This window comes from Mobula hypostoma, chromosome 28 (assembly GCF_963921235.1).
Source record: "Mobula hypostoma chromosome 28, sMobHyp1.1, whole genome shotgun sequence".
NCBI classification, from domain to species: Eukaryota; Metazoa; Chordata; class Chondrichthyes; order Myliobatiformes; family Myliobatidae; genus Mobula; species Mobula hypostoma.
The window spans coordinates 24606737-24824007 of NC_086124.1; the positions used below are offsets into that span (position 1 = coordinate 24606737).

Here is a 217271-nt window from a genome sequence, read left to right on the forward strand (position 1 = left end):
CTTTCAAGAATCACTAAATTCTGTTTGATTCCAGCGGACAAGAAGTTTGTAAATGCAATTCCATTCTTCAAGGAGGCAAAAGACAAGAAATTATGGGCCAGTTAGCCTGAGCTCAGCAGTTGGGAAGAAATTAAGACATTATTAAGGATGAGGTTTTGGGGTACTTGGGAGATACACGATAAAATAGGCTGGAGTCAGTATGGTTTTAAGGGAAAATCTTGCCTGACTAATCTGTTGGAATTATTTGAGGAAGTAGCAGGCAGGCGAGAAAAGTCATTGGATGATGCTTGGATTTTTGGAAGGCGTTTGACAGCATACCGAACGTGACACTGTTTAACAAGGGCCCACAGTATTACACTAATTATTCTGGTGTGGATAGAGAATTGGTCAAGTAGCACAAGGCGGAGAGTGACATTAAAGGGGGCCTTTTGTGGTTAGTAGCAGCCAGTGACTAGTGGTGTTCACAGGACTCGGTGTTGGGACCACTTCTTTCCACGTTTTATACTCAATTGCCACTCTGGTATCTCTTGGCAGAGTGCACACTCGTAGTCTTCTGCTGCTGCAGCCCAAACACTTCCAGGTTTGACTTACGCATTCAGAGATGCTCTTCAGCACAACGGTGCTGTAACGCGTGGTTTTCTGTGTTAGTCACCTTCCCGTCCGCTTGAAGCATCCATTGTTTGGCCTGCACTGAACCTCTTGACCATGTCAGCTAGCTTTTGTGCAGATGATTGGCCGAATTAATGAACAAGTGTACTCAATAAAGTGTATTTCAGACAGCAAGTTTGCAGATGAAACGAAGGTAGGTGGAGGGGCAGATAGTGTTGAGGAAGCAGGGTGTCTGCAGGAATGGGCAAATTGGCGGATGAAATACAGTACAAGGAAATGTGTTGATAGAAGGAATAAAGGCACAGACTATTTTCCAAATGGTCTAATTCTGCTCCTATCTCTCATGGACGTCTGGGGCACAGAAGGATATGGGAAGAAGGCAGGAGATTGGGGCTGAGAGGGAAAATGGATCAACCATAATGAAATGGTGGGACAGACTCAATAGGCCAAAATAATTCTGCTCCTACATCTTATGGACTCTTCTGCCCAATTCATGCATGCTGACGAGGAGATGGGGAGGATGATGCCATTCAGCCAATTGAGTTGACTGCATCACTTTTATCATGGTGGATCCATTTCCCTCAACTCTATCCTCCTGCATTATCTCTGTAACACGCTGACTAACCATTAACCTATCAATCCCCACCTTAAATATACTCAGTAACCCGGCCTCTACCACCATCTGTGGCAATGAATTCCAGATTCACCTTCTGGATAAAGAAATTGCTCTTCATCTGTTCTAAATGGATGCCCCTCTTTTCTGAGGCTGTGCCCACTGGTCCGAAACTCCCCCCACAAGAGAGAATATCCTCTCCACATCCACTCTATTGCAGCCTAAAGCCACCATTCACTGCTTGTACAATGACCCGGAATCATTCTCGTGAACCTCCTCTGAACCCTCTCCACTATCAGGCAGCACATCCTTTCTTTATCCAAGGGGCCCAAAACTGCTCACAATACTAATTCTCTGTAACTTCCACCACCTCCAACAGGATCCCACCACGAAGCACATCTTTCCCTCCCCCCTTCTGCTTTCTGCAGGGATCACTCCCTACACGACTCCCTTGTCCATTCGTCCCCCCCCCATCCCTTCCCACTGATCTCCCTCCCAGCACTTATCCTTGTAAGTGGAACAAGTGCTACACATGCCCTTACACTTCCTCCCTTACCACCATTCAGGGCCCCAAACAGTCCCTCCAGGTGAGGCAACACTTCACCTGTGAGTCGGCTGGGGTGATATACTGCGTCCAGTGCTCCCGATGTGGCCTTCTATATATTGGCAAGACCCGACGCAGGCTGGGAGACCGCCAGAGAAAGCAGGATCTCCCAGTGGCCACACATTTTAATTCCATGTCCCATTCCCATTCTGACATGTCTATCCACGGCCTCCTCTACTGTCAAGATGAAGCCACACTCAGGTTGGAGGAACAACACCTTATATTCCGTCTGGGTAGCCTCCAACCTGATGGCATGAACATTGACTTCTCAAACTTCCTCAATTGCCCCACCTCCCCCTCATACCCCATCATTTATTTTTTTTCCCTCTCACTCACTATACTCCTTGCCCATCCTCTAGGTTTCCCCCTCCCCCTCTTCCTTCTCCCTGGACCTCCTGTCCCATGATCCTCTCATATCCCTTTTGCCAATCACCTGTCCAGCTCTTGGCTCCATCTCCTCCCTGCCATCTTCTCCTATCATTTTGGTTCTCCCCCTCCCCCTTTCAAATCCCTTACTATTTCTTCTTTCAGATAGTCCTGACGAAGGGTCTCGGCCCGAAACATCGACTGTACCTCTTCCTAGAGATGCTGCCTGGCCTGCTGCGTTCACCAGCAATTTTTATGTTCCTTGAAATTCCAGCATCTGCAGATTTCCTCGTGTTTACACAAGTGAGGCCTCACCAGCACTTTTATAAAGTCTCAACATAACATCCTAGTCTAGTCTAGAAATCAATGCTAACATCTTATTTGTCTTCCTCACCAACAGAAAACTGCAAGTTAACCTTTGGGGAATCCTGCACGAGGACCCCCAAGTCCCTTTGCACCTCCCCTTTTTAAAAAACATTCGATTTAGAAAAGTCTGTTTTCATTCCTGCTCCCAAAGAGCTGACCATACACTTCCAAACACTCAAATCCATCTGCCACTTCTTTGCCCATTCTTATCATCTGCAAGTCCTTCTGTCACCTCTCCATTTTCTCAACACAATCTCTTCTCTCGCCCCTCCCCCACACCTATCTTCGTACCGCCTACAAACTTCACAGAGCCATCAATTCCGTCATCCAAATCATGGATATACAATGCCAAAAAAGTGGCTGCAATAACTGACTGCCGTGGACCACCACTGGTCACTGGCAGCCAGTCAAAAAAAGCTTCTTTTATTTCCTGTAACACCACAGACTCCAAGCTGCCTCATGTACTGCACCTCTTCAAACACCTTCAATGTTTGCCCCCACTAGACCTTCCTTGCTCTAATTTAAAAGAATTTGGGGGGGGAGGGTAAATCAACTTGAAAACTATTGAAAAATTGAGGGACTCCCAACTCAAGAGTGCACTGACTGCTTGCTTAATGGTATTGGTCCGCCCGGTCAGGATAGAGCGGACATATAAAGTACATTTCCCACAGTGGGGAGACCTAGGACCAGACAGCAGCGCCTCTGAATTGAGGCCACCCTTTTCAGAACAGATCTGAAGAATTTCTTTCGCCAGAGGATGGGTGAATCCATGGAATTCATTGCCACAGATGGTTGGAGGTCAAGTCATGGTGTATATTTGAAGTGGAGGTTGATAGGATTTAGTCAGGAAGGGAAAAGGTTACAGGGAGAAGGCAGAAGAGTGTGGTTGGGGGTAAAATAAACCGGCCATGATGGAATAGCAGAGCAGACCCAATAGGCCAAATAGCCTAACACTGATTTTACCCTCAAGGCCAACCACCCCCACAAGCCACATACCTGCCCAAACATTTTCAAAACTGCGATTGTACTTTGTACTACCTTCTCCCGCAGCTCGTTCCACATCCCCACCACCACCTCAGTGAGAAAGTCACCCCTCAGGTCACTTAAATCTGCGGTCCTCAACCACTGGGCCATGGACTGGTACCGGGCCGCAAGGAAACGATATGATTTGGCGATACGAGTCAGTTGCACCTTTCCTCATTCCCTGTCATGCCCACTGTTGAGCTGGAACGCACGTGAAGTCATTAACCGCGTCAGCCATGTCAGCGTGGGAAGATCAACTCCTCGAGCTTGCAAATGATGGTGGGCTGAAAAGTATGTTTGACATAATATCTCTGCCAGCAGTCCTGATCAAAGTCAAGGCTAAATATCCTGAGATAGCCACGAAAGCACTGAAAACATTGCTTCCATTTCCAACATTTTTCTGCGAAGCGGAGTTTTCTGCAATGAATGCAACGAAAACTAAATTGCGGAATAGACTGGACATAAGTAACCCCCTTCGAGTATCGCTGTCTCCCATCACCCCTCAACAGGACCGTCTTGTTGCAGGGAAACAAGCCCAGGACTCCCACTGATTCACCGATATTAGTGTGTTGCAATGATTTTATATGTTCGTAGAAGAAAAATATGTGTTGTGTGTTTAATATCCAATCGTTACTTAAAATGTTATGATGCTATTGACTTAAGTGACTTGTATAACCATAAAACTACAGCACAGAAACAGGCCATCTTGGTCCTTCTAGTCCGTGCCGAACGCTACTCTCACCTAGTCCCGCCGACCTGCACTCAGCCCATAACCCTTTCCTTTCCTGTCCATATACCTATCCAAATTTTCTTTAAATGATCATATCGAACCTGCTTCTGCCACTTCTACTGTTAGTTCGTTCAACACTTGCTTCAAGCTCCCCTGTCCTCCCCGATAATTGACTTATCACTATATTCATGCGAGGAAAATATGCAGTGTGTTTAATATTAAATTCATTAGATAAACCGTTTGAGAAACAAAATTGAGTGTCTTTGCCATTTATCACCTATATGCTGGTCGTCATTAACCTCCCCCCCCAAACAGAATCGCCGAAAACAATTTGCAGAAAAAAAATCCACAGGTATATGCATGCGCACTGCTGCCTGCGCAAAGCTTCATGGTCATTGTAGTCTTTCTCAAAATGTATTTGACTGCTACTCTTGTTTGTTGGCAACCCTACCCCCCAGTCCGCAAGAATATTGTCAATATTAAACTGGTCCACAGTGCAAAAAAGGTTGGGGACCGGACTTAAATCTTTCATCTTTACCTTGAAACTCTGCCCTCTGGGGTAAAAATACTGCGACCATCCACCTCACCTACGCCCCTCAGCCTCCTCCATGCCATGTAAAACCAGACTCAGCCTCTCCCTCAGTCCCAGTAAGATTCTGTTTATTCAGCAGAAAGGGCTACACGGGGAGGCTCTGCTCTCACACATGCAGGGCCTTCCAGGCAGTCAGTGGACCCCGGCTGGGGATATATTTGACTCCACAGCCGTCAGGAATGAGCCGCTTCTGTGCCACCATCTCGTCGAAGTCCTCTGCGTTGAACTTCGTGAAGCCCCACTTCTTGGAGATGTGGATCTAACGGGGGGAAGGAGAGGTTAGAGAACATGGCACAGAACATCACACCCTACCCTGCCCCCCCCTCACCCAACCCACCAGCCCCTAAACACCCCTCACCTTTTGCCGGCCTGGGAACTTGAACTTGGCCCTGCGCAGAGCCTCGATGACGTGCTCCTTATTCTGGGTCTTGGTGCGCACTGACATGATGACCTGGCCGATGTTCACCCGGGCCACGGTGCCCTGGGGCTTCCCAAACGCACCCCGCATGCCCGTCTGAAGCCTGGGGGGGGGGGGAGAAGAGGATTGGAGTGGAGAAGATTAATCAATCAGTCTTCACACCGAGAAGAAATCTGACCGCAACCAGCCTCCCCATGCACCACCCTTCACACCCACGCATCACCGTGTCCCAGAGGTCCCTTTAGACACCCAGCACAGAGGAACAGCCGGGCTCATACACAACCAAAGACTTGCTGTCCGCAGCCATTGCACACCGGTACCCAACTGCGATGAGAGCCGGTCGGCTTAATTGACTGCGATCGGTCGGGGGAGGTGGAGGAGACGGAAGGAAGTCTCACCTATCGGCTCCTGCACAAGACAACATCTTGTTGATGCGGATGACGTGGAAGGGATGCAGCCGCATGCGGATGTGGAAGCCGTCCTTCCCGCAGGTCTTCACCATGTACTTGTTGGCGCAGATACGGGCCGCCTCCAATGCTGGGGGGGGGGGGGAGGAAAGACAGTGGGTAAATGGAGCCGATGGTGAATGGAATCGACAGGGGTAATGGGGCAAGAGAGCGGGAGCAGACCAACAGGAGTAGAGGAGGGGCAGGAAGAAAAGACAACCAAGGAGAGGGAAGATGCCGATCCAAACTCTAAAGCTCTGCTTAGACCACACTGGCAATATTGCGTTCGGGTCTGGTCACCTCATTATAGGAAAGACATAGAAGATTTAGAGTAATTTACCAGGTTTCCAGGATTAGAGATCAACTGGACAGCCAAGGGTGGAAATGACTAATTCAAAAGGCCCCATTTTTTTTTTAAAAAGGTGTTTGGAATGAAGTATAGGGGGAAAGTTTTTTTTTAAAACTAGAGCGTGGCGATGGTGTGGAACGCCTTGCCATAGGTGGTGGTAGAGGCAGATACACCAAGGGTATTTAAGAAACTTAAACAGGAACATATATGATGAATGGACGTCTATACAGGAATGATGGATTAGTTGATTTACCAGTGGATTAAAAAGTCGTACATTGCAAGCCAAAGGTACTGTACTATTTATGTTTAACATAACTGTTTATGTTCAAACCACCAATTGGAAAGGGACCAAAACCAGTTGTATTTGCCCAGGAGAAGCCCCCACACCACCTCCTCATAGCCCAGGGCAGCAGCCCTTCGAGTGGAGGAAAACAGTCCCCACTTTTCCCTGAACGGTCCCACCAAGTGTCAGACCCACAGACTCAGCAGCCGCACACCCATGTACCCACCTTCTGATGAGAGTTGCTCATACTCGTCCGACACCATGTGGCCACAGAGCGGGAACTCGTCCACCTTGGCCTTCTTGCGGCCCAAGTCAAAGATCCGGATCTTCGGGTCTGAGGAAACAGCAGAGGATGTTGGGGTAAGGAGAGCAAGGTCTCACCCAGCCACCCCACGTGACCCAGCACTCTGTTATCCCCTCTCCGCGTAACCCTGATCACCCAAACCCAAGGAAATCTGCAGATGCTGGAATTTCAAGCAACACACACAGAAGTTGCTGGAGAACGCAGCAGGCCAGGCAGCATCTCTAGGAAGAGGTACAGTCGACGTTTCGGGCTGAAACCCTCTGTCAGGATCGCCAGATCACCGTTCCTCACCACGCCCCCCCCCCTTCGGTGCAAGGTGACCCCAGGTGGGCCGGTTCGGCACTCCCCCTTCACACCCACGGAAGTGGTACACTGTCCTCCACCCCTCGCACAGCCCCGCCACACTCCTCTCTGCTCCCAGCATACATACCTGGGACACCACGGCAGAACCGGGACTTGGGGTATGGCTTGTTCTTGCAGTATCTGTAACTGAGGAACAGGGAGTTAGTTAAGGGTGCCTGACCACCTGGTCCATCACACTACTATCCCCTTTCCCCACCCCTCCAGCCAGGATCCCTGCTGAGCAGTCAGACATGGAGTCCCATGCAAGACTACACAGCCCCTTCCTCCGGGAACTGTCCCAATCATGACCCTCAACTCCCTCCCTCCAAACGACCCTGCACCCCAAAGCCCGTCCCCCACTCAACCCCAGTGTGATCCTTTGACCCCTCCCGCTCCATGAATCGTCAAACCACGCCCCACTTCCGGGTGGTCACGGGTCCAAAGCCCGAGAGTTGGGGAACGTGACCCCTGAACCCCCCCCACCCTCTGATCGGTCCTGAGGTCAACCAATAGCCCCGCCCCCACTCACCATCGCGCGGGTCGACGGCCCATCGTGCCTCGCGCTGTGAAAGAGATTAACATCAATTAGTGACGTCAGCGAGCTTCTTACCCCACAACCCCATTCTGCCTCCGTGTTAACTTCTTCCATAACCCCCCCCCACCCCCACCCCATTACGATACGACCCCCCCGGGCCATCCCAGTCCCACTCGGTCGCCATGGGGACAGCTTTATCCACTCCCCCCTCCCAAGACAACATGATGACGTCCGCTCTCACCTCGCGCTCCGCAGCGAAAGAGAGCACACGCTGCCCGCGCCGCCTATAAGAGACGGAGCCCACTTCCGGCCACGCCTCACTTCCGTCTTCACCGACACCCTGCCTCTCTCTTATTTTTTTTAAACCCCCTCACCGCTATCTCAACGACAATCACGCCCGCACTCGAGTCCGTCCGCGGAGTTTTGTTATTTAAAATAAAATCGGAGTTTAGCGACGTCATCCAAACGGCGGTTTATCTCCATCCGGCGGATGTGGGGCAGTTGGTGGAGTAGCGGAAGTGGGGCTGCATTTGCGGAGAGGGGCAGAGTTACCACAGGTGGTACTAGCGGGGCGGAAGCAGTTCTGATGATGCGCCCCTGACATGGCGTCTGAGGGACTTGGTATAGGATATGGTGGTCGTCCCGGGGCAGATAATTTCGTTTTAATCATCTTCGAGGCTTGTTCAACAATGTAACTTTCAGTAATAGAACCAAATGTGTTCCTTGGGGGAGTGGGGGAGATTCAAACAAGAGGACATGAGTTGAGAGTTAAAGGGCAAAAGTTTGGGGGTAACATGAGGGGGAACTTCTTTACTCAGAGAGTGGTAGCTGTGTGGAACGAGCTTCCAGCAGAAGTGGTTGAAGCAGGTTTGATGTTGTCATTTAAAGTTAAATCAGATAGATATATGGACAGGAAAGGAATGGAGGGTTATGGGCTGAGTGCAGGTAGGTGAGAGTCAGAGTTCGGCACGGACTAGAAGGGCCGAGATGGCCTGTTTCTGTGCTGTAATTGTTATATGGTTATAACCCCACAGGGGTTCGGGTTGGACGTGGCCTCAGGGGAGGCTGCATAATATGACATGTACCGGGGTCCAGTGAAAACCTCTGCCCATCATTTCATTAAACAGTGCACTTATGGAATAATTACAAAGCAGAGTAAGTTACAGACAAAGTACAGTGCAGGGAGACAAAAAGTGCAAGATCATAACGAGGTAGATTTGGAGGTGAAAGTCCTCACAATCGTCCAAAGATACAATAAAATACATCAGAAACAGGTTTAATATCACCTGTGTATGTTGTGAAATTTGATGAACTTTTCAGTGGCAGTATAATACGCTACATGATAACTACAGAAATGAAAGCTCTGAATAAATATGTATAATATATATAAGTAGTGCAAAATAGAAATAAAAAAGAGGTGAGATAGTGTTCATAGATTCAATGTCTGTTTAGAAATCGGATGGCAGAGGGGAAGAAGCTGTTCCTAAATCACTGAATGTGTGCCTTCCGACTCCTGTACCTCTTTCCTGACGGTAGCAATGAGAAAAGGGCATGTCTTGGGTGATGGTGGTCCTTATTGATGGACGCATTGTTCTTTGAAGACGTCCTGGATACTACGGAGGCTGGTGCCCACGATGGAGATGGCTGAGTTTACAACTCTCTGCGGCTTATTTCGATCCTGTGCAGTAGCCCTCCCGTACCAGACAGCGCTGCCTGTCAGAATGCTCTCCGCGGTACATCTGTAGGAATCTCCGACTGCATACCAAATCTCAAATATAGTCATCTTTGTAACTGCACCGGTATGCTAGGACCAGATTAGGTCCTCAGAGATATTAACACCCAGGAACTTCAAATTTCTCACTTTCTCCACTTCTGATCCCACTGCAAGGATTGGCGTGTGTTCCCTCGTCTTAACCGTTCTGAAGTCTGCAATCAGTTCTTTGGTCTTACTGACATTGAGTGTGGGGTTGTTGTTCCAATGCCACCCAGCTAGCTGGTCTCTCTCGTTCCTGTATGTCGTCTTTTCACCTTAATCTTAAAACTGCGGGGTAGTTTTCCTATACCACCCAGAAATTCATTTTCTTGCGGGCATTCACAGGAAAAGAAGGAACACGGGAGAAACAATGAAAAACTACACACGGGCAACGACTGACAAACAACCAATGTGCAAAAGAAGACAAACTGTGCAAATCAAAAATAACACTGAGAACGAGAATTGTCCAGGCTTTGAAAGTGAGTCTGTAGGTTGTGGAGTCAGTTCAGTGTTGGGGGAAGTGAAGAAGATAGTGCTGGTCTTCAGGAAGAGTAAGCCTGCACTGCTCCCCGTTACTATTGATGGTGGGGATGTGGTGTGGACCTGCAGGTAGCTGGAGGTGCACCTGGAGAGGAGCACCAACACAGAGGCTGTGAGAAGGGCCAGAGTCGCCTTGACTTCCTGAGGAGACCGAGGTCCTTTGGAGTCTGCAGGCCTCTCCTTCACATGTCCTACCAGTCTGTTGTCGCCAGTACAATCTTCTATGCGATGGTGTGCTGGGGTAATGGCATCAACACGGGTGATACCAACAGGTTCAATAAACTGATCAGAAAGGCTGGCTCTGTTATAGGAGTTTAACTGAACACACTGGAGGCTGTGGTAGAACAAAGGACCCTACGGAAAACCCTGACAATGTTTCTCACCCTCTGCATGCCACCTTGACTGAACACAGGAGCACTTTTAGTAATAGACTAAGACAACTGCACTGCTCCAGAGAGCACTATATGAGATCATTCTTACCCTCAGCCATTAGGTTCTATAATGAGACGTGAGGCTCCTGTACTTCCTTCCTGATGGCAGCAGTGAGAAGAGAGCATGTCGTGGACGGAGGGGGTCGCTGTTGATGGATGTTGTTTTCTTGTGGCAGGGCTCCTAGTATATGTGCTCAGGGGTGGGGAGGGCTTTGCCTGTGATGGACTGGGCTGTATCCAACACTTTCTGTAGGCCTTTCCATTCCTGGGCGTTGGTTTTCCCATACCAGACCGTGGTGCAGCCAGTCAGGATACTCTCCACTGTGCATTGAGAAAAGCTGGTCAGAGTTTTGGGTGACGCGCCGATTCTAAACAGACTTCCAGCGGAGTAGAGGAGATGTCTTTGCATGCTCCAAGCTGTCCTTGGTGCCTGGTGGGAGGCTTTTGTATCTTCTGCCCTATAGGGGTGGATAGGAGGGTCTTCGATTATGCCAGCTGCTTTACTGAGACAGCGGGAAGCGTAGGTAGAGTCCACGGAGGGGAGGCTGATTTCCGTGATGTGCTGAGCTGTGTCCACAGCTCTCTGCGGGTTTCTTGCGGTCTCCACTATTGCGGGCTAATAACCGTTCCTGAACCTGGTGGGGTGGGACCTAAAGTTCTTTCTCTTCCAAGCCACTGGTAGCGGCAAGAAGAGGGCGTGGCCTGGACGGTGGGGGCCCTTCTTAATGGATGCTGATTTCTGGTGGCAGTGCTCCTTGTAAATGTGGTGGGCTTTGCCAGTGATGGACTGGGCTGTATCCACTTTCTGTAGACTCTTCCATTCCTGGGCATTGGTGTTTCCATATCAGGGTGTGATGCAACCAGTCAGGATATTCTCCACTGAGCCTCTAGAGAAGTTTATCAAAGTTTTAGACGACAAACTGAATTTACGCAAACTTCTATGAAAGTATGTGCTGTCGCATCGTCTTTGTCGTGGCACTTACGTGCTGGTGTCAGGAAATGATAATACTGAGGAATCTGAAGCTACTGACCCTCTCCACCTCGGATCCCCTCATGAGGACGGGCTCATGGATGCCCTCAACCCACCTGACCTCAGCACTGTTGATGTAGACAGCTTTGTAGAGCGGGTGGTGGAGTAGAGGGAGTCAGAGTAGGAGGGCTTTGGCTCAATGGGGCTTCGGCGATAACGGGTCGAGGAGAGGTCAGTTTCTCCTGAAGGATAGAAACAGGAAGTGTGTCTGCGAGGCCGGTGTTCTGCACTGGGTGTCCGACTCCCAGCCTCCCAGACGGCCGCATCTGCGCCAGGTGCGTGGAGCTGCTGCTCCTTAGGGACCGGGTTAAGGAACTGGAGATGCAGCTCAATGATCTTCATCTGGTCAGGGAAAATGAGGAGATGATAGAGAGGAGCTATAGGCAGGTAGTCACATCGGGGCCTCGGGAGACAGATAAGTGGATATAAGGAGAGGGAAGGGTAAGAGTCAGATACTAGAGAGTACCACTGTGGCTGTCCCCCTTAACAATAAGTTCTCCTGCTTGAGTACTGTTGGGGGGGACAGCCTATCTGGGGGAAGCAACAGTGGTCACGCCTCTGGCACAGAATCTGGCCCTGTGGCTCAGAAGAGTAGGGAAAGGAAGAGGAAGGCAGCAGTGATAGGGGACTCTGTAGTTAGGGGGTCAGACAGGCGATTCTGTGGACACAGGGAAGAAACACGGATGGTAGTTTGCCTCCCCGGTGCCAGGGTCTGGGATGTTTCTGATCGCGTCCATGATATCCTGAAGTGGGAAGGTGAACAGCCAGAGGTCGTGGTACATATTGATACCAATGACATAGGAAGGAAAAGGGAAGAGGTCCTGAAAACAGACTGCATGGAGTTAGGAAGGAAGCTGAGAAGCAGGATCTCAAAGATAGTAATCTCGGGATTACTGCCTGTGCCACACGACAGTGCATATAGGAATAGAGTGAGGTGGAGGATAAATGTGTGGCTGAGGGATTGGAGCACGGGGCAGGGATTCAGATTTCTGGGTCATTGGGACCTCTTTTGGGGCAGGTGTGACCTGTACAAAAAGGACGGGTGGCACTTGAATCCGAGGGGGACCTAAGGCTATTCGGGGAGAGTTTAAACGAGAATTGCCTGGGGGGTGGGAACCGAACTTAAGAGACAGAGGAAGGTGCGGTTGGCTCACAAATCGAGAAAGCTTGTAGGCAGTGTGAGAGGGAGGATAGGCAGGTGATAGAGAAGTGTTTTGCACTCAGACCGATGGTTTGAGATGTGTCTTTTTTAATGCAAGGAGTATTATGAGCAAAGCGGATGAGCTTAGAGTGTGGATCAGTACTTGGAGCCATGATGTGGTGGCCATTACGGAGACTTGGATGGCTCAGGGACAGGAATGGTTACTTCAAGTGCCGGGTTTTAGATGTTTCAGAAAGGACAGGGAGGGAGGCAAAAGAGGTGGGGGTGTGGCACTGCTGATCAGAGGTAGTGTCACGGCTACAGAAAAGGAGGAAGTCATGGAGGGATTGTCTACTGAGTCTCTGTGGGTGGAAGTGAGGAACAGGAAGGGGTCAATAACTCTACTGGGTGTTTTTATAGACCACCCAATAGTAATAGGGACATCGACAAGCAGATAGGGAGACAAATTCTGGAAAGGTGTAATAATGACAGGGTTGTCATGGTGGGAGATTTTAACTTCCCCAATATTGATTGGCATCTTCCGAGAGTGAGGAGTTTAGATGGGGTGGAGTTTGTTAAGTGTGTTCAGGAAAGTTTATCTTGTAGATAAGCCTACAAGAGGAGAGACTGTACTTGATCTGGTATTGGGAAATGAACCTGGTCAGGTGTCAGGTCTCTCAGTGGGAGAGCATTTTGGAGATAGTGATCACAATTCTATCTCCTTTACCATAGCATTGGAGAGGGATAGGAATAGACAAGTTAGGGAAATGTTTAATTGCAGTAAGGGGAAATATGAAGCTATCAGGCAGGAACTTGGAAGCATAAATTGAGAACAAATGTTCTCAGGGAAATGTACAGCAGAAATGTGGCAAATGTTCAAGGGAAATTTGTGTGGTGTTCTGCAGTAGGTGTGATCCAATGAGACGGAAAGGATGGTTGGGTACAGGAACCATGGAGTACAAAGGCTGTTGAAAATCTAGTCAAGAAGAAAAGAAAAGCTTACGAAAGGTTCAGAAAACTAGGTAATGATAGAGGTCCAGCAGATTATAAGGCTAGCCAGAAGGAGCTTAAGAATGAAATTAGGAGAGCCAGAAGGGGCCATGAGAAGGCCTTGGCGGACAGGATTAAGGAAAACCCCAAGGCATTCTATAAGTATGTGAAGAGCAAGAGGATAAGACGTGAGAGAATAGGACCAATCAAGTGTGACAGTGGAAAAGTGTGTATGGAACCGGAGGAAATAGCAGAGGTACTTAATGAATACTTTGCTTCAGTATTCACTGTGGAAAAGGATCTTGGTGATTGTATTGATGACTTGCAGCAGACTGAAAAGCTTGAGCATGTAGATATTAAGAAAGAGGATGTACTGGAGCCTTTGGAAAGTATCAAGTTGGATAAGTCACCTGTACTGGACAAGACATACCCCAGGCTAATGTGGGAGGTGAGGGAGGAGATTGCTGAGCCTCTGGTGATGATCTTTGCATCATCAATGAGGACTGGAGAAGTTCCAGAGGATTGGAGGGTTGCAGAAGTTGTTCCCTTATTCAAGAAAGGGCGTGGAGATAGCCCAGGAAATTATAGGCCAGTGAGTCTTACTTCAGTGATTGGTAAGTTGATGGAGAAGATCCTGAGTTGCAGGATTTATGAACATTTGGAGAGGCATAATATGATTAGGAATAGTCAGCATGGCTTTGTGAAAGGCAGGTTGTGCCTTACGAGCCTGATTGAATTTTTTGAGGATGTGTCTAAACACATTGATGAAGGTAGAGCAGTAGATGTAGTGTATATGGATTTCAGCAAGGCATTTGATAAGGTACCCCATGCAAGGCTTATCGAGAAAGTAAGGAGGCATGGGATCCAAGGGGTCATTGCTTTGTGGATCCAGAACTGGCTTGCCCACAGGAGGAAAAGAGTGGTTGTAGATGGGTCATATTCTGCATGGAGGTTAGTGACCAGTGGTGTGCCTCAGGGATCTGTTCTGGGACCCCTTCTCTTCGTGATTTTTATGTGGAGGGATGGGTTAGTAAATTTGCTGATGACACTAAGATTGGGGGTTGTTGTGGATAGTGTGGAGGGCTGTCAGAGGTTACAGCGGGACATCAATAGGATGTAAAACTGGGCTGAGAAGTGGCAGATGGAGTTCAACCCAGATAAGTGTGAGGTGGTTCATTTTGGCAGGTCAAGTATAATGGCAGAATATAGTATTAATGGTAAGACTCTTGGCAATGTGGAGGATCAGAGGGATCTTGGGGTCTGAGTCCATAGGACACTCAAAACAGCTGTGCAGGTTGACTGTGTGGTTAAGAAGGCATACGGTGCATTGGCCTTCATCAATCGTGGGATTGAGTTTAAGAGCCGAGAGGTAATGTTACAGCTATATAGGACCCTGGTCAGACCCCACTTGGAGTACTGTGCTCAGTTCTGGTCACCTCACTACAGGAAGGATGTGGAAACTATAGAAAGTGTGCAGAGGAGATTTACAAGAATGTTGCCTGCATTGGGGAGCATGCCTTATGAGAATAGGTTGAGTGAACTCGGCCTTTTCTCCTTGGAGTGACGGAGAATAAGAGGTGACCTGATAGAAGTGTATAAGATGATGAGAGGCATTGATCATGTGGATAGTCAAGGCTTTTTCCCAGGGCTGAGATGGCTAACACGAGGGGGCACAGTTTTAAGGTGCTTGAGGAGATGTCAGGGGTAAGTTTTTTTACGCAGAGAGTGGTGAGTGCGTGGAATGGGCTGCCGGCGACGGTGGTGGAGGCGGATACATTAGGGTGTTTTAAGAGACTCCTGGATAGGTACATAGAGCTTAGAAAAACAGAGGGCTATGGGTCACCCTAGGGAATTTCTAAAGTACATGTTTGGCTTTGATAAAGCTGTCTGCTTTACTGAGGCAGAGGGGAGTGTAGACGGGGTCCATGGAGGGGAGGCTGGTTTCCGTGACGTGCTGAGCTGTGTCCATGACTCTCTGCGGTTACGGGCAGAGTGTTTTCCGTGCCAAGCTGTGATGCATCTGGACGGGATGCTTTCTACGGTGCGTTGATAAGAATTGACAAGGGTTCGTGCGGACGTGCCAGATTTCCTTTGCGGCGTGAGGAAGCAGAGGCATGGGTGAGACTTCTTGGCCGTGACATCCACGTGGTTGGAGCGGGACAGACTATCGATGATGTTTGGAGCTCATCTCAACCATCTGGACCTCCGCACCGTTGATGCGGACAGGAGAGTGTGAACCGCCCTCCCTCCCTGAACTTAATGACTGGCTCTTTTGCTGAGGATGCAACTTGTGTCAAGGATAATCATGGTGGAGGTGGTGTTGTTGGTCAGGAAGTCAAGGATCGAGTTGGAGAGAGAGATGTTAACTCCCAGGTTTAGGAGGATGGAGGTGGGTCTGCTTGGAATTATGATACTGGAGGCAGAGGTATCGTCAATAATGAATAGTGTGACGTAGGTGGCTTCACTTATGTAGGGTCCAGACAAGGTTCACGAGAATGATCCCGGGAATGAAAGGGTTAGCGCTTGATGGCTGAAGACCTGTATTCCTTTGATTTTAGAAGAATGAGGGAGGGATCTCCTTGAAAAGCTGAGATAGACTGGATGTGGAGAGGATTTTTCCTAAAGTGGGATAGTCTAAGACCAGGGGGCACAGCCTCACAGTACAAGGACGTCCCTTTAGGACAGAGATGAGGAGTAATTTCTTCAGCCAGAGGGTGGTGAATCTGTGGAATTCATTGCCACAGACGGCCGTGGAGTCATTGGGTGTATTTAAAGCCCCAGTGTAGGAAGGGTGTTGAGACTTTGGAGAGGGTGCTGCCTGGTTTACAGGGCATGTGCTATCATGAGAAGCTGGACAAACTTGGATTGTTCTCTCTGAGGGGAGATTTGATAGAGGTTTACAAGATTATGAGAGGCACAGATAGAGTGGACAGGGGGTAGCTGTGTCCCGGGGTTGAAATGTCTAACTCAAGAGGGCATGCATTGAAGGTGGGGGGGGGGGTAGGTTCAAAGGGGTAAGTTTTTTACTAAAGGGTGGTGGATGCCCAGAATGCGCTGCCTGATGTGGTGGTAGAGGCAAATACATTAGAGGCTTTTAAGAGACGTCAGGATAGGCACATGAATGTGAAGAAGATGGAATGATATGGATATCGTGTAGTTAGGAAGGATTAGTGAAACCCTGTGCCAAACAACCGGCAGGAGTATTCAAGGACATTTTCAACCTCTCACTGCTATGGGCGGAAGTTCCCATTTGTTTCAGAAAGGCAACAATTATACCAATACTTAAGAAGAAGAATAATGTGAGTAGCCTTAATGACTATCGACCAGTAGCACTCACAACTACAGTGATGAAATGCTTTGAGAGGTTGCTCACTACTAGACTGAACTCCTGCCTCAGCAATGACCTAGACCCATTGCAATTTGCCTATTCCCACAATAGATCAATGGCAGATGCAATCTCAATGGCTCTTCACATGGATTTGGACTACCTGGACAACACGAACATCTATGTCAGGATGCTGTTCATCGACTATAGCTCAGCATTTAATCCCATCATGATAACCAGAATGGTCATGACAGAATTGTTGCTGCTCTCCTTACCGACTGCCGTCTGTTGGTCAGCAGGTCAACGATCCCATCGCAGAGGGAAACGTTGACCAGCGGTCCCCGTTCAGCTGCGCAAACAAACCATCGATCTGAAGCAGGAAGTTTCTATGTGGCCCAAAAACTTTACATGGATATTGCATAAAAGTAAATTCAGGCTGTGTGGCAACGAGGGCTATGTGCATGGGGGCATTTCAGTTACTGTGTGGCCATACACCCACACAACTTAGTACACCCAAGCCTTGGAGTTTGATGGGAATCACGATATTAAAGGCAGAATTGTAGTAGATAAAAACCATACAATATAGGATCCAAATTAGGCCATTCGGCCCATCGAACATCTCTAATCTAGACTGCTCTCTCAACCATGCAGCATCCTGGGAACCCTCCCTATATCTCCCGCATCCTTCCTCCTCTCAGTGGCCACATTATCAGGAAAATCTGTCTACACGCTCGTTAAGGCAAATATCGAACCTGCCAATCCGGCTCCTCACACGTCCCAGTGCCACACGGGGTCGGTAGGGTACCCAGCCGCGGTAAACTGTCCCGCTAGTGTGTGGGTGGGTGGGAGAGGGTTCTTAATGAGAATGTTGGAGGGAGGAGAGTAAATGGGGTCAGTGTGGGACTGGGGTGAATGGGTGTTGTTTATTTAATACTGAACTGACATTTCTGTAATCCTGTTTTTTATATATATATGTATATAGATTAAGTATTCTTCTTCATTTAAATATTTAATTAAGGGTTATATGAAAAATATGTGAACTGCGTATGGGGCTCCCATGTGATACGTGTGCACGCCTCCCTTAAAATAAACACAAAGTTAAAGTTACCCACATTCTCAGACTCCCATAACTTCCTTTGAACTAGTTTAATGTTTCACAAAACATGATATGGCCACCAACTTTGTTCTCCCTCTAAATGTATCTGTCTATCCCTCTCTCCCCTCCCTCTGGACACTTCCCACCATCTCCACACCTCTCTTTCTCTGCATTCCTCACTCCCTCCTCCTTCTGCATTTCTCTCTCTCCCTGTCTCACACCCTCTCTCTCCTGTCACCCCCTCTATCTACCCACTCACTCTCTAATCCCTCTCTCTACCTCTGTCTCTCAGTCTCCCCCTCTCTCAAGCACTCCCATCTCTCTCTTCCCCTTTCTCACCCCCTCTCCCCTCTCCCCCTCTCTTCTCTTCTCACCCACTATCTCTCTCCCCTTTCCCCCTCTCACTCTCTCACCCCTCTCTCTTCCTCTCTCTCCCCCTCTCCTTCCCTCTCACCCTCTCCCCCTCTCTCTCCCTCTAAATCACTCTCCCACCACTCCCCCACTCCATCCTCTCTCTCTCTCCCACCTCTCTCTCTCCTTCCTCTCTCTGTGGCCCCTCTCTCCTCCTCCACTCTCCACTCTCTTTCCACCTCTTTTTCCTCCACCCTCTCTCTCTCCCTCTCTTTCACTTTCCCCGATACTGAACCCCATCTCACCCCCATTTCCACCCTCTCCTTCTCTCTTTCTCCCCCCACACTCCCCCTCTCTCCCCTCTTTCTGTCCCCTCTTTCCACCCCCATTCTCCCCCCACCCCGTCTCCACAAACGCGCCCAGCCCTGCTGCACCGACAGGGAACAGCAGGTGGCGCCGCTGAGCCACAGACGATCGATCCTGACCAACTCCCCATCTACCGAGTCCAAAGCCCCACCCGTCCCACGGTGGAGTGAGGCACGAACACACCGACGGGGTGGGAGTGTGGGGCGTGGTGGGGGGGGTGATGATCTGGTCAGCGGGGATCCACAGCTAGTATGGTCCTGCAAGTCGAGCTTGGACGGGATGCCAAGTTAGTGTGTCTGTTCATCCCATTCGAATCCTGTCCCGGAGAAACACACAGTACTACTCGATCTAAACGATCACCCCGGGTTTGTCTGTGATGTGGACGGTGTGTAGGGAGCTTCACTCTCTGTATGACCCTCCACCCCCCCCCCCAGGAATGTGTGATGGGACGGTGTGGAGGGAGATTCACTCTGTGTCTGACCCCGGGAGTCTGTGATGGGACGGTGTGGAGGGAGTTTCTGTCTTTGTCTGACTCTGTGTGTGTGTAATGGGACGGTGTAGAGGGAGCTTCACTCTGTGTCTGATCTCAGGACTGTGCGATGGGACGGTGTGGAGGGAGTTTATCTTTGTCTGACTCTGGGTGTGTGTGATGGGACGGTACGGAGGGAGCTTCACTTTGTACTGGTACGGATTGTGCCTGGGTTGGGGAGCACATGCCTTACGAGGACGGGTTGAGTGAACTCGGCCTTTTCTCCTTGTAGCGACGGAGGGTGAGAGCAGACCTGACAGGTGTATAAGATAATGAGATCCATTGATCGTGTGGATAGTCAGAGCGTTTTTCCCAGGGCTAACACTAGGGGGCGGTTTTAAGGGGCTTGGAAGTAGGTACAGAGGAGATGTCAGGGGTACGTTTTTTATGCAGAGCGTGGTGGATGCGTAGAATGGGCTGCCGGTGACAGTGGTGGAGGTGGATACAATAGGGTATTTCAGAGACACCTGGATAGGTACATGGAGGTTAGAAAAATAGAGGGCGATGGGTCACCCTAGGTAATTTGTAAAGTAAGTACATGTTCAGCACAGCATTGTGGGCCGAAGGGCCTGTATTGTGCTGTAGGTTTTCCATGTTTCTAGACAGGGGCACGTGCACCATTCCCCTTTCCTGAGGTCAATAACCAGCTCCTTTGTTTTGCTGACACAGACAGAAAGGTTGTTATCACCTCAACGCGAAGGTCGAATCTGAAGACACAATACAGGGTTAACGGCAGGATTCTTAGCAGTGTGGAGAAACTGAGGGACCCTGGGGATCCACGTCCACAGATCCCTCAAGGCTGCCACACAAATTGACCGGGTGGTGAAGGTAGAATATGACGTGCTGGCCTTTGTTAGTCAGGGACTGAGTTCAAGAGCCACGAGGTAATGTTGCAGCTCTATAAAACCCTGGTTAGGCCATACTTGGAGCATGGTGTTCAGTTCTGATCGCCTCAGAATAGGCAGGATGTAGAAACGCAGTCGGTGGATTGAGTCTAAGAGCCGTGAAGTAATGTTGCAGCTCTGTGAAACCCTGGTCAGACCACATTCGGAGTATTGTGTTCAGTTCTGGTCGCCTCATTATAGGAAGGATGTGGTGCATGGGAAATTTACCAGGATTCTGTCCAGTAACCATTTAATATTCTGATATCAGCGGGCTAGAAGCTGAGCTTGAGCCTGATGGGAAATGCTTTCAGACTTTTGTATCTTCTGCCCATTGGGAGGGGGGAGAAGGGAAAATGACCGCGGGGGGGCGGCTTTGATAAAGCTGTCTGCTTTACTGAAGCAGAGGGCAGTGTAGACAGGGTCCGTGGAGGGGAGGCTGGTTTCCGTGACGTGCCGAGCTGTGTCCACGACTCTCTGCGGTTACGGGCAGTCTTTTCCGTGCCGAGCCGTGATGCATCTGGACGGGATGCTTTCTACGGTGCGTTGATAAGAATTGACAAGGGTTCGTGCGGGCGTGCCAGATTTCCTTTGCGGCGTGAGGAAGCAGAGGCGTGGGTGAGACTTCTTGGCCGTGACATCCACGTGGTTGGAGCGGGACAGACTATCGATGATGTTTGGAGCTCATCTCAACCATCTGGACCTCCGCACCGTTGATGCGGACTGGAGAGTGTGAACCGCCCTCCCTCCCTGAACTTAATGACTGGCTCTTTTGCTGAGGATGCAACTTGTGTCGAGTTGAATCAGGGTGGAGGTGGTGTTGTTGGCCTGTTGCTCAGGAAGTTATGGATCCAGTTGGAAGGGGAGATGTTGACACGTTGACACCCAGGTTTAGGAGTTTGGAGATGGATCTGCTTGGAATTCTGATACTGGAGGCAGAGGTGTCGTCAATAATAACTAGTGAGACGTAGGTGACTTCACTTACGTCGGGTCCAGACAGGGTTCACAAGAATGATCCCGGGAATGAAAGGGTTAGTGCTTGATGGCTCCAGGCCTGAGTGACCCTCAGGTTCGGCCGGTGGTGTTAGTCTAGCGGATTTTTCCTAAAGTGGGGGAGTCTCGGACCAGAATTAAAATCAGGTTTATTATCACAGGCATGTGACGTGAAATTTGTTAACTTAGCAGCAGCAGTTCAATGCAATACATAACCTAGCAGAGAGACAGAAAAAAAATGATAAAAATAAATACAATAAAAAATAATAATAAATAAAAAAGTAAACCAATTGAATAGATGTTAAAAAACAGAAAAACTGTTTATCAAAAAAAGTGAGGTAGTGTCCAAAGCTTCAATGTCCATTTAGGAATCGGATGGCAGAGGGGAAGAAGCTGTTCCTGAATCGCTGAGTGTGTGCCTTCAGGCTCCTGTACCTCCTTCCTGATGGTAACGGTGAGAAAAGGACATGCCCTGGGTGCTGGAGGTCCAAAAGACACCGCTCCCTGAAGATGTCCTGGGTACTTTGTATTAGAGGGCACAAGCTCAGAATACAAGGATGTCCCTTTAGAACTGAGATGAGGAGGAATTTCTTCATCCAGAGAGTGGTGAATCTGTGGAATACATTGCTACCGACTTCATTAAAACCTGTGTGGATGAGTGTGTGCCTACAAAGACTTGCTCTACATTCCCAAACCAAAAGCCGTGGATGAACCAAGAGGTACGTCGTCTGCTGAAGGCCAGATCTGTGGCATTCAAGACTGATGACCCAGGCCTGTAGCAGAAAATCAAGTATGATTTGCATAGGGCTAGTTCAAGGGTGAAGATACAATTTTGAACAAGGTTAGAGGCAACATTGGATGTATGACAACTCTGGCGCGGTTTGCAAGACGTAACTTCCTACAAATCGAAACCCAATAGCATGAATGGCAACGATGCTTTCAGTACCAGATGAACTCAACGCCTTCTATGCACGCTTTGAAAGAGAGAACACAACTACAGCTGTGAAGATCCCTGCTGCACCTGGTGACCCTGTGATCTGTCTCAGAGGCCGATGTTAGACTGTCTTTAAAGAGAGTGAAGCCTCACAAGAGGGAAGGTCCCAATGGAGTACCTGGTAAGGCTCTGAAAACTTGTGACAACCAACTGGCGGGAGTATTCAAGGACATTTTCAACCTCTCACTGCTACGGGCGGAAGTTCTCACTTGCTTCAGAAAGGCAACAATTATACCAATGCATAAGAAGAAGAATAATGTGAGCTGTCTTAATGACTATCACCCGGTAGCAGTCACATCAACAGTGATGAAATGCTTTGAGGGGTTGGTCATGACTAGACTGAACTCCCTCCTCAGCAATGACCTAGACCCATTGCAATTTGCCTATCGCCACAAAAGGTCAATGGCTCTCCACACGGCTTTAGACCATCTGGACAACACGAACATCTATGTCAGGATGCTGTTCATCGACTATAGCTCAGCATTTAATCCCACCATGGTAACCAGAATGGTCATGACAGAATTGTTGCTGCTCTCCTTACCAACTGCCGTCTGTCGGTCAGCAGGTCAACGATCCCATCGCAGAGGAAAACGTTGACCAGCAGTCCCCGTTCAGCTGCGCAAGCAAACCATCGATCTGAAGCAGGGAATTTCTATGCGGCCCAAAAACTTTTCATGAATATTGCATAACAGTAAATTCAGGCTGTGTGGCAACAAAGGCTATGTGCACGGGGGCATTTCAGTTACTGCATGGCCACACACCCACACAACTTAGAACACCCAGGCCTCAGAGTTTGATGGAATTACGATATCGAAGGCAGAATTAAAGTCGATAAAAACCACACAATATAGGAGCCAAATGATGCCATTGAAACAGCTCTAATCCAGACACACTCTCTCAACCAGGCAGCATCCTGGGAACCCTCCCTAAAGCTCCTGCATCCTTCCTCCTCTCAGTGGCCACATTATCAGGAAAATCTGTCTACCCACTTGTTGATGCAACTATCTAACCTGCCAATCTGATTTCTCACACATCCCAGTGCCACACGGGGTCGATAGGATACCCAGCCGCGGTAAACTGTCCCACTGGTGTGTGGGTGGGTGGGAGAGGGTTCTTAACGGGAATGTTGGAGGGAGGAGAGTAAATGGGGTCAGTGTGGGACTGGGGTGAATGGGTGTTGGTAATTTAATACTGAACTGACATTTCCATAATCCTGTTTATGTATATATATGCTGATTAAGGATTCTTGTTCATTTAAATAATTAATTAAGCATTTTATGTAAAAAAATGTGAATTGCATACATCATGGGGCTCCCATGTGATACGTGTGCACGCCTCGCTTAAAGTAAACACAAAGCTAGATCCACATTCTCAGACTCCCATAACTTCCTTTGAACTAGTTTAATGTTTTACAAAACATGATATGGGCACCAACTCCATCCTTTGTTCTCTCTCCGTGTATCTGTCTATCCCTCTCTCTCCTCCCTCTGGACACTTCCCACTGTCTCCACACCTCTCTTTCTCTGCATTCCTCACTCTCTCCCCCTTCTGCATTTCTCTCTCCCCCGTCTCACACCCTCTCTCTCCTGTCACCCCCTCTATCTACCTACTCGCTCTCTAACCCCTCTCTCTGCCTCTGTCTCTCACCTTCTCCCTCCTCTTTCTTCCCCCTCTCACCCCCTCTCTCCCTTATCCGTCTCTCTCTCCCTCTCTCCTCTCTCACCTCTCCACCTCTCCCTTCCTCTTTCTTTCACCTTCTCCCTTCTCACTCTCCCCATCTCTCAAGCACTCTCCTCTCTCTCTCTTCCCCTCTCTCACCCCCTCTCTCCCCTCTCTCTCTTCCCTCTACCCCTCATCCTCTCTCTCTCCATCCTCTATCCCTCTCCCCTTCCTCTCTCCCTCCTCTCCCCCTCTCTCCCCCTCTTTCTCCCTCTAAATCGCTCTCCCACTCTCTCGCCTCTCTTCCTCACTCCAGTCTCTCTATCCTACCTCTCCTCCCTCCTCTCTCTCTCACTCACCCTCCTATCTCTGTGTCCCCCTCTCTCCTCCTCCCCTCTTTCCACCTCTTTTTCCTCCTCTCTCCTTGTCTTTCACTCTCGAGCACACAATCCCCATTTCCACCCTCTCCTTCACTCTTTCTCCCCCTACACTCCCCCTCTCGCCTCTTTCTGTCCCCTCTTTCCACCCCCATTCTCCGCCCCCCCCGTCTCCACAAACGCGCCCAGCCCTGCTGCACCGACAGGGAACAGCAGGTGGCGCCGCTGAGCCACAGACGATCGATCCTGTCCAAAGCCCCACCCGTCCCACGGTGGAGTGAGGCACGAACACACCGACGGGCTGGGAGTGTGGGGTGTGGTGGGGGGGGGGGAGTGATGATCTGGTCAGCGGGGATCCACAGCTGGTATGGTCCTGCAAGACGAGCCTGGACGGGATGCCAAGTTAGTGTGTCTGTTCATCCCGTTCTTGTCCTGTCCCGGAGAAACACACAGTACGACTCGATCTAAACGATCACCCCGGGTTTGTCTGTGATGGGACGGTGTGGAGGAAGCTTCACTCTGTGTCTGACCCCAGGAGTGTGTGATGGGACAATGTAGATGGAACTTCACCCTGTGTCTGACCCCGGGAGTGTGTGATGGGTCGGTGTGGAGGGAGTTTCACTCTGTGTCTGACCCCGGGAGTGTGTGATGGGTCGGTGTGGAGGGAGTTTCACTCTGTGTCTGACCCCGAGAGTGTGTGATGGGTCGGTGTGGAGGGAGTTTCACTCTGTGTCTGACCCCGGGAGTGTATGATGGGACGGTGTGGAGGAATTTCATTTTGTTTAACACCACCCCCCCCCGCCCCCCGGGAGTCTGTGATAGCACAGTGGCCAACATAAATCCCAGTCTCCCACTCTAAATCAGACTGTAAGTGATGCCCTCGACCTAGTTTCAGTTGGGCTGAGGGTGTGTTAGCTTCCTGCGTGGGTGGGGTGGTTTCACCATCTCTCTTGTGCCCTGTTGGCAGAATCAGTGAGGAAACTGAGGGCTCCACAATGCTCCTTGCAGGCTGGCGTCTACACCACACATCTCACCACAACACGCGATGGTTTCTCTGCCCAATGAGTTGGCACTGCATTTCTTGCCCTCGTACAAGCTGCCCAGAAATCTCTGGAGCCCTTGCCCCACTGGGGAATTTCAGGAGGTTTGAAGGTGGCCGATGCAGCCGGCTGTGCTGTTCTGGCCGGTGTCGAGTTTCTCGAGCCACACTTCTCCCCAGGCAAGTGGGGAGTGTCTTGTCACACTCCTGACTTGTTGATGAGGGGAGAGGTAATGTGGCAGATGTGGAGTGCATGGACTAACTCCACCCAGGCAAGTGGGGAGTGTCCCGTCACACTCCTGACTGGTCGATGAGGGGAGAGGTAATGTGGAGGATGTGGAGTGCATGGACTAACTCCACCCAGGCAAGTGGGGAGTGTCCCGTCACACTCCTGACTGGTCGATGAGGGGAGAGGTAATGTGGCGGATGTGGAGTGCATGGACTAACTCCACCCAGGCAAGTGGGGAGTGTCCCGTCACACTCCTGACTGGTCGATGAGGGGAGAGGTAATGTGGCGGATGTGGAGTGCATGGACTAACTCCACCCAGGCAAGTGGGGAGTGTCCCGTCACACTCCTGACTGGTCGATGAGGGGAGAGGTAATGTGGCGGATGTGGAGTGCATGGACTAACTCCACCAGGAAAGTAGGGAGAGTCCTGTCACTAAAGTCTCTGTTCTAAAGCGACGTCACTTGCATTCTGAGGGTGTCCGCTCTGGTCTTAGACTCCCCCACGAGGCCTTTCAATATTCGATAGGACCAAATGGGATCCTCCCTCATTCTTCTAAACTCCAGTGAGTTCAAGCCCAGAGCCTTCGAACACTCCTGACACGTTAACCCTTTCATTCCTGGGATCTTTCCCACGAACCTCCTTTGAGCCCTCTCCAATGCTAGCACATCCTTTTCAGATAAGGGGCCCAGCCTTGCTGACAATACTCCGAGTGCGGTCGGACCTGCGCCTTATAACGACTCAGCATTACATCCTTGCTTTTATATTCCAGCCCTCTCGAAATGAATGCTAACATTGCACTTGCCTTCCTCACCACTGACGCCGCCTGCAAGTTAACCTTTAGGGAACGCTGAGCAAATTGCAAGAAGAAATGAAAGGGCTGACTATTTCCGAAATGCAGAGAAAATACAGAAACAAATAGAGATGCAAATGACCTAATTTTGTTGCTATATCGTATAGTGTAATGGACTTGCAAGTCCCTTTGCAGCTCCGACTTTTGAATTTTATCCCCATTTCAAAACCAGTCCACACCTTTACTCTTCTTCCCAGCACTTGACCATACACGTTCCTCCATTATATTCCTTCTGTCCATTCTCCCAATCTGTCCGTCCATCTGCAGACTCCCTGTCCTCCTCTTATCTTCATATAGTCTGCAAAGTTGACCACAAAGCCATCTATTCCATCGTCCGTAGCCTTTCTTCCCTGCACAAGATACCCACTGTTCCAAGAGCAGCCCCCAACTTCTCCAGTCAGGTCACACAACCAACTTACCGGTCTAACTTACTCATCCCCAGTAACTTTCTCCCCCCTTAAAACTTCCACATCTTCCCGAAAGCATACTCCCACTATCACACCAGCCTTCTTCTTTAGTCCGAAGATTTGTTCTGCCTGCCACTTCGTCACGTGCACCTGTACACCTGCTCGTTAATGCAAATAACTAATCAGCCAATCAGGTGGCAGCAAATATCTAATCAGCCAATCAGGTGGCTGCAACTCAGTGCATAAACGCATGCAGATGTGGTCGAGAGGTTCAGCTATTGTTCAGACCAAACATCAGAATGGGGGAAGGAATGTGATCTAAGTGACTTTGAACGTGGAATGATTGTTGGTGCCAGATGGGGTGGTTCGAGTATTTCAGAAACGGCTGATCTCCTGGGATTTTCATATATAATGGTCTCTAGAGTTTGCAGAGAATGGCGCAAAACACAAAAAAAACCATCCACTAAGCGGCAGTTCTGTGGGCAAAAACGCCTTGTTAATGAGGGAGGAGAATGGCCAGACTGCTTCAATGTGACAGGAAGGCGACAGTAGCTCAAATAACCACAGATTACAACAGTGGTGTGCAGAAGAGCTTCTCTGAACGTACAGCATGTTGAACCTATAGCAGCAGAGGACCACGAACATACACTCTGGCCACTTTCTTCGGAGCAGGAGGCAGCTGATAAAGTGGCCGCTCGGTGTAACTGCTCTTTGTGCAGCCTACACCCCGGGATCCTTTGTGATATTTTAACTGTCCTGTCTGCCCACGCCTCCCCAGGCTCTGTTTGCAGGCAGTCATCGATACGTCACAGACACACCCTTGGCCTCCATCGGGAGCACCAGCAGGGGGCACTGCCACAGGATCTCACCATCGGGGGTTCTCCCAACCTGGGCTCCACAGACCGTCGGCTAATGGCAGGGAGTCCATGGCAAGAAAAGGGCGGGGAAACCCTGCTGCCATCCATGCCATGCCATGCCATCTTCTCACAGCTCCCACTGGGCACGAGGTACAGACACCTCCAGATACAGGAACGGCTCCCTCCCTCCAACCGTTCGGTTCTTGAACAGCCCAGCACAACCCTAACCAGTACAGCACCACTGTGACCACTTTGCACCACAGTGGAGCTCTGGTGTTTTTTCCCTGAATAAATTCTGTACGATTTATGTTTTCCTTTTGGTGAATGTTGTGTCTCTGATGCTTTGGGACGCTGCCAGAAGTAAGTTTTTCGTTGTGCCTGTACAGACTGACAATAAACTCCACTCTGACGCAAACTGGAGTGGACTGTTCAGGTGTATTAAAAGGGCCCGAAGGATCGCTGGGGACCCATCACCCCAACTACAAACTTTTCCAGCTGCTACCATCCGGGAAACAGTACCGCAGCATAAAAGCCAGGACCAACAGGCTCCGGGACAGCTTCTTCCACCAGGCCATCAGACTCAGCTGTATTTTTATGTTAGATTGACTGTCCTGTTGTACATAATATTTATTATACATTACTATGATTGCACATTGCACACTTAGATGGAGATGTAACGGAAAGATTTTTACTCCTCGTGTATATGAAGGATGTAAATAATAAAGTCAATTCAATTCAACTGGACCACAGTTTGTAACCTCACCACAAACATCAGTGTTAATATTGCCGGTGCCCCGGTCGCCATGCGGGTCTGCCACACAACAGTACCCCCAGAGGTGAGAGGAGTTGTGCAGGTAACTTTTATATTATGAAGACACGTAGTCCTCTTTTATTGTCATTTAGTAATGCATGCATTAAGAAATGATACAATATTTCCTCCGATGTGATATCACAAAACACCAGCAGACCAAGACTGAAAAAACTGACAAAACCACATAATTATAACATACAGTTACAACAGTGCAACAATACCATAACTGATGAAGAAGTCCATGAGCACAGTAAAAAGTTCAAAGTCTCTCAAATGTCCCACATCTCACACAGACGGCAGAAGGAAGAACTCTCCCTGCCATGCCGACCACAGTCCGATTCTGAGTCATCCGAAAACTTCAAGCTCTGATCAGCTCTCCGACACCGAGTACTGAGCGCCATCTCTGTCTGAACGATTCGACCTCAACCTCGGTCGCCAGCAGCAGGCAAAGCCGGGGATTTTGAGGCCTTCCCTCCAAAAGATTCCCGACCACACAGTAACGACAGCAGCAAACGAGGGTTTCAGAAATTTCTCCAGATGTTCCTCTGTGCTTTCATGTCCCTCTCCATCAAATCAGAATTGTCCACGGCCCCCATTTAACAAATACGATATCATTTTTCACTGGAGGGCTGAGCACACGCTGGTGCACTGCTCTCTCTCCTCCCACTCCAGTAATTTCCAGTAATATTGTAACCACAACCTGGTCGTTGGGTTTGGAGACTTCCTCAAAGTCCCAGGGAGCTACTGTGGCTGGAGTCAGGGCTTTATGCTTTGGCGCTTGGGAGGGTCGCCCATGCCAAACAGGTCAAAGGGCAGAGGTCAGACTAAGAGTGGTCCACCGGACCTCCAGGTTCAGGGGTTCAGCTCAGGGCTGACAACCCTGACTGCTCAAACAAAACCATCACGGAATTCCTTCTGCGTCTGTGTGCACTAGAGTGGACAGACAGAGATGGAAAACCTTCATTACGGCCCCAAACACCAGCGGCTGAACGGGCAGTAACCAATGTTGTGAATATATTGTTTGATTAAGCATTCTTAATCGATCCAGATTGGCAGGTTTACTATACACCGCCAGGGTAGATCTATAGAGTCTCTCACAAGCAGAGGTGGAGGAGTATGCCTCATGATCAACTCTTCTTGGTGCACAAATACATCAGTGCTGTCCCAATTCTGCTCACCAGACCTGCAAAATCTAGCAGTTAAGTGTCGTCCTTTCTACCTACCATGGGAGTTTTCCAGGGTCATTTTGGTAGCAGTTTACATTTCACCTCAGGCCAAGGTCAATCAGGCTTTAGATGATCTGAGCAATGGGATCAACATGCACAAAACAGCGCACCCTAACGCCTTCACCACCGTTTTGGGAGATTTTAACCAGGCCAGTCTGAAAAAATCACCAAGCAACTACCATCAACAGATCACTTGTAATACCAGAGGAAACAACACACTGGACCATTGCTACACCACCATCAAGAATGCCACCCGTGCTATTCAATTTCAGGAAGTCTGATCACCTGGCTGCACTTCTATTCCCTGAGTATAGGCAGAGACTGAAGACTGCAGCACCAGTAGTGAGGACCAAGAAGGTTTGGACAAGGGAAGCACAGGAGCGCCTACAGGACTGCTTCACATCTGTGGACTGGACTGTATTCAGGGATTCCTCTTCGAACCTGGATGAGTGTGCTGCAGTTACCGACTTCATTAAAACCTGTGTGGATGAGTCTGTGCCTACAAAGACCTACTGTACATTCCCAAACCAAAAGTCATGGATGAACCAGGAGGTACGTCGTCTGATGAAGACTAGATCTGTGGCATTCAAGTCTGGCGACCCAGGCCTATACCAGAAAATGGAGGGCTATTTCAAGGGTGAAGATACAATTTCGAATGAGGTTGGAGGTGACATTGAATGCACAGCAACTCTGGCAGGGTCTGCAAGACATTACTTCCTACAAGGTGAAACCCAATAGCATGAATGGCAGTGATGCTTCACTACCAGATGAACTCTATGCCTTCTATGCACACTTTGAAAGGGAGAACACAACTACAGCTGTGAAGATCCTTGCTGCACCTGATGACCCTGTGATCTCTGTCTCAGAGACCGATGTTAGGTTGTCTTTAAAGAGAGTGAAGCCTCACAAGAGGGAAGGTCCCGATGGAGTACCTGGTAAGGCTCTGAAAACCTGTGCCAGCCAACTAGCGGGAGTATTCAAGGACATTTTCAACCTCTCACAGCTACAGGCGGAAGTTCCCACTTGCTTCAAAAACGCAACAATTATACCAGTGCCAAAGAAGAATAATGTGAGCTGTCTTAATGACTATCACCCGATAGCACTCACATCGACAGTGATGAAATGCTTTGGCAGGTTGGTCATGACTAGACTGAACTCCTGCCTCAGCAAGAACCTGGACCCATTGCAATTTGCCTATCGCCACAATGGGTCAATGGCAGATGCAATCTCAATGGCTCTCCACACGGCTTTAGACCACCTGGACAACACAAACACCCACGTCAGGATGCTGTTCATCGACTACAGCTCAGCATTTAATATCATCATTCCTGCAATCCTAATTGAGAAGTTGCAGAACCTGGGCCTCTGTACCTCCCTCTGCGATTCGATCCTCAACTTCCTAACCAGAAGACCACAGTCTGTGTGGATTGCTGATAACATCTCCTCCTCACTGACAATCAACACTGGTGCACCTCAGGGGTGTGTGCTTAGCCCACTGCTCTACTCTCTGTATACACATAACTGTGTGGCTAGGCAGAGCTCAAATACCATCTATAAATTTACTGACGATACAACCATTCTTGGTAGAATCTCAGGTGGTGACAAGAGGGCGTACAGGAGTGAGATATGTCAACTAGTGGAGTGTTCTGCAGCAACAACCTGGCACTCAACATCAGTAAGACGAAAGAGCTGATTGTGGACTTCAGGAAGGGTAAGACGAAGGAACACATACCAATCCTCATAGAGAGATCAGAAGTGGAGAGAGTGAGCAGCTTCAAGTTCCTGGGTGTCAAGGTCTCTGAGGACCTAACCTGGTCCCAACATATCAATGTAGTTATAAAGAAGGCAAGACAGCAGCTACACCTTATTAGGAGTTTGAAGAGATTTGGCATGTCAACAAATACCCTCAAAAGCTTCTAAGTTGTACCTCCTACCATTCTGACAGGCTGCATCACAGTCTGGTATGGAGGGACCAAAAGAAGCTGCAGAAGGTTGTAAATCTAATCAACTCCATCTTGGGCACTAGCCTACAAAGTACCCAGGACATCTTCAGGGAGCGGTGTCTCAGAAAGGCAGCGTCCATTATTAAGGACCTCCAGCACCCAGGACATGCCCTTTTCTCACTGTTACCATCAGGTAGGAGGTACAGAAGCCTGAAGGCACACACTCAGCGATTCAGGAACAGCTTCTTCCCCTCTGCCATCCGATTCCTTAATGGACATTGAATCTTTGGACACTACTGCACTTTTTTAAAAAAATATGCAGTATCTCTGTTTTTGCACATTTTTAAAATCTATTCAATATCATCATCATCATCATCATCATCATCAGGTGCCATGCCCAGTTTGAGCTTTGACTGCCATGGCCCACACACTCCTGTTTTGGGTCAAGTGGATCAATTCACTGGTATTCACTTCCAATTCTCTGGCTGCTGTCTCCATCATCATTTGTCTTTGCCTTCCTCTTGCGTTCTTCCCTTCAATCTTTCCCATAATTACCGTGCATTCTAACTCCTCTTTCCTAATCACATGTCCAATGAAGTTACGTTGCCTTTTCATGATCTCATACATTATTTCTCTTTTAGTGTTTGCTCTGTCCATGACATCCTCGTTAGATATTTGTTTCGTCCATGATATTCTTTGCATCCTCCTCAAAAACCACATCTCTGCCGCTACAATTCGTTTCCTTATGTTACAACATTCTGAGCCATATAACATAACTGGATAAACGTAACATTTCAGTACTCTGAGGCGGGTTGTCATGCCTAGTTTAGTATTGGTCAGTATACTCTTCATTCTCGTAAAGGTGTCTTTTGCCATCCCTATTCTTCTTTTGATGTCCAAGTCGCACCTGCCATCTGATGTCACCCAGCTTCCTAGTAGCAAAAGTTCTGTACTTGTTTTATGTCTTCCCTGTTTATTCTCAGCCTGCAGATAGGATTCTCCTTCTTTTTGGATATCACCATACATTCTGTCTTTTTGCATTTGATAGATAGACCCATTTTTGCACTTTCTTCAACAATTATATCAATTAAGTTTTGTAGTTCTTCCTCCGTACTTGCAATTAACACAGTGTCATCCGCATATCTGAAATTATTGATGTTTTCACCGCCAACTTTGATTCCCAAGATGTCTCTTATTTTTTGTAATATTGTTTCACTGTACACATTAAATAAATCAGGGGAGAAAACTCACCCTTGTCTAACACCTGTCTTGATTTTCATAATAGATTCTCCATCTATTCTTACAGCGGCAGTTTGTTCCCAGTACAGATTTCTGATTAGGCGGAGGTCTTTCGAATCTAGATCTAGAGTTTTCTGTAATATTTCAAACAACTTATCGTGCTTCACTTTATCAAATGCTTTTGTGTAGTTGATAAAACAAACAAATCTTTTTGCACTTGAATAGTTTGTTCTGATAGTATCCTTAACATCAATATTGTGTTTCTTGTACCTTTGTCTTTCACAAAACCAAATTGTTCTTTACCTATTTCAGCAATATTGCTCGTCATCAAAATTCTTAGAAGTATCTTACTGATATGACTCATTGAACTTATGGTCCTATGTAATTCACGTTCGATTGCCCCATCTTTCTTAGGAAGAATGATAAATACTGATTTTTTTCATCTCTTCTGGTATTATTCCAGTCTCATAAATGTCGTTGATTAAATCAGTAAATTTTTTAATTCCATAATCTTCAAGGGTGATAATTTGTTCTATTACTAATTCATCAGGACCTGCTGCCTTTCCTTTCTTCATCTTATTTATTGCATTACGAACTTCAGATTTTAAAATACTTGGACCTTCAATGTTCTTCTTAATTTCTGGTTTTCGGCCTCGATCGTCTTCAAACAATTCCTGAATATACTCTGGCCATCTATTCATAATCTCATCTTTTTCCATGATAATGGTACCATCCTTTGCTTTCAAACATCCACCTGAAGAACAGAGGAGCTTTTTACCAGTGATATTCTTGATTTGTTGATGTAACCTTTTTGGATCTGTAATAGGGATTCTTTCTATTTGCTCACATTCCTGGTTTAACTATTCTTTGGCTTTTTGACATAAGTTTTTAACTTTTTTATCTAAGGATTTATATTCTATAGGATTTGCTTTCTTCCATTAGATTTTTGATTTCATCTGTCATCCATTTATTCTTTGTGCTTTTTTTCTTTTTTAGGAATCACTGATTCAATATACATAATTGATTTACTTGTTTATTTATTATTATTATTATTTTCTCTCTGCTAGATTATGTATTACATTGAACTGCTGCTGCTAAATTAACAAATTTCATATCACATGCCGGTGATAGTAAACCTGATTCTGATTCTTTGGTGTTGACAGAATTAATTACGGGTTATATGTAAAAGTATGTGAATGGCACACGTCATCACGCTACCACATGACACGTGCACACCGCACTTAAAGTAAACCCGAAGTTAGACCCGCATTCCCAGAATTCAGTGTCTTCCTTTGAACTAGTTTGATGTTTTGAGTTTGCAAAATGTAACAGTAGGTTGGAACTCTAGTGTGACAAAATGGCTTCCGTTGTGAATGTTGACATACAAGTTTACAATGGTGACATTGATTTTACTTTCCTGGTTAACGTTGTGTGTGTGTGTGTGTAAAGAAAGAAAAAATAAGGATAATTAAAGTTGCATTCATTCCTGTAAAAACAGAATAACTAATTTTTAAAAACAAGAGAAAATCTGCAGATGCTGGAAATCCAAGCGATACACACAAAATGCTGGAGGAACTCGGCAGGCCGGGCAGCATCTATGGAAAAGAGTAAACAGTCGACGTTTCGGGCGAAACCCTTCGGCCGGACTGGAGAAGGTGGCTGATCTGATGCTGCCTGTAAGTTGTTTATTGCCCCCATGCACAGCAGGGCTAGTGTGAGGACTCAAGATGAGACTGATGTTGTCCACTGGTGGGTTTTCAGTTCGCTGCCCAGGCTCCGCATGTTCTTGACTTGGGGTTTCCCAATCCTGCCCGCTTCGCCACTTGCTGTTCGCAAATCTGGGGTGTTAGGGCAGATTCCCGTAATGCAGATCGCCTGTGCGCCATTTTGTTTAACGTGGGGAGGCTGACGCACAGGCTGCCGCCGTGATAGATCGGGGTCAGTGTCTGGTGCCGTGGAGCGCAAGGTGACTGGGGGAACCTTCACTGCCGCTGTGATTGAGTCAAAGAAAACTACAGCACGGAAACAGGCCCTTCAGCCCATCCAGTTCATGCTAAACCATGTAACCTACCTCGTCCCATCCCCCTCCCATCCATGTACCCATCTAAAACGTTGAAATCCAGCTCACATGCACCACTTGTGCTGGCAGCTCCCTCCACACTCTCGCCACCCTCCGAGTGAAGAAGTGTGCCCTCACCTTTCACCCTTAACCTGTGACCTCTGTGACCTGCTTGCATTTATCTACCGCCTGTGTCTTCCTCCCCTGCCAGCTCCACCGCTGAGGGCTCGTTCGGATCGTGGTTTGTCTGCAACCGCCCCTTGACCTTTACCCTCTTGGCTGACCCAATCAGGAGCTGAGCTCCAGACGCCATCGTTCTCGGGATCGCAGGAACTCTTGTGAGCGATCTCGGAGAAGGATCTGGGCCTACTCGTGAACATTATTTAAAAATCCATTAAAAAATTACCACACTATGTCTATATAACCATATACTAACTTGAGATCCATTTTCTTGCAGGCATTTACAGGAAAATAAAGAAATACAGTAGGATTTGTAAGACCATAAGAGACGGGAGCATAATTAGGCCACTTGGCTGGCTGAGTCTGTTCCGCCATTTCATCATGGCTGTATTGGGTTCAGCCCTGATCGGCTCGTGAAAGGAAGTGAGTAGAAGCTTTAGAGAGAGGATGCAGAGGAGGTATTTCAGAATGCTGCCTGGATTAGACAGCACGTGTTACGAGGAGAGGTTGAGCGAGTGAGAGCTTTTCTCTTTGGAGCGATGGAGGATGTGAGGTGACTTGATGGAGGTGCACAAGATGATAAGAGGCATAGATTAGGTGGACAGCCAGACACTTTCCCCCAGGGTGGGAATGGCTAATACGGGGTGGGGGGGGGGGGACAATTTTAAGGTGATTGGAGGAAAGTTTAGTGGGGGATGTCGGAGGTAAGTTATTTACACCGGGGTTGGTGGGCGTGTGGAACTTACTGCTGGGGTGGTGGTGGAGGCAGATACATTAGGAATATTAAGAGACTCTTCGATAGGCACACGGATGATAGAAAAATGGAGGGCTATGAAGGAGGGAAAAGTTAGATTGATCTTAGAGTAGGTTAAAGGGATGGCACAACATTGTGGGCCGAAGGGCCTGTACTGTGCCGGAATGTTCTATGAAATCCAAGTAATAGAGACAACCATATAGGCAGAAGAAAGTGATTCTTGATCGGAATGTGAAGTCGAGATTCTGGATACAGGGACCGGGGTTGCTGGAATCCCAGCCTCTCCCGATACAGGGACCGCGGCCTCTCCTGTATTTTTGTTTATTCTGGGATTCAGCACGGAACAGGCCCTTCTATCCCACCGAACCGTGTCGTCCAACAAGCCCCCGGTTTAACCCCAGCCTAATCACGGGACAATTCACCATGACCAAATAACCGAGCAACCGCTACGCCTTTGGACTGTGGGAGGTAACGCACGCGGTCACGGGGAGAACGTACAGACTCCTCACAGAGGACGCCGGAATTGAACTCTGAACTCTGACATCGCGAGACGCAACAGTCTACGCTATGCTACAGCGGCGACTGCAATTGCAAACTCCTGGGCTTTTGAATCCCCACATTTCGGGTACCATTTGCAAATCTTATTCGCAAAATATCGGGGACAAGAGGAGACCTGAAAGGGGTGTATAACATTTTTAGGGGGCTGAGGTCATACAGTCTTTTTCTCAGGGATAGGTCTGGGGGGAATACTGCAAACAAGAAGTCATTTTGTTTTAAGGTTGGAAGCGAACAGTTTCAAAGTCAGAGGTAGGTTTATTTGATGGAGACCTACAGAAAGTGTTGGATACGGCCCAACCCATCACAGGAAAATCCCTCCCCACCATTGAGCACATCTACAAGGAGCGCTGCCACAAGAAAGCAGCATCTATCGTCAAGGACCCCACCACCCAGGCCATGCTCTCTTCTCACTGCTGCCATCGAGAGGAGGTACAGGAGCCTCAGGTCCCACACCACCAGGTTCAGGAACAGTTATTACCCCTCAACCATCAGGCTCCTGAACCAGCATGGATCACTTCACTCACCCCAACTCTGAACCGATTTCTCAACCTATAGACTCACCCTCAGAGACTTGACAATTCACTTTCTCGGTATTATTCATTATTTTGTTTACGCAATCTGTCTTTTGTAAGTCTGTTTGTCAGCGCTTTGTGTGTAGTTTTTCATAAGCTGTGGGCTGACATTGGAAAGGGTTCAAAGGAGGTTCACGAAAATGATCCTGGGATTGAAAGGCTCATCATATGAAGAGGTTTTGGTGGCTGTGGGCCAGTATTCACTGGAATTCAGAAGAATGAGGGGTGACCTCATTGAAACCCGCCGAATGATGAAAGGCCTCGATAGTGTGGATGTGGAGAGGGTGTTTCCTGTGGTGGGGGAGGACATAGCCACAGAATAGAGGGGCGTCCTTTTAGAACGGAGATGGGGAAGAAGTTCTTTAGCCAGAGAGTGGTGAATCTGTGGAATTCGTTGCCACAGGCCAAGTCTTTATGTATATTTAAGGCAGAGGTTGACAGATTCTTGACTGGTCGGGGCACAAAGGGATACAGGGGAAAGCAGGAGACTGGGGCTGAGAGGAAAACAAGATCAGCCATGATGAAATGACAGAGCAGACTCGATGGGCCAAATGACCTGATCCTACTCCTATATCTTATGGCCTTATGGTATCTCTGGAATGCCCTGAGGTGGGATGGGGGCCGGATCACTGGAGGTGCTTGAAGTGGAGCTGTATAAAGATATGGAAGATCGAGGGTGGGTGGGAACTGACACGGGGGAGTGGGGTTCGATGAGGAGCTGGCTTCTCCGAGCACAAATCTCACTTGTGTTCAGCAAGTGGGTTGAGATGAGTTGTTCTCCGATCGAGGCAATTTACCTGCAAATGACTTCGTTCTCCTTTTATAACCTGATGGTATTTTTTTAAAGCGATTTTGTGCATCGGCGATCAGTACTGGGACCATACGTTTCCCGTCCTGCCTGGCGATCCGGCGGTCTGGAACTGACGCTTCGTGGGAGCGCATTTCGCCTTAAGGGAGGAAGTATTACTCCCTGATGGACACCGGCCTGTGGGCAAAGTCCTCCCAACATCGGTCAGCCCAGCCATCAGGCTCCCGAGCTATGCATTCTGCGAATTATTTCCAACAACTCCGGGCGTCAAACGCTCCCAAACAGGTTGATGTTATTACAGAGGGAGAGAGGCCTCCATCGGTTAGGGCCGACCACGGATTTTGTGTCCCAGCTGCCTAGATATGCAAGCCAGGGCAGTACAATACATAGAGGAAGCTGTTGCCCATGCCGCAGGCTCCCCCCCTCCATGCATCTGATGAACCCAAAGGAATCCAGGGACTGATACAGTTTGGCACCAGCGGTGACGTAGGAGTTGCCGGTCAGTGTTGAACTTAGGGACTCCAGCTCCAGACTTTACCCTCGGGGTTCACTCCCAAAGCCTTCCCCATGAGTGCGTTTCGCCCCAAGGCGGCTGAGGTTTGAAATCAGAGTTTTCCTTCTCCGAGATGGGCCGCCAACCACGGCTGACGAGCCCCATCTGCCCAAAGCGACTGGTTTTATAGGCGCCAGTAACTCGCAACAGTCCCTTCTGTTGGTAGAGATAGTTCCACTGGGCTCAGCAGCTCGGCCACACACGAAGGTCAGGAGCTGGACTTGGTTGTCAGAGGCTATTGCAGATGCATGCCATTGGGAGCATTTAATAGATAGGGGGAGCTTATCTCCACGACCACCCCCAGTGATAACAACCTTAAGGAACCAGCGTACCTGAGGACATCCTGGGGGGCAAGCGTCATCGTACATTCTGGTGGCTACACGCTGTGCCCACATCTTAAAAACCCCAACTTGAGAAGAACGAGGGAGAGGATCTCATTGACACCCATCGAATATCGAAGGGCCCAGACGGAGTGCACGGGGAGGATATTTCCTGTAGTGGGGAGAGTCTAGGGCCAGAGGGCACAGCCTCGGAATAGAAGAATGTCCCTTTGGAACAGAGATGAGGAGGAATTTCTTTTAGCCAGAGGGTAGGAAATCTGTGGAATTCATTGCCACAGACAGATGTGGAGGCCAAATCATTGGGTATATTTAAAGCGGAGATTGTGAGGCCCTGGATTAGTTAGGGCGTCTAAAGTTATAGGGAGAAGGCAGGAGAATGGGGTTGAGGGAGATAATAAATCAGCCATGATTGAAAGTTCAAAAGACATCAGAATGGGGGAAGAAATGTGATGTAAGCGACTTTGACCGTGGAATGATTGTTGGTGCCAGGCAGGGAGGTTTGAGTATCTCAGACACTGCTGGTATGGCATTTTACACACAACAGTCTCTAGGGCAGACGTTCCCAACCTTTCTTAAGAAATGGACAAGCAAGGGATCTGTGGACTCCAGGCTGGGAACCCCTGCTCTAGAGTTTACAGAGAATGGCGTGAAAAATGAAATAAACATCCAGTGAGAGTCAGCTCTGTGGGCAGAAACGCCTTGTTAATGAGAGAGGTCAGAGGAGAACAGCCAGGCTGGTTCAAAGTGACAGTAACTCAAACACGTGTTACAACAGCGGCGTGCAGAAGAGAGCATCTCTGAACGCACAACACATCGAACCTTGAAGTGGGTGGGCCACAACAGAAGACCACACAAGGTTCCACTCCTTGGCCTTTACTGCAATAGTCTATAAAAGTCAGATGCAAATTCACAGGATGCAGGGGAGAACACACATGGACTACAGCACAGTCTTCGTGAAGGAGCACAAATGCAGTGTTAGCATTCATTTTGAGAGGACTAGACTACAAACGCAAGGATGTAATCCTGAGGCTTTATAAGGCGTTGGTCAGACCGCACTTGGAGGATTGTGAGCAGTTTTGGGCTCCTTATCTGGCACCTGGAGAGGGTCCAGAGGAGGTTCATAGATAGACAGACATACTTTATTGATCCCGAGGGAAAGTGGGTTTCGTTACAGTTGCACCAACCAAGAATAGAGTATAAATATAGCCATATAAAACCATAAATAATAATACGTAAATTATGCCAGATGGAAATGTCCAGGACCAGCCTATTGGCTCAGGGTGTCTGACCCTCCAAGGGAGGAGTTGTAAAGTTTGATGGCCACAGGCAGGAATGACTTCCTATGACGCTCTGTGTTGCATCTCAGTGGAATGAGTCTCTGGCTGAATGAACTCCTGTGCCCAACCAGTACATTATGTAGTGGATGGGAGACATTGTCCAAGATGGCATGCAACTTAGACAGCATCCTCTTTTCAGACACCACCGTGAGGGAGTCCAGTTCCATCCCCACAACATCACTGGCCTTACGAATGAGTTTGTTGGTTCTGTTGGTGTCTGCTACCCTCAGCCTGCTGCCCCAGCACACAACAGCAAACATGATCGCACTGGCCACCACAGACTCGTAGAACATCCTCAGCATCGTCCGGCAGATGTTGAAGGACCTCAGTCTCCTCAGGAAATAGAGACGACTCTGACCCTTCCTGTAGACAACCTCAGTATTCTTAGACCAGTCCAGTTTATTATCAATTCGTATCCCCAGGTATTTGTAATCCTCCACCATGTCCACACTGACCCCCTGGATGGAAACATGAGACTGATCCTGGGAATAAGAGGGATGATGTATGGGGAGTGTTTGATGGCTCTGGGCCTGTACTCGCTGGAGTTTAGAAGAATCAGTGGGGGGCGGAAATCTCATTGAAACTTACCGAATAGCGAAAGGCTGAGATGGTGGACCTGCAGAGGATGCTCCTGATTGTAGGGGAGTCTAGGACCAGAGGGCACAGCCTCAGAATAGAGGCACATTCATTTAGAATATATTAAAGTCTGTCACGAGCCTTGTGGCCCATCAGGCTGGTGCTTATGCCGGTTTCTGTGGCCTGAAGCGGCTGAGAGTACGAGACTTCCCCCCCCCCCCGATAGGACGCCAGTCTATCGCGAGCTTAACCATTCATTTTGGAGTGAACCATTCACTTAACCACACAACACTGCAGTCTACCCAGCATTTTGCCAGTCCCATTCTCAGCTGGGCCTCAACCACACAATGGCGTTTGCCTCAGGGACACACACGCTGCCTCGGCCGAGGCTCGAACCCACGACCTTCAGATCGCTAGTCCAACGCCCTAACCACTTGGCCACGTGCCACACATTTAGAACAGAGTTGAGGAGGAATTTCTTTAGCCAGAGGGTGGTGAATCTGTGGAATTCATTGCCACAGATGGCTGTGGAGGTCAAGTCATTGGGTGTATTTAAAGCAGAGGTTGATGGGTTCTTGATTAGTCGGGGTGTCAAAGGGTATGGGGAGAATGGGGTCGAGAGGGATGACAAACCAGCCATGATCGATGATAGAACAGATTCGATGGGCCAAAAGGGCTGGTTCTGCTTCTGTGTCTTACAGCCCCTGGTCTTGCTGGGACATGGGAGGACAGAGCAGAGCCTGGGGGGTGGGTGGGGTCGGACCGAGGTCACTGGAGGGCAGATGAGGCATTGTTATCCCCCACCCAGCCGCCCGGCCGTAGTACGGGCTCCTCCCTGCGCAGAGGGGCAAACAGCCCTCAAATGGGGAAATGAGAAAAAAATGAAAACTGTGACCATTTGGCATGTGAACAGGAAAGTGGTTGTGTGAGGTGGAGCTGATCAGAAAACCAAAGGGTGTGGGGCCTTCAGAAATGAGAACTGACTTCCCGCTGCGGTGGAGATGCTTCGCCCTGAGCTCTGTGAGAGAGACAAAGAGTGCACAGTCACAGAGAGGGGCGGGGTGAGAGAGAGAGAGAGAGAGATAGATAGAGAGAGAGAGAGAGAAGAGAGAGAGAGAGAGAGGAGAGAGAGAGAGAGAGTGAGAGAGACGGAGATGGAGAGAGGGAGGCGAAGGGAGAGAGACGGACAAAAACAGAAAGAAACACGGAGAGACGAGACAGAGAAAAAGAGGGATAGAGGCAAAGAGAGAGGGTGAGACACAGAGAGAGAGAAAAGACACAGAGACTGATACAGAGGGAGATAGAGTGAGTGGGACAGAACAGGATAGAGATATAGAGATGCAAACACAAGGAATTCTGCAGATGCTGGAAATTCAAGCAACACACATCAAAGTTGCTGGTGAACGCAGCAGGCCAGGCAGCATCTCTAGGAAGAGGTACAGTCGACGTTTCAGGCCGAGACCCTTCGTCAGGACTAACTGAAGGAAGAGATAGTAAGAGATTTGAAAGTGGGAGGGGGAGATCCGGAATGATAGGAGAAGACAGGAGGGGGAGGGATGGAGCCAAGAGCTGGACAAGTGATTGGCAACAGTGATATGAGAGGATCAGGGGACAGGAGGCCCAGGGAGAAGGAAAAGGGGGAGGGGAGGGAAAAACCCAGCGAATGGGCAAGGGGTATAGTGAGAGGGACAGAGGGAGAAAAAGAATGTGTGTATATAAATAAATAATGGATGGGGTACGAGGGGGAGGTGGGGCATTAGCGGAAGTTTGAGAAGTCAATGTTCATGCCATCAGGTTGGTGGCTACCCAGACGGAATATAAGGTGTTGTTCCTCCAACCTGAGTGTGGCTTCATCTTTACAGCAGAGGAGGCCATGGATAGACATATCAGAATGGGAATAGGACGTGGAATTAAAATGTGTGGCCACTGGGAGATCCTGCTTTCTCTGGCGGACAGAGAATAGAGATATAGAGATAAAAAGATTGGGAAAGCATCTCCGGATTTAACAGATAAATCCCTCGTAACTCATCGAAGAGGGGAGAGGACCCCGGCCAGATGAATCCCAAAATAATCTCCCCAGAGTGAGCACTATGCGCCTTGCGCCCTCATTCGAGGGGAGGGGACCCTCAGGCTTTCAAAGCCAGTAGCCACAGTCCGATCAGCCCGATCTAATGGGTGTGGAAAGTACAAATTCTGCCCAATCATTTCTAAATATTGCTTGGGCGTTGGTGTTAACTCAATAAAGGAGAGCGTGGGTGTATTTGAAAGCAAACTATCCCACAGCACATGGTTTAGTAGCAGAGAAATGTAATGGATTCTGTGTACATCCATTTCCTAAATGTTCAAAGATTGATTACACTGGACAACAAATTTTTTCAAAAGTGTTGCTTCCTCAGAATTTTTAAAAATTTATGATAGACGGCTTGAAGCTGAACACAAAATGCAATTTCAGACTACTTGTATCATGTATGAATTTGCAGAAATGAGAAATTAACTTTTATTGAAAAAATGTGCTGAATTGCATAACAGTGCAGATGCTTTGTAATAGTTCAACTGAGCTAAAATATTCTGTTGTTGATTTGCATTTCTCCTCTGTGCCAGAGGCTTCTCGCTTAAGTGTCCAACAATAATCAGCCAGCATTGATGGATTCCAGTTTTACAATGCCCTGGTGAAATCTTTCACCGTGCTCGTCACTGACAGCACCAAGACTGGCAGGGAAGAAGTCTAAATGGGAATGCGGAAAATGACATTTTGCACTTCATAGTTTCGTGTGCTTGAAGCATGTTGTCAGCCAGTTGCAGGTAGTCTGGCGCTCTGTAGATGCACCTGTCTGACCTGTGGACCAACAAAACTGCCTTCCTGTTGGGGCAAGTCCAGAACCAGGGGTCACAGTTTGAGGATAAAGGGGAAGCCTTTTAGAACCGAGATGAGGAAACACTTCTTCACACAGAGAGTGGTGAATCTGTGGAATTCTCTGCCACAGGAAACAGTTGAGGCCAGTTCATTGGCTATATTTAAGAGGGAGTTAGATATGGCCCTTGTGGGTAAAGGGATCAGGGGGTATGGAGGGAAGGCTGGTACAGGGTTCTGAGGTGAATGATTAGCCATGATCATACTGAATGGCAGTGCAGGCTGGAAGGGCCGAATGGCCTACTCCTGCACCTATTTTCTATGTTTCTATGTTTCCTCAATCTTGGCATCAGTCATTCTGACTTGAATAATGAATTGAAAATTCAAATGAAGAAAAATTGAAAATGATGTGTGATAGGGAAATTTCACAGTGATTCTCATGATCTGCAGCCTGGAGTCCATAAGATTCACCCAGGAAGCAAAAACTTTGTTGTCCAGTGTTCGAGGAAAGAAGTGAATTCTGAGCAGTGTGGACAGAGGAACAGATGGCTCTTGGGGTCTACACACATGGACCTTGCTTAGTCAGCGTGTCAAAGGTCACAGGAGAAGCGGGTTGAGAGGAACGACAAAAAGACGGATTAGTGAGTTTGCAAATGCCACGGGAGTGGTTGGTCTTGTGGATAGTGTCGATGGTTGTCACGGGTATTGACAGGGTGCAGAGCTGGGCAGATGGAGTTCAACCTGGAAAAGTGTGAAGTGACTCACTTCGGAAGGTTGGACTTGAAGGAGTGCAGGGTTAACGGCAGGATTCTTAGCAGTGTGGAGGGACAGAGAGACCCTGGAGTTATCCAGGTTCATAGATCCCTCGAAGTTGCCGTGCGAGTTGAGCAGCCGAACCACGTTGGCCTCCATTCGTCAGAGAATTGAGTTCAGGAGCTGCAGCTCGACACAGTTGCCAGACCACAAGTGAGAGAGAAACTCGCAGAGGGAAGTGGCTCTCTCACAACTCTCTTCACATGTACCGTGGAGAGCACTCGAGCTGGCTGCTTGCGGGAGGATCGGAAAAAGAAAAAAGCTGCAGAGGGTTTGTAAGTTCAGTCAGCCTCATCACAGGGAATCCCCATCACCGTCTTCTCACGGCTCCCATTAGAGAAGAGGTACAGGAGTCTGAAGACACACACTCAACGTTTCAGGAACAGCTGCTGCCCCTCCGCCATCAGATTTCTGAATGGACACTGAACCCATGAACACTACCTCACTACGTTTTTCTTACTTGCTCATTTTTGCACGTACACATCTTATTGTAATTTATACTTTTTAAAAATTCTGTTCTGCTGCCACAAAACGACATTATGCCGGTGATATTAAACGTGATTCTGAATCTCTCCGCAGTCCTGTGACCCCTCTCCGTGAGTCTCCCACTGGTGAGAACAGCCCTAACATGTGCCCTTTGGAGATCCCCTCGGGCCCTCTGAACAAGGCTACACCTCATTCTTCTGAACTTCCAGCTGACCCGACAGGAATGTAGATTCAGGATGTCATCTAAAACTTGGACCAACTTCAAAACGTGCACAGTGGAGAGTATCCTAACTTTTTCATATCACAGCCTGGTATGGAAACGCCAATGCCCAGGAATGGAAAAGTCCATTTGGATTTTCAAAAGGCTTTTGACAAGGTCCCACACAGGAGATTAGTGTGCAAACTTAAAGCACACGGTATTGGGGGTAAGGTATTGGTGTGGGTGGAGAATTGGTTAGCAGACAGGAAGCAAAGAGTGGGAATAAACGGGACCTTTTCAGAATGGCAGGCGGTGACTAGTGGGGTACCGCAAGGCTCAGTGCTGGGACCCCAGTTGTTTACAATATATATTAATGACTTGGATGAGGGAATTAAATGCAGCATCTCCAAGTTTGCGGATGACACGAAGCTGGGTGGCAGTGTTAGCAGTGAGGAGGATGCTAAGAGGATGCAGGGTGACTTGGATAGGTTGGGTGAGTGGGCAAACTCATGGCAGATGCAATTTAATGTGGATAAATGTGAAGTTATCCACTTTGGTGGCAAAAATAGGAAAACAGATTATTATCTGAATGGTGGCCGATTAGGAAAAGGGGAGGTGCAACGAGACCTGGGTGTCATTATACACCAGTCATTGAAAGTGGGCATGCAGGTACAGCAGGCGGTGAAAAAGGCGAACGGTATGCTGGCATTTATAGCGAGAGGATTCGAGTACAGGAGCAGGGAGGTACTACTGCAGTTGTACAAGGCCTTGGTGAGACCACACCTGGAGTATTGTGTGCAGTTTTGGTCCCCTAATCTGAGGAAAGACATCTTTGCCATAGAGGGAGTACAAAGAAGGTTCACCAGATTGATTCCTGGGATGGCAGGTCTTTCATATGAAGAAAGACTGGATGAACTGGGCTTGTACTCGTTGGAATTTAGAAGATTGAGGGGGGGATCTGATTGAAACGTATAAGATCCTAAAGGGATTGGACAGGCTAGATGCAGGAAGATTGTTCCCGATGTTGGGGAGGTCTAGAACGAGGGGTCACAGTTTGAGGATAGAGGGGAAGCCTTTTAGGACCGAGGTTAGGAAAAACTTCTTCACACAGAGAGTGGTGAATCTGTGGAATTCTCTGCCACAGCAAACTGTTGAGGCCAGTTCATTAGCTATGTTTAAAAGGAAGTTAGATATGGCCCTTGTGGCTACAGGGGTCAGGGGGTATGGAGGGAAGGCTGGGTTCTGAGTTGGATGATCAGCCATGATCATAATAAATGGCGGTGCAGGCTCAAAGGGCCAAATGGCCTACTCCTGCACCTATTTTCTATGTTTCTATGTTTCTACAGAAAGTAATGGACACAACCCAGTCTGTCACAGGCAAACCCCCCCCCCCCCCCCCGGTCATTCAGCACATCTACAAGGAGCTCACCACAAGAAAGCAGCGTCCATCGTCAATGACCCCCACCACCCAGACCATGCTCTCTTCTCACTGCTGCCATCAGGAAGGAGGTACAGGAGCCTCAGGTCCCACACCACCAGGTTCAGGAACAGTTATTACCCCTCAACCATCAGGCTCCTGAACCAGCGTGGGTCACTTCACTCACCCCAACACTGAACCGATTCCACGAGCTATGGACCCACTTTCAAGGACCTGTATCAACTGTGGTTCACAGTATCATTTGCACACTCTGTCTTCTTTTTCATGCTGGAGTTTATCAGTCTTTGTGTGTAGCTTTTCACTGATTCTATTGTGTTTCTTTGTTCTACTGTGAACACCTGCAAGAAAATGAATCTCAGGGTTGTTTATGGTGATATATACGTACTTTGATAATAAATTAAATTTGAAAGAGTTTGGACAGTTCAAAATTCCTTTTCTCTCTCTCCCTCTCTCATTAGCCTGTGTTAACCCTTTCCCTCCCTCTTGCCTGTGTTACACCTTTCCCCTCTGCCGCCTGTGTTAACCCTCTCCCTCCTCTCCCTCTCTCGACTGTTAACGCTCTCCATCTCTCACCTACGTTAACCCTTTCCCTTTTGCCTACATTAACCCTCTCCCTCTTGCCTATTAACCCTCTCCCTCTCTCACTTACGCACACACACACACACACACACACACACACACACACACAGTGGCGGTGGGGATCGAACACGCATACACAGGGACGGCCAGACGTGATGATTATTATACAATAGAGTTTTAATTGGTCGTTTTTGGTTGCGATGTGCGCTATAAGGAAAAGAGACACAACCCAGCCCGTGACAGGCTACAGAGCAAAAGCACCGGTCAGAAATCCTGACTGTGAGTGACTCCCCTCCGGTGAAGAGAGACCGACGAGTGAGTCCCGCTTAATCGGGGTAGGGGTGTGGTGGGAGAGCTCCCCCTCCACTCTCTCAGCAGAGACAAAACCCAGAACATGGAAAGGGCAGGCGGATGCTGGAGAGCTATTCCCCCCACCCCGCAGTCCCATACACCCCGCCAGCTCTCTCCACCCCGAACTACACCACAAGCGTTTTAATCGTCAGAAGCAGGAGTCAGGAACAGAGTGCAAAGCTGGTAGGAGGGTGGGTTGGATCAGGGGACGGTGACTTGGAAGGGGCTGCCGGGGATGTGATCGTCTCCCCACTTCACCACGAGGGTGTAGTTGCCTTTCTCCTTGAGGATGTAGGACACGCTGTAGAGTTTGCCCCCGAGGTGCTTCACCAGAACCTCTTCACAGGGCACTTTGGGGCCGTGGACGCCAACAAGTAGCATGTTCGAACCTGGAGACAGAGAGAGAAATGTTCATTGTCACAGAGAGGGAGAGAGGGAGAGAGAGGGAGGGGGGGAGAGAGGGAGAGAGAGGGAGGGGGAGGGAGAGGGGAGAGAGGGGGGAGAGAGAGAGAGAGAGGGAGGGAGGTAGAGGGAGAGGGAGGTAGAGGGAGAGAGAGGGAGGTAGAGGGAGAGAGAGAGAGAGGGAGAGAGAGGGAGGTAGAGGGAGAGGGGGGAGGGGGAGAAGGGGAGAGGGGAGAGGGGGAGGGGAGGGAGAGGGGAGGGAGAGGGGGAGGGAGGGGAGAGAGGGGGAGAGAGGGGGAGAGAGAGAGGGAGAGAGAGAGGGAGAGAGAGAGGGAGAGAGAGAGAGAGAGAGAGAGAGAGAGAGGGAGAGAGAGAGGGAGGTAGAGGGAGAGAGAGGGAGGGGGGAGGGGGAGAAGGGGAGAGGGGAGAGGGGAGAGGGGGAGGGGAGAGGGGAGAGGGAAGAGAGGGGGAGGGGGGAGAGGGGGAGGGGGGAGGGGGAGGGGGGAGGGGGAGGGGGGAGGGGGAGGGGGAGGGGGAGGGGGAGGGGGAGAGGGAGAGGGAGGAGAGGGAGGAGAGGGAGGAGAGGGAGGAGAGGGAGGAGAGGGAAGCAGAGAGAGACAAAGAGAGAGGGTCAAATGGAGAGCGAGACAGAGAGAGGCAGAGAAAAAGAGACAGACAGAGAGAGATGGAGAGAGAGAAATAGTCAGATAGAGAGACAAAGTCAGAGAGAGGCACGGAGAGACAGAGATAGAGAGAAACGGAGTCAGATAGAGACAGAGAGTTGGGAGAGAGGAGAGAGGGTGAGTAACAGGCAGAGAGACACGGTGGGGGAGAGAGTCACACAGAGACAGAGAGATGGAGAGGGAGAGAGGAGAGAGACATGGAGGGAGTGACATAGGGAGACAGTTCACTACTTCATTATAATAACATCCAGCAAAACAGACCCAGGCCGTTCAGCCCATCGAGTCCATGCCGACCACAGTGCCCACCCAGTTGGCCCCAATTTCCTGCATTCTACACAGCTCCCTCTAAACTCAGCCCCTCCCTTTACAACACCTCACTATTGCAGCCCGCCACAACGGCCCAGCACCTAGTTACAAGTTCTGACTACTCCCTGTCTGAAAAGGTTAGGCCAGAAGGCACAGCAGCAGAATTAGGCGGAATAAACTTTCCCCTCTCTCCTGTGGTCGTAGGTTTGGACCCCAATGTCGCCCGACAGATGGGTGGGGATCTGTGCCCGCGCCCCCGTCCACACCCACCTGCTTTGCTGCAGTCCACAGTGAAGGAGTTCTTCTGCCCGACGAATGCCTTGTTGAGGCCGAGGCCCTTGGCCGCCACCTTGCTGGCGTCGGAGGGGGGTTTGGGGCTGGCGCTGCGGGGGGCGGCCGCCAGGGTCCTGCTGCCCGCGTCTACCAGGACTGAGGACGTCTCGTGGAGGCTGTGGCTGGTTACGAGGTGCTGGCCTGCAGAAACAAGGGGGGGTGGGAGGAGAGGAGGAGGAGGTGTGAAGAGGTCACAAGGCGGCAGGGGGTGCAAAGACGGGGATCTCTGACACCAGATGCAGACCCACCCATACCCCATCCCATCCACCGTTCCCTCCTCTCCCCAACGTCCAGTCTACTGTCACCCTTCCCCTCGACTCATCCTCCATCTCCTGCTTCCACCCCCAGCACATCTGCGATATCCATCCATTCCTGTCCCTCCCAATATCACCTTCCCCTCCCCTCAAACCAAGGCCAGGAAGATTCCCCCTCCCTCCACAAGGAGGGTCGCCAAACACCCCACCCACACGAGCTGGCCGCCCCTCCCCAAACCCCGGAGCGTTGGGACTCTGTGAGCCGCTGCCCCAGAGGGGGTGGGCTATCTGGAGGCAGGGATTCTGTCGCTGTCTGGGGACCACAGCTGAGGAATGGGTGGGTGGCAACCAGCAGGGAGTCAATGGGCCGAAGGGCCTGTTGTCAGTGCCATGAGACGAGGCGGAGGGCGTTTAGCAGGTCACCCTGCGTCAGGGCGGCAGGCGACCTTTAGGGTGAGGTACGGGTGGGGCGTGGTTGTGGGTCTCTGTGAGTATTGGGATCGCCTCGCCGTCCCGGGACGCGATCCCCTCGGGTCCCAGGCAGGGAGGAGGGTGCGGAGTGTGGGGAGGGTCTCCCTCTCCCAGGATGGGCCCGGAGACCAGACGTACTGAAGCGTAAACAGACAGACTCCGCCGGAGACGGTGGTGAGCCTGGCCGACTGGGCAGGCCGGTGAGCAACCCCATCCCGTAAAGAACCAGAACTACAGAAATGCCAACAGATGCTCCGAAGACTCCCCCCACCCCGGGAGGTCCTACACCGGGGACAATGAAGAACCAGCTCAGGGTGCCTTTGTCCCCTGAGGGGTGATGAGCTCGGCTGAGCAAATCAGCAGCTCTCCATCTCGATGTGAGATCTCCCCCTCAAAGGGGCATCAGCAGTGGTGGGGAGGGGGGGGGAAGAGAGACCATGCCAGAACGATCAGAATTAGGCCATTCGGCCCATTGCGTCTGCTGCACCATTTCATCATGGCTGATTTATCACCCTTCTTAACCTCACTGGGAGGAGATGAAGAGAGAGCGAGAGAGAGAGTGCAGAGTGACAGAGGGTGGGGGGAGAGAAACTGAGTCAGACAGAGAGAGAGAGAGAGAGATAGAAGAGAGAGGAAGGGGGAGGAGAGAGGGGGAAGGAGAGAAGGAAGGAGAAAGAGATGGGGAGGGGGGAGAGGAGAGAGGAGAAGGGGGAGAGGGGGGGAGAGGGAGGGAGAGAAGGAAGGAGAAAGAGAGGGAGAGGGAGGGAGAGAAGGAAGGAGAGAGGGGGGAGGGAGAGAGGGGAGAGAGGGGGGAGAGAGGGGGGGAGAGAGAGGGGGAGAGAGAGGGGGAGAGAGAGGGGGAGAGAGAGGGGGAGAGAGAGGGGGAGAGAGAGGGGGAGAGAGAGGGGGAGAGATGGGGAGAGATGGGGAGAGAGAGGGGAGAGAGAGGGGGGAGAGAGAGAGGGTGGAGAGAGGGTGGAGAGAGGGTGGAGAGGGAGGGGAGAGATGAGATAGAGTGCACGAGGGGAGAGCAGAGAGGGAGCACGTGAGGGGAGAGAGGGTGGGGGAATGGGAGGAAGATGAAGAGGAAGAGCGTGTTTTGTCAAGCGATAGGTGAGTAGGGGCATAAGATAAGGTTATAGGTCAGCAGGGTTTCAATCACATCTTGTTGGAATGGAGAGAAATCGAGGGGCTGATGTAACTCCTCGCTTTCTGCCATTCTCCACCCTTTAACATACCGGCATTGGAGACGGTCCAGAGGAGGCTCATGAGAATGATGCTGGGATGAAAGAGTTAACCAATGAGGAGCGTTTGATGGCTCTGGGCCTGTACTCACTGGAGATTCGAAGGATGGGGGGGATCTCATTGAAACCTTTCACATGTCGAAAGGCCTAGATTTGGAGAGGGTGTTTCCTATCGTGGAGAGTCTAGTACCAGAGGGCACAGCCTCAGAATAGAGGAATATCCCTTTACAACAGAGACGAGGCGGAATTTCTTCAGCCAGAAAGTGATGAGTCTGTGAATTCATTGCCCAGGCTGTGGAGGTCAGGTCACTGGGTGCATTTAAAGCAGAGTTTGATAGATTCTTGATTAGACAGGGCGTTAAGGCAAGAGAATGGGTTGAGAGGGCTAATAAATCAGCCGTAATGAAACAGCAGGGAGAATCGATGGGCTGAATGGCCTATTTCATCTCTGATGTTGTGTGGTGTTGAATGTCCCCGACGCGGTTCTGTGATCTGACCTGCCACTCCCAGTCAGGGTAGCCGTGATCCCCTCCCCACCCCGAGAGGCCGCCTACCCCTTCCCTCTGGGGACCAGGGATTGGAGCGCCCCCCACCCGCCACTCACCGGTGATCTTGGCCTTGAAGGGGCTGCCCACAATGTGGTAGGGGCCACCGTACTTGATGGAGATGAGATAGTGGCCGGGCGCCAGAGGGGTGTAGGTCACTAGGTAGCCTTCGGCACACTCCCGGCAGTCCATCTTCACCTTGGACGGCCCGTCGATGCTGACGGAGAGGGCCCCCGGCCCGGCCTTGGAGGTGTTGACGATGAACTCGGTGGGTACGCCTGCAGAGAGGGTTGTGTTTACTCAGACACAGCACGGAACGGGCCCCACTGGCCCAACCCACCCATTTAACCGGACAGTCCGTGGTGACCAGTTTACCCAATAACCAGTACGCCCCTGGAGCGTGGCAGAAGGCCACGCCGCCACGGGGTGGGGGGTGGAGGGTGAGAATGTACCGCCTTCCTTACAGGCAACTCCGGAATTGAACTCTGAACTCCAAGGCCCCGAGATGTAACAGTATCGAGAGGAGAATCAGGCCATTTGGCCCATCCACTGCTCTGCCATCCCATCATGGCTGATTTGGCAGAACACAGAACATTCCAGCACAGTACAGGCCTTTCGGCCCACAATGTTGTTCTAACCTTTTAACCTTCTCTCAGGCCAATCTCACCCTTCCCTCCAACATAACCCTCCATTTTTCTATCATCCATCTGCCTATCTAAAGAGTCTCCTAAATGTCCCTAATATATCAGCCTCTACCACCTCCCCTGGGAGAAAATTCCATGTACCCACCACCCTCTGCGTAAAAAACTCACCTCTGACGTCCCTTCCTATACTTTCCTCCGATCACCTTAAAGTTATGGCCCCTCGTGTTAGGAATTTCCACCCTGGGGAGAAAGCCTCTGGATGTCCACTCCATCTGTGCCTCTATCACCTTGTACACCTCAATCAAGTCAGCCCTTGTCCTCCTCCGTTCCAAAGAGGGAAGTCCCTTCACCCTGGCTCAACCTTTCCCCACAGGACATGCTCTCTGATCCTGGTGAATCTCCTGTGCAGTGGGGTTGAGAGAGGACGGAGGGTTTGTCGGGCACTCACCAGTGACGCCTCCTTCCAGTCCGGGTCCTGACGCCGACACCATTCCCGGATCACCAGCCTGGCCGGGCTCGCCCACGCGGATCTTGAAGGGACTTCCGGGGATGTGCGAGCCGTTGAACTTCACGTCGATCAGGTAGATGCCGTTCTCCCGGGGGATGAATCGGACCGCGTACTTATCTGCAAAGGAATGGGGTTAAACCAGGTGCCGGGGGCTCCCCCACTCCACCCAGGGCCGGGAGGGAAAGGACCAGCCCGTGAGTACAGGAGAGAGAGAGAAGGAGAGAGGAGTGTCAATTCCCAGCCGTATCCTGGGAGAGCATTTAATGGGAGCTTCACTGTGTCTGACCGGGAGTGTGTGATGGGACGGTGTGGAGGGAGTTTCACTCTGTTTCTGACCCCAGGAGTGTGTGATGGGACGGTGTGGAGGGAGATTCACTCTGTGATTGACCCCGGGAGTGTGTGATGGGACGGTGTGGAGGGAGATTCACTCTGTGTCTGACCCCGGGAGTGTGTGATGGGACGGTGTGGAGGGAGTTTCACTCTGTGTCTGACCCCGGGAGTGTGTGATGGGACGGTGTGGAGGGACCTTCACTCTGTGTCTGACCCCGGGAGTGTGTGATGGGACGGTGTGGAGGGAGTTTCACTCTGTGTCTGACCCCGGGAGTGTGTGATGGGACGGTGGGGAGGGAGTTTCACTCTGTGTCTGACCCCGGGAGTGTGTGATGGGACGGTGGGGAGGGAGTTTCACTCTGTGTCTGACCCCGGGAGTGTGTGATGGGACGGTGTGGAGGGAGCTTCACTTTGTGTCTGACCCCGGGAGTGTGTGATGGGACGGTGCGGAGGGAGCTTCACTCTGAACTTCACTCCCAGTAGTACCTTCATCAATCTCGGACACGCAACACTCCTCCAACGCCCCTGACGGACTGTGAACTTTGGCATCTATCATGCCCTTTGCCCCGTTCAGGCAGACAGCAAAGGATGCTGGGTGGTTAACTTTTAGGCCGGACTCCTGGAATTAGAGAAGGCATTGAGGATGTGAAATGCGGAGCAACGCGCCAGGGAGGGGGGTGCGCAACGGTGGAGCTGGGTGGGGGGAGGGGGCAGCTGCATCTCCCCCTGCCAATCCCTGGGAAAGGGGGTGCCCTCTGAAACAGGGGGACTCCAGAGTCATGGGGGGAAGGCGACTGTCCCTATCCAGAGGAGAGCAGGCAAATTGGGAGCCTAATTCGCGGTGCTCAACGTGCGAGGGTTCGTGGGTGACGACTGACCGGAGAGCTCGCCAGGCAGGGCCCCGATGGGCCGAACGATCTCCTCCGTAAGTGGGAGGGTGTCTCCTCCCCCAGCACACCCAACGGGCCACAGGCGGACGACTGTAGTGCACACACCTTTGGCCCCTCTTGCAACCTCATTCACCCTTCCGCGAATCCGGAGAGGCGCACAGGGCGTTGGAAGATTTGATGAGGGGCGCTGGGCGCTGGAAGGGCTCAGATCCCACCCTGCAAACCTCGTAGTCCCCTGGGTACGGAGGTCAGGAGTTTTCGAGCATCACCCCACCCCAAGCAAACCAACCTTACCTGGGCGACAAGTTAGAGTGTTAAAGAGAGGCATCAAAAGCTGGTTTGTGATTGGAGTCAGGCAGAGTCTCGACTTGGCCACATCCCTCCCACCCCCTCGCACACAACACCCCCCCCCCGGACAATGCACAAGGCACAGGAAGGCTGGGTCTTCCTGCTCCACTTGGTCTCTGCAACTTTGGGACAGACAGAAGGTGACCTTGGGCACGCAGTGGTGGTCTTAACGGCAGCCCTGACCCGCTCCAACACAAGCCACTCCCTTTAACCTTTAACTTCTCGGGCAGATGAGAGAGAGAGGGGGCAGAGAGTGAATGAGAGTGAGTGAGAGTCAGAGTGAGGGGGTGAGGGAGGGAGAGTGAGGGGGTATAGACAGAGGGGAGGAGGGGAGAGGGAGAAGAGGGGCAGGAGAGGCGTAAGGGGAGGGAAGAGGGGAAGGGGAGGGGAGAGGGGGAAGGGGAGGGGAGAGGGGGAAGGGGAGGGGAGGGGGAGAGAGAGTGAGCGTGAGAGCGAGGAAGAGAGAGAGTGAGTGTGTGAGAGAGGGTGAAGAGGGGAGAGGCTGCAGCATCTGGTCCTGTTAGGAGCCTTTAAGAGAGACTCGAGCAAACCCCCCGCATGGGCCTCGCGGGCCGGGCACTGCATGGCGTTGTTACCATCGTCCCATCACTGCCCACCAGTGGCGTCAGGAGGTTTTGCCCCTTCACCGCCCCCCCCCTCTACTGGCCGAGGCCCGCGTCCCTCCCCATCGCCGGCCTGGGCCCCCTCCCCTCTGCCCCACACCTCCTGCTGCCACTGGTGGGCCAGCGACGGGGCCGAGCGCCCCTGCCCCGGGGCCCAGAGGATTTCCCCGGACGTCTCACCTGAAGACTCGTAACAGTGAGCTGGCGGGCGTCGTCCGACGGGGAGGCCACGGGCACGATGAAGGGGCTGTCCGGGATGTGATCGTCGTTGAACTTGATCGACACCTCGTAGTCACCTAGAGAGGGAGGGAGGGAGAGGGACAGGGAGAGGGAGGGAGGTAGAGGGGGAGAGAGGGGGAAGGGGAGAGGGAAAGGGAGGGAGGTAGGGGAGAGGGGAGAGGGGAGAGGGGAGAGGGGAGAGGGGAGAGGGGAGAGGGGAGAGGGGAGAGGGGAGAGGGGAGAGGGAGGTATCCAAAAGTGTAAACACCCAGTGCATTGCCACATTTGCCGACGCAACACTCAGAGTGTGACCCCCCCCCCCCGGCCTCCCTCCCATCACGAGTCCCTGACCCAGCCCCAGCTGCAGAGCCCAATGCTTGACCTCCCCCCCCCACAGCCTCTCTCTCCCCTCCCAGAGCCTCCCCCCACCCTCCCCACTCACCGGGCTCCTGCACGATGTAGGACACTCCACACGATCCGTCTTTCCGATCCTCGAAGGCGATCTCCGCCTTGCTGGGGCCCTCGACGGCGATGGAGAGGCCTCCGGCGCCCGCTTCCCGCGTCCAGATGTTGAACTCGGCTGGGCCGGGGGGTGCAGATAGACGTGAGGCGCAGACCCCCAGGCTACCACCCCCACCCCCCACACCCGACAGCTGCCTCTACTCGCTCCCCCACCCTCTCAGGGTTTGGGGGTGGCCGGAGGGAGAGAACAGGGAGGAGACAACACAGTCCGGGGACAGGGGTGCGGTGAGGCGAAGCAGATGATTTGGACAGACAAGGATCTGGGGTCGGGGACAAGACAGGAGTGGGAGAGGAGATGGCGAGACGAGGAAGAGAGGCAGACAGAAACGGGGTAAGGGAAGAATCCGAGACAGGAGATGACACTACCACGTGGGACGGAGAGGAGATGGGACAGTCAGACGGAGGGAGAGAGGGAGATTGAAGCGATGTCTGGAGAGAGGGAAAGAGGGAAGGTGTTGGGATAGAGGGAGGGGGACAGGATATCTGGAGAGAGGGGGAAGGGGACGGGACATCAGGTAGAGGGAGAAAGGGAAGGTGACAGGATGTCCAGGGAGAAAGTAGGCGATGAACGGCTGGACGTTCGGAGGGAGGGCAGGGGACAGGATATCCGGACAGAGGGAGAGGTGCCTGGCCCCGGGACGTCCAGTCAATCGCCTCACCTGGAATGCCAGCTTCAGCCCTCTCCAGGCCGGGGCCCCCAGCCCGCACCTTGTGCGCGCCACCCTCGCCCAGTGGCCCCACGGTGAACTGGAACGGGCTGCCGGGCACGTGCTGGCCCCGGTACTTCACGCTGACCGTGTGGACGCCCATCTCCGTCGGCACGAAGCGGATGCAGTACGTGCTCTCCTCGCCCTCCATGATCTCCGCCTCATGGATCTTTCCGGAAGGACTCGTCACCTGGGCGGTCATGTCCCCCACGTTTATCTCTGCCAGAATGGGGGAAGAAGCGCACATTGTCAGCTGGTCTCCCCCACTCACATGCGCACATCGCACTGGGAATACCCCAGTGCTAACCCAGGAACACAGCCGGGACTTGGCAGCATTTCCTCTCACCCCTCCTACCCCCACCCCCAACCACCGGGAAGGGTGGTCAGGTACCTTTCACGATGGAGATAGAGATAGAGAGAGAAAAGAGAGAGAGGGACAGAGAGAGAGAGAGACAGAGACACCAGGGGAGAGAACCAGGGGAGACAGAGGGAGAGAGGATGAGGGGAGAGAACCAGGGGGAGAGTGAGAGGGAGGGGGAGGGAGGGAGAGGGAAGTGTGAGAGAAAGAGAGAGGGGTATGAAAGAGTGAGAAGGAGAGAGAGAGGGGGTAGAGATAAGGGTGTGTGTCCGTGTATATGTCAGAGAGAGGGAAAGATAATGATTGAGCAGAAAGGGAGGGGTACATTTCCAGACAGGTGCAGATATATTGCAAGGGGGGGCAGAGAGGAAAAAGAATACAAGGAGAAAGACACCAACATCTTGGGAAACACGACAGAGTAGCTCCCAGTGTGAAACCAGCCTACATACCCCACCGACACAACTCACCCCATCAAAATCAGCAATCACCTCACTCCCACACCGCACCCGCCCCCCCCCGCTTTCCCCCTCCCACTCCCCACCGGGCGGACGTGCCACTCACCGGGAATCTTCAAGTTGAGGTCGCACTGGCTGCCGACGTTGGCAACCGAGGCAGCCTTGCGTCTCCGTGTGATACTCTCCTTCACTCGCCCCTCGCCTGTCACCTTCACCGTGAACGGGCTGCCTGTAGGCGGTGGGGGGTGAGACAAGACACACAGTGGGTCTCGGGACACAGCGACTCTTACGGACGCTCTCTCAGGGTACTTGAAGGTGCATGATAAAATAGGCCACAGTCAGCATGGTTTCCTCAAGGGAAGATCTTCCCTGGCAAACCTGCTGGAATTCTTTGAGGAATTAACAGGTGAGATGGACAAAGAATCTGTTGAAGTTGTTTACTTGGATTTTCAGAAGTTTTTTGACAAAGTGCCGCACATGAGGCTGCTTAGCAAGTTAAGAGCCCGTGGTATTACCGGAAAGATTCCAGCACGGATAGAAGATTAGCTGATTGGCAGGAGGCAATAAAGGGAGCCTTTTCTGCTTGGCTGCTGGCAACTAGTGGTGTTCTGCTGGAGTCTGTGTTGGGACTGATTGTTTTTACGTTATATGTCAATGACTTCGATGATGGAATTGATGGTTTCGTTTCAAAGATTGTGGACGATACAAAGATCGGTGGAGGGACGGTTGTGTTGAGAAAGCAGGAAGTCTGCAGAACGACTTAGACAGATTAGGAAAAATCGGCAAGGAAGTTGGAGACGGAACACAGTGTCGGGAAGTGTGTGGTCTTGCACTTCGGTAGAAAGAATAAAAGCATTGACTATTTCCTTAAACGGGGAGCAAATTCAAAAATCCGAGGTGCAAAAGGACTTGGGAGTCTTAATGCAGGATTCCCGAAAGGTTAACTCAGTGGTGAGGGAGGCAGATACAATGCTCACACTCAATTCGAGAGGACTGGGATATAAAAGCAAGGATGGAACGCTGAAGCCTCACTTGGAGTATTGTGAAGTATTTTAGGGCTCTTATTTAAGAAAAGATGTGCTGACATTGGAGAGGGTTCAGAGGAGAATCATAAGAATGATTCCAGGAATGAAAGGGTTACCATATGAGGAGTGTTTGCAGGCTCTGGGCCTGTACTCACCAGAATTTAGAAGACAGAGAGGGATTGAATGTTGAAAGCCCTAGACAGAGTGGATGTGCAGAGGATGTTTCCTATAGGCACAGCCTCGGGATAGAGGGACATCCATTTGGAACAGAGACGAGGAGGAATTTGTTTAGCCAGAGGGTGGTGAATCAGTGGAATTCGTTGCCACAGGTTGCAGAGGAGGCCAGATCATTGGGTGTATTTAAAGCAGAGGTTAGTAGGTTCTTGGTTAGTCAGGGTGTGAAAGCTTACAGGGGGAGAAGGCAGGAGAGTGGGGTTGAGAGGGAAATGGACCAGCTGTGGTGGAAGCACAGAGATGATGGGCTGAATGGCCTCATTCTGCTCCTGTTCTCTTATGGACGAGCCTCCCAGATGGCTGGGGCAGGAGAGGCTATGAGCAAGGGACCCTTGTGATTCCCTGGGGTGTCCCGTGGTTAGTGACCTTCCCTCTTTCAGCCCGACCCATTCTGACAACCAGCCATTTGGAGGTATTTGGTGTGGCAGAAAGGGGAGAGGAGTGAAGAGGACCTGAGTGGAGGGGAGGGGGTGGTCCTCCATCCAGAGTAAGTGGTGGGTGTGTAAGGGAGGTGGCACAATACACAATAACAACACTTCTTTCTTCGAAGTCTGCATGTCATCTAAAACTTTGACACACCATGGAGACTATCCTAACTGAAGGCCTCATGGCCTGGGATGGAAACACCAGAGCCCAGGAATGGAACGGTCGACAGGAAGTGTTGGATACAGCCCAGTCCGTCACAGGCAAAGCCCTCCCCACCACTGAGCCCATCTACTCGGAACTCTGCCACAGGAAAGCAGCGTCCATCATCTAGGACCCACACCACCCAGGCCCGTAATCTCTTCTTGCTACAACCATCAGAGATGGTCAGGGAATGGAGATCCCTGTGGTGAGTGACTCACTGCCTGATTCCTGAAGAACTTCCCCCACCCACCCCGTGTCCCTGTCCGTAAGGCACGAGTCAGGACTGACGCAACTTTCTTCACTTCCTGGATGGAGTTAGTCCATGCACTCCACATCCGCCACATTATCCTCCCCCCACCCCCCCCATCTACAAGTGAGGAGTGTGATGAGACACTCTTCACTTCCTGGATGGAGTTAGTCCATGCACTCTACATCCGCCATATTATCCTTCACCCCCACCCTATCTACAAGTCAGGAGAGTGATGAGACACTCGCCATTGCCCGGGCGGAGTTAGTCCATGCACTCCACATCCGCCACGTTACCTCTCTCACAGATACAAGTCAGGAATGTGACGGGACGCTCCCCACTTGCCCAGGTGAGGGCAGCTCCAACAGATCTTGACAAAACAACCACCCCCCTCCCTGCCCCAGACGATCGGCAGTGTAAGCAGCCTGCAGAACACAGAGCAGTCACCGGGGAAAGGCAGCCCCCGAGCCTGCCCCTCTACGGTGGAGGCGCTGTCCCACGACAGGACACTCTGGGTACCTGGCACATGCTGGTCGGCAAACTTGATGTTGATGATGTAGTTCCCAGGCTCGGTGGGGCAGTAGGTGACCTTGCAGCTGCCATTATCCAGCTCCTCGGTGCTGATATCCACTTTACTGGGGCCCTCGATGGAGAGGCCCAGGCCGCCATAACCTGCAAACCAAATGTCTGGGTCAGACACGGGGGAACAGGGATGGACCAGACCAGAGGAGCGGGGAATGAGGCCGGACCGGACCAGAGGAGCGGGGAATGAGGCCGGACCGGACCGGAGGAGCGGGGAATGAGGGCGGACCGGACTGGAGGAGCGGGGAATGAGGGCGGACCGGACCGGAGGAGCAGGGAATGAAGCCGGATCAGACCAGAGGAGCGGGGAATGAGGCCGGACCGGACTGGACTGAAGGCGCGAGGAATGAATTGGACCAGATTGGAGGCACAGGGAACCAGCTGGAACAGAACGGAGGGAGCAGAGGACCTCCGAGTCTGGGAGGGGTGGGATTGCTGAGGGGAATGGGGGATGCTTTGGTTACCTCTTCCACGTCCTCCCAGACCCTCTTCAGCTCCATCCTCTGCACCACCCCGACTAGCTGCCCCCCACCCTCTTTCCTGCTCCCACTTCCAGCAGCTCACTCTCCTCTCTCTGCTTCTCTCCCTCCTGCACACTCCCCTCCCCTCCCTCCCACACCCTCCCTCTCCCCCCACAATCCTCCCTCTCTCCCGCACCCTCCCTCTCTCTCCTCCCTCCCTCCCGCACCCTCCCTCTCCCCCACTCCCCTCCCCCCACACCCTCCCTCTCTCTCCTCCCTCCTGCACACTCCCCTCCCCTCCCTCCCACACCCTCCCTCTCCCACCAATATCCTCCCTCCCTCACCCTCCCTCTCCCCCACTATCCTTCCTCCCACACCCTCCCTCTCTCCTCCCTCCCTCCTGTACCCTCCCACACCCTCCCTCTCTCTCCTCCCTCCTGCACACTCCCCTCACCTCCCTCCCACACCCTCCCTCTCCCACCAATATCCTCCCTCCCTCCCACACCCTCCCTCTCCCCCACTATCCTCCCTCCCTCCCACCCCCTCCCTCTCCCCCACTATCCTCCCTCCCTCCCGCACCCTCCCTCCCACACCCTCCCTCTCTCCCTGTCTCTCCTCCCTCCCTCCTGCACCCTCCCTCTCTCCCACACACTCCCTCCCTCCCGCACCCTCCCTTTCTCCCTCTCTCTCCTCCCTCCCACACGCCCCACTATCCTCCCTCCCTCCCGCACCCTCCCTCTCCCCCACTATCCTCCCTCCCTCCCACACCCTCCCTCTCCCCCACTATCCTCCCTCCCTCACCCCCACTATCCTCCCTCCCTCCCGCACCCTCCCTCTCTCCCTCTCTCTCCTCCCTCCCTCCCACACCCTCCCTCTCTCCCTGTCTCTCCTCCCTCCCTCCTGCACCCTCCCTCTCCTCCCTCCCTCCCACTCCCTTTCTCCCTCTCTCTCCTCCCTCCCACACGCCCCACTATCCTCCCTCCCTCCCGCACCCTCCCTCTCTCTCCTCCCTCCCTCCCACACCCTCCCTCTCCCCCACTATCCTCCCTCCCTCCCGCACCCTCCCTCTCTCTCCTCCCTCCCTCCCACACCCTCCCTCTCCCTCACTATCCTCCCTCCCTCCCGCACCCTCCCTCTCTCCCCTCCCTCCTTCCCACACCCTCCCTCTCCCCCCACTATCCTCCCTCCCTCTCTCCCCCCTCCCGCACCCTCCCTCTCTCTCCTCCCTCCCTCACAGTGCAGACCGCCTCACCGGCATCCCTGGTGTCGATGGTGAAGTCGGCAGGCTCGAAGGTGTGCGCCTCCGTCAGCCCCGGGCCGGTCACTCGTACCCGCCCGGCGTCGCCCACCTCTGATTGGTTTATCATGACGGTGATGGGGCTGTTGGCGATGTGGCGATCATTCTTCTTAATGTTCACCACGTGCTCGCCCACCTCCTTGGGAGTGAACGAGATGCCTGGCCGGGGGTGGGGAGAGAGAGAGAGATTTTTACCAGGTTGGAGATTAGTCCGTTCCCACCCAGCCCACAACCCAAGGGAGTTGGGTGCCTCAGAGATACGACAGCTCCAGTTTTGTACCCCCCCCCCAGAAAGGGAGGAGAAGGGAAGGGAAAAAGAGGGAGCGATACAGCACCAGAGAGTGAGAGAGAGAGAGAGAGGGAGGGAGAGGGGAGGGGGGAAAGAGAGGGGGGGAAAGAGAGAGGGGGAGAGAGGGGGGAGAGGGGACGGGGAGAGGGGGGAGAGAGAGAGAGGAGGGGAGGGGGAGAGGGGGGAGGGGGGGAGAGGGGAGAGGGGGGGAGAGAGAGAGGAGGGAGGGGAGAGGGGAGAGGGGGGAGGGGAGAGGGGGGAGCGGGGGGAGAAGGGGGGAGAGACATACACACACACACACACACACACACACACACACACACACACACACACACACACAGAGGGAGGGAGGGGGGGAACAGAGACAGGGGGTGAGAGAGAGAGGGAGGGAGAGGGGGAGAGACAGAGAGAGAGATAGGGAGAAAGAGAGACCGGAAGAGAGAGACAAACAGGTAAAGAGAGAGATAGGGAGAGAGATTAGTTGGGTTAGCTAAGTGTGAGGTGTGGCATTTTGGGAAGGAAGACTCTGATTAAAGCTTTCACAGTAAACACTGGGCCCTCTGGGAAGTTGCCTGGAACAGAGGGACCTGGGAGTGCAGGTCCACAGCTCTCTGCAAGTGGTGTCTGGGTGCTGAAGAAGGCTTTCCCAGTCGGGGCACCGAGTACAGATTTGGGAGGTCATGGAGTAGGTGATAGGGTGCTGGCGAGGCCACACCTGGAGGATTATGTTCATTTTTGGTCCCCTTATAGCAGAAAAGATGTTATTAAATTGCAGAGGTTTACAAGGGTGTCACCAAGATCGGAGGGACTGAGTTATAGGGAGAGGTTTGGATAGACTAGGACTTTATTCCTTGGAGCATGGGAGACCGTGGCATGATCGTATATAGGTGTAGAAAATCAGGAGGGGTACAAGTAGGGTGAATGCGCACAGCCGTGCCCCCCAGGGTTGGGGAATCAAGAACTAGAGGGCACAGGTTTAAGATGCGAGGGGAGGGATTTAATAAGAACGTGAGGGGAAATTTAAAACACACACACACACACGTGTGGGTGGCACGCAGGCACCGCAGTAGCGCGACGCTATTAGAGCTCGGGGCATCGGAGCTCGGAGTTCAATTCCAGCATCCTCCGTGAGGATTTGTACGTTCTCCCCGTGATCGCGTGGGTTTCCTCCGGGTGCTCCGATTTCCTCCCACAGTCCAAAGGCGCACCGGTTGATAGGTTAACCAGTCACTGTAAATTGTCCCGTGATGAGGCTGGGGTTTAAATTGGGGGTGGCCGGGTGGTGCAGCTCGGAGGGCTGGAAGGGCCTGTCTGCGATGTATTTGCTAAGTGAAAACACACACACAAAGTGTGTTTCATATCTAGAAGGAGCTGCGAGGGGAGGTTAGTTAACACTCGGACAGGACCACGGATTGGAAAGGTTTACAACAGGGCTTCCCAACGTTCTTTATGCCATGGACGTTATCATTAACCAAGTGGTCCGCAGACCCCGGGCTTAGAGGACAAATGGGGACAAGTTTGAGTGGCCACCTTGGTTGGCAACGATCAGATGGGCTGAAGGGCCTCTATCCCTGCTGTATCACTCCATGACATTGCCCACCATGAGAAGTCAAAGCCCACCTCCCTCTCCCGAGCCCAGGATTGGGGATGTAGATCCCAGCAGGCTCTTGCTGCTAATCCTCCACCCGCATCTGTCACGCCATCTTGGGCCCATCACCCTTGGGGAGTGCGGTGAGGGGGAGGGGAGAGGAGGGCAAAAATTGATTTCAAAGCCCACTCTGCGGAGTATCTCCAAGTCCCACCATCAGTGTGGGGGTGCAGCCACGTAGTCTGGGGATGTAATGTTCACCCACCGACCATCTGATCCCCCAAGTGTCGGCCATTTTGAAGTTACCCACCCACATTGTCTCACTCCACAACCTTCCTCCGCCCCTCGAACATCATTCCCAGGACAGGACAGGCGCCTACCGACGTTACCCCAGCTCTTACCGATGTTGCCGTCGCGAAGCCGCTTGAGAAGGCAGGACTCCTCCCGGCCGGAGGGGGCGACGACGGTGGCCACCAGCTGGCCCAGGTCGGTCTCACCGATCTCCAGGGGGATGTCCGTCAACGACCCCACCTTCAGCTGGGACATCCGCATGGAGTCGTCCCCTGGCGGGTCACAGAGAGAGGACAAGGAAGGTGGTCAGAACATGGAAGAGTAGGGCACACCACAGGGCCATCAGCCCACAAAGCTGTGCAACCTTTTACCCTGCTCTACGATCAACCTAACACTCCCTCCCACATAGCCCTCCATTTCTCTATCATCCATGTCCCTAGCTAAGTTTCTAATATTTTCATTTCATTCTTATTCTAACTTATGATTTACTTTTGTATTTTACAGTACTGCTGCCAGAAAACAACAAGTTCCAGAACATAATAAAGTGGCCCCTTCATTCGGTATACCTGTACACCTCGATAATGCAGATATCTAATCAGCCAATCATGTGGCAGGAATTCAAATCATAAAAGCATGCAGACATTGTCAAGAGGTTTAGTTGTTGTTCAGATCAGACACCAGAATGGGGGAAGAAATGTGATCTAAGTGACTTTGACCGTGGAATGATTGTTGGTGCCAGATGGGGTGGTTTGAGTATTTCTGAAACTGCTGATCTCCTGGGATCTTCACGCACAGCAATCTCTAGGGTTTACAGAGAATGGTGTGAGACACACAAAAAAAATCAAGTGAGTGGCAGTTCTGTGGTTGAAAACACCTTCTTAATGAGAGAGGTCAGAGGAGAATGGCCAGACTGATTCTAGCCGAAAGGAAGGTGACTGTAACGCAAATAACCACACGTTACAACAGTGGTGTGCAGAAGAGCATCTCTGAACACACAACGCGTTGAACCTTGTAGTGGATAGGCTACAGCAGTAGAACACGACAAGGTTCAGGTAGTGTCACTGAAAGTACGACACGATAACATACCTCATCTGATGAAAGCCAGGTGGTATTTTTGGATTCTCATGCATATTTCTTGGTGATAAACCTTAATTTTGAGCTATAGTAGAGGCATGCATCCCTACCTGTGATCTTGGATACGAAGGGACTTCCAGGAATGTGCTTGTCGTTATATTTAACCAGGATGTTGTAGTCTCCTGGCAACACGGGCAGGTAGGAGACGGTGCACGTCCCATCCTTGTTGTCCAGACAACTGATGTCAGCTTTCGATGGGCCCTCGATGGCCAGGGACAGGCCGCCTGGGGTTGGGGGGGGGGGAAGGCAGACACACAGCGGTTTAGCGACGAGTAGGACACGCACAGGGATGTGGGCAGATGTTTGATGAACGGGGAGGTGGGGGGACTCGGATCACGGCGCTTGGGGAGATCGAACGCGCTGTGAGGATTCACTAATGCGCAACTCCAGAGTCCTGGGTTCGATTCCAGCACATGCCAGTGCCTGTCAGCGCCTGCGCGCCCATCAGTGTCCGTGTGCCTGGCGTTCTGTCTGCGTGTGTGTCGGTCTGTCCATTTACATGCGTGTTCCTGTCTGTTCGTCTGTCTGCGTGCCCGCCCGCATCTCTGTGTCTCTCCGTGTCCATCTGCTCGTCTGGCTGTGCAAAGAGATTGTCTGTTCTCCCCATGAGCCGTTGATTTACCTCCAGGTTCTTTGGACCCCTCCCAAATTGTATGGGGGGGTGACTGTCAGCAAGGGACAAGAGGTTCAAGGGGGAGCGGCTGGGTGCGTGAACAAGAGAACAAGCTGTAAGGGAAACGGAAAAGGGAAGACGAGCGCCGATGGGCCAAATGGCCACCATCAATACAGCTGCAACAAACAAACTTTAATCCTCAAACTCCCCGACGGGGCCGCGAATCGTCCAAAATGCCATTTCTCCGCGACTTGTACCGGGTGGCCGAGACCCGCCGGTACACCGGGACAAGGTGTGGGTCGCCGGGTCACGGGAGGCTGAGGCTCACCCTCTCCGGCGTCCTTGGTATCGACGGTGAAGACGGCGGGCTTGTTGACCACGCCGTGGATCAGACCGGGTCCGTAGGCGTTGACGTGGCCGCTGTTGACAAAGTCCACGTAGAACTGGAGGGGGCTCCCTGATCCGCGGGCGGTGGGGGGAGAGACGGAGAGAGAAGGCAGAGCAAAGGGTTAAACGTCCGTAAGTTCGACTGCCCAGGAGGTGGGTGGTAAAAATCAACAGAGAACCCCTGTCCTTTGAACCCTCTGTCCTGAAGCACCACCTTGCCCTGTGTCAAGCCTCTGCAGGCCTGCTCCAAGCCACCCCCTCCTTTGTCCCTGTCCCCATCCCAAACCCATACCACCCTGGTCCAAACCTTTCCTCTCCAACTCAACTACAAGTCTCTCCTGCACCTCTACAGCCCCGTTCTAAATAGAGCCCACTTCTGTCCCAGACACCCGAAACCTGTCCCAAATCTTCCAACCTATCCCAAAACCCTTATCTCTCTGGCCCAAACCTATCCTCTCCACCCTAAACACCACAAACCTGTTTCAAACCCCTACCAGCCCATTCAAAACTTATCCTCCATGTCCCAAAGACCCCAACCCTGCCCCCTGTCACAAACCCACCCCCTCCTCCATCCCAAACCCTTAATGCCCTGTTCCAAACATAGCCCGACCTCCCATCCTCCATCCCCCAGCCCTCTCCCTGCCCTTGTTCCAAATCCCATCACAGCCCTCCCCTCTGATGGGAATTCAGTCCGGCCTTCCCCTGTGGGGTGAGGGTGGGAGAGGAGGTGGAAATTCTCTGGCCCGGGACCCCAGCTCCTTCTCCCTCGCCCCTCCCTCCTCACCTGGGATGTGATTCCCATCGTACTTGATGCTCATCTCGTGGAGGCCGAGCTCGGTGGGGGCGAACTTGACCGTCACCGTCCCGTCCTTGTTGTCCGCGATGTAGGGTTTGGCCTTCTTCCCGGAGGGCATCAGGACTTCACCTGGTGGTGTGCAGCAGGGTTTAGGAAACCATTAGCCCTCCGGACACTAAACCCAGGCCCCATCCCCTACTCTTCCATCAGCACAGGCCCACTGGTGCTCAAGGGAGCCTCCTCCCGTCCCCGCCTAACCTTTCACGCCCCCTCCACAGAATCCTGGGTGTCAGCATCTCTGAAGATGCATCCTGGGGCAATTGCAAAGAAGGCACGTCGGCGGGCTACACTTCACTCAGACTTTGACGGGATTTGGTGTGTGAGGGGAGGAGGGAAAGATTTGTTTGGCAGATTGCCTCGCTTGCGACCGAGTCGGCGAAGATTGTGCCGGGGCGAGTCGCAAGTGTCGCCACTCTTCTGGCTCCTGCAGAACGTGGCCACGACTCACCAACCCTAACCCGAGCTCTTCGGACTGTGGGAGGAAAGCAGAGCATTGGGAGAAAACCCACACGGTCACAGGGAGAACATAACTCTTCAGAGACAGTGGCAGAAATTGAACCCCGATGTGATAACCACTAGATTTCAATGAGAAGCCCCCTCCCTCGGTCTTCTGAACTCCTGTCAGTACAGGCCCAGAGACAGCAAAGGCTTTGCTGGCCACCCCCACAACCAAGAACTTGTAGAGTAGAGAGAGAGAGAGAGAGAGAGTCCACGGGCCCCCGAGTGGCCTCCTCTTGTGCCCAGAAGCACCCACCCCACCCCACAGAGGGTGTACGGATGATCCCACCCCTCCAGCTTACCTGTAATCTCCCCTTTCTTGATGGTGAAGGGGATGACCAAGTCGAAGGGCCGGAGCGCTGTGGAGTCCATGCCGTTGACCCCCACCGGACGATCAGGAGCCTGGACGAGGGACGAGCGAGGCGAGGTCAGCACGAGGGGCTGGGGTCCGGTCCACCACACACCCCACCCCCGACCATGGTCCAGTCGACGGGACCCCACGCGCCCCGGGAGGGAGACAGCCGTCACAGAGACAGGGAGGGACACAGAGACGGGGGGGTGACAGAGACGGTGGGGGTAACAGAGACGGTGGGGGTGACAGAGACGGTGGGGGTGACAGAGACAGGGGGGGACAGAGATGGGGGGTACAGAGATGCTGGGGGGTACAGAGATGGGGGGTACAGAGATGCTGGAGGGTGACAGAGATGGGGGGGTACAGAGATGCTGGGGGGTGACAGAGATGGGGGGTACAGGGGGGGTGACAGAGACGGGGGGTGACAGAGATGGGGGGGTGACAGAGACGGGGGGGTGACAGAGACGGGGGGTGACAGAGACGGGGGGTGACAGAGATGGGGGGTGACAGAGATGGGGGGTACAGAGATGCTGGGGGGTGACAGAGAGATGAATGGTGGGAAAGAGTTTACACCACTCAGCCTCTGAACACCTCACCCACATCGACAGTAGAAGACGAGGCCAGGACAGTTCAATTGCCGGGGTCGCTGGGACGGGGTGCGATCCATCAAGGAGATGAACGAGAAAGATGGCGGGAGGAGGGTGTGGGAATGGACCGAGTGGGGAAACGGGCTGAGGAGGGGGCTGTAAATGGGTGGGGAGGTAGTTGGAACAGGCTGCAGGGTAGGGGCTGTAAAGGTGTGGGGGAGGTGTGGAACGGACTGCAGTGTTGTGGGGGGGTGATATTCTTACCCAGCCGTAGTTGGGTGCTGCTCGTTGCTGACTGATCTGCTGTGGGCTGATCTCGTCTCCCTCCGTCGCCTTTGGGGAGAAAGTGGTTGTTATCAGGACCCAACAGACACCCTATTCCAACCTCTCTGTCACCGCACCGACCCACCAACTCTGGGACTTCCACCCTCACTCCCAAAGACACGTACAACCACGTCCCCCAATGCTGCACTGACCCCAGCAAACCTTCCATTTTAAATCCCTCCTGCTGTCCTGGGACATCCCATCCCACACCTCCTCACTGCATCCCCAGACCTGAGCCCTCTTCCCCCTGGCTCCATGTCCCAAATCCCCCCCGGAGCCCCGTCTCGAATGTCCCTGTCCCACACTGCCCCACACCCTCCTTGCCCACCTTCCCAATGGGCCGAATGGCCTGATTCTGTTCCTGTGTCTTTCCGTCTGCCCCGGCGTCGGCCCCTCTCCCCCACCCACTGGCCCCTCACTAACTCACCGTGACCTGGAAGGGGCTGTTGGGGACGTGCTCGCCCCCGAAGCGGACGCAGATGACGTATTTGCCCGGCTGGGGGGCAGTGTAGAAGATGTCAAAGGTGCCGTCCTCATTCTCCACCACGTCCACGTCAACCTCGGAGCCGTCGGGCGTGCACACCGTGCAAGTCACCTTGCCCTTCCCTGCTGCCTTGGCGTCCACGGTGATCACCGTCTCCTCGCCGATCTGGATGGTGGGGCCAATCCCAGCACCTGGGGCGGGACGGGGACGGGGTAACGGGAGGTGGGAGGAGGACAGAGAGTCCCAACGAACCACAGGTAGAGGAGAAAGGAAGGGGTGTGGTGATGAGAGAGAGAGAGAGACAGAGGGAGGGAGAGAGAGAGACACACACACACACACACACAGATGGAAAAAGAAAGAGAGATGTACACAGTGGCAGAGAGAGAGGGAGATACACACAGCGGAAGAGGGAGGGGGAGACACATACATCCACACATACACACACACAGAGCAGAGTGGGACGGGGCAGGGAGAGAGAACAATCACTTAAAATGCTGTCGGCTTGCCAGGCCGAGAGGAGGAAGGTGAAGAAACCAGAGCAGCAGAAGGCTTCTCCACCCCCCACCCCTCCCCACCCCAATCCCACAGACAGAAACCCCCTCCCCATCACCCTAACCCCAACCCTAGCCTCCTCTTCCCTCAAACCCTTCCTGTGCTCCCGAGCCAAAGAGCTCCAACCAAAGAGGTGCTCGCCCGTTCCAAAATAAAAACAGTGGGAAAATGGGAGGGGCTGGGATTCGCCTCCCCCCACCCTTCTCCAAGGGGTAAGGTTGCCCCCACCGGAGTAAAACGCCCATCCTGTATCCCCTGACTCCCAATGAACCCACCCACCCAAACCACACAAGGCCCACAGGTTAACTCCCATCCCTCCCTCTCAACCCCCGCCCCACATCCTGCTCCCAAGGCCCCACCCACACAAAATGTGCCCCAACCCCACACACACACACACACACACACACACATAATTAAGACCTCATTTCCACGACACCGCCAATCTCAGAAGGTCAAAGGGGCATCTTGTCCAATTGGGGAGGAGCACATAGCCTGCTCCCGCCTCCCCTCCCTTCCCATTGGTCCACTCGCCCGGCAGATATTGGGTCACATCTCCCCATTACCAAGATGGCATGTCCATGAGAAGGGTCAGGGCATTCACGTTTGATTCCATCACCCCACCAGTCAGCTACATAAGACACTGGAGCAAGAATTAGGCCATTCAGTCCAACAAGTCTGCTTGGCCATTCCATCAAGGCTGATTTACTATCCCTCTCAACCCTTCTGTCTTCTCTCCGTAACTTTTGACACCCTGACTAATCAAGAACCTATTGACCTCCGCTTTAAATATAACCAGTCACTTGGCCTCCACAGCCGACTGTGGCAACAAATTCCACAGATTCATCGCCCTCTGGCTTAAGAAATTCCTCCTCATTTCTGTTCTTCTATTCCGAGGCCGTGCCCTCCAATCCTAGACTCCCCCCACCATAGGAAACATCCTCTCCATGTCCACTCTATCTCGGCCTTTCAGTATTCGATCGGTTTTAATGAGATTCCAACCCCCTCCCCCACGTCCCCGTTCTCGTTAACTCCAAGGAGTTCAGGCCCAGGGCCATCAAACGCTGCTCAAACATCCCCTCAACGCACCCGCTCTCCTCGAGATGGATTGGCCGAAGAGGGAGAACCCACTCTCTCCCCTTATGCTCAAGAGAGCCACTTGCCTCCCGCACCCTCCCCGCCCCGAGATCAGTGGCACTGGTGTCTGTTGGGGCAGCCAACGAATCAGGCAAAGCAGAGGACAGGGAGCCCACCGGTCACAGCATGCTGTGGTGTGACGTGGGCGGCCTGCGTCAAGCGGAGAAGCCGGCAGCCATTAGAGGCAGGAGCAGAGGGAGAGGAAAGGATCAGGGGAGAGACAGAGGGAGAGAGAGGGAGAGACAGGAATAGACCTCACCCCAAAACACCACTGAGAGAAAAAGAGGTCAAGAGGCTTTTGAGTGGGGAGACCGTAAATAATGGCCAAGAAGCCAGGACCCAGCTGGACCCTACCCCCAGTGAGGCCCCTTGGGCTGTGAGAGTTTGCTCTGCACTGGGGGCTCGGGGAAGAGTGAGGATAAACCTGTTCCAGTTCTCCCCACCGCAGTTCTAGGTGGTGGGAGAAGTTTTATTGGGGTCACAGAGGCCATTAGGTTTTGGAAGGCATTTTCTAGCCAGGAAATGAACAGAACAGTGGTGTGCCGGGGAGGGGTCTCTGACCACAAGACGTACGCGCGCGCTGACCGTCCGTGCGCACGGGGCGGCCGCCCGGATGCCATGACTGCAGAACACATGCACACACTCCAGACATGTTAGAGGGACGAGGGTGGGGTTCAGGGTGGTGAGGGAGGGGGAGACGTTGGGCCCGGGAGGGGCGGCTAATATGTTCCAACATGCGAACCCCACTGCCCCCTCCCCGCTCATCCCTCTGCAACAACCCTACCGGATGTGTGAGGGTGGGGGAGTTGGGAGGGAAGAGTGCTGAAGATGGGGCTAGCCTGAGGGAAGAGAGAGGGAGGGAGAGAGGGGGAGAGAAAGAGGTGGGATGAAGGGGTGTGGGGGAGAGGGGGCAAAGGGGGCATAGAGGGGAGAGGGAGCAGAGGAGGGAGGGAGATGGGGAGGGAGGGGGAGGGGGAGAGGGGAGAGGGGAGACAGGGGGAGAGAAAGAGGTGGGATGAAGGGGTGTGGGGGAGAGGGGGCAAAGGGGGCATAGAGGGGAGGGAGCAGAGGAGGGGGAGAGAGGAGAGAGGGGGAAAGTGGGGAGAGAGGGGGGACAGAGGGGGACAGAGGGGAGGGGAAGATAGAGAGAGAGGTGGGATGAAGGGGTGTGGGGGAGAGAGGGGAGAGGGGGCAAATGGGGCATAGAGGGTGAGGGGGAGAGAGAGTGGGGAAGGGAGAGAGGGAGGGAGAGAGAGGGGGGAGAGAGAGGGGGGGAGAGAGAGGGGGGGAGAGAGAGGGGGGGAGAGAGAGGGGGGGAGAGAGAGGGGGGGAGAGAGAGGGGGGGAGAGAGAGGGGGGAGAGGGATGGGGAGAGGGATGGGGAGAGGGATGGGGAGAGGGGAAAGGGAGCGAGAGATATGGGATAGGAGTGTGAGAGAAAGGTGGGATAGAGAGAGGGGAGAGGGGAGAGAGAGTCGGGAGAGGGAGTGAGTGGAGGGAGAGTTAGGGAGGGCAGGGAGGTAAACACGTCCTCTCCTTGCCCCTCCCCACCAAGTCCTGACCAGCTGTCCCTCACCTCCATTTGCCTGCCCATCCACTGAAGCCAAGCTTTCCATGGGCAGCAGGCATCCTCGAGGGCTGTGAGCCCCACCACGGGAGCCCTTTTAAGCCTTAAAGCCACGGATGCAGCCCAACCGCCCACCCCGCAGATGTCAAATTTGCTGGGTGTGGTCGACCGAAAGAGTTAATGGACCATAGAGATCGGGGGAGGGGGAGGGGGCTGTGGTGCGAGAAACCAGCGTAAGCAGGGCAACGGCCGCTGGTTCCCCATCAAAGAAAGAATTAAATTTGAATGCTCCTTAGCATATGCTATAAACAGAATGGTGGGCTGCAAGGCAAAATGGTGTCAGTTTAGATTGCGATAATCAGTTGGAGATGCGCATGAATGCACATCCTTGAGATTTGATACTACTGAAGAACATTTTCCTCGTTAGAGACCCAATGTCTCTGTTTATAAGTTCCCAAGGCCACAAGAGGCAAGATAAAAATTAGCTTTGCTTATCAAATGTCTCTCAGAACTTTGAAACACACAGTGAAATGCCTCGTGTTTGTGTCAATGGCCAACAACAGCCCCGGGATCGTGTGGGGGGCTGGGGAGCAGCCCAGAAGTGTCGTCGTGCTTCTGCCGCTGACATAGCAGCCCCACAGCTCACCGAAACCTAACCCTTACCCCCTTCTCGGGAATGTGGGAGGAGGCTCTTGTGGGCCAAAGGGCCTGTACTGTCCTCGAGCATTCTTTGTTCAGATCTCTCATCACCTTCAACACTTGTATAGTGCCTCCTTCGTTTCCAGAGGAACAGGCACAAAACGCTGGGGGAGCTCAGCGGTCTGGGGACCCCTTGCTAATAGTATTGGTCCAGGGTGCAAAACAGGTTGGGAACCCCTCACCTACGGGGAGGAAGAAAAAGCTGACGTTTTGGGCCGAGACAATTGACCATGTTGGTTCATTATGAGCCATGTTGGCGCATGGCCAAGTGGTTTAGGCGTTGGTCTGGTAATCTGAAGGTCGCTAGTTCGAGCCTCCGCTGAGGCAGCGTGTTGTATCCTTGAGCAAGGCACTTAACCACACATTGCTCTGCGATGACACCGGTGCCAAGCTGTATGGGTCCTAATGCCCTTCCCTTGGACAACATCGGTGGCGTGGGGAGGGGAGACTTGCAGCATGGGCAACTGCTGGTCTTCCATACAACCTTGCCCAGGCCTGCGTCCTGGAAACCTTCCAAGGTGCAAATCCATGGTCTCACGACACTAATGGATGCCTATCATACATACGACATCATCATCAGGTACCATGATGTATGACATCATGATCAGGCGCCATGTCGTATGACATGGCAATCATGGTCTTTCCATGGCCATGATTGTTCTTGGCAAATTTTTTTTCTGCAGGAGTGGTTTGCCATTGCCTTCTTCCTCCGGGCAGTGCCCTTACAAGACGGGTGACCCCAGCTATTATCAACTCTCTTCAGAGATTGTCTGCCTGGCGTCAGTGGTCGCATAACCAGGACTTGTGATATGCCCATCTGCTCAAACGACCATTCACCACTTGCTCCCAAGGCTTCACGTGGCCCTGATCGGGGTTGGGGGGTGCTAAGCAGGTGCTACACTCTACCCAAGGGTGACCTGCAGGCTGGCGGGGAGGCGGGGGGGGGAAGGATCGCCTTACACCTCTTTTAGCCGAGACGCATGTCCACCCCCGCCACATCGTGAGTCCTGATGAAGAGATTCCGCCCCACCATCAAGACATCGCCAACCAGTTCCGACCTAACGTGCTCCGTGGTTGTTAAGGGAGGGGAGGGAGGTGGGGGGGGTGGGAGGAGCAGGGAGCAACAAGCATAAAACTAAAGACAAGGTGACACAGGCAAGCATCTTACCTAGGCCGTGACCTCCGATTGACACTGAGGTGAAAGGGCAGAGAGCAAGGAAAGTCAGGTGAGATTGTGCTCGGGAAAACATAATTTAAAAAAAAAATGAGCGTTGAAACCGATTGAAAATAAAATTGAAAAGTGTGCAGCTCTGGGTATAGAGGGTGTGTGTGCGCGTGGACAGGGGGTGTGCGTGACGTCGTAGCAGCTCGGCAAGTGAACGCTCCGCGCCACCCGTGCGCGCACCATTCCCCCCCACCCTGCCCCCTCACCTGTGACCGTGCACTTGCTGGCGTCGCCGGTGGGCAGGGCTCGGATGCGGTACGGGGAGTACGGGATCTCGTCGCCACCGTACTTGATGAGGATGGTGTAGCGACCGGCCATGGCCGGGATGTAGGAGACGGTGTAGGTGCCGTCGCCGTTGTCGCGGATGTTCGCCTTCCTGGGCTTCCCCTCGGGGTCCTGCCGGGGAAAATCGGAAGGTCGGGCGGGGCATTTTATTTTGAGATGGCGTTATCATTTCAGAGGATCTGTCCTGGGACCGTCACAAAGGCACGGCAGCATCAGTACTCTCTCAGAAGTTTGCAGAGGTCCAGCATGTCAGCTAAACTTTTGACGCACTTCTGCAGATGGGCAATGGAGAGTGTCCTGACTGGTCGAATCACAGCCTGGTATGGAAACACCAGAGCCCAGGAATGGGACGGTCTACAGAAAGTGCTGGATACAGCCCAGTCCGTCACAGGCAAAGCCCTCCCCACCATTGAGAACATCTACTAGCAGCTCTGCCACAAGAAAGCAGCGTCCATCATCACCACCCAGCCCATGCTGTCTTCTCACTGCTGCCATCAGGCAGGAGGTACAGGAGCCTCAGGTCCCTCACCACCAGGTTCAGGAACAGTTATTACCCCTCAACCATCAGGCTCCTGAACTGGCAGGGAGAACCTCACTCACCCCAACACTGAAGAGATTTTACAACCTAGAGACTCACTTTCAAGGACTCTACAACTCATGATCTCAGTGTTATTTTTTAGTTTTGCAACAATTGGTTATTTTAAGGATAGTTTTTTTTCATGAATTCTATTGTATTTCTTCATTTTCCTGTAAATCTCTGCAAGAAAATCGGGGAATATGGGTCCAAAATTCCTTGAAAGAGGCGTCACAAGCAGACTTGTTATTTTTTCATTATTAAGTGCAGTTCTGAACAGATCAGATGGTGCCAGATCAGAAATGCTGATCAAGACAACCAGCTCCCGGAGAGAACTCTGACAGGCCAGTCAGATGGTTCACTGCAGCTCAGCGATGGAAACAGGCACAAGGGTCATGAGCCCCTGTACCCCAGAAACACAGCTGAGCAGTGCAGCGGAGGTACGTGCGATGCATGACCTGATCTGAAAGCACCATGTTGACTCATAACAGATAGTGTTCACGGTGGAACAGCTTAGTCAAGGATGGGGAGATCAACACAGATGGACAAATTATACCTCCACTGCCAGATAGGCTGGTAAACAGGCTTTTGGCACATTTGTTAGGTTCTGTGTCATATGACATCATCACTATGTTCTGTGTCATATGACATCATCATTATGTGCCGTATCACATGTCGTGGGTGATCATGGTCTTTGACCATGATTATTCTTGGCAAATTTCTCTACAGAAGTGGTTTGCCATCGTCTTCTTCTGGGCAGCGTCTTTACAAGACAGGTGACCAACACCTCTAGGAGATCGTCTGCTGGATCGCATAACCAGGGCTTGTGACGTGAGACTGGGTGCGTCGGCCTTCATAAATCAAAGCATTGAGTACAGGAGCTTTGGGACGTTATGTTGAAGGTGTAGAAGATGTTGGGGAGGCCGAATTTGGAGGATCCGGTGCAGTGCTGGTAACCCTGCTAAAATATCGAAAGACACAGCTGAATGTGTCAACAACCAGCACGGTGTGGGGGATACATGGGGGGCAGCCCGCTCTTGTAGCTGACCTTCCAGTGCAAAAGTATCATACCCACAACTTACTAAGCCTAACCCAGACGCCTGTGGAATGTGGGAGGAAACCGGAGCACCCGGAGGAAACCCACGCGCTCTCGAGGAGATCGACGCATTACCTCTTTAACGAGGACGTTGGGTTGAACTCTGGACTCTGACCCCCCCCCAGCCCCCGCGAGCTGCTAACTCTGGCTCCGAAGCTCTTCTGGCCCGCCTTTGAGGGGTAGGGACAGCCCCGGGATCTTGCTGTGCCACCGCGCCCACCCTCCCGTCACACAGAGAAGAGGAGGCTCACGGTGATCTGGACCGTCAGTAGGCCCTCGCCTGCATCCTTGGCGTCGATGGTGAACTCCACGGGCAGGCTGGCAGGCACGCCGGTCGTGTTGAGGCCCGGTCCGCTGGCCCTGACCTTGCTGGCATCGTGGGTGGGTAGAACCTTCACCTTGTAGGGGCTGGAGTGGGGGGTATGAAGTGGTGAGGGTGGGGGGGGTGAGTGGGTGAAGGAAAAGAGTTCATCAGGCCTTGTCAAGACTGGCCCAGCTCAGGCCCTCGGCCCCCAAGGCCCCGAGCAAATCCCTGTTCATCAAGCACAGACCCTTCTGTCCATTTTACCCTGAGCCCTGATCACTCGTCAAGCCCTCTCCCCCGATCTCTCTGCTCCCTCATCCCCCACCCCACCTCCCACAGCCCCAATCCCCAGTTCCCCTCCCTCAGCCCACCCATCCCAATCCTCCAGTCCCTCTTCTTGAATCAACAATTCCCTCCAGTGCCCCTCCCTCAATCAATAATTCCCTCGACCCCCTCCCTCAATGAATAATTCCCTCCAGTCCCATCCCTCAATCAACAATTCCCACCCTTCAATCTCAACCCTCAATCCCCAATCCCTTCCCTCCCCCAATACTCATCCCAAATCCCTTCTCCCTCGATCCTCATCCTCACCGGTCTCTAAGACCCACCCTCTTCATCCTCCTCCCGTGCTCCCTGCCTTCCCCCATTCCTCAGCACTAGCATCTTCCTTCCCTTTGCCTGATACCCTAAAGAGAGCAAACCCCAGGTTGGCCTCCTCTCCAACACCCCCCTCTCCATCCCAGCCCATCCCCAGTTCCCCATGGATCACCGTCCCGGTCCCGCCAGTTGGCAATAGGACATCCACCCACCTCCGTGGGATCTCCTGATCACCGTACTGGACGCCAATGGTGTAGGGGCCTTCGCAGGTGGGGACGTAGTTGACCGTCTTGGTCCTGTTGGGATTGTCCACGATCTGCACTGGTTCCACCACCCCTGGGGAAGAGGGGAGAGAGAGAGAGAGTGTAAAAACGGAAATTGATTGGTTGCAGGGATGCTTTGGTAGAGATACTGGGGGATTTTGGGGTCCATGCCCATGGACTTTTCTTAGTCAGAGTGTCAAAGGTCACAGGGAGAAGGCAGGAGAATGAAAAGATAGGATTAGAAAGTTTGCAGATGTCATGAAGGTTGGTGGTGTTGTGGATAGTGTAGAAGATTGTCGAGGTTACAACGGGACACAGCCAAGATGGGGAGCTGGGCTAAGAAGTGGCAGATGGAGTTTAACCCAGGTAAAGTGTGAAGCAATTCACCTTGGAAGGTCAAATACGGCAGGATGCTTAGCAGTGTGGAGGAACTGAGGGATCTCGGGGTCCATGTCCTCAGATCCCTCAAGGCTGCCGCGCAAGAGGGCATATGACTTGTTGGTCTTCATTAGTCAAGGATTGAGTCCAAGAGCCGCGAGGTAATGTTGCAGCTCTATTAAAACATGGTTAGACCACACTTGGAGAATTGTGTTCACTTCTGGTCGCCTTATTATAGGAAGGATGAGGAAGTTTTAGAGAGGGTGCAGAGGAGATTTACCAGGATGCAGCCTGGAATAGAAAGCATGTCTTAAGAGGATATTAATGAATATATAATGGATATTAATTAGTGAATATAATGAATATAAGAGGATATTGAATGAGCTGGGGATTTTCTCTTTGGCGTGAAGGAGGGTGAGAAGTGACTTGATAGAGGTGTACAAGATGATAAGAGGAACAGAATGAGTGGACAGCCAGAGACTTTTTCCCAGCATGGGAATGACAACTACGAGAGGGGACAATTTTGAAGTGATTGGAGGAAAGTATAGGAGGGATGTCAGAGGTATCTTATTTACACCGAGGGTGGTGGGCGTGTGGAAAGTGCAGCCGGGGGTGGTGGTACTTTAGCGAAATTTAAGAGACTCTTAGATAGTCACATGGATGATAGAAGAATGGAGGGATATGTAAGGGGGGGGAAGGGTTGGATTGATCTTCAACTAGGTTAAGGGTCAGCACAGCATTGCGGGCCGAAGGGCTTGAATGTTCTAGGCTCTATATGTCAGTGATTATACACCGGATTTTGATTTTGAAATAAAGAAGAGAGCTCGCCAGGACTAAACAAACGAGCAAGACTGAAGCTGGCAAACCTTTAGGCCCAAGCACGCTGACGTTGAGAGGGGCCACTCCTGCCTTGCTCGTGTCAACGGTGAAGGATTGTGGGACGTTGGCTCGGACGTTGTTTCCTAGGCCCTGCCCCGAGCACTTGACCTTGGTGGCGTCGACGGTGTCTCCGACCGGAACCTTGAATGGACTTCCTGTGTGCGAGGAGGAGAGAGGGAGGTGGGGAGACAGGAAGAGAGGTCAGGCAGCGGTAAATCGTCCTGCAGTCTTCTTTTCTCCGTCAATTCAGAGATACGGCATGGCCAACGAGTGCCCGCCGCCCAATTATGCCCGCATGACCAATTAACCTACTAATCCGCTCAGCGCGGGGGAAACCAGAGCACCCGGAGGAAACCCACACGGCCACGCGGACAAGGTACAAACTCCTCACAGGCACCGGTGGGAATGGAAACGCAGTCGCTGGCGCTGTCAGAGCGTTGCGCTGACCATGCTGCGCCAGGAGATACGGCGAGGATGTCCGCCCATCACCACCCGGCTCGCTCTCCCGTGGCCTCACCGGGTATCTGCTGGCCTCCGTAGGTGATGATGACGTCGTAGGTCCCCGGCTCATACGGCGTGTATTCCACAGAGCAGCTGCCATCTTTGTTGTCCTTGCAGGTGATCTTGGCCTCGGACGGGCCTTCGACAGCGAGGCCCAGGCCACCGGTCCCTGCGTTCCTGCGACTCGGAGCGGGGAGAGGAGGGGGGGAGAAAAATGGTTTGAGATTAAACCAGGGAGAGGAGACGTGGCAACACTTGCGGGCATGATCCTCGCTAATTTGATTTGATGCAAACGACATATTTCATTGCATGTTTAGCTATACATGTGACAAATAAAACTAAATTTTTTTTTTAAAAAAGATGTTTCCTATAGCGAGACATCGAAGGATGCCCATTTAGAACGGAGATGAGGAGGAAATTCTTTAGCCAGAGGGTGGTGAATGTGTAGAATTCATTTCCAGAGACGGCTGTGGAGGCCAAATCGTTGGGATTTTCTAAAATGAATGTTGATAGGTCTTGATTTAGTGATGATGTCAAAGGTTACAAGGAGAAGGCAGGAAAATAGGGTTGAGGGACATAATAAATCAGCCACAATGGAATAGTGGAGCAGACTCGACGGGCTGAATGGACTAATTCTGTTCCTATGCCTCATGGTACTTTGGGGACAACCTCGACATGTTGGCAGGCACTGCTGACAACTTCATGGTGGGACAGGCAAATGCGAAGCACTCTAATCTGACCCCACATCCCACGATGAGTGGAGGGGAGGGCGCGATCGGCAACCCCTTGGCCACCCCAAGTCTCACCTGGTCTCCACGGTGAACTTGTTGGGCTTGTTGGTGATTCCACCATCCAGGCCTGGTCCATAGGCCCGCACCCTGCCGGCGTCACAGCCTTCCTTCACGGGCACCTTGAACGGGCTCTTGGGAACGGGAGAGTCGTCATAGGAAACGTCGATGGAGTGTACACCTGGTGGTGGGGGTGGGGAAGGGATGGCAAGGAGAAACGGGGAGACAAGATCATTAACATCACCTTGAGGCTGTAAAAACCCAGGCCTCAGGTCTGGGTGTGTCTGCACCCGTGATGCCCCCTGCCCCTAGCACCCTCCCCTCTCTGCCACCTGTCCCACACCCCTCCCGTGGTGCTCCACCCTCGCCATTCCCAACATCCCTTGCTCCCGCCGGATTTACAAACTCGCTACCCGCTCCACGTTGATGAGCCTAAGACTTTTGCAAAGTATTCTGGGAATTAAAATGGCTGCCACATCGCTGTCCGAAGTATGATCTCCTCCCCCACCAAATCTTGAGGCTATTTCATCTGGTTCCATTCTCATCTTCAACCCCTCCCCTCACCACCCACACCCGGTACACCAGCCCCTCAGCTTCTCACCTTCCTCAAACGGAGTGTATTCAACTTTGTAGGTACCGTCACCCTTGTCCTGAATCACAGTGTCGGTGTGGGAACCCGAGGGGTTGGTGATGCGGGCTTGGACGTGCTTGCCCCCGGTGCTGGTCAGCTTCCGGGCGTCCACCTCGAATTCCGTCGTTGCCTCCCGGTACACTCCTGGGAGGGTGGGAAGAGTTTGGGGAGAGAAGAGAGACCGGGCGTCAGCACGAGGTACCCCATATCCGTCCGTGAGAGAACCTGACCCCTGACCTCAGCTCCCACGCTCTGCGCGGGGGCGACAGTGCGGGCCACTGTACGGCCAAGACCCTCACGCACCGATGGGCAGTTGTGGGGATGAGGAGGGGAGGGGGGACGGGGGGTTCTGGCAAGAGGAAGGGGGAGAGAGTCAGGAGGGAAGGGGGGCAGGTGCAAGGCCACCTCAGAAGGTAGGGTATAGGGAAGAGGAGGAGGGTGATGGAGGGGAAAGGGAAAGGGTTGAGGGACGGGAGGGCATGTTGGCTAGGATGCTGGAGATGAAGGGAAGGGGCTGGGTGCAGAGGTAGGGCAGAAAGAATCCCAAGGTGGATGGGAGTGAGGAGAAGCAGGACCCGAGGGGACGGGTGGTGGGAATGGGAAGGGGGGCAAGTGGGGGCCGCGTAGGCTGCCGGAAGTCTGAGGAACCGCTGTCCCGGCCAAACAATGACCTCGGGACCCTGGGGTACAGGTGGTGGGTAGAGAGGGGTGAAAATGAAACAGGGTGTGAGGAAGACGTTGGGAGAGGTGTACCATTCCCAAACTGCCCCCCTCCATCCCGACGAGGAGTGAGACACCCTAGGCCTGTTCCACGCTGGACGGATGCAGGAGGGAGACAGAACCCCTTCCAGAAAGTTGGATAGAGACACCACATCGCCCCCACCCAAATCGGCACAGTGCTGTCCTGACAATGTGAGAGACGGTAGCCCCCGCCCCCAGTGGACAGAGAGACTCCAGCTGAGGGAACGGGTGGGGAGCGCCCTTCACGGATTCGAGGGACTAGCCGCTGAACTCACCCAGTCCCTCCACTCCAGGCCCGTAGACCTGGACGCCGGAAGTGTCGATGGCCGGCTCCACCTCCAGCTTGGCAGGGAAATTGGGCACAAGCTGCCCGCCGTATTTGATGGTGATGGTGTAGGTGCCCGGGTAGAGGGGGATGTAGGTGATCGTATAGGTCCCGTCGCCGTTGTCCTGCACGTGGACCTCAGCCGGCGCCCCGGACTCCGAGATGATCTCGATGGTGAGCTCGGCCGCGCCGGCGTTGCTGCAGTCCACCACGAAGTTGCCCAGCTCGCCGGCCCTGGCCCGCTCCAGGCCTGGGCCTGAGGCCTTCACCTTGGATGCATCGAAGGAGCCCTGGACCTTGGCCTTGAAGGGCGAGCCAGGGATGTGGGACTCGGCGAACAGGATGTTGATGGAGTAGTCACCGGGCTCGGTGGGAAGGTAGGACACGGAGCAGGTCCCGTCACCATTGTCCAGGCACTCGATCTTGGCCTCACAGGGGCCCTCCACTGTCAGGCCGAGACCTCCCGCCCCGGCTCCTTTCGTGTCGATGGTGAAGGGGGCAGGCGATCCCACCACTCCACCTCGCAGGCCTGGTCCATAGGCCTTAACCTGGGGGAACGTGGAAGCAAGTGATAGACCACAAGACACAAGAGCAGAATGAAGCCATTCAGCCCATCAAGTCTACTCCCCCATTCCGTCATGGCTGATTTATTATCCCCTCTCAACCCCATTCTCCTGTCTTCTCCTGTGATCTCTGACACACTTACTAATCAAGAACTTATCAAACTCGGCTTTGAACATACCCAGTGACTTGGCCTCCACAGCTGCCTGTGGCAATGACATTCCTCCTCACCTCTGTTCTGAAGGGACATCCTTATATTCTGAGGCTGTGCCCTCTGGCCCGAGACTGCCCCGCTACAGCAATCACTCTCTGCACATCCCCTCTACCAGGGCCTTTCAATGAGATCCACCCTCATTCTTCTAAACTCCAGCGAGTTCAGGCCCAAAGCCATTAAATGCTCCTCATACATTAACCCTTTCATTCCCGGGATCATTCTCATGAACCTTTCATTCTTGGAATAATACGTTGTATCATTTTTTAACGCATGCATTTCTAAATGACAATAAACGGAAACTGAACTAATACCGATGAACCTCCTCTGGACCTTCTCCAATGCCAACACATCCTTTCTTCGATAAGGGGCCCAGAATTGCTCACAATACTCCCAAGTGCAGTCTGGCCAACGCCTTACAAAGCCTCAGCATTACACAGCAACCCACACAAAACGCTGGAGGAACTGAGCAGGCCAGGCAGCACCTAAGGAATAGAGTCGCGCTCGAGGCTCAGCTTACGAACTTGCTCGAAGTGAACGCTAACATCGCATTGGTCTACCTCATCACCCACTCAACCTGAAAGTTAACCCCTCGGGAATCCTGCACGAGGACTCCCAATGTCCCTTTGCACCTCGGAGTTTCGAATTTGCTTCCCGTTTAGAAAATAGTCTACGCCTTCAATCCTGCCACCAAAGTGAACGGCCGTACACTTCCCTGCGTGCTGGCTTCGTGTTTGCCTTCATACTAGTGACTCAACCTTACCTCAAAGTCAGTGAGCCAGTGAAGGTGGCAGCAGCCCCCCCCCGCCCAAACCCGCCTCCGACCCGATGACTCACCTTGGAAGGGTTGGAGGGGGCCACAGCCTCGACGGGGAAGGGGCTGCCCGGCACGGGGATCCCGTCGTAGGTCAGGTCCACCTGGTAGGGCCCCTCGGTCTGGGGGATGAACTTGACGATGCTGTTGTCCGCGCTGAGCCCCGGCTCCACCTTGCAGGGCACCACCTTGTTATTGGGACCCAGGATCTTGGCGGCCACCTTGCCCTGCCCTCCTGCGCCCTTCGACTTCACCGTGAACTCCTGGTCCGTGCTGACCTCCACCTCTGTCGGGGTGGGGGGGGACAAGATTCGGGCATTCAGCGAAGCAGGCCCCTCTTCCTCCGCCCCCTCCCTTCCGCCCTCAGCCTCAGTTATCCGCAGAAAGCTAACTGGCCCTTCTGCCCAACTCTTTCATGCTCATCAGGATTTCCATCTGAGCGAGTGCCATTTGCATGCGATTGTCCGCATCTAAAACTGTAACAAACTTCTACAGACGCGCAGGGGCATGGCTGTGTCGCCTGGTGTGGAAATGCCAGTACCCAAAAAAGTTTACAGAAAGTAGCGGACACAGCCCAGTCCGCCACAGGCAAATCCCTCACCACCTCTGAGCACATCTACAAGGAGCGCTGCCCCGAGAAAGCAGCATCCATCATCAGGGACCCCCACCACCAAAACCATGCTCTCTTCTCACTGCTGCCATCGGGAAGGAGGTACAGGAGCCTCAGCTCCCACACCACCAGGTTCAGGAACAGTTATTACCCGTCAACCATCAGGCTCCTGAATCAGAGAGTCATAATGCCAAGAAAAGTACAGTCCTTCAGTCCAATTAGTCTGGGCTGAACCATTTAGGCTGCCTACTCCCATCCACCTGCTCCGGTACCATACCCCTCCCATCCAGGTACCGATCCAAACTTAAACCTAGTCCATGCCGAAACCATTTAAACTGCCGATTCCAATCGACCGCACCGGGGCCACAGCCCTCCATTACCCTCCCAACCATGGACCTATCCAAACTTCTCGAAAACGTTGAAATCCAGCTCGCATGCACCGTGTGCCAGCAGCTCGTTCCACACTCTCACCACCCTCTGAGGGAAGAAGTTTTTTCCCTCATGTTCCCCTTAAACTTCTCACCTTTCACCCTTAACCCATGACCTCTGGCTGTAGTCCCACCCAACTTCAGTGCAAAAAGCCTTCTTTCATTTACCTTATCTATAACCCTTATAATTCTGTGTACCTCTATCAAATCTCCCCTCAATCTTATACGTTCCAAGGAATGAAGTCCTATCTTATTCAATCTTTCCTTATAACTCAGGTCCTCCAGTCCCAGCAACATCCTTGTAAATTTTCTCCACACTCTTTCAAAGTTATTTAAATCTTTCCTGTAGGTAAGTGATGAAAACTACACACAATACTCCAAATCAGGCCTCACCAATGCCTTGTACAACTTCCCATCCCATCTCCTGTACTCAATACTTTGATTTATGTGCCAACGTGCCAATAGCTTTCTTTGCCACCCCTATCTAACTGTGACACCGCTTTCAATGAATTATGGACCCGTATTCCCAGACTCCTTTGTTCCACCGCACTCCTCAGTGCCCTACCGTTGACTGTGTGAGACCCACCCTGGTCTTACACAGTGACCAGCGTGGGTAACTTCACTCACTACATCCCTCAACGGATTCCACAACCTATGGACTCACTCTCAAGGACTCTACATCTCATGTTCTTGGTTTAATCTGTCACTTACACCAGGTGGGACCTGCTTTCAGGCTTCTGTGTCTTCTGCCCGAGGGGAGAAGAGAGAATGCCCGGGGTAGGTGGGTGATGGTGGGGGGGTATTGCTGCTTTAATGAGGCAGAGGGAAGTGTAGACAGTCTGTGGAGGGGAGGCTCATTTCTGCGATGTGCTGAGCCGTGTCCACGACTCCCAGCGGTTTCTCACGGTCACAGGCAGAGCGGTTGCCATGCCGAGGCCGTGATCCATCCGGACAGAGTGTTTTCTATGGTGCGTTGATAAAATCAATGCCACTCCGCCGGACTTAACCCTAGTCAGGACAATTTACAATGACCAATGAACCTACCCACCCGTGTTTGGACTGCGGGAGGAAACCGGGGCACACGGAGGAAACCCACGCGGTTACGGGGAGAACGTACAAACTCCTTACAGGCCGTGGCGGGAACTGAACCCGTGTCGCCAGTACCGTAAACCGTTGTGCTAACCACTATGCCACCGTGTTTGCTCCAGACTGTCGTGGAAGTAGAGGCGCAGGAGAATTTTCTTGGCCTTGTTGGACCAAGACAGGCTTCTGGTGACCTCACTCCCAGGAAGTTGAACCTGTCGCCCCTGTCGATCGCAGCACCGCTGATGTAGACACGGGCACGCGCATCCCCTCCCTCCCACTTCCCAAAATCAATGACTTGCTCTTTTCATCAGCTATGTAAGATGAGGTTTTCACTGTATACGAGACAATAATAAACCGAATCAGAACTCCCCCCACAACTGTCCCGCCAACCCCGCGGATCCCAATCCACTCCCCACCCCACCCCCCCCACACTCACTGTCGTTGAGCCCGGTGATTTTAATCTTGCTCAGGTCGACGGAGGGCGCCACGCCAACATTGAAGGGGCTCTTGGGGATGGAGTCACCTCCATAGGTGATGCTGATACCGAGGTTACCCTGTAAGGCAGAGCGGGAGGTGGGGTCAGCAGGTGGGGAACGCTCTTGTCCACTCGGCCCATCTATCACCTCCTGTTTCTGTCTGCGTGTGTGTGTGTGTGTGCATGTGTGTGCGCGCATCTGTGTCTGTGTGCTGGTTACACCCACCCTCCGTCCCGTGACCATGGAGATATCCAGCCCACAACATGTGGACATGGAGACGATGTTTCCTATAGTGAGGGGGTCTAGGACCAGAAGGCAGAGCCTTGGAATACAAGGATGTCCCTTTGGATCGGAGACGAGGAGGAATTTCTTCAGCCAGAGAGTGGTGAATCTGTGGAATTCATTGCCACAGGCAGCTTTGGAGGCCAAGTCGTTTGGTATATTTAAAGCAGAGCTTGATAGGTTCTTGATTAGTCAGGGTGTCAGAGGTTATGGGGAGAAGGCAGGAGAATGGGGTTGAGGGGGATAATAAATCAGCCTTGCTGGAACGGCTGAGCAGACGATGGGCTGAATGGCCTCACTCTGCTTCTACTTACGTCACAATGCACTCACAGCACAGAGAGGTCTCAGGGTGGGACTCTCCACCTTCTTCCCATGACTGTGGGGGGCGGGGGGTTGTGAAGCCAGCGGGTCTCGCTCTCCCTCCCTGCAGTCCTTCCCTTGCACATTACCACTGGGGCACTTGGACCCCAACCCACTGGCGAAAGGTAACCGGGGCTCCTCCCTGCTTCCCGCCTTTCCTCAGCCGCCACCACAGGGGGAGCGAATCAAACCCTCTGACCTGTTGAGGGGGAGGGGGTGGAGGATGTAGGAACAGGCCTCCTGAGTGGCCTGCTAGGTGCCGGGGGGTTATGGGTCAGGGGTCAGAGGGCGACCTTACCTGCTGCACTGGCGTGTACTTGACAGTGTAGGTCTCGTCGTGGTTGTCGACAATCTCCATGTCTCGCACCGCCTCGCCCTTTGTCGGCCCGGTGAACTGGGCATTGGGTTTGGCCTTGCCAGCTCCCTTGGTGTGGACTGTGAAGTGGGTCGGTTTGCCCATCTCCACTCCTGGGAGCGAGAGAGACAGACAGAGGCAGAGACAGACAGAGAGACAGAAAGAGTGAGACAGATAGAGAGAGAGACAGAGAGAGGGATGGAGACAGACAAAGAGGAGAGAGTGAGAGAGAGAGAGAATCAGTCAGACAAAGACAGAGAGACGCAGAGAGAGACAGAAAGAAGAAAGGGCAAATGAGAGAGAGATAGAGAGAAAGAGACAGAGAGGGATGGAGACAGGTAGAGAGAAGCAGAGAGACAGACAGGCAGAAAGAAAGAGAGAGAGAGAGAGAGAGAGACAGAGAGGAGAGAGATAGAGAGAGAGAGAAAGAAAGAGAAAGGGGGAGGGTGAGACAAAGAGAGACACAGAAAAGGGAGGAGGGTGAGAAAGAGGGAGAGGGTCAGAAAGAGAGAGAGAGACAGACAGAAACATAGAGATTGAAAAACAGGATGGGTGTGGGTGAAAACAGGGATGTATATCAGCCCCTCCCATTTCCATTTCCTGAGGACCCCAGTTGAGCTCGCACAGTCCGGTCCCCTCCCCCCACACGTGCACCTGTTACAGCCCCTCACTGTGACAGGGGCTGCCTGCTCCTCCGGCGTCACATCTGTCCCCCGAAGAACCCTCCCTCCCTCGCCTCCACCACCGGTACACAATGGCTGCAGAGTGCCCCACGGTCAATGGACCGGGCCACTCCCGTACACGACACGCCTGGCCCCACAGCTGGGACCCCACCTCCCGGCATGGGATTGCAGCCTCCCTTCATTGCCCCTGGGTCAGAGTCCCAGAGAGGCACAGGCGCTCATTTTAAAGATGGCGCTGAGCCACAGTCTTCATGGAGATTGAGGTTCAGATTTTGTCAGGGTTTCTTTAAGGCTTGCAGGGATGGATTTGGGCGACAGAGCAGGGGGGTTAGGGGTCAGGTATGGGTTTAGAGGGAGGGTTGTGGAGAACTAGAGGTCAGGCTGGAATCTAAGCCTCTGTTCCACATTCGAAGGCCATCAACACAGAAAACCGAGGCATCAAGGGTCGGAGGCTGGCCCTGCAGACTAGAATGGAGAAAGGCAGCTGGCCCCTCCCCCCAAGGGTCAGCGGGTAGTCAGCGGGTTCCGGAGTTGGAGTTTGCATGGGCAGGAGGAACGAGATCCGACGGCTTCGCGGATCGGTGAGGCCGGAGCTCGAGGCCTAGTCCTCGGGGTCCCGTGGTCGAGTCCAGAGTTCCGAGGCCCAGTGTCCGGTGGTCGACAGGTCCTGGGATCGATGACAAGGATCGAGGCTCGCTGTGAGGGGGGGGGAGAATCGGAATTCGAGGTCCTTCGGCTGTCGCCGCGAGTCGTTGAATGTCTGAGAGTCAGCTGAGCCTGCTGAAGGCCCTGGGCTGAAGAATGCTTCCCGCCTGTCCTCGGGGGTGGAAGCCTGGGTGTGTGTGGGCTGCTGAGCATTGTGGGTACCGCCACGTTGGCACCAAACTATGTGGCGACACTTGCGGGCTGTTAACGCAAACGACGCACCTCACCGCAAGCGTCAACGTAAATTGAAAGGGCGTGACCTTCCCAGCACCATCCCGCGCGACTGCGAGAAACCCCACAGACCCCGTCAAAGGAAGGCGGATCCTTACCAGTCCGGCTCAGTCCGGGACCCTCGACCTTCACCTTGCTGGCATCGTGGGAGGGTTCCACCTTCACGCGGAGGGGGCTCATCGGAATGGCCTGGGGGGGAGGGGGAAATGGCAGAGGTCAAAGTTGACAGCGTGCTCCCAGCCGGGGCTGGTACATTCACGTCACCGTGGATTACAGAGGAGGAGGTGCTCGCTGTCTTGAGGCAAATTAGGGTGGATAAATCGCCAGGGCCTGACAAGGTGCCCCCTCGGACTGGGGCAGAAATTGCAGTGGCTCAGCAGAGGCATTTGAAACATCCTCAGCCATGGGAGAGGTGCCAGAGGATTGGAATTCAGTTCTGTCGTTTAAGAAAGGCTCAAAGAACAAGCCAGGAAAGGATAGGCTTGAGAGCCTGACGTCAGTAGTAGGAAAGTTTTTGGAAAGCTTTCTGAAGGTTTGGATATATAAATATTTGGATAGACAGGGACTGATTACGGATAGTCATCACGGCTTTATGTGTGGTAGGTCATGCCTAACCAATCTTAAGAGAGCTTTTCTTAGGAAGTTACCAGGAAAGTTGATGAAGGAAAGGCAGAGGGTGTTGCCTATATGGATAACAGCCAGACAGCATTCTACCTCCTCTACCTCACCCTGTCCCACAGAGACCGGGCAACATTCGGCCCCTCTACCTCACCCTGTCCCACAGAGACCGGGCAACATTCTACCTCCTCTACCTCACCCTGTCCCACAGAGACCGGGCAACATTCTACCTCCTCTACCTCACCCTGTCCCACAGAGACCGGGCAACATTCGGCCCCTCTACCTCACCCTGTCCCAGAGAGACCGGGCAACATTCGGCCCCTCTACCTCACCCTGTCCCACAGAAACCGGGCAACATTCGGCCCCTCTACCTCACCCTGTCCCACAGAGACCGGGCAACATTCGGCCCCTCTACCTCACCCTGTCCCAGAGAGACCGGGCAACATTCGGCCCCTCTACCTCACCCTGTCCCAGAGAGACCGGGCAACATTCGGCCCCTCTACCTCACCCTGTCCCAGAGAGACCGGGCAACATTCGGCCCCTCTACCTCACCCTGTCCCACAGAGACCGGGCAACATTCTACCTCCTCTACCTCACCCTGTCCCACAGAGACCGGGCAACATTCTACCTCCTCTACCTCACCCTGTCCCACAGAGACCGGGCAACATTCGGCCCCTCTACCTCACCCTGTCCCAGAGAGACCGGGCAACATTCGGCCCCTCTACCTCACCCTGTCCCAGAGAGACCGGGCAACATTCGGCCCCTCTACCTCACCCTGTCCCACAGAGACCGGGCAACATTCGGCCCCTCTACCTCACCCTGTCCCACAGAGACCGGGCAACATTCGGCCCCTCTACCTCACCCTGTCCCAGAGAGACCGGGCAACATTCGGCCCCTCTACCTCACCCTGTCCCAGAGAGACCGGGCAACATTCGGCCCCTCTACCTCACCCTGTCCCAGAGAGACCGGGCAACATTCGGCCCCTCTACCTCACCCTGTCCCACAGAGACCGGGCAACATTCGGCCCCTCTACCTCACCCTGTCCCACAGAGACCGGGCAACATTCGGCCCCTCTACCTCACCCTGTCCCACAGAGACCGGGCAACATTCGGCCCCTCTACCTCCACCCTGTCCCACAGAGACCGGGCAACATTCAGCCCCTCTACCCCACTCTGTTCCATAGAGACCGGGCAACACTTGGCTCCTTCTCCCCTCCCCGGCCTGTTCCAGAAGTCTGACTGACAGCCCCCTCCATTTTGCAAGGTGCACCCCCCAGCCCCAGGGAGCCGATGTCCTCTGCTACCTAACCCCAAATCCCATTCCTTTCAGATCCTTTGACTGCCTCTGTCTCTCTACCCCTCAGACTAACCCACCCCGGCGAGGGACTTGGGAAGGGTCGCCGAAGGCTTGCAGGTGGAGAGGCTTTCCCACTGACCTGGTCGGCGAACAACACCATGATGGTATAGTGGCCCGCACCAGGGGGAGTGTACTTCACAGTGAAGGTGTCGTTGTCGTTGCGGATAATGTCAAAATCGATGTCGGCCTCCGCTGGCCCCACCACACCGGGGGCACACTTAATCCCGATGCTGACGTCACCTGCGGTGGGGGAGAGAGAGCCCAGTCATGTCTGTGAACCCTGCACCGACACTCGCCCCCCCCAACTCCCTCCTAAGAACATAAGACCGTAAGATATAGGAGCAGAAGTAGGCCATTCAGCCCATCAAATCTGTTCCGCCATTCAATCATGAGCTGATCCAATTCTTTCAGTCATCCCCACTCCCCACCTTCACCCCATAGCCTATGACGTCCTGGCTAATCAGGAACCTATCTATCTCTGCCTTAATGATTTGGCCTCCACAGATTTACCACCCTCTGACTAAAGTAATTACTCCACATCTCTGTTCTAAATGGACGTCCTTCAATCGTGAAGTTGTGCCCTCTTGTCCTAGAATCCCCTACCACGGGAAATAACTTTGCCATATCTAATCTGTTCAGGCCTTTTAACATTCGGAATGTTTCTATGAGATCCCCCCCCTCATTCTCCTGAATTCCAGGGAATACAGCCCAAGAGCTGCTAGACATTCCTCATACAGTAACCCTTTCATTCCTGGAATCATTCTCGTGAATCTTCTCTGAACCCTCTCCAATGTCAGTATATCCTTTCTAAAATAAGGAGCCCAGAACTGCACACAATACTCCCAGTGTGGTCTCACGACTTCCTTATAGAGTACGTTATCCTGCCACCCATTTCGGTTTCTGTCCCGAGTACACAGCTCCACCCACTCCCTCCTCCCCTCCCCACTCAGATGCCAGGGAAACGGGACCCTCGTTACCTTGTCCGGCCTCAGCGCAGTCCACGGTGAAGTACGTCGGCTCAAAGGCCTTCAGGCCTGTTTTCGCCACCCCCGGCCCGTAGACCTTGACCTTCTGCGGGTGGCTGCCTGCTCCGACATTGACCTGGGGCAGGAGGGAGGCCGGAGGTTAGAGGTCAAGATTCAACATTCAACTTTGTTTCTCACGCTCACATCGAAACACGGGGTGAAATGCCCGCAAAAGTCACTATACGTTCCTGCGCCGACACAGCGTACCCACGATGCTCGGCAGAACAACACAGAACACAAGAAGCAACGAAACAACAGCGAAACGAGCCTCATTTCTCCCTCCCTCCCACACAGACATCCAACCCCAGGACGGTCTGTAATCTTCAGCCTCCTGGATTCGGAGGCCAACATACTGACATTGGGCCTCCGACTTCCCCAGCGGACTCACAGAGATTTGCTGACCGGGGGCTCCGGCCACTTTCCAGACTTCCAATTCAACCCTCAGGCCTGGATGCTCAGCATTGACCATAAATCTGCCGATCACCGGCCACCAGGCCTCCAACTCCGGACTCGCTGATGGCAGGACCCCGAACACTAGGCCTCAAACTCTGGCCTTGCCGATTCGCAAACCCAGGCGCCCGCCAGAACTTGGTCCTCCTGCCCGGGTGGAACTCTGATTCCAGAACCCGCCAGCAGCCTCCGTCCACTCTGGTCTGCCGACCGGACATCCTGGCCCGGTCAGCGAGCCGGCCGCGAAGCTTCGAATTCAGAGAGGAGAATTAAGATTCAGGCCTGCCCTCTAATACCCCCACAGGCCCATCACTAAAACCAAACCTGACCTCTAACACTCTTCTCTGTCCCCAAACCATCCCTACAAACCTAAAAAGTACTGAGAAACAAATCAAACTGAGCCGCAACCTCAACGGGCAACTCAGCTGGACTCCTGTCTCAGGCAGAAGACAGATCTCAGGTCAGGGGGCAAGGGAAAGACCCATGGCGGAGATGGGTGGGGGGGGGGTGGCTGGATGCAGAACACTCACCCGGAAGGGGCTGTTGGGGATGCTGACCCCGCCCCAAGACACCAGGACGGTGTGTTTGATTGGCTGCTTCGGCGTGTAGGAGCACGAGTATGTGCCGTCTTTGTTATCACGGACCCGCACGTCGATCGACATCCCCTCTGCGTCCTGGGGGGGGGGGGAGAACGAGCGCAGTTAGAGAAGGAGGAGGGAGGAACAGACAGCCGGGGGAGGAGGAGGGGAGGAATGGACGCCCGAGGGGAGGGGGAGGGGAGAAACAGATAACTGGGGGGGTCGGTGGGGGTGGAAAGGAGTGGAACAGACAACTGAGGGGGACAAGAGGAACAGATGCCCGAGGGGAGGGGGGATGAACTGACACCCGAAGGGTGGAGGAGAGGAGGAACGGACACCCATAGGGGAGCAGGGAAGAAAGGACGACTGACAACTGGGGGGGGGAACAGACGACCGAGGGGAGGGGGGTGGAATCGGACACCTAAGGGGAGGGTGGAGTAATGGACAACCGAGGGGAGGGGGAAGGAACGGACGACTGAGGGGAGGTGGAGGTATTGGACGTCCAAAGGGGAGCGGCGAGGAACGGATGACCGGGGGGAGAGGGGGCAGACTCGAGAGGAGGAGGCAAAGGAGCTCAGAGCAGGAGGGAGATAGGGAGCGTCAGAGATGCTCAAGGGGTGGGGGAGGGAGAGGGGGATGGGGCTGAGTCACTCGAGGGGAGGGAGGAGAAGGTGAGACTCAAAGAGAGAGGGAGGGAAGGCAGAGATGCGGGAGGGTAAGTGGAACGGGAGACAGAGGGTGCAGGGGAGAGTGCGTGAGGGAGGTAGGCAGAGAAAGAGGTGGGAGGCAGGAGGGGAGGGGGACGAAGGAAGTTGATTTGGGGAACGTAGAGGTGCCCGTACCTGGCCATACACCTTCAGCTGGCTCTTCCCCGCACTCTTGGCGTCGATGGTGAACTCCGCCGGCTTGTTGATGACGTTCCCCGTGCTCTCCAAGCCTGGGCCGTAGGCGCGAACCTGCAGGTGTCGGGGAGGCAAAGGGAGGGAGTGGATACTCGGCTACAAGTGCCGCTCGGTGAGAGGCTGTCAGCGCCCCTCCCCGTCCCACCACCCGCCCTTGGGGGAGGGGTTGGTCGCCGGTGTCCTCCTCTCTTGTCAGAATGAGAGAGGAGAACAGAGATCACAGGGAACACACACAAAATACCAGAGGAACTCGTCATTGAGAACCTTCACTCTGTCTGCCGCAAGAGGCCACCTCTCCCAGATTCAACTCCCCATTCTGACATGTCGGTCCATGGCCTCCTCCACTGCCACAATGAGACCAAACTCAGAGTGGAGGAGTGGCACCTCATATTCCGTCTGGGTAGCCTCCAAACTGACGATATGATCATCGATTTCTCAAACTTCCAGTAACTGACTCCCCTCTTTCTCTTTTTCCATTCTGGATCCCCTCACCTCCCTCTGGGTCCCCTCCTCCTTCCCTTCCTCCCAGGGTCCACTCGCCTCTCCTATCAGATTCCTTCTTCTTCAGCCCTTTACCTTTTCCACCAATCACCTCCCAGCTTCTTACTCCATCCTCCCCTCCGGCCCACCCCTCTTCCTCCTCACCTGGTCTCACCTACCACCCCTCCGCCTTCTTGTTCTGACTTCTTCTTTCCAGTCCTGAAGAAAGATCTCGGCCCCCAGCACCCCCCAGCCAACCTTCTGCCTTCTTCCTCCTGTTTCCAATCCAGGTGAAGGGTCCCGACCCAAAACATCGACTGTTTATTCATTTCCGTCGATGCGGCCTGACCTACCGAATTCCTCCGGCATTTTGCTTGTGTTGCCAGCGTCTGCAGGAATCTCGTGTTCTGGGGTCCAGGGTGGGGGGGGGGGTTGATCAAGGCAGGGTCCTCCCCCACCCCGCGGCGGGAGACAGGGTGGGCAAACAAGAGGCCGCTAAAGGCGGTGGACAAGTACCAGAGGTCATCGCCAGGGTTAAAGGTCAATAGGGTCACGTGAGGCCAAGGCACCAGCCTTCCCAACACCCCGTGGAATGTGGGGAGGAGGGGTACGTCATCTTTTTGGTCAGAGAGCGGAACAAATATTTTCCCTCTGTAACCTTTGTTATTTATTTAGAGAGATACAGTGCCCTACGAGCTGCTCCGCCCAGCAACCCCTGAAAAATCCGATTTCACAATGACCAGCCAACTTTGGACTGTGGGAGGAAACCGGAGGAAATTCATTACAGAAGATTCCGGAATCCGGAATCCGACGTTGGGAATGCCCCAACCTGTAAAAGCATCGCATTAACTGCTACACTCTCGAGCGGCCTGGAGGCCTCCTACAGGGTCAAAGGTGAGGGGGCATTGGGTAAGATCACAGATTGAAGATTGGCCCCAAAAGCAGGGTTGCAGGGTCCCTGAGCTCCCCACGAGGGTGTGAAGAGGACAGGCAGCCTCCCACCCCCCACCACCCTGCCCAGACGCCCCTCAACCACCCCCTCACCGTCCGCTCACCTTGTCGGGCTTGAAGTTGGGCGGGGCGGCCTGGATGTCGGCCATGAAGGGGCTGTACTTGATGTCCTCGTTGTTACAGAGGACGTGGACGGCGTACTCCCCGGGCTCCGTGGGCCAGTAGCGGACGTCGCACGAGCCGTCCCCCTTGTCGTCGCACTCGATCTTGGCTTGGGACGGCCCCTCGACGGAGAAACCTGCAAAGGGGTGCAGAGGAAGGGCGGTTACGAGGTGGCTGCAGAGAAGGCTGACCGATATCAGCGGGCACCTTTCCTAAAGACGGGTCGGACAAAATCTTTTTTTCCAACTTATTTTGATTTGGGAGTCCTTGTGCGGGATTCCCTGAAGGGTATAACTTGCAAGTTGTGTTGGTGGTGAGGAAGGCAAATGCAATGTTGGCATTTACTCTGAGAGAACTAGAATGTATAAAAGCAAGGATGTAATGCTGAGATTTTCTGAGGCACTGGTCAGACATTAGTTGAGTATTTTGGCCCTTTGTCTAAGAGTGGATGTGCTGGCATTGGAGAGGATCCAGAGGACGTTTACTATAACGATCCTGAGAATGAAAGGGTTAATGTACGAGGAGCATTTGAAGGCTCCGGGCCTTTATTCTCTGGAGATCAGAAGAATGAGAGGGGATCTCATTGAAACCTATCGAATACTGAAAGGTCTAGATAGAGTGGATGAGAAGGGCGTTTCCTATAGTGAGGGAGTCTAGGACCAGAGGGCACAGCCTCAGAATACAAGGATGTCTCTTTAGAACAGAGATGAGGAGGAATTTCTTTAGCCAGAGGGTGGTGAATCTGTGGAATTCATTGCCACAGATGGCTGTGGAGGCCAAGTCATTGGGTATATTTAAAGCGGAGGTTGTAGTCAGGGTGTCAAAGATTACGGGGAGAAGGCAGGAGAATGGGGTTGAGAGGGATAATCAATAAGCCATGATGGAATGGTAGACCAGGCTCGATGGGCAGAGTGGCCCAAATGTGCTCCTATGCCCTGTGGTCTAATGGCCCAATGAGGCAGGCCGCCCATGTGACCAATTAACCCACGAACCGGTGCTTTTTGGCACGTGGGAGGAAGCCGTAGCTCCAGGAGGAAACCCACGCGGTCACGGGATGAACATAGAAACGCATTTCAGGCAAACGTCGACCAACACAGGCCAGGGCTGAGCGGGGGGAGGAATCTGGAGCCGCATGGCCGCGGGGAGAACATGGCTCAATGGGCCGAACGGCCAGCTGCTGCTCCGTCACAGATTTCTCCCGACAGCTCGTAACTGCAGACCCCTCCCCGTGCCTCGCCCCCTCCCCCAGCGGCACTCACCCAGGGTCCCAACGTCGGTGCCGATGGCCTCCACCACAAAGTCAGCCGATTGTCCAGCCACTCCTCCCTCCAGGCCTGGACCCCACGCCCTCACCTTCTGAGGCCCGGCCTCGGACCCCACCTTCACCTCAAAGGGGCTGCGGGAGGAATGGGAGGAGGCTCGCTGAGTTAGGCGCAGAGGAAGTGGGCCGGAGGGACGGGCACAGACAGGGAGAGGGGGACCGCGATGAGAGAGGGGAGTGTGAGGGGCTGAGAGAACAGAGCGAGACAGAGCGCAAAGGAGAGAAGGAGAAGGCGCGGAAAGAGCGAGGCAAGAGGGAGAGAGGGAGGGTGGGGGAGAGGGAGAGATGGAGAAAGGGATGGTGCTGGGGAGACGGGGAGCGTTGGGAGAGGGGGAGGGGAGAGAGGGGGATTGGGGGTGAATGGGAGGGGGAGAGAGAGGGGGGATGGGGAGGGAGGGGGAAACGGGAGAGGAGAGGGGGAGAGGGGATGAGGGAGGGGGAGAGGGCGGTGAATGAGAGTGGGAGAGAGGGTATGGGGGAGGGAGGACAGAGATATTCCAGACAGTGTGGGGGCCGTGAGTAGGAAAGGAGATGCAGAGAGGGAGGGGGAGGGAAGGGTTCAAACGGGCCGGTGAGGGAGGTACACACCTGCGAGGAATGTGCTGGCCGCCCCAGGTGATGGTGACGGTGTAGGTGCCTGGCGTGTTGGGGTAGTACTCACAAGCGTAGACACCTTCGCCCAGATCCTTCTGCCTGACCAGTTCCTCGAGACCCTCTGAGAATGGAAACAAGACACGGTCAAACACACCTCCCCGCCCCACAACCACCCACGTTCCTGCCCAGTATTCCCTCGCAGGCTGGGGTATTTTTGACAAAGTTCATCTGATGAACAGTGGAGAGTATCCTGCCTGGTTGCACCACGGCCTGGTATGGAAAAGCCAATGCCCAGGAATGGGAAAAGCTGACAAAAAGTGGTAGATAGGGCCCAGTCCATCACAGGCAAAACCCTCCCTGTCATTGAGCACGTCTACTAGCAGCTCACCACAAGAAAGCAGCATCCATCGTCAATGACCCCCACCACCCAGGCCATGCTCTCTTCTCGCTGCTGCCATCAGGAAGGAGGTACAGGAGCCTCAGGTCCCACACCACCAGGTTCAGGAACAGTTATTACCACTCAACTGTCAGGCTCCTGAACCAGCGTGGATCACTTCACTCACCCCAACACTGAACTGATTCCACAACCTATGGACCCACTTTCTATGACTCTACAACTCATGTTCTCAGTATTAGTTTATTTGCACAGTTTCTCTTATTTTGCACATTGATTGTTTATCAATCTTTGTTTGTGTGTAGTTATTTTGCAAACTAAATTGTATTTCTTCTAAATGCCTGCAAGAAAATGACTCAAGGGGATACAAGACCATATGACATCATCGTTATGTGCCGTGTCATATGACATCATCGTTATGTACCGTGTCGCATGACGTGGGCGATTATGGTCATTCCATGACCATGATTGTCCTTGACAAATTTGTCTGCTGAAGTGGTTTGCCATCGCCTTCTTCTAGGCAGTGTCTTTACCAGATGGGTGACCCCGGCCATTATCAATACTCTTCAGAGATTGTCTGCCTGGAGTCAGTGGTCGCATAACCAGGACTTGTGATCTGCACCAGCTGCTCATACACCCATCCACCACCTGCCCCCATTGCTTAACATGACCCTGATTGGGGTGTGAGGCAAAGCAGGTGCTACACCTTGCCCAAGGGTGACCTGCAGGCTAGCGGAGGAAAGAGCACCTTACACCTCCTCTGGTAGAGACAAATCTCCAGCCCGCCTTATAAGACATAGGAGCAGAAATAGGCCACTAAGTCTGCTCCACCATTCTATCATGGCTGATTTATTATCCTTCTCCATCCCATTCTTCTGCCTTTTTCCCGTAACCTCTGACACCCTGACTAATCAATAACATATCAGCCTCTGTTTTAAATCTACCCAATGACTTGGCCTCCAGCCATCTGTGGCAGTGAATTTCACAGATTCACCACCATCTTCTCATCTCTGTTCTAAAGGGACGTCCTTCTAGTCTGTGCCCTCTGGTCCTAGACACCCTCACTACAGGAAACATCCTCCCCCTGTTCACTCTGTCGAGGCCCACAATATTCAATAGGTTCCAGTGAGATCCCGCCCACCCATTCTTCTAAGCTGAAGTGAGTACCAGAGTCATCAAACACTCCTCATACGTTAACCCTTTCGCTCCTGGGATCATTCTTGTGAACCTCCTCTGGACCCTGTCGAATGGCAGCACCTCCTTTCTCAGGTGAGGAGTCAGTTTAGTGCTGAGGTGAGAGAAACGGGTCCAGGAGCCCGGTAGGTGTAGGACAACAACTGCTCCCAAACCTGGTGGCCTTGGGGCCCCAAGACTCTTGAACCTCTCACCCAATGATAAAGAAGAGGGGGAGACAGGTCAAACGCGGGCAGACGGGACGGGCTCATTCGGGGGACCTCAGCTGGCACAGAGTACTAGTTTCCGTCGCGGGCCTTGACGCCTTAATCTGGCTTGAAGCCCGGCCTGCCGAGCTTTGTTTGCTTCAAGGTGCTGTACCAGCATTCTCGTGAGTCAAGGTCGCCAAATCCTTCAGGAGACTGTAAAATTGCCAGTTTGTTTTAGACGGCTCAGAAGTCAGGCTCTCAAAGGGAAGCTCCAGTCTGCAGGTTGCAGCGATTGTTGTCCAGAGGTAGATCTAGAAGTTTTGTAAGCTACCAGCAAAACGTCATCGTATTTCGCCAACGCCATCCCGTGGTGAACATTTGCTGTAATCATGAGACCCCCACCATGCCTCTTCTGACAGCTCCTGTCAGGGCGGGAGGTACAGAAGCCTGAAGTCCCACACCTCCAGGTTCAGGAGCAGCGACTTCCCTTCAACCATTCGGTTCTTGAACCATCCAGCACAACCCTACTCACCACCTCAGTCCAGCAACACTGTGACCACTTTGCACTAGAGAGGATGGTGTAAATCATGGCCTTTCTTGCAAAACTCACCAAACGCTAACAAACTTCTATAGGTGTCCTGACGAAAGTACCCCGACTGGTCGCCCCATAGTCCCCTGCGAGAGGACCCGAAACTTGCAGGGGTTGGAGGTCGGCCTCAATGACCCGGAGAGCTCTGTTGTCCTCGTGCTTTGGCTTTTGATTGGGTCACCCATGTCTGGTAGAGACCAGATTAAGAGTGGTCGACCTGTCCTCCAGGTTTGGGGGTTCATCTCAGGGCTAACAACCCTGACTGGGAAAACAAAACTGCGACGGAAACGGCAATGAAGAATCTTTCTACAGCTGTGTGTGACAGAGTTGGACGACCTTCGTCGCTGCCCAAATTCCAGTGGCATAACAGGCGGTACGTAAGTTGCCCCGAGGTCTGCTACGGCAATTTGAACGCGCGGGTCATAAGTCCAGAGAGTAGTGGACACTGCCCAATACACCCCAGGCACATACTCTCGCCAATGTCGGCAGTATCTTGCAGGCATTCACAGTAGAACAAAGAAATACAACAGTCAAATGAAAAACTACACAAAGGCTGACAACCAGCAAAGGGCAAAATACAAAAAAAACACAAATAATAATAATAAACAAATAATCTTGAGAATGTGGAGTCCATGAAAGTGAGTCTGCAGGTTGTGGAATCAGTTCAGAGGTGGGGTGAGTGAAGTTATCCACGCTGGTTGAAGTTATCCACGATGGTTGAGGGGTAACAACTGTTCCTGAACCTGCTGGTGTGGGACCTCCCTCCCGATGGCAGCAAGAAGAGAGCATGGTGGAGATCTTGGGGATCCTTGATGACGGACAAACTTGTAGATGTGCTCGATGGTGGGGAGGGCGTTGCCTGTGATGGGCTGGGCTGTGTCCACTGCTTTACCGTTCAAGGGCGCTGGTGTTTCCGTACCAGACTGTGATGCAACCGGTCAATAGATGCTCCACCCTGCGCTCTTTGTTGGAGAAGAAGCATTACTTCATCAGAGGGATTGAAATTCTGGTGTGGGGGCAAAAAGAGGCAGATCTTGTTTTCCCTCCGCACCCCCCCCCAGCGATATCCCGACACGTCCCGGCGAACCGCGTGCCCCTCCTGGCCCTGCGACTTACTCGGGTCCTTCACCAGCACTTTCAGCTCCCCGCTGCCCGCTCCCTGGGTGTACACTTTGAAGTCCGCCGTCTCCTTTAGCCGCACGCCCTTGGGCTGCAGCCCCCTGCCGATGGCCCGGCAGGCGTTGGGGTTACACGCTGGGGGGGGGGGGGGGGGCAACAAGAAGAAAAATTTTTTACGAAAGGAGAGGGGAGTGAGTGAACTCCAGATAACCTGTTCTCCTGCAACCCACCCACAGAGATTTCCCAGCCAATACCCCTCCCGCCCGATGGGGTGTGCCAGCGGTGTGACGGGGGTGGGGCGGCAACGTTTCTGGCGGGGGGAGAGACACCACCTCGGAAATGGGGGGATGGGGGCGGGTGGGGGTGGAATTGGACTACGTTGGCCCAATGGGGAGGAGGTGGAGGGTGGAGGCTGGAGAGGGGGGAGGGAAAGGGAGGAAGGGGGTCGAGGGAGTGGGTGAGTAAGGGGGTGGAAGTGAGGGGGGAGACAAGGGGAGGGCGAAGAGAAGACAGGGCAGAATCTACCAGGTAGGTCATAACAGGGACTAGGGAACTAGGTGTGGGCCAAAAAGCCTTGCAGCAGTCTGGCTTGACCAGGAGATGACAGAGGAAGGCAGAGACCCGCGCAGCGTTCATGGGTAACCGCCAGGCGTAGAAGACTGCAGGGGAAAGTGGGTTAGCATCAACGCTTAGGGCCGAAGGGGGAGCTGTGAGGGGGTCAGAACCGTGGATAGACTCACTGGAACCATCAGAAAGAAAGGCATCGGTGGCAGGAGGAGTTCAGCCCGAGCTGCATCCCACGTCCCGGAGACGGCCGAAAGTCAGAGTGCGGAGAGAAGATACGAGCGTGCGAGAGAGAGGGAGAGAGAAAAAGAGAGAGAGAAAGAGAGAACAGTAGAGGAAGGAGAGAAGGTAGTCAAATCTCTGGCTGAATCCACGAGCCACTTCACTCCTGGTCCATTGTTAAACTGACTCAAACCAACCCAACCCACTCAATTCCAGGGGAACTCAATGGGAGCATTCTCCCTCGAGGGGGTGGGGGAAGAACTGGTACAAAGAACCCACCTCCCCCCACATGAACCACAGAGACCAGCTACGCACACCCAACTGCTCAGAACAAGGTTGTCACGACCGCTCTTGTCATAGAAACAGGCCCTTCTGTCCCTCTAGTTCTGTGCAGAACTGTTAATCTGTCTAGACCTGGGCCATAGTCCTCCACAGCCCTCCCATCCCGGTACCTATCCAAGCTTCTCTTCAACATTGAAATCTAACCCACTTCCGCTGTCAGCTCGTTCCACTACCCTCTGAGTGAAGAAGTTGCCCCCTCATGTTTGGCCTCAAATATTTCACCTTTCACCCTCAATCTTTGACCTCTAGTTCACCCAACTTTAAACCCCTAATAATTTTTTATACCTCTATCAAATCTCCCCTCGTTCCCCTCCACTCCAGGAAATAAACTCCTAACCTATTCAGACTTTCCTTATAACTGAGGTCCTCAAGTCCCAGCAACGCCCTTTAAACTTTCTGTATACTCTTTCAATCTTATTGACCTTCTTCCTCTAGTTAGGTGACCAGAGCCGAACACTTCACTCGGCTGACCTGTCTAACTAACAAGGTAGTTTTGCCCACAGAACTACTGCTCACTGGATGTTCTTTTCGTTTCCCTGTCCACTCTCCGTAAACTCTAGAAACTTCCTGTGCATGGAAGCCAACAGATACTCAGACCACCCCATCTGGCACCAACAATCGTTCTCCGGTCAAAGTCACATTTCTTCCCCATTCTGATGTTTGGTCTGAACAACTGAACCTCTTGACCAAGTCTGCATGCTCTTACGCATTGGCTTGCTGCCACGTGATTGGCTGATTATGTATTTGCATCTGGGTCCAGGTGTTGCTGTAGCTGATAAAGCAGCCACTGAGCGCAGAGACGTTTAATTTCCATTTTAAAATCGTCCGGCCACTGGTGTTGTGCCGAGCTATTTTAACTAGTAATTAGCCCTCCTTTTGCTGACAACGTGACCAGATCGGTCCGTTCCCTGTACATTAAATGTTTCTCCAGGAGCCATTTAAACACCTCGATCGTATCTGCCTCCACAGCCTCACCTGGCAGCACACTCCACACCTGCCTCTCACTGCATTAAAAAAAAACTTGCCCTGCAACTCTCTCTCCATGAATGCACGTCCTCTAATATTAGAGATTCTAACCCTGAGGGATAGATACTGACCTTTGCACTCTGACCTCTTACCTCTTCTCCTCACCTCCCCCGGTGCCCCTTCTCCTTCCCTTTCCACTCTCCTCTCCTATCAGATTCCTCCTTCTTCGGCCCTTTACCTCTTCCACCTATCACCTACTGGCTTCTTGCTTCATCACCCAGCTGGCTTCACCTATCACCCTCCAGCTTGTCCCCTCATTCTGGCTGCTTCCCCCATCCTTTCCAGCCCCGATGAAGGGTCTCGGCCCGAGGTTTATTCCCCTCCATAGATGCTGCCCGACCTGCTGAGTCCCTCCAGCGTTTTGTGTCTGTTGCTCTGGATTTCCAGCACCTCTTGTGTCTACTGTTTCTGAGCCCCTTATAAACCTCTGACAGGTCTCCCCTCAGCCTCTGGCTCCCCGGAGGGAAGCTCGTGCGACCTCTAATCCTGGTAAACCAATCCCGTGCCCTCTCCAAAGCCCCGCACGTCCATCCCGCGCTGGATCGAGGAAGGGGAGCAGACCCACCTTTGGCGATGGTGACCGAATAGGGGCTCTTGGGGATGGGGGCGCCGGCGAAGCTGATGGTGATGGTGTGGAGACCCTCGACGGTGGGCCGGTAGGTACAGCGGTAGCAGTTGTTTCCCCGGTCCTCCAGCTCCACGCTGACCGTGTCCTCCTTGCCGTTTGGGTCGGTCACGATTACCGTCACGTTGCCGACCCCGGCGCCTGGCGGGAGCGAGAGCAAGGGGTCGGAGGTCAGATCAGCGCTCGTACAGAGCCCCTCACCTCATGCACCGTTCCCCACCGTGACCCTCCCATCACACCTCGCACACCCCGTCCACCCTTACTCCAGCGACCTCTCTCACCCCATTGCACCTCTCCCCTCCAAACCACCAAAACCCTCCCCTCCTACCCAGCTCAGCCCCTCCCTCCGTGCCCCTCACTTCCCTCAACAACACTCCCCTGTTCCTTCCCTTCATGGAAATTTGCCCTCCTCCACCCTCAAACCCTCTCTCCCTACAGCCCACTTTGCCCCTCCCCTCCCATTCCACCCTCCTAATATTCCAGAACTCCCCTCTCCCTCCCTCCAATCCGCCAGTTCTCTGGTCATCACACACACACACCTCCCAACATCTGGAAAGCCTGCTGCACTAGACCAGAGCTCCTGGGGACACTCGTGCCCCTGCTCCCTCTCTGTCCCGGGGCAGAAAGGGTCAGAGGGTGGGCCAAGGGAGGATTATTGGGAGAAAGATCATCCCCACCGGCAGGGTGAGGAATGGACGGAAGGCGGCTGTCAGGCGAAGGGTCACACCTCACCCCCATCCCAGGGTGGGTGGGAAGGGGGCAGAGGAGGGGATTTCCTCCCACAGTCCAAAGACGGACCAGTTGGAGGGGTTAATTAGTCATTGTAGATTGTCCCGTGGTCAGGCCAGGGTTAAATCGGGAAGGGTGGGGGGGGGATTGCCTGGCAGTGAGGCTCGAAGGGCCGGAAGGCCGGGAATGCCTGTATCCAAAAACAAAATGTTGGGAGAAGAGTTGCCCCACACCCTCCCTCTCTGCCCCAGGACGGGTAGGATGGAGGGGGGAGGGAAAGGGATGTCAGGAGAACGCGCCCCCCCCCACCGCCACACCCTACCTGCGGTGTAGACGTCGAAGTAGGTGGCCTTGTTGGCGACGTTTCCCAGTGGCTCCAGCCCGGGACCCTGGGCCGTCACCTTGCTGGCATCCCCCTGTGCCTTCCCCACCGTCACCTCGAAGGGGCTCTTGGAGATGTGCTGCCCTGCGAACAGTACGGTCACCTGGTGGAGACAGAGGGAGGGACAGGGTGGGGTGGTAAGTGCAGGCCATCAGCTCTACGGTGAAGACCCTCCACTGGGGTGGGGGGGGTGTAACCCCTCGGGAGTGGGGAGTGGGGGAGGTTTCTTCCCGGTGCTCCAGTTTCCTCCCACGTGCCAAGGGCATAGGGTTAGTGTCACCGAGTTATGGGCCAAGCTATGTTGGAGCCGGAAGCCTGGCGGCCCTTGCGGGTTGCCTCCAGTGCATCCTCACTGATTTGATTTGAAGCAAATGACACTTTTCACCGTCTGTTTCGAGGGACGTGCCAGATTGGATTGGCCGTACTGAGAGAGTCCGGGACGGTTGCATGCGTTAGGGTGTCAGAGGGATGGATTTCTTGGGGGAGGGGGGCAGTTTAATACAAGATTATGTTGCCTCCCACACTAACCTGGGCTGAGAGGTGGCAGATGGAGTTCAACCCCGAAAAGTGCGAAGTTCATCCACTTTGGAAGATCGGATACAGGGTTAAAGTCAGGAACAGGAGGATGTTGGGGTTCACATCCACAGACTCCTCAAAGTTGGTAGGACAGATAAGAAGGCATATGGTGTGCTGGGCCTTCATTAGTCGGGGAATTAAGTTGAAGAGCCAAGAGATGACGTTCCAGCTCTATAAAACCCTGGATAGACCACACTGAGAGTTCAGTTCAGGTCAGGTCATCTCATTATAGGAAGGATGTGGAAGCTTTAGAGAGTGTGCAGAGGAGATTTACCAGGATGCTGCCTCGATAAGAGAGCGTGTCTCATGAGGAGAAGTTGAAAAAGCTTGGGCTTTTCTCTTTAGAGCGAGGGAGGATGAGAGGTGACTTGATAGAGGTGTACCAGATGATATGAGGCATAGGTCAAGAGGGGACTGACAGAGAACTCTTCCCCCAGGACGGAAATGGCTAATACCAGGGGTATAATTTTAAGGTGACTGGAGGAAAGTATAAAGTCAGATGTTTTTTACTCAGAGACTGGTGGATGAGTGGAACACCCTGCCAGGGGTGGTGGTGGACACAGATACATCAGAGACATTTAAGAGACTCTGAGGTAGGTACATGGATGATAGAAAAATGGAGGGTTATGTAGAGGTGAAGGGTTGGATTGATCTTAGCGTAGATTAAAAGGTGAGCACAACATTGTGGGCTGAAGGGCCTGTAGTGTTCCAAGTTAAAAATTCTAAGTTTTAAGTTCTAAGTTATACAAGGGCCTCCCTCACACTTAAAATAAGTGTGGTCATTCGACCCAGGGATAAGTCGAGACCAACTACATTGAAGACGCTCCAAGTGGCCAATGGGAAGCCAGGGCCAAACCTGGGGGCAGGAGGAGGAGGGTCGCGGGGCCCAGCTGAGACGGAGCTGAGAATGATCAGGTCACAGGGTACTGGGACCCAGGACAGACTGGCTTCGCCCAGAACAACCATGGCAGGGTCCCTACCTTGTGAAGTCCAACCACTTTGGGTATGTAGTACACGGAGTAGGTGCGGTTTTTGTCGTTATTTGCCGTCACCTTCGCCTGCCGGTGGGGGAGGTGAAGGGGTGGAAAGGGGGAAGGGAGGAAAATGAAAGAGAAACCATAAGACATAGCAGATTTAGGCCACTCGGCCCATCGAGTTTGCTCTGCCATTCCATCATGGCTGATTTATTTTCCCTCTCAACCCCATTCTCCTGCCTTCTCCCCGTAACTTTTGACACACTTGCTAATGAAGAACCTATCAGCCTCCGCTTTAAATATACCCAACGACTTGACCCCTACAGCCGTCTGCGGCAACCAATTCCACAGATTCACCACACTCTAGCTAAAGAAATTCCTCCTCATCTCTATTCTAAAGGGACACCCTTCTATTCTGAGGCTGTGCCCTCTGGTCCTAGACTCCCCCCACCCCACCTCCCCCACTATTGGGAACAGTCCCACGGAAGGTAATGGTCCATGGGACGAAGCCGGCTGGTGCACTGCAAGATCCCAAAAAGTGTAATTCAACTGCAGGCTGGGTTACGGTGGAGCTTCCTCTGTCTCCCCACACTGCCCACCCAGGCCCTAAACCAGAACGATGGGGGTTTCAGGGGGGGAAGCTGGATAAACACTAACAAGGGGAGGATACCAGAATAGAGCAGAGGGGCCAAATGGCCTGCTTTTAAAACAAAAATCCTTTTTCTTGTTTTCCTTCCCCAGTCTTTTTATTAATTTTCAAAATTATAAACATAACAATAATATTAATAAACAGAGAATGGGATTACATTATTGATAGCTAACATTTGCAAACATAAAATTGCTGCAACAAGTATGTTAGATCTCTCCAACTCTAAATGTAATTGAACATGGTAAAGGATAAATGGGGAAAACAAAACTAAAAAAAACCCCAAACTAGAAAAGAAAAAAAAACGCACTAAACTAAGCCAGGCAAAACTAGACTAAACTAAATAAAACTAAAACAAAGTCAGGCTAACATATTACATCGGATACTATCATTAATGTCATTAACTCCACTCTCTGGCTGTATATTACTAGTTAAAAAAATGGATTTGAAAAAGGTCAAACTGTGCTGAGCACGTGGCCAAGTGGTTAAGGCGTTCACCTGGTTACCTCAAGGTCGCTAGTTCGAGCCTCAGCTGTGGCAGCGTGTTTGTGCCCTTGAGCAAGGCACTTAATCACACATTGCTCTAGTCTGTACAAGGAGCGACGCCCCACACAGTCTTCCAGTCTGCACCTTGTAAGGCATGAAAATGCCCGACGCAGGCCTCTCATGGTCTGAGTCGACGTTCCCTCCCCTCCAAACTACATTGTATGAAAATGTTGGGTAAATGATCTCCAAGTCTCTTCAAATTTAACCGAAGGATCAAAGGTGTACCACTTCTGATTCTCTCTAAACTTAACCAGGATATGGTTTGAAATGTAGTAGGAGGATTGAGCTCTTTCCAATTCAATAAGATAGATCTTCTAGCCAGTAATGTAAGGAATGCAATCATCCGACAGGCTGAGGGGGATGAGTAACTATCTTTCATCAGTGGTAACCCAAAAATTGCAGTAATGGGTGAGGTTGTAAATCAATACACAAAACTGTAGAAATAATATCAAAGGTATCGTTCCTATAGTTATCCAAAAAAGGGCAAGACCAAAACATATGAGTCAAGGAAGCAAATTCAGAATGCCACCTATCACAAATAGGGCTTATATGAGAATAAAAATGAGCTAATTTTTAGACATATGAGACCCATGTACCACCTTAAATTGTATCAATATATGTTTAGCACATAAAGAGGACATGTTAACTAATTGAAATTTTTCCCCCATTTTTCTGTAGGTAAATAAAGTTGAAGTTCCCTTTCCCATTCAGTCTTAATTTTATCAGATATACCAGAATGTATTTTCATAATCAAATCATAAATGATTGCTATTAAACCCGTCTGATAAGGATTTAAATCTAATTTTTTTTTCCGTGATATCAAATGGATATGAAGTTGGAAATGTAGGTAGCTTAGTATTTAAAAAGTTTCTAATTTGTAAATATCTGAAAAAAAAATGAGATCTAGGCAAATTATATTTATTGGATAACTGTTCAAAAGACATAAAACGGCTATCCAAAACTAAATCACGAAAGCTTAATATACCCCTCATTTTCCGTACCAAAAAAGCTTGATCTGTAACAGATGGTTGAAAGAAAAAGTTAGATATAATAGGGCTAGATAAAATAAATTGGTTCAAACCAGAAAATTTACAAAATTGAAACCATATTCATAGTGTATGTTTAATTATTGGATTAACCATTTGTTTATTTAATTTAGAAAGAACAAATGGAAGAGGAATCCCTAAAATGGAAGTCAGAGAAAACCCTTGCACGGATTTACATTCCAGGTTTACCCATTGTGGGCATAAAGTTATATCCAAATCTTGTGTCCAAAATATTAAACATCAAATATTAATTGCCCAATAGTAAAATCTAAGATTCAGCAATGCTAAACCACCATCCTTTTTAGACTTCTGTAAATATTTTTTACTTAATCTAGGATTTTTATTTTGCCATATATATGAAGAAATTTTAGAATCTAAAGTATCAAAAAAAGGATTTAGAAATGAAAATTGGTAATGCTTGAAACAAGTATAAAAATTTAGGTAGGACAATCATCTTAATAGCATTAATTCGACCAAGCATTGATGGAAACAATGGGGACTATTTAATAAACAATTGTTTAACCTGATCAATTAAAGGTTAAAAATTATGCTTAAATAAATCCTTATGTTTCTTAGTAATTTTAACACCCAGATAAGTAATCAGTAACCATTCTGAATGGTGAACATCTATAAATTGGAACCTGCATATTTAAAGGGAAGAGTCCGCTGTTATTAAGGTTCAATTTGTAGCCAGAAAAAATTACTAAACTGATCAAGCAAGGATATTACTGCCGGTAGATTTTTTGGGGTGAGAGGTATATGGTAATAAATCATCAGCATATAGTGATAAGTTATGTATTTCATTCCCCCGGGTGACACCAAATATATTAGTTGATTCTCAAATAGCAATGGCAAAGCAATATCAAATAACAGTGGACTAACAGGACGACCTTGCCTGGTGCCGCGAAAGAGATCTTTGATTATTGGTAAGCACCAACTCCAAAGGAGTAAGATATATTAATTTAATCCAAGATATAAATATCGGACTAAAATTAACTTTCTCAAGCGTAGTAAATAAATATGTCCATTGTTGAATGGACAAAAATTCTTAAAGTGCATGCATGGATACAATCTGAAGACTTTCATCAGAATAGAAATTTCATGGTCCACAGTCCACAACTCACCCTTCAACCCCCCCGCCCCAATGAAATTTGATATTTGGAGTGCATTAAGTCATGTTGTCATCATTATTGTAACCAGACCTCTCCCTTTCGAACAGATCCCGCAGAATCCAGTCCTCCCAATCCCCCCCACCTGCCATGGCCAACATTACTTTGCTGATGTGTGGCAAGATCCAAGGGGGTAGAATCAAAGGGGTGGGGGGGGGGAATGGTTCCTCACCTCCTCACGATGACCTGCAGGGTCTTCAACGTAAACCAGCACCTCACCGAGCCCGGCGCTCACCGTCTCCACGGTGAATTCCGCCTTCCTCATCACCACATTCCCAGTTGGTTCGATGCCTGAGAATTGAGGAGGGGAGGGGAAAGAGAGAGAAAATTAAAAAATTAATATTAATAAAAAGCAAAAATAATGATAAGGTTTAAGGCAAGCACAACTAATTCTAATAAGAAGTACACAGCACTAAACTTATCTGAAAGCACAACCCGGAAAAATGAGGACATTATCACTATTGAAGAAAAAGTTAACCAATGGAAGAGCATGACCCTCCATGGAAGACATCCCCACGATCTGAGCAGACTAGAAATGGCCAAGAAAGCGGCGAACACCTGGCTCAGAGTTGGAGACCTCTTCCCAGAACCAGAAGGGCTCCTTGTAACAATACAGGACCAGGCGGTTAACACAAAAAAATATCAAAAATACATAATAAAAGACCAACAAATTCAAGACGATCAATGCAGAAAATGCTAACAGAAATCAGAAACAATCCAACATATTACAGGATTCTGTAGCAGTTTAACTCAATCTGATTACCTACACAGGCACAATCAAGTGGCAAACATCGTTCAGCAAAATCTTGTTTAAAAATACATACTCATAAAAGACATCATACCTTACGATAAATACAAGCCTGATCCAGTTTTAGAGTCAGATTCCTACAATTTATATTAGGACTGATCTGTTATTACTGATAGGACAATCCTTAACAACTGTCTGGATATAATGATACAGGATAAGCAAACAAAAACAACTTGCTTAATAGATATAGTCATTCCAAACACACATAACTTACAGAAATTAATAAGTGAAAAACGCCAGAAATATGCTGAATGAAAAAAGGAAATTGAAAGACTATGGAACATGAACAGGGAATACATTGTCCCAATAGTAATATCTACAAATGGTATCATCCCAAAGTCATGACACAATAGCGTTAAACAATTAGGGCAACACAGCAATACTTATGTAAGTCTGCAGAAAGCCACAATACTGTACATCACTAGGATAGTCTGAAAGTTCCTAGCAATTCAGAAATGAGCGTACTTGGCTATGCTAAACTGAGGTTTTACTAGCTGGAGCTGAGAAAAAAGTAAATTACAATAATAAGAAATAATATTAATCATAATTTTTAAAAAAACAAACAAAATAGGAATAATAATTTGAAAAATAGTCAGCATATTTTCAGTAAGTTCGGCAGCTAACGAAGACAATTCTACAAACCCGCGGCCAAGACAGACCTGGTCCATAGGCTCTGGCTTTCTTTGGATTGAGTTTTGGCCGAAGGGGAGCCCCCGGTTTGAGCTTGGCTTTGGGAAACTGCGACAGGTAGGTCATGACGGAATGCTCGTCCACGTTGGGGTCCAGAATTTCCTCGGGGGTGATAACCTGAGGGGAGGTGTAGAGGGAGAAAGGGAGAGAAGGGAGAAAATTTTTAGGAAGCCACTGCACAGATTGATTGGGTGGCAAAGACGGTGTGTGACGAGCTCACACACAAAATGCCGGAGGAACTCAGCAGGTCGGGCAGCATCTATGGAGGGGAAGTAATCAGTTGAAGTTTTGGCCCGAGAACATTTTTTAGGACTTTCTTTGGAAGGGAAGGGTGGGGGGGGGCAGAAGCCAGAATAAGATGCTGGGGGGAGGGGGAAGGAGTATTAGTTGGCAGGTGAGAGGGGGGGAGGCAGGGTGAAGTAAGAAGCTGGGAGGGGATAGGTGGAACCGGCGAAGAGCTGAAGAAGGAGGAATCCGATTGGGCGCCGTGGGTAGTGCAGAGCCATGACAGTGCGGAGTGTCCCAGAGTTTGGAGTTCACTTCCGGCACCGTTCCGAAAGGAGTCTCCGTACAGCCGTGGAATGAGTGGGTTTTCTGTTCCCTCCACAATCCACAGACATCCCGGGTAGGCTGGTTGGTCGTTGGAAATTGTCCTGTGATTAGGTTAGGGTTTGTCGGGTTTGACCAGGGTTACCGGGGCGGTGTGGGCCTGCACGTGCGTTCATCAATCAATCAGCAAACAGGAGAGGGAACAGAAAGAGAAGGCGGGGGGGGGAGGAACCTGAGGGAGGTGAGGAGAAGAGACAGGGTACGACAGGAACCAGAAAGGGGATTGGAAAAATATAGAGAGGGAGGGGAGGAGAAGTTACCGGAATTCAGAGAAATCGATTGTTACGCCGTCAGGTTGGAGGCCACCCAGGCGGAACACGAGGAGTTGCCCCTTCAGCCCGGGATTGGCCTCACTGTGTCAGCAGAGGAGGCCGTGTTGGAACGGGAATGGGGAGAAGAAACGAAATGGGCGTCCAGCGGGGAAATCACGCCCGCTGTGGCGGACGGGGCGCAGCGCACCTGCGGAATCCTCTGGGCGTATGGCGTGCTGGGCCCAGTTAGTCGACGACAGGCGTTCGAGAGTCAGGAGGTTACGCTGCGGCCTTACGAAACTCCATGACGGGGTGGGTCTGGTGTGGGGGGGGGTGCTCTGGAGAGGGTGCAGAAGAGGTTCACCAGGATGCTGCCTGGATTAGAGAGCGTGAGAGGATGGACGGACGTGGGCTGGTTTCTCTGGAGTGCCAGAGGCCGAGGGAGGCCTGATAGAAGTTTGTAATACTATGAGAGCCGTAGACAAATTGGACAGACAAGAGTCATATTCCCAGGGTCGAAAAATCTAACATCGGGGGCATTTCCAGTGAGAGGGGGTAAGTTCAAAGGAGATGTGTGGGGCAACATTTTTTTTGCTTACACAGAGAGCGATGGGTGTGTGGAACATCCCGCCAGGAGTTGTGGTAGAGGCAGATACATCAGGGACATCTAAAAGACTCAGATAGGGCCACAGGTGATGGAAAAATGGAGGGTTATGCAGGAGGGAAGGGTTAGATTGATCTTGGAGCAGGTTAAAAGGTCGACACGACACCGTGCTGTGCTGTAGTTTTCTATTTTCAGTGTTAAAGAGGCTGGTGGATACGTGAACATTCAGGAGCGCAGGGGTACAGATCGCGAACTGGCAGGAATATTTTGGTTTAATTCAGCACAGACACTGCTCCTGTGTCGTCGCGGTCTACATCCCCGGCCCCGCCGTGCCCAAACTTGCACCCTCTGGAGTCCCCAGTCTGACCCGACGAACACCTGGGCCTACCTGAGGAAAAACAGCCTGTCGGAGGGAAGGGTAGGACTGATCCTAGTGTAGGTTAAAGGGACAGCACAGCACTGTGGGCCGAAGGGCCTGTAGTGTGCGGTGTCGTTCTAAGCTTTATGTTCTGAAGTGTGAGGTGATCAACAGTAACAGTTCAAATCCAGAGGGCGTGCGCAGTGTCTTGAGGAGCACTGATCAGCAAAGGGAAATCAAGATCCAAGCCCGCAGCTCCCCGATAGTCGCCCCAGAGCAGACGGGCGGTAGAGAAGGCGCATGGCACGCTTGCTCTCATGGCGATCACGGTGTCGAGTATAAACCCCGGCCCTGCCACTCCTGACGAGTATCACGTCCTACCTGGGGAATGCCCAGCCAGTCGTCAGCCTGCTGCATTGCCTCTCGGGCGTTGTCCACGGGTCTCGTCCCATCCCAGGTCTCCCAGTCAGGACACAGGCCTGCAAAGAGGGAAAAGGAAGCCATGACGGTCAGGTTCCGGAAACACTGGGCCACCTCCCACCCAGCTCCGAGCCCAAGGCCCGTCAGCATCAGCCTCAGTCCAGACGAGTGTTTCTGAGTTTAAAATGTGCAAGGGTCACCAATAAGAAGACAACAACACCAAACAAGCCCAATTCTCACCTTCCAACCCACCAGCTCAGACTCACTGAGAGATAGTCCTGTTTGCTTTGTCTGGCCCAAACCTCTCCTATCCACGTGCCTCTCTGAGCGTTTCTAAATGTTATTGTACCTGCCTTCACCACTTCCTCTGGCAGCTCTTTTCATGCTCCCTCCACCCTCTCAATGAGCTCGCTTTGAAATCTTTCCCCTCTCATCTCAAAACCCCTGTCCTCCGGTTTCCGAACGGCCCATGAACACAACCTCACTGTTTTTGCTCTCCCGCCAGATTCATGTTTATTACGACTGAAGTATGCCACAAAGTGTGCTGTACTGTGGCACAATTGCAGCATTTAAGAAAATTAACAGTGGAAAAAGGGAGAATAGCGGTGAGGTGATGTTCGTGGGCCACTCAGAGATCAGACGGCGGAGGGGAGGGAGCTGTTCCCGAATCAGTGAGTGTGGGCCTTCAGGCTCCTGTACCTCCTTCCTGACGGTAACAGTGAGAAAGAGAGCATGAGACCTGGGTGATGGGGCCCTTAGGATGTTGCCTTTTCGAGGCATCATCGCTTGAAGAATGTTCTGGATGCTGGGGAGGCTGGTGCCCATGATGGAGGTGACTGAGTTCACAACTTTCTGCAGCGTACCTCGATCCCGGCAACCCCCCACACCAGATGGCAATGCACCCAGTCAGAGTGCTCTCCACCGTATATCTGTAGAAACTTCCCGGAGTCCTTGGTGACGTACCAAATCTCCTCCAACTCCTGACGAAATATAGCTGCTGTCAGGCCTTCTTTGTAGCTGCATCGATATGTAGGCCGAGGATAGATCCTCAGAGCCGTTGACACCCAGGAACTTGAAACATAATTTATTTATTCATAATAACTAAGTGATTTTTCAAATTCTGTCACAGAACAATAAACCATGACATCTGACAGTGATTATAAACCTGATTTTGATCCAGTACTTCATATAACTGCAAGATAACGTCCCAACTCAAATCCTCAATGCCCTGACTGATGAAGGCTGGCGTATCACGCAGACTCTTCACCCTCTCTACCTCTGACCCCACCTTCAGCGAACCCAGTATCTGAAGGTCAAGGTCCCTCCGTTCCGATGACCCTCCGTCGGTCGAGGTCGTACGTGGATGTTGGATCCGAGCAGTCCTATGATAACGTGTCGACACGCAAAGCAGGACGTACGACATGCAGAGCAAGCTGTTGCCCGTGCAGCTGGCTCCCCCTCCTCCGCGCTCCAAAGGTGCGGCAGAGACCGATACAGTTTGGCACAGGAGCTGCCAGTCGGCACTGAACTCAATGTCAGACTGCCGTAGGGACTCCAGCCCTGGATTTTTCCCTCGGGGTTTACTCCCGAAGCCTTCCCCACGAGTGGGTGTAGCCTCAAGGCAGTGAAAGTTTGAGATTCTCCTGGACGGCCTGCCGACCACAGCTGACGAGCCCGATCTGCCCGGAGTGCCTGGTTTTGAGGTGCCTTTGCCCCTTCTCCTGCCGGTAGAGACGGTTCCACCGGGCTTAGTAGCCGCACGTGAAGGTCGGGAGCTGGACTTGGTTGTCAGAGGCTGTTTGAGACGCAGGCCATAGGTAGTGGGAGCTTGTCCCCATTCCCACCTCCACCCCCAGCTGGACAATCTTATAGAACTACCTTCCATTCCAAAACATCCTGAAAATCCTGACTGGGTGCTTCATGGCCTGATACGGAAACAGCGAATCCCATGGAAAAGGCAAAAAAAAAAAGGGTATTGCCACAGGCCAGTCCGTGACAGGCAAAGCCCTCCCCAGCACTGGGCACGTCTACATGGGGGTGCTGCCACAGGAAAGCAGCGTCCATGGTCAAGAACCCCCACCCCCAAGCCCAGCGCTCCTTGCTGCTGCCATCGGGCAGGAGGTACAGGAGCCTCAGGTTCCACACCAGCAGGTTCAGGAACAGTTATTACCCCTCAACCATCAGGCTCCTGAACCAGTGTGGATCACTTCACTCACCCCAACTCTGAACCGATTCCACAACCTGTGGACTCACTTTCAAGGACTCTACATCCTCAGTATGATTTATGACTTAATTTTTAATGTGTTTGCACATTTTGTTGTTTTTTCTCCCACATCGGCCGTTTGTCAGCCTTTGCATATCGTTTTTCATTGGTTTCTTTGTTCTACTGTGAATGCCTGTATATGGTGACACATCCATACTCTGATAATACTTTGACATAGTTCAGGGAATGATGTAACTGAATTCCAAGGTCCCTCCGTTCCACAACACTCCCTTGGCCTGGTTGTTCACTAGAAAGGTCCCAGCTCGAGTCGACTCGCCAAAATGTAACACCTCGCCCTTAGCTGGACTGAACTCCATTTGCCCAATAATCAAGGTCCCCCACTCCTTGCAATTTTTGATGACCTTCTCCACTGTCTACGACACCACCCACTTCTTGCATGACTCCCTTTGTAGCTCTCTCTACCCCTCGGGGGGGGGAATTAGTATTCATTTCGAGAGGACTAGAAGCAATGGTGTAATGCTGAGGCTTTATAAGGCACTGGTGAGGCCTCACTTGGGAGTACTGTCAGCAGTTTTGTGCTGCTTATCTAAGAAAGGATGTGCTGAAACTGGAGAGGGTTCACAGGAGGTTCACAAAAATGATTCCGGGATTGAAGGGCTTATCATATGAGGAACGTTTGATGGATCTGAGCCTGTCATCACTGGAATTCAGAAGGACGAGGGCTGACCTCATTGAAAACTATCGAATGATGCAAGGCCTCAATAGAGTGGATGTGGAGAGGATGTTTCCCATGGAGGGAGAGTCTAACACCAGAGGACGTAGCCTCAGAATAGAGGGCGTCCTTTTGGAATGGAGATGAGCAGGAAGTTCTTCAGCCAGAGAGTGGTGGATCTGTGGAATTCGTTGCCACAGGCAGCTGAGGAGGCCAAGTCTTTATGTATATTTAAGGCAGAGGTTGATAGGTTCTTGATTGGTCAGGGCATAAAGGGATACGGGGAGAAGGCAGGAGCCTGGGGTTGAGAGGGAAAATGGATCAGCCATATTGAAATGGTGGAGCAGACTCGATGGGCCAAATGGCCTAATTCTGCTCCGATATCTTTCATGGTCTTTGGACTGTGGGAGGAAACCAGGGCACCCAGAGGAAACCCACAGATCCACAGGGAGAACGTACAAACTCCTTAGCGGGAATTGAACCTGGGTCGCTGGCGCTGTAAAGCATTAAGATAACCGCTACGCCCCCGTACCGACTCTCTGAACTCTTTGAAAGCTCAAAGTAAATTTATTATCGAAGTACATCTATATCATATACAACCCTGAGACTCGTTTTCTTGCGGGCATTCAGAGGAAAAAAAACAAAGTACAATGGAATTTACAAAAATCTATACATTGAAGACTGCGCAATGGGGTGGGGGCAACAGGGTTTCGTAGCGGTTCGCGCAACGTTCTATGCTACCAGCGATCAGTATCCTATTCCTGCTGCTGTCTGTAAGGAGTTTTACAGTCTCCCTGTGACCATATGAGGTTCCTCTGGATGGCTCCCGTACGGGTTGGGGTTAGCGAGTGGTGGGCATGCTGTGTGGAAGCGTGGTGACACTTGCGGGCACCCCTCAGTGCACCCCTGTGCTGGTCGTGGATGCAAAACTCCACGTTCCTCTGCATGTTTCGATATGCATGTGACAGATAGCAGGGAACCTTCTTGTAATCTTTTAAAGACAAACTGTGCAAATAATGAATCATACTGAAAACAATCGTTGCAGAGTCCTTGAGAAAGTGTGTAGGTTGTGGAATCAGTTCAGTGTTGGGCTGAGTGAAGTTATCCACACTCGTTCAGGAGCCTGATGATTATGAGAAAAGAACATGACCTGGGTGATAGGGGTCACACACACACACACACACACACACACACAACGTCGAGCTCGCCAGCACAAGGACTGCAGATGGTGAATGTCTGAAATAAAAAGCCAAACCCACTGGCAACTCCCAAAGGGTCAGACTGCATCTGTGTGGGCGAGGGAGGTACAGAGTGTGAGAGAGTAGTGGGAGAGAATGTGCGAGAGAGTGAGAGTGTGAGAAAGAGAGTAGGAGAGGGTGAGAGCGCAAGAGAGAGAGCGAAAGAGCGAGGGAGAGCGCGAGAGAGAGAAAGCGTGAGAGAGCGAGAGAGAGAGACTGAGAGAGAGAGCACGACTGAGAGAGAGAGAGCGAGAGAGAGAGCGCGAGAGAGAGCGCGCGAGAGAGAGCGCGAGAGAGAGCGCGAGAGAGAGAGCGAGAGAGAGAGCGAGAGAGTGCGAGAGAGAGCGCGAGAGAGAGAGCGCGAGAGAGCGCGAGCGAGAGAGAGAGAGCGCGACAGAGAGCGAGAGAGAGAACAAGAAAGAGCGAGAGAGAGACTGAGAGAGAGAGCACGACTGAGAGAGAGAGCGAGAGAGCGAGTGAGAGAGAGAGCGCGAGAGTGAGAGAGAGAGAGCGCGAGAGAGTGAGAGAGAGCGCGAGAGAGAGCGCGAGAGAGAGAGCGAGAGAGAGAGCGAGAGAGAGAGCGAGAGAGAGAGAGCGAGAGAGAGAGAGCGCGAGTGAGAGAGCGCGAGTGAGAGAGAGCGCGAGTGAGAGAGAGCGCGAGTGAGAGAGAGCGCAAGTGAGAGAGAGCGCAAGTGAGAGAGAGAGAGAGCACGAGTGAGAGAGAGCGCGAGTGAGAGACACACAGGGAAAAGGCGGTTAAAGGACTCAGGACCCCACCTCTCCCTCTGACAGAAGTCACAGAGTCCAGATGTTAACCCGTTCTCTTCACCAAGCTGCCCGGGGTGGGGTGGGGGGAGGTTTCAGTTTGAGTTTCTATGGAAACTGCAACGTGCACTTTTGCCAAACGGCGGGCTGGTTGTCAGTGGAGCGACTGTTACTGTTGGCACGCCAAAGGAAAACCACGCAGGCGTTGGGGTTAGTCATCGCAGACGCTTAACAGCCACAAGTCACGCAGTGGCAGGGAGCCACGCCAGCCTACCTCAGATTAACGGCACATCCGACCGTCCCAACAAGACCATAAGACACAGGAGCAGAGCCTTCGGCCCACAACGTCGTACCGAGCTAATTATATTAGTAACCAGGCACCCAACTAAACTAATCTCTTCTGCCTACACAATGGACATCTGTGTTTCCATCTCCCGTGGCTGCACATTCTAGGTACCCACCACACTGCCTAAAAACTTGCCCCCTCACACATTGCCCCCAGAACTTACACCCTCTCGCTGTAAATGAAAGGCCTCTGGTATTAGACACGTCAACGCTGGGAAACAGATACTGTCTATCCTTGCCTCTCGTAACCCCACACACCTCTATCAGATCTCTCCCCTCAGCATCCGCCCCTGCAGGGAGAACAAACCAGCATTATCCAGCCTCTCATCTTCGCTCACGCCCTCTGAACCAGGCAGCGCCCTGGCGACCCTCTTCTGCCCCCTGTCCACAATCTCAACATCCTCCCTATAGTGGGGCGACCACAACGGTATGCAATACTCCAAACGTGGCCTAAACAGAGCTTTATGAAGCTGCCACGTTATACTGCACATAGAACCGAATTTGGCCTTTTGGCCCATTGAGTCTGACTGGCCCATCATGGCTGACCATTCCACTCAGTCCCATTCCCCATCTTCTCCCTGTAACTTTTGACGCCCTGACTAATCAATAACCTATCTACCTCAGTTTTAAATATACCCAATGGCTTGGCCACCACAGCTGTCTGTGGCAATGAATTCCACACATTCTCTGCTCCTGGATAATTTTTTTCCTCGTCTCTGTTCTAAAGGGACGTCCCTCTATTCTGAGGTTGTGCCCTCTGGTCCTAGTCTCCCCGACTGCATGAAGCATCCTCTCCTAGGCCTTTCAATGTTCGACTGGTTTCTTTGATATCCTCCCTCATTCTCCTAAACTCCAGCGAGTACAGGCACAGAGCCATCAAACACTCCTCATACGTTAACCCTTTCGTTCCCGGGATCATTCTCATGAGCCTCCTCTGGACCCTCTCCAACGCCAGCATGTCCTTTCTCAGGTAACGGGCCCAGAACACCGTTTCTATGGGTTCTCCCGCGGTGGGGTCCTTACCGGGAGCACAGCTGTCCACCAAGGCGCCTAGAGCCTTGCCCGACTGCCAGTCGCGGCTGAAGTTGGTGATGGGCATGTCTGGCAGCTTGTTCTGGATCCAGCCGAGCAGGCGCTGTTTGGGCGTCTGCTTCTTTGCCTCGTCGTCCTCCTCGTCCCACACGGGCATGGAGATGGAGTAGTGCAGGATGAGGGTCCATATCAACCCCAGGATCAGCTTCAAATTGCCGTCAACAATGGCCTTGCTGTCTGCAGAGAGAGAGAGACACACACACAGATGCAAGTTAGACCATACAGCCTGGCCAATTCTGCGTAGTCTGTCACAAACTCCATCTCGCGATCCCTTCCAACCCTCCAAACCGCACTGCCTCAGCAAACCCACAACCCCGACTTAGCGCTAACCTAATCAGGGGACTGTTTACCATGACCGATGGACCATGGCTGGAAACCGGAGCACTCGGGGAAAACCCAGGCATTCCACGGGGAGGACGTACAGAGACTCCTTGCAGAGGATGCTGGGATTGAACTTCGAACTCCAGAACGCCCCGGGCTGTAGTAAATCCTACTGTATGTCAGTCTTTGTGTATAGTGTTGGAAACCCTCCAGCAGCCTGTATGGGCACCGTTATTACAGCTCAGTGCATTGGGAGTTCAATTCCGGCTTCCCCTGTAAGGAGTTTGTACATTCTCCCCGTGACAGCTTGGAGTTTCTCTGGGTGCTCTGGTGTCCTCCCACAGTCCAAATACTGTGTTAGTAGATTCCTTTTTGCCGTTAGCGCAATTTGTCCTCTTTTCCCCAAATCCATGCGTTGGGTGTTCGACATTTTTCTTTGAACGGGATCCAAGGTATTCCTTCGTTTCGTGGCTGTCTGTGGGAAGACAAATCTCAGGTTGTATACTGCATGCAATCCTTGATAATAAATGTACTTTGAATCTTGGAATCTAATTTTAAGGTGATTTGGAGAAAGTATGGCGTGGATGTCAGAGGTAATTATTTTTTATGTGGACAGAGTCAGGGGTGATGGTCGAAGCAGATACATTAGGGACATTTAAGAGACTCAGATAAGCACATCAATGAGAGAAAAATGGAGGGCTTTGCAGGAGTGAAGGGTTAGATTGATCTTGGAGTAGGTTAAAAGGTCAGTACGTCATTGCGGGCCGAAGGGCCTGTTGTGGAATGTTCTATGTACTACGTTCCTATCAAGTCCTTCCTTATTCTCATCTTAAGCCTATCCTCTGGAGCTCTTGAGTCCCCAACCCTGGAATGGTACCTTAGCGGTTAGCACAACGCTTTACAGTGGCAGCGATCACCGATCAGGGTTCGATTCCTGTTGCTGCCCGGTAGGAGTTTGTACGCTCTCCCCGTGACCGCGTGGGTTTCGCTCCACAGCCCTAAGGCGCGCCGGATAGAGTTAGGGTCAGTGATCGTAGACTTCAGGAGGGGGAAACCAGAGGTTCATGAACCTGTCCTCATGGGAGGATCAGAGGTGAAGAGGGTCATCAGCTTTAAATTCCTGAGGGTCACCATGTCAGAGGACCTGTCCCGGTCCCATCATATAAATGCAATTGCAAAGAAAGCAGGACAAAGCCTCTGCTTGGTCAGGAGTCTGCAGAGATTCAGCATGTTATCAAAAACCTTGGCAAACGTCTGTAGATGCGTGGTGGAAAGTGTGTAGACTGTCCTGGTATGCGATCACGAATGCCTTTGGACGTAAAATCCTAAAAAAGGTGGTGGATTTGGCCCCATACATCACGGGTAAAAACCCTCCCAACCACAGAGCACATCCACATGAAACGCTGTGGTCGGAAAACAGCATCCATGATCAGAGATCCCCACCACCCAGGCCGTGCTCTCGTCTCGCTGCTGCCATCAGAAAGGAGGTACAGGAGCCCCGCGACTCGCATCACAGGTTCAGGAACAGTTATTACCCCTCAACCATCAGGCTCCTGAACAAATGGAGATAACTTCACTCACCCATTGCGATGTTCCCACGACCAATGATCTCAATTTAAGGACTGTTTATTCAACATTCTCGTTATTTATTGCTATTTATTTATATTTGCATTTGCAGAGTTTGTTGTCTTCTGCACTCTGGTTCATCTTTCACTAATCCTGTTTAGTTATTGCTGCGTATGCCCACAGGAAAATAAATCTCAGGGTTGTATATGGTGACAGATACTTACTTTGACAATAAAATTTACTTTAAACTTTCAGTTGTGGACACGCTATGTGCGTGCTGAAGGGTGGCGATACGTGTGGGGCTGCCTCCAGCACGTTCCTACAGATTCTATTTAACGCAAATGACGCATTTCACCAAATGTTTCGATATACATGTGACAAATCAAGTTAATCTTCATCTTTCTTTAAAGTCCCACTGAAGGTACTCAGCCTGAAAAGTCGACTGTCCATTTCCCCCCATTGACAGCTCCTGACTTTGAGTTCCTTCACCATCTTGTGTGTTGTTTGGAGATTATGTCCTTAAACCCAAACCCCTCTCATCTTTATCGCCCCCATTTTCATCTTCCTCGTCCCAGCCTCAAAATCAAGACCCCTCCAACATCTGCCACTTCATGGTAATATCTGCTACATCATTGTGGAACAGAAGGACCGGGCGTAGGAGGGTGGGGTGGGGAAGTTGGGATACGAGTACACAGTGCCCTGAAGATTGTGACACAGGTAGTCAGGGTGAGGATGGAGTTTGGCACGCTGGCCTTCGTTGGTCTGGGAACCGAGTACAGACATTGGGAGGTTATGTTGCAGTTGAACAAGACATTAGGGAAGCCGTACTTGCTCAGACCACAAGATATAGGAGCAGAATCAGGCCATTCGGCCCATTGAGTGCTCCACCAATCCATCATGGCTGATTTTTTTTATCCATCTCAACTCCATTCCCCTGTCTTCTTTCTGTACCCTTTGACAATCTTACTAATCAATGAATTTCACAGATTCACCACCCTGTGGCTAAAGAAATTCCTTCACACCTCTGTTCTAAAGTCCCTCTATTTTTGAGTTTGTGCCCTCTGGTCCGAGACTCCCCCACCGGAGGAAATCCCCTCCACTCTAGGCCTTTTGGTATTTGATCGATTTCAATGAGATTCCCCCCCCCCCCCATTCTTCTGAACTCAGTGAGTACAGGCCCAGAGCCATCGAACACTTCACATACAAGTGCAGTCCAGGATGCCCGGGACTTTCACACAGTACTGCACTTGTCAATGCGGAGCGGAGAGCGAGTTTGTAAATCTGGCAGGAGCAAAGGCTGTTGGTAATGGTGAGGGTGGAGTGCCCACGGGAGGGGTGAGGGACAGGTGGCATTGAACAGGCAGGAGATGGCACACACCCTGCCCTGAGATAGCATTTCAAACAATTGGTTTATTGATCATTAGAGAATGTCTCCCTGGTGATTCCAGCTCCCTCCCCTCTCCCTTCCCCTTCTCCCAACCATGATTCCCCTCTCCCTGCCCCCCTTCCCACTCCCATATCAGAATCAGGTTTATCATCACTCACATACGTCATGAAATGTGTTTTATTTGCGGCAGCAGTACAGTGCAATACATAAAATTACTACTGTACTGTGCAAAAATCTTAGGCACCCTCATTATATATATGTGCCTAAAACTTTTGCACAGAACTGTATTTAACCCCAGCCTCATCACAGGACAGCTTACAATGCCTGATTTGCCTAGGAACCAGTACGTCTCTGGACTGTGGGAGGAAACCCGTGCGGTCACAGGGAGAACGTACAAACTTGCAAGCCTTTTGCTCAGTGCTGTATGTTAACTCTTTCATTGCCGGGATCATTCCCATGAACCTCCTCTGGACCCTCTCCAAGGCCAGGATGTCCTTTCTTAGGCATGGGATTAAAACTGCTCAGAATTCTCCAAATGCAGCCTGCTGGTGGATCGATGTGCTGTCCTGGGTGCAGGGAAGAATTATCAGGATGTTGCCGGGACTCGAAGGACTGAGTTATAGAGAGGGGTCGAGCAGGTCGGGACTTCTAATTCGCTGATGTGCACGAGACCGAGGAGACCTTGCAGAGGAGTTTAAGTAGTGAAGGGCGCGGATGGGATGAGGAGGAGGAGAAGATGGCGGCACGACGCAGCGCGCGCGGCCACTCCGGTGGTGATCTCTGTTATCTGTCAAGTAGGGGACCGTGCACATTCCTGATTTGATGGAGACGGATGTGAGAGTATGGAGGAACATCTGGAGAAAGTTCTGAAATGCCCGCTTCACTGCTACTGTTACCGTGTGATCCGGAATCTCCAGAGGGGAAGGCCCCGAATCCTCGGCTTTGCTTGTTTCGGCAGCTGGGCGAGGTCGAAGGTGCTCGGCAGAGGATGGCGCTCGGGAGGCTGTATCAGAGGGGCTGGTCGGAGGCTCGAAGTTTTCAGATGGGCGGACTCAGTGTCAGCTGTGGTCGGCTGCTTCCAAGGCATCGGCAAGTTGACGGTGCCTGGAGGTTTATGGCAGGGAGTTTCTCCCTTTTGCTGCCTGCTATCGGGGACTTGGGAGTCGATCAGGACTTTGAGATATTTTTTTACTGTGCCCATGGTCTGCTCTTTATCAAATTATGGCATTGCTTTGCTCTGCTGTAACTATATGTTATAATTATGTGGTTCTGTCAGTGTTAGTCTTTGGTTTGTCCTGTTTTTCTGTGATATCACTCTGGAGGAACATTGTATCATTTCTTAATGCATGCATGCATTTCTAAATGACAATAAACGAGGACTGAGTGTTCTCGTAATCTAATCTAATTCTGCCAAACCCGGCTGCGGAAGGGAGGGTTGGACTTTGGGGTGAGCGACTCCGCCCCTTAAAAACCCAGAGCTACGGAAACGGTAACAGAAGCTCCAAAGGCTGCTGTGGGACAAGGGCCCCTGTAGACGAGCGATCGTTCTCTCCCTCTCTCTCGAAGGGGAGAGAGAGCCTGTCAGACCCCGGGACGGGGGTGCTCGGAGAAGGGACGCAGAAGACTGAAATGTTGGAACAGCTGGTTCCCCCCTCTCGCTGTTGCAGGAGCAACCTCTTTCTCCCTCGATGGAGACAGAGAGAGCCTGGCTGAGATACCGGTGTTGGGTTACGGACTGCAGTTTTTGATGGGCTCCAGGCTCTTTGGGGGCTTGCATGTTTGTGGGGGGGGGGGGAGATGAAAGAGCTTCTGCTGCTGCTTGTGTGTGGGAGGGGGCGGGGGGGCTTTGGGGTTCTGATGGTTATGTCATTCATGCTGTGGGGTTTCTTGTTTCGCGGATGTTTGTGAAGAGTAAGAATTTCAGGTTGGATACTGGACACATTCTCTGACATTAAATTGAACCTACTGAACCTCGGAGAGGACGGATTTTCGAAGATGGGCTGTGTCTGGGGAACAGCTTGAAGGGCTGGCCCGGGACAGGGGGATCTGCTGGGCTACTGTCGGCGGTCTTTGCCCCAGTAGGGGTGACTAGGTACAGAAAGGATGAACGTACACAGTTTTACTGCCCGGGGCTGAGGGCGAAGAGTGCACTTAAGGTGACAAGGTTGCAAAGATTGAATAGGAGCCGTAAGTGCAAGAGAAATCAAACTGAACAACATAACAGTGACATTGAACCCAATTGCCACCCAGATGATGGTCAGTATATGAATTATCATCAAATGTCATCTGTACACAAACATATCATCCAATATCAGATAGACAAAACCAATAAACAACACAGAGAGATGACACAAGGGGGAGAGGGAGAGAGGGAGGGAGGGAAGGAGGGAAGGAGGGAAGGAGGGAAGGAGGGAAGGAGAGGATTAACACTGGAGAGGGAGAAAGAGTTAACAGAGAGAGAAGAAGAAAGGGCTAATACAGGGGAGAGAGGGAGGGGGAGGGGAGAGGGGGACGGAGAGGGAGACAGAGACGGAGACGGAGACGGAGAGGGAGAGGGAGACGGAGACGGAGACGGAGAGGGAGAGGGAGAGGGAGAGGGAGAGGGAGAGGGAGAGGGAGAGGGAGAGGGAGAGGGAGAGGGAGAGGGAGAACGATCGAGTACCCTGATCTGAGCAATAATGAGCTTAATCCTTCACCTGCAGTGATGTGGACAAGGAATGAAGCCGTCTCCCACCCTCTCCCTCCCTGCCTGTGTATGCAGAACAGAGGGGAGGAGGTGTGATGTAACGGGGGAGGGTGCTTTGTCTAAGAGAGAGAGCAGACAGTCCAAAATAAGCCACTATGTGCAAGATAAACAAAACCATAGGAACATAAGACAAAGGCACAGAGTCAGGCCATTCAGCCTATCAAATCTACATTAACATTCCATCATGGCTGATTTATTCTCAACCACATTCCTCTGGCTTTGACCCCACCCCCCACCCCCCAAACTAATCAAGAACCTACCAACCTCTGCTTTAAATATACCCAATACCTTGGCCTCCACATCCGTCTGTGGCAATGAATTCCACAGATTCACCACCCTCTGGCTAAAGAAATTCCTCCTCATCTCTGTTCTTTAGACGTCCTTCTACTCTGCGGCTGTATCCCCTGGTCCTGGACTCTCCCACTATAGGAAACCCTATCTGGGCCTTTCAGTATTCGATCAGTCTCAATGAGATCCCCCCCCCGCCCCCCCATTCTTCTAAACAGCGAGTACAGGCCCAGAGCCATCAAACACTCCTCGTAGGTTAACCCTTTCAGTTCCAGAATCACTCTTGTGAACCTCCTCTGGGCCCTCTCCAATGCCAGCACTTTGGTTCTCACACAAGAATCCCAAAACTGCTCCCAATACTCCAAGCCTCAGCAGTGCTTTATAAAGCCTCAGCATTACATCCTCGCTAGTCCTCCCGAAAAAGAATACTGACATTGCATTTGCCTTCCTCACCACCGGCTCAGACTGCAACCTTCAGGGAATCCTGCACAAGGACGCCCCAAGTCCAGGCACTTAATTTAATTCAGTGTTTTATCTGGCACAAAATGGCTTCTTCCTGTGTGATACTGTTCTTTATGCTGACCATACGAAATGCCCCTCAGTGGCCACTTTATCAGAATCACTTGCTCGTTAATGCAAATATCTAATCAGCAACTCAACTCCTACATGGCACCATAGCGGTCAGTCCAACTCTATGACAGCTGAGTTTACTTTGGGCGGCCTCTCGCAAGTTTGTACGTTCTCCCTCTGACTGCCTGGGGTTTCCTCCCAGTGCTCTGATTTCCTCCCACAGTCCAATGATGTACCGGTTAGTAGGCTGACCAGGCACTGTAAACTGTCCTGTGGTGAGGCTGGGGTTAAATACAGTCTTAGGCACATATATATAGCCAGGATGCCTAAGATTTTGTACAATACTGTAGAGATTTTATGTATTACACTGTACTGCTGCCCACAAAAAAACACATTCCAAGACATATGTGAGTGATGATAAACCTGATTCTGATCTGGATCTCTATTGTGGACTGGGAGTGGGAAGGGGGGCAGGGAGAGGGGAATCGCGGTTGGGAAAAGGGGAAGGGAGAGGGAAGCACCAGAGAGATGTTCTGTAATGATCAATAAACCAATTGTTTGGAATCAAATGACCTTGCCTGGTGTCTCCGGGCTGGGTGTGTCTGCACCCACACCTCCCCACCGCTGGACACTCCTCTCTGACTGCTGCCCCACTCCCTCCTGCGGCGCACTGCCCCCGCCGTTCCTAATATCCATTGCTCCCGCCGGATTTACAAACGCGTTCACCGCTCCACGTTGACAAATACAGTCCTGTGCAAAAGTCTGGCAACATATATGTGCCTAAAATTTTTGCGCAGTACTGTATATAATTGTTGTAATTATTTAATTTTTGCACTGTACCATTGCCACAGAACAACAAATTTTACGCCAGTGACATTAAACGTAATTCTGAAATTTGACCCCAAGTCCTCCGGGAGGACACATTTGTTCCTCTGTATTGAACAGAATATGTAATTTCCCCACAGCACTGCTCCCCACCCCCCCCGCCCCCGTTGTGGGAATGGTACGCTGAGCGATTTCCCTGTAGGGAGGGAGGACGAGCTCCCCTCGCTGTCGAACTGCCTGTGGGTACACAAGCACCCAGTAATTCCTCAACGGGGTTGGTACCCGCTGTCTGAAGGAGTAGGGACGAGAACAACAGCTGCTTGACCCAGGGTTCATGGAACCAGTCAGCTCCTTAGTGTTGTGTATTTAATATTTCAGTAATATTTGAGTCATATCAGAAATATATTGTTTGACTAAGCATTCTTCCTCATTTAAATAATTAATTACGGGTGACATGTAAAAGTATGCAAATGGCTAACGTCATCACGGCACCACGTCATACCTCGCTAAAATAACAAAAAAAAGTATACAGTTACTCCTGGCTCTGTACATTACTTTCAATTAGTTAAATGTTTCAGAGTTGCAAATCGTAACTGAAAGAACGAGGAGGTCCCTTTTCAACGAGGGTGTCCTTCCCCTGTACGTTGGGGGGGAGAGGGGTGACTCGTGGAGAGAGGCGCCCAGCAAAAAGACCTCCACTTGCACCAGGGGATCACACAGCTGCTTGTCGCTTGTGCAAGCTGGAAGTTTCAGTCCGCAATAGAGACCCATATCAGAACCAGGGTTATCATCACTCACATTTGTCATGAAATTTATTTTTCCTGGCAGCAGTACAGTGTAATACATAAAATTACGAAAGTACTGTGCAAAAGTCTTAGTCACCCTAGCTATATGTAGTGCATGTGTGCCTAAGACTTCTTGCACAGTAATATATATATAAACCTATATATTTAATTAAAATTTTTTAATATACAAAAAACGCAAAGAAAAGAACAAAATAAAAGTGAGGTTGTATTCAGGGACTGATCGTCCATTCAGAGATCTGATGGCAGAGGGGAGGAAACTCGTTGAGCGTGTGTGTGTGTGTGCCTTCAGGCTCCTGTATCTCCTCCCTGACGGCTGCAATGAAAGAAGGGACTGGGGGTACACTGTGATCCGGGGAACGGGGGACCCATAATTCCCCCACCCGCTCTCCAGGGCCCTTGACGACGTCCAGCCGCACAGGGCAATCCCAGCCATTCCCCACTCCCCACCCCAGACAGAGAGCGCCTTCACCCAGACTACAAGGGGCCAGAGGTCCCGTGAAAATCACTTCCAGAAGGAGTCTGTACATACAAGTCTCGTCAGAGCGATGATCAATGAACTGCCTTCCTCCAACCCCCTGGGGCTGTTGAGCAAGATTTTTACTCAAGCAGGAGGAATTCTCAGCTACCTTGCCTTATATGGTGTGCACACTGTCCTGGGCAGACAGCCACCTTGCAGGCACCCAGTGTCTTCCACGGCAGTCTGTACCCCCCCCCCCCGCAAACCCAACCTGTCTGCCCCAGCCCCGAGCACTGGGGCACCCCTCCCAGACCAGAATCATGGGCGGTGTGGCAACACCCATCCCTATCCTCTCCTGGATGTAGGCAATCTGGTGGGGGGGGGGGGGGAGTAGAGAGAGAGAATAGGTCAAGGGTCAAGGGAGCAGCAAATCTCTGTAACCTCCTCACCTTCTCTGTGCCTCCCTCCCCCCTCCCCTACACCCATCCCTCTCTGTAGCCCCCTCCAGAACCTTCACCCTTCCCCATTTCATGAATCCCTCCCTCCCCTACACCCCTCCCCATCTGTGACACCCTCCTCTCCCTACACCCCTCCCCGACTCTGTGATCCCCTCCCTCCCCTACACCCTTCCCCTTCTCTGTGACCCCCACCAGCCCCTTATCTCTTCTAGTCTGTGAACCTCTTCCATCCCCTACACCCCACCCTGTCTCTGTAACCCCCTCCAGAATCTACATCCCTCCCCATCTCTCTGACCCCCTCCCTTCCCGACACCCCTTCCTGTCTCTGTGACCCCCTCTCTCCCCTACACCTTGCCCCGTCTGTGACCCCCTCTCTCCTGTACACCCCTCCTCATCTCTGTGACCCCCTCCTTCCCCTACACCCTGCCCTGTCTCTGTGACCCCCTTCCTCACCACCTGATGAAAAAGACCATGAACTAACTTTGCACTGTCAGGGTCTGGGCAGATCTTTCCCCCGCATCACAGCCCAATTCCCCGCCCCCACCTCCCTGAGCCTCCTTCACAGTTTACATACCCCTCCCACCCAGATTCACATGAACCAACATCGCCCTGGCTACTTGTTGTGAAGCCTCTCTGGCATTGATACTCCGTCAAGACGGGCCTGTCGCTCGGGGAATTTGCCTTAGAAGGCAGCTCGAGCCAGGGGCTGGCCAGGATCCAGGGCCTCCCTGCCTCCCGGTCTCTGATTTCACTGAGGGATCCACCCCTGTGAGGCGGAAAACCCTCACGGGCCCAGACAGGGCCTCTGGCACACGCAGTTGGATAATTCCTCCCTCCTGCACACCAAAGAGGGGTGAGGGTCGCAAAGGCTCTGACCGTATTGTGGGCCCGACCCAGTATCTGCCTGTCAGAGTCAACTCGAAGTAAATGTGTTATCAAAGTACCTCATTTTATCTTGAGATTCATTCTCTTGCAGGCACTTACAGGGGGTGGGGGGGAGATAAAGAAATACAATGGAATGAGAGGCGAACAAAGACAAACACAAATAACGAGCAAAAGAGGGAAAATTGTACAAATTTTAAAAATTATTACTGAGCACGAGCTGTAGAGTTCAAAATGCATGGAGTCAGCAGTTGACCCCTCCACTTCCCCCATCACCAACCCAGGCCCCCGACGTGCTCTCAGGACTCTCGCTAGCTAAACACCTTTTCAATTTCTTCTCCACTCCCTCCCTCCTCATCTCCATCGCTCTTTCCAGCTCACAACACTTCCACCCCCCTCCCGGTCAACACCTCTACCCGCCTCCATCTTTATTTTCCCCTGACCCCTCGCTCTTTCTGTGATCCCGCCACCTTTCCCCCTCTCCAACACTCTGCTGCTCACCGCAAAGCCTTTCCCCATCAAGATGTGACTCCCTGCCACCTGTCACCGTCTCTGCCCCCTCCATCTTCACCACCCCTCCTTCCACGTCCCGTCTCCGTGCCCCCCCCGCTGCTGCCCATCTACCTCCCCTCCCAACCGTCTACGTCCCGTGTCCATCACTCCCTGTCAACACCATTTATGCCCCCCTCCTGTTGACCTCCCCACCCTCCTCCTGCCCTCTCCTCAATCTGTCCAGCCCATCTCTGCCCCAAGCCTCCACCACTCCCCCCATGGCCACCCCTCAGCGTCAAACCCCGGTGACTGCCAATCTGCCCCAGCCCCCCCCCCCAGTCTGCCCCACCACTCCCCCTTCTCCATCACTCCCTCCCCTTCCATTAACCCTGCTGATCTGTTCTCTCCATCTCCATCCCCGAGTCGCCACCACTCCCCTGTCCCATCAACCAGCTTTCCAGCTTTGTCAGCCTCCCACTGCTTTCCGACTGCGCCGTCTGCCCACCGCATCCCCTCCCACCCCTGCACTTTACCGTGGCCGGGGGGGGGGGTCTCTGTTCACCCCCAGTGGTAATGAAAACAGGTCCCAGGGGCGATGTTTACCCCGAACTCAAAGAGGCGGGATCTCCCTTTGCTCAGGGGTACTGGGTACCATAACCAACCAGGCACGTGGTGATCTCTGAGGTTAACCCCCATCCTAACTCCACACCATCACATCACACACTCCCTCCACACCGTCCCGTCACACACTCCCGGGGTCAGACACAGAGTGAAACTCCCTCCACACCGTCCCATCACACACTCCCAGGGTCAGACACAGAGTGAAACTCCCTCCACACCGTCCCATTACACACTCCCAGGGTCAGACACAGAGTGAAACTCCCTCCACACCGTCCCATCACACACTCCCTCCACACCGTCCCATCACACACTCCCAGGGTCAGACACAGAGTGAATCTCCCTCCACACTGTCCCATCACACATTCCTGGGGTCAGACACAGAGTGAAGCTCCCTCCACACTGTCCCATCACACACTCCCGGGGTCAGACACAAAGTGAAGTTGTGTTAATTCAATCTTCTAGCTCCAGACCCAAGGTGACCTTTTGTCTCTGGGTGATTCAGTGCTTATCCAGACATCCCGTAAATGCTGTCAAAGTCTCTACATCCATCACTCTCACCAACGGTCTACTGCAGCTGCTGAGTTCTCTCTGGGTGAAAGGCCAAAGATTTAGAGATGGGCTGGCCATTTGGCCCGCCTACCGCCATGACAACCGCCTGTACCCAACCCGCCTGCCATCTTTGTGGCCATATCTTCCTTAACCTCACCGCTTTGACGTTGTGTTAATGGAGATGGAGGGAGCACCGAGGCCCCGGGGCTTGCGGGGGTGGTGTGCGGGATGGAGCACCGTGGTCTGCGGTGGAGGGAAGGAGGGAGACAGAGGCCTCGGGGTGGGAGGGAGGGAGCACAAAGACCGAGGGTGGGACGGGAGGGAGAGAATGTGGAGTCCTCAGCGGGGTTGGGGGGGGGGAGCGAATGCAGAATCCTCGAGGGGAGAGATGGTGGGAGCCCCTAGACCAAGGGGAGGAGGAGGGCTGAAGATGTAGTGATGCCCCCCTCCCCAAAGTGTGTGGGAGTTTCTAACCAGGACCCCTTGGGTTAGTTGGCCCAATTGAGGCCAATAGTTCTGAAGCTGGGGGGTGAGGGGTTGAATTTAGGGTTGGGGGGGAGGATTTGTTAGGACAGCTGACAGAACAAAATTGGACGTGTGTAGAACTGGTGCAGACGGCCGATTGAGACAGAATCATTGCGGGCCGAAGGGCCTGTGTCCGAGCTGGACGTCCCAATTCCAGAACACGGGACGAGAGGGGGCAATAGGACAGGGTGCAGAAACCCAGTGGCGGGGGGTAGGATGGGAAGACCGCAAACTGGGCAGGGGAGGAGAGAGGGTGGCAGGGGGCGAATGGGGGACACGAGGAACGGTGAGGGAGATCTGCGCCGCGGGGCACTGGGCAGTGAGGGAGCTCTGCACCCTGGGAGGGCGGGTGAGGGAGCTCCACACTGTGGGGCAGAAGGTGGTGAGGGAGCTCCGCACTGTCAGGGAGTGGCGAGGAGGGACCTCCACACCGTGGGTAGGACAGAGAGGAACTCGGCATTGTGGAGACGTGAGGAGGGAGCTCCTCACTGTGGGAGGGGGGTGAGGGAGCTCAGCACTGTGGGGCAAAAGGTAGTTAATAAGGTGTATGGTGTGTTGGCCTTCACTAGTTGGGGGATTGAGTTCAAGGGCCGTGAGGTAAAGTTACAGCTCTTTAAAACTCTGGTCAGGTCACACTTGGAGTACTGTGCTCAGTTCTGGTCCCCTCACTATAGGAAGGATGTGGGAGCTTTAGAGAGGGTGCAGAGGAGGTTTACCAGGATGCTGTCTGGTCAGAGAGCATGACTTATGAAGATAGGTTGGGCGAGCTCGGACCTTTCTTTCTGGTGCAAAGGAGGATGAGAGGTGACCTGATAAAGGTGTACAAGATGATCGAGGCATAGATCGAGAGGATAGTCAGAGACTTTTCACCGGGGAGGCGGGGATGGTAATGAGGCAATTAGCTCTACATTTGAGAGCACTGGCCGTGAGATCGGGGTTCAATCCGTGAGGAGTTTACGCATTCTCGCCATGACCGCGTGGGGTTTCCTCCGGGTGTTCTGGTTTCCTCCCACAGTCCAAAGACGTATGGCATGGAGTTCGCAAGTCGTAGGCTTCCTCCTTTGGCGCCAATAGCGGGGCGACACTTATGGGCTGCCCCCAGCACAAACCTCGCCGATTCGATTTGACACAAACGACGTATTTCACCGTACGTCTTGACGTACGCGTGACCGTTAAGCTAATGTTTAAAATGGCCGATACGGGGAAGGGCAGAATTTTAAAGTGATTGGAGGAAAGTATAGGAAGGGATGTCAGGGGTAGGTTTTTGTATTACACAGAGGGTGGTGGGTGTGTGGATCACCCTCCCAGGGGTGGTGGTGGAGGCAGATACGTTAGGGAGATTTAAGAGACTCTTAGATAGGCACATGGATGATAGGAAAATGGAGGGCTACATGGGATGGAAGGGTGAGATTGATCGTAGCAGGTTAAATGGTTGGCATGACATTGTGGGCCGAAGGGCCTGTATGGTACTGTACTGTTCCTTGTTGAGTCCCAACATGAGCTGGTCTGTGTGGGAAGGTGGGGGGGGGGCTACAGTCACACTCCCCCCCCACCCTGCACGTTTCGCCAGACAGGAAGTGCAATAACGAAGAGCGTAGGCAATAAAAGAGGGTTTTACTCTCCAAAGCTGTAAGGCTGTAATAGTGGGGTTGGTAATGGAGATAAGCTCCCACTGCCTACTAAGAACTCCCAATGGTGCGTCTCACATAGACTCTGACGACCGTCCAGCTCCTGGCCTTCACGTGCGGCTCAGCTACTAAACCCAGTGGAACCCGTTTCTACTGACAGGAGAAGGAGCAAAGCCGGGTTACTGGCACCTTAAAACCAGTCGCTTCGGGCAGAGGGGGCTCGTCAGTCGTGGTTGGCAGCTCATCGAGGAGAAGGAGAACTCTGATCTCAAACCTCCGCTACCCACTCGTGAGGAAGGCTTTGGGAGCAAACCCGAGGGAAAAATACGGAGCTGGAGTCCCTAAGGCTGCCCGACGCTGAGTTCAACACTGATCAGCAACCCCTTCGATGGCGCTGGTGCCATTTGGTTCCTTTGGGCCCACCAGCTGCGTGGAGAGGGGAAGCCTGCTGCACGGGCAACTCCCTGTTCTGCATCTCGTACCGCCCTGGCGTGCGTACCACGTAGACAGCTGGGACGCAACATCGGTGGTCGCCCCTGCCCCCCCACCCGACCAACGAGGCCTGAGAAGACTCTGCAAAGCTAAGGGGCGGGAGGGAAGAGGGTCTCTTCACACCTCGCGAAGATGGAGCAGATGGCAGACACAAGACTCCACAAGCAGGACCCAGCGGGAGGGGTGGCGAAGTGGGTCAGAGACAACGCCAACTGCCAGATCTGTTCCGGTCTCAGGAAGATGACAAAGTGGTTTCAACCCTTATCTGAGCCCCCGCCGCTACAGGCTTACCCACAGATGTCAGGCCCCAAGCCAAAACCGCCAGTCCCTGGGGCTGCAAGGAAGAGCCAGGCCCTGGGCACTGGGTGAAGGGTGGGAGAGAAGGATGCCAGGCTGAATGCCAGGGGGCGGGAAGGAGGCGAGAGAGAGGGGCAGGGAGATTCAGGAGCTTTCAATTATGAGCAACTGGACGCAAGAGATGTGAGGTAACGTTGCAGCTCTGATCGAGCACACCTGGGAGTATTGTGTCCCGTTCTGGTCACCTCATTACAAGAAGGATGTGGGAGATTTAGAGAGAGGGTGCAGAGGAGATTTGCCTGGACCAGTGAGCATGCCTTATGAGGATAGGTTGAGTAAGCTAGGGCTTTTCACTTTGGAGAGAAGGACGAGAGGTGACTTGATAGAGATGTACAAGATGATCACAGGCACAGACTGAGTGGACAGCCGAAGACCTTTTCCCAGGGTGGGGATGGTTAGTATGAGCGTGCATAATTTTAAGGCGATTGATGGAAAGTATAGGGGGAGATGTGGTGTCAGAGATAAGTGTTTTTTACACAGACAGTAGTGGGTGTGTGGAAGATACATTAGGGTCATTTAAGAGAATCTTAGATAGGCACATGGATGATAGGATAATGGAGGGTTATGTGCAAGGGAAGGGCTGGATTGATCTCGGACCAGGTTAAAAGTCGGCACAACATCGTACAGTGTGCTGTAATGTTTGAGGTTCTATGTCCAGGGGCAGAGGGAGATCTGAGGTCTTCCTTCCGCTGGAGGGAAGGAGGCCGAGGGGCATACATAAGGTGGTTTATAAAACCAGGAGGGGCATACATAAGATGGATGGTCCGAGTCTTTTTCCCCAGGGTAGGGGGGAGTTCTAAAACTGGAGGGGAGAATGATGGCAGGTGAACCTGAGGGGTGACAAAGGGTTGGGGGTGGGTAGGCGGCTCCATTTGCAGTATCCAAGAGATTCTCAGACAGACACGCGAATTGGAAAGGAGGGATATGGGACAAACACGGCTCAGGTAGACAGTCATGAGTTGGGCTGAAGGGCCAGGTTTTGGGCTGTATATGAGTTGGGAAGTGAGGGCAACACACAAGGACGTAGAAGGGGAATTTCTGTCAACATCGGCCAGAATACCGGCTGAAGATGGAATGCCGTGTTCCAGAGGGAATCAGGGACCGGAATCATTTATCACTTGGTGGTGGAGATCCTGGGACCCTGAAACACTGAAGCTCCTTCTACATCATCTCATCACACACTCCCAGGGTCAGACACAGAGTGAAGCTCCCTCCACACCGTCCAGCGATCCCAGCCTGGGTACAGGCGGCCAGTCATGATGGGTGAGTGCATGACTAGTGATGACTGGTCAAACGGAGACAGGATGGGTGGTTTCTTATCACTTAAATGTTGCAGTGGTCAGGCATTTCCCAATGTCAATTGAATGCCAACCCAGAAACCACAGAGTAAAAAATAGAGTCAAAGGAGGGAGGGAAGGGGAGAGAGAGGGGGAGGGGGAAGGGGGGAAGGGAGGAAGGGGGAAGGGAGGAAGGGGGGAAGGGAGGAAGGGGGGAAGGGAGGAAGGGGGGAAGGGAGGAAGGGGGAAGGGGGAAGGGGGAAGGGGGAAGGGGGAAGGGGGAAGGGGGGAAGGGGGAAGGGGGAAGGGGGAAGGGGGAAGGGGGAAGGGGGAAGGGGGAAGGGGGAAGGGGGAAGGGGAGGGGGAGGGGGAGGGGGAGGGGGAGGGGGGGGGAAGGGGGGAAGGGGGGAAGGGGGGAAGGGGGGAAGGGGGAAGGGGGAAGGGGGAAGGGGGAAGGGGGAAGGGGGGAAGGGGGAAGGGGGAAGGGGGGAAGGGGGGAAGGGGGGAAGGGGAGAGATCAGTCAAAAGGCGGGAGAGAAAGGATCAAGAGAAAGAGAAAAAGTGAGATCGAGAGAAAAGAGCAAGAAAAAAGAGAAAGAGAAGGAGCGAGAGATCAGGGAAAAGGGGAAAGAGAGAGAGAAAGGGGAGAGAGAGAAAGGGGGAAGGGGACAGAGGAATGTGGGAGAGAGAGAGGGACCGACATATCGCCAGTGGGTTATCCACGTCCCTGGGGGTAGTGCGGGCCAGAGTCAGGCAGGCTCGGGCCGGGAGAGGGAGAGGGGAACAAGCGGACACGCACAGACACAGGCCACACCCTGGATCTGTCCGCGGTGCCCACCCCTCGCCTCACCACACACTCCAGCCCGGGAGGCCCTCGGCAATGAGGAAGTTGGGGAAAATGAGCCCCACACGCCCCTTCCCCTCCCCTCCGGAGCACAGACTTTTCCCATTTCTTCCCGTCCCCCGGGAAGGAGAAAGTGGTGGGGGGGGGTGGGGGAGCTTTTCCTGGGCTGCTATTTTCTAATCTGCTGGTATACAGCAGAACACCGCCCCCACCCCCAGGACCAGTTTATTTTCTCGCTAAAAATCCGAAGAGCAGCGTTCGATTTAACAATAGGCAGACTTTAAACAAAGCCTAGAGGGAGCTCGAACATGCCAAAGCCACGAACATTAAAAAAAATCTCCAAATCTGCATTAGATTCCAGTCAGCTTTCCCGGCGGGAAGACAGGGAAAAAAAAGTCGTCGTAAACTTCTTCCCGCCCTCCCCCGTAGATAACGTTTTGGGAATAAGTGTAAGCGGTGTGCGGGGGAGTGCAGGCATTGTGTAGTCGGGGGGGGGGAATAATCTTTCTTGTAAAAGGACAAAAGTGGACGGACGGCCTTTTGAAGTCGAAGTTTACTGTAAAAATGACGACTCGCATTCCCGAAAGAGAGCGTCTGCCAGACAGAAGAAAAGCGGTCCCCCCCCCCACCCCCCAACTCCTCAAGAGGAAAACACACACACACACACACACACAGGCAAATCGGCTTGGAACAGGACGAGTTACAGAATTTCTAATCCGAAGGGAACAGTAGTTCTCACCCCTCTCCCTTCACAGAAAAAAAGGAGTGTGCGTTTGAAAAGCGTGATTCACCCCTTACAAAGAAACACACTGGGTCGGGCTTGTGTGTAGCGAACTTCACGTCCAAAGTTCGCCAGCTTTAATCACAACCCCCCCCAACACCTCCCAAAGATTATCGTAAGAAACCGTTACCCTTAAAATTTACCTCCTAAAACTTTAACCACCCCAAAATGCAGCATCCCATGTTAAAACTCTGCCCTCAAAAGCCGTCCCCTTACAATGCGCACCTAAAAAGCGGTTAATCCGAACATCCGCCCCACGAAAGAAGCAATACTTTTAAAATTTAAACCCCCCTCCCCCTCGCTTCCACAGTCAATCCCAGGAGATTTTACCCCCCCCCCCATTAAACCGTTAAGAGATATGATTGTCGGCTTCCTCAACTTTTTTTTAAGTTTCGTCGTTGCAAATCTTCGGAAAACGTTGGTGAACAGTTTGGCAAGAAGTTTCGCAAACTTTTCAAAAAGACATTGTGTTATCCAAGTACATTTATTTCCAATACATACTACCTTGAGATTCATTCCCTTGCAGGCATCTACAGGACAATTGAGGAATACTGTAATAGATTTTAAGACCATACACTCGAGATTCCTTCCCTGTTAGACATTTACAGGAAACTAAGGGAACACAATAGAAATTAATACCAAATATCCGGAGGTTAATTTTCTTGCGGGCATTTTCAGGAAAATAAATAAATAAAATGCAACAGAATTTTGGGCTACATATTCGAGATTCATTTTCTTGCAGGCATTTACAAAAAAATAAATAAATAAAATGCAACAGAATTTTGGGCTACATATTCGAGATTCATTTTCTTGCGGGCATTTGTAGGAAAATAAATAAATAAATAAATCGAGTCGAATTTTGGACCACTTACTGTATTCGAGATTCGTTTTCTTGTCGGCATTTACGGGAGAGAAAAATAAAGTTTACGACTAAATTTGTTAAAAATTGCGTGGAAGTCAGTGTGCAAGACAGACCAGCGTGCAGAAGACGTCAAGTGTACAAATTTAAACATAATAACCAGTTCTCTCCAGCCAAAGTTTAATTACTGTATTATATTTTTTTGAAAGGGGTGGGGGCTAACTTACCGATAGAGACCAACTTGATATTTTCCCGATCCAAGAATTCTAAGCCCACCGACACGTTCTCCAGTTGCATCTGCCTGAAGTTGGGTCGCTGGTTAAACTTTCGGAACATCTTCTTCTGGCTGAGAACCTCCAGCAGGGCGATGAGGCGCAACCCATCGCTCAGGTCCGTCTGTAAGTTGGCGATCCGCTTATTCACACACTTGAGGTGCTCGTTACACCAACGAGTGAACGTGTTCTGCTGGATCTTTTTCCAGGGCGCGTCATCCGCCAGGTCCTTCTCGGTGGCCGGCATCTCTCCGTCTGCTGCCGCTGCCGCTGCCGCCGCCGTCGCTGGTGCTGCGGGCGAGCCCAGCTTTTGACTCGGGTTGCTCATGGTGAAGAGAGCGAGCGCTCACAGTCTTGTCGCTGTTTGGGAGGAGACTGCTGTTTAATGTTCGTGTCTTAAAGGGGCCGTGCCCTCCCTCCTCCGCCCGCTCCCTTCCACTCCCCTCTACCCTCTCCCTCCACCCCCCAAACAATCCATTCTCCGCTCCATCCCCCTCCCTTTCTCTCCTCACTACCCTCCGCTCCCCCTCTTCCTCTCATCTGCTTCCCTCACCTCTTCTCCCCCTCCCTTTCCCATCTCTCCTCCTCTCTCTCCCCTCTACCTCCTCTCCTCCCCCTCCCCTCCCGCTTCTCCTCCCCTCCCCTTCCTTCCCTTCCCTCTTCTCCTCCCCCCTCCCTTCCCTCTTCTCCTCCCCCCTTCCCTTCCCTCTTCTCCTCCCCCTTCCCTTCCCTCTTCTCCTCCCCCCTTCCCTTCCCTCTTCTCCTCCCCCCTTCCCTCTTCTCCTCCCCCCTTCCCTTCCCTCTTCTCCTCCCCCCTTCCCTTCCCTCTTCTCCTCCCCTTCCCTTCCCTCTCTCTCCCCTACTCCCCTCCTCTCCCTTTCCTCTCTTTCTCTTCCCTCTCTCCTCTCCCCTTTCTCTCACCTCCCCTCCCTCCCCTCCCTCCCCTCCCTCCCTTCCCTCCCTCTCCTCCTCCCCTTGACCTTCTTTCCCCTACTACCATCCGCTCACCCCTCCCTCCCCTCCTCCACTACCCTCACTTCCCTCCTCCCTCCCCTCACTTCTCTGCTCTCCCGTCCCTCTTTTCCTCGCCCCTTGACCTCCTTTTCCCTAATTCCATCCCTTCACCCCTCCCTCCCTCACCTCCCTTTTCTCCCCTCCATCCCTCTCCTCCCTCCTCCCTTCCATCCCTCCCCTCCCTCCGCTCCCGTCCCTCCCCTCCCTCCGCCCTCCTCCCTCCCCTCACTACCCCTACTGTCCCATCTTCTCTCCCCACCCCTGCACACATCTTGCGGTGGACCCCGGCCCCTGCAAGAGCTATTGAATATAGAGGCTTCACCAGGGTGCCCAGTCCCAGGGGTGAATTCATCTAGCGCCTAACTCCTCCCCCCCCAACACCCAGCCGACGTCTGAGTGAATTACCAGCCGGCTATTCGACCATATAAGGCTGCACACCCTCCAAATCCGACCCAAAGAGAGAGGATGGAAGAGGTTAACGTCTGTGGGATTTTTTTCTTGGGGGAAGGGATGGGAGAGGGTTTAGTTTATTGGGGTTATGAGGACTATTAAAATGTCCCAAATCACTCTGAGACGGCGTTTTGACTCGAGGGGGCTGGGATGGCAGGATCTCCTGGTTTTAATTTCGCACCGAGATCTCCTGCCAGAAAATCAACTTCGAACATTCAGCGCTGAGCTGATGTTTCTGGCCCCGGCTATTCGGCTGTGGGAGGCAGCGTTGAAACTCGGCTCTTCCTCCCCGCCCCTCCGACCGCCCCAAAACTAAACTCTGGTCCACCTTCCCCCTCCTCAGCCCAGTGAGATGGCCTCTCCACCCCGACTTTTCCCCTTTCCCTGCCTCTCCGGCTGTCTTCCCCTGTTCTCTCCTCTCATTCCCGCTCTCTCGCCCACCCTCAAGCCCTCTCTTCCCCCACTGTCTTCCCCATTCCCTCCTCTCAATACCCCCGTTCTTCCCTCTCCCTCCCCAATCCTTCCCTTCTCTCTACCTCTCCTCCTGTCTTCCCCGTCCTCTCCCCTCCCTCTCCCTCCTTCCCTCTCTCTCTGACCCTTCCCTCTCTGTCCCTCCTTCCCTCTCTGTCCCTCCTTCCCTCTCTTGCCCTCTTTCCCTCTCTCTCCCAATCCCTTCCCTCTCCCCCCTTCCCTCTCTCCCCCTCCTTCCCTCTCTCCCCAACCCTTCCCTCTCTCCCCGACCCTTCCCTCTCTTCCCTCCAAAACCTCTCTCTCCCTCCTTCCCTCTCTCCCCGACCCTTCCCTCTCTCCCCCCCTTCCCTCTCTCCCTGACCCTTCCCTCTCTCCCCTCCAAAACCTCTCTCTCCCTCCTTCCTTCTCTCCCTGACCCTTCCCTCTCTCCCCTCCAAAACCTCTCTCTCCCTCCTTCCTTCTCTCCCTGACCCTTCCCTCCCTCCCCTCCTTCCCTCTTTCTCCCTCTGTCCCTCTCTCCCCCTCCTTCCCTCCCTCCCCTCCTTCCCCCTCTCTCCCTCCTTCCCTCTCTCCCCGACCCTTCCCTCTCTCCCCGACCCTTCCCTCTCTCCCCATCCCTCTCTCCCTGACCCTTCCCTATATTCTCCCCACTCGTCTTCCCCAATTCTTTCCTCTCAATCCCCCACTCTTCCCTCTCTCCCTTTCCATTTTCTCCCTCCTGTCTTCCCCATTCTCTCCTTTCTCAAACCCTTCCCTCTCTCACTCCTCTTTCTCCCTCCCCAACCCTTCCCCATTCTCTCTCTCCTCCATCTTCCCCATTCTCTCCCCCTCTCTCCCCAACTCTTCCTTATTCTCTCCACCCCCCATCTTCCTCATTCTCTCCTCATGCACCCCTTCCCTCTTTCTGCTCCCTCTTTCCTCCCTGTCTCGACCCCACTTTTTTCTGTTCTCTCTTCCCTCCCTCCCCGAAAGTTCGCCCCTTCTTGCCCATTTCTCTCCCGCCCTCTATCCCCAGTCTCCCCTCCACCCGACATACCCCTCCCCAATTCCTCCCTCCCTCTTTTAGCACGACCCTCACACACCCAGTCCCCTCCCCCTCCCATCACCACCACCCCGCTCCCCCCACTGTGGCACGCTGTGAACTCCGGGCAGTGCGGGACCTACTGGATTTGTTGGGAGGTGTGGGGTGGGGAGGGGGAGAGGCAGGCTCCCGGGGCAGCTGGGGACGGCCCGAGTGTGAAGCCTTCCCCAGTCACTCAGCCCACCTGCCTGAGGAGGAGGGAAGGGGTTGTGCAGGGGGACAGGATGGAAATGGAGAGGGCACATTGCAGCCACGACACCAGAGAACATTCCGCTGTGGGCAGACACAGGCGTGCACACACGGACCCCACTCTCACTGGAGTTCAGAAGCATTGAAACCTACCGAATACTGAAAGAGTGGATGTGGATAGTGGGGGAGTCTAGGACCAGAGGGCACAGCCTCAGAGTAGAGGGAAGTCCATTTAGAACAGAGATGAGGAGAAATTTCTTCAGCCAGAGGGTGGGGAATCTGTGGAATTCATTGCCACCAGCAGCTGTGGAGGCCAAATCACACGGTGTACTTAAAGCAGAGCTTGATAGATTCTCGATTAGTCGGGGAATCAAAGTTTACGGGGAGAAGGCAGGAGAATGGGGTTGAGAGGGATAATAAATCAGCCATGATGGAATGGTTGAGCAGACTTGATGGGCCGAATGGCCGAATTCTGCTCCTATGCCTTATGGTCTTACCGCCACACCCCCCCCCGACAAGACACACCCTCTGCGTACACGATCCTCGAACCGAGGGAGCTCCACGCTGCGGCTGGGGCAGCGAGGAGGGAGCGCCGTGCTGCGGGAGGAGCAAGGAGGGAGACCTACAGGAGTGGCAGTGAGGAGGGAGCGCCCTCCAAGACAGGGGTGACGAGGAGGGGCGGCAAGGAGGGAGACCCACAGGAAAGGTAGTGAGGAGGGAGCGCCAAGCTGTGGGACAGGGGAGGGTGGGGGTCGAGGAGGGAGCACACTGCACTGAGGAAGGGGCAGTGAGACAGGAGAGACGAGGAGGAGGCTACCTCGGTGAAAATGTTAACCAGAAGCCCCCCGGAGGGGACACCAGCTGAGAGACAGGTCTCCTCCGGGGCGTCGGAATAAGACTCACTCCATCGCAGACACCCGGCTCGCTGTGGGATCACCCTGTGCTCAAAGGGACTGCGTGCGCCAGAGGAAATGGACCATTCACCTGTCAATCAACGCCCTGCAGCAGCTATCTCCAACTGCTGCCTGACTTCGCAGTGGGACAAGAAGAAACGACGTCCGGACAAAGCGAGTTCTGAACACATCCCAAATTCCAAGTTCCCACTGGACCAGACGTGACTAAGCCATGACTGTTCACATTCCAGAGATAATATTCACATGCTCTCAAACAGGGAAGATACCAGACCGTGCGAGAGTCTTTGCCCATTTAAGTCCATGCTGATTCTCTGCGTTGCCAGCACCCAGCACCCATTCACCTACCACTTACAGTAAAACAGATATTCCAACACTGTCTGGGACGGTGTGGAGGGAGCTTCACTCTGTGTCTGACCCCGGGAGTGTGTGACGGGACGAATTGGAGGGAATCTCACTCTGTGTCTGACCCCGGGAGTGTGTAACGGGACGAATTGGAGGGAATCTCACTCTGTGTCTGACCCTGGGAGTGTGATGGGACGGTATGGAGGGAGCTTCACTCTGTGTCTGACCCCGGAGTGTGTGATGGGACAGTGTGGAGGGAGCTTCACTCTGTGTCTGACCCCGGGAGTGTGTGATGGGACGGTGTGGAGGGAGCTTCACTCTGTGTTTGACCCTGGGAGTGTGTGATGGGACGGTGTGGAGGGAGCTTCACTCTGTGTCTGACCCCAGGAGTGTGTGATGGGACGGTGTGGAGGGAGCTTCACTGTGTCTGACCCCGGGAGTGTGTGATGGGACAGTGTGGAGGGAGCTTACTGTTACAATGAGGGGAGTGGGTTTTATCAGGACCTGGTGACACTGTTACCTTTACGCAATAGGTCACAGGCCCCAGAGAGTGATGTATTACAGGGACACCTAGGGGTACAGTTACATAGTTCGTGAAAGTGGTGTCCGCATGGTTTCCCAGGCTGGCCATCACTGGTGAGAATGTACAGGAGCTGAGCAGTAGCAATTTCACGCAGAGGGTTACGAGTAGCTGGTGGGGGGAGATAGTGTTAGAACTTTGAAAGGGCATGTGGTCAGATAAATGCATCAGGAAGTGCAGAGGGTTGGAGGGCAAATGGGTCTTGCTCAGTTACAGGACAAGTCGTCAGATTCAACATGATGTAATACTGGATACAGTAACACCGACACACCCCTCACCCCAACACCCACCCACCCCACACCCCAACACCGACACACCCCACACCCCTCACTGTGACACCGACACACCCCTCACCCCAACACCGACCCACCCCAACACCGACACACCCCACACCCCTCACTGTGACAGTGGCACTCCCCACACCCCTCACTGTGACACCGACACACTCCGCACCCCTCACCGTAACACCTACACACCCCACACCCCTCACTGTGACACTGACACACACCTCACCCCTCACTGTGACACCGACACACCCCACACCCCTCACTGTGACACCGACACACCCCACACCTCTCACTGTGACACCGACACACCCCACACCCCTCACTGTGACACCGACACACCCCACACCCCTCACCGTAACACCCACACAGCCCACACCCCTCACTGTGACACCGACACCCCACACCCCTCAGATGATCCAGATAGTGTACACTCCAGAGTTCTGAAAGAGGAGGCTGTAGAGATCATGGAGACATTAGTAATGATCTTTCAGGAATCACTGGATTCTGGAATGGTTCGGGAAGACTGGAAAATTGCAGATGTCACTCCGCTCTTGAAGAAGGGAGAGAGGCAGAGGAGGGAAACCAAGGCCAGCCAGTCTGACCTCAGTGGTTGGGAGGGTGTTGGAGTTGATTATTGAGGGTGAGGTTTCAGGGTACTTGGAGGCACATGATATAATAGGTCACAGTCAGCATGGTTTCCTCAAGGAAAAATCTTGCCTGACGAATCTGCTGGAATTCTTTGAAGAAATAACGAACAGGATAGACAAGGGAACGTCAGTGGATGTTGTGTACTTGGGTTTTCAGAAGGCCACTGACAAGGTGCCACACGTGAGGCTGCTTGGTAAGCTACGAGATCATGGTATTACAGGAAAGATTCTCGCATGGATAAAGCAGTCACTGATCGACAGGAGGCAAAGAGTGGGAATAAAGGGAGCCTTTTCTTGCTGATTGCTAGTGACTAGCGATGTTCCACAGGGGTCTGTGTTGGGACCAATTCTTTTTATCTTATATGCCAATGATTTGGCTGATGGAATTGATGGTTTTGACACTAAGTTTGCAGACAATGTGAAGGTAGGTGGAGGAGCAGGTACCTTTGAGGAAGCAGAGAGGCTACAGAAGGGTTTAGACAGATTAGGAGATTGGCCAAAAAAGTGGCAGGTGGAATATATTTTTGGAAAGTGTACGGTCATGTACTTTGGTAGAAGAAGTGAAAGGGTTGACTATTTTCTAAATGGAGAGAAAATACAAAAAAAAACTGAGGCGCGAAGGGATTTGGGATTCTTTCACAGGATTCCCTGAAGGATAAACCTCTGGTGAGAAACACGGATGCAATGTTAGCATTCATTTCATGAGGACTGGAATATAAAAGCAAAGATGTAATGTTGAAAGTCTATAAAGCACTGGTGAGGCCTCACCTGTCATATTGTGAGCAGTTTTGGGGCCCTTATCTTAGAAAGGAGGTGCTGAAACTGGAGAGGGTTCAAATGAGGTTCACTAAAATGATTCCAGGATTGAAAGGCTTGTCATATGAAGAGTGTTTGACGGCTCCGGGCCTGTACTCACTGGAGTTCAGAAGAATGAGGGGTTACCTCATTGAAGCCTATCGAATGGCAAAAGGCCTTGATAGAGTGGATGTGGAGAGGATGTTTCCTATGGTGGGAGAGACCAGAGGACACAGCCTCAGAATAGAGGGGTGTCCTTTTAGAACGGAGATGAAGAGGAATTTCTTTAGCCAGAGAGTGGTGAGTCTGTGGAATTCTTTGCCACAGGCAACGAATTGTGGAGGTCAAGTCTTTATGTATATTTAAGGCAGAGGTTGATAGATTCTTGATTGGTCAGGGCTTGGGGAGAAGGCAGGAGACTGGGGCTGAGAGGAAAAATGGATCAGCCATGATGAAATAGCAGAGCAGACTCCATGGGCCAAATGGCCTAATTCTGCTCCTATATCTTATAGACTTACAGTAGTGCCCTGACTTGCGTATCACGTAAAGAGCTGGGATGCAACATCTGTGGTCGGCTCCAAACAACTTGCAAATGGACCTGCCTCCGCCTACCCACCACCCTCCGATGCCCCTCAGGTTTGTCTAGCATTGTTCCCCTCTCACAATTATCCTGCACCATCTCATTTTAGACTTCCCTACCCTGGGGAAACGACTGATCATCGACATTATCTACCCCCCCCCCCCTGCGGCACCCCACCCCACCCCGTGGAGTTTGTAAGGTCAAGAACAGAAGACCATGTAGGAGTAGAATTAGGCCATTCCGCCAATCGATTACGCTGCACCAATTCTTCACGGCTGATCCCAGATCCCATTCAACCTCATACACCTGCCCTCTCACCACATCCCTTGACGCCCCAACTGATCAGGAATCTATCAACTTTTGCTTTAACTATACCCATGGACTTGGCCTCCATTGCAATCTGCCGCAGAGCATTCCACAGATTCACCACTCTTGCTAAAAAAAAACCTTCCTTACCTCCTTTCTAAAAAGGTCGCCCCTCAACACTGAGGCTGTGCCCTCTGGTTTTGGAGACCCCCGCCAGAGGAAACATCCTCTCCACAACCACCCTATCTAGTCCTGTCAACGTTCAGTAGGTGTCAATGCATTGCCTTACATTCCAATGAGTACAGGCCCAAATGCTCCTCATATGTTAACCCCTTCATTCCCGGAAACATTAAAGCACAGTGCCTGCCCTTCGAACCATGATGTTGTGCTGACCCTTTAACCTTCTCCAAGATCAATCTTGAGGCCCATGTCAGAATCAGGTTTATCATCACTCACATAGGTCATACAATTAGTTTTTTTTTGCGACAGCAGTATAGTGCAATACATAAAATTACTACAGTACTGTGCAAGCTATATATAGAAATAAATATATATATTTCTATTTATATTTATATGTGCCTGCGACATTTGCACAGTTGTGCAGGTCAGAGATAATAAAGCTGAAATCGGAATCCACCCAGATCACTTCAAGATACTGAGCACCGAGGTACAACAAGGGAAAGCAAAAAGAGAATGCAGAGCAATAATTCCACCCCAAGCCCGGCTGCACACGGGGCCGGCAACCCCGTCCCGTAAAAACCCAGAGCTACAGAAACTCCAAAGACCTCACCCCTCAGAGAGGAAGGATCTTCGCCCGGAGGGCGTACAGCACGGCGCAAAAATCTTCGGCACATGTTGAAACAAATCTGCAAACTTGGAGCAGGGTGTGAAGTTTTGCTCACCTACCTACGGGGAAGATGTAACTGCAGTTGCAAGAGTAGAGAGGAAACTTACCAAAGGATGTTGCCGGGTCTGGAGGATCTGATTTACAAGGAAAGATTGAACAGGTTAGGACTTTATTCCTTGGAATGCAGAAGACTGAGAGGAGATTTGATAGAGATATACAAAATGATGAGGGTTGTAGATAGGGCAAACACAAGCAGGCTTTTTCCACTGAAGTCGGGCGGGACGACAACTCAAGGCCATGGGTTAACGGTGAAAGGTGAGAAGTTTACGGGGAACGTGAGGGGAAACTTCTCCCCTAAGAGGGCCGTGAGAGTGCGGAATGAGCTGCATGCGAGCTCGATTGCAACGTTGAGAAGTTTGGATAGGTGGGGCTATGGTCCCAGGGCAGGTCAATGGGACCAGGTAGTTTAAATTGCTCGGCACAGACTAGATGGGCCAAAGGGCCTGTTTTTGCACTGTACTTTTCAAAGACTCTAAAGTGAAGATGCTTTCAAAATTAAAGAAATGAGAAGTTTCTGTAAAGAGCAGTAAACAGTAATAAAACGAAATCAAATCAATATTTGGTGTGACCACTCTGTGCCTTTAAAACTGCATCTTCGGTATTGTCAAGCAGTTTTATAAGAAAATCAGCTGCTAGGTTGCTCCAGGCGTCTTGGAGAATTTGTCACAATTCCTCTGTAGATTTTGGCTGTCTCACTTGCTTCTGTCTCTCCAGAACCTCAGACAGCCTTGATGATGTTAAGATCAGGGCTCTGAGGAGACCATACCATCTGAAAACATTACAGATCTAGGGTGCCTAAGACTTTTGCACATTTCTGTATGGAGTCGTGTGGTGAAAGCCGAAGCCACACGGCTAATCAAACTTCTATTGTCCCAGGACAGGGGACTCTGTCGAGCAGCCTGTGCCCCAGTCAGGGTGATGGCAGGGGCAGGTGAACAACAGAAGGGAGAAGAAATTGTTATTGAAGTCATTGCAAGGATGGGAAGCTTTAGAGAGGGTGCAGAGCCAATTCACCAGGGTGCTGCCTGGATTAGAGAGGGTGCAGAGGAGATTCACCAGGATGCTGCCTGGATTAGAGAGGGTGCAGAGGAGATTGGCCAGGATGCTGCCTGGATTAGAGAGGGTGCAGAGGAGATTGGCCAGGATGCTGCCTGGATTAGAGAGGGTGCAGAGGAGATTGGCCAGGATGCTGCCTGGATTAGAGAGGGTGCAGAGGAGATTCACCAGGATGCTGCCTGGATTAGAGAGGGTGCAGAGGAGATTCACCAGGATGCTGCCTGGATTAGAGAGGGTGCAGAGGAGATTCACCAGGATGCTGCCTGGATTAGAGAGGGTGCAGAGGAGATTCACCAGGATGCTGCCTGGATTAGAGAGGGTGCAGAGGAGATTGGCCAGGATGCTGCCTGGATTAGAGAGGGTGCAGAGGAGATTCACCAGGATGCTGCCTGGATTAGAGAGGGTGCAGAGGAGATTCACCAGGATGCTGCCTGGATTAGAGAGGGTGCAGAGGAGATTGGCCAGGATGCTGCCTGGATTAGAGAGGGTGCAGAGGAGATTCACCAGGATGCTGCCTGGATTAGAGAGGGTGCAGAGGAGATTCACCAGGATGCTGCCTGGATTAGAGAGGGTGCAGAGGAGATTCACCAGGATGCTGCCTGGATCAGAGAGGGTGCAGAGGAGATTCACCAGGATGCTACCTGGACTAGAGAGCGCGTCTTGTGAGGAAAGGTTGAGTGAGCTAGGGCTTTTCACTTTGGCGCGACGGAGGATGAGAAGTGACTTGATAGAAGTGTATAAGATGGTAAGAGGCAGAGATCGAGCGGACAGCCAGAGTGGAAATGCCTCATAGGATTGAGACATAACGTTAAGGTGATTGAAGGAAAGTATGGGGCGGGGGGGGGGAAGTCAGAGATAAGTTTTTATACACAGAGTGGTGCGTGTGTGAAATACCCTGCGATGGGTGGTAGTAGAGGCAGATACACTGGAGGCATTTAAGAGACTCACATGACTGAAAGAAAAGTGAAGGGTTACATGTGAGGGAAGGGTTAGATTGACATTGGAGTAGGTTAAAAGGTCAGCAGAATATAACTGGCCAAAGGGCTGTTAGTACCATAGCTGTTCTATGCACACTTATAATTCCATATGCCTCTATTGGGCCTCCGATGCTCCAGAGAAAACAACCCAAGTTTGTCCAACCTCTCCTTCTAGATCACCCTCTCTAATCCAGGCAGCATCCTGGTGAATCTCCCCTGCACCCTCTCTGATCCAGGCAGCATCCTGGTGAATCTCCCCTGCACCCTCTCTAATCCAGGCAGCATCCTGGTGAATCTCCTCTGCACCCTCTCTAATCCAGGCAGCATCCTGGTGAATCTCCCCTGCACCCTCTCTGATCCAGGCAGCATCCTGGTGAATCTCCCCTGCACCCTCTCTAATCCAGGCAGCATCCTGGTGAATCTCCTCTGCACCCTCTCTGATCCAGGCAGCATCCTGGTGAATCTCCTCTGCAGCCTCTCCACAGGCTCTGCACCATCCTCGCAATGGGGGCGACCAGACCACACACGATATTCCAAGTTTATCCCGGGCAAAGTTTTACACACCAGACCAGCCTCTGCACACGCGCCCGCTGCCCCCCCACCCCACCAATCAGTGAAGGCGAGCATGCCGGATGCCTTCTTTACAGTGCTGTCCACACTTGTTCCCTCTCTGTGATTGGTTAATTATTGTCGCATGCTTCGAGGTACAGTGAAAAGCTTGCCTTAAAGACTGTTCATAATTTGGGAGTTGTGTACTTGGCTTTTCAGAAGGCCTTTGACAAGATGCCAAGTTAAGAACCCATGGTATTACAGGAAAGAGATTAGCACGGATAGAAGATTGGCTGGTTGGCAGGAGGCAAAGACTGGGAATAAAGGGAGCCTTTTCTGGTTGGCTGCTGGTGACTACGAGTGTTCCGCAGGGGTCTGCGTTGGGACTGATTCTTTTTACATTGTATGCCAATGACTTGGATGATGGAATTGATGGCTTTGCGGCCAGATTTGCAGACGATACAGAGTGGTGGAGGGGCAGGTAGTGCTGAGGTAGCAGAGGATCTGCAGAAGGACTTAGACAGTTTAGGAGACTGGGCAATGAAGCAGCAGATGGAATACAGTGTTGGGAAGGGCACTGTCACATACTTTGCCGGAAGGAATAAAAGCAGAGACTATTTTCTAAATGGTGATAAAATTCAAAAATTAGAGGTGCAAAGGGACTTGGGAGTCCTCGTGCACGATTCCTAAAAGGTTAATTTGCAGGCTGAGTCAGTGGTGAGGAGGGGAAATGCAATGATGGCATTCATTTCGAGAGGACTAGAATATAAAAGCAAAGACGTAATGCTGAGTCTTTATAAAACACTGCTGAGGCTTGGAGTATTGGGAGCAGATCTGGGCCTCTTATCTCAGAAAGGGCTGGAGACGGTCCAGAGGAGGTTCATGAGAATGATTCCGGGAACGAAAGGGTTAACATGTGAGGCGTGTTTGACAGTCTGGGTCTGTATTCACTGGAGTTTAGAAGAATGGGGGGGGGGGAATCTCACTGAAACCTATGGAATATTGAAAGATCTCAAAAGGGAGGATGCGGAGAAGATGTTTCCTATAGCAGAACCAGAGGGTGTGACCTCAGAATACAAGGATGAATTTTTTTTTTTAGCCAGAGGGTGGTGAATCTGTGGAATTCATTGCCACAGACGGCTGTGGAGGCCAAGTCACTGGGTGTATTTAAAGCGGAGGTTAAAAGGTTCTTCATTAGTCAGGGTGTCAAGGGTTATGGGGAAAATAGAGTTGAGAGGGAAAATAAATCAGCCATGATGAAACGGCAGTGCAGACTCGATGGGCTGAATGGCCTAATTCTTCTCCTCTGTCTTATGCTCTGATTCATTACACAGTGCACTGAGGTGGAACAATAACAATGCAGAATAAAGTGTCACAGTTACAGAGAAATAATTTGCAAGATCATAACGAGGTAGACTGTGGGGTCAAGAATCCAACTTAACGTACTAGGGAGCTCTTGAAAACTCCTACCACAGCAGAGTAGAATTTTCCTTGGGCCAGGTGGGACGTGCTTTCAAGCTTTTGTATCTTCTGCCCAATGGGAGAGGGGAGAAGAGAGAACGTTTGCGGTGGCTGGGGATCTTCGATCATGCCAGATGCTTTCTGAAGCAGTGAGGAGTACAGACAAGAGTCCGTGGAGGGGAGGATGTTTTCCACGATGTACTGAAGTGTGTCCACAACTCTCTTGTGGTCACGGGCAAAGCAGTTGCCGTACTGAGCCGTTCGTACATCAGACAACCCTCTGTACCTGAGTGCTGGTCAGGGTCCTGCCATTTCCCCCTCACATTGGACCTCGCAAAAGGCAACACCTCACACTTGTGGATAGGGTTGTAAAGAAACCTTTTGGCACGTTGGCCTTCATAAATCAAAGTACTGAGTACAGGAGTCGAAATTCTGTAAGATGTTGGAGAGGTCTAATTTTGAGTACTGTGTGCAGTTTTGGTCACCTACCTACAGGTTGAAATAGCACAGAGAAAATTTACAAGAATGTTGCTGGGACTGGAGGATCTGAGTTATAAGGAAAAAGACTGAATAGGTTAGGATTTCATTCCTTGGAATGTAGAAGATTGAGAGGAGATTTGATAGAGGTATATAAAACTATGAGGGGTAAATGCAAGCAGGCTTTTTCCACCGGCTGGGTGAGAGTACAAGAGGTCATGGATTAAGGGTGAAAGGTGACAAGTTTAAGGGGACAACAAGGGGAAACTTCTTCACTCAGAGGGTGGTGAGAGTGTGGAATGAGCTGTCAGTGCATGTGGTGCGTGCGATCGCAATTTCAACGTTTATGAGAAGTTTGGATCGGTACGTAGATGGGAGGGGTGTGCAGGGCTATGGTCCCGGTGCAGGTCGATGGGAGTAGGCAGAATAAATGGTTTCAGCATGGACTAGATGGGCCAAAGGGCCTCTTTCTGTGCTGTACTTTTCTACGACTTCTCTGGATTAAATTGCATCTGCCACTGCTCTGCCCACATTTCCAATTGGTCTATATCCTGCTGAATCCTTTGACAAACTTCCTCACTATCCAGAACTCTGCTGATTTTTGTGTGGTTCTGCAAAAGTATTAATCAGTTGCCCCCCCACCCCCATTTTCTTCAATGTCGTTTTGATACCCCCTGTACCTAATAAAGTGTACCCCGTGGTCTTCTGCTGCTGTAGCCCATCCACTGCGAGGTTTGACATGTTGTGCATTCAGAGATGCTCCTCAGCACACCACTGTTGTAATGTGGTTATTTGAGCTACTGTCGCCTTCCTGTCAGCTTGAACCAGTCTGACCATTCTCCTCTGACCTCTCTCATTAACAAGAAGTTTTCATCCACAGAATTGCCACTTACTGTTTTTCACACCATTCTCTGTAAACTCTAGAGACTGCTGTGCATGAAAATCCCAGGAGATCAGCAGTTTCTGAGATACTCAGATCACCCTGTCTGGCACCAACAATCATTCCACGGTCAAAGTCACTTAGATCACATTCCCCATTCTGAAGTTTGGTCTGAACAACAACTGAATCTCTTGACCATGTCTGTATTCTTTTACGCATTCAGTTGCTGCCCCATGATTGGATGAGTAGATATTTGCATTAACGAGCAGGTGTACAGGTGTGTTCTCGTCTCTAGTCTGTGTCAGTGAGTGTGTAACTGTGTAGTGAGTGTTACTGGAGTGAGTGTCCATGTATGTTTCTGTTTAGGTCTGAGTGTCATACTACATGTCATACGACTGTGTGTGTGTGTGTGTGTGTGTGTGTGTGTGTGTGACTGAGGCTGCAGGAGTGTCAGGGAGCGTGTAACCAAGTGTGCCTGTAAATGTGTCTGTAAGTATGAGAATGTAATTGTCAGGGAGTATGTGTTTGGTGTCTATCAGTCTAAATGTGAGTGTGTAAGTGTGCGTCGGCGAGTGTGTATTCCTGTGTGTGCGTGTTCCTGTGCATATCAGTATTGTTTGTGTGTGGGTGTGTCTAGGTGAGTGTGTGAGGATATGTGTATGTGAGAGTGTTAGCGAATGTTAAATTCCTCTGTGTGTGAGGTGTATATCTGTATCTTCTGTGTTTGTGAGAGTTTAACTGTGTCAACAAGTGTGTCGGTGACTGAGTGGGTGTCGGTGTAGGTAAGTGAGCGTATAATTGTGCACCATTAAGTGTGACAGTCAGATAGCGTGTTCCGATGCGTGTCGAGCGTGTGTCAGTATTGTGCGTCCTTCTAAGTGTCTCGGCGTGTGTGTGTTCCTGTGTGTCTCGAGTACGAGCCAGTATTGTGTTTCAGAATGTTTTTGTAGGTGTGCGAGAATATGTATGAGGTCTCAGCGAGTGTGTGTGTGTGTGTGTGTGTGTGTGTGTGTGTGTATGTATTTGTGTGTGCAGGTAAGTAATTGTGTCAGGGCGTGTGTGCGCGTGAGGGAGAGAGCGAGAAACTGTGTGAAAACCAGTGATTACAAATTTACAAATTTGTAATTACAAATTTGTACGTGTGTCAGCGAGTGTATGTTCCTGTGAGTGTGTGTCTGTCTGTGTTATCTACCCCGACAGACAGAATTCCCCCCAAAACTCTGCAACGCTACAGTCTCGTCCGCCAGAGGGCGGGACGCCCCGAATTCCCGGACGGAATCGCTCCAGATCTTAATCAACCAGTTCCCATATTTGGGAAACTGCATCCGCATTACCGAATTGGGATCTTCGTGAAAAAAAAATGAGCGTGGATTTTAATTAAACAAACACACGCAGAGTTGGAAGAACTGCTCCCCACCCCGGTACCGCAGCTCCCAGAGACGCGCCAATCTCTGCAACCCCTTCTTTTCCCGGGCATTTCACCGCAACGTTTGCGAACATTAACTGGAACACTCCCCAGGGGAGTGACGGAGTGGGGGGGGGTGCGTCTTGTTGTTCTATCTGATGTTAAAGGACTCACGATTGTGAAATTACAACAAGAGCGGAGGGGAGCGCATCGTAAAAAAAAATCAGCCGCGAAAAAAAAGAAACGATAAAGGTTTTAAAGTTTGTTCAACACTTTTTGAAAAGTCTGTTTGGATTTCTCTGAAAAAAAGGGGATGGGGGCAATTTTCACTCTCTAGCTCTGTTTTTTTTATATTTCGCTCTCCCCCCCCGCCCCCGTATGTCTCTCTGTCTCCTCACTCTGTGTGTTAATCTGCCCGTCTCTACTTATCTTTCTCTGACTCTACGCGTGTGTCCATCTCTCTATTTCTCTCTCTGTCTCATTCGCTCTCTCCCTCTCACTGTGTCTGCCTGTCTCCCTCTTTCTCACATACATCACCCCCCACACACACACACACCGCAAGTTGTGCTCGCTTTCTTACCGACTGCGCGGGGGTACCGGTCTCTGGGGCGTCCCGCCACGGGAACTTCTCTCGGAGCGACCCTTCCGCTGAAGTGAGCGCCTGGTATGCGCCCGGGGATCGCAATAACACAACTCTCTCTCCCAATCTCCCCTTATTGTAAAAATCCTTAATTGGTAAAGTATCGTTGAACGGGCTTTTACAATGACGTTCGCGAACACGCCTATCCCTGCATTTAAGTTACGTCAACCCTCAAGACCTTAGAGACAGAGACCCCCACGAAAGAATTCAGATGGGAGGGGTGGTTGGGGGAATGGGTTCCGCGCAGATGAAGGGGAAGGGGGTCACGTCGGTAAAATTGCAACCCATAATGGGGGGGGGGGGGAAGTCCGAGGAACGTTCAAGGCTGCGGACCAACACCGGGGAGAAGACGGGAGGGAAGGGAGCCCGGGGGTCGGAGGACAGCCCCGCTCCGGGATCAAACGCCACTCCAGAGGCTGCGGCGCTCGGGGAATCCGCAGCCCAGTGTCACACAGAGAGAGCGAAAGGGGAATCAGCGGACAGGGAAGGGATGCGTCGCCAAGGGAAAATCATGTTCGCAATCGGACGTGTAATGAGAGCGCAGACGGAGAGATAGTGGAAGTCAATTGGCAGGAAACACCCGCCGATGTTATCAGCAAAGCATTAGGAGCGAGTCGGTGTGAAAGTGAGGGGGGGTCTCAGTGTGTCAGAGTGAGGGGGGTGTCACTGCCAGAGTGAGGGGTCTGCCTGAGTCCGAGTCAGGTGTGTGGGGTGTGTCGGTGCTACAGTGAGGGGTGTGGGGTGTGTCAGTGATACAGTGAGGGGTGTGGGGTGTGTTGTTACAGTGAGAGGTGTGTCAGTGTCACAGTGAGGGGTGTGGGGTGTGTCAGTGTCACAGTGAGGGGTGTGGGGTGTGTCGGTGTCACAGTAACAGTGAGGGCTGTGGGGAGTTTCAGTGATACAGTGAGGGGTGTGGGGTGTGTCAGTGTCACAGTGAGGGGTGTGGGGTGTGTCAGTGATACAGTGAGGGGTGTGGGGTGTGTCGGTGTCACAGTAACAGTGAGGGCTGTGGGGAGTTTCAGTGATACAGTGAGGGGTGTGTGGTGTGTCAGTGTCACAGTGTGGGTGTGTGGTGTGTCGGTGTTACAGTGAGGGGTGTGGGGTGTGTCAGTGTCACAGTGAGGGGTGTGTCAGTGTCACAGTGTGGGGTCTGTCGGTGTTAAAGTGAGGGGTGAGGGGTGTGTCAGTGTCACAGTGAGGGGTGAGGGGTGTGTCAGTGTCACAGTGTGGGGTGAGGGGTGTGTGGTGTGTCGCTGTCACGGTGAGGGGTGTGGGGTGTTCTGTTGTTACAGTCCGGGTGTGTGTCAGTGTCACAGTAAGGGGTGTGGGGTGTGTCAGTATCACAGTGAGGGGAGTGGGGTGTGTCAGTGTTACAGTGAGGGGTGTGGGGTGTGTCATTGTCACAGTGAGGGGTGTGGGGTGTGTTGGTGTCACAGTGAGGGGTGAGGGGTGTGTTGTTACAGTGAGAGGTGTGTCAGTGTCACAGTGAAGGGTGTGGGGTGTGTTAGTGTCACAGTGAGGGGTGTGGGGTGTCAGTGTCACAGTGAGGGTGTGGGGTGTGTCGGTGTCAGAGTGAGGGGTGTGGGGTGTCAGTGTTATGATGAGGGGTGTGGGGTGTGTCAGTGTCACAGTGAGGGGTATGGGGTGAGTCGGTGTCACAGTGAGGGGTGTGGGGTGTGTCGGTGTCACAGTGAGGGGTGAGGGGTTGTGTTCTTACAGTGAGAGGTGTGTCAGTGTCACAGTGAGGGGTGTGGGGTTGTGTTGTTACAGTGAGAGGTGTGTCAGTGTCACAGTCAGGGGTGTGGGGTGCGTCAGTGTCACAGAGAGGGGTGAGGGGTGTGGGGTGTGTCAGTGTTACAGTGAGGGGTGTGGTGTGTGTGTCGGTGTAACAGTGAGGTATGGGGGTGTGGAGTGTTTCAGTGTCACAGTGAGCTGTGAAGGGTGTGGGGTGTTTCAGTGTCACAGTGAGGGGTGTGGGGTGTGTCAGTGTCACAGTGAGGGGTGAGGGGTTGTGTCGGTGTCACAAAGAGGGGTGTGGGGTGTGTCAGTGTTACAGTGAGGGTGTGGGGTGTGTCAGTGTCACAGTGAGGGGAGTGGGGTGTGTCGGTGTCACAGTGAGGGTGTGGGGTGTGTCAGTGTCACAGTGAGTGGTGAGGGGTGTGTCGGTGTCAGAGTGAGGGGTGTGGGGTGTGTCAGTGTTACAGTGAGGGGTGTGGGGTGTGTCGGTGTCAGAGTGAGGGGTGTGGGGTGTGTCAGTGTTACAGTGAGGGGTGTGGGGTGTGTCGGTGTCAGAGTGAGGGGTGTGGGGTGCGTCAGTGTTACAGTGAGGGGTGAGGGGTGTGTCAGTGTTACAGTGAGGGGTGTGTCGGTGTCACAGTGAGGGGTGTGGGGTGTGTCAGTGTTACAGTGAGGGGTGTGGGGTGTGTTGGTGTCAGAGTGAGGGGTGTGGGGTGTCAGTGTCACAGTGAGGGGTGTGGGGTGTGTCAGTGTCACAGTGTGGGGTGTGGGGTGTGTCAGTGTCACAGTGAGGGGTGTTGGGTGTGTTGGCGTCACAGTGAGGGGTGAGGGGATGTGTTGTTACAGTGAGAGGTGTGTCAGTGTCAAAGTGAGGGGTGTGGGGTGTGTCAGTGTCACAGTGAGGGGTGTGGGGTGTGACGGTGTCACAGTGAGGGGTGTGGGTTGTGTTGTTACAGTGAGAGGTGTGTCAGTGTCACAGTGAGGGGTGTGGGTTGTGTTGTCACAGTGAGGGGTGAGGGGTGTGTCAGTGATACAGTGAGGGGTGTGGGCTGTGTCGGTGTCACAGTAACAGTGAGGGGTGTGGGGTGTGTCAGTGTCAGAGTGAGGGGTGTGGGGAGTTTCAGTGATACAGTGAGGGGTGTGGGGGTGTGTCAGTGTCACAGTGTGGGGTGTGGGGTGTGTCAGTGTCACAGTGTGGGTGTGTGGTGTGTCGGTGTTACAGTGAGGGGTGTGGGGCGTGTCAGTGTCACAGTGAGGGGTTTGGGGTGTGTCGGTGTCACAGTGAGTGGTGAGGGGTGTGTCAGTGTCACAGTGAGGGGTGTGGGGTGTGTCAGTGTCACAGTGAGGGGTGTGTGGTGTGTCGCTGTCACGGTGAGGGGTGTGGGGTGTTCTGTTGTTACAGTCCGGGTGTGTGTCAGTGTCACAGTGAGGAGTGAGGGGTGTGTCAGTATCACAGTGATGGGAGTGGGGTGTGTCAGTGTTACAGTGAGGGGTGTGGGGTGTGTCATTGTCACAGTGAGGGGTGTGGGGTGTGTTGTTACAGTGAGGGGTCTATCAGTGTCACAGTGAGGGGTGTGGGGTGTGTTAGTGTCACAGTGAGGGGTGTGGGGTGTGTCAGTGTCACAGTGAGGGGTGTGGGGTGTCAGTGTCACAGTGAGGGTGTGGGGTGTGTCGGTGTCAGAGTGATGGGAGTGGGGTGTGTCAGTGTTACAGTGAGGGGTGTGGGGTGTGTGATTGTCACAGTGAGGGGTGTGGGGTGTGTTGTTACAGTGAGGGGTCTATCAGTGTTACAGTGAGGGGTATGGGTTGTGTTGTTACAGTAAGGGGTGTGTCAGTGTCACAGTGAGGGGTGTGGGGTGTGTTAGTGTCACAGTGAGGGGTGTGGGGTGTGTCAGTGTCACAGTGAGGGGTGTGGGGTGTCAGTGTCACAGTGAGGGTGTGGGGTGTGTCGGTGTCAGAGTGAGGGGTGTGGGGTGTCAGTGTTATGATGAGGGGTGTGGGGTCTGTCAGTGTCACAGTGAGGGATTTGGGGTGTGTCGGTGTCACAGTGAGGGGTGAGGGGTGTGTCAGTGTCACAGTGTCGGGTGTGGGGTGTGTGGTGTGTCGCTGTCACGGTGAGGGGTGTGGGGTGTTCTCTTGTTACAGTCCGGGTGTGTGTCAGTGTCACAGTAAGGGGTGTGGGGTGTGTCAGTATCACAGTGATGGGAGTGGGGTGTGTCAGTGTTACAGTGAGGGGTGTGGGGTGTGTCATTGTCACAGTGAGGGGTGTGGGGTGTGTTGATTTCACAGTGAGGGGTGAGGGGTCTATCAGGGTTACACTGAGGGGTGTGGGTTGTGTTGTTACAGTGAGGGGTGTGTCAGTGTCACAGTGAGGGGTGTGGGGTGTGTTAGTGTCACAGTGAGGGGAGTGGGGTGTGTCAGTGTCACAGAGAGGGGTGTGGGGTGTCAGTGTCACAGTGAGGGTGTGGGGTGTGTCGGTGTCAGTGTGAGGGGTGTGGGGTGTCAGTGTTATGATGAGGGGTGTGGGGTGTGTCAGTGTCACAGTGAGGGGTATGGGGAGAGTCGGTGTCACAGTGAGGGGTGAGGGGTTGTGTTCTTACAGTGAGAGGTGTGTCAGTGTCACAGTGAGGGGTGAGGGGTGTGGGGTGTGTCAGTGTTACAGTGAGGGGTGTGGTGTGTGTGTCGGTGTCACAGTGAGGTGTGAGGGGTGTGGGGTGTTTCAGTGTCACAGTGAGGGGTGTGGGGTGTGTCAGTGTCACAGTGAGGGGTGATGGGTGTGTTGGTGTCACAGTGAGGGGTGAGGGGTTGTGTTGTTACAGTGAGAGGTGTGTCAGTGTTACAGTGAGGGTGTGGGGTGTGTCAGTGTCACAGTGAGGGGTGTGGGGTGTGTCAGTGTTACAGTGGGGTGTGGGGTGTGTCAGTGTCACAGTGTGGTGTGTGTCAGTGTACAGTGAGGGGTCTTGGGTGTGTTGGCGTCACAGTGAGGGGTGAGGGGTTGTGTTGTTACAGTGAGAGGTGTGTCAGTGTCAAAGTGAGGGGTGTGGGGTGTGTCAGTGTCACAGTGAGGGGTGTGGGGTGTGTCATTGTCACAGTGAGTGGTGAGGGGTGTGTCAGTGTCAGAGTGAGGGTATGGGGTGTGTCAGTGTTACAGTGAGGGGTGTGGGGTGTGTCGGTGTCAGAGTGAGGGGTGTGGGGTGCGTCAGTGTTACAGTGAGGGGTGAGGGGTGTGTCGATGTCACAGTGAGGGGTGTGGGGTGTGTCAGTGTCACAGTGAGGGGTGAGGGGTGTGTTGGTGTCACAGTGAGGGGTGTGGGGTGTGTCAGTGTCACAGTGAGGGGTGTGGGGTGAGTCGGTGTCACAGTGAGGGGTGTGGGGAGTGTCAGTGTCACAGTGAGGGGTGAGGGGTGTGTCGGTGTCACAGTGAGGGGTGTGGGGTGAGTCGGTGTCACAGTGAGGGGTGAGGGGTGTGTCAGTGTCACAGTGAGGGATGTGGGTTGTGTTGTTACAGTGACAGGTGTGTCAGTGTCACAGTGAGGGGTGGGGGTGTGGGGTGTGTCAGTGCTAAAGTGAGGGGTGAGAGGTGTGGGGTGTGTCAGTGTTACAGTGAGAGTGTGGGTTGTGTTGTCACAGTGAGGGGTGTGGGGTGTGTCAGTGTTAAAGTGAGGGGTGAGGGGTGTGGGGTGTGTCAGTGTCACAGTGAGGGGTGTGGGGTGTGTCAGTGATAGAGTGAGGGGTGTGGGGTGTGTCAGTGATACAGTGAGGGGTGTGGGGTGTGTCGGTGTCACAGTAACAGTGAGGGGTGTGGGGAGTTTCAGTGATACAGTGAGGGGTGTGGGGTGTGTCAGTGTTACAGTGAGGGGTGTGGGGTGTGTCAGTGTCACAGTGAGGGGTGTGGGGTGTGTCAGTGTTACAGTGAGGGGTGTGGTGTGTGTCAGTGTCACAGTGAGGGGTGTGGGGTATGTCGGTGTCACAGTGAGGGGTGTGGGGTGTGTCGGTGTCACAGTGAGGGGTGTGGGGTGTGTCAGTGTTACAGTGAGGGGTGTGGTGTGTGTCAGTGTCACAGTGAGGGGTGTGGGGTATGTCGGTGTCACAGTGAGGGGTGTGGGATGTGTCAGTGTCACAGTGAGGGGTGTGGGGTGTGTCGGTGTCACAGTCAGGGGTGTGGGGTGTGTCAGTGTCAAAGTGAGGGGTGTGGGGTGTGTCAGTGTCACAGTGAGGGTGTGGGGTGTGTCAGTGTTACAGTGAGGGGTGTGTCAGTGTCACAGTGAGGGGTGTGGGGTTGTGTTGTTACAGTGAGAGGTGTGTCAGTGTCACAGTCAGGGGTGTGGGGTGTGTCAGTGTCACAGTGAGGGGTGAGGGGTGTGGGGTGTGTCAGTGTTACAGTGAGGGGTGTGGTGTGTGTGTCGGTGTCACAGTGAGGTGTGAGGGGTGTGGGGTGTTTCAGTGTCACAGTGAGGGGTGTGGGGTGTGTCAGTGTCACAGTGAGGGGTGATGGGTGTATTGGTGTCACAGTGAGGGGTGAGGGGTTGTGTTGTTACAGTGAGAGGTGTGTCAGTGTTACAGTGAGGGTGTGGGGTGTGTCAGTGTCACAGTGAGGGGACTGGGGTGTGTCAGTGTTACAGTGAGGGTGTGGGGTGTGTCAGTGTCACAGTGAGGGGTGTGGGGTGTGTCAGTGTCACAGTGTGGGGTGTGTCAGTGTACAGTGAGGGGTGTTGGGTGTGTTGGCGTCACAGTGAGGGGTGAGGGGTGTGTCAGTGTCAAAGTGAGGGGTGTGGGGTGTGTCAGTGTCACAGTGAGTGGTGAGGGGTGTGTCAGTGTCAGAGTGAGGGTATGGGGTGTGTCAGTGTTACAGTGAGGGGTGTGGGGTGTGTCAGTGTCAGAGTGGGGGTATGGGGTGTGTCAGTGTTACAGTGAGGGGTGTGGGGTGTGTCAGTGTCACAGTGAGGGGTGTGGGGTGAGTCGGTGTCACAGTGAGGGGTGTGGGGTGTGTCTGTGTCACAGTGAGGGGTGAGGGGTGTGTCGGTGTCACAGTGAGGGGTGTGTCAGTGTCACAGTGAGGGGTGTGGGTTGTGTTGTTACAGCGACAGGTGTGTCAGTGTCACAGTGAGGGGTGGGGGTGTGGGGTGTGTCAGTGCTAAAGTGAGGGGTGAGGGGTGTGGGGTGTGTCAGTGTTACAGTGAGAGTGTGGGTTGTGTTGTCACAGTGAGGGGTGTGGGGTGTGTCAGTGTCACAGTAAGGGGTGTGGGGTGTGTCAGTGATAGAGTGAGGGGTGTGGGGTGTGTCAGTGATACAGTGAGGGGTGTGGGCTGTGTCGGTGTCACAGTGAGGGTGTGGGGAGTTTCAGTGATACAGTGAGGGGTGTGGGGTGTGTCAGTGTCACAGTGAGGGGTGTGGGGTGTGTCAGTGTTACAGTGAGGGGTGTGGGGTGTGTTGGTGTCACAGTGAGGGGTGAGGGGTGTGTTGTTACAGTGAGAGGTGTGTCAGTGTCACAGTGAAGGGTGTGGGGTGTGTTAGTGTCACAGTGAGGGGTGTGGGGTGTCAGTGTCACAGTGAGGGTGTGGGGTGTGTCGGTGTCAGAGTGAGGGGTATGGGGTGAGTCGGTGTCACAGTGAGGGGTGTGGGGTGTGTCGGTGTCACAGTGAGGGGTGAGGGGTTGTGTTCTTACAGTGAGAGGTGTGTCAGTGTCACAGTGAGGGGTGTGGGGTTGTGTTGTTACAGTGAGAGGTGTGTCAGTGTCACAGTCAGGGGTGTGGGGTGTGTCAGTGTTACAGTGAGGGGTGTGGTGTGTGTGTCGGTGTAACAGTGAGGTATGGGGGTGTGGAGTGTTTCAGTGTCACAGTGAGCTGTGAAGGGTGTGGGGTGTTTCAGTGTCACAGTGAGGGGTGTGGGCTGTGTCAGTGTCACAGTGAGGGGTGTGGGGTGTGTCAGTGTTACAGTGAGGGTGTGGGGTGTGTCAGTGTCACAGTGAGGGGAGTGGGGTGTGTCGGTGTCACACTGAGTGGTGTGGGGTATGTCAGTGTCACAGTGAGTGGTGAGGGGTGTGTCGGTGTCAGAGTGAGGGGTGTGGGGTGTGTCAGTGTTACAGTGAGGGGTGTGGGGTGTGTCGGTGTCAGAGTGAGGGGTGTGGGGTGCGTCAGTGTTACAGTGAGGGGTGAGGGGTGTGTCAGTGTTACAGTGAGGGGTGTGTCGGTGTCACAGTGAGGGGTGTGGGGTGTGTCAGTGTCACAGTGAGGGGTGTGGGGTGTGTCAGTGTCACAGTGTGGGGTGTGGGGTGTGTCAGTGTCACAGTGAGGGGTGTTGGGTGTGTTGGCGTCACAGTGAGGGGTGAGGGGATGTGTTGTTACAGTGAGAGGTGTGTCAGTGTCAAAGTGAGGGGTGTGGGGTGTGTCAGTGTCACAGTGAGGGGTGTGGGGTGTGACGGTGTCACAGTGAGGGGTGTGGGTTGTGTTGTTACAGTGAGAGGTGTGTCAGTGTCACAGTGAGGGGTGTGGGTTGTGTTGTCACAGTGAGGGGTGTGGGGTGTGTCAGTGTCACAGTGAGGGTTGTGGGGTGTGTCAGTGATACAGTGAGTGGTGTGGGGTGTGTCGGTGTCACAGTAACAGTGAGGGGTGTGGGGTGTGTCAGTGTCAGAGTGAGGGGTGTGGGGAGTTTCAGTGATACAGTGAGGGGTGTGGGGTGTGTCAGTGTCACAGTGAGGGGTGTGGGGTGTGTCAGTGTCACAGTGAGAGGTGTTGGGTGTGTTGGCGTCACAGTGAGGGGTGAGGGGATGTGTTGTTACAGTGAGAGGTGTGTCAGTGTCAAAGTGAGGGGTGTGGGGTGTGTCAGTGTCACAGTGAGGGGTGTGGGGTGTGACGGTGTCACAGTGAGGGGTGTGGGTTGTGTTGTTACAGTGAGAGGTGTGTCAGTGTCACAGTGAGGGGTGTGGGTTGTGTTGTCACAGTGAGGGGTGTGGGGTGTGTCAGTGTCACAGTGAGGGTTGTGGGGTGTGTCAGTGATACAGTGAGTGGTGTGGGGTGTGTCGGTGTCACAGTAACAGTGAGGGGTGTGGGGTGTGTCAGTGTCAGAGTGAGGGGTGTGGGGAGTTTCAGTGATACAGTGAGGGGTGTGGGGGTGTGTCAGTGTCACAGTGTGGGGTGTGGGGTGTGTCAGTGTCACAGTGTGGGTGTGTGGTGTGTCAGTGTCACAGTGAGGGGTTTGGGGTGTGTCGGTGTCACAGTGAGGGGTGAGGGGTGTGTCAGTGTCACAGTGAGGGGTGTGTGGTGTGTCGCTGTCACGGTGAGGGGTGTGGGGTGTGTCAGTATCACAGTGATGGGAGTGTGGTGTGTCAGTGTCACAGTGAGGGGTTTGGGGTGTGTCGGTGTCACAGTGAGGGGTGAGGGGTGTGTCAGTGTCACAGTGAGGGGTGTGTGGTGTGTCGCTGTCACGGTGAGGGGTGTGGGGTGTGTCAGTATCACAGTGATGGGAGTGGGGTGTGTCGGTGTCACAGTGAGGGGTGAGGGGTGTGTCAGTGTCACAGTGAGGGGTGTGTGGTGTGTCGCTGTCACGGTGAGGGGTGTGGGGTGTTCTGTTGTTACAGTCCGGGTGTGTGTCAGTGTCACAGTAAGGGGTGTGGGGTGTGTCAGTATCACAGTGATGGGAGTGGGGTGTGTCAGTGTTACAGTGAGGGGTGTGGGGTGTGTCATTGTCACAGTGAGGGGTGTGGGGTGTGTTGTTACAGTGAGGGGTCTATCAGTGTTACAGTGAGGGGTGTGGGTTGTGTTGTTACAGTAAGGGGTGTGTCAGTGTCACAGTGAGGGGTGTGGGGTGTGTTAGTGTCACAGTGAGGGGTGTGGGGTGTCAGTGTCACAGTGAGGGTGTGGGGTGTGTCGGTGTCAGAGTGAGGGGTGTGGGGTGTCAGTGTTATGATGAGGGGTGTGGGGTCTGTCAGTGTCACAGTGAGGGATTTGGGGTGTGTCGGTGTCACAGTGAGGGGTGAGGGGTGTGTCAGTGTCACAGTGAGTGGTGTGGGGTGTGTTAGTGTCACAGTGAGGGGTGTGGGGTGTGTCAGTGTCACAGTGAGGGGTGTGGGGTGTCAGTGTCACAGTGAGGGTGTGGGGTGTGTCGGTGTCAGAGTGAGGGGTGTGGGGTGTCAGTGTTATGATGAGGGGTGTGGGGTCTGTCAGTGTCACAGTGAGGGATTTGGGGTGTGTCGGTGTCACAGTGAGGGGTGAGGGGTGTGTCAGTGTCACAGTGTCGGGTGTGGGGTGTGTGGTGTGTCGCTGTCACGGTGAGGGGTGTGGGGTGTTCTCTTGTTACAGTCCGGGTGTGTGTCAGTGTCACAGTAAGGGGTGTGGGGTGTGTCAGTATCACAGTGATGGGAGTGGGGTGTGTCAGTGTTACAGTGAGGGGTGTGGGGTGTGTCATTGTCACAGTGAGGGGTGTGGGGTGTGTTGATGTCACAGTGAGGGGTGAGGGGTCTATCAGGGTTACACTGAGGGGTGTGGGTTGTGTTGTTACAGTGAGGGGTGTGTCAGTGTCACAGTGAGGGGTGTGGGGTGTGTCAGTGTCACAGTGAGGGGTGTGGGGTGTCAGTGTCACAGTGAGGGTGTGGGGTGTGTCGGTGTCAGAGTGAGGGGTGTGGGGTGTCAGTGTTATGATGAGGGGTGTGGGGTGTGTCAGTGTCACAGTGAGGGGTATGGGGTGAGTCGGTGTCACAGTGAGGGGTGTGGGGTGTGTTGGTGTCACAGTGAGGGGTGAGGGGTTGTGTTCTTACAGTGAGAGGTGTGTCAGTGTCACAGTGAGGGGTGAGGGGTGTGGGGTGTGTCAGTGTTACAGTGAGGGGTGTGGTGTGTGTGTCGGTGTCACAGTGAGGTGTGAGGGGTGTGGGGTGTTTCAGTGTCACAGTGAGGGGTGTGGGGTGTGTCAGTGTCACAGTGAGGGGTGATGGGTGTGTTGGTGTCACAGTGAGGGGTGAGGGGTTGTGTTGTTACAGTGAGAGGTGTGTCAGTGTTACAGTGAGGGTGTGGGGTGTGTCAGTGTCACAGTGAGGGGACTGGGGTGTGTCAGTGTTACAGTGAGGGTGTGGGGTGTGTCAGTGTCACAGTGAGGGGTGTGGGGTGTGTCAGTGTTACAGTGGGGTGTGGGGTGTGTCAGTGTCACAGTGTGGGGTGTGTCAGTGTACAGTGAGGGGTGTTGGGTGTGTTGGCGTCACAGTGAGAAGTGAGGGGTGTGTCATTGTCACAGTGAGTGGTGAGGGGTGTGTCAGTGTCAGAGTGAGGGTATGGGGTGTGTCAGTGTTACAGTGAGGGGTGTGGGGTGTGTCGGTGTCAGAGTGAGGGGTGTGGGGTGCGTCAGTGTTACAGTGAGGGGTGAGGGGTGTGTCGATGTCACAGTGAGGGGTGTGGGGTGTGTCAGTGTCACAGTGAGGGGTGAGGGGTGTGTTGGTGTCACAGTGAGGGGTGTGGGGTGTGTCAGTGTCACAGTGAGGGGTGTGGGGTGAGTCGGTGTCACAGTGAGGGGTGTGGGGTGTGTCAGTGTCACAGTGAGGGGTGAGGGGTGTGTCGGTGTCACAGTGAGGGGTGTGGGGTGTGTCAGTGTCACAGTGAGGGGTGAGGGGTGTGTCGGTGTCACAGTGAGGGGTGTGTCAGTGTCACAGTGAGGGGTGTGGGTTGTGTTGTTACAGTGACAGGTGTGTCAGTGTCACAGTGAGGGGTGAGGGGTGTGGGGTGTGTCAGTGTTACAGTGAGAGTGTGGGTTGTGTTGTCACAGTGAGGGGTGTGGGGTGTGTCAGTGTTAAAGTGAGGGGTGAGGGGTGTGGGGTGTGTCAGTGATAGAGTGAGGGGTGAGGGGTGTGGGGTGTGTCAGTGATAGAGTGAGGGGTGTGGGGTGTGTCAGTGATACAGTGAGGGGTGTGGGGTGTGTCGGTGTCACAGTAACAGTGAGGGGTGTGGGGAGTTTCAGTGATACAGTGAGGGGTGTGGGGTGTGTCAGTGTCACAGTGAGGGGTGTGGGGTGTGTCAGTGTTACAGTGAGGGGTGTGGTGTGTGTCAGTGTCACAGTGAGGGGTGTGGGGTATGTCGGTGTCACAGTGAGGGGTGTGGGATGTGTCAGTGTCACAGTGAGGGGTGTGGGATGTGTCAGTGTCACAGTGAGGGGTGTGGGGTGTGTCAGTGTCAAAGTGAGGGGTGTGGGGTGTGTCAGTGTCACAGTGAGGGTGTGGGGTGTGTCAGTGTTACAGTGAGGGGTGTGTCAGTGTCACAGTGAGGGGTGTGGGGTTGTGTTGTTACAGTGAGGGGTGAGGGGTGTGTCGGTGTCACGGTGAGGGGTGTGGGGTGTGTCGGTGTCACAGTGAGGGAGGTGGGGTGTGTCAGTGTCACAGTCAGGGGTGAGGGGTGTGTCAGTGTCACAGTGAGGGGTGAGGGGTGTGGTGTGTGTGTCGGTGTCACAGTGAGGTGTGAGGGGTGTGGGGTGTTTCAGTGTCACAGTGAGGGGTGTGGGGTGTGTCAGTGTCACAGTGAGGGGTGATGGGTGTATTGGTGTCACAGTGAGGGGTGAGGGGTTGTGTTGTTACAGTGAGAGGTGTGTCAGTGTTACAGTGAGGGTGTGGGGTGTGTCAGTGTCACAGTGAGGGGACTGGGGTGTGTCAGTGTTACAGTGAGGGTGTGGGGTGTGTCAGTGTCACAGTGAGGGGTGTGGGGTGTGTCAGTGTTACAGTGGGGTGTGGGGTGTGTCAGTGTCACAGTGTGGGGTGTGTCAGTGTACAGTGAGGGGTGTTGGGTGTGTTGGCGTCACAGTGAGGGGTGAGGGGTGTGTCAGTGTCAAAGTGAGGGGTGTGGGGTGTGTCAGTGTCACAGTGAGTGGTGAGGGGTGTGTCAGTGTCAGAGTGAGGGTATGGGGTGTGTCAGTGTTACAGTGAGGGGTGTGGGGTGTGTCAGTGTCAGAGTGGGGGTATGGGGTGTGTCAGTGTTACAGTGAGGGGTGTGGGGTGTGTCAGTGTCACAGTGAGGGGTGTGGGGTGAGTCGGTGTCACAGTGAGGGGTGTGGGGTGTGTCAGTGTCACAGTGAGGGGTGAGGGGTGTGTCGGTGTCACAGTGAGGGGTGTGTCAGTGTCACAGTGAGGGGTGTGGGTTGTGTTGTTACAGCGACAGGTGTGTCAGTGTCACAGTGAGGGGTGGGGGTGTGGGGTGTGTCAGTGCTAAAGTGAGGGGTGAGGGGTGTGGGGTGTGTCAGTGTTACAGTGAGAGTGTGGGTTGTGTTGTCACAGTGAGGGGTGTGGGGTGTGTCAGTGTCACAGTAAGGGGTGTGGGGTGTGTCAGTGATAGAGTGAGGGGTGTGGGGTGTGTCAGTGATACAGTGAGGGGTGTGGGCTGTGTCGGTGTCACAGTGAGGGTGTGGGGAGTTTCAGTGATACAGTGAGGGGTGTGGGGTGTGTCAGTGTCACAGTGAGGGGTGTGGGGTGTGTTGGTGTCACAGTGAGGGGTGAGGGGTGTGTTGTTACAGTGAGAGGTGTGTCAGTGTCATAGTGAAGGGTGTGGGGTGTGTTAGTGTCACAGTGAGGGGTGTGGGGTGTCAGTGTCACAGTGAGGGTGTGGGGTGTGTCGGTGTCAGAGTGAGGGGTATGGGGTGAGTCGGTGTCACAGTGAGGGGTGTGGGGTGTGTCGGTGTCACAGTGAGGGGTGAGGGGTTGTGTTCTTACAGTGAGAGGTGTGTCAGTGTCACAGTGAGGGGTGTGGGGTTGTGTTGTTACAGTGAGAGGTGTGTCAGTGTCACAGTCAGGGGTGTGGGGTGTGTCAGTGTTACAGTGAGGGGTGTGGTGTGTGTGTCGGTGTAACAGTGAGGTATGGGGGTGTGGAGTGTTTCAGTGTCACAGTGAGCTGTGAAGGGTGTGGGGTGTTTCAGTGTCACAGTGAGGGGTGTGGGCTGTGTCAGTGTCACAGTGAGGGGTGTGGGGTGTGTCAGTGTTACAGTGAGGGTGTGGGGTGTGTCAGTGTCACAGTGAGGGGAGTGGGGTGTGTCGGTGTCACACTGAGTGGTGTGGTGTATGTCAGTGTCACAGTGAGTGGTGAGGGGTGTGTCGGTGTCAGAGTGAGGGGTGTGGGGTGTGTCAGTGTTACAGTGAGGGGTGTGGGGTGTGTCGGTGTCAGAGTGAGGGGTGTGGGGTGCGTCAGTGTTACAGTGAGGGGTGAGGGGTGTGTCAGTGTTACAGTGAGGGGTGTGTCGGTGTCACAGTGAGGGGTGTGGGGTGTGTCAGTGTCACAGTGAGGGGTGTGGGGTGTGTCAGTGTCACAGTGTGGGGTGTGGGGTGTGTCAGTGTCACAGTGAGGGGTGTTGGGTGTGTTGGCGTCACAGTGAGGGGTGAGGGGATGTGTTGTTACAGTGAGAGGTGTGTCAGTGTCAAAGTGAGGGGTGTGGGGTGTGTCAGTGTCACAGTGAGGGGTGTGGGGTGTGACGGTGTCACAGTGAGGGGTGTGGGTTGTGTTGTTACAGTGAGAGGTGTGTCAGTGTCACAGTGAGGGGTGTGGGTTGTGTTGTCACAGTGAGGGGTGTGGGGTGTGTCAGTGTCACAGTGAGGGTTGTGGGGTGTGTCAGTGATACAGTGAGTGGTGTGGGGTGTGTCGGTGTCACAGTAACAGTGAGGGGTGTGGGGTGTGTCAGTGTCAGAGTGAGGGGTGTGGGGAGTTTCAGTGATACAGTGAGGGGTGTGGGGTGTGTCAGTGTCACAGTGAGGGGTGTGGGGTGTGTCAGTGTCACAGTGAGAGGTGTTGGGTGTGTTGGCGTCACAGTGAGGGGTGAGGGGATGTGTTGTTACAGTGAGAGGTGTGTCAGTGTCAAAGTGAGGGGTGTGGGGTGTGTCAGTGTCACAGTGAGGGGTGTGGGGTGTGACGGTGTCACAGTGAGGGGTGTGGGTTGTGTTGTTACAGTGAGAGGTGTGTCAGTGTCACAGTGAGGGGTGTGGGTTGTGTTGTCACAGTGAGGGGTGTGGGGTGTGTCAGTGTCACAGTGAGGGTTGTGGGGTGTGTCAGTGATACAGTGAGTGGTGTGGGGTGTGTCGGTGTCACAGTAACAGTGAGGGGTGTGGGGTGTGTCAGTGTCAGAGTGAGGGGTGTGGGGAGTTTCAGTGATACAGTGAGGGGTGTGGGGGTGTGTCAGTGTCACAGTGTGGGGTGTGGGGTGTGTCAGTGTCACAGTGTGGGTGTGTGGTGTGTCAGTGTCACAGTGAGGGGTTTGGGGTGTGTCGGTGTCACAGTGAGGGGTGAGGGGTGTGTCAGTGTCACAGTGAGGGGTGTGTGGTGTGTCGCTGTCACGGTGAGGGGTGTGGGGTGTGTCAGTATCACAGTGATGGGAGTGTGGTGTGTCAGTGTCACAGTGAGGGGTTTGGGGTGTGTCGGTGTCACAGTGAGGGGTGAGGGGTGTGTCAGTGTCACAGTGAGGGGTGTGTGGTGTGTCGCTGTCACGGTGAGGGGTGTGGGGTGTGTCAGTATCACAGTGATGGGAGTGGGGTGTGTCGGTGTCACAGTGAGGGGTGAGGGGTGTGTCAGTGTCACAGTGAGGGGTGTGTGGTGTGTCGCTGTCACGGTGAGGGGTGTGGGGTGTTCTGTTGTTACAGTCCGGGTGTGTGTCAGTGTCACAGTAAGGGGTGTGGGGTGTGTCAGTATCACAGTGATGGGAGTGGGGTGTGTCAGTGTTACAGTGAGGGGTGTGGGGTGTGTCATTGTCACAGTGAGGGGTGTGGGGTGTGTTGTTACAGTGAGGGGTCTATCAGTGTTACAGTGAGGGGTGTGGGTTGTGTTGTTACAGTAAGGGGTGTGTCAGTGTCACAGTGAGGGGTGTGGGGTGTGTTAGTGTCACAGTGAGGGGTGTGGGGTGTCAGTGTCACAGTGAGGGTGTGGGGTGTGTCGGTGTCAGAGTGAGGGGTGTGGGGTGTCAGTGTTATGATGAGGGGTGTGGGGTCTGTCAGTGTCACAGTGAGGGATTTGGGGTGTGTCGGTGTCACAGTGAGGGGTGAGGGGTGTGTCAGTGTCACAGTGAGGGGTGTGGGGTGTGTTAGTGTCACAGTGAGGGGTGTGGGGTGTGTCAGTGTCACAGTGAGGGGTGTGGGGTGTCAGTGTCACAGTGAGGGTGTGGGGTGTGTCGGTGTCAGAGTGAGCGGTGTGGGGTGTCAGTGTTATGATGAGGGGTGTGGGGTGTGTCAGTGTCACAGTGAGGGATTTGGGGTGTGTCGGTGTCACAGTGAGGGGTGAGGGGTGTGTCAGTGTCACAGTGTCGGGTGTGGGGTGTGTGGTGTGTCGCTGTCACGGTGAGGGGTGTGGGGTGTTCTCTTGTTACAGTCCGGGTGTGTGTCAGTGTCACAGTAAGGGGTGTGGGGTGTGTCAGTATCACAGTGATGGGAGTGGGGTGTGTCAGTGTTACAGTGAGGGGTGTGGGGTGTGTCATTGTCACAGTGAGGGGTGTGGGGTGTGTTGATGTCACAGTGAGGGGTGAGGGGTCTATCAGGGTTACACTGAGGGGTGTGGGTTGTGTTGTTACAGTGAGGGGTGTGTCAGTGTCACAGTGAGGGGTGTGGGGTGTGTCAGTGTCACAGTGAGGGGTGTGGGGTGTCAGTGTCACAGTGAGGGTGTGGGGTGTGTCGGTGTCAGAGTGAGGGGTGTGGGGTGTCAGTGTTATGATGAGGGGTGTGGGGTGTGTCAGTGTCACAGTGAGGGGTATGGGGTGAGTCGGTGTCACAGTGAGGGGTGTGGGGTGTGTTGGTGTCACAGTGAGGGGTGAGGGGTTGTGTTCTTACAGTGAGAGGTGTGTCAGTGTCACAGTGAGGGGTGAGGGGTGTGGGGTGTGTCAGTGTTACAGTGAGGGGTGTGGTGTGTGTGTCGGTGTCACAGTGAGGTGTGAGGGGTGTGGGGTGTTTCAGTGTCACAGTGAGGGGTGTGGGGTGTGTCAGTGTCACAGTGAGGGGTGATGGGTGTGTTGGTGTCACAGTGAGGGGTGAGGGGTTGTGTTGTTACAGTGAGAGGTGTGTCAGTGTTACAGTGAGGGTGTGGGGTGTGTCAGTGTCACAGTGAGGGGACTGGGGTGTGTCAGTGTTACAGTGAGGGTGTGGGGTGTGTCAGTGTCACAGTGAGGGGTGTGGGGTGTGTCAGTGTTACAGTGGGGTGTGGGGTGTGTCAGTGTCACAGTGTGGGGTGTGTCAGTGTACAGTGAGGGGTGTTGGGTGTGTTGGCGTCACAGTGAGAAGTGAGGGGTGTGTCATTGTCACAGTGAGTGGTGAGGGGTGTGTCAGTGTCAGAGTGAGGGTATGGGGTGTGTCAGTGTTACAGTGAGGGGTGTGGGGTGTGTCGGTGTCAGAGTGAGGGGTGTGGGGTGCGTCAGTGTTACAGTGAGGGGTGAGGGGTGTGTCGATGTCACAGTGAGGGGTGTGGGGTGTGTCAGTGTCACAGTGAGGGGTGAGGGGTGTGTTGGTGTCACAGTGAGGGGTGTGGGGTGTGTCAGTGTCACAGTGAGGGGTGTGGGGTGAGTCGGTGTCACAGTGAGGGGTGTGGGGTGTGTCAGTGTCACAGTGAGGGGTGAGGGGTGTGTCGGTGTCACAGTGAGGGGTGTGGGGTGTGTCAGTGTCACAGTGAGGGGTGAGGGGTGTGTCGGTGTCACAGTGAGGGGTGTGTCAGTGTCACAGTGAGGGGTGTGGGTTGTGTTGTTACAGTGACAGGTGTGTCAGTGTCACAGTGAGGGGTGAGGGGTGTGGGGTGTGTCAGTGTTACAGTGAGAGTGTGGGTTGTGTTGTCACAGTGAGGGGTGTGGGGTGTGTCAGTGTTAAAGTGAGGGGTGAGGGGTGTGGGGTGTGTCAGTGATAGAGTGAGGGGTGAGGGGTGTGGGGTGTGTCAGTGATAGAGTGAGGGGTGTGGGGTGTGTCAGTGATACAGTGAGGGGTGTGGGGTGTGTCGGTGTCACAGTAACAGTGAGGGGTGTGGGGAGTTTCAGTGATACAGTGAGGGGTGTGGGGTGTGTCAGTGTCACAGTGAGGGGTGTGGGGTGTGTCAGTGTTACAGTGAGGGGTGTGGTGTGTGTCAGTGTCACAGTGAGGGGTGTGGGGTATGTCGGTGTCACAGTGAGGGGTGTGGGATGTGTCAGTGTCACAGTGAGGGGTGTGGGATGTGTCAGTGTCACAGTGAGGGGTGTGGGGTGTGTCAGTGTCAAAGTGAGGGGTGTGGGGTGTGTCAGTGTCACAGTGAGGGTGTGGGGTGTGTCAGTGTTACAGTGAGGGGTGTGTCAGTGTCACAGTGAGGGGTGTGGGGTTGTGTTGTTACAGTGAGGGGTGAGGGGTGTGTCGGTGTCACGGTGAGGGGTGTGGGGTGTGTCGGTGTCACAGTGAGGGAGGTGGGGTGTGTCAGTGTCACAGTCAGGGGTGAGGGGTGTGTCAGTGTCACAGTGAGGGGTGAGCGGTGTGGTGTGTGTGTCGGTGTCACAGTGAGGTGTGAGGGGTGTGGGGTGTTTCAGTGTCACAGTGAGGGGTGTGGGGTGTGTCAGTGTCACAGTGAGGGGTGATGGGTGTATTGGTGTCACAGTGAGGGGTGAGGGGTTGTGTTGTTACAGTGAGAGGTGTGTCAGTGTTACAGTGAGGGTGTGGGGTGTGTCAGTGTCACAGTGAGGGGACTGGGGTGTGTCAGTGTTACAGTGAGGGTGTGGGGTGTGTCAGTGTCACAGTGAGGGGTGGGGGGTGTGTCAGTGTTACAGTGGGGTGTGGGGTGTGTCAGTGTCACAGTGTGGGGTGTGTCAGTGTACAGTGAGGGGTGTTGGGTGTGTTGGCGTCACAGTGAGGGGTGAGGGGTGTGTCAGTGTCAAAGTGAGGGGTGTGGGGTGTGTCAGTGTCACAGTGAGTGGTGAGGGGTGTGTCAGTGTCAGAGTGAGGGTATGGGGTGTGTCAGTGTTACAGTGAGGGGTGTGGGGTGTGTCAGTGTCAGTGTGGGGGTATGGGGTGTGTCAGTGTTACAGTGAGGGGTGTGGGGTGTGTCAGTGTCACAGTGAGGTGTGTGGGGTGAGTCGGTGTCACAGTGAGGGGTGTGGGGTGTGTCAGTGTCACAGTGAGGGGTGAGGGGTGTGTCGGTGTCACAGTGAGGGGTGTGTCAGTGTCACAGTGAGGGGTGGGGGTGTGGGGTGTGTCAGTGCTAAAGTGAGGGGTGAGGGGTGTGGGGTGTGTCAGTGTTACAGTGAGAGTGTGGGTTGTGTTGTCACAGTGAGGGGTGTGGGGTGTGTCAGTGTCACAGTAAGGGGTGTGGGGTGTGTCAGTGATAGAGTGAGGGGTGTGGGGTGTGTCAGTGATACAGTGAGGGGTGTGGGGTGTGTCGGTGTCACAGTGAGGGTGTGGGGAGTTTCAGTGATACAGTGAGGGGTGTGGGGTGTGTCAGTGTCACAGTGAGGGGTGTGGGGTGTGTCAGTGTTACAGTGAGGGTTGTGGTGTGTGTCAGTGTCACAGTGAGGGGTGTGGGGTATGTCGGTGTCACAGTGAGGGGTGTGGGATGTGTCGGTGTCACAGTGAGGGGTGTGGGGTGTGTCGGTGTCACAGTCAGGGGTGTGGGGTGTGTCAGTGTCAAAGTGAGCGGTGTGGGGTGTGTCAGTGTTACAGTGAGGGGTGTGGGGTGTGTCAGTGTTACAGTGAGGGTGTGGGGTGTGTCAGTGTCACGGTGAGGGGTGTGGAGTGTGTCGGTGTCACAGTGAGTGGTGAGGGGTGTGTCGGTGTCAGAGTGAGGGGTGTGGGGTGCATCAGTGTTACAGTGAGGGGTGTGGGGTGTGTCAGTGTCACAGTGAGGGGTGTGGTGTGTTTGTCGGTGTAACAGTCAGGGTGTGGGGTGTGTCAGTGTCATAGTGAGGGGTGTCGGGTGAGTCGGTGTCACCGTGAGGGGTGTGGTGTGTGTCGGTGTCACAGTGAGGGGTGTGGGGTGTGTTGGTGTCACAGTGAGGGGTGTGGTGTGTGTGTCGGTTTTTACAGTCAGGGTGTGGGGTGTGTCAGTGTCATAGTGAGGGGTGTTGGGTGTGTTGGTGTCACAGTGAGGGGTGTGGGTTGTGTCAGTGTTACAGTGAGGGTGTGGGTTGTGTTGTCACAGTGAGGGGTGTGGGGTGTGTCAGTGTTAAAGTGAGGGGTGAGGGGTGTGGGGTGTGTCTGTGTCACAGTGAGGGGTGTGGGGTGTGTCAGTGATAGAGTGAGGGGTCTGGGGTGTGTCAGTGATACAGTGAGGGGTGTGGGGTGTGTCGGTGTCACAGTAACAGTGAGGGGTGTGGGGAGTTTCAGTGATACAGAGAGGGGTGTGGGGTGTGTCAGTGTCACAGTGAGGGCTGTGGGGTGTGTCAGTGTTACAGTGAGGGGTGTGGTGTGTGTCAGTGTCACAGTGAGGGGTGTGGGGTGTGTCGGTGTCACAGTGAGGGGTGTGGGGTGTGTCAGTGTCAAAGTGAGGGGTGTGGGGTGTGTCAGTGTCACAGTGTGGGTGTGGGGTGTGTCAGTGTTACAGTGAGGGGTGTGCGGTGTGTCAGTGTTACAGTGAGGGTGTGGGGTGTGTCAGTGTCACAGTGACGGGAGTGGGGTGTGTCGGTGCCACAGTGAGGGAGTGGGGTGTGTCAGTGTCACAGTGAGTGGTGAGGGGTGTGTCGGTGTCAGAGTGAGGGGTGTGGGGTGCATCAGTGTTACAGTGAGGGGTGTGGGGTGTGTCAGTGTCACAGTGAGGGGTGTGATGTGTTTGTCGGTGTAACAGTCAGGGTGTGGGGTGTGTCAGTGTCATAGTGAGGGGTGTCGGGTGAGTCGGTGTCACAGTGAGGGGTGTGGGGTCAGTCGGTGTCACAGTGAGGGGTGTGGTGTGTGTCGGTGTCACAGTGAGGGGTGTGGGGTGTGTTGGTGTCACAGTGAGGGGTGTGGTGTGTGTGTCGGTGTAACAGTCAGGGTGTGGGGTGTGTCAGTGTCATAGTGAGGGGTGTTGGGTGTGTTGGTGTCAGAGTGAGGGGTGAGGGGTTGTGTTGTTACAGTGAGAGATGTGTCAGTGTCACAGTAAGGGGTGTGGGTTGTGTCAGTGTTACAGTGAGGGTGTGGGTTGTGTTGTCACAGTGAGGGGTGTGGGGTGTGTCAGTGTTAATGTGAGGGGTGAGGGGTGTGGGGTGTGTCAGTGTCACAGTAAGGGGTGTGGGGTGTGTCAGTGATAGAGTGAGGGGTGTGGGGTGTGTCAGTGATACAGTGAGGGGTGTGGGGTGTGTCGGTGTCACAGTAACAGTGAGGGGTGTGGGGAGTTTCAGTGATACAGTGAGGGGTGTGGGGTGTGTCAGTGTCACAGTGAGGGGTGTGGGGTGTGTCAGTGTTACAGTGAGGGGTGTGGTGTGTGTCAGTGTCACAGTGAGGGGTGTGGGGTATGTCGGTGTCACAGTGAGGGGTGTGGGATGTGTCAGTGTCACAGTGAGGGGTGTGGGGTGTGTCGGTGTCACAGTGAGGGGAGTGGGGTGTGTCGGTGTCACAGTGAGGGAGTGGGGTGTGTCAGTGTTACAGTGAGGGGTGTGTCAGTGTCACAGTGAGGGGTGTGGGGTTGTGTTGTTACAGTGAGAGGTGTGTCAGTGTCACAGTCAGGGGTGTGGGGTGTGTCAGTGTCACAGTGAGGGGTGAGGGGTGAGGGGTGTGGGGTGTGTCAGTGTTACAGTGATGGGAGTGGTGTGTGTGTCGGTGTCACAGTGAGGTGTGAGGGGTGTGGGGTGTTTCAGTGTCACAGTGAGGGGTGTGGGGTGTGTCAGTGTCACAGTGAGGGGACTGGGGTGTGTCAGTGTTACAGTGAGGGTGTGGGGTGTGTCAGTGTCACAGTGAGGGGTGTGGGGTGCGTCAGTGTTACAGTGGGGTGTGGGGTGTGTCAGTGTCACAGTGTGGGGTGTGTCAGTGTACAGTGAGGGGTGTTGGGTGTGTTGGCGTCACAGTGAGGTGTGAGGGGTTGTGTTGTTACAGTGAGAGGTGTGTCAGTGTCAAAGTGAGGGGTGTGGGGTGTGTCAGTGTCACAGTGAGGGGTGTGGAGTGTGTCAGTGTCACAGTGAGTGGTGAGGGGTGTGTCAGTGTCAGAGTGAGGGTATGGGGTGTGTCAGTGTTACAGTGAGGGGTGTGGGGTGTGTCAGTGTCACAGTGAGGGGACTGGGGTGTGTCAGTGTTACAGTGAGGGGTGTGGGGTGTGTCAGTGTCACAGTGAGGGGTGTGGGGTGAGTCGGTGTCACAGTGAGGGGTGTGGGGTGTGTCAGTGTCACAGTGAGGGGTGAGGGGTGTGTCGGTGTCACAGTGAGGGGTGTGTCAGTGTCACAGTGAGGGGTGTGGGTTGTGTTGTTACAGTGACAGGTGTGTCAGTGTCACAGTGAGGGGTGGGGGTGTGGGGTGTGTCAGTGCTGGGGTGAGGGGTGTGGGGTGTGTCAGTGTTACAGTGAGAGTGTGGGTTGTGTTGTCACAGTGAGGGGTGTGGGGTGAGTCAGTGTTAAAGTGAGGGGTGAGGGGTGTGGGGTGTGTCAGTGTCACAGTAAGGGGTGTGGGGTGTGTCAGTGATAGAGTGAGGGGTGTGGGGTGTGTCAGTGATACAGTGAGGGGTGTGGGGTGTGTCGGTGTCACAGTAACAGTGAACGGTGTGGGGAGTTTCAGTGATACAGTGAGGGGTGTGGGGTGTGTCAGTGTCACAGTGAGGGGTGTGGGGTGTGTCAGTGTTACAGTGAGGGGTGTGGTGTGTGTCAGTGTCACAGTGAGGGGTGTGGGGTATGTCGGTGTCACAGTGAGGGGTGTGGGGTGTGTCAGTGTCACAGTGAGGGGTGTGGGGTGTGTCAGTGTTACAGTAACAGTGAGGGGTGTGGGGAGTTTCAGTGATACAGTGAGGGGTGTGGGGTGTGTCAGTGTCACAGTGAGGGGTGTGGGGTGTGTCAGTGTTACAGTGAGGGGTGTGGGGTGTGTCAGTGTCACAGTGTGGGGTGTGTCAGTGTCACAGTGAGGGGTGTGGGGTGTGTCGGTGTTACAGTGAGGGGTGTGGGGTGTGTCGGTGTTACAGTGAGGGGTGTGGTGTGTGTCAGTGTCACAGTGAGGGGTGTGGGATGTGTCAGTGTCACAGTCAGGGGTGTGGGGTGTGTCAGTGTTACAGTGAGGGGTGTGGTGTGTGTCAGTGTCACAGTGAGGGGTGTGGGGTGTGTTGGTGTCACAGTGAGGGGTGTGGGGTGTGTCAGTGTCACAGTGAGGGGTGTGGGGTGTGTCGGTGTTACAGTGAGGGGTGTGGTGTGTGTCAGTGTCACAGTGAGGGGTGTGGGATGTGTCAGTGTCACAGTCAGGGGTGTGGGGAGTGTCAGTGTTACAGTGAGGGGTGTGGTGTGTGTCAGTGTCACAGTGAGGGGTGTGGGCTGTGTCAGTCTCACAGTGAGGGAGTGGGGTGTGTCAGTGTCACAGTGAGTGGTGAGGGGTGTGTCGGTGTCAGAGTCAGGGGTGTGGGGTGCATCAGTGTTACAGTGAGGGGTGTGGGGTGTGTCAGTGTCACAGTGAGGGGTGTGGTGTGTTTGTCGGTGTAACAGTCAGGGTGTGGGGTGTGTCAGTGTCATAGTGAGGGGTGTCGGGTGAGTCGGTGTCACAGTGAGGGGTGTGGGGTGCGTCGGTGTCACAGTGAGGGGTGTGGTGTGTGTCGGTGTCACAGTGAGGGGTGTGGGGTGTGTTGGTGTCACAGTGAGGGGTGAGGGGTGTGTGTCGGTGTAACAGTCAGGGTGTGGGGTGTGTCAGTGTCATAGTGAGGGGTGTGGGGTGTGTCAGTGTCACAGTGAGGGGTGAGGGGTGTGTCGGTGTCACAGTGAGGGGTGTGTCAGTGTCACAGTGAGGGGTGTGGGTTGTGTTGTTACAGTGACAGGTGTGTCAGTGTCACAGTGAGGGGTGGGGGTGTGGGGTGTGTCAGTGCTAAAGTGAGGGGTGAGGGGTGTGGGGTGTGTCAGTGTTACAGTGAGAGTGTGGGTTGTGTTGTCACAGTGAGGGGTGTGGGGTGTGTCACTGTTACAGTGAGGGGTGAGGGGTGTGGGGTGTGTCAGTGTCACAGTAAGGGGTGTGGGGTGTGTCAGTGTCACAGTGAGGGGTGTGGGCTGTGTCAGTGTTACAGTGAGGGGTGTGGGGTGTGTCAGTGTCACAGTGAGGGGTGTGGGGTGTGTCAGTGTTACAGTGAGGGGTGTGGTGTGTGTTAGTGTCACAGTGAGGGGTGTGGGGTATGTCGGTGTCACAGTGAGGGGTGTGGGGTGTGTCAGTGTCACAGTGAGGGTGTGGGGTGTGTCAGTGTTACAGTGAGGTGTGTGCGGTGTGTCAGTGTTACAGTGAGGGGTGTGGGGTGTGTCAGTGTCACAGTGAGGGGTGTGTGGTGTGTCGGTGTCACAGTGAGGGGAGTGGGGTGTGTCGGTGTCACAGTGAGGGAGTGGGGTGTGTCAGTGTCACAGTGAGTGGTGAGGGGTGTGTCGGTGTCAGAGTGAGGGGTGTGGGGTGCATCAGTGTTACAGTGAGGGGTGTGGGGTGTGTCAGTGTCACAGTGAGGGGTGTGGTGTGTTTGTCGGTGTAACAGTCAGGGTGTGGGGTGTGTCAGTGTCATAGTGAGGGGTGTCGGGTGAGTCGGTGTCACAGTGAGGGGTGTGGGGTGCGTCGGTGTCACAGTGAGGGGTGTGGGGTGTGTCGGTGTCACAGTGAGGGGTGTGGGGTGTGTTGGTGTCACAGTGAGGGGTGTGGTGTGTGTGTCGGTGTACAGTCAGGGTGTGGGGTGTGTCAGTGTCATAGTGAGGGGTGTTGGGTGTGTTGGTGTCACAGTGAGGGGTGAGGGGTTGTGTTGTTACAGTGAGAGATGTGTCAGTGTCACAGTAAGGGGTGTGGGTTGTGTCAGTGTTACAGTGAGGGTGTGGGGTGTGTCAGTGTCACAGTGAGGGGAGTGGGGTGTGTCGGTGTCACAGTGGTGTGGGGTGTGTCAGTGTCACAGTGAGGGGTGTGGGGTGTGTCAGTGTCACAGTGAGTGGTGAGGGGTGTGTCGGTGTCAGAGTGGGGGGTGTGGGGTGCGTCAGTGTCACAGTGAGGGGTGTGGTGTGTGTGTCGGTGTAACAGTCAGGGTGTGGGGTGTGTCAGTGTCATAGTGAGGGGTGTGGGGTGTGTCAGTGTCACAGTGAGGGGTGAGGGGTGTGTCAGTGTTACAGTGAGGGGTGTGGGGTGTGTCAGTGTCACAGTGAGGGGACTGGGGTGTGTCAGTGTTACAGTGAGGGGTGTGGGGTGTGTCAGTGTCACAGTGAGGGGTGTGGGGTGAGTCGGTGTCACAGTGAGGGGTGGGGGTGTGGGGTGTGTCAGTGTCACAGTGAGGGGTGAGGGGTGTGTCGGTGTCACAGTGAGGGTTGTGTCAGTGTCACAGTGAGGGGTGTGGGTTGTGTTGTTACAGTGACAGGTGTGTCAGTGTCACAGTGAGGGGTGGGGGTGTGGGGTGTGTCAGTGCTAAAGTGAGGGGTGAGGGGTGTGGGGTGTGTCAGTGTTACAGTGAGAGTGTGGGTTGTGTTGTCACAGTGAGGGGTGTGGGGTGTGTCAGTGTTAAAGTGAGGGGTGAGGGGTGTGGGGTGTGTCAGTGATAGAGTGAGGGGTGTGGGGTGTGTCAGTGATACAGTGAGGGGTGTGAGGTGTGTCAGTGTCACAGTGAGGGGTGTGGGTTGTGTTGTCACAGTGAGGGGTGTGTCAGTGTCACAGTGAGGGGTGTGGGGTGTGTCAGTGTCACAGTGAGGGGTGTGGGGTGTGTCAGTGATACAGTGAGGGGTGTGGGGTGTGTCGGTGTCACAGTAACAGTGAGGGGTGTGGGGAGTTTCAGTGATACAGTGAGGGGTGTGGGGTGTGTCAGTGTTACAGTGAGGGGTGTGGAGTGTGTCAGTGTCACAGTGAGGGGTGTGGGGTGTATCAGTGTCAAAGTGAGGGGTGTGGGGTGTGTCAGTGTCACAGTGAGGGTGTAGGGTGTGTCAGTGTCACAGTGAGTGGTGAGGGGTGTGTCGGTTTCAGAGTGAGGGGTGTGGGGTGCATCAGTGTTACAGTGAGGGGTGTGGGGTGTGTCAGTGTCACAGTGAGGGGTGTCGGGTGAGTCGGTGTCACAGTGAGGGGTGTGGGGTGCGTCGGTGTCACAGTGGGGGGTGTGGGGTGTGTTGGTGTCACAGTGAGGGGTGTGGTGTGTGTGTCGGTGTAACAGTCAGGGTGTGGGGTGTGTCAGTGTCATAGTGAGGGGTGTTGGGTGTGTTGGTGTCACAGTGAGGGGTGAGGGGTTGTGTTGTTACAGTGAGAGATGTGTCAGTGTCACAGTAAGGGGTGTGGGTTGTGTCAGTGTTACAGTGAGGGTGTGGGGTGTGTCAGTGTCACAGTGAGGGGAGTGGGGTGTGTCGGTGTCACAGGGGTGTGGGGTGTGTCAGTGTCACAGTGAGGGATGTGGGGTGTGTCAGTGTCACAGTGAGGGATGTGGGGTGTGTCAGTGTCACAGTGAGTGGTGAGGGGTGTGTCGGTGTCAGAGTGGGGGGTGTGGGGTGCGTCAGTGTTACAGTGAGGGGTGAGGGCTGTGTCGGTGTCAGAGTGAGGGGTGTGGGGTGTGTCAGTGTCACAGTGGGGGGTGTGGGGTGTGTCGGTGTCAGAGTGAGGGGTGTGGGGTGCGTCAGTGTTACAGTGAGGGGTGAGGGCTGTGTCGGTGTCAGAGTGAGGGGTGTGGGGTGTGTCAGTGTCACAGTGAGGGGTGTGGGGTGTGTCGGTGTCAGAGTGAGGGGTGTGGGGTGTGTCAGTGTTACAGTGAGGGGTGAGCGGTGTGTCCTGTCACAGTGTGCTGTGTGGAGTGTGTTGTTATAGTCGGAGTGTGTGTCAGTGTCACAGTGAGGGGTGAGGGGTGTGTTGTTGTCACAGTGAGGGTGTGGGGTGTGTCAGTGTCACAGTGAGGGGAGTGGGGTGTGTCGGTGTCACAGGGGTGTGGGGTGTGTCAGTGTCACAGTGAGGGGTGTGGGGTGTGTCAGTGTCACATTGAGTGGTGAGGGGTGTGTCGGTGTCAGAGTGGGGGGTGTGGGGTGCGTCAGTGTTACAGTGAGGGGTGAGGGCTGTGTCGGTGTCAGAGTGAGGGGTGTGGGGTGTGTCAGTGTCACAGTGGGGGGTGTGGGGTGTGTCGGTGTCAGAGTGAGTGGTGTGGGGTGCGTCAGTGTTACAGTGAGGGGTGAGGGCTGTGTCGGTGTCAGAGTGAGGGGTGTGGGGTGTGTCAGTGTCACAGTGAGGGGTGTGGGGTGTGTCGGTGTCAGAGTGAGGGGTGTGGGGTGTGTCAGTGTTACAGTGAGGGGTGAGGGGTGTGTCCTGTCACAGTGTGCTGTGTGGAGTGTGTTGTTATAGTCGGAGTGTGTGTCAGTGTCACAGTGAGGGGTGAGGGGTGTGTCAGTGTCACAGTAAGGGGTGTGGGGTGTGTCGGTGTCACAGTGAGGGGTGTGGGGTGTGTCGGTGTCACAGTGAGGGGTGTGGGGTGTTTCAGTGTCACAATGAGGGGTGTGGGGTGTGTCAGTGTTAAAGTGAGGGGTGAGGGGTGTGGGGTGTGTCAGTGTCACAGTGTGGGGTGTGGGGTGTGTCAGTGTCACAGTGAGGGGTGAGGGGTTGTGTCAGTGTCACAGTGAGGGGTGTGGGGTGTGTCAGTGTCACAGTGAGGGGTGAGGGGTTGTGTCAGTGTCACAGTGAGGGGTGTGGGGTGTGTCAGTGTCACAGTGAGGGGTGTGGGGTGAGTCGGTGTCACAGTGAGAGGTGAGAGGTGTGTCAGTGTTACAGTGAGGGGTGTGGGGTATGTCGGTGTCACAGTGAGGGGTGTGGGGTGTGTCAGTGTCACAGTGAGGGGTGTGGGGTGTGTTGGTGCCACAGTAAGGGGTGTGGGGTGTGTGTCGGTGTCACAGTGAGGGGTGTGGGGTGTGTCAGTGTCACAGTGAGGGGTGTGGTGTGTGTCAGTGTCACAGTGACGGTGTGGGGTGTGTCAGTGTTACAGTGAGGGGTGAGGGGTGTGTCGGTGTCACAGTGCGGGGTGTGGGGTGTGTCAGTGTCACAGTGAGGGGTGTGGGGTGTGTCGGTGTCACAGTGAGGGGAGTGGGTTGTGTTGTTACAGTGAGAAGTGTGTCAGTGTCACAGTGAGGGGTGTGGGGTGTGTCAGTGTCACAGTGAGGGGTGTGGGGAGTTTCAGTGATACAGTGAGGGGTGTGGGGTGTGTCAGTGTCACAGTGAGGGGTGTGGGGTGTGTCAGTGTTACAGTGAGGGTGTGGGGTGTGTCAGTGTCACAGTAAGGGGTGTGGGGTGTGTTGGTGTCACAGTGAGGGGTGTGGGGTGTGTTGGTGTCACAGTGAGGGGTGAGGGGTGTGTCGGTGTCACAGTGAGGGTTGTGAGGTGTGACAGTGATACAGTGAGGGGTGTGGGGTGTGTCGGTGTCACAGTGAGGGGTGTGGGGTGAGTCAGTGTTACAGTGAGGGGTGTGGGGTGTGTCAGTGTTACAGTGAGGGGTGAGGGTTGTGTCGGTGTCACAGTGAGGGGTGTGGGTTGAGTCGGTGTCACAGTGAGGGGTGTGGTGTGTGTCGGTGTCACAGTGAGGGGTGAGGGGTTGTGTTCTTACAGTGAGAGGTGTGTCAGTGTCACAGTGAGGGGTGTGGGGTTGTGTCAGTGTCACAGTGAGGGGTCTGGGGTGTGTCGTTGTCACAGTGAGGGGTGTGGGGCAGTGTTGATGTCACAGTGGGGTGTGGGGTGTTTTGGTGTTACAGTGAGGGTGTGGGGTGTGTCAGTGTTACAGTGAGTGGTGTGGGGTGTGTCGGTGTCACAGTGAGGGGTGTGGGGTGTGTCAGTGTTACAGTGAGGGGTGTGGGGTGTGTCAGTGATACAGTGAGGGGTGTGGGGTGTGTCAGTGTCACAGTGAGGGGTGAGGGGATGTGTCGGTGTCACAGTGGGGGGTGTGGGGTGTGTCAGTGTTACAGTGAGGGGTGTGGGGTGTGTCAGTGATACAGTGAGGGGTGTGGGGTGTGTCAGTGTCACAGTGAGGGGTGAGGGGATGTGTCGGTGTCACAGTGGGGGGTGTGGGGTGTGTCATGTTACAGAGAGGGGTGTGGGGTGTGTCGGTGTCACAGTGAGGGGTGTGGGGTGTGTCAGTGTTACAGTGAGGGGTGTGGGATGTGTCGGTGTCACAGTGAGGGGTGTGGGGTGTGTCGGTGTCACAGTGAGGAGTGTGTGGTGTGTCAGTGTTACAGTGAGGGGTGTGGGGTGTGTCAGTGTTACAGTGAGTGGTGTGGGGTGTGTCAGTGTCACAGTGAGGGGTGTGGAGTGTGTCGGTGTCACAAAAAGGGGTGTGGGGTGAGTCAGTGTTACAGTGAGGGGTTTGGGGTGTGTCAGTGTTACAGTGAGGGGTGAGGGGTGAGTCGGTGTCACAGTGAGGGGAGTGGGGTGAGTCGGTGTCACAGTGAGGGGTGTGGTGTGTGTCAGTGTCACAGTGAGGGGTGTGGGGTGTGTCGGTGTCACAGTGAGGGGTGAGGGGTGTGTCGATGTCACAGTGATGTGTGTGGGGTGTGTCGGTGTCACAGTGAGGGGTGAGGGGTGTGTCGGTGTCACAGTGAGGGGTGTGGGGTGTGTCAGTGTCACAGTGAGGGGTGTGGGGTGAGTCGGTGTCACAGTGAGTGGTGAGGGGTGTGTCAGTGTCACAGTGAGGGGTGTGGGTTGTGTTGTTACAGTGACAGGTGTGTCAGTGTCACAGTGAGGGGTGTGGGGTGTGTCAGTGTCACAGTGAGGGTGTGGGGTGTGTCAGTGTCACAGTGAGGGGTGTGGGGTGAGTCAGTGTTACAGTGAGGGGTGTGGGGTGTGTCAGTGTTACAGTGAGGGGTGTGGGGTGTGTCAGTGTCACAGTGAGGGGTGTGGGGTGTGTTGGTGTCACAGTGAGGGGTGAGGGGTTGTGTTGTTACAGTGAGAGGTGTGTCAGTGTCACAGTGAGGGGTGTGGGGTGTGTCGGTGTCACAGTGAGGGGTGTGGGGTGCGTCGGTGTCACAGTGAGGGTGTGGGGTGAGTCGGTGTCACAGTGAGGGGTGTGGGGTGCGTCGGTGTCACAGTGAGGGGTGTGGGGTTGTGTCAGTGTCACAGTGAGGGGTGTGGGGTTGTGTCAGTGTTACAGTGAGGGGTGAGGGGTGTGTCAGTGTCACAGTGAGGGGTGAGGAATTGTCAGTGTCACAGTGAGGGGTGTGGGGTTGTGTCAGTGTTACAGTGAGGGGTGAGGGGTGTGTCAGTGTCACAGTGAGGGGTGTGTCAGTGATACAGTGAGGGGCGTGGGGTGTGTCAGTGTCACAGTGAGGGGTGTGGGGTGTGTCAGTGTCACAGTGAGGGGTGAGGGGATGTGTCGGTGTCACGGTGAGGGGTGTGGGGTGCGTCGGTGTCACAGTGAGGGATGTGGTGTGTGTCGGTGTCACAGTGAGGGGTGTGGGGTGTGTCAGTGTTACAGTAAGGGTGTGGGGTGTGTCAGTGTCACAGTGACAGTGAGGGGTGTGGGGAGTTTCAGTGATACAGTGAGGGTGTGGGGTGTGTCAGTGTTACAGTGAGGGGTGTGGGGTGTGTCGGTGTCACAGTGAGGGGTGAGGGGTGTGTCAGTGTCACAGTGAGGGGTGTGGGGTGTGTCAGTGTCACAGTGAGGGGTGAGGGGTGTGTCAGTGATACAGTGAGGGGTGTTGGGTGTGTTGGTGTCACAGTGAGGGGTGAGGGGTGTGTCAGTGATACAGTGAGGGGTGTTGGGTGTGTCAGTGTCACAGTGTGGGTGTGTGGTGTGTCGGTGTTACAGTGAGGGTGTGGGGTGTGTCAGTGTCACAGTGAGGGGTGTGGGGTGTGTCAGTGTCACAGTGAGGGTGTGTGGTGTGTCGGTGTTACAGTGAGGGGTGTGTGGTGTGTCGGTGTTACAGTGAGGGGTGTGGGGTGTGTCAGTGTCACAGTGAGGGTTTGGGGTGTGTCAGTGTCACAGTGAGGGGTGTGTGGTGTGTCGGTGTTACAGTGAGGGGTGTGGGGTGTGTCAGTGTCACAGTGAGGGGTGTGTGGTGTGTCGGTGTCACAAAAAGGGGTGTGGGGTGTGTCAGTGTCACAGTGAGGGGAGTGGGGTGAGTCAGTGTTACAGTGAGGGGTGTGGGGTGTGTCAGTGATACAGTGAGGGGTGAGGGGTGTGTCAGTGTTACAGTGAGGGGTGTGGGGTGTGTCGGTGTTACAGTGAGGGGTGTGGGGTTGTGTCAATGTCACAGTGAGGGTGTGGCGAGTTTCAGTGATACAGTGAGGGGTGTGGGGTGTGCCAGTGTACAGTGAGGGGTGTGGGGTGTGTCAGTGTTACAGTGAGGGGTGAGGGGTGTGTCAGTGTCACAGTGAGGGGTGTGGGGTGAGTCGGTGTTACAGTGAGGGGTGTGGGGTTGTGTCAATGTCACAGTGAGGGGTGTGGGGTGTGTCGGTGGCACAGTGAGGGGTGTGGGGTGTGTTGCTGTTACAGTGAGGGGTGTGGGGTGAGTCGGTGTCACAGTGAGGGGTGAGGGTTGTGTCAGTGTCACAGTGATGGGTGTGGGTTGTGTTGTTACAGTGACAGGTGTGTCAGTGTCACAGTGAGGGGTGGGGGTGTGTGGTGTGTCAGTGCTAAAGTGAGGGGTGAGGGGTGTGGGGTGTGTCAGTGTTACAGTGAGAGTGTGGGTTGTGTTGTCACAGTGAGGGGTGTGGGGTGTGTCAGTGTTAAAGTGAGGGGTGTGGGTTGTTTCGGTATTATAGTGAGGGGTGTTGGGTGTGTTGGCGTCACAGTGAGGGGTGAGGGGTTGTGTTGTTACAGTGAGAGGTGTGTCAGTGTCAAAGTGAGGGGTGTGGGGTGTGTCAGTGTCACAGTGAGTGGTGAGGGGTGTGTCAGTGTCAGAGTGAGGGTATGGGGTGTGTCAGTGTTACAGTGAGGGGTGTGGGGTGTGTCAGTGTTACAGTGAGGGGTGTGGAGTGTGTCAGTGTCACAGTGAGGGGTGTGGGGTGCGTCAGTGTTACAGTGAGGGGTGAGGGGTGTGTCGATGTCACAGTGAGGGGTGTGGGGTGTGTCGGTGTCACAGTGAGAGGTGAGGTGTGTGTTGGTGTCACAGTGAGGGGTGTGGGGTGTGTCAGTGTCACAGTGATGGGTGTGGGGTGAGTCGGTGTCACAGTGAGGGGTGTGTGGTGTGTCGGTGTTACAGTGAGGGGTGTGGGGTGTGTCAGTGTCACAGTGAGGGTTTGGGGTGTGTCAGTGTCACAGTGAGGGGTGTGTGGTGTGTCGGTGTTACAGTGAGGGGTGTGGGGTGTGTCAGTGTCACAGTGAGGGGTGTGTGGTGTGTCGGTGTCACAAAAAGGGGTGTGGGGTGTGTCAGAGTCACAGTGAGGGGAGTGGGGTGAGTCAGTGTTACAGTGAGGGGTGTGGGGTGTGTCAGTGATACAGTGAGGGGTGTGGGGTGTGTCAGTGTTACAGTGAGGGGTGTGGGGTGTGTCGGTGTTACAGTGAGGGGTGTGGGGTTGTGTCAATGTCACAGTGAGGGTGTGGCGAGTTTCAGTGATACAGTGAGGGGTGTGGGGTGTGCCAGTGTACAGTGAGGGGTGTGGGGTGTGTCAGTGTTACAGTGAGGGGTGAGGGGTGTGTCAGTGTCACAGTGAGGGGTGTGGGGTGAGTCGGTGTTACAGTGAGGGGTGTGGGGTTGTGTCAATGTCACAGTGAGGGGTGTGGGGTGTGTCGGTGGCACAGTGAGGGGTGTGGGGTGTGTTGCTGTTACAGTGAGGGGTGTGGGGTGAGTCGGTGTCACAGTGAGGGGTGAGGGTTGTGTCAGTGTCACAGTGATGGGTGTGGGTTGTGTTGTTACAGTGACAGGTGTGTCAGTGTCACAGTGAGGGGTGGGGGTGTGTGGTGTGTCAGTGCTAAAGTGAGGGGTGAGGGGTGTGGGGTGTGTCAGTGTTACAGTGAGAGTGTGGGTTGTGTTGTCACAGTGAGGGGTGTGGGGTGTGTCAGTGTTAAAGTGAGGGGTGTGGGTTGTTTCGGTATTATAGTGAGGGGTGTTGGGTGTGTTGGCGTCACAGTGAGGGGTGAGGGGTTGTGTTGTTACAGTGAGAGGTGTGTCAGTGTCAAAGTGAGGGGTGTGGGGTGTGTCAGTGTCACAGTGAGTGGTGAGGGGTGTGTCAGTGTCAGAGTGAGGGTATGGGGTGTGTCAGTGTTACAGTGAGGGGTGTGGGGTGTGTCAGTGTTACAGTGAGGGGTGTGGAGTGTGTCAGTGTCACAGTGAGGGGTGTGGGGTGAGTCAGTGTTACAGTGAGGGGTGAGGGGTGTGTCGATGTCACAGTGAGGGGTGTGGGGTGTGTCGGTGTCACAGTGAGAGGTGAGGTGTGTGTTGGTGTCACAGTGAGGGGTGTGGGGTGTGTCAGTGTCACAGTGATGGGTGTGGGGTGAGTCGGTGTCACAGTGAGGGGTGAGGGGTGTGTCGGTGTCACAGTGAGGGGTGTGTCAGTGTCACAGTGAGGGGTGTGGGTTGTGTTGTTACAGTGACAGGTGTGTCAGTGTCACAGTGAGGGGTGGGTGTATGGGGTGTGTCAGTGCTAAAGTGAGAGGTGAGGGGTGTGGGGTGTGTCAGTGTTACAGTGAGAGTGTGGGTTGTGTTGTCACAGTGAGGGGTGTGGGGTGTGTCAGTGTTAAAGTGAGGGGTGAGGGGTGTGGGGTGTGTCAGTGATACAGTGAGGGGTGTGGGGTGTGTCAGTGATACAGTGAGGGGTGTGGGGTGTGTCAGTGATACAGTGAGGGGTGTGGGGTGTGTCGGTGTCACAGTAACAGTGAGGGGTGTGGGGAGTTTCAGTGATACAGTGAGGGGTGTGGGGTGTGTCAGTGTCACAGTGAGGGGTGTGGGGTGTGTCAGTGATACAGTGAGGGGTGTTGGGTGTGTTGGTGTTACAGTGAGGGGTGAGGGGTGAGTCAGTGTCACAGTGTGGGGTCTGTCAGTGTTACAGTGAAGGGTGTGGGGTGTGTCAGTGTCAAAGTGAGGGGTGTGGAGTGTGTCGGTGTCAGAGTGAGGGGTGTTGGGTGAATCAGTGTTACAGTGAGGGGTGTGGGGTGTGTCGGTGTCAGAGTGAGGGGTGTGGGGTGCGTCAGTGTTACAGTGAGGGGTGTGGGGTGTGTCGGTGTCACAGTGAGGGGTGTTGGGTGAGTCGGTGTTACAGTGAGGGGTGTGGGGTGTGTCAGTGTCACAGTGAGGGGTTTTGGGTGTGTTGGTGTCACAGTGAGGGGTGTGTGGTGTGTCAGTGTCACAGTGTGGGTGTGTGGTGTGTCGGTGTTACAGTGAGTGGTGTGGGGTGTGTCAGTGTCACAGTGAGGGGTTTGGGGTGTGTCGGTGTCACAGTGAGGGGAGTGGGGTGAGTCAGTGTTACAGTGAGGGGTGTGGGGTGTGTCAGTGTTACAGTGAGGGGTGTGGGGTGTGTCAGTGTCAGAGTGAGGGGTGTGGGGTGAGTCGGTGTCACAGTGAGGGGTGTGGTGTGTGTCGGTGTCACAGTGAGGGGTGTGGGGTGAGTCGGTGTCACAGTGAGGGGTGTGGTGTGTGTCAGTGTCACATTGAGGGGTGTAGGGTTGTGTCAATGTCACAGTGAGGGGTGTGGGGTGTGTCGGTGTCACAGTGAGGGGTGTGGGGTGTGTTGCTGTTACAGTCGGGGTGGGTGTCAGTGTCACAGTGTGGGGAGTGGGTTGTTTTGGTGTTATAGTGAGGGGTGTTGGGTGTGTTGGCGTCACAGTGAGGGGTGAGGGGTTGTGTTGTTACAGTGAGAGGTGTGTCAGTGTCACAGTGAGGGGTGTGGGGTGTGTCAGTGTCACAGTGAGGGGTGTGGGGTGTGTCAGTGTTACAGTGAGGGGTGTGGAGTGTGTCAGTGTCACAGTGAGGGGTGTGGGGTGCGTCAGTGTTACAGTGAGGGGTGAGGGGTGTGTCGATGTCACAGTGAGGTGTGTGGGGTGTGTCGGTGTCACAGTGAGGGGTGAGGGGTGTGTTGGTGTCACAGTGAGGGGTGTGGGGTGAGTCGGTGTCACAGTGAGGGGTGAGGGGTGTGTCAGTGTCACAGTGATGGGTGTGGGTTGTGTTGTTACAGTGACAGGTGTGTCAGTGTCACAGTGAGGGGTGGGGGTGTGGGGTGTGTCAGTGCTAAAGTGAGGGGTGAGGGGTGTGGGGTGTGTCAGTGTTACAGTGAGAGTGTGGGTTGTGTTGTCACAGTGAGGGGTGTGGGGTGTGTCAGTGTTAAAGTGAGGGGTGAGGGGTGTGGGGTGTGTCAGTGTCACAGTGAGGGGTGTGGGGTGTGTCAGTGATACAGTGAGGGGTGTGGGGTGTGTCGGTGTCACAGTAACAGTGAGGGGTGTGGGGTGTGTCAGTGTCACAGTGAGGGGTGTGGGGTGTGTCAGTGATACAGTGAGGGGTGTTGGGTGTGTCAGTGTTATAGTGAGGGGTGTGGGGTGAGTTGGTGTTACAGTGAGGGGTGTGGGGTGTGTCATTGTCACAGTGAGGGGTGTGGGGTGTGTCAGTGTTACAGTGAGGGGTGAGGGGTGTGTCAGTGTCACAGTGAGGGGTGTGGGGTGTGTTGGTGTCACAGTGAGGGGTGAGGGGTTGTGTTGTTACAGTGAGAGGTGTGTCAGTGTCACAGTGAGGGGTGTGGGGTGTGTCGGTGTCACAGTGAGGGGTGTGGGGTGCGTCGGTGTCACAGTGAGGGTGTGGGGTGAGTCTGTGTCACAGTGAGGGGTGTGGGGTGCGTCGGTGTCACAGTGAGGGGTGTGGGGTTGTGTCGGTGTCACAGTGAGGGGTGTGGGGTTGTGTCAGTGTTACAGTGAGGGGTGAGGGGTGTGTCAGTGTCACAGTGAGGGGTGAGGAATTGTCAGTGTCACAGTGAGGGGTGTGGGGTTGTGTCAGTGTTACAGTGAGGGGTGTGGGGTGTGTCAGTGTCACAGTGAGGGGTGTGTCAGTGATACAGTGAGGGGCGTGGGGTGTGTCAGTGTCACAGTGAGGGGTGTGGGGTGTGTCAGTGTCACAGTGAGGGGTGAGGGGATGTGTCGGTGTCACGGTGAGGGGTGTGGGGTGCGTCGGTGTCACAGTGAGGGATGTGGTGTGTGTCGGTGTCACAGTGAGGGGTGTGGGGTGTGTCAGTGTTACAGTAAGGGTGTGGGGTGTGTCAGTGTCACAGTGACAGTGAGGGGTGTGGGGAGTTTCAGTGATACAGTGAGGGGTGTGGGGTGTGTCAGTGTTACAGTGAGGGGTGTGGGGTGTGTCGGTGTCACAGTGAGGGGTGAGGGGTGTGTCAGTGTCACAGTGAGGGGTGTGGGGTGTGTCAGTGTCACAGTGAGGGGTGAGGGGTGTGTCAGTGTTACAGTGAGGGGTGTGGGGTGTGTTGGTGTCACAGTGAGGGGTGAGGGGTGTGTCAGTGTCACAGTGAGGGGTGAGGGGTGTGTCAGTGTCACAGTGAGGGGTGTGGGGTGTGTCAGTGTCACAGTGAGGGGTGAGGGGTGTGTCAGTGTCACAGTGAGGGGTGTTGGGTGTGTCAGTGTCACAGTGAGGGGTGAGGGGTGTGTCAGTGATACAGTGAGGGGTGTGTGGTGTGTCAGTGTCACAGTGAGGGGTGTGTGGTGTGTCAGTGTCACAGTGAGGGTGTGGGGTGTGTCAGTGTCACAGTGAGGGGTGTGGGGTGTGTCAGTGTCACAGTGAGGGTGTGTGGTGTGTCGGTGTTACAGTGAGGGGTGTGTGGTGTGTCGGTGTTACAGTGAGGGGTGTGGGGTGTGTCAGTGTCACAGTGAGGGTTTGGGGTGTGTCAGTGTCACAGTGAGGGGTGTGTGGTGTGTCGGTGTTACAGTGAGGGGTGTGGGGTGTGTCAGTGTCACAGTGAGGGGTGTGTGGTGTGTCGGTGTCACAAAAAGGGGTGTGGGGTGTGTCAGAGTCACAGTGAGGGGAGTGGGGTGAGTCAGTGTTACAGTGAGGGGTGTGGGGTGTGTCAGTGATACAGTGAGGGGTGAGGGGTGTGTCAGTGTTACAGTGAGGGGTGTGGGGTGTGTCGGTGTTACAGTGAGGGGTGTGGGGTTGTGTCAATGTCACAGTGAGGGTGTGGCGAGTTTCAGTGATACAGTGAGGGGTGTGGGGTGTGCCAGTGTACAGTGAGGGGTGTGGGGTGTGTCAGTGTTACAGTGAGGGGTGAGGGGTGTGTCAGTGTCACAGTGAGGGGTGTGGGGTGAGTCGGTGTTACAGTGAGGGGTGTGGGGTTGTGTCAATGTCACAGTGAGGGGTGTGGGGTGTGTCGGTGGCACAGTGAGGGGTGTGGGGTGTGTTGCTGTTACAGTGAGGGGTGTGGGGTGAGTCGGTGTCACAGTGAGGGGTGAGGGTTGTGTCAGTGTCACAGTGATGGGTGTGGGTTGTGTTGTTACAGTGACAGGTGTGTCAGTGTCACAGTGAGGGGTGGGGGTGTGTGGTGTGTCAGTGCTAAAGTGAGGGGTGAGGGGTGTGGGGTGTGTCAGTGTTACAGTGAGAGTGTGGGTTGTGTTGTCACAGTGAGGGGTGTGGGGTGTGTCAGTGTTAAAGTGAGGGGTGTGGGTTGTTTCGGTATTATAGTGAGGGGTGTTGGGTGTGTTGGCGTCACAGTGAGGGGTGAGGGGTTGTGTTGTTACAGTGAGAGGTGTGTCAGTGTCAAAGTGAGGGGTGTGGGGTGTGTCAGTGTCACAGTGAGTGGTGAGGGGTGTGTCAGTGTCAGAGTGAGGGTATGGGGTGTGTCAGTGTTACAGTGAGGGGTGTGGGGTGTGTCAGTGTTACAGTGAGGGGTGTGGAGTGTGTCAGTGTCACAGTGAGGGGTGTGGGGTGCGTCAGTGTTACAGTGAGGGGTGAGGGGTGTGTCGATGTCACAGTGAGGGGTGTGGGGTGTGTCGGTGTCACAGTGAGAGGTGAGGTGTGTGTTGGTGTCACAGTGAGGGGTGTGGGGTGTGTCAGTGTCACAGTGATGGGTGTGGGGTGAGTCGGTGTCACAGTGAGGGGTGAGGGGTGTGTCGGTGTCACAGTGAGGGGTGTGTCAGTGTCACAGTGAGGGGTGAGGGGTGTGTCGGTGTCACAGTGAGGGGTGTGTCAGTGTCACAGTGAGGGGTGTGGGTTGTGTTGTTACAGTGACAGGTGTGTCAGTGTCACAGTGAGGGGTGGGGGTATGGGGTGTGTCAGTGCTAAAGTGAGAGGTGAGGGGTGTGGGGTGTGTCAGTGTTACAGTGAGAGTGTGGGTTGTGTTGTCACAGTGAGGGGTGTGGGGTGTGTCAGTGTTAAAGTGAGGGGTGAGGGGTGTGGGGTGTGTCAGTGTCACAGTGAGGGGTGTGGGGTGTGTCAGTGATACAGTGAGGGGTGTGGGGTGTGTCAGTGATACAGTGAGGGGTGTGGGGTGTGTCGGTGTCACAGTAACAGTGAGGGGTGTGGGGAGTTTCAGTGATACAGTGAGGGGTGTGGGGTGTGTCAGTGTCACAGTGAGGGGTGTGGGGTGTGTCAGTGATACAGTAGGGGTGTTGGGTGTGTTGGTGTTACAGTGAGGGGTGAGGGGTGAGTCAGTGTCACAGTGTGGGGTCTGTCAGTGTTACAGTGAAGGGTGTGGGGTGTGTCAGTGTCAAAGTGAGGGGTGTGGAGTGTGTCGGTGTCAGAGTGAGGGGTGTAGGGTGCATCAGTGTTACAGTGAGGGGTGTGGGGTGTGTCGGTGTCAGAGTGAGGGGTGTGGGGTGCGTCAGTGTTACAGTGAGGGGTGTGGGGTGTGTCGGTGTCACAGTGAGGGGTGTGGGGTGAGTCGGTGTCACAGTGAGGGGTGTGGGGTGTGTCAGTGTCACAGTGAGGGGTTTTGGGTGTGTTGGTGTCACAGTGAGGGGTGTGTGGTGTGTCAGTGTCACAGTGTGGGTGTGTGGTGTGTCGGTGTTACAGTGAGTGGTGTGGGGTGTGTCAGTGTCACAGTGAGGGGTTTGGGGTGTGTCGGTGTCACAGTGAGGGGAGTGGGGTGAGTCAGTGTTACAGTGAGGGGTGTGGGGTGTGTCAGTGTTACAGTGAGGGGTGAGGGGTGTGTCAGTGTCACAGTGAGGGGTGTGGGGTGAGTCGGTGTCACAGTGAGGGGTGTGGTGTGTGTCGGTGTCACAGTGAGGGGTGTGGGGTGAGTCGGTGTCACAGTGAGGGGTGTGGTGTGTGTCAGTGTCACATTGAGGGGTGTAGGGTTGTGTCAATGTCACAGTGAGGGGTGTGGGGTGTGTCGGTGTCACAGTGAGGGGTGTGGGGTGTGTTGCTGTTACAGTCGGGGTGGGTGTCAGTGTCACAGTGTGGGGAGTGGGTTGTTTTGGTGTTATAGTGAGGGGTGTTGGGTGTGTTGGCGTCACAGTGAGGGGTGAGGCGTTGTGTTGTTACAGTGAGAGGTGTGTCAGTGTCACAGTGAGGGGTGTGGGGTGTGTCAGTGTTACAGTGAGGGGTGTGGAGTGTGTCAGTGTCACAGTGAGGGGTGTGGGGTGCGTCAGTGTTACAGTGAGGGGTGAGGGGTGTGTCGATGTCACAGTGAGGTGTGTGGGGTGTGTCGGTGTCACAGTGAGGGGTGAGGGGTGTGTTGGTGTCACAGTGAGGGGTGTGGGGTGAGTCGGTGTCACAGTGAGGGGTGAGGGGTGTGTCAGTGTCACAGTGATGGGTGTGGGTTGTGTTGTTACAGTGACAGGTGTGTCAGTGTCACAGTGAGGGGTGGGGGTGTGGGGTGTGTCAGTGCTAAAGTGAGGGGTGAGGGGTGTGGGGTGTGTCAGTGTTACAGTGAGAGTGTGGGTTGTGTTGTCACAGTGAGGGGTGTGGGGTGTGTCAGTGTTAAAGTGAGGGGTGAGGGGTGTGGGGTGTGTCAGTGTCACAGTGAGGGGTGTGGGGTGTGTCAGTGATACAGTGAGGGGTGTGGGGTGTGTCGGTGTCACAGTAACAGTGAGGGGTGTGGGGTGTGTCAGTGTCACAGTGAGGGGTGTGGGGTGTGTCAGTGATACAGTGAGGGGTGTTGGGTGTGTTGGTGTCACAGTGAGGGGTGTGGGGTGTGTCAGTGTTACAGTGAGGGGTGTGGTGTGAGTCGGGGTCACAATGAGGGGTGTGTCAGTGTCACAGTGAGGGGTGTGGGGTCTGTCGGTGTCACAGTGAGGGGTGTGGGGTGTGTCGGTGTCAGAGTGAGGGGTGTGGGGTATGTCGGTGTTACAGTGAGGGGTGTGGAGTGTGTCGGTGTCAGAGTGAGGGGTGTAGGGTGCGTCAGTGTTACAGTGAGGGGTGTGGGGTGTGTCGGTGTCAGAGTGAGGGGTGTGGGGTGCGTCAGTGTTACAGTGAGGGGTGTGGGGTGTGTTGGTGTCACAGTGAATGGTGTGGTGTGTGTGTCGGTGTAACAGTCAGGGTGTGGGGTGTGTCAGTGTCACAGTGAGGGGTGAGGGGATGTGTCTGTGTCACAGTGAGGGGTGTGGGGTGTGTCAGTGTCACAGTGAGGGGTGTGGGGTGTGTCAGTGATACAGTGAGGGATGTTGGGTGTGTTGGTGTCACAGTGAGGGGTGTTGGGTGTGTTGGTGTCACAGTGAGGGGTTTGGGGTGTGTCAGTGTTACAGTGAGGGTGTGGGGTGTGTCGGTGTCACAGTGAGGGGTGTTGGGTGTGTCGGTGTCACAGTGAGGGTGTGGGGTGTGTCGGTGTCACAGTGAGGGGTGTGGGATGTGTCAGTGTCACAGTGTGGGTGTGGGATGTGTCTGTGTCACAGTGAGGGGTGTAGTGTGTGTCAGTGTCACAGTGGGGGTGTGGGGTGTGTCGGTGTCACAGTGAGGGGTGTGGGATGTGTCAGTGTCACAGTGTGGGTGTGGGATGTGTCTGTGTCACAGTGAGGGGTGTGGTGTGTGTCAGTGTCACAGTGAGGGGTGTGGGATGTGTCAGTGTCACAGTGTGGGTGTGGGATGTGTCTGTGTCACAGTGAGGGGTGTGGTGTGTGTCAGTGTCACAGTGAGTGGTGTGGGGTGTGTCAGTGTCACAGTGAGGGGTGTTGGGTGTGTTGGTATCACAGTGAGGGGTGTGGGGTGTGTCAGTGTCACAGTGAGGGGTGTGGGGTGTGTCAGTGCCACAGTGAGGGGTGTTGGGTCTGTTGGTATCACAGTGAGGGGTGTGGGGTGTGTCAGTGTCACAGTGAGGGGTGTCGGGTGTGTCGGTGTCACAGTGAGGGGTGTGGGGTGCGTCGGTGTCACAGTGAGTGGTGTGGGGTGTGTCAGTGTCACAGTGAGGGGTGTGTCAGTGTCACAGTGAGGGGTGTGTCAGTGTCACAGTGAGGGGTGTGGGGTGTGTCGGTGTCACAGTGAGGGGTGTGGGGTGCGTCGGTGTCACAGTGAGGGGTGTCGGGTGTGTCGGTGTCACAGTGAGGGGTGTGGGGTGTGTCGGTGTCACAGTGAGGGGTGTCGGGTGTGTCGGTGTCACAGTGTGGGTGTGGGGTGTGTCGGTGTCACAGTGAGGGGTGTGGGGTGTGTCGGTGTCACAGTGAGGGGTGTGGTGTGTTTGTCGGTGTAACAGTCAGGGTGTGGGGTGTGTCAGTGTCACAGTGAGGGGTGTGGGGTGTGTCGGTGTCACAGTGAGGGGTGTGGGGTGTGTTGGTGTCACAGTGAGGGGTGTGGTGTGTTTGTCGGTGTAACAGTCAGGGTGTGGGGTGTGTCAGTGTCACAGTGAGGGGTGTTGGTTGTGTCAGTGTCACAGTGAGGGGTGTGGGGTGTGTTGCTGTTACATTCGGGGTGGGTGTCAGTGTCACAGTGTGGGGTGTGGGTTGTTTTGGTGTTATAGTGAGGGGTGTGGGGTGTGTCAGTGTCACAGTGAGGGGTGTGGGGTGTGTCAGTGTTATAGTGAGGGGTCTGGGGTGTGTCGTTGTCACAGTGAGGGGTGTGGGGTGTTTCAGTGTTACAGTGAGGGTGTGGGGTCTGTCAGTGTTACAGTGAGGGGTGTGGGGTGTGTATTGATGTCACAGTGAAGGTGTGGCGTGTGTCAGTGTCACAGTGAGGGGTGTGGGGTGTGTCAGTGTCACAGTGAGGGGTGTGGCGTGTCAGTGTCACAGTGAGGTGTGTGGGGTGTCAGTGTTACAATGAGGGGTGTGGGGTGTGTCAGTGGTACAGTGAGTGGTGAGGGGTGTGTCAGTGTCACAGTGAGGGGTGTGGGTGTGTCGGTGTCACAGTGAGGGTGTGGGGTGTGTCGGTGTCACAGTGAGGGGTATGGGGTGTGTCAGTGTCACAGTGAGGGGTGTGGGGTGTGTCAGTGTTACAGTGAGGGGTGAGGGGTGTGTCGTGTCACAGTGTGGTGTGTGGGGTGTGTCAGTGTTACAGTGAGGGTTTGGGGTGTGTCAGTGTCGCAGTGAGGGGTTTGGGGTGTGCCAGTGTCACAGTGAGGGTGTGGGGTTATGTCAGTGTCACAGTGAGGGGTGAGGGGTGTCTCGTGTCACAGTGAGGGGTGTGGGGTTGTGTCAGTGTCACAGTGAGGCGTGTGGGGTGTGTCGGTGTCACAGTGAGGGGTGTGTGGTGTGTCAGTGTTATAGTGAGGGGTGAAGGGTGTGTCGGTGTTACAGTGAGGAGTGTGGGGTGTGTTGGTGTCACAGTGAGGGGTGTGGGGTGTGTCAGTGTTATAGTGAGGGGTGAGGGGTGTGTCAGTGTAACAGTGAGGGTGTGGGGTTGTGTCAGTGACACAGTGAGGGGTTTTGGGTGTGTCAGTGGTACAGTGAGGGGTGAGGGGTGTGTCGTGTCACAGTGTGCTGTGTGGGATGTGTTGTTACAGTCGGGGTGTGTGTCGGTGTCACAGTGAGTGTGTTGGGTGTGTCAGTGTTACAGTGAGGGGTGAGGGGTGAGGGGTGTGTCAGTGTTACAGTGAGGGGGAGTGGTGTGTCAGTGGTACGGTGAGGGGTGTGGGGTATGTCAGTGTCACATTGAAGGGTGTGGGGTTGTGTCAGTGGTACAGTGAGGGGTGTGTCGTGTCACAGTGTGCTGTGTGGGGTGTGTTGTTGTTACAGTCGGGGTGTGTGTCAGTGTTACAGTGAGGGGTGTGGGGTATATCAGTGTCACAGTGAGGGGAGAGTGGTGTGTCAGTGTTACGGTGAGGGGTGAGAGGTGTGTCGTGTCACAGTGTGCTCTCTGGGGTGTGTTGTTGTTACAGTCGGGGTGTGTGTCAGTGTTACAGTGAGGGGTGAGGGGTGTGTCGTGTCACAGTGTGCTGTGTGGGGTGTGTTGTTGTTACAGTCGGGGTGTGTGTCAGTGTTACGCTGAGGGGTGTGTCAGTGGTACGGTGAGGGGTGAGGGGTGTGTCGTGTCACAGTGTGCTGTGTGGGGTGTATGTCAGTGTTACAGTGAGGGGTGTGGGGTGTGTCAGTGTTACAGTGAGGGGTGAGGGGTGTGTCAGTGGTACGGTGAGGGGTGAGGGGTGTGTCGTGTCACAGTGTGCTGTGTGGGGTGTGTTGTTACAGTCGGGTTGTGTGTCACTGTTACAGTGAGGGGTGTGTCGTGTCACAGTGTGCTGTGTGGGGTGTGTTGTTACAGTCGGGGTGTGTGTCAGTGTTACAGTGAGGCTGTGCGGTGTGTCAGTGTTACAGTGAGGCGTGAGGGGTGTGTCAGTGGTACGGTGAGGGGTGAGGGTTGTGTCGTGTCACAGTGTGCTGTGTGGGGTGTGTTGTTGTTACAGTCGGGGTGTGTGTCAGTGTTACAGTGAGGGTGTGGGGTGTGTCTGTGCTACAGTGAGGAGTGAGGGGTGTGTCGGTACGGTGAGGGGTGAGGGGCGTGTCGTGTCACAGTGTGCTGTGTGGGGTGTGTTGTTACAGTCGGGGTGTGTGTCAGTGTTACAGTGAGGGTGTGGAGTGTGTCAGTGTTACAGTGAGGGGTGAGGGGTGTGTCAGTGGTACGGTGAGGGGTGTGGGGTGTGTCAGTGGTACGGTGAGGGGTGAGGGGTGTGTCGTGTCACAGTGAGGGTGTGCGTCAGTGTCACAGTGAGGGGTGAGGGGTGTGTCGTGTCACAGTGTGCTGTGTGGGGTGTGTTGTTACAGTCGGAGTGTGTCAGTGTTACAGTGAGGGGTGTGGGGTGTGTTGATGTTACAGTCGGGGTGTGTGTCAGTGTTACAGTGAGGGGTGTGTCGTGTCACAGTGTGCTGTGTGGGGTGTGTTGTTACAGTCGGGGTGTGTGTCAGTGTTACAGTGAGGGGTGAGGGGTGTGTCAGTGGTACGGTGAGGGATGAGGGGTGTGTCGTGTCACAGTGTGCTGTGTGGGGTGTGTTGTTACAGTCGGGGAGTGTGTCAGTGTTACAGTCGGGGTGTGTGTCAGTGTTACAGTGAGGGTGTGGGGTTGTGTCAGTGTCACAGTGAGGGGTGTGGGGTGTGCCAGTGTTACAGTGAGGGGTGTGGTGTGTGTCAGTGTCACAGTGAGGGTGTGGGGTTGTGTCAGTGTCACAGTGAGGGGTGTGTCGTGTCACAGTGTGCTGTGTGGGGTGTGTTGTTACAGTCAGGGTGTGTGTCAGTGTCACAGTGAGGGGTGAGGGGTGTGTCAGTGTCACAGTGAGGGGTGAGGGGTGTGTCGTGTCACAGTGTGCTGTGTGGGGTGTGTTGTTACAGTCGGGGTGTGTGTCAGTGTTACAGTGAGGCGTGTGGGGTGTGTCAGTGTTACAGTGAGAGGTGTGGGGTGTGTCAGTGGTACGGTGAGGGGTGAGGGGTGTGTCGTGTCACAGTGTGCTGTTTGGGGTGTGTTGTTGTTACAGTCGGGGTGTGTGTCAGTGTTACAGTGGGGGGAGGGGTGTGTCAGTGTTACAGTCAGGGGTGTGGGGTGTGTCAGTGTTATAGTGAGGGGGAGGGGTGTTTCAGTGGTACTGTGAGGGGTGTGTCATGTCACAGTGTGCTGTGTGGCGTGTGTTGTTACAGTCGGGGTGTGTGTCAGTGTTACAGTGAGGGTGTGGGGTGTGTCAGTGTTACAGTGAGGGGTGAGGGGTGTGTCAGTGGTACGGTGAGGGGTGTGTCAGTGGTACGGTGAGGGGTGAGGGGTGTGTCGTGTCACAGTGTGCTGTGTGGGGTGTGTTGTTACAGTCGGAGTGTGTCAGTGTTACAGTGAGGGGTGTGGGGTGTGTTGATGTTACAGTCGGGGTGTGTGTCAGTGTTACAGTGAGGGGTGTGTCGTGTCACAGTGTGCTCTGTGGGGTGTGTTGTTACAGTCAGTGTGTCTGTCAGTGTTACAGTGAGGGGTGTGGGGTGTGTCAGTGTCACTGTGAGGGGTGTGGGTGTGTCAGTGTTACAGTGAGGGGTGTGTCGTGTCACAGTGTGCTGTGTGGGGTGTGTTGTTGTTACAGTCGGGGGGTGTGTCGTGTCACAGTGTGCTGTGTGGGGTGTGTCGTTACAGTCGGGGTGTAGCAGTGTTACAGTTAGGGTGTGGGGTGTGTTGATATTACAGTCGGGGTGTGTGTCAGTGTTACAGTGAGGGGTGTGTCGTGTCACAGTGTGCTGTGTGGGGTGTGTTGTTGTTACAGTCGGGGTGTGTGTCAGTGTTACAGTGAGGGTGTGGGGTGTGTCAGTGTTACAGTGAGGGGTGAGGGGTGTGTCAGTGGTACGGTGAGGGGTGTGGGGTGTGTCAGTGGTACGGTGAGGGGTGAGGGGTGTGTCGTGTCACAGTGAGGGTGTGCGTCAGTGTCACAGTGAGGGGTGAGGGGTGTGTCGTGTCACAGTGTGCTGTGTGGGGTGTGTTGTTACAGTCGGGGTGTGTGTCAGTGTTACAGTGAGGGGTGAGGGGTGTGTCAGTGGTACGGTGAGGGGTGAGGGGTGTGTCGTGTCACAGTGTGCTGTGTGGGGTGTGTTGTTGTTACAGTCGGGGTGTGTGTCAGTGTTACGGTGAGGAGTGTGTCAGTGGTACGGTGAGGGGTGAGGGGTGTGTCGTGTCACAGTGTGCTGTGTGGGGTGTGTTGTTACAGTCGGGGTGTGTGTCAGTGTTATGGTGAGAGGTGAGGGGTGTGTTGTGTCACAGTGAGGGGTTTGGGGTGTGCCAGTGTCACAGTGAGGGTGTGGGGTTATGTCAGTGTCACAGTGAGGGGTGAGGGGTGTCTCGTGTCACAGTGAGGGGTGTGGGGTTGTGTCAGTGTCACAGTGAGGCGTGTGGGGTGTGTCGGTGTCACAGTGAGGGGTGTGGGGTGTGTCAGTGTTATAGTGAGGGGTGAAGGGTGTGTCGGTGTTACAGTGAGGCGTGTGGGGTGTGTTGGTGTCACAGTGAGGGGTGTGGGGTGTGTCAGTGTTATAGTGAGGGGTGAGGGGTGTGTCAGTGTCACAGTGAGGGTGTGGGGTTGTTTCAGTGACACAGTGAGGGGTTTTGGGTGTGTCAGTGGTACAGTGAGGGGTGAGGGGTGTGTCGTGTCACAGTGTGCTGTGTGGGATGTGTTGTTACAGTCGGGGTGTGTGTCGGTGTCACAGTGAGTGTGTTGGGTGTGTCAGTGTTACAGTGAGGGGTGAGGGGTGAGGGGTGTGTCAGTGTTACAGTGAGGGGTGAGGGGTGCGTCGTGTCACAGTGTGCTGTGTGGGGTGTGTTGTTACAGTCGGGGTGTGTGTCAGTGTTACAGTGAGGAGAGTGGGGTGTGTCAGTGTTACAGTGAGGGGGAGTGGTGTGTCAGTGGTACGGTGAGGGGTGTGGGGTATGTCAGTGTCACAGTGAGGGGTGAGGTGTTTGTCGTGTCACATTGAAGGGTGTGGGGTTGTGTCAGTGTTACAGTGAGGGGTGTGTCGTGTCACAGTGTGCTGTGTGGGGTGTGTTGTTGTTACAGTCGGGGTGTGTGTCAGTGTTACAGTGAGGGGTGTGGGGTATATCAGTGTTACAGTGAGGGGGGAGTGGTGTGTCAGTGTTACGGTGAGGGGTGAGGGGTGTGTCGTGTCACAGTGTGCTGTCTGGGGTGTGTTGTTGTTACAGTCGGGGTGTGTGTCAGTGTTACAGTGAGGGGTGAGGGGTGTGTCGTGTCACAGTGTGCTGTGTGGGGTGTGTTGTTGTTACAGTCGGGGTGTGTGTCAGTGTTACGCTGAGGGGTGTGTCAGTGGTACGGTGAGGGGTGAGGGGTGTGTCGTGTCACAGTGTGCTGTGTGGGGTGTATGTCAGTGTTACAGTGAGGGGTGTGGGGTGTGTCAGTGTTACAGTGAGGGGTGAGGGGTGTGTCAGTGGTACGGTGAGGGGTGAGGGGTGTGTCGTGTCACAGTGTGCTGTGTGGGGTGTGTTGTTACAGTCGGGTTGTGTGTCAGTGTTACAGTGAGGGGTGTGTCGTGTCACAGTGTGCTGTGTGGGGTGTGTAGTTACAGTCGGGGTTTGTGTCAGTGTTACAGTGAGGCTGTGGGGTGTGTCAGTGTTACAGTGAGGGGTGAGGGGTGTGTCAGTGGTACGGTGAGGGGTGAGGGTTGTGTCGTGTCACAGTGTGCTGTGTGGGATGTGTTGTTGTTACAGTCGGGGTGTGTGTCAGTGTTACAGTGAGGGTGTGGGGTGTGTCAGTGTTACAGTGAGGGTGTGGGGTGTGTCAGTGTTACAGTGAAGGGTGAGGGGTGCGTCGTGTCACAGTGTGCTGTCTGGGGTGTGTTGTTGTTACAGTCGGGGTGTGTGTCAGTGTTACAGTGAGGGGTGAGGGGTGTGTCGTGTCACAGTGTGCTGTGTGGGGTGTGTTGTTACAGTCGGGGTGTGTGTCAGTGTTACAGTGAGGGTGTGGGGTGTGTCAGTGCTACAGTGCGGAGTGAGGGGTGTGTCGGTACGGTGAGGGGTGAGGGGCGTGTCGTGTCACAGTGTGCTGTGTGGGGTGTGTTGTTACAGTCGGGGTGTGTGTCAGTGTTACAGTGAGGGTGTGGAGTGTGTCAGTGTTACAGTGAGGGGTGAGGGGTGTGTCAGTGGTACGGTGAGGGGTGTGGGGTGTGTCAGTGGTACGGTGAGGGGTGAGGGGTGTGTCGTGTCACAGTGAGGGTGTGCGTCAGTGTCACAGTGAGGGGTGAGGGGTGTGTCGTGTCACAGTGTGCTGTGTGGGGTGTGTTGTTACAGTCGGAGTGTGTCAGTGTTACAGTGAGGGGTGTGGGGTGTGTTGATGTTACAGTCGGGGTGTGTGTCAGTGTTACAGTGAGGGGTGAGGGGTGTGTCAGTGTGCTGTGTGGGGTGTGTTGTTACAGTCGGGGTGTGTGTCAGTGTTACAGTGAGGGGTGAGGGGTGTGTCAGTGTTACAGTGAGGGGTGAGGGGTGTGTCAGTGTTACGGTGAGGGGTGTGGGGTGTGTCAGTGTTACAGTGAGGGGTGTGGGGTGTGTCAGTGTTACAGTGAGGGTGTGGGGTTGTGTCAGTGTAACAGTGAGGGGTGTGGGGTGTGCCAGTGTTACAGTGAGGGGTGTGGTGTGTGTCAGTGTCACAGTGAGGGTGTGGGGTTGTGTCAGTGTCACAGTGAGGGGTGTGGGGTGTGCCAGTGTTACAGTGAGGGGTGTGTCGTGTCACAGTGTGCTGTGTGGGGTGTGTTGTTCAGTGTCAGTGTTACAGTGAGGGGTGTGGGGTGTGTCAGTGTTACAGTGAGGGGTGTGTCGTGTCACAGTGTGCTGTGTGGGGTGTGTTGTTGTTACATTCGGGGTGTGTGTCAGTGTTACAGTGAGGCGTGTGGGGTGTGTCAGTGTTACAGTGAGAGGTGTGGGGTGTGTCAGTGGTACGGTGAGGGGTGAGGGGTGTGTCGTGTCACAGTGTGCTGTTTGGGGTGTGTTGTTGTTACAGTCGGGGTGTGTGTCAGTGTTACAGTGGGGGGAGGGGTGTGTCAGTGTTACAGTCAGGGGTGTGGGGTGTGTCAGTGTTATAGTGAGGGGGAGGGGTGTTTCAGTGGTACTGTGAGGGGTGTGTCATGTCACAGTGTGCTGTGTGGCGTGTGTTGTTACAGTCGGGGTGTGTGTCAGTGTTACAGTGAGGGTGTGGGGTGTGTCAGTGTTACAGTGAGGGGTGAGGGGTGTGTCAGTGGTACGGTGAGGGGTGTGTCAGTGGTACGGTGAGGGGTGAGGGGTGTGTCGTGTCACAGTGTGCTGTGTGGGGTGTGTTGTTACAGTCGGAGTGTGTCAGTGTTACAGTGAGGGGTGTGGGGTGTGTTGATGTTACAGTCGGGGTGTGTGTCAGTGTTACAGTGAGGGGTGTGTCGTGTCACAGTGTGCTCTGTGGGGTGTGTTGTTACAGTCAGTGTGTCTGTCAGTGTTACAGTGAGGGGTGTGGGGTGTGTCAGTGTCACTGTGAGGGGTGTGGGTGTGTCAGTGTTACAGTGAGGGGTGTGTCGTGTCACAGTGTGCTGTGTGGGGTGTGTTGTTGTTACAGTCGGGGGGTGTGTCGTGTCACAGTGTGCTGTGTGGGGTGTATCGTTACAGTCGGGGTGTAGCAGTGTTACAGTTAGGGTGTGGGGTGTGTTGATATTACAGTCGGGGTGTGTGTCAGTGTTACAGTGAGGGGTGTGTCGTGTCACAGTGTGCTGTGTGGGGTGTGTTGTTGTTACAGTCGGGGTATGTGTCAGTGTTACAGTGAGGGTGTGGGGTGTGTCAGTGTTACAGTGAGGGGTGAGGGGTGTGTCAGTGGTACGGTGAGGGGTGTGGGGTGTGTCAGTGGTACGGTGAGGGGTGAGGGGTGTGTCGTGTCACAGTGAGGGTGTGCGTCAGTGTCACAGTGAGGGGTGAGGTGTGTGTGTGAGGGGTGAGGGGTGTGTCAGTGTTACAGTGAGGGGTGTGGGGTGTGTCAGTGTTACAGTGAGGGGTGTGGGGTGTGTCAGTGTTACAGTGAGGGGTGTGGGGTGTGTCAGTGTTACAGTGTGCTGTGTGGGGTGTGTTGTTTTTACAGTCGGGGTGTGTGTCAGTGTTACATTGAGGGGTGTGGGGTGTGTCAGTGTCACATTGAGTGGTGGGGGGTGTGTCGTGTCACAGTGTGCTGTGTGGGGTGTGTCAGTGTTACAGTCGGGGTGTGCGTCAGTGTTACAGTGAGGGGTGTGGGGTGTGTCAGTGGTACAGTGAGGGGTGAGGGGTGTGTCGTGTCACAGTGTGCTGTGTGGGGTGTGTTGTTGTTACAGTCGGGGTGTGTGTCAGTGTTACAGTGCGGGGTGTGGGGTATATCAGTGTTACAGTGAGGGGGGAGTGGTGTGTCAGTGTTACGGTGAGGGGTGTGGGGTGTGTCGGTGTCACAGTGAGGGGTGTGGGGTGTGTCAGTGTCACAGTGAGGGGTGAGGGGTGTGTCAGTGTCACAGTGAGGGGTTTGGGGTGTGTCAGTGTTACAGTGAGGGGTGAGGGGTGTGGGTGTGTCAGTGTTACAGTGGGGAGTGAGGGGTGTGTCAGTGGTACGGTGAGGGGTGAGGGGTGTGTCGTGTCACAGTGTGCTGTGTGGGGTGTGTTGTTGTTACAGTCGGGGTGTGTGTCAGTGTTACGCTGAGGGGTGTGTCAGTGTACGGTGAGGGGTGAGGGGTGTGTCGTGTCACAGTGTGCTGTGTGGGGTGTGGGGTGTGTCAGTGTTACAGTGAGGGGTGTGGGGTGTGTCAGTGTCACAGTGAGGGGTGTGGGGTGTGTCAGTGTTACAGTGAGGGGTGTGGGGTGTGTCGTGTCACAGTGTGCTGTGTGGGGTGTGTCAGTGTTACAGTGAGGGGTGTGGGGTGTGTCAGTGTTACAGTGAGGGGTGTGGGGTGTGTCAGTGTTACAGTGAGGGGTGTCGGGAGAGTCAGTGTTACAGTGAGGGGTGTGGGGTGTGTCAGTGTTACAGTGTGGGGTGTGGGGTGTGTCAGTGTTACAGTGAGGGGTGAGGGGTGTGTCAGTGTTACAGTGAGGGGTGTGGGGTGTGTCAGTGTTACAGTGAGGGGTGTGGGGAGTGTCAGTGTTACAGTGAGGGGTGTGGGGTGTGTCAGTGTTACAGTGAGGGGTGAGGGGTGTGTCAGTGTCACAGTGAGGGGTGTGGGGTGTGTCAGTGTTACAGTGAGGGGTGAGGGGTGTGTCGTGTCACAGTGTGCTGTGTGGGGTGTGTTGTTACAGTCGGGTTGTGTGTCAGTGTTACAGTGAGGGGTGTGTCGTGTCACAGTGTGCTGTGTGGGGTGTGTTGTTACAGTCGGGGTGTGTGTCAGTGTTACAGTGAGGCTGTGGAGTGTGTCAGTGTTACAGTGAGGGGTGAGGGGTGTGTCAGTGGTACGGTGAGGGGTGAGGGTTGTGTCGTGTCACAGTGTGCTGTGTGGGATGTGTTGTTGTTACAGTCGGGGTGTGTGTCAGTGTTACAGTGAGGGTGTGGGGTGTGTCAGTGGTACGGTGAGGGGTGAGGGGTGTGTCGTGTCACAGTGAGGGTGTGCGTCAGTGTCACAGTGAGGGGTGAGGGGTGTGTCGTGTCACAGTGTGCTGTGTGGGGTGTGTCAGTGTCACAGTGAGGGGTGAGGGGTGTGTCAGTGTCACAATGAGGGGTGAGGGGTGTGTCAGTGTCACAGTGAGGGGTGAGGGGTGTGTCGTGTCACAGTGTGCTGTGTGGGGTGTGTGTTGTTACAGTCAGTGTGTGTGTCAGTGTTACAGTGAGCGGTGTGGGGTGTGTCAGTGTCACAGTGAGGGGTGTGGGGTGTGTCAGTGTTACAGTGAGGGGTGTGTCGTGTCACAGTGTGCTGTGTGGGGTGTGTCGTGTCACAGTGTGCTGTGTGGGGTGTGTGTCAGTGTTACAGTGAGGGGTGTGTCAGTGTCACAGTGAGGGGTGTGGGGTGTGTTGTTGTTACAGTCGTGGTGTGTGTCAGTGTTACAGTGAGGGGTGTGGGGTGTATCAGTGTTACAGTGAGGGGGGAGTGGTGTGTCAGTGTTACGGTGAGGTGTGAGGGGTGTGTCGTGTCACAGTGTGCTGTGTGGGGTGTGTTGTTGTTACAGTCGGGGTGTGTGTCAGTGTTACAGTGAGGGGTGAGGGGTGTGTCGTGTCACAGTGTGCTGTGTGGGGTGTGTTGTTACAGTCGGGGTGTGTGTCAGTGTTACAGTGTGGGGGAGGGGTGTGTCAGTGTTACAGTGAGGGGTGTGGGGTGTGTCAGTGTTACAGTGAGGGGTGAGGGGTGTGTCAGTGTTACAGTGAGGGGTGGGGTTGTGTCAGTGTCACAGTGAGGGGTGTGGGGTGTGTCAGTGTTACAGTGAGGGGTGAGGGGTGTGTCAGTGTTACAGTGAGGGGTGTGGGGTGTGTCAGTGTTACAGTGAGGTGTGGGGGGTGTGTCGTGTGACAGTGTGCTGTGTGGGGTGTGTCAGTGTTACAGTGAGGGGTGTGGGGTGTGTCAGTGGTACAGTGAGGGGTGTGGGGTGTGTCAGTGTCACAGTGAGTGGTGAGGGGTGTGTCGTGTCACAGTGTGCTGTGTGGGGTGTGTCAGTGTTACAGTCGTGGGGTGTGTCAGTGTTACAGTGAGGGGTGTGGGGTGTGTCAGTGTTACAGTGAGGGGTGAGGGGTGTGTCGTGTCACAGTGTGCTGTGTGGGGTGTGTCAGTGTTACAGTCGGGGTGTGTGTCAGTGTTACAGTGAGGGGTGTGGGGTGTGTCAGTGGTACAGTGAGGGGTGAGGGGTGTGTCGTGTCACAGTGTGCTGTGTGGGGTGTGTCGTGTCACAGTGTGCTGTCTGGGGTGTGTGTCAGTGTTACAGTGAGGGGTGAGGGGTGTGTCGTGTCACAGTGAGGGGTGTGGGGTGTGTCTGTTACAGTGAGGGGTGTGGGGTGTGTCAGTGTTACAGTGAGGGGTGAGGGGTGTGTCAGTGTTACAGTGAGGGGTGTGGGGTGTGTCAGTGTCACAGTGTGGGGTGTGGGGTGTGTTGTTGTTACAGTCGGGGTGTGTGTCAGTGTTACAGTGAGGCTGTGGGGTTGTTTCAGTGTCACAGTGAGGGGTGTGGGGTGTGCCAGTGTTACAGTGAGAGGTGTGGGGTTGTGTCAGTGTCACAGTGAGGGGTGTGGGGTGTGCCAGTGTTACAGTGAGGGGTGTGGTGTGTGTCAGTGTCACAGTGAGGGTGTGGGGGCTGTGTCAGTGTTACAGTGAGGGGTGTGGGGTGTGTCAGTGTTACAGTGAGGGGTGTGGGGTGTGTCAGTGTTACAGTGAGGGGTGAGGGGTGTGTCAGTGTCACAGTGAGGGGTGTGGGGTGTGTCGTGGTGAGGGGTGTGTCCTGTCACAGTGTGCTGTGTGGGGTGTGTTGTTGTTACAGTCGGGGTGTGTGTCAGTGTTACAGTGAGGGGTGTGGGGTGTGTCAGTGTTACAGTGAGGGGTGAGGGGTGTGTCGTGTCACAGTGTGCTGTGTGGGGTGTGTCAGTGTTACAGTGAGGGGTGTGGGGTGTGTCAGTGTTACAGTGAGGGGTGTGGGGTGTGTCAGTGTTACATTGAGGGGTGTGGGCTGTGTCAGTGTCACAGTGAGTGTGGGGGTGTGTGGTGTCACAGTGTGCTGTGTGGGGTGTGTCAGTGTTACACGGGGTGTGTGTCAGTGTTACATGAGGGGTGTGGGGTGTGTCAGTGTTACAGTGAGGGTGGGGGTGTGTCAGTGTTACAGTGAGGGGTGAGGGGTGTGTCAGTGTTACAGTGAGGGTGTGGGGTGTGTCAGTGTCACAGTGAGGGGTTGTGTATGGTGTGGTGGGTGGGGTGTGTGTCAGTGTTACAGTGAGGGGTGTGGGGTATATCAGTGTTACAGTGAGGGGGGAGTGGTGTGTCACTGTTACGGTGAGGGGTGAGGGGTGTGTCGTGTCACAGTGTGCTGTCTGGGGTGTGTGTCAGTGTTACAGTGAGGGGTGAGGGGTGTGTCGTGTCACAGTGTGCTGTGTGGGGTGTGTTGTTACAGTCGGGGTGTGTGTCAGTGTTACAGTGAGGGGTGAGGGGTGTGTCAGTGGTACGTTGAGGGGTGAGGGGTGTGTCGTGTCACAGTGTGCTGTGTGGGGTGTGTTGTTGTTACAGTCGGGGTGTGTGTCAGTGTTACAGTGAGGCTGTGGGGTTGTTTCAGTGTCACAGTGAGGGGTGTGGGGTGTGCCAGTGTTACAGTGAGGGGTGTGGGGTTGTGTCAGTGTCACAGTGAGGGGTGTGGGGTGTGCCAGTGTTACAGTGAGGGGTGTGGTGTGTGTCAGTGTCACAGTGAGGGTGTGGGGTTGTGTCAGTGTCACAGTGAGGGGTGTGTCGTGTCACAGTGTGCTGTGTGGGGTGTGTTGTTACAGTCAGGGTGTGTGTCAGTGTCACAGTGAGGGGTGAGGGGTGTGTCAGTGGTACAGTGAGGGGTGAGGGGTGTGTCGTGTCACAGTGTGCTGTGTGGGGTGTGTTGTTACAGTCGGGGTGTGTGTCAGTGTTACAGTGAGGGGTGTGGGGTGTGTCAGTGTTACAGTGAGGGGTGTGTCGTGTCACAGTGTGCTGTGTGGGGTGTGTTGTTGTTACATTCGGGGTGTGTGTCAGTGTTACAGTGAGGCGTGTGGGGTGTGTCAGTGTTACAGTGAGAGGTGTGGGGTGTGTCAGTGTTACAGTGAGAGGTGAGAGGTGTGTCGTGTCACAGTGTGCTGTTTGGGGTGTGTTGTTGTTACAGTCGGGGTGTGTGTCAGTGTTACAGTGTGGGGTGTGGGGTGTGTCAGTGTTACAGTCAGGGGTGTGGGGTGTGTCAGTGTTATAGTGAGGGGGAGGGGTGTTTCAGTGGTACTGTGAGGGGTGTGTCATGTCACAGTGTGCTGTGTGGCGTGTGTTGTTACTGTCGGGGTGTGTGTCAGTGTTACAGTGAGGGTGTGGGGTGTGTCAGTGTTACAGTGAGGGGTGAGGGGTGTGTCAGTGGTACGGTGAGGGGTGTGTCAGTGGTACGGTGAGGGGTGAGGGGTGTGTCGTGTCACAGTGTGCTGTGTGGGGTGTGTTGTTACAGTCGGAGTGTGTCAGTGTTACAGTGAGGGGTGTGGGGTGTGTTGATGTTACAGTCGGGGTGTGTGTCAGTGTTACAGTGAGGGGTGTGTCGTGTCACAGTGTGCTCTGTGGGGTGTGTTGTTACAGTCAGTGTGTCTGTCAGTGTTACAGTGAGGGGTGTGGGGTGTGTCAGTGTCACTGTGAGGGGTGTGGGTGTGTCAGTGTTACAGTGAGGGGTGTGTCGTGTCACAGTGTGCTGTGTGGGGTGTGTTGTTGTTACAGTCGGGGGGTGTGTCGTGTCACAGTGTGCTGTGTGGGGTGTGTCGTTACAGTCAGGGTGTAGCAGTGTTACAGTTAGGGTGTGGGGTGTGTGATATTACAGTCGGGGTGTGTGTCAGTGTTACAGTGAGGGGTGTGTCGTGTCACAGTGTGCTGTGTGGGGTGTGTTGTTGTTACAGTCGGGGTGTGTGTCAGTGTTACAGTGAGGGTGTGGGGTGTGTCAGTGTTACAGTGAGGGGTGAGGGGTGTGTCAGTGTTACAGTGAGGGGTGAGGGGTGTGTCAGTGTTACAGTGAGGGGTGAGGGGTGTGTCAGTGTCACAGTGAGGGGTGTGGGGTGCGTCAGTGTCACAGTGAGGGGTGAGGGGTGTGTCGTGTCACAGTGTGCTGTGTGGGGTGTGTTGTTACAGTCGGGGTGTGTGTCAGTGTTACAGTGAGGGGTGAGGGGTGTGTCAGTGTTACAGTGAGGGTGAGGGGTGTGTCGTGTCACAGTGTGCTGTGTGGGGTGTGTTGTGTTACAGTGTGCTGTGGGGGTGTGTCAGTGTTACAGTGGGGTGTGTCAGTGTTACAGTGAGGGGTGTGGGGTGTGTCAGTGTCACAGTGAGGGGTGTGGGGTGTGTCAGTGTTACAGTGAGGGGTGTGGGGTGTGTCAGTGTTACAGTGAGGGGTGTGGGGTGTGTCAGTGTCACAGTGAGGGGTGTGGGGTGTGTCAGTGTCACAGTGAGGGGTGTGGGGTGTGTCAGTGTTACAGTGAGGGGTGTGGGGTGTGTCAGTGTTACAGTGAGGGGTGTGGGGTGTGTCAGTGTCACAGTGAGGGGTGTCGGGTGAGTCAGTGTTACAGTGAGGGGTGTGGGGTGTGTCAGTGTTACAGTGAGGGGTGTGGGGTGTGTCAGTGTTACAGTGAGGGGTGTGGGGTGTGTCTGTGTTACAGTGAGGGGTGTGGGGTGTGTCAGTGTGACAGTGAGGGGTGAGGGGTGTGTCAGTGTTACAGTGTGGGGTGTGGGGTGTGTCAGTGTTACAGTGAGGGGGTGGGGTGTGTCAGTGTTACATGGGTGAGGGGTGGGGTGAGGGGTGTGTCCTGTCACAGTGTGCTGTGTGGGGTGTGTTGTTGTTACAGTCGGGGTGTGTGTCAGTGTTACAGTGAGGGGTGTGGGGTGTGTCAGTGTTACAGTGAGGGGTGAGGGGTGTGTCGTGTCACAGTGTGCTGTGTGGGGTGTGTTGTTGTTACAGTCGGGGTGTGTGTCAGTGTTACATTGAGGGGTGTGGGGTGTGTCAGTGTCACAGTGAGTGGTGAGGGGTGTGTCGTGTCACAGTGTGCTGTGTGGGGTGTGTCAGTGTTACAATGAAGGAGACAGGTGTGTGTCAGTGTTACAGTGAGGGGTGTGGGGTGTGTCAGTGTTACAGTGAGGGGTGAGGGGTGTGTCGTGTCACAGTGTGCTGTGTGGGGTGTGTTGTTGTTACAGTCGGGGTGTGTGTCAGTGTTACAGTGAGGGGTGTGGGGTGTGTCAGTGTCACAGTGAGGGGTGAGGGGTGTGTCAGTGTCACAGTGAGGGGTGTGGGGTGTGTCAGTGTTACAGTGTGGGGTGTGGGGTGTGTCAGTGTTACAGTGAGGGGTGTGGGGTGTGTCAGTGTTACAGTGAGGGGTGAGGGGTGTGTCAGTGTCACAGTGTGCTGTGTGGGGTGTGTTGTTACAGTCGGGGTGTGTGTCAGTGTTACAGTGAGGGGTGAGGGGTGTGTCAGTGGTACGGTGAGGGGTGAGGGGTGTGTCGTGTCACAGTGTGCTGTGTGGGGTGTGTTGTTGTTACAGTCGGGGTGTGTGTCAGTGTTACAGTGAGGTGGGGGTGGTCTACAGTGAGGGGTGGGGGTGTGTCAGTGTCACAGTGAGGGGTGTGGGGTGTGTCAGTGTTACAGTGAGGGGTGTGGGGTGTGTCAGTGTTACAGTGAGGGGTGTGGGGTGTGTCAGTGTCACAGTGAGGGGTGTGGGGTGTGTCAGTGTCACAGTGAGGGTGTGGGGTGTGTCGTGTTACAGTGTGGGGTGTGGGGTGTGTCAGTGTTACAGTGAGGGGTGTGGGGTGTGTCAGTGTCACAGTGAGGGGTGTGGGGTGTGTCAGTGTCACAGTGAGGGGTGTGGGGTGTGTCGTGTCACAGTGTGCTGTGTGGGGTGTGTTGTTACAGTCGGGGTGTGTGTCAGTGTTACAGTGAGGGGTGTGGGGTGTGTCAGTGTTACAGTGAGGGGTGTGGGGTGTGTCGGTGTCACAGTGAGGGGTGTGGGGTGTGTCAGTGTTACAGTGAGGGGTGTGGGGTGTGTCAGTGTTACAGTGAGGGGTGTGGGGTGTGTCAGTGTTACAGTGAGGGGTGAGGGGTGTGTCGTGTCACAGTGTGCTGTGTGGGGTGTGTGTTGTTACAGTCGGGGGGTGTGTCAGTGTTACAGTGAGGGGTGTGGGGTGTGTCAGTGTTACAGTGAGGGGTGTGGGGTGTGTCAGTGTTACAGTGAGGGGTGTGGGGTGTGTCAGTGTTACAGTGAGGGGTGTGGGGTGTGTCAGTGTTACAGTGAGGGGTGTGTCGTGTCACAGTGTGCTGTGTGGGGTGTGTTGTTGTTACAGTCGGGGTGTGTGTCAGTGTTACAGTGAGGCTGTGGGGTTGTGTCAGTGTCACAGTGAGGGGTGTGGGGTGTGCCAGTGTTACAGTGAGGGGTGAGGGGTGTGTCAGTGGTACGGTGAGGGGTGAGGGGTGTGTCGTGTCACAGTGTGCTGTGTGGGGTGTGTTGTTACAGTCGGAGTGTGTCAGTGTTACAGTGAGGGGTGTGGGGTGTGTTGATGTTACAGTCGGGGTGTGTGTCAGTGTTACAGTGAGGGGTGTGGGGTGTGTCAGTGTTACAGTGAGGGGTGTGGGGTGTGTCAGTGTCACAGTGAGGGGTGTGGGGTGTGTCAGTGTTACAGTGAGGGGTGTGGGGTGTGTCAGTGTTACAGTGAGGGGTGTGGGGTGTGTCAGTGTTACAGTGAGTGGTGAGGGGTGTGTCAGTGTTACAGTGAGGGGTGTGGGGTGTGTCAGTGTTACAGTCGGGGTGTGTGTCAGTGTTACAGTGAGGGGTGTGGGGTGTGTAGTCAGTGTCACAGTGTGGGTGTGGGGTGTGTTGTTACAGTCGGGGTGTGTGTCAGTGTTACAGTGAGGGGTGTGTCAGTGTCACAGTGAGGGGTGTGGGGTGTGTTGTGTTACAGTCGGGGTGTGTGTCAGTGTTACAGTGAGGGTGTGGGGTGTGTCAGTGTTACAGTGAGGGGTGAGGGGTGTGTCGTGTCACAGTGTGCTGTGTGGGGTGTGTCGTGTTACAGTGAGGGGTGTGGGGTGTGTCAGTGTTACAGTGTGGGGTGTGGGGTGTGTCAGTGTTACAGTGAGGGGTGTGGGGTGTGTCAGTGTCACAGTGAGGGGTGTGGGGTGTGTCAGTGTTACAGTGAGGGGTGTGGGGTGTGTCAGTGTTACAGTGAGGGGTGTGGGGTGTGTCAGTGTTACAGTGAGGGGTGTGGGGTGTGTCAGTGTCACAGTGAGGGGTGTGGGGTGAGTCAGTGTTACAGTGAGGGGTGTGGGGTGTGTCAGTGTTACAGTGAGGGGTGAGGGGTGTGTCAGTGTCACAGTGAGGGGTGTGGGGTGTGTCAGTGTTACAGTGAGGGGTGTGGGGTGTGTCAGTGTTACAGTGAGGGTGTGGGGTGTGTCAGTGTCACAGTGAGGGGTGAGGGGTGTGTCAGTGTTACAGTGAGGGGTGTGGGGTGTGTCAGTGTTACAGTGAGGGGTGTGGGGTGTGTCAGTGTCACAGTGAGGGGTGTGGGGTGTGTCAGTGTTACAGTGAGGGGTGAGGGGTGTGTCAGTGTCACAGTGAGGGGTGTGGGGTGTGTCAGTGTCACAGTGAGGGGTGAGGGGTGTGTCGTGTCACAGTGTGCTGTGTGGGGTGTGTTGTGTTACAGTCGGGGTGTGTGTCAGTGTTACAGTGAGGGGTGAGGGGTGTGTCAGTGTTACAGTGAGGGGTGTGGGGTGTGTCGTGTTACAGTGGTGTGTGTGTGTCAGTGTTACAGTGAGGGGTGTGGGGTGTGTCAGTGTCACAGTGAGGGGTGTGGGGTGTGTCAGTGTCACAGTGAGTGGTGAGTGGTGTGTCGTGTCACAGTGTGCTGTGTGGGGTGTGTCAGTGTTACAGTCGGGGTGTGGGGTGTGTCAGTGTTACAGTGAGGGGTGTGTCAGTGGTACAGTGAGGGGTGAGGGGTGTGTCGTGTCACAGTGTGCTGTGTGGGTGTGTGTTGTTACAGTCGGGGTGTGTGTCAGTGTTACAGTGAGGGGTGTGGGGTGTGTCAGTGTTACAGTGAGGGGGGAGTGGTGTGTCAGTGTTACGGTGAGGGGTGAGGGGTGTGTCGTGTCACAGTGTGCTGTGTGGGGTGTGTTGTTGTTGTTACAGTCGGGGTGTGTGTCAGTGTTACAGTGAGGGGTGAGGGGTGTGTCAGTGTCACAGTGAGGGGTGTGGGGTGTGTCGTGTTACAGTGGGTGTGTGTCAGTGTTACAGTGGGGTGAGGGGTGTGTCAGTGTACAGTGAGGGGTGAGGGGTGTGTCAGTGTACAGTGAGGGGTGAGGGGTGTGTCGTGTCACAGTGTGCTGTGTGGGGTGTGTGTTACAGTGTGGGGTGTGTGTCAGTGTTACAGTGAGGGGTGTGTCAGTGGTACGTGAGGGGTGAGGGGTGTGTCGTGTCACAGTGTGCTGTGTGGGGTGTGTCAGTGTTACAGTCGGGGTGTGTGTCAGTGTTACAGTGAGGGGTGTGGGGTGTGTCAGTGGTACAGTGAGGGGTGAGGGGTGTGTCGTGTCACAGTGTGCTGTGTGGGTGTGTGTTGTTACAGTCGGGGTGTGTGTCAGTGTTACAGTGAGGGGTGTGGGGTGTGTCAGTGTACAGTGAGGGGTGAGGGGTGTGTCGTGTCACAGTGAGGGGTGAGGGGTGTGTCAGTGTTACAGTGTGGGGTGTGGGGTGTGTCAGTGTCACAGTGAGGGGTGTGGGGTGTGTCAGTGTTACAGTGAGGGGTGTGGGGTGTGTCAGTGTTACAGTGTGGGGTGTGGGGTGTGTCAGTGTTACAGTGAGGGGTGTGGGGTGTGTCAGTGTTACAGTGAGGGGTGAGGGGTGTGTCAGTGTTACAGTGAGGGGTGAGGGGTGTGTCAGTGTTACAGTGAGGGGTGTGGGATGTGTCAGTGTTACAGTGAGCTGTGGGGGTGTGTCAGTGTTACAGTGAGGGTGTGGGGTGTGTCAGTGTTACAGTGAGGGGTGAGGGGTGTGTCAGTGTTACAGTGAGGGGTGTGGGGTGTGTCAGTGTCACAGTGAGGGGTGTGGGGTGTGTCAGTGTTACAGTGAGGGGTGTGGGGTGTGTCAGTGTTACAGTGAGGGTGTGGGGTGTGTCAGTGTTACAGTGAGGGGTGTGGGGTGTGTCAGTGTTACAGTGAGGGGTGTGGGGTGTGTCAGTGTCACAGTGAGGGGTGTGGGGTGTGTCAGTGTTACAGTGAGGGGTGTGGGGTGTGTCAGTGTTACAGTGAGGGGTGTGGGGTGTGTCAGTGTTACAGTGAGGGGTGTGGGGTGTGTCAGTGTTACAGTGAGGGGTGTGGGGTGTGTCAGTGTTACAGTGAGGGGTGTGGGGTGTGTCAGTGTTACAGTGAGGGGTGTGGGGTGTGTCAGTGTCACAGTGAGGGGTGTGGGGTGTGTCAGTGTTACAGTGTGGGGTGTGGGGTGTGTCAGTGTTACAGTGAGGGGTGTGGGGTGTGTCATGTACAGTGTGGAGTGTACAGTGGGGGGGTGTGTCAGTGTTACAGTGAGGGGTGAGGGGTGTGTCAGTGTCACAGTGTGCTGTGTGGGGTGTGTTGTTACAGTCGGGGGTGTGTCAGTGTTACAGTGAGGGGTGAGGGGTGTGTCAGTGTTACGGTGAGGGGTGTGGGGTGTGTCTGTGTCACAGTGTGGGGTGTGGGGTGTGTCAGTGTTACAGTGAGGGGTGTGGGGTGTGTCAGTGTTACAGTGAGGGGTGTGGGGTGTGTCAGTGTCACAGTGAGGGGTGTGGGGTGTGTCAGTGTCACAGTGAGGGGTGGGTGTGTCAGTGTTACAGTGTGGGGTGTGGGGTGTGTCAGTGTTACAGTGAGGGGTGTGGGGTGTGTCAGTGTTACAGTGAGGGGTGTGGGGTGTGTCAGTGTTACAGTGTGGGGTGTGGGGTGTGTCAGTGTTACAGTGAGGGGTGTGGGGTGTGTCAGTGTCACAGTGAGGGGTGTGGGGTGTGTCAGTGTTACAGTGTGGGGTAGGGGTGTGTCAGTGTTACAGTGAGGGGTGTGGGGTGTGTCAGTGTTACAGTGAGGGGTGAGGGGTGTGTCAGTGTTACAGTGAGGGGTGAGGGGTGTGTCGTGTCACAGTGTGCTGTGTGGGGTGTGTTGTTGTTACAGTCGGGGTGTGTGTCAGTGTTACAGTGAGGGGTGTGGGGTGTGTCAGTGTCACAGTGTGCTGTGTGGGGTGTGTTGTTGTTACAGTCGGGGTGTGTGTCAGTGTTACAGTGAGGGGTGAGGGGTGTGTCAGTGTTACAGTGAGGGGTGTGGGGTGTGTCAGTGTTACAGTGAGGGTGTGGGGTGTGTCAGTGTTACAGTGAGGGGTGAGGGGTGTGTCAGTGTTACAGTGAGGGGTGAGGGGTGTGTCGTGTCACAGTGTGCTGTGTGGGGTGTGTCAGTGTTACAGTCGGGGTGTGTGTCAGTGTTACAGTGAGGGGTGTGGGGTGTGTCAGTGTTACAGTGTGCTGTCTGGGGTGTGTTGTTGTTACAGTCGGGGTGTGTGTCAGTGTTACAGTGAGGGGTGTGGGGTGTGTCGTGTTACAGTGAGGGGTGTGGGGTGTGTCGTGTTACAGTGTGCTGTCTGGGGTGTGTCAGTGTTACAGTCGGGGTGTGTGTCAGTGTTACAGTGAGGGGTGAGGGGTGTGTCAGTGGTACAGTGAGTGGTGAGGGGTGTGTCGTGTCACAGTGTGCTGTGTGGGGTGTGTCAGTGTTACAGTCGGGGTGTGTGTCAGTGTTACAGTGAGGGGTGAGGGGTGTGTCAGTGTCACAGTGAGGGGTGAGGGGTGTGTCGTGTCACAGTGTGGTGTGTGGGGTGTGTCCGTGTTACAGTCGGGGTGTGTGTCAGTGTTACAGTGAGGGGTGTGGGGTGTGTCAGTGTTACAGTGTGGGGTGAGGGGTGTGTCGTGTTCACAGTGTGCTGTCAGTGTGTACAGTGAGGGGTGAGGGGTGTGTCGTGTCACAGTGTGCTGTGTGGGGTGTGTTGTTACAGTCGGGGTGTGTGTCAGTGTCACAGTGAGGGGTGAGGGGTGTGTCAGTGGTACGGTGAGGGGTGAGGGGTGTGTCGTGTCACAGTGTGCTGTCTGGGGTGTGTTGTTGTTACAGTCGGGGTGTGTGTCAGTGTTACAGTGAGGGGTGAGGGGTGTGTCGTGTCACAGTGTGCTGTGTGGGGTGTGTCAGTGTTACAGTGAGGGGTGAGGGGTGTGTCAGTGTTACAGTGAGGGGTGAGGGGTGTGTCAGTGTCACAGTGAGGGGTGAGGGGTGTGTCAGTGTTACAGTGAGGGGTGAGGGGTGTGTCAGTGTCACAGTGAGGGGTGTGGGGTGTGTCAGTGTTACAGTGAGGGGTGTGGGGTGTGTCAGTGTTACAGTGAGGGGTGAGGGGTGTGTCAGTGTTACAGTGAGGGGTGTGGGGTGTGTCGTGTCACAGTGTGCTGTGTGGGGTGTGTTGTTACAGTCGGGGTGTGTGTCAGTGTTACAGTGAGGGGTGTGGGGTGTGTCAGTGTCACAGTGAGGGGTGTGGGGTGTGTCGGTGTTACAGTGAGGGGTGAGGGGTGTGTCAGTGTTACAGTGAGGGGTGTGGGGTGTGTCAGTGTCACAGTGAGGGGTGTGGGGTGTGTCGGTGTTACAGTGAGGGGTGTGGGGTGTGTCAGTGTTACAGTGAGGGGTGTGGGGTGTGTCAGTGTCACAGTGAGGGGTGAGGGGTGTGTCAGTGTCACAGTGAGGGGTGAGGGGTGTGTCGTGTCACAGTGAGGGGTGTGGGGTGTGTCAGTGTTACAGTGAGGGGTGTGGGGTGTGTCAGTGTTACAGTGAGGGGTGTGGGGTGTGTCAGTGGTACAGTGAGGGGTGAGGGGTGTGTCGTGTCACAGTGTGCTGTGTGGGGTGTGTTGTTACAGTCGGGGTGTGTGTCAGTGTTACAGTGAGGGGTGTGGGGTGTGTCAGTGTCACAGTGAGTGGTGAGGGGTGTGTCGTGTCACAGTGTGCTGTGTGGGGTGTGTCAGTGTTACAGTCGGGTCTGTGTCAGTGTTACAGTGAGGGGTGTGGGGTGTGTCAGTGGTACAGTGAGGGGTGAGGGGTGTGTCGTGTCACAGTGTGCTGTGTGGGGTGTGTGTTGTT

General features: G+C 53.6%; 2 protein-coding genes and 1 non-coding gene across 4 annotated transcripts; all 3 read right to left on the reverse strand.

Moving 5' to 3' along the window:
- Positions 1-4954: 4954 nt before the first annotated feature.
- Positions 4955-7843, reverse strand: rpl10 (ribosomal protein L10). The gene is made up of 7 exons (XM_063035169.1): positions 7822-7843; positions 7575-7608; positions 7134-7192; positions 6626-6733; positions 5720-5858; positions 5262-5424; positions 4955-5162 (listed from the first exon to the last, which is right to left on the reverse strand). Exons 2-7 carry the CDS (start codon positions 7595-7597, stop codon positions 5010-5012), a joined length of 645 nt encoding a protein of 214 aa, XP_062891239.1. The 5' UTR covers positions 7598-7608; positions 7822-7843; the 3' UTR covers positions 4955-5009.
- LOC134339190 (small nucleolar RNA SNORA70) lies at positions 5544-5680 on the reverse strand. Its single transcript, XR_010016365.1, has one exon. It is a non-coding gene; the product is annotated as a small nucleolar RNA SNORA70 (small nucleolar RNA).
- A 39055-nt stretch (positions 7844-46898) lies between the features above and the next one.
- Positions 46899-154124, reverse strand: LOC134338941 (filamin-A-like). Of its 2 annotated transcripts, XM_063035151.1 has the most exons (48): positions 153986-154124; positions 137993-138397; positions 118966-119211; positions 112620-112717; positions 110386-110533; positions 109091-109209; positions 105518-105595; positions 103902-104064; positions 102791-102991; positions 100069-100206; positions 96582-96708; positions 95932-96068; positions 94615-94808; positions 93020-93133; positions 92130-92273; positions 91102-91225; positions 90204-90364; positions 88249-88339; positions 86475-86644; positions 85495-85612; positions 82958-83220; positions 81299-81896; positions 80253-80426; positions 79670-79832; positions 78880-79040; positions 78350-78517; positions 77055-77178; positions 76193-76349; positions 74193-74382; positions 73930-73953; positions 68754-69001; positions 68267-68335; positions 67366-67465; positions 66494-66634; positions 65651-65779; positions 64760-64933; positions 63686-63847; positions 61363-61566; positions 59587-59739; positions 57041-57163; positions 56074-56340; positions 55335-55472; positions 54854-54969; positions 53299-53431; positions 52423-52599; positions 51390-51608; positions 48754-48957; positions 46899-47481 (listed from the first exon to the last, which is right to left on the reverse strand). In XM_063035151.1, exons 2-48 carry the CDS (start codon positions 138363-138365, stop codon positions 47294-47296), a joined length of 7911 nt encoding a protein of 2636 aa, XP_062891221.1. In that variant the 5' UTR covers positions 138366-138397; positions 153986-154124; the 3' UTR covers positions 46899-47293. The 2 variants fall into 2 exon arrangements, with proteins under 2 accessions (XP_062891221.1, XP_062891223.1); XM_063035153.1 differs by lacking the exon at positions 73930-73953.
- Positions 154125-217271: the final 63147 nt, after the last annotated feature.

Coding starts and splice junctions, on each gene's coding strand:
- rpl10 (XM_063035169.1), bottom strand. CDS start 7,597: ATGGGCCGTCGACCCGCGCGATG. Junction 7,193..7,574: donor GGCCGTCGACCCGCGCGATG/GTGAGTGGGGGC, acceptor CCTGTTCCTCAG/TTACAGATACTGCAAGAACA. Junction 6,734..7,133: donor GTTCTGCCGTGGTGTCCCAG/GTATGTATGCTG, acceptor CTGTTTCCTCAG/ACCCGAAGATCCGGATCTTT.
- LOC134338941 (XM_063035151.1), bottom strand. CDS start 138,365: ATGAGCAACCCGAGTCAAAAGCTGGGCTCGCCCGCAGCACCAGCGACG. Junction 105,596..109,090: donor CTGCAGGTCATCGTGAGGAG/GTGAGGAACCAT, acceptor CCCCACCGGCAG/GCGAAGGTGACGGCAAATAA. Junction 68,336..68,753: donor ACAGCCCCTTCCAGGTCACG/GTGAGTTAGTGA, acceptor TTCTCCCCAAAG/GCGACGGAGGGAGACGAGAT.